We start from the raw sequence: 243,793 nt of genomic DNA, 5'->3' as shown, positions 1-243,793 counted from the left end.
ATCAAACAACTGGATTTGAAATAAAACTCACATCTGCACGTCTATGTAAGCCTTGGTTTGCATGCTCTTAAATTAGGAGGGAATAAAGATAGTATAATTTGACTGGGTTTTATATTGAACACATCTCTTTCTAGAATTCAAAGATGTATCCTGATTCACTGCTAATCATTTACCAAGCTCTTCAAATACATTAAAGCACTAAAGAAATTTTGATTATTTCACAGAGCTGTGGCATTAGCCAAAAAAGCAATATGGCTAGACTGGAAATGCACTTGGTGGGGGATGCTAAATGGGAGATGCAGGAAAATAAGCAGCTGTATTGCTGCCCTTTAGGCTCATGGGAAAGACATCCATGGGTGCCAACCCTGCATTACTGTGTGAGTAGCCAGTACATAAGGGACACAGTAACATAGATGACACACAGCATGATCCAGTTTATCCTCGTGATGAGCGGCTTGCAGTTACCTGTCACGTGGAGGATGACACTGGAAGAGAGAATGCCGCTAGGGTTTTGGGCCCGCGCCACATAGAGGCCTGCATCTGCCTCGCATGCCTTCGGAATGAAGACCAAGTGTCTTGTCTCCTTGTGTAAAACCTGCAAATGCCCATCTGCAGACAGTTTCTGGCCCTTCTTGTACCTGAAGCAGAGAGTCAATTTTTAAAGTCAGGATCATGGTTTATTCACATCATTTCCAAGTTCTAATAAACACTACCATTGGGCCCATTGCTACTGCAATATTTTCTAGCATTAGCAGGAACTCTGCAGCAACCACAAACCCAGTGGAGCTGTTTATCTTTCAAGCAGTGGTTGGCAGCTGGTGGCCAAGGAAGTATTTGATGGACTCAGATTGTGTTTTTTAAACACTGAATTTTTTGACATTTAATTAGAACACTGCATATGAAAATTCAGATATCCAACTCCTCTTTACAAAACCAGGCCATCTGGTCACACTGGGCCACCATTTTCTCCTGGCAACAATTACCCCAAGAGGGATATGGCACCTTCTATTTGACCTGTGTCCTTCTTTCAGCTGCTATGAAACAGCAGCTTGTGACTTCTTAGAGTCTACTGAAGCAAGACTCTTTCTTCCCCATCAAACTCGTCCTGCAAGATCCCTGGAGAATACCAATATGCCACTTTAGAAGAAGGTACAGATATAGCACTTGCTAGCAAGATGAGCTCATGTAATTTTTGTGAATTAATTTCATTAGAAGAAAATGATTTCTAATTAAAAAGGACATTCATGCAATTGGATTGTTACTGTTAATGACACATTTCTAAAAGTTTCTTATGAATATGAGCACTTAGCTGCAGCATTATATAAAGCAAATAATTTGTTTATTTTGCACACTCTAGATTCTTGCTTATTTATTTCTCCCCATGTTGTTCCATCCAACTAGTGGTGACAAACCTGAATCACTTTCTATTCCCAGTGCCTGAGTGATGATTTTGCATTTTTCTGAGTGTCCTAAGACTGATTCCCTGACAGCTTGCCAGTTGTTAACTGAGAAAAATTGTTGTAAATTCAAGGGCAAGATATTTTTTTCACAATATCACAGTAGTTCTTCAACAATAAATGCTAACCAAGCCATCTTTTGTGTGGACAAAAACAAGAAACACTTCAGACAACATTTTTTTTTTTTGAGTGAAACTAATATTTAATAATGAATTAAATAATGATATTAAATAATGAATTTACTGATATTAAATTCATAAATATGAAATTTCTGATCTGTAAAAAACATGCGATTATAAAGACAACAAAATAAGACAAAAAGCATAAATGGCTACACTGTAATCCAAGTGCAATTTCATTTAATAATCTGAGAGACCAACATTTTTTCATAAATTATTTAGCTAACTGATCCACACTTCAAGTACCATCAATGGGCAAACACAGTAATTGAAACGGTTATTGTCTACTGAACATTATGATAAACAAATGCTATTTTACTTAGTTTATAAGTATAAACTTGTGCTCATGTTTTAGTAACTTTGTCCTCAAAGAAATATATTTAAGGTTGAAAAGTTTCTAAATGTTGAAAAGTTCTAAATGTTTAAAAGTAACCCACATGTTAAGGAAGTTAGAACTGCTTTTATAACAACAATGATTTAAAACCTGTATTCTGTGTTGTACTTTTATTAAAATAAATAGGCTAAAAATAATGATGTCTCTAGAGTAAAACCACATTGTTCACAGCTCAGTCATTATGCCACCTTTCAAAAAGGGGCTTATTGCCTATCATAGAAGCAACTATGAAGGGAATATTTTTATTCCATCTTCAACACTGAAGAAATTTATAAAAAGAAATCTTAGTGAAATAAATGATGTTAGAAAAGTAGCATGTGTGACTCTTGCGAGAGGGAAAAGATGAAGCAGGTAAATGACAGAAAAGGGAAATACCCAAAAGCTTTTTTTTTCACCGAATGCAGGTTATTAAACCAAGAAAATTTCATGCTTGTGTAGAAATAAACAGTAGGAAAGAAGTTCAAGCCCAATCTTTAGAAATGTGGAATGTCAAACCGATACCAAAAAATGGCGCAACTAAGTTGCAGTGCTTTTGGACTTGGTTAAACTACTATTTTATATGGTTATTTTTTAGGGGTGTTAGCCATGTGGCTACTAAAATGAGAGTTGGGGGTTGGATGTGAGATTGAAACATGCACAGCTGCAGTGATGTAGAACATTAACCAGCTTCGCCTAGGCTTTAAAGTTAGTGCACACAGAATGATTTGCTGAGAGAAGAGATTCAGTTCGTTTCTGTTTATGGCTTGTCATTATAGGCTACCCACCATGTCAGTGTAGGCTCTGGAAATCCTGTTACTTCAACTTCCAAAGTCACTGGAGAACCTTCCATGACAGTTACGTTAGACAGGAGCCTGGAGAAATTAGGGCCCTGGCCAGCTAGGCTGACCATGCTGGTCTTAGCTGCTGTACTTATCATCTCTTCTCGGGGAACCATTTGCCTCTGACAGGCCTGGCTGGGCCCTGGGTGAAACCCGAGGCCCGAGAATGCATCCTGGGAAGCATGCAGCCTATTTCGGGTTTTAGTGACGTTATTATCAGCATGCATTTTCTCTGGTGTTTCTAGCAAATGCCCCTGAACCTGAGGGTGCTGTTGCGAAGCTCTGTCATGCACTTCACTGCACATGCTCTCTGGAAGTTGAGCACTGATTTTGTGGAAGGCAGTACTCTTTTCCAGAAATCCTTGGGATGTTAATGGGGGCTCAGGTTGGACCTGAGGGGAAGGCTTCTCAAAATGACTTGAAAACGTTTCTCTCTTATTGCAAGCATCAGCAAAAGCAGCAGGTGGAGGAAAGCCAGATTCCGGGGCCTCTCCTGGACCGCTGGCCCCCATCTGCATCTGGTGGCTGCTTAGGTGATGGCGGGGGAACGGGCTGACACGCGCCTCCAGCTCCATGTCAGACGGAGTGAGGAGAGAATCAGGGCTTCCTGGGACTGGAGGCAGGGAGATGTCGTCGGGTGAAACACACTCATATTCTTCTCCTGAAAGCACGTCCACAGGCAGAAGCAGGCCTTGGGCACTCTCTTTGCTGGGGACCAGCTGCTTCATGCCCTGTGGAAGCTGACCCTTTCGTGCTCCATTGACGGCCAAGGTGGCTGCTGGCTGGGCCTGCTCCTTCAAAATGGAAAAGCCAAAGTTTCAAGTTAATGTTGACAAAGCCATCTTGAGAAACAACTTGAGAAGACCTGCAATGAGTGACAGCTGGGGGCCCTGGCCCCAGCCGCACAGAACCTGAAACCATTTGTCCACTGAACCTGAGTGTAAACGGTCCCATGACTAAGGAATGGGTAAACTGACCTGCAGCCACTAAGTGAGAGGTGACAGGTCTTGCGAAATAGAGGAGAGAAAGCCCTGGTTCTCATCTCTCATGATGGGGTGGGACTGGATCCATGTTTCTCAAATCATGGTCTAAGGAGTGTTCTCCCACTAGCAAATTCTGCTTTGGTTTACTTATCTGTCTGCACGTCTTAGAACGTGGTTCCTAAACATCAGAGGCTTCTTTTTAGGTGATCCTCACATCCTTCAAGAATAACTCTGCCTTTTTCTCAGAAAAGCCACTCATTTTTTAAAAAATTATAAAAAAAAACTATTTAAAAAAATTAATATTTACCATTTTAACCATTTTTAAGTGTACAGTTCAGTGGCATTAGGGACATTCATGTCATGCAAACATCTCCATTATCCATCTCCAGAAACTTTTCCTCTTTACAAATTGAAATTCTGTACCAATAAAACACTAACCTCCCATTCTTCCCTTCTCAGCCCCTTCTATTTCCTGTCTCTATGAATTTGACAACTGTAGATAACTCATATAGACAAAGCCATTTTTTAATGACTGGTTTATTTTCTAAAAGACCCTTAGTTTTATTCTTACAATGAAAAATATCTACTGAGCACCTATTATATTCTGGCTTCTGTACTAGACATGGGAGAGATAAATGGTGAGTAAAACTAGGTAGAATCCTTCCCTCTTGGAGATGCCAGCCTAGTGGGGAAGTAGATACTAAGGGAACAATCACACATTGCGGCCTTTTGCTGGAGAACGCACCAAGACACAGTGGAGGGACGCTTGCCCCTTGTCTTTCTGCCCCATGTGGAACATAGGCCATGCTAGCAGACTGAGAAAGCAGTGATCCATTTCAGTTACTCTATTCTAGGATTTCTCTCCACTTATCCATGTCCATCTCTGGTTTGATGAGAGGTTCAAATATCCTTTCTGGCATGGACTCAAAAGAATATTGAAGCTGAAAGAGATCTAATCTATCCCAACCTGCTTGTTCTATATCCACTTCTTTCTTTGCCTTTCCACAGCATTTGGGGTGCATTTTCACTTAATTTAACAGTTACTGGGTTTTGTCCTGTTATTACCACTTGCACACGACAAAGCTGTGTTTTGTTCTGAGTTTGAGTTCTTCATTTTAGCCCATAGTTCTACTCCTGACATATACAAGTGAGTTTTGAGAAATAAATGTTTTCAGGTTGAAGATTAAAAGCAAAACAATGTGCCTTCTACTATTCTACAGATATGACTTATCTTCAGAGAAAGCATAAACCCAGTTAAGAAAAAGTGGTTTCCTTCAGCCATTTAGTAGAAATTTAAATCCTGAGTCTAAAGCCAGAAGCTCTGAAAAGCTTTTCTCTTAAAAAAAAAATTACTAGTGGGATAAAATATTTGTAAACAATATGACAAACCAAATCTCATACAACTAAGCAACAAATAAAATATGGGCAAAGGATAAATAGAGATTTCTCCAAAGAAGACATACAGATGGCCAACAGGCACAGGAAAAGATGTTCAACATCGCTAATTATTAGAGAAATGCAAATGAAAACTACAAAGAGTTATCACCTTCCACTAGTCAGAATGGCCACTGTTAAGAAATCTATAAAAATAAATGCTGGAGAGGATGTGGAGAAAAGGGAGTTCTCCTACACTGTTGGTGGGAATGTAAGGTGGTGCAGCTACTGTGGGAAACGGGATGGAGGTACCTCAGGAAACTAAAGATAGAATTACCATATCATTCAGCAATCCCATTCCTCGGCATATATTCAGACAAAACTCTAATTTAAAAAGGTGCACACACTCCTATGTACACAGCAGCACTAGTCACAATAGCAAAGACATGGAAATAGCAAAGAGCTGGAAACAACCTAAGTGTCCATCAACAGAGGAGTGGATAAAGATGTGGTACATACGTACACAACAGAAGAGTAATCAGCTATTAAAAAAGAGAGAGAGAGTGAAATAATGCCATCCGAAACAACGCGGATGGACCTAGAAACTTTGCCATACTAAGTGAAATAAATCAGAAACAGAAAGACAAATACCATGCAGTATCACTTGTATGTGGAATCTAAAATATGGCACAAATGAAACAGAAAGAGACTCACAGACATAGAGAACAGACTTGTGGTTTCCACGGCAGGGGGAAGTTAGGGGAGAGATGGACTGGGAGGGGGTTTATCAGATGTAAGCTATTACAGAGAACCAATAAACGGTAAGGTACTGCTGTATATGGGAAACGATATTCTCTGTCCTACGATAAACCATAATGGAAGTGATACATGTATATATATGTATAACTGAATCACTTGGTTGTGCAGCAGAAATTAACACAGCATTGTAAATCAACTCTGCTTCAATTAAAAAGTTACTAAATAAACACATATTTCATAGGGAGTGTCCCTCCTCCTTTTGGTTTTCCCACCACAGCTTTGCTCTTTCTTTCCACCTCTTCCTGAAAGTGGAGTGCTTATTTTCCTTTTCACAGTGACTTTGATCCAAAAATAGTCTAAGAATCTCCTGTATGCCATTCTGAGAGCCCCTGTTTGAATATTTTTTCCTGAAACAGAGCTTTCCTGGAAAAGAATTTGATACTTGATTCGTGTTAAGAATAACTTCATGGGATAGCAAGCACATTTGTTAATCTGAGGGTCATGCAGAGGGCGGGCAACTTCTCACTGACTTCTTTTGGGCAGCCTATGCAACAGGCTGAGGAGAAAAATTTGGGTAAAACTCCAGGCTAATCCCCCTACTCCATACTCCCCCTAGGAAGGAACTGACTTATGCAGCTGTGGGTTTGGAAGAAGAGACTAGGCATGGTCAGCTCTGTCTCTCTGAGGCTCTCTCTTTTGGATCTGCCTTCCACCAAGTAGGTGCATCCACATTAGTTCTAAGGTTTGAAAACCTCTGCATGGGAAGCCTGTGTTCTTCAGCTGTGCACCCAAGTGACTGGGAAGCCAAGTCTGTCCCATCACAGATGAAATTTTGGGAAACCCACTAGGAACGTCCCACCCATGACTTCCAATCCACCTTAACTGATTACTAATTCCTGACTCAAGTGTCTCACTTTCAGACGGTGATAGACTCAAGAAGGGAATCCAAGGAGATATATATATATATATACTCCCTATAATTCCTGAAGTAGAAAAATACTTTCCATTAAAAATAACAATACCATTTCTACTGACAATAAGAGAGAGTTCTCTCAAATCTTTTTCCAGAACCATTTCAAATAATTAATGTTAGCCTCCAAATATGCTTATTTCTGGGACTTACTTCCTTTCCAGGTAGAAAGTAATGGGTGGAATCATCATTTCTTTGATCTATATGCTATGTTTTTATGAAAGGGACTTTACTAGTTCTTCTTTTGTTTTTATGAGAATCATGCAGGACTATTGATTTGCAATTTTGATTCTCAAAATTCTCCAAGCTAGGCTTCAACATTATGTGAACTGAAAACGTCATGTTCAAGCTGGATTTAGAAAAATCAGAGAAACCAGAGATCAAATTTCCAGCATCTACTGGATCATAGAAAATGCAAGAGAATTCCAGAAAAAAATCTACTTCTGCTTCATTGACTACATGAAAGCTTTTGACTGTGTAGATCACAACAAACTGTGGAAAATTCTGAAAGAGATGGGGATACCAGACTATCTTACTTGCCTTCTGAAAAACCTGCATGCAGGTCAAGAAGCAACAGTTAGAACTGGACATGGAAGAACAGACCGGTTCCAAACTGGGAAAGGAGTATGTCAAGGCTGTATATTGTCACACTGCTTATTTCACTTATATACAGAGTGCATCATGCGAAATGCCAGTATGGATGAATCACAAGCTGAGATCAAGACTGCAGGGAGAAATGTCAGTAACCTCAGATATGCAGATGATACCACCCTTATGGCAGAAGAGGAACTAAAGAGCCTCTTGATGAAAGTGAAAGAGGAGAGTGAAAAACCTGGCTTAAAACTCAACATTCAAAAAACTAAGATCATGGCATTTGGTCACATCACTTCATGACAAATAGATGGGGAAACAATGGAAACAGTGAGAGACTATTTTCTTGGACTCCAAAATCACTGCCAATGGTGACTGCAGCCATGAAATTAAAAGATGCTTGCTCCTTGGGAGAAAAGCTGTGATAAGCCTAGACAGCGTATTAAGAAGCAGAGACATTATTTTGCCAATGATGGTCTGCAGAGTCAAAACTAAGGTTTTTCCAGTGGTATGTATGGATGTGGGAGTTGGACCATAAAGATGGTTGAATGCCAAAGAATTGATGCTTTTGAACTGTGGTGTTGGAGAAGACTTCTTGAGAGTTCCTTGGACTGCAAGGAGATCAAACCAGTCAATTCTAAAAGAAAACAATCCTGAATATTCATTGGAAGGACTAATGCTGAAGCTTAAGCTCCAATACTTTGGCCACCTGATGCAAAGAATTAATTCACTGGAAAAGACCCTGATATTGGGAAAGATTGAAGGCAGGAGGAGGAGACCACAGAGGATGAGATGGTTGGATGGAATCACTGACCCAACGGACGTGAGTTTGAGCAACCTCCGGCAGTTGGTGATCGATAGAGAAGCCTGGTATGCTGCAGTCCATGGGGTTATGAAGAGTCGGACATGACTGAGTGACTAAACTGAACTGAACTATTGATAAAAGTGTTGAACACTGCAGAGTTTAGTACAAAGCTAGTTGTCTCCCCAGGGCAAGGCAAACTGTCTTCCAGGTTGATACTGATGAAATACTTAACACTCTTGGACACAACTATAACCTTACTGAATGCCCGTCCAGTTCACATTTCTCCACTTAAGAGAGTTATTGTGAATGTGCTAATTAAATGACTTCCTGAAATCACAATAAATTTTGTCTATGGCACAAACCTAGAATTTTCTATTAAATAATCATCTCAGAAAGCAAAATACGGTGAGTTTAACACAAATTTTTCTGCATAAATCATGTTAGCTTTTGGCACTTCTGTCTTTATTTTCAAATGGAAACAAGCTTTCAGTTTTAAAGTCATTATGCAATTTTATAAAAATCCATTTTAGAACTCAATGAGCTATTTTTCCTGGGTCTACTAGTTTTCCTTTATAAAAATGGTTTTCAAACATTCACAGATACCAGCTATTTTTAACATTTATCCACCATAAAGCCATGTTTTGCCATTAGTAGAAAAGAAAAGTGAAAGTGTAGTCACTCAGTCATGTCCAACTCTTCGAAATCCCATGGCTCCTAGCCCACCAGGCTTCTCCACTCGTGGGATTCTCCAGGCAAGAATACTGGAGTGCGTTGCCATTCCCTTTTCCAGGGGATCTTCCCAACCCAGGGATCGAACCCGAGTTTCTGGCATTGTGGGCAAATTCTTTACTACCTAAGCCATTAGGGATCCACTGCCATTAGTAGAAAGAGGTAGATAAATCCATGTATCTCAGCACAGACAGGATATATTTGCATTAATCTGATGAGCTCTGGCAAAGTGGCTGAGAAACTCTGATTTACTGCATCAAAACACAGCTCATTCTCAATTTTGTCTTTGTTGATTCCATTTTTCCTTATCTTCTACATATATGAATGATTGTGATCTTGTCTTTAAGTTCTCTAATTTTCTCTCTATACTCTTCCCCTCAAAGATCTCACCACACTTTCATATTTAATGAGCAATTAACTTTTTTGTGTGTGTGTGCCCAAATGGTCTTTTTATTTTTTTATCTATAGCCTCCTATATTATCTCTGTCAGGATTTCTGAACTTTCATTTTCACTGATAGACATTATCACTTGACTTTATAATCACTACCATGTGGCAACCCACTCCAGTACTCTTGCCTGGAAAATCCCAAGGATGGAGGAGCCTGGTAGGCTACAGTCCATGGGGTCCCAAAGAGTTGGACACGACTGAGCAACTTCACTTCACTTCATCATGTAGGCAAACAAAATGAGCATCTTGGAAGAGAGAAAATAGGGATATACTATATCCGTTGAACTACATGTATAGCACCAATTGTCCAAGTCCGTAGAGTGGGGAGCCATCCAGGAGGGAAATTTAAGTGATCACCACAAGACTTTATCTTCTAAAATATCTCCACAAATAGATAATCTTCTCTTGGGACAAATCGGATTTAAGGAAGGTAAGTGGGAAGTGGATAAAGAAAGATATTGAACACTGGGCTTGGGCTATGAAAGGTATTTCTGGGAAAGGCCTTTGGAAGGGGATTTGGGCAGTCAGGGGGTAACTTGGTACCTTTGAGAATTTGGGGAGGACAAGTAAGAGAGAACAGAAAGGTGGTGAAGAACACTTTTGCCCTTTCCATTTTTTTTGCCAAAGCAAATGCCTCAAGAACATCTTACTCCTCCAACCAGGTGATCAGGATTAGTGGATGAAGGCCCAGGGGCTGTCCTCGCTCACTTTGATAAAAGCACTCCCCTGAATTTTGTGCTACGAAAGTACTTCCATGCTACTCCTTTTTTAATCATCGTGTAACAGATGAATGGCAAGCGGGAAAAATTTGGCATGGAAATCTACAGCATCATTACATAATAACATTATATTTGTATGCAGCAGTTTCTTAGAACTCCCTTTTGGTCTTGTGGAAAAAGTTACATGGCTGAAATTCAGGAGAACTGGGCTGCCAGCCAGCCCAGTTCTGACACTACTTTCTGTGATTTCTGGAGGGCAAAATATTTCATCTCTTTTGGCCTCAGTTTCCTCAACTGCAAAATGAGATTTGATCAGATAATTGTTAAATTCCTTCTAGTACTAGAATTCTGTAACCGTAAATGCAAGTCTTGGATAGCTCTGTGATTTTAGGCAAGGCTATTCTACTCTGTGCCTCTGCCTAACCTTAGGGGTTTTCAGATATTCCTGTGGATTTAGCTTCAGTGCTCACCTTAGGGAATAAAACACCACCACTGATCTGTTAGCAGTACAGTGGGCACTGCATTTACTGAATGACCCAATTTCACCAGCTGCATTTTTGTAGTCAGAAAGATGAGAAGCGCTTTACTATCTCCAGGAAAAAAAAATCTTGTGATGAATACATTCTTGTAATAGTTTGGTGGAATTGTTCTTTCTGACTCAAATAATGTTTTGGAGAAAAATAACATTGTGTAAGGGTATTAGAATTGAATGCAGTGACTTCCAGATAAGTTTTTTATTTGGTGCTTCTGGTTATCTTCCCACATGGCATTTTAGGAACTCATTACATTGGACTTATAATGCAAATGATACAGACAATAACAGGGTAAATATGATTGAACTGTTTAACAGAGAAAATAAACTGCCACCCTTTCACTTTGCCAGTTGTGCCAGAATGCATATGTAAAATGAGGTCAATGAGAGATCTTGACAGTTGTAATCATGGATTTTCACTTTTATCCTAAATAGCTGATGATCTATCATGTCTTTTAATTTATATTAAAATAAAAGTGATTTCTCAATGAAAATAAATCTCAGTGAAAATAAAAGGAATCTGTTCCTTTGATTTTTTTTCCAAGAAAAGCAAGAAAAGGCATTTTTACCAAGTATAAATGAGTGTGTTTCAGTAGTAACAGCTTTTGTTTCTAATTTTAGCAGATATATGTTGTTGACAATGTAAATCTAAAAAAAAAAATCATATGATGTTGAATTTAGTATCTCTTGCAACTTAGTTAAGAAAATGTGATGCGTCTAATGTTATTCTTTATTATTTCGACTAGTTGGTCTCAATCAAAGTTGATTTTGCTCCCTCAGGGACTTTGGTAATTTCTATAGACAATTTTTGGTTGTCACAAATGGTTGGAGAGTGAGTACTGCTGGCATCTAGTCCACAGAGGCCGGGGATGCTCTTAAACACCCTACAATGCACCCAGACAGCTTCCATAACAAAGAATTCTTAGGGTCAAAATGTCAATCGTACTGAGGTTGAGAAAACCTGATTTAGACAATCAGAGTAACCAAAGATCATCTGATACAAAACTGAAGTCCAGCTAAGGTTTGGCAGCTGTCCTTTGCCTCAGAGAGGAGTCAGGGTTTAAATGCTACAAGGCCATCCCGCCAAAAAAAAGTCAGTTTACTTAATATGGTACTTGCTGCCTGGTGGTTGTATAATTGCATGAGACCTTGACATAGATTTAACCTGCATAAAAGGGCCTATAAGGAAGTTCTAAATACCATATTTAGTTTAAGAAAAGATGTCTTTCTCCATGAGATGACGGCAATAAGTAGGGAGATTTTTTAAACTCTCGTGCCGCAAAAGGTATATTTTATTTTATTTGGGAGCAGTTGAGAATAATGTTGACTCTTCTGTCCCTTCAGTTCCTTGGGAAAGAGACAAACACTGGGAAAAAACTTGGCAATGCATAAAATCAAGAGCTAATTATAGTCCGGGAGCTATGAATAGATAGTGAACAACTTATACTGAAATTCCATAATGATGCAATTTAAATAATGCTTTTGAAATGTATTTGCATTTTGTGAGCATTTGCAGTTTTTGCTACATGCTTAATTTATATGCATTGCATAGACTTTAAAATAATTTAACATTTCTATAAATACTTTAGTGTTTATCTTTCAGTTGCATTCTATGTTTTAGTACATATTCCTAGAAATATCATGTTAGAAGTAGATTCTATGGGAATGAGATACAATCTAATTTCATGTATTAAGGTTTTCCAATGGGTAGTGTAAAACAACAGAATCATAGCTTGGTGGTATGATAAAGAGGGAGAAGTAAAATTTGAAGTTGGGATTGAAAGGTCAACAAGAAAGGCAGTTAAAGATGGGAGAAACAAAAGTTTGGGCAATAGTGTGGTGTTTGACTACTGTCCCAATGCCACTGTGAAATGCTATGGTTCCAGTATTCAGTGGGAGAGACTGTGAGGTAAAAGCACAGGTGAGAGAAGAAAGACTAAGTAATGAGTAGAAAAGAAGGGAAAAGGACATTCACTTGCATCCACACTGGACGTTTCAGAGAGATAATAAGGCTTCAATTCATTTTTTGTTCAATGCACAATGATGCTAAACGAAAGAAGTGAAAGTAACTAATATCTGAGGATACATGGATTTCTTTACCTTATTGTGTTCATCATTGAATATAGTCTGCTCATTTCTCGCTGGTTCTTTTAGTAGGTCAATGCAGTCATCATGGAAGTCTTCCAAATTCAGATTCAACTTTAAAACATCTCCCTGCTGTACAAAGTGAAGATTAGTGAGAGTCTGGGCCAGTAAAGTTGGCAGTCTTTCAGCAAATGTGTCCCACAAGAGGCTAGCATACGCCCATGAAGTGATTTATACAGTTATTTCAAGGTTTCATTCCCCTTTCTACCTCCTCTGTTGATAAAAGTTCACTGCCAATCAAAACTGGTTGTTCAAAGGTCCAGTAGGAAGAAGGTTCTTGTTATAATAGGGGAATACCAGATACCTTACCTGCCTCCTGAGAAAGCTGTATGCAGGTCAAGAAGCAACAGTTAGAATTGGACATGGAACAACAGACTGGTTCCAAATAGGAAAAGGAGTACGTCAAGGCTGTATATTGTCACCCTGTTTATTTAACTTATATGCAGAGTACATCATGAGAAACACTGGGCTAGAAGAAGCACAAGCTGGAATCAAGATGGCCAGGAGAAATATCAACAACCTCAGATATGCAGATGATACCACTCTAATGGCAGAAAGTGAAGAGAAACTAAAGAGCCTCTTGATGAAAGTGAAAGGGGAGAATGAAAAACCTGGCTTAAAACTCAACATTCAGAAAACTAAGATCATGGCATCCTGTCCCATCACTTCATGGCAAACAGATGGGGAACCAATGGAAACAGTGACAGACATTATTTTCTTGGACTCCAGAATCACTGTGGACAATGAGTGCAGCCATGAAATTAAAAGACACTTGCTCCTTGGAAGAAAAGCTATGACCAACCTAGACAGTGTATTAAAAAGCAGAGACATCATTTTGCCAACAAAGGTCCATTTAGTCAAAGCTATGATTTTTCCAGTAGTCATGTATGGATGTGAGAGTTGGACTATAAAGAAGGCTGAGCACCAAAAAATTGATGGTTTTGAACTGTGGTGCTGGAGAAGACTCCAGAGAGTCCCTTGAACTTCAAGATCAAACTACTAAATCTTTAAAAGAAATCAATCCTGAATATTCATTGGAAGGACTGATGCTGAAGCTGAAGCACCAATACTTTGGCCACCTGATGTGAAGAGCCAATTCACTGGAAAAGATCCTGATTCTGGGAGAGATTGAGGGCAAGATGAGAAGCAGGTGGCAGAGAATGAAATGGTTGGGTGGCATCACTGACTCAATGGACATGAGTTTGAGCAAACTCCAGGAGATAGTGAAGGACAGGGAATCCTGGTGTGCTGTAGTTAACAGTGTTAAAAAGAGAGGGATGTGACTTAGCTACTGAACAAAAATATGGCAACAGAAGATATTCTATACTACCTGGAACATGGGCATTAGGCCTTAAAGAAACAGGCATACTTCTCAAAGTGTACATGTTACATCAACTCAAAGGATTTGGGCAGACATTTACTGGGGAGATTCAGCTCTTACTTCTAACTCTAAAACTTACACTGGTTTATGTTATTTGATAAATTACTCTGCTTTGGTATATACTCTATACCTAATTCCAAAGTGGGATGCAAATTAGTACAACCACTATGGAGAACAGTATGGAGGGTTCTTAAAAAACTAAAAATAGAAATATCAATTGATCCAGCAATCCCACTCCTGGGCACATAACCAAAGAAAACCATAATTCAAAAAGATACATGCACTCCAACATTCATTACAGAACTATTTACAATAGCCAAGACAAGGAAGCAACCTAAATGACCCCTGACAAATGAATGAATAAATAAGACGTGGTACATATATGCAGTGGAACGTTAGCCACAAAAAGAATGAAATCATGCCATTTGCAGCAACATGGATGGACCTACAGATTATCATAGTAAGTGAAGTAAACCAGACAGAGAAAGACAAATATCATATGATATCATTTATATGTGGAATATGAAAAAAATTATATAAATGAACTTATTTACAAAACAGAAAGAGGTTTACAAACATGCAAAGCAAACTTATGGTTAATTACTATACATAAAATCAATAAGTAACACAGACCTGTTATATGGCACAGGGAACTATACTCAATAGTTTGTACCAACCTATAAGGAAAAAGAATCTCAAAAGGAATACATATGTGTGTGTGTGTATATATCTGAATCACTGTGCCACCTGAAAATAACATGATATTGTAAAACAACTGTACTTTAACAAAAAATACAATAAAGTGACAGTTGTGGAAGGAATACTAGATTTTGAATTATAACTAAAGTCCTACTCCAGAGCCACCACTACTGAGTGTGAGTCCTCAAATAAAGCATTGTTACCCTCTCTGATTTTTTAAACAAAGAAAACAACATCTACCTTATTACCATCATAAGGTTATTTGGAAAACACTGAGGTAATATTTATGAAAATCCTCTGTAAATATCAAAATTCTACACAAAGAGAAAGGAGTTTTATCACTATTTTAACCTTGACAGGGATTTCCAGGCCTGCTTTTTTCATGAACTCCTGCAAAAGAGAGCCATAGAGTCAACCTATGTCCGATGCAGGATACAGCATGCCTAGGGCTGGTGCATGGGGATGACCCAGAGAGATGTTATGGGGAGGGAGGTGGGAGGGGGTTACAAGTTTGGGAACGCATGTACACCCGTGGTGGATTCATGTCAATGTATGGCAAAACCAACACAGTATTGTAAAGTAAAATAAAGTAAAAATAAAAATAAAAAAAAAAAAACTCAGACATTTCTGTTCTCATAGAAACATCTGTAAAGTGTTAGCATCCTTTGGCAGGATTTTCTTCAAGCTGTAACTCCTAAGGGCAATGCTGATGCCTGTTTCTCTTGCCATAGAGGCCCTTCCTCATTTCTATATCCACCCAAATCAAACTTTTCTGAGCTACTGAATGACTTTTTTCTTTTTCTGCACCAATCCTTTGGGTGTTTACTATAAATGGAAAACCTGTTTTAGGACAAGCATATTGTTAAATGTTGTGTGGGATGCTGAACTGAACGGGGTTCCCTCATCATAATCTAGGAGAGTGGCTGGATGAGCATGGTAGATCTACGTGATGATTACGGTAGGAAGGGGCACTGGTGCTACAGCAGATCAGAGAGGGAGTGACGCAGCTAAGGGAGGACTTGTGCAGGAGGTGACGTTTGGGTTTGGCCTTGAGAGAACAATATAGATAAGAGAGATGGAAGGTCATGTACGTGAAGTCCAGTGCTCCGCCTTTATGCGTAGAAGATACATTCCAAGACCCACAGCGGATGCCTGAAACTGCAGAAAATACTACGTATATGTTACTACATTTTTTTTCCAGTACATATATATCCATGATAGAGTTTAATTTATAAATTAGGTAGCTGCTGTTGCTAAGTCACTTCAGTCGTGTCCGACTCTGTGCGACCCCATAGACGGCAGCCCACCAGGCTCCTCCATCCCTGGGATTCTCCAGACAAGAACACTGGAGTGAGGTGCCATTGCCTTCTCTGAAATTAGGTAGGGTAAGTGATTAATAACAGTGATCATAAAACATAACAAGCATAGCAATATATTGTAATAAAAGTTATGTGAATATGGCCTCTCGTAATTTAAAACATCAAAAATATTTACTTTTAGAGTTTTTCATTTAATATTTTCTGATTGAGGTTGACTTCAGGTACCCCAAACTGAGGAAAGCAAAACTGTGGATATGAGGGACAACTGTAAAATTTAGAAGCAGACCTGGGAGTGTGGGGTAGGAGACCACTGAGGTAGGAACCAATAATGCCTGGAGAAGCACAATGGTTTGGAAAGACAATCAGTTCCAGAACACTGGAAAACCTTCAGTCTGAACTTCATTTGGTAAGCAAAGAAGAGTTTGTAGGGAGGTGTTTTGAATTAAAAAATGGAACTAGCAGTATCATCTAGCAGGAGTCAATAAGTAGGGGGCTCCTGACTAGCAAAAGATAATCCAGTGGAAGGTTGGGAATGAGAAAGAGAGGGTACAACTCTGACTCCAGGGGTTGTGGGAGGAAGGGGGACAGTGGAAGGAGGCTGAGAGTGGAAACAGCTTTCAGGAAGAATAGCATGAAGTTGAAAAGCTGGAAAGGGGTATCTCTTTAAGAGAGCATATGTTTTAAGTGGAGCTCACTTGGAGATGTACAACGTAAAGAGAAAGATGCTATAGACGGCAGCAAAGAGTGAAAAAGAGCAATGATTTTTGGGGCTGTGTTTCAAAAGTCAGAAGAGATACATCCTCACGGGTTGGGATAAAGGTGAGGAGGAAATGAAAAATTTTGAAGATAGTATAAAATGTAAGGTGCATTCATACATTACTGGTGGCATTATAATTGCAAAACATTTATGGAAAGCAAAGAATTTTTGTGTAATAATAATACAATAATAAAAAAGAAAGAAAAAAGTTTCATATACAAAGATGTTCACTATAGTGTTATTTAAAATGGTAAAAATGGAAAAATCTAGATTCTCAACCAAAGAAAAAAACAACAATTTGATTGGATGCCCACTGAATTAAAAGCTTAGCAAACTATTTTGAACAGAATGTTACTCAAATCTCTGACATGGCAATTCATACAGAAAAAATACTTGCTGAAAATAAATATAATTCTGCTCCAAACTGCAAGAGCACCATTATGTCTCCATACCAACAGAAATCCCACCAATAATCATAGGTGTCTTCACATTCAGTACTCAGAGCTACCCTGTGATTAGCTTCCTCTATTTCCTGCATTTTACGGATCAGGAAACAGAGACTCAGGGTCATTAAGAAATATACCCTTAATAGATTAAATCCCCATTCACAAATACAATAATTTGGAGAGCTGATATTCCTAGGTGGCTGTGTTTTACCCTAGAGTCTGTGCTCTTAATTACCTTACCACTGTTTCAATCCTAAATAACTGGTTCTTTCAGTCAGTTATGAAAAGAGCACTATGAAATCAGCTTGGAAATGACAAAGAAAAAAAAATACATATGTGTGTATACATACATCATGTATATACATACATTTCTGTATTTTAGCTGGATTTTACCTAGACAAATCATAAACATATTTCCTATTTTTACCATCAACTTTATTATTCCATGAAAGATGCTAATGGTTAGTTTAATTTTTCCATGAAGCTAAATGTTCAATGACTATAATACCTGAAGATTAGTTTTATTTTTCTCTGGGGCCACAATTTGGAAGAGAATAAAATAACTTATGTTCATTCTTTATGAGTGAAAACATAAGGATACTGACTAAGCAACTTAACAACAATATAGACTTTGATTTTAATGGAACACATTTATCCAGTAGGATATGATCCATGAAAATGTAAATGAGACACCTTAATTGTGCTTAACTCTCATTCTCAGCAATATTTTTGTCCACAGTGATGGGAAAGAAACAGAATTAACTATTAAAAACGACCAAGTAATTATGTTAGAAAGCTGTGAAACAATGTGCACATTATGTCCCTTGAGAATTTGCGTTAGAACGTCTTTGCACCAGAAGACACTCAATCCACACATTTTAATTTATATCTTTTAAACATACATATTCTGGTAAGAAGAAATTACCTTCAGCTTTTCTTCAAGCTCTGTGAGAGAGCTACATAATTCAGTGACAGATTCAAGAACTTCTTTGTGTTTGGCCACTATTTTCTCAGCATATTTCTGCCCTTCTTCAAAACCTGGGGAAAAGAAGGGTTAAAACCATTTTTAAAGGTCAAATCCTTAGCAGAAAAAAAATCCCAGGCTAAATCCCATAAATTAATCCCATTAATTTATCCCAGTGTCTGACACTGGGCCTATAGATAGTAAGCACTTACTTAATACTTGTTGAATAGACAAAAGCATCATTGGAAAAACCAAGTATTCTAGAAAAATGGTTACATTTGCTGTACCACGTCCCTCTTATGTAACCTAAATAGTGTTGCTATATTAATATTCATAAAGCTCCACTCTAACCTCTTTTCTCCTTTTCAAAACATTCATCTGTTCTTCACTACCTGGAAAGTACACAGTCAAGGCCCTCTGTGATATAGTTTCGACCCGCCTCTCTCAAAAATATATCTTCCTAATTCCTTCACATACTTAATATCTGACCAAACTGAAATAAAAACTTTTCTCTCAAACTCCCCACAACCACTGACTATTCTTTCCTGTATGGGGAAAGAATACCCATACCCCTGTCTCTGTTGGGATAAATCCTACTCACTCTTCAAGGTCTACCTCCAATGTCAAGATCTTTGTGGAAATATTCTTCATCTTTCCCAACTGGATTTTCCTCTCCCTACTGGAGTAATAATACAAATATCTATTGTGTAGTGAGTGCATCTTATTTGCCTGTGGCTAGGCACTTTATATGCATTAGCTAACAAAATCTTCTCCTAGAAGGTTCTACTGCATTGTCCAAATGAAGAATCCCAGGCTCAAAAGAGCCTCTTCAGGTAACCCAGACAATAATTGAAAGAGCAGAGATTTAATTGGACTACTGGACTCCACAGCTCAGACTAAAATGGTATTATACATTGTTATAGACTGAATTGCGTCTCACCTAAAATTCATATATTAAAAACTCAACCTCCAGTATCTCAGAATGTAACATTATTTGGAGATGAGGTCTTTAAAGGTAGATAAAGTTAAAAAGAGGCCATGAGGGTGGGGTGCCAATTCATTATGACTGGTGTCCTTAAGAGAAGATCAGAGAACCTGGGGTGCTTGTGCACAGAGGGATGCCTACGTGAAGAGGGAGCAAGAAAAGAGAAGCCTTGGTAAAAACCAACTCATTGAGCCCCTTGATCTTAGACTTCCAGCCTCTAGAACTTGGAAGAAATTAATTTTTGTGATTTAAGCTACCCAGTATATGATATTTTGTTATGGCAGTTCTAGCAAACACACATTTTAGACCTTTCTCACTGCATTTACCATATTGTGACTTCTAGGCACAGACTGTGGATTTCTGAATGATGAAAATGGGTGTATAGGTCTTTATATCAATCACAGCTCCATAATATCACCTAATGGCAGAAAGTGAAGAGGAACTAAAGAACCTCTTGATAAAGGTGAAAGAGGAGAGTGAAAAAGCTGCCTTAAAACTCGACATTCAAAAAACTAAGATCATGGCATCCAGTCCCATCACTTTATGGTAAATTGATGGGGAAAAATGGAAACAGTGGCAAACTTCATTTTCTTGGGCTCCAAAATCACTGCAGACAGTGACTGCAGCCTTGAAATTAAAAGACATTTGCTCCTTGGAAGAAAAGCTGTGACAAACCTAGACAGCATATCAAAAAGCAGAGACATCACTTTGCTGACAAGGTCTGTATAGTGAAAGCTATGGTTTTTTCAGTGGTCATGTACAGATGTGAGAGCTGGACCATAAAGAAGGCTGAGCATCAAAGAATTGAAGCTTTTGAACTGTGGTGCTGGAGAAGATTCTTGAGTGTCCATTTGTACAGAAAGGAGATAAAATCAGTCAATCCTAAAGGAAATCAACCCTGAATATTCATTGGAAGGACTGTTGCTGAAGCTGAAGCTCCAATACTTTGGCCACCTGATGTGAAGAACTAACTCACTGGAAAAGACCCTGAATGAGGGCAGGAGGAGAAGTGGATGACAGAGGATGAGATGGTTGGATGGCATCACTGACTCAATAGACATGAGTTTGAGGAAACTCCAGGAGATAGTGAACAAAAGGGAAGCTTGGTGTGCTGCAGTCCACAGGGTCGCAAAGAGTCAGACATGGCTTGGTGACAGAACAAAGTACGTAATAGGTACTGAAAAAATTTTTTGAGATAAATTTATTTGTATTAAAATTCTAGGTTCAATAATGATGCAAGATGCTATACTATTCCTTAAGTATCTTACCTGATGCAAATTCTAAAAAATGCATAGCTTCCAAACGGAACAGATGAAAACTCATGCTGTTCATTTATTCATTCAGTGATCATTTAGTCATCAAATAATTGTTAAGCACTTAGTATGTACCATGAAGCAGTGAATTAACAGGCAAAATCCCTTTTCTCAAGGAACTTATACTTCAGTAAGGAGAGCCAGGTGACCACATATAACCATACAATATGTCAGTTGGTGATAAGGCCAAGCATACACACAAGGCAGAAAATGGGATTTTGCAAGACAGGAGGATAATCGAAACTTTTATGGGATCTTTGTGCTGAACTTCAATAGGCACTTAAACCTAGTGATAAAATATATTTCTCTTACCCTCAAGGAGCTTATGCTCAGTTGAGAAGACAGACAAATGAAAAGGTAATTATGCTACAGTGTAAAAAAATATAATACCTGAAGAAAACATAAACCACTTCACGGGAATGGAGTGGCTCCAAAATTTTTTAGTACACTTATACAGTAGGAATGAAACATAACGTTAGTTTTCTTTAAGTTTTCAATTCATATTTTATTATTTCTATGTATTTACCATTTCCTTTGGAAAATTATTACCAATTCATTCTCATTTAATTTAGTATTAGCTAATGCAATAGATGCTGTTCTAGAAAATTTTTATGGCTATCCATGGAGAGTGAGTGCTTCATGTAACAAGACAGACTATCCACCAGGCAGCAGCTGTGGGCAGCCACATGAAGCACTGTTGCTCCATCTTTGGGGGCTATGTTTGCTCTGCCACTAGGAATTACTCATGTTAATTACCTTGTAGTTAACAGTGTCAAGGAATTCATGAAATTATTCTTCTTGCACCCTCAAGGACTGTCACCCTCAAATGAGCATTTTAAATGGGGGCCCTCTTCACATGGAAAGGCTTGTCAGACCAACAGTCATGGAGAAGAGGAAAGCACAATCCGTGAGATGATGATTTGAATTCTCCCATTTATTCCACAGGGCTTCCCAGGTGGCTCAGTGGTAAAGAATCTGCCTACAATGCAGGAGACACCAGAGATATGGGTTTGATCCCTGCATCGGGAAGATCCCCTGGAGGAGGTAATGGCAACCCACTCCAGTATTTTTGCCTGGAGAATCCCATGGGCAGAGGAGCCTGGTTGGCTACAGTTCATAGGGTTGCAAAGAGTCAGACATGACTTAGCACACAAGCATTATTTATTCCACAAATGAGAGGAAGACAAGGGAAGACCCTCCAGCCCTTTCTTACATCCACAAACCTTAATCCTCATAGAAACATGAGGGCTGTAGACCTTAGTCTTAGCTTTCTCCCTACTTCAAGGACTATGGGAGTTGTGTATAGTTTTGAGGACTCACTCTAATCGAAATTAGATTTCATTTTTGTCTACATAAGCTGAGTACTATTCTGGTTTTAATGGGGGAGAAAGGGAAGAGAGAAGGAAGGCCTACAAATGGTCATCAAAAGTCCACATGCTTTCATCTCCTGCAGCCAGGAGTTCCTTCCTCTATTCCCTATACATTCACTTTTGTTCTTATCTCGAACCTTTTCCCAGAATAGGCTGCCGTAGTGAGGACCCTGAGGGCTTGCCATGCTCTGCTGTCTGCTAGGTTCACTAGAAATTTGTCCAGTGGTGAATCAATGGGTATCTTAAAAGAGACTTCACCGTATAAGCGCTGAGCGAGGTCACTGATCTCCTGAATCCTTTCTTCTTGCTGAGGCACTGAGGGTGTGATAAACTTTTTGAATTGCTGGTGGAGGATCTCCACTGCTTCCTTGGTCTTGCACTCTGTGGAATACTTTCCAACTCTTACAACTGTGGCGCTTGCATCTTCATACCAAAAGTGACACTAAATGAAAATGGGAGAAAGCACAGATTAAAGAGACACCATCCTCCCAAATCTCTTCATTTTGCCCACTGAAGTAATTAATGTGAACTCTTTTTAAGTCCTAAGAAATGAAACATCACAGCATAATCATATACTTTTGCAGTTGGAAATTAGAGTCAGATAAGAAAGTATGGAAATCAATTTGATTTGTCTGCTTTCTTAGATTTGTCTGAAATATAATTCCTAAGAGAAAAGTGTCAGACTTATAAGAACTTACATTCTAAAAAAAAGCATATGGCACTAAAAAGAATCCAAATATCAGCTAAAGGTAAGAAAAAGCTCAAACACAGAAAATCCAGCCTATTTAATTGAAATCATTAACAATATATGGATAAAGTATTGCCCAAATCACACTCCAACAAATAAATTCTTTTAGGAATAAGATTTAGTCTGTAGATGGAGGAAATATCATTTGAAGAATAGCATTTGACCTTTTCTTGATAGAAAATAGTCATATTTTCAAAGCAGAGGGGAGAATTGAGACAGTTTCTCACTAAAAATAAATAACTGTGATGAAAGAAATGTGTCTGACCAAGGCCAGAAGCACTTATGCTGAGTGAGAAATAGAAACACATGACTCTGTTAGGAGTTGGCTTTAAATAAGTGCCATAGAAGTACAGCAAACCTATACATCAGATATGGAAGAATGATCATTCCAATCCTCCTAATGTGGTGTTAAATCTAAAAGCTCTATTGCATTAGTGGGAAAGAGAGATGTTTTGTAACTCAGAATTATGGTCTACAAAAAATGCTCAAGATCTTCAAGTGTAGAGTTTCTTCACTATGAAGTGTGCAAATAATGACTTTAACTTGCCAATTGCATATAATTTATGTATACTTTGCCATTTATCCTCTTGATAAAAATGAAATAATACCAATAAGAATTTTTATACCTGAAAAATCCAATCAGCAATTTTCTTCCTAAACATTCTCAAATTCTGTGAAATAAGTCATTATTGATTTTTAGCAGATACTCAACAGTGAATATAATTAGCTCCATGATGATTAAACACCTTGAGTTGACGAGGTTTTGGAGAAATGAGAATTTCTCGTATGTTGCTGGTAAGAAGAGTTAAATTAGTAAAATCTTTCCAAAGAGCAACTGGACAATACAATCAAAACCGTGTAACATGATCCCTTTGGTACAGCAATTCTGCATTAGGAAATTATCCTAAGGATATAATCATGAAAAGCAGCAAGATGCACAAATTTAATGACAGTAATAGCTAATGCAGCGTTGTTCTAAGCAACAGAGAAATTTAAAAAATAATTACAATACAGATAACATGACAACAAGAAGAGAATACCTCTTCTATCAACTCCTGGAGATGCTCGGTCAGGTCCAAATTCTTCCTGTAATCTGTTACAACTTTGTCAAATTCATCTACATGCTTCTGCAAATCCCTCATGGCTTCCAAAAGGATATTCATGTTATTATTTGGATAATTTAAGAAAGAAGTTTTATTCTCAACTTTTTCCATTTTCCTTTTCAAAACCTGGGCAAAAAAAATTTTTTAATGACAGCCAGTTTTTATTTACTCAGCTAGTTAATAATTAAATACTGAGGAAAAAACTTTGAAAATTTTTTATAGCATCCTTCATTTAATATGTTAAAATTATAATTATTAAAACACATTTTGGAAAGAATAGGTTTCCTTTCAGATAGTTTATTGATTCAGCATTCAGCAAATATAGAGAAAATTTACTCTACACCAGGATCTATTCCATAGTTTGAGAATGCTGATTGTTTAAAAAAGACAAAGACCATAAAATCAAATATTTTATTGTACTCAGCTCACTGTCTCCTGAGAAAGCAATCAAATTAGCCAGCATAAGCAATGATCAGGAAAGGTATTAGGGCCTGCAGGAACAGTGGAAGAAGCTCCTGATATAGGTGGGAGCAAGGAAAGAAAAAGGGATGTATAGGAGGTGTGTGTGTGTGTATTTGTGTGTGTGTAGCAGGGAGAATGGGAGCAATAAGGCTGGATAGGTTTGGCAGAGATCATTCTAGAGCTGCTTCAAGAGATAAATCAATAAATTATGTATTTTACTTGAAGCACCCAATTGTTAGAAAAACTAAAAACTATCTTTTCAGTTCTAATGGTATAAAAAAAGCCTAAGGGTTAGGCATTTAGAATTGAAATGCAAAATAATTTTGCAATAATTGTAGCATACACAGACACACACATATACAAGTATCTTCTCATTACCTGTAGTTTTTCAGCATATATATCCACTTGTTGAATTTGATATTTGAGAGCTTTTAGATTTCGAGCTTTTTCATTTTTCTTAGTGTAATTAAACTTCAAATTGTTGAATTTCTTTTTTATTTCCTTGAATGATTCTTTGAGCTACAGTTCAATAAAAAGAAACCGGTGATTTCCTTAAAATGAGAACATTGATATTCATTTGCAATAAATCAAGATATCTGTACTTCAAAATCTTCATAACCTTTGAAATGTATTCAAAGTGATTTTAAATAGAAAGCAAGTCTGCTAAGTGAATATATAATGTGAATTTAAACATATTCCCCAAGTATGCTGCTGCTGCTGCTAAGTTGCTTCAGTCATGTCTGACTCTGTGCGACCCCAGAGACGGCAGCCCACCAGGCTCTGCCGTCCCTGGGATTCTCCAGGCAAGAACACTGGAGTGGGTTGCCATTTCCTTCTCCAATGCATGAAAGTGAAAGTGAAAGTGAAGTTGCTCAGTCGTATCCGACCCTCAGCGACCCCATGGACCACAGCTCCTCCGTCCATAGGATTTTCCAGGCAAGAGTACTGGAGTGGGTGCCATTGCCTTCTCTGTTCCCCAAGTATAGGTAATTATAAATTGTTCTTAGTATTTTTTGATTTGTAATTTATAATTAGGATTACAGTTATACAACATTCTTTGGCCTTCAAACAAGAATGATGTTAATATGTGATAGATTTTTAACAACTCTAATTTTATTTGTATTTATCTGACATTATTTTACAACTCATTCTAGTCTCTCTGTGCTAATATTTGTCTCAGATCCTTCCATATTCCAGTGCTCTTACAGTTATCATGAATAAACTTATTAAGTCTCCCAGGAGGTGTTCATGTTGCAGATGTCAATGGTGTGTTAACATTTAGCCCAGCGAGGACATTAATGAGGTAGAAGAGGGGACCCAGTATGAGAGTCAGTAGGAAAAGGGCTGTATTTGTTCAAATCCAATTAAAAATCATTTTTCACGGACAGTTTCCAGAAGAGATTTACTTCTTAGAAATAAATCATTAACTTCAGAGAGCCTTCATAAATGGAATGTAAAGTGACAGTTGTTGCCCATGGTGGCGATGCTAACTTGTGCATGAACAGAGTGCGTGGCCATACACTGAAAACAGGGCATAGATGATGACTTTCTCAAAAACAAACAGTTCAGCTCTATCAGTGAAGCAAAATTCTAAGCAGTCTAGTTCAATTAACCACACTGCTTTCTGTGCCCTTCTGCAGATTCAAGAAGGATAAACACATTGACAGGAAACTCACTCTATAATGTCAGCAAAGAGGAGTACAGAGAAAATATAAAGCATCTCAGATTATATGGGAGCACTGAACAGCCAAGAATGAACAATGTCATGGTTGATAAATTTGAGCTATGACAAGAAGTCAGGAAACCATTAAACTTCTTTTCAATGACAGCAAGTAAATTATTTGGGAGGGAATAACAGTTGTGCACTTGCTGGATTTTAGGTTTAAAATGCAGAAAAACTATCTGCCCGGAGAAAACACTCATCTTTTCAATTCTTATTTCAAATTCTGCATATTATAAAGACAAAACCTTGATATTTAACACTTTCTGAAAACTGCTGCTGCTGCTAAGTCGCTTCAGTCGTGTCCGACTCTGTGCGACCCCATAGTCAGCAGCCCACCAGGCTCCTCTGTCCATGGGATTTTCCAGGCAAGAGTACTAGGGTGGGTTGCCATTGCCTTTTCCACTTTCTGAAAAGAACAATCGATAAAGCCCTAACTGCATACATGGAAATTATTATATTGATTCAGTTTTTGCATTTGCTCTACCTACACTTCATCAGTGTTGTTTATATGATAAATAAAAGTATTGAGCATTAGCTTTAAATTACAAGCACAGAGACCACATAAAATATTCCAATGGATAAATCAATAATATTATTAAGGAGTGGAAAGAATTATAACTTCAAAACTTGAAAATTATTCCTCCATTAGAACTCAGAAAAAATATTTAAAAGATAATATTTTTACTGATATGTTTTAGCTGATATGTTTACAAAATAAACAATTCATATTTAAATTTTTTGACAGTGGATGTATTAAAATGTGTGTGTTTGACATTAGTGGGAAACCACAAATGAGGACAATTTTATGAGGTTAAGATATGAAGACATAGTAGTACAACAATGTGAATGCCCTAAAATCACTTATGAATGAATGAATGAATGAAGTCGCTCAGTCGTGTCCAACTCTTTGCGACCCCGTGGACTGTAGCCTATCAGGCTCCTCTGTCCATGGGATTTTCCAGGCAATAGTACTGGAGTGGATTGCCATTTCCTTCTACAGCAGATCACTTATATGTACTCCTAAAAGGGTTAAGATGGTAAACTTTATGTTATGTGTCATTCACTACAGTTAAAAACACAATTTTTATTTTAAATAACAATAAATAAAGTAAAATAAAAAGAAAGGAAAAATATGTACAGTCACTAACATGTATCCATTGGAAAACAAAATTTTATATTCTTTTTTTCCCGATGACTGTACCATAACATATATTATAAACTTCAGTCTGGACAAAGGAAGAGGGACTCTGTTATCAACCTGATAACCACTGAGTTATGCCCACTTGTTTAAATGGGAAAAAAATCAACATCTATTTGAAAACTATGTGATAAATGAAGAAAGGCTGGGCCTTAACCTTTTAATTCTAAGTGATGACATTTAAAGTTTACCTTGGATTAAGACATTTGTGGCTGATAAATGATAAGTGTAATTTTATTTCTGTTTGCCTCAGAATGTATGTACTTTCACTGAAGATGACTTACAAGGCCAAAGAATGTTCATGGTGCTATGGGTATGTGAAACAGGATCAGTTTCTTTCTGACTTATGATCTCCTTTGACAAACTTGCTGGCACTTCTCTCTTTTGGTCCCACTGGAAATCCACTTAAATCCTGCACCTTTCCCAGCTCAAATTCAGGACTATTGCAGATACAAGTTGAAGGCAGCAAGCATGAATTACCTTCAGCAACCAGATTTTCAGAAAAAATCTAGCCATGTCTAATTTTCTTACCTGCGCATTCTAATATGAAAACTTAACTTCCCATCCAATATCCATATAACTTGTTTATATGTATTAAAAAAAAAAAAACAGTGCCATGGTTGCTCGGCTATGGTATCATTGTTCATGCATATAGCTGTTTTAAACTTTATTAGGTGATCAGCAAGGGGAATGGTGGAGATGGCCAAGACAACTGCTCAACCAGAGCACAGAAAGAAGGAAAACCACCCAAACCTTGGCAAGGATAAGTTTACCCTATTCAAAATCTTTAAATGTTTTTATAATTTGTATTGATAAAAATTTCTGAAAGTCTTAAGAAAATCAGGAGAAAGATACTTTTGCAAATGCACAGTGTGATTTTCCTATCTTTCCACTTGTTCAGCTCCTCCATAGTTGCTGTGGAATATAGCTGTAATTAGAAAAAAAATCATTGAGACTTAAAACTGCAGTTCTTTTGAAACTAACATAATGAGCATCTTCACCAAATTTCCCAGGGAGCAGTAAACTTCTCTCAGGGTTAGACATAAATAAAACTTCTTAGGGAAGAAGCAAAGGGGAACAAAATGGGTAACAAAGAGGCTGGCTTGCTATTTTAGTCTTGACGAAGCTGGCTGAGGCAACTTTGGCACAAGGATGCATTATTTGTGAGACTGTTGTTGGCAAGGCCAATTTACATGTGTGACATGGGACATTTTAAAACTAAGACAATGTCTTTAAAATAAAAGGCTTTCATTAGAACTATGGCACATGATTGGCCAGAAGCAAAAATACAAAACAAGTAGTCCATTTCTCTTAATGTCCATTTCATGAGCTTTATTTTTTGCCCACCATTTTGCCTACTCCAGAAAAAGAAAAAAAAAAGGTTTTCTGATGCTCATTCTCAGTAACAGAAAGAAGGCTATAATGTTATAACACCCCAGGGATGCTTCATTTGAAATGAAGTGGCCCCAAACTCCTAATTTAACCTGAGTGACTTGCTACAATTATTAATGGTAACTTTAGCTTTAGTTCTGGAGAGACTTCAGGACCAGACTTTCTTGGCCTCCTCCTGTTCAGCAACCACATGACTGTCTTCCTGCGCTTATGACCAGTCTTATAGAAGCAGAAAGTGGGGCAGCTTGGAAAGAGAAAACAATTGCTTCATTTTAAATTGCAGGTGGCAGCATATCTCAGTAATAGCTATTCATCCACTCTGCAAGTTTTGTGTGTTCACAATATATTTACATTTTATTTTCTGAACACGATAACCATGATTTGAAAAGTTCAGCTTTTTATCTTCTATGGTAAGAAGAGTAATTTTGCAGCTGTTAAACACCAAACTCCAACAGATTTTAACCCAATGGAATGGACATTTCAAAACAAATTATAGTCTTTTCTATCCTCTTATAAATACTAACTAAATGGACTCACACTGGGGCCTAGTGATGAGCAGTTGTGATTGTGAAGGCCCTTGGGCTTTAAGTTGCCCTAAACTATTAGTTTCCTAAGGACTGTTGTGTTCTATGGCTTGGCAGACAGTAGTCACATAGTAATATTAGTTGAATGATGATAATTTAGCTTTTCCTTATAATGATGAATTAAGATCATCAAACTGAAAAATAGTAATTAACTGCACTATTCCATAGTGCTGCCTCATCTATGCCCTCTTTTTCTGTTTCCTTTCCTGCCAGTTGGTGGCTGTCCATAGTCATTTGTCAAAAGCAAAAACCATACAATGTCAGAGGGTTTCCCTGGTGGCTCAGTGGTAATAAGAACCCGCCTGCCAATGGAGGAGATGTGGGTTTGATCCCTGGCTCAGGAAGATCGCCTGAAGAAGGAAAGAGCACCCCACTCTAGTATTCTTGCCTGGGAAATCCCATGGACAGAGAACGCTGGTGGGCTACAGACCATAGGGACACACAGAGTCCGACATGACTTAGCAACTAAACAACAACAATGCAAGGAAAGGAGAACACCAAGGCTGTGTATTGTCACCATGCTTATTTAACTTATATGCAGAGTTCGGTTCAATTCAGTTCAGTCGCTCAGTCGTGTCCGACTCTGCGACCCCATGAACCACAATATGCCAGGCCTCCCTGTCCATCACCAACTCCCAGAGTTTACCCACACTCACGTCCATTGAGTTGGTGATGCCATCTAACCATCTCATCCTCTGTCGTTCCCTTATACTCCTGCCTTCAATCTTTCCCAACATCAGGGTTTTTCCAAATGAGTCGGCTCTTCGCATCAGGTGGCCAAAATATTGGAGTTTCAGGTTCAACATCAGTCCTTCCAATGAACAACCAGGACTGAGTTCCTTTAGGATGGACTGGTACATCTCATGATGTACTCTGCATATAAGTTAAATAAGCAGGGTGACAATATACAGCCCTGACATACTCCTTTTCCTATTTGGAACCAGTCTGTTGTTCCATGTTCAGTTCTAACTGTTGCTTCCTGACCTGCATACATACAGGTTTCTCAAAAGGCAGGTCAGGCAGGTCAGATGTATGCAGAGTATATCACGAGAAATGCTGGGCTGGATGAAGCACAAGCTGGAATCAAGATTGCTGGGAGAAATATCAATAACCTCAGATATGCAGATGATACCACCCTTATGGCAGAAAGCAAAGAAGAACTAAAGAGCCTCTTGATGAAAGTGAAAGAGGAGAGTGAAAAAGTTGGCATAAAGCTCAACATTCAGAAAACTAAGATCTTGGCATCTGGTCCCATCACTTCATGGCAAATAGATGGGAAACAGTGTCAGACTTTATTTTTCTGGGCTCCAAAATCATGGCAGATGGTGATTTCAGCCATGAAATTAAAAGACACTTACTCCTTGGCAGGAAAGTTATGACCAACCTAGACAGCATATTAAAAAGCAGAGACATTACTTTGCCAACAAAGGTCGATCTAGTCAAGGTTATGGTTTGACCAGTAGTCATGTATGGATATGAGAGCTGGACTATAAAGAAAGCTGAGCACCAGGGAATTGATGCTTTTGAACTGTGGTGTTGGAGAAGACTCTTGAGAGTCCTTTGGATTGCAAGGAGACCCAACAAGTCCATCTTAAAGAAGATCAGTCCTGAATATTCATTGGAAGGACTGATGTTGAAGCTGAAACTCCAGTACTTTGGCCACCTGATGCGAAGAGCTGACTCATTTGAAAAGACCCTGATGCTGGGAAAGATTGAAGGGGGGAGGAGAAGGGGACGACAGAGGATGAGATGGTTGGATGGCATCACTGACTCAGTAGACATGAGTTTGGGTGAACTCTGTGAGTTGGTGATGGACAGGGAGGCCTGGCATGCTGCAGTCCATGGAGTAGCAAAGAGTCAGACACAACTGAGCGACTGAACTGAACTGAGTGTTATTCATTGTGTATGTATCTATGGCAGCAGCATTCCTGTATTCTAACTTATTGCTGCTAATGTGCCTTATCTCCTTGGAACTAAATGACAGAAGAATAAAAGAATCTGTGTTACTGGAACAGGAAACTATGACATATGGAATACATACAAACATACATACATATATATTAATATATATGTGTGTGTATATATATATATATTCCATTTCTTTCCTGATGGGTAAGATGTTGGTTCAGTGTAAAAACTTCAGGCTGAAGTAACATAATTATATGAAAACTTCTGTTTGCAAAATTTACTTTGAGAAAATGAATACCAACCCAATTCTGTCATTACTCTTCTTCTCTGCAGGGTAATTGTTTGTGACCCATAATGAGATTCCAGTGACAAATTTCCATTAACATAATGTAAATGTAAAGGAAATTTTTTGGTCAGGTTGCAAGAAGAAAACATGCTTAATATTAAGTTATTAAATTTCTAGAGAAGTGTAAAGAATAAGGAACTGATGATGTTCTGTCATGTAATAAGGCAAAGAACATCTATAATGCTTTGTGTATTAACAACTTATTTATACTGCCAGGCAAGAAAATGTATAGTGAGATTTAACATTCATGCATACCAATATATCTTTGTGTGAAATGAGTGGAAAAAACCTCCACAAAATCTGGCAGTATGAAGGTTGTGTTTTTTAGTAGACAGTTCAAAGTCAGTGAACCTTCAAGAAGCACTTTAAATGCATTGGAAGCAAAATACTGAGTTTCAAAATTAACTCAAAAAATCAAATGCTTGGCCTACTTCTCTGATGGGGTACCTGACTATATTTTTTATGTAAAAAAAATTATTGTAATATATTGATTTATGGTAAATCATTTGCCTGTGGTGCAGGAGACCTGGGTTTGATCCCTGGGTTGGGAAGGTCCCCTGGAGAAGGAAATGGCAACCCACTCCAGTACTCTTACCTGGAAAATTCCATGGACTGTGGAGCCTGGTAGGCTACAGTCCATGGGGTTGCAAAGAGTCAGACACAACTGAGCGACTTCATTTTCACCTTCACTTTTCACTAAATAATATTACTACTAATAATGAAAAATTTTAAGTATCAAATATTATTACAGCTCAGAGTTTGGTTCTGACATTCACAATACAAACTAAGCCACACATATCCTTATTTTGCTAATTAATATCTCCAATAGGCACAACAAAATCCAGGTTATGCAGTCTTTGTGGTGCTGCAAAGACTATAAAGTGCCTCATTTCAGCAGCTGAGGAAGGTTTCTTCCTACAGGTGACTAATGAAGAAGTGGTCAACCACAGAGTCTTCAAAAAATAAGAAATTCTGTACCATCTGAAAGCAGTTCTTGTGGGTGTCTTTATTTTTCAAAGCACTCTTTAAGATTAAAGGGAAACAGATGAATTCTTAGAAAAGTATATCCTTCCAAAACTGAACCAGGAAGAAATAGAAAATCTTAACAGACCAATCACAAGCATGGAAATAGAAGCTGCAATCAAAAATCTTCCAACAAACAAAAGCCCAGGACCAGATGTCTTCACAGGTGAACTCTACCAAAAATTTAGAGAAGAGTCAACACCTATCCTACTCAAACTCTCCCAGAAAATTGCAGAGGAAGGTAAATTCCCAAAATCATTCTATGAGGCCACTATCACCCCAATACCAAAACCAAACAAGGAATTCACACAAAAAAGAAAACTACAGGCCAATATCACTGATGAACATAGATACAAAAATCCTCAACAAAATTCTAGCAAACAGAATCCAATAACATATAAAAATGATCATATATCATGACCAAGTGGACTTTATCCCAGGAATGCAAGGATTCTTCAATATTCACAAATCAATCTAGGGGATACACCATGTTAACAAACTGAAAGATAAAAACTACATGATTACCTCCATAGATGCAGGCCTTTGAAAAATTCAACACCCATTTATAATGAAAACTCTCCAGAAAGCAGGCATAGAAGGAATATACCTCAACATAATAAAAGCCATATATGATAAACTCACAGCAAACACTATCCTCAAGTGTAAAAAATTGAGAGCATTTCCCCTAAAGTCAGGAACAAGACAAGGGTGCCCACTGTCACCATTACTATTCAACATAGTTTTGGAAGTGTTAGCCACAGCAATCAGAGAAGAAAAAGAAATAAAAGGAATCTGGATTGGAAAAGAAGAAGTAAAACTCTCACTGTTTGCTGATGACATGATCCTCTACATAGAAAACCCTAAAGACACCAGAAAACTACTAGAGCTAATCAGTGAATATAGTAAAGTTGCAGGATCTAAAATTAATACACAGAAATCCCTTGTATCCCTATATACTAACAATGAGAAAACAAAAAGAGAAATTAAGGAAACAATCCCATTCATCATTGCATTGCAATGAAAAGAATAAAATACTTAGGAATAAAATTTTACCTAAAGAAACAAAAGACCTATACATAGAAAATGATAAAACACTGATGAAAGAAATCAATGATGACACAAATAGATGGAGAAATATACCATGTTCATGGGTTGGAAGAATTAATATAGTGAAAATGAATATACTGCCCAAAGCAATCCATAGATTCAATGCAATCCCTATCAAGCTACCATTGATATTTTTCACAGAACTAGGAAAAATAACTTCACAATTTGTATGGAAACACAAAGAAACCTTGAATAGCCAAAGCAATCTTGAGAAAGAAGAATGGAACTGGAGGAATCAATCTGCCTGACTTCAGACTATAGTACAAAGCTACAGTCATCAAGGCAGTATGGCACTGGCACAAGACAGAAATATAGATCAAGAGAACAAAATAGAAAGCCCAGAGATAAATCCATGCACCTATGGACACCTTATCTTTGACAAAGGAGACAAAAATACACAATGGAGAAAAGACAATCTCTTTAACAAGTGGTGCTGGGAAAATTGGTCAACCACCTGTACAAGAATGAAACTAGAACACTTTCTAACACCATACACAAAACTAAACTCAAAATGTATTAAAGATCTAAATTTAATACCAGACACAATTAAACTCCTAGAGGAAAACAGTCAGAACACTCTCTGACATAAATCACAGCAAGACCCTCTATGACCCAGCTCCCAGAGTAAGTGAAAATAAAAGCAAAAATAAATGGGACCTAATTAAACTTAAAAGCTTTTGCACAGTGAAGGAAACTAAAAGCAAGGTGAAAAGACAGACTTCAGAATGGGAGAAAATAATATCAAATGAAGCAATTGACAAATAATTAATCTTAAAAATATACAAGCAGCTCATGCAGCTCAATACCAGAAAAATAAATGACCCAATCAAAAAAAAAAAAAAAAAAAGGCCAAAGAACTAATTTCTCCAAAAAACACATACAGATGGCTAATAAATCACATGAAAAGATGATCAACATCACTCATTATCAGAGAAGTCGAGTTGCTCAGTCGTGTCTGACTCTTTGCTACCCAATGGACTGTAGCTTACAAGGCTCCTCTGTCCATGGAATTTTCCAGGCAAGAGTACTGGAGTGGGTTGCGATTTCATCCTCCAGGAGATCTTCCCCACCCAGGGATTGAACCCAGGTCTCCTGCATTGCAGGCAGACACTTTACCATTTGAGCCACCAGGGAAGAGATAATGCAAATCAAAACCAAAATGAGGTACCATCTCAGACCAGTCTACACACAATAAATGCTGGAGAGGGTGTGGAGAAAAGGGAACCCTCTGACACTGTTGGTGAAAGTGAAGTCGCTCAGTCGTATCTGGCTGTTTGCAACCCGTGGACTGTAGCCCACCAAGCCTTTCCATCCATGGGATTCTCTAGGCAAGAATACTAGAGTGGGTTGCCATTTCCTTCACCAGTTGGTAGGAATGCAAACTAGTACAGCCACTACGGAGATTTCTTTAAAAACTGGAAATAGAACTGCCATATGACCCAACAATCCCACTGCTGGGCATATGCACAAAGGAAACCAGAATTGAAAAAGACACGTGTACCCCAGTGTTAATTGCAGCACTGTTTACAATAGCCAGGACATGGAAGCAACCTAGATGTCCATTGACAGAAGAACGGATAAAAAAGTTGTGGTACATATACACAATGGAATATTACTCAGCTATTAAAAAGAATGCATTTGAGTCAGTTCTAATGAGGTAGATGAAACTGGAGCCTATTATACAGAGTGAAGTAAGCCAGAAAGAAAAACACCAATACAGTATGCTGCTTCTGCTGCTGCTAAGTCGCTTCAGTTGTGTCCAATTCTGTGCGACCTCATAGATGGCAGCCCACCAGGCTCCCCCGTTCCTGGGATTCTCTAGGCAAGAACACTGGAGTGGGTTGCCATTTCCTTCTCCAATGCATGAAAGTGAAAAGGGAAAGTGAAGCTGCTCAGTCATGTCTGACTCTTTGCGACCCCATGGACTGCAGCCTACCAGGCTCCTCTGTCCATGGGGTTTTCCAGGCAAGAGTACTGGAGTGGGTTGCCATTACCTTCTCCTCAATATAGTATATTAACGCATATATATGAAATCTAGAAAGATGGTAATGATGACCCTATATACAAGACAGCAAAAGAGACACAGATATAAAGAACAGACTTTTGGACTCTGTGGGAGAAGGAGAGGGTGGGATGATGTGACAGAATAGCACTGAAACATGTATATCACCATCTGTGAATAGATGGCCAGTCTAAGTTCGAGGCATGAAACAGGGCACTCAAAGCTGGTGCACTGGGACAACTCAGAGGGATGGGATGGGGAGGGAGGGGGGAGTGGTGTTCGGAACTGGGGGAACACATGTACACCCGTGGCTGATTCATGTCAATGTCTGGCAAAATCCACCACAATATTGTAAAGTAATGGCCTCTAATTAAAATAAACAAATTAATCAATAAGAAATAATCATAGAGGTTGGGCTAAAGTATTCTCATCTCAAAGTTGTATCTGACTTATAACAAATTTTTATATAAATATTTCAACATATTAATATTTCCTGAATAAGAACCTACAGTATAGCACTGGGAACTTTCCTTAACACTCTTTAATGACCTATAGTGGAACATAATCTAAAAAAAGAGTGGATATATGTATATGTATAACTGATTCAGTTAGTACAGCAGAAACTAACACAACATTGTAAATCAACTATACTTCAATAAAAATTAATTTTGGATGCCATCACTGACTCGATGCACATGAGTCTGGGTGAACTCTGGGAGTTGGTGATGGACAGGGAGGCCTGGCGTGCTGCAGTTCATGGGGTTGCAAAGGGTTGGACACGACTGAGTGACTGAACTGAAACGGAAATGATCTCTGATAAAATAAAAACTTCATTTAGTACAGTTTCATAAAATAATTATAAATTGAATATTGTTTGCAAAGAAATAACATCAAATCAGCCAGAGAGATAAATACATCATGTTTTGAATTAGGTTTTGTGAGTAGACAGATTAAAATTCTATTTTAAATATAAAGTTTGTTAAAATAAATGCTTTTGTACTCAATAGAGAAAAAAAGAAAAGAAAGGAAAGAGGCCAAAACTTTTTAAGATCCTTTAAATATGAAACTGTAACTAGTATCAAGCATGAGTTGGATGTGAAGTAGAAGCAAATGAGAAGAATCACTCTGTTAATATTTAAGAACATGTTGTAGGGATATCTGATTCCTAAATCAAACCCACACATATCTGGTTTCTCGTTCTTGTTCTGGTACAGACAATCCCAGGCGTCCCTGCTATGACTGGAAGGGCCATCTGTCTTCCCAGCCCGCTGGCTTCCAGCACAGGGTCATGACGAGGCAGCCTGTAAACAGAACCACTATGGGAAGGGCCTGAACCACTGTGGGGAGACCCAGGTCCACAAAGGCCACGGTGCTTCAGGAAGAGGGATGCTGAGCTGCAGGCAGCCAGGAATAACCTTTAGCTTGCTCTCTTCTGCTTTCAATAAAATAGGGCTGAACATCACAGTAGAGACAGATTTTCAGCAAGAAAAGTTTACAATTTTTTTTTTTTTTTAAGGAAGAGGAGGAAGATGTAAGCGAATAAAGAAAACAATTTCAGGAAAAGGTAGTAAAAAAAATATTTCCATGACTACTAATCTAAATTTTGCAGCCTTGGGGAGAATCAATGTTGTTTTTCTTAACAAGATCTGGCTGAAGTGTTGCTAACTGCAGGACATGACCTGGAAGAGGCCATTCTACACAGAGGACAGGGTACACCAGGTGTTTAACTCTGAGTGAATAAAGTCTCTGGCCCACAGTGGCTCCTGGAACACATACCGGGAGCAGAAACTCCACAGTCTTGTGGCACATTGCTCTGCTGAAAATCTGGGGATGCTAGTTTCCCTCCTGCTGAATGGGATCCAAGCGCCCCCTCCTGCTCTCTCCCCCTCTTTCTTTCCTTCCAGTCCTGCTCCTTTCTTGCACTTGCCTTTGGCCAAAAAGGGCTTGATGACCACCCAGGTTTACTCATACTTCAGTCTATGCTCTGATGTTGATAACAGTTGATACTCACTGGGCTGAAATTGTGTAACTGGGGCATAAGCAGAACAATCGAGAAGTTTTACTACTTCTTTCCCCCTCCACTCACTTTCCTCATGGGCTTGAGATTAGTGGACTTAATGTCTTGCTTTCAAAAGAGATAAGTCTAGAATTATGGTACCTTCTGTCCTGTTGTCAGTTCCAGTAAGGAACCAGGGCCCATGCTATCCTTTATTTTTCTCCTAAAACAAGTACACCTTTGCATGGAAAGTTTCACTAGGGGAGGGTGGCGCTGTAGTTCAGTGTGTGTCTTAGGGAGGGAGGTGGGTAGAGTTGAGAGAGAGGCAGTGGAATTAAGGAGATGTATGAGAAGACTCTGATGCTGGGAGGGACTGGGGGCAGGAGGAGAAGGGGACGACAGAGGATGAGATGGCTGGATGGCATCACCGACTCGATGGACGTGAGTCTGAGTGAACTCTGGGAGATGGGGATGGACAGGGAGGCCTGGCGTGCTGCGATTCATGGGGCCGCAAAGAGTTGGACACGACTGAGTGACTGAACTGGGCTGAACTGAACTGATGGAGAGAGGAACATGGAAACTTATAACACCATATGTAAAACAGATAGCCGATGGGAATTTGCTGTATGACTCAGGGAACTTAAACAAGGGCTTTGTGACAATCTAGAAAGGTGGGATGGGAGGGAGGTTCAGGAGGGAGGGGACACGGGTGTACCTATGGCTCAATCTTGTTGATGTATGACAGAAAACCACAAAATTCTGTAAAACAAATATCCTTCAGTTAAAAAAATAAAGTGGCAAACAATAAAAAACAATAAAAAATGAAGATACCTCTCACCCGTTATTTCTTTTTCTCTAGGAGTTGCTTTGCCAGAGAAGCCACATGGTTTTGAGTAAATATGAAACCAGCCATTTGACTTTAGTGATAATACTTTGTAACCTCTGAGACAACAAGCTTGCTCCCCTGACCCTTCATCATGAGTCAGTGTAACTTAAATAGCCTCTCAGCAGGGTGGAGCTGGCTGCACCAGGAAGGTGTCACCCTTCTGCCCTGATGAGCTATATCCACTTAAGCAAAACTACTGCTATAAGGGTTTGGGGTGGGTGCGGAGGAGCAAGCAAAGAACCGTAATACTACATTCCAGGTTCTATACACTGACAACATACTGACGTCAATAGTTTTGGGAGTTTAAAGTGTACTCTATACTCAACCTTGCTGAGCCCTGAGGCCACTGTTTGGTAGATTAAAAGGTCAAGGGTAAAAAGAAAGTCTCCTGATTTACTGTGTGTGTGTGTGTGTGCATATGTGTGTGTGTGTGTGTGTGTGTGTGTGTGTGTGTGTGTGTCTGCTTCTGTGTGTGTGTTCCCACCTCGCCTATCTCATCCCTTGTAATGCAGAACTCCAGGCTGCGGGTCAGGGCCCGCTCATGGTCCTCGGTCTGGGCACGCCAGGTCAGACAGTCCCCTTCAAGCATGTCCAGCTGTTCCTGCAGATTCTTTGCAGAAACGTTAGAGCAGTTCTGAAAATGAAAGAGAAGTGAAAGTGATGAAGGGAATGGGCAAAATGGCAATGAGAGCAATACGCTATTTACCTGCATTGTGAAACTCATAAATGACAATAAAGAAAATAAGCTACTGATTTATTTTACCTTAAATTTCTTTGATGTCAGAAGGAAGCCAGACACCAGCATCCAATGTTGTGAAAGACAAACTTAGATTTTTAGTCTCAAAACTTCAGTATTCAAGAGTTGCTCATCATACCCAGTGCCTCAGAGACACCATTCAATGTAAGGTATAATTTTTACTTCAAAAGGCATAAAATATGCATTAGAAACATTTGGCTTCTACACTGTAATTTTCTTGTCAACTTGAGGTTAGCCTCAGGTTCATTATGCAAGCGCTCCCATCTCTACTCAGCGCAGGGGGCTCCCGAAGCCAAAGCCAGATGTGAATTTGAGAACAATTTATACTATTTGTGCAAAGTGAGATGTCTTCCTTGCTCTTTTCTTTTAAAAATAAATATACTAATGACACAAAACGCTTTAAAAGAACGTTCCTTCTTGGGAAAAATCGAGTCTATTAACAGTGACAGAAATTTTGTATTTCTTTCAGATTAAAAAACGTACTTTAGATTTACTGCACTCCATATAGTTTGGGAGATCAAACCAGTCCATCCTAAAGAAAGTCAACTCTGACTATTCATTGGAAGGACTGATGCTGAAGCTGAAGCCCCAGTACTCTGGCCACCTCATGTGAAGAGTCGACTCATTGGAAAAACCCTGATTCTGGGAAAGACTGAAGGCAGGAGAAGGGGATGACAGAGGACAAGATGACTGGATGGCATCACCGAATCAATGCTCATGAGTTTGAGCAAAGTCCAGGAGATAGTGAAGGACAGGGAAGCCTAGAGTGTTGTAGTCCATGAGGTCACAAAGAATCGGACACGAATGAGCGACCGAACAACAACCACAACGTAGTTTCGTAGATATCTTAAGTGAACTTTGAAATAAAATTAGCCATTATGATTTTTATTGTTATACATATTGGATAGTATTAACGTAGTCTTTTCTTCCCTCAAATCCTCAAATTAAGAATTTGAAGAAGGAGTTTTTGTTTCACTTTTATATCAGAACCCAATGTGTTATTTAGGAAAATTTAATCTGGAATTATTCCCATCTCTTTTAAGCTCCTTTGGTAAGGTCAGTCCAGTGGAGAAAGCAGATCCAATGACTGATGCCCAGAGGCCTGGGTGGAGCCAAGGTGCCTGGGCTCCTCTCCTCTGGGCTTTTGTAGATAAAGTAACTTTTCTGGGATCAGACTCTTCATCTGAAGATGAGGATCCTGGGTCTGACTGTCTCAAGGCTACGTTTCAGATCTGACATGCGAAAGCAGCATTGTCCAACAAAAATACAACATGAGCCACATGAATAATTTTAAATTTTCCAGCAGTCATATTAAAAAGAAACTGGTGAAGTTAATTTTTACAATATAGCTTGTTTAACCAAATATAAAAAACACTAATAAGGTTTTCTTTGTCTTATTAAGTCTTTGAAATCAAGTGTATATCTCAAACTTAGACTAAATTTCAATTATTGTTAAATTTGTATCTTAAAAACTTGCTCTGTAGTTAAAGCTCATAGACTTTAGTAGATTCACATACCAAGTCACTCCAAATATACTTAAAAGGTTTACAATTTTGGGTATCAATTTAAAATAAATAAAATTAAAAGTTTAGTTCCTCTTTATCTCAAATGTGAAAAACCAACTGCCATTATAGATAGCAATTCTATAACTTTTAAAGTAGCATGAGAATAGATGTATTAAACTTTTAAAATGAGATTTTTTTTTCCCTTAAAAAAATTTTTAGACATGGTAGAAACTTACCACAAATAAGTATCCCAATGGCTTAATGTAGTTTTTAATTGAATGTATACCAGGCAGTCTGCCTGGTTTCTTTCATATTACAGCCCAACTCCCAGCCATATTAGGTAAAAATGACAGTGTGTAAGTTGCTTACAGGCTGCTGCACTGATGAGATGACATCCACCCCCAAGGAGAGGGCCAGTTTATGGAGATGGCCTACGTGCACCTGCTTTGCCCGAGAGCGTCTGAGGAGGACCTGGGCATTGCGAGCATCATTCATTTCCTTTGCCTGTTCTGGAAACTCCAGTTCTCTTGACTTGAAGAGTCTTCCCAGCTGGAATTTAGGCCATTAACAATTAACCTGGGTTTCACATTTTTATGAAAACAGTTTTTTTTTAAATAGAGGTATAGTTAGTTGATGTATGATATTATGTAAATGACAGTTGTATGATACAGTGATTCACAATTTTTAAAGGTTATACTCCATTTATAGTTATTATAAAATATTGGCTACATTCCCTAAATTGTACAATATATCCTTGTAGCTTATTTTATACCTAAATGTTTGTACCTCTTAATACCCTAGCTCTGTACTGCCCCTCCGCACCTCCCTCTCCCCACTGGTAACCACTGATTCTCTATATACTTGAGGCTGCTTCTTTTTTGTTATATTCACTATTTTATTGTACATTTTAGATTCCACATGTGATATCATAAGTATCTTTGTCTTTCTCAAAGATAGATTTTTAAAAACTGCTTATTTCCTATAACATATTTAACTAGCTAGTCCACTGCTGACAAGCCCATCTAAAATTAATATTACAGACAAATAAATGTTATAATGATGCAAGTCAATAGAGTAAAATTAAGGGACTAACATTGTCAGGTCTATTAAAGAAGAAAACACTGTTTGTTCATAGCCTAAAACTTTAGCAAGATGTAGGCCTGTGATTTGACTAGATTCAGAGGCTATTTTCAAGGCTTTTCAATACATCTCTATTTTCTGTTGTGTGTATGTGCTCAGTGGTATTTTCTGTTAAGAGAGGCCAATATCTATGAAGTTCTACTGACACTTCAATTATAAAATTTTTTTTCTTCCCTTTAGTTGCTTATACCCTACCTTTTTTTGCTTACATACACCCCAAGTTACTTTTACCCTAACTTTTGTTAGGGGAACAAAAGTAATTAAGAATCAATATATTAAAAAAGACAGATATGTGAAATAAACAGTGAGAGTTCGAGGAATTTAGAAGAGAAGAGAAATCACTCCGGGGAGGTAGGGTTGTTAGATGGAGGGACAAGTTTTAAGTGGTATAGAGGAGAGAGAAGGACCTGACAGGTAAAGGCAGCTCAAGAGTCAGGGCTTGGAATAAGGAATGTGGGTGCCATCTTTGAGGGACCAAGGAAAGCTCTGTTTGGCTGGTAGATTGGGGAGGATGGGGCTCAGTGCAAGCAAAGTCTGGAGCCAGATTGCAGAAAGCTTCTAGTATCAGAAAAAGCAACCTGGCCTTTATTTATTACATAATCATTTATTTTTAATTTCATAGTTTAAAACTGAGAGTCTTCCAGACATCCATGGTAAGTCTTACCTCTTCTCTGACTTGGTGGAACTGGATAATCTTATATAGGATGTCCTCGTAATCTCGGATTCTCTGTTTCAGGTTTTGATGGAAGTGAATAAGGTCCTTCAGCTGTTGAGACTTTTCTTTCACAGGTGCTCCTTTGCCATTTAACTCTTCTGACTCTTTTATAATATACTGAACCTCATCATTCAGTTGCTGAAGAGTTGAAAGCAATAAAATGAGCTTCTAGAGAGCTTTTTACTTTACAACTGACATATGAAGATCGCAATAACAAATCAGTCTCTTACTTGTTAACAAATACTTATTGTGAAGCTCAGCCCTATCCCTGCAAATCCAGGCATTGTGTGTGATGCTAGGGATACATTATTCCATCCTAATCTCAGATATATTTTTTAAAATTTAAATTAACATTACATTAAAAATTTTTTTAAAAATACACAAAAAAATCTGTTTCAAAGTTAGAGGGCAAAATGGAAAGTCATATATTTTTATGACATAGCATAGAGTCATCTGCTGCTGCTGCTGCTAAGTCGCTTCAGTCGTGTCCGACTCTGAGCGACCCATAGATGGCAGCCCACTAGGCTTCTCTGTCCCTGGGATTCTCCAGGCAAGAATACTGGAGTGGGCTGCCATTTCCTTCTCCAATGCATGAAAGTGAAAATTAAAAGTGAAGTCGCTCAGTCGTGCCTGACTCTTAGCGATCACATGGACTGCAGCCTACCAGGCTCCTCCGTCCATGGGATTTCCAGGCAAGAGTACTGGAGTGGGGTGCCATTGCCTTCTCCAGAGTCATCTAGTCATCTGCTAAGCAAATATATTCTAGATACTCTATAAGGCCATGACCATCTGTGATATTTAATAAAACTAGAATCAGGTGGTATGATAAGAACACCACAAGAAGACAAGTATAAAAGTACATTGGGTGAATTATCTGTCCTTTGGGATAAAAGAATGATCAGAATGAACCACCAGCTGAGCACCACAGTAGCTATGCTGCTTTAAAAGCAGTCATTCCCCCCCTCAAAAAAAAAGGCAGTCATCCCAGAATCCACAAATAGCCACCACTTGTAGGGAGGGACAAACCACCTTCTTTCTACCCAGCGCTGCTCAGATAGCCCTTATAGGAATCTAGATCCCGGTGGACAGTTCAAAGAGGAAGCCACGATAATTTCAGACGAGATTGGGCATGTTCAGGGTGGTATGGCCATTAACTATGATTTCAGGGTTGGATTTTATATCAAGGATAAAAGTAATGGAAATGATTTAAGCTAAGGAGACAATTTGCAGAAGAGCGGCCTGGTAAGGGTATTCAAGTTGAAATCAAGTGCATGGGTATCAAATATATACACATCACGGTGACAGAGCTAAAGAATCTTGATAACAGTTCCTGATTTAGAGGAATTTATACACACACACACACTTGCTTATGTGCAGGGGCGTGTGCACACATGAAATGCAGATACATATGACACAGACTATAACAGAAACAGATAGGCTAGTAGAATTTTCTAGGAGTTTGGAGGAAAGAGCTCACTGTGGGCTACAACGGTATGTGTGTGTGTGTGTGTGTTGGGGGGGTGGTTATGTAGTACATCACTTTTGTCTTGTGTGTGTGCGCACACGTGTGTGCATGTACATAGTCGACTCCTTGTGACCCCATGGACTGTAGTCGGCCAGGGTCCTCTGTCCATGGAATTTTCCAGGAAAGAATACTGGAGTGGGTTGTCATTTCCTACTCCCAGGGATCTTCCCAACCCAGGGATCAAACCCACGTCTCCTGCATCTCCTGAACTGGCAAGGGATTCTTTACCACTGTGCCACCCAAGAAGCCCCCAGCTTTGTCTTAAAGGAACATAAATTAGGCATTCCCTAAAGGAATCTTCAAACTTCCAGTCCTGGGATTCTTTACATCCAACACTTGCAAAATAGTGACAAACAGAAACACAGGTATCAACTTTGCAGCAAAGAACAGAACCCAGATAGGAGGATGAAATGACTGGCAAACTTTTCCAGCAATTGTGTCAGGCTCAGGAGTGGCAGGAAGCGGGGGTTAAGGAGTGCAGAAGCTATCAGGGCCTGGGAATATGACTCATGGTTTTTTCTCTCACACCCTGAGGGCTCTCAGAGGGAGAATGGGAGAGCACAACAAAATTCTTGGGATGGTGGCAGAAGGCTGGGGTGCCAGTGGGTGGGGACAATGACATCACAGGGATAATTTCAGTGACAGAGGACAGCAGAACCTCTGTGTCAAAGAGGGTCTAGCCTTGTCTTGAGATCTCTGAATCAAAAACATATCTATACCTTTTAGGAAAAAATTAGAAGAAATATATGATAAATATATTAATAAGGAAATAATTTAAATTAAAATAATCTAAGGTAAGAATATGTTAAAGACCTTTTGTAGCCCGAATGTTTGCATATCATCAAATATAGCACATTGCATTTAAAAAGGAAGAAAAATGTGTCTGACACATGGACTTTTAGAAAAGCAACTCTTTTGTTTTTGAAAAAATTGTAATTCATCAGACGGTTAACATTAATTAGGTGAGCTTCAACTGAACAGCTTTTCATTCTTTTTCATTCACCCAAGGTCATCAGTTTGCTTCTTCACCTGGAACTGAGGCTTCATTTCATTCCATTTTTTCCGTAGACCTAAAATGGTCTGGAGACTCCCTCCAAGGTCAAGTGCAGACACAGGCATAAGTGCTTCCTGAAGAAGTTTTAAGTTGTGTGTGGTCTGAAATAGACATTAGATAGTTATGCATATGTTTTCTTTGTTACCACCAGCAAATACATCATAATCATTCCAGTGATGACATGGTGTGTCATCAAATTTTGCAACTGCCATGAAAACACTCACTACCTAGAGTGAGCTTCTGGTTCTAAACCACCAATGAATAAAAGCACAAGCCCTCTTTTCACTGTGGTAAATATGCATAACAAAAAACCTACCATTTTAACCAATTTAAATGTGCAGATTAGTGGCGTTAGTGCACTTTGGTGTGCAATCATTACCACCATCCATCATCAGAACTTTTTCAGCTTCCCAAACAGAAACTCTGTCCCAGACAAACACCAACCTCCATTTCCCCCTTCCCTCAGCCTCTGATAACCTCTATTCTGCCTTCTGTCTCCCTGAATTTGACCACTCGAGGTATCTCACAAAAGTGGAATCCCAATATTTATCCTTTTGTGTTTGGCTGATCTCACTTACATTTCCAAGGTTCCTCCATGTTACAGCATGTGTCAGAATGTCCTTTCTTTTTAAATCTCAATAAAACCCACTGCATGTTCCCTCACCTTTCTAAGCTGCTCTTTGAATGCTGCCCACTGCTGTTTCACGGGCTTGCTTGCAGCAGCTTTAAGTTGCCAGGCTGTCCGAAGGCGGCTGAGTTCTTCCCTTTCCACCTTCTGGCTTTCCATAGTGTTCTCCATGATGTGTACTTCATTTTTCACATTTAATATTTCATTTTCTTTTGCCTGTGGAATTAATAACCTGTGTAATGGCTTTTTGTTTCCAAGAAATACAATATGATTTTGCATACAACTCTTTTAAGAGGCAAACGCTTCATCACAGCCAAAGCAGAACACAGTCCTGCCATCAAGAAAAGTCTGAAATGTGGTGTCCCAAGGACAAAAGAACAAAAAAACACCAGGATGGTCTTGGAATGCAGGAACAGAAAAAAACAGACCCTATTGTCCTTCCCTCCCCCACGTTATAACTATTAAAGGATCTCAGGTCCTCCTGAGCAGTATAACCTGCCTCCCCTCCTACGGGAAGAAGGTGTTTGCCTTACTCTTCCCTCCACCAATGTATGTGCCTCGTCCAATCAGCAAATGACCTGTAAGACCCCTATTGCGCTCCTTGAACTCTGAGTATAAAAATGGACTAAAGGACCCGTGTTCAATGTCGGTTCTCCCTTGAGCAGGCCTGCTGGTCTGACAGTGTTTCCCACTCTAATAAACTTTATTTTCCTCTCTTTCTGCCTTATGTCTGGAAATTCTTTTCCAACCTGTGCATGGACCACGACATGAAAGGTCTGTGCACAGGCTGGGCTCTCGGAGCCCATAATATATGCCTGGACATGAGCTTGCTAGTTGTTCACAACTCCACTGGCATTTCAGTCCCCTCCTCTAAGATTTGTTTATTTCCTGGGGTTTAAAGGATGACTGAATGAGCACAGGGATACAGAAATTTTGAAGCTGAGATTATTTTAATGAATACAGTTTGAAGTGGATTCCACCTTTTAACACACATTAGACTATGTCAGTATCTCAGTGTTAGGGGCCCTGAGGGGGCAAATTGTTCCAGGTTTTTCTTTTTGTACTATCCCACTGTATACACTACAATTATTTTAAGTTTTCCTTGTGAGTTACTCCCTTTTATGAGATCTGAAATGTGCATCTATATACAGTTGTTCCTTGGTATTCATGCGGGCAGGACGGGAGGAGGGTACTGGTTCCAGGACTTGCCCTAGACATCAAAACCAGTGGATGCTTAAGTCCCATGATTGGCTTTCCATACCTGCAGGTTTCAACCAGCCCTGGATAGTGTTCTTTGTTGATCCAAAGTTGGTTGAATCCAGGAATGTGGAAGCCCTAGATATGGAGGGCCAACTATCTCTACATTCGTATCTCTATACCCTGGTGGCCCAGCAGTAAAGAATCTGCCTGCAGTGCAGGCGATGCAGGAGACACAGTTCAATCCCTGGGTCAGGAAGATTCCCCTGGAGGAGGAAATGGCAACTCACCCAGTACTCTTGTGGGGAAAATCTCATGGACAGAGGAGTCTTGTGGGCTACAGGCCATGGGGTCGCAGAGAGTCAGACACGACTGAGCACACACACACCCTGTATACCAGAAGCACAGTATCTAAATTCCAAGACTTCTCTTCCCAACTTTCATATATTCTGGCTATCTAATTTGAAATCCTTTAAACAATGGTTTTAAATAATGGGAATTCAATTAGAGAGAAAAGTATAAGGAGTAAAACCCAGGAGTAAAACCCAGGAGTAAGGAGTAAGTATAAGGAGTAAGACCCAGGAGTAAAACCATGTACTTTTTTAATGTCCAAACATCAAAAAAGGCAGAAAAATTTTTGTTTAGCAAAACAAAAATCTGCTTTATGGCCAGCTCTTCTCAGGAAATCCTTGAATTTCTAGGGAGCAACTGTACATGAATTTCTATAATGGCAATGACAGCTGGGTATCTAAAAGTCAAAAGACTTTTTAGATTATAGTTAGAAGATAGTGTCATGAATCTGTAACAGGACATTTTAAATAATAGGTAGGCCATCTTATTTTTAAATTATTTTAAATGGCATTAATATTGCATAATCATATTAATGTAGACATTATAAAGTATCATTTAATTGCAAAAAAAGCCTGCAGGTGCTATATGTGATTTCTCCAATGAATTTGGGAATCTAATAATAAAATGGTGTATTCTATAACTGTGATGTACAAGACACATATTATGAAAGATATTAGCCACAGAAATACCTAAAGTAAATCATATTTTTATCTATGCTATAAATAAAGATAGGGTATCTTTAACATATTATTAAGAAACTATTAATAAAAATGTTACATATTACACGATCTAATGGAAAATTGGAATGTGTAGCATGTCAATGACAACTATAATCTGAAGAGTGTATGCTCTGAATGAGGCCCAGAAAAGAGAGTGCTATGGTAGGATTTGTTGATGCCTAGCTACCAGGATTCAAGAAAAGTGCTTATGCATTTGGCAGATGTAAGTACTGTGGCCACTCAGAAAGATTAAATGCTTTGCCTGAGGTCTGGTTAGTAAACACTAACTACTCAATCCATAGACTTCTGTATAAGGTCACTGACAAATCTGGCATCATGTGGTCTAAATAGGGCACTAGATATCCCATTCTCCATGTAGATTCACACACAATGAACGGTCTTCTGACATCTTGCTTTTCAGATATCTTGATAACTGCTAGGCAGTACTCCAGGTAGCATTCTTTAGTTACCACTATACACTAGTAAATTGGCACTTTCATCAAGATGTCTACCAGATTTCTACCCTAAATTAGTTTTCCTCATTGTGATGATATTTAGATGAATTTGAAAAAATGTTTTCATTTCAAGCTTGAAAAATCTGAGCATGGCAACAATCAAGAGTAGAGCACTCAGCAGAAAATGCCAGCTGGCCTTCTTCCTTCCTAACCACCAAACTGGTTACCACATTTCAGCACTAATGTTTGTTTAAAAGCCTAATGTCCAAAAGATATGAAGAGAATAAAAATTGTGTTATACTTGCTTTACCAACAATTGTCTATCTCAGAATGTCACTGAACTAATAAAATTAAGAATTATGTAGACCATAATTCTTATCAGTAAGGGAAAATTTATCATATGATAGTGGTAAGGACCTTGAGTTAAAGTGACCACGTTTATAATGTCAAGATAAAAGGCCACCAAGTTATGTAGTAAAATGAACACTATTTCTGAAAACTCTAAATGGACCTTTGAATATCAGAGAACCTAAGTTTAGACACAGATATAAAATAAAATTTTTAATGGATTCCTGCTACAGATCTTAAATGAAAATCTGGCCATATGATCTTAAACATTTTAAATAAGGAATAAAGGACTTTGTTTCTGAGTAGGATGGAGTAGCCAGGGGCAGAGCAGTGCTTCTGCCTAGAACAAACAGAAAAGCTGGAATAAGTGCAGAAGGCATCTATTTAAAGTCCAAAAGAACTAAAGAGGCCAAGACTCCAGGGAAGGACGAATCTGAGAGTGGTGAGCTCACCTGTCACCTCTCTTACTGCAGCCAGGGCCTTTTCCCATTCTGTGCACAGTAAAGCTGATCATGAGGCTTTACTGGGGAACACAGAAACCAACAGAGCTTTTGACAGACACTGGTGGACGTGGGGGGTTCAAGCACACAGCTGATGTTTATCTTAGAACATTGACAAAATACTGGGGCTGAACAGGGCAGGGCAGTAGATTAGAAAACCCAAGTAAATGCCTCTGAAAAGCAGAGTGGAGGTTTTTAGCAGTCCCCCAAGACTCCTCAAGCTAGAGACCTGCCAGGCGGATTCTGTCTGAATGAATGTACCAAGCTCCAGCTTGAAAACAATGAGAGAATAGATGGAGCCTTGACAGAACTATAGTCCAGACTGAACTTCACCAGCTCCTAATTGGCTTAAGTGATCTTCCACCAATACCTACCTAGGGAAAAAACATAACACCATCTGGAATCACAATTTTTTATACATAATGCCCAGCATTCAATAGATATTCACTCATCATCCCAAGACAGGATGACACAACTAGAAACCAAGAGAAAAAGTAGATGATAGAAACAATTCCAGATCCAGATGTTAGTGACAAACACTTTAAAATATCCATAATTAATATGGTCATGAAAGCATAGGAAAGATGGAGAAAGAGAGGATACAAAAGAGATTTTTGCTGGCAATATAATGTAGTAAAAAAAGAACTAACTAGAAATTCCAGAACTGAAAAATATAATTTCTCAAAAGGAAGATAGTATGAAAAAGGCTAGACCAAGAAAAGTGCAGTTTGCAAATATGTAAATTCCTTTTTAAGTGCAAATTAGAGAAGTACACAGTGAAGACATACACATAACAATATACTGAAAAAAGTAAAAATCTTAAAGATGGATATAGATAGATAATATATGTTCTAAATGTTCCAAGTAAAAAATAACATTTTTATAGTAAAGCACAAATATAAGAACGTAGGTAAAATACTCAACAGGTCTTCACTGATGCTTAAGGATAGTGTTAGATGAATTAGAATTATTTACTGCATATTTTGTTTCTACATAGGTTTAAGAAGAATGGTCTTTAAACAACAAAGTTTGAAATAACTAAGATAAAGAAGAAATTCTAGCTCAAAGTAGATGAGAATAGTTAGAGACTGTTTCAAATGAATTTGGGCTCCAGATTGAGATTCACCTCATGTCAGAGTTCTGAGAAAACTGCAGATGTCAGCAATCTTTGCAAATCTACAGAAAATGGGAGAAGGGCCAGAAAATTAGAGAAAGAAAAATGCCCTGATTATCAGATGGGGGAACGGCTGGACTATGTGATTTACTGATCAATAAGCTTTATACTGAAAACCAGGGCAACAAAATTATCACTGATCAAGCAGATTGTGAGCACTTCGGAAAGAACCCTTAGATCACCAGGAGTCAACCTAGTTTTTGCCAAATTATTTTACACAATTGATAGGATACTGGGTAGATAGACCTTCCTTTTAGCAGCATCTTTCAACAGAGACTTGAGAAAAAGATTGTGAAATGCTGGTTAAAATAAACTACTACTGGGAGTGTCAATGATTGTTTTAAATGCTGGTTTATCAACTGATTGCTTAATGGATTGGAGTATCAACCTGCCCCTCAGACACTTTTATTAAAGATCTAATTGCCGCCGTGGGAGGCTTACTTATTAATATATGAAATTAAACCCAGGATAGATGGCTAATGTAGTAGACAGCAGGCTCAAAATTAGTTTAACAAGATGTAATCATGAGTTAAAACTAACAAAGTGATATAAAGTAGGAATAATATAAAAGCTCACATTTGTATGTAATAGATAAGTAGGCGACAAGGATATAAAATGGGACAGACCCATCTTGGCAGAAGTTGCAGTAAAAAATGTGATGCAATTACAGTTTTCTTTCATCACAAGCTGAACATGAACCAATAAAGTAAAATTATTGCTAAAAGCACTAGTATAATCTTAGTTCTCATTGGTAAAGAATGATGTCCACTTTGTGTTGAAGCGGTACTTTACTTTTTGTTTACATTTTATGAATGGTTTTGACAAGTCATGGACAATTCTGGGAGGGAGGATTAGGATGAAGAAAAAAATAAAACTACCTCTTAAATAATAGAAAGGATTTATATCTAGTTAGCTGGAGAAGACTCAAATTAGACTTTGCAATGGTTTTCCAGGTTTGAAAATTTTTTGAGTGTAAGAGGGATGAAATATGAATACATTTTTCTTCTCTATGGATCTATAGAGGGTTAGAATCAGATATGAAGAGAGATTCAACTTATTATTAAAAAAAAGAAACAAACCTTTCTAGAAGCTGGCATTTTCTAATATAAAACAAACAGTTTTAATAGGAAGATACTTGAGGTATTGAAGGAGAGGTGGATTAAGCATCTTTTAAGAATAAGAGTTCTGTAGTGAATGGGCCTGAAGTTGATGTAAGTATTCTAGCATTATTCTAGCATACTTTACAAATCTAACTTAACAACTAAAATTAGGGTACATTTCTAAGTACAATGGGGCTTCACTATGAAAGTCTGATATTATAAGATATTCTTCAAAATGAAGATTCATCCTAGATGTTATCTTCAGCCTCTGGAAATCTTATAAGAATCTTGTTGCATGCTCTCAACATACCTCAGAACTTTGGGATGAACCTCTGAGGACTCTGTGTGATAATAACAATGTTGCATTCAGATTATTGTCATTCTCTCTTCTTAACAGATACAATAGCCTTCACATGATAAACTCACAAGGGGTCTAGGACCAAAGAAGCACAGAAATGCTGGGCTTCAGGACTATTCACAGTGAATGAAGCTAGAAAGAACTTCCTAAACCAGCCTGGCTGAATGAAAGTTGAAATTTTGAATTTATGATCTTGACTTTGACAAGTAATCCGTGAAGAAGGTGTGACTCATTTAATGTTGTTCTTACCATATTTATTAAATTAAGGAACTCGAGCCCAAGGTCATGCGTTAAAAAACTCCTCTTTAAAAATAGCTGCCACTGTTTCTCCACTGAGTCAGACCAATGCTTGGCTTCAGCACCGCCCTCCTCCTTTCGTAGGATATCAGTTTGGTAAAACTCCTTTAGGCCCTGACATTGCTTCTCTACCTGGAAAAAAGAGAGAGAATATAAATGAAAGTTAAGAACACTTCAAAACATTTTTAAAGGGAAAAATACTAGATTCCAGTAAAAGCCTATATAAAAATTTACTTGGAACCTACATTTCAGAATTCTTTAAATAATTATTAAGTACTGTCAACTTACTGAAAAGACACAAATCTATGTAGGTTGTTGACAGACCAGACTGACTACCACTGGATAGTAAATTGAGCTGACAAGCTTATTATCCAGAAGACCTAGTTACTGTAGCCAAAACCATATTTATCTACTGTACACGTGTATGCTTTGCAACTGGGGACAATTTATGTCAAAGACCAATGTGGTTTCATTTTAGAGCTGTGTTTTATAATTCAGAAGAAATATAAACATATAAAATCAAGGATTACAAATCAAAAGGGAATGTAAATCAGTGAAACAATTATTCATAATCAGTAAATCATGACTTGCTTCTCCTCAGTGATAAGCCAGAACAAAAGAGTACTAATAATTATGAATTTTCTGTACATGTATTAATATTAAACTGCCTCCATGAGAAAATGTTATTGAGGTTACTTCACCTCCCTAAAATTATATTTTCTCATTGGCTAACCAATGTAAGCAGTACTAGATTATTTTAAATCAGTCTCTTGGGACAGAGTTTATATAAAATCAAATGTGCCTGTAGAACTATAGATTAACACAAAACTGGCTATTATAGAAGTAGTAGAAAAATTTTGAAACAATTTTTTAAGCATTTTGAATAATACTTAATAGCCAATGGGCTTCCCTGGTGGCTCAGGTGGTAAAGAATCTGCCTGCAATGCAGGACACCTGGGTTTGATCCCTGGGTTGCGAAGATCTCCTGGATAAGGGAATAGCTACTGATTCCAGTATGTTGGCCTGGAGAATTCTATGGACAGAGGAGCCTGGTGGGCTACAGTCAATGGGATTGCAAAGAGTCTGACATGACTGAGCAACTTTCACTTTCTTTCAGTATAACAGCCAATAGGACAAGACTCAAAGAGTTCATAACTACTGAAAGCCATCTAAAGAAGGTACGAAATTTCAGGCAGTGGTTAGTCACTATATTTTAAAGATTTTAACATCGTTCCTAATTTAATGAGTGCTGCAGAGGGCACTCACAGAAGTTCTCTCTTCTTTCCCCATATTCCATTTTTTCATGCCTCTCTTTTACTGATGCTTATTTCCTCAGCCCAGAGTGATCTTTTCTCAGTTTTCAACTCCTACTTATCCTTCATGAGATAGTTAAAATGCTACCTCCTCCAGGGGGTCGCCTAAGATTTCATAGTAAGAACTAAGCATCTATCTCCCTGGGCTTCCAAACATAATTCTGGGAGAAAGAGAACCATAAGCAAATTATTATACCACGAAGACAAGTATGCACACCATGTTCTGGACACGCTGAGGTGGGACCACCAACTCTAAAGAAACTGGAAAGCACAACGGAAGTAACACTTGATCTGTGCCTTTCAGAATTGTCCAGGGTGACAAGGAACAGGAGAAGGGGCTCCAGATGGAAGGAATAATGAGTGTGAAGGTACAAGGGTGAAACACGGGCTGGTTAAGAGCAGGATAAACGATCCTGGTGTGGGTGAAGTCCAGATAGCACACGCTGAGTGTTAAGATGCAAGCATGATCATTGGGTTGGGACAAAGCCAGCCAGCAGGTTTCAGCATATTTGGTACTCTACTCAACATGATGTGATACCTTCTTGTTAGCTTGAAACAACTGACAGCTCTCACAGTGACTCAAAATCAGCATGACAACCATCAGAACTTCAGTGGCATCGTGCGCTACAGGCTGGGGTGCCAATCTGATGGGCTGTCAGTTATGTGAAATTCTCAAAACCTAAACTTTAGGTCATCTTCCTTTCCTAACTGCTCAAAAATAAACCTCCTTGAATGTAAGTAAGCATGATGTCATTACAGGAATTCCCTTGAATATGGACTAGTCTCTTTTTTTTTTAAGTGAATTAATAATCAACTGTAATACATTATCCATTTGAGAGTAAAAGTTATAATTTGCATCACAAATTACATTTGTTATATTGCCTGAATTTTAGGCGGTAACATGATCAGATGTGCTTTAGAATGATCATTTTTTGAAAGGCATGAAGGAGAGAATTACAGAAGGCAGAGAGAACAGGCAGATACAATTTCTTTAACCTCGGCAAGGATGATGAGGACCTGCACTGAGGAGATGATGATGGTACAAAGATGGGAATTCAGAAATCTCTTAGGTTGACTCTAAAGACAGATATGGGATAGCATGGCCTTCAGAATATGGAAAAACAAAAGGGAGGAGACTGGGGATTAAACCTCAGCTCTGATGTTTACTACCTGTCTTGTCTAACTTCCTAGAGCTTCAGTTTCTCTCATTTGTAAAGTGAGGATAATAGTGAATACATATAGGGATATTATAAGGATGAAACAAAATTAGGAATTAAAAGTTCAGGTATTGATACAAAATAAGTGCTCATTAACAGAGGGATTAGAACAGACTTTGAACTCCTACACAGGACTTCTGAAAGATGGTGGGGTCATTAATCCAATGGCAAAATACAGAAGGAAACACGTTTGAAGAAAAGATAAGCAGTTGTGTTTTTGTTGAGTTTTAAGGAGGCTTCAGAATACCAGTAGGTAGTATAATTGGAAGTTGAAAATATTGGCCTGGAGCTCAAAAGAGTTGAGGCTGAAGAACTAATTTTGGGGTACTGATGCATTGAAAACCAAAAATGTGTTGGTTGGAGGTGATTTTTACAGGGAGAGTGTACAGAAAGCACAAAAGAGAGCACAGACAAGAACTCTTTGACCCACCACACTTCCAGAACAGAGAATTGAATCAGGAAAAGGAAGTAACAGATAAAGAAGCAAACAGGATGATTACCCCAGTTCCGTGAAATATCCAAATAAGGCGAATCTACAGGGACAGAAAACAGATTAGTGCTTGCCCGAGGCTGGGGGATTGGCAACCAGGACTGACAAAAAGTATTCATAGGCTCTTTTTGGGGTGGTGGAAACATACCAAACCTGGAGTGCACTGATGTTTGCACAATTTTATAAATAAATACTAAAAATCACTACATCCTACAATAGGCAAATTTTATGGTCTGTAAATTATACCTCATTAAATCTGTTTTTCTTTATAAAGTCAAAAGAGGTCAGTATGAGTAACTGGGTTAAACAAATATGGCAGAGAGATCAAGTGGGATAAAGACTGAAAATACACCATTTCATCTGTCAACTAGCAAGTAATAAGCTTATAAGAGTGTTTTCAATGGAGTGAAGAGCTGGTAAAAGGCAAGACTGAAACAAGGATAAACTCAGTGGCAGTGGGATGAGGACTGGGGAGGATCAACAAGGAGAGGAAATAAACGTCATCTTCCCATCCCACGAGTCCAGATGGGAAAGGAAGGAAACCTACAGAGTGGCAGCCGTAGTGAGGGCAAGACTGCTCGGGAGAACTGTAGGCGAAAGAGAGGGAAGAAACAGAAGAAGCAAAGGTTCAAAACTCAAGAATGGATGCTGAAGCTACGTTCTGAAGGATTCGGGAGCAGACAGGGAGGTACCGAGGGCTGGTTATGGGGGGACACACGCGGAAACCCCACTTTATTGGTGACAGTGCAGGAAGGGAGAATACGTCCGTGGGTTTGGAAGCTGAGAGAAGACAAGGCAATTTGGCTCAATGGACTCATGTGTTTTTTCCGTCACATACAAGCTACGGGTGCAGATTTAGGAATGGAAACTGTGGTAAGAAGCTTGAGAGTCACTACTGAACGGGCAGCAGCTAGAGGGCACATGGTAGCGGGGGAGGGGGTGCTCAGCTGAGGAAAAGACGCTTGAATTTGTAACAGCACCAATCAGCACAATTGTTTGATTTTCCACAGGAGTATCTGGGAGCTTGGAAAGAGAAGCAGAGTAAACAGAGTGTTGGATTGATCTAGAATTGGGAATTGGCAGAGTTCGGGTGGAAGCCAGGGAAGTGAGGGTATGGGGAGTATAATGGAATTGAATAAGCTGGCGAGGAGAGAAGGAAAGCCCATGGGAGGCTGGACAGACTGAAAGCCCTGCCAGGGTGGGGACAGGAGCCTCTGCCAGGTGAGAAAACAGAGTGAAAGCTGGGCAGATGAAAGGACAGGGAGTCCTTCTGTGAAAGTGCTGTCTGTAAAGCTGAGGTTTCAGTCCTAATCACCAGGCCCCTGGTCCCAGAGGCCAGAGTGGCCAGTGGAAGTAAGTGCTGCGCTGGGAACTACGAAGGTACATTTTCCGCAATGAAGACGCAGAGCAAGTACTTCTTTGTACCTTCTCCACCATTTCTGGCTTGGAGAAAATGTTCATCAACAGAACAACCTGTCAGTTGTAGCACTTCTGCCACACCCGAAGAGTTCAAGGCTAAGAAAAATTGAAAAAGAAAAATCCAGGATAAAGAAAGATGTGGAAAAGGAGACAGTGGTTCCCTGAGACTTCCAAGGCCTGGGCACGGCCTTCCTTCAGATGGAGAGAACTCAGACTATTGCAGAACGAGAGTAGATAGCGGCAAAGAGGGCAGACAGGCTCACGGTGGCGCGAGGTGAGGGTGAGTGTGGTGAGGGCACTGGAGGAGAAGGCTACTTGCCTTCGGTGACTTCACCCCTGAGGAGATTTTGCGGAGCTCTACCTGCCACTGAAGCCGCACCCTTCTCCTTGAAAGGAGAGTGCACACAGGTGCCCCCCTGGTGGCTCAGTGGCAAAGAGTCCGCTTGCCAACCAGAAGACGTGGGTTTGACCCCTGGGTCGGGAAGATTCCCCGGAAGAGGAAATGGAAACCCAGTCCAGTATTCTTGCCTGGGAAATCCCATGGACAGAGGAGCCTGGCAGGCTACAGTCCATGGGGCCACAAGGAGTTGGACTCGACTGAGCAACAGAGCATGGGTACACCGGGGCCAGAGTTAAGAGGTGGGACTCCAGCACTTTACTCTTTTTCTGTCTTTTTTTAAAATATAAATTTATTTATTTTAATTGGAGGCTAATTACTTTTCTATTACTGATGTCACCTTCGAGAAGCTGGGACCATCGAGAGACGGAATGCTAGTCCACCAGAGGGAATTTTACAGATTATTTAGTACAAACCAGTCAAAATAATGCTTCCTAAGAAGCTCTCAGAGGAAACTTATTAAGAAGCATTAAACAAGACGGATCTGAGATCAGACTCAACAGACCATAATTTCTAATTCTGTGTACTTAAAATAATTCATACACATTGCTTAGGTATTTTGAAGAGACTGATGACTTACTTTAAAATAGAAAATGACTGATTTTTAAAGAATTTTATTTTATGTTTAGAATATTGTAAATAATGGCAGCCCACAGTAAAAAGTGTTTCAACACAGCCTCTTTGTCGTGTTGCCGAAGACGTCAGCCCATAAGTACTGTACCTCCTCCGATGACTTTAGAAATGCCACATAAGTTTGCAGGACTTGTGACCTGGAGTTGATGCTTTGGCCAAATATGTTTAATTCTTCCCCTAGCCATTTGGCTTTAGAAAAAAGCGATGCCAGTTCATCAAGTTCAAAATCATGTTTCTCTGTCAAGAGTTTTGCAGCTGCTTCTAATTCATGTGATGTCTCCTATGAAAGCCAAGCACAGGGGGTCAGCAGCTGACAGGGGAATCATGAACACTCACATTCCATTACTTTCGGTTCAGCCATCTATTACGATTATTAATTGAACTTGTACCAAAATTCTCCTCAATAAAAAGGCACATATTTCAAAATTCAAGAAAAGGCACCACTAAATGAAAACCATCTCAAATTACTCTTTCAGTCTATTAGCTATACTTTTTATTTAGAACATTCTTTTTTGTGTGTGTAGAGATAGGAGAAAGTTTTAGTAGAAAGGTTTATAAAACAGACGTTTAAAATAATTATACATGATAATTGCTTTATGAAATTTACCAATAGCTCTAGAAAGTACTTAAATTAATTTTATTATATAAGAGATGATAAATTTATAGAAATTGTTTACTCATTTTTTAATTCAAAAACATTCTATATTAATTATTCAGTCTCCTTAAAATCTCCATTTACAAGTTTTTATTTTTTTAATTAATTAATTTATTTTAGTTGGAGGCTAATTACTTTACAATATTGTAGTGGTTTTTGCCATACATTGACATGAATCAGCCATGGGTGTACACATGTTCCCCATCCTGAAACCCCCTCCCACCTCCCTCCCCATCCCATCCCTCTGGGTCATCCCAGTGCACCAGCCCTGAGCACACTGTCTCATGCATCGAACCTGGACTAGCGATCTGTTTCACATATGGTAATATACATGTTTCAGTGCTCTTCTCTCACATCATCCCACCCTCGCCTTCTCCCACAGAGTCCAAGAGTCTGTTCTTTACATCTGTGTCCCTTTTGCTGTCTCACATGCAGGGTCATCATTGCCATGTTTCTAAATTCCATATATATGCATGTAGGGAATACGCTACAGATGAGGTCCGAATAACAAAGAGTCAGTGAATGTGACTTGCCTAGGGTGGCTCTTGCACGTTTTCTCTTGAGTGTAATTTCTGGCACATGGAATTTAACCACTGAGTCGATGGATGGGCAGGCACGCACTACATACATGACTGCCACTGACAGAGCTATGTTGTGAGACCAGGCTAGGGTCCAAGCAAACATGAAAGGCAGAAGCTACACCCTCATCTACAACAAGGAGGGATTGCTCTTGCACTTGTATTTAATACACTTCCCAAATACTCTACTAACCAAAGGTAACTTTCATTTACAAGCGCTGCTTCCACAGAGTACTCTGGGAAAAAGGAAACGGAGGAGTTTCTCCCTGTGAAACGTCCTCCTTTCTCTCAAATTTTTAAAATAAAAAAATGAAATTGACTTCAGGCATGTATTTCATTTTAGATGTTTTAAATAATGAATTTAAAAAGTTTTTTTTTTTTTAAATAATGAATTAAAAACACCCCCTTAAATATTGGTTCATCTGTGAGTTTCAGGCGGGGATGCTATTTGTGAAGGAGACTCTTGGATAACTTAGGGGATTGGGATTGACATATACACTTTTATATACACTACCATATATAAAATAGATAATCAACAAGGACCTACTGTATACACAGGGAATGCTACTCAACATTCTGTAATAATCTATATGAGAAAAGAATCTGAAAAAGACTGTATGTGTATATATATATATATATATATATATATATATACACACACACACACGTATAGCACTTTGCTGTATAGCAAAAACTAACACAAAATTGTAAATCAATAATACCCCAACATTAAATAAACATTAAATTAAAAAAAAAGAAATGATGGAATAGCGAGGCCGTTTTCCTGCAGACATGGGTACTTGTTCCAACTTCCTAACCACCTGGTGGGGCAGGAGGGGACTTTATGCAGGAATATTTGAACCCAAGCACCATGCAAAAGGGGTGAAAGGATGCTAGAGAAAATTTCAGATAGAGGAGGGGGCATCTTTTGTCTCTAAACACTAGGTGTGCAAACACGTTTTTTTTTTTTTTAAACCTCCTGGAATCTACATTAATGCATGTTGCTTTTGGTAATTTTGTTTTGCAACTTACTCTAGCAGAAAATTATAAATAGCCTTAGAGAAGCACTCTCCCTGCCTCCTCTGGAACCCCCAGAAGGAGCTGCTAACATCTCCCAGGCAAGGAAAGAGGGCCAAATGAGTGTCTAATACCAGGCTATAATGCTGAGTTTCTGTGAGCTCAAACACCATAATAAATACACATATAAGTAATTTAGATGCATATACTAGTAGGATTTTTTAAGTCATTATTTCCCATAATACTAATTTAGAATTGCAGCCCTTAAGGGACCTAGGATTAAATTTTATAGCTACTGAAAAGAAATTATATTTACAAAATCATAACTATAATAATAACTCATTTTATTTACCTTAGCTTGTTTATCTAGTTCCAGATATTTACTCAAAATCTTCTCTGATTCAGAAAGGCTGGAACCGACATCCATTGCATTGGAAAGTATTGTGCTGATTTTCTGAATGGACATTTCAACCTTCAGAAATAAAGAATATATTGCAGCCTTAGCAATAAATATTGACATAAATGCATGTATATGTGTAGGAAAGATAGATACTGCTCTCTACTTTCCCATTATACTTTAATATATATCAATTTAATCTAAAAATGGTCTAAAATATTTCAGAATTTTATATTTAATAATGCTGCTCTTCATATGAGGTAGTATTACTGACCCACCAAGAAAGGATAGATGTTTACAGATATTTCTCTTATTAATAGCAATGAGATATCAGCAACAATACACATTCTCTAAAAATTTATTATCTATATTACCTAGAAAGGATAATGCACTTGTCAACACATCAATAGAGATGAACTTTTCTGGTTCATTAAATCACAACCGTGCACTATATGCTGAATGGAGCCCAATTTAGAGCTACATTTTGAAACAGAGGTTCAGCACAAGTATTAGATCACTCTATGGATTATTTTATTTAGGGCTGAGGGACTCTAGGGCAGCACTACTTGCTAATATGTGATAACAAAACACAGGAGCATGCTCAGGAGACTTAATTGATGAAAGTGGATGACTTCAATATACAAGGATAAATGAATATAGTGACCTGTAAAGGGTTCTATTCAATTCAAGCCACTGCCTTGCTCTGACTAGAGGCCATACTTCCCAGAGTCAAATTGGCTCTGACTTCACAGTAGCAAGACAATTAGCAATGGCTGTTTGAGTTTCTACTGTTTTCTCCACCTCCATCGCATTAGCTTGAGTCTCAGGCTCCAGGGAATGCAACACTACAGCTGCCACCATGTTTGTAATCTCCCTGGACCCAAGCGTCAGAACAAGGCTCACATTCCCATCTCTGGATCAATAACAGGCGAGGAGGCAATATAGATAGAGACTTGATTATTTAATGACCTCTCCTGTGAAGTCTATTAATTCCACTTGTGTAAGTCAGACATGTAAGTCCATTGAGGCAAATTAAAAAAAAAAATCATTGAAAATTTGAGACCCAGCCTTTGCAACATGGTTCATTAGCATTAATGTCATTGAGATACTACTAGGTTTTGCTATAATTCCATCCATAGACCAGTAATTTTTGTTTAGTCAAATAGTAGCTGCCTGGTTTCATTCCTTTTTGAAAATAGGAAATAAAATTCTTCAAACCGTTGTATTCACTTTGGAGAAAGAATTTTACATGTCTGGTTTTATTCAGAGTGGCCTTGGTACTTTGCACTGTCTTAGTTCAATAAATTATGATAATGGCAATTTATTCCTGGAACCTGTAAAACTCATGATTTGGTTTTTTTTTTTTTTTTTTTGGTATCAGCCTGCTGGTCTTTTTAAAAATTTTTAAATTTATTTTTCGCTGCACTGGGTCTTCACTGCTCTGCGGGCTTTTCCCTAGTTGCCGTGAGAGGGGGCTGCAGTGTGCAGGCTTCTCATTACAGTGGCTTCTCCGGCTGTGGAGAGGGGCTTTAGGGCACGTGGGCTCAGCAGTTGTGGCTCAATTGTTGCGGTGCACGGGGCTTAGTTTCTCTGCGAAAGGAAGGATCTTCCCAGACCAGGGATTGAACCTGTGTCTCCTCTGTGGGCAGGTGGATTCTTTACCACTGAGCCACCAGGGAAGCATTATCCACTATTCTTCTATCGTATGGTGCCATGTCAATCAAAGCGTGCATATGGGAGCCGTGCACAGAACCATGTACATCAAGCAGAACACAATCCCAATTGTGCACCTGGTTCAGTGAACACAGTTAACACAGTTCTGTGCACAGTGAGAGCTGCCTTTGTGTAAACATCCTCGAGGCTGGGCGGCAGGAAGGATGACGCTTCTAGTTTTGGCAACCTGGGGCAGGGATGGTTGGTGAGTAGCAGCGAATTACAGCTTCATTCTGTTTGAATGTAAAGCCTAACGTGGGATGAAGGGAATCCTGAGATACGCCTGTCCCCACCATATGGGCCCACAAGCCGTCATTGCCATACCATCATCTGTCACCACCAGGTAAGGGGCTGCATCTAAATAGCATTATACCTGAAGGAGGACACACTTTATGAAATTACCTCTCTTAGGTGGCCCTCCACCGAGGCTGTGAATTGCTGTCTCTTAAGAGCAAATTCCCTGTGCGCCGAACACTGTTCAGTCAAATGTTCTACCCGTCTTCTGAGGCAGCCCATAATCTCACGGACACCGGTCAGCCGAGAGCTGAATGGAACAAGCCAGCTGTTAGTTCACTCCACCCTTATAGAGAAGCCCCAGGAACAGGGAACATTGCAAGATGAATCTTCCATAAGTATGACTTGATAAAAGTTATTAAGCTTCAGGCTTCAGGATAATAGAAGTTAAGAAGCTGCAGTCCTGGTACAGCACAGAGCAAAACCAAATGATGTTCTTTTGTTTAAGTCCATCCTGAGGGAAAATATGAGTTATGCGTTTTTGCAACCAGGTCTAATCTTCTTTCCTAAAGATTCACTTTTTAATATTTCTCTAAGATGTTTTGAGAGCCCTATGGCAGAAACCACAGTATGTCTGCCAAGAGTTTTCCTGGGGGTTTATTTGAAAGCTTCATTTATCTAAAGATGGTCTTTGAATAGAAATGTATATCAGCCAACTAACAAAACACTGCCTGATCCAATAGGGTAAAATATTCATGTGATATTAGGTCTTGGTTCTGAATGATTACGAATACTCAAGGCTGCAATCATTAGGTGAAAACCAAACTATCACAAATAATGAGGAATCTGATGTACATGTTCATAAAAAGAAACCAAGCCTCATATTATAATTTTGTACCTGTTAATTATACACAGGTATAATTTTCTCACAAGGGCTGGCCTTGTGAGAAAAAGTGAGATGGCAGTTCACAAAATGAAAACGCCTTTAAAACAGCAAATGAACTTTGAGTTGGACCCACTTTGCTATGGTCTAAAGACACACTAGCACGTTTCCAAACCATTTCCAACACAGGCTTACCAGCAATGCCAGACAGAGGAAGGACAGAGCTGATGCAATGAGCACTTTTACGGTGTTCAGCCTATCACTGAGACAGAGCCTCTCCTAATATGTGAGAAGCTGAAGTCTTTAATTTCCCACCAGTCATTTCCTTCCAATACTCATGAAGATGAGCTGATAACTCTTACATTTAATTACCCAGAGCTTAAAAAGATCTTGGAACAAGATACAGAATTCAGTAGTTTTACCTCAAATAATTAATTTATGGCTTTGTAAAAATGAATTTAATTAGTAATGAAATGAGGGCAGGATCCCAAATGCCTGAGAGGGAAAGAGACTTCACAGGAATGACAATGAGGCTGCCAAAGAGTTGAGGGCTCATCAGGTAGCTTGAGAATCTCGTCGAATGTACACGGGATTCAAGTGTGTCCTGTGGGACCACCAGAGGCCAAGAGAAGCTTGATTTTGGAGAAATCTGATTCCTGACACATAGTGTTTCCAAACATTAAAACTTGTTCCACATTTTAATAACTCAGAGGCGGTAAAGAGTATAATCCAGAAATCAGGAGAGTTTAGGAAAATTCTTCATATCCACGAATTCTATAAAAGTAGTGTATTGGTAATAGCAGTCATATTTTGACTATATTTTAGACTTTGTATGCTAAACAAGTCCTTACAATCCCAGTTGTCCTAAATGTTATAGTTTTCTGTAAAATAGGCAAATTTGGAATGAGAAACGTAGAAAAGGTGAGTAAGTACTGTGGAAAGAAGGTACAGAGAATACAAAAGGTAAAGCTTGTCAAAGGAAATGGGAAAGCATTTTCTAAAAATAATCCATTTATGGTGACAAGGCACCATTTTTAATGTTTTAAGTAATCTCTTCTAATTCTCATAACTACTCTGTAATCTGGCTATAACTGTTATCTCTATTTTGCAGATGAGCCAAGTGAGGTAGAGAAATGCTCAGCAACTTACCCAGGTCACATTTATTAAATGGCAGGGCTGGGAATTGAACCTATTCATCTAATCTGAGTCCACATTCTTTACCACCTCATGGTAATAATTTTTCTGGGTCGCTGACATATGATGGCGGGAAGGGGGCGGGATATTCTTTTAAAATTTCACTTTCCCTTGAACTGACTGTTGATGGAAGCAGGATAAGCCTGGCAGGCATGCTCTTCTGAAATTGGCAGTCTTGGCCAGATAATTCAATGTCTGTTGGTAGTTTGCAAAGTGACCACTAGAGGGGCCTGATATCTTGTTCAGATTCACATCTTGAAGGTCCCTCTGGCACAGAGAATGGAAACAGGAAACAAAAGCCAATCAAGCATTTATTCTGTAAAAATACTGCTTTTTAGCAACTCACAATTTTAATTTAGATGAATCATCACGAGCCAAATAGAATGTCTCTCTCTCTCTGTCTTTGAATGGATCATTCATTTTTATTTTTCAAAGACCTAGGAAATCAGTTTCATTTTGTGGTGATTTATACCTTATCTTGTGTATCTACTGCATTATAAATTAAGGGAAAAGGCAATATTCTTTTCATTCATTTATCCTATGCAACCTTGAATACAAAGCCTTGTTAAGAATTAAATTAATGCATATTTTCAAATTAAATAAAATACACTTTGATCAATATTTAAGGGAAGAGAAGACACAAATTTAAGGAGCAAAAATATATGCACAGATAGTTATTGTATTCAAAATGTCACTAGTAACAGTTTCCAACAGTTTTTAAACCAGGATGACATTGCCCTTTGCCTAGTTATAGAGCTTTTAGGCTATCCGAAAACTGCCCAATTTCTTCTTTGATGGTTTAGGATTCATAGTTAGGTTCACTGATACTTATCTCCTCTGTTTCAAGTCTTACAAGGACAGACTGAATTGCCTGTCCCGTGTGCATACCCTTCTTATTTGTGGTTTAGACCTCTTTTTTAGTATAAGTTCTCAATCATTTTGCTCCCAACAGCCAGCTCCTGTTTTCGTCTATGTCCTTGGCTAGATCATCTCTGTCAGGTGAGAAGGTATTAACCCCTTCCCTCTGAATGGAACCTTTATCTGTCACACTCCTGACCCCAGGTCTGTTTCCTCTCCTTCCTCCTTGATGAAAACCTAATCTGCAGATTATAACCGCCCTATGCCACCATTTTCAGCTGGAAACTTGAAAAATTGATTTTCTTTTGAAGATTCCAGACATTTCTTTTGAACATTTCAAAACATTTTAAAACATGTATAGCCTCCCTATTGCCAATTTCCTCAGAGTCTGAAATGCAGATTGTTTGATCAAAGGAAAAATATGACCTCAAACTCTGCCAGCAATTCTTACATGAACTGAAAGTAAATTAATAGAATTCCATTAGTCACCCAGTATTACTTCACAGTAGTGTTACATAAGCGATGGGGTAAGAACTGTGGACAGACCAAAGAAATTTGGTAGAACCAAGTTCCCTGGGTATTTTGTTTTGACTCAGGACACACTGCTCACGCGCTGCCTGATGGGGTAGGAGAGAAGCGACCAGTGGACCTGCTTTCTAAGCCTAACAATCTGTGGCTCTGTAATTTACAATGGAAATATTGCTTGATCTTCAGGCACTCTATGAATGGATTAAATGGTTCCTGCCTGTAGTATGAACATGGGGTATATTGGATTATTCTTGATATCGATTTTGACTTCTTCAAGCATCACAGAGGCTCAGGAATGATAGACTGTGAAGGCTCTTTAGACATTTGGTAGAAACTTCACCATGGAAGTATTTTCTCCCCTCTTCATTAAGCCAGGAGAGGGGAGGGAAGGGGAAAGAAAAATTATATTTTTCCCTAGAGAGCAGAGACATATTGACTTCGGGCTCAAAAATAAACTGTTATATTTCCTATATGGAAGCAGTTGCCCTACACCTTTGCATTTGTTACAAACTGAGGCTGCAGAAAGGGAGTAAATCCCAGTGCTAATATGTTTTAATAATTCTTTCCCAAGAGCAGCAAGTTGCTTTCAGACCTTTCATAAATTACTACTGGCAGTCCATCTGGATTAGGAGCTGAACCAGATGGTAAGCACTTGACAGCTTACTCTATCTCATCAGAAGGAATCAGCTGATCATATTTTTCTTATTGTCTATGGACAAATTATACTTTGAAAATGGGAAAAAAATTATCTTCCTTATGTTTAGCTTGCTACTTCTCTTGACAGGAACTCTTCATGTTTAACATCTTTATTTTGCAGGAAACAACCACCTCTCTAGTTTTCATCCTTACTTTGAAAAAGTGCCATTCCAACTGAGGAAGTGAAATGCATGTTTTGACAATAATTTTTTTTTCTGATTTATGTTGTATACATTTTGAATCACTGCCTACCACACGGATATCACACCCACACACATCTCATGCACACAAGACAATAAAGAAACATAAGTAGTAAGTGGGGCTGAAGCTACAGGTTTCCTGGGTTCAGATCCATGCAGAGATGCTCACAAATTTCTTTCCTATGAGGACAGAAAAACGAAAGCATGCAACTCCATGAAGGGAAGAAATCAGTAACAGCGATGGGGTTTTCCCTCCTTACAAAAGGAGATTGAAAAACTCTACAGCTAGCTGCTGTAGGAATCAGACACTGCCGGGCAGTCAGGAAGCCCCACTCCTCCCCAACCTGGTTTACTGGCTGCACCTCTGAGAGCCACAGTATCTCCATGTGAGCTTGGGTGACCCTGATCAAACAGCAGAAGATAGCTGCTGGACTGGAGACCCTGTAGGTCCAGGTAGAAGTCACTGCAAAGCTGCTCAGGAGGAAAGAGAAAAGAGCAGAGAACAAAGCAAGGACAACGAAGCTGAACAACAAACACTTTGCATTTAGAGGACAATCTACAATTTCAAAGCACATGAGGAAAATGAATCCCAAGGAAAAACACCCAACAATCAAAAGCTAAATACACTCTGTCTGAAATGAAAATAAGTAGAGCAATCAGATGAGAGATAAAGGAAAAGAGAGATAAAGAAAGATAGAGAGATAGAGGAAAAATCAATACCCATAATAAAGAAACAAAAAACTCTGAAACAAGAACAGTCAGAAATAAAACAAAATTGAATAGAAAAAAGGAGTTAGAAATCCTAAGAGTGAAAATAATACAGTTGTGCAAACAATCAGAAGAATCCACTGTTGAAAACAAAGGGAAAATTAACAAGAGAAAAATGAATCTGATTCGTTTTTGAGGGAATGCAATGAAAGTGATCAAGGAATGAAAAATATGAAAGTTAAGAGACAGACTGAGAGGCTCCAAGATTCTTCTACGGGGAGTTACTGGAAGAAGGAAAAGAGAGAAAAAAGGAAATTATAATTAAAGAGATAATTGTGGAACATTTTCCATAATTGATGACATATATCCTCAGGTAAAAGGGGCACAGTAATAGCTAAACAGACAAATACTCTCATTTGAGATAATTTGGAAGATAGAAACATACATTTTAATGTATTTCCTTCCAAAAAGTTTTTCCCTTTGCAGTCCTTTCCACCCCTCTCCCGCTCCAAAGTTACTACAGTGTGGTTTGGAGCCTACTTTACCCTCTCAACATTATATTGTGAGGATACTCTGTCTTCAAATATTTCTCAAAAACATTCTTTTGATATTGGATTAGAATATTCCACACTATGCTTGCCCTTAAACTATTCAAACATTTCCCTATTTTCTGGACATATGTAGGTGGTTTTCAGGTTTGCACCATTATAAACAGCACCATGATAAGCATTTTATTCATAAATATGTCCACTCCCATCTCTCCCGTGTTCTTTTCTCTCTGAGCCCTCTCGTTGGAGAGAACTCTCCTTCAGTGGTCCAAAGCACAGGTGTCTGCCCCTTCAGTCAGCCTTCCCCTGTAGATGCTGCAGTTCCAAACCTTTCTGCTCTGGGATCATCACTATTTCACATCACAGCATTATCAGTTAATAAATCCATGCTGTAATGAGTGACTCCTAGAAATTTTCTAAGAACCTAATCTAATCAGTCATAGATTTAATGGAAAGGGTAAACTTTTAGTGCCTTCCGTACTAAGAGTTTCAAAATTATAAAAGTCTTAACAACGGTAACAGGTCCAGATTGCAGTTATGACATTTACTCAACCTCTAAAGAGAACAACTTAATATAGATTTGAAAATATTTGGAAAAGTGGCTGAGTTAACACTGTCATAAGAATTCAACTTTGCAATTTCCCAACTTTCAGGATTTGACATTTACCATCTAAATATATCATCAGACTTAAGAAAAAAAAGTTCTTTTAAGTTCTTAAATGCTTAGCAGAATTCCTACAATGTGTGATCTTGGATGACTCTGTGGCACAAAGGGATTCTGGTTTTGTTTCTCTGTTGTTGTTGTTGTTTTTAGTTTGTTGGTGGGTGGGGATTTATTTTTGTGTGTTCTCCACTTAAGATCTTTTACAATATTTTTTCTCTGACATAAGCTTTGCTTTATGCCACATTAGCCCCTTAACATTTCAAATCAAGTCACCTAATAGGTAAATATTGAGATAAGGAACATAAAAGAGGTTTCTTTATGGTTGGCCTTAAGGGCTGACCTCAAGCTGATGTCATGGTCTGGATGAAGAGATGATGCTATCACAAGTCAAAATTAAGGAATGAGTCAGAAGACCACAGAGTGAAAAGTGAAACTATTGGATAAAGCCAACAAATGTAAAGGAATTAAAAAAGCATTGTGTGGTGGATATTGATTCTGTTCATCTTGGTTGGAAGATGCAGCCCCTTAACTCATCTTAGATGATCAAATCCAACAATGGCCCTTTCGAGTCTCATTCCTTCACTTGACCCATCCTGACCACAGGAGCTTGGGACAGTGTCTCTCTTCTCTGAAGAGGTCCCCAAGGCTTCCTCAGGCCTAAGAACACTCCCTTCACGTCTTATTCCCTGACTGGCCATTAATAAGGTTCTGGAGACTCGGGAACAGATTTATGCATCTTTGTGCTTGAAGCCCAGTGCTGGTATGTCATATGAGATGCTTATATACATATGTTCAATAATGTTTTAAATAAACTGAAAGAAAGAAAAACTTCACATGGAAGAGGAGATTTGAGTTGAAACTAGAAAGTAGATGGAGCACATTTTAAATGCACTAGAATTAAAAAAAAAAAAAAAACCAAACCCACCTTCACCAGGCTTGTTGCTAGTGACTGAAGTTGAAAGCGAGGAGACAGCTAACAACCTAACACAGTGGTCAGACCTGCACTCTCTCTACCCTTTCTACTGTGACAGATGGTAGGACAAGTTACATGAACCTCTCTGAGGCAGCTTCCCCACCTGAAAAAACAGGACAATGATAATAGAAGCACCTGTATAATAGGGTGGTTTGAGGATGAAATCTGTTAATGTGGATAAAGCACACACACATTGCCTTTATTGCCAGTGAGCATTTGGGCATAGTCTAACTCCCACTTAACTCTTTGATCTTGTCTTAGGCCTTTTTCCCTAGTCACCCTCTCCTCCAGCAAAACTGTACTTATTTCTGGTATGGTTTTGCTGCTATTTTGCAGGGCCTCTCATCTCCCAGCTATTTGCATGATAGCTCTTTCTCTTCAGGGAATCCTTCCCTGACTACAATGTCTAAGATGGTCCCCTCCCACAGGCACTCTTTATCCCATTCCACTTTTTATTTTTCTCAAAGTACTCATTGCTCTGTAAGAGCATCTCATGTATTGATTGGTCAGTTGACTATTTCTTCCCACCAGAATATAAATAGCATGAAGGCAGGAACTTCATCTACTGGATTGGATACTTGGGAGCATCTGATTTACAAAAGACAATAATATGTGGGCAATGACAAAATGAGTGACTGAATGAACCATGGTCTCTCTAAACTTCATTGTCATTCACATTATCAATCAGGGTAAGCAGTGGCTGTCAACATAAATGAAAATCTTGGAAAGAGGAAAATCCTGACTTATTCCTGTTTTTATTTCTCTGTAAAAAATAAACATATGAAGAATTAACATTAAATAAATAACAATAAATGTTAGAGCAAGAGGGCAATACTGAAGGTTATGCCAAAGTGTTTAGTCAGGATGAGGTTTATAAGTTTCAATTCACCACAACAAAATAGAATGAAAACTGAAACAGTCTTTTATGCAGAAATAGAAATTGAGTCAATTCAGAAGCAAGTTTACATGTAAATCTGAAGTTAATTTTAGCAAACAGGAAAAGCTAAATGAATACTTTATAAGGTAGCCTGGTCTTACTGGGTGCTTCCATGTTTTTGAGGCCTGTATCTTTCTGAATTATAGTTTTATCTGGATATATGCCCAGAAGTAGGATTTCTGGATCATACGGCAACTCGATTTTTAGTTTTCTTACGAAAACTCCACACTGTTTCCATAGTGGCTGTTGGTGGGAAATTACCTTCCCACCATCATTGTAGAATGTTTCCCTTTCCTCCACGCCCTCTCCAGCATTTGTCATTTGTAGACTTTTAAAATGATGGCCACTCAGACTGGTGTGAGGTAGCATCTCACTGTAGGTTTGGTTTGCATTTCTCTAACAATTAGTGATGTTGAGCATCTCTGCATGTGCCTTCTGGCAATCTGTATGTCTTCTTTGCAGAAACATCTCTCTAGATCTTCAGCCCATTTTTTCGATTGCAGTTGGATTTTTTGTTGTTGTTATTGTTGCATTATATGAGCTATCTGTATATTTTGAAAATTAAGCCCTTGGTTGGTCTCATCATTTGCAAGTATTTTCTCCCAGTCCATATTTTCTCTCATGTTTTTGTTTATGTTTTCTTTGTTTTAGAGTTCTGAGCTGAGCGCTCACTGAGAAAAAAATAGGAGGGTCCCAGTTTTTGTCCAGTTATGGAAAACTTCATCCTCATACAGCATTTCTGACCAGCACTTCCAATCACTATAGCTTCCTGTGGCTTAATAAATGCAGAATTCTGCTTGGGAGCAGGGCACCTCTGGACCGTCTTTAAACTCAGTGCTCAGAGATGATGCCAAGTAAGACCTAAGAGGAGGTGAAGAGGCCAGAATCCAGAACTTTCAACCTTTCTGTAAGTCTGGTGTGACCATTATCAGATCCCATCATAGGTAACTTGCATCATAGCTATTAATACATGCAAACGAATGCGCTCAAATGCCTTTTACATTAAAGTGAATTTAGATTGTATGACAGATATCACACCCTGATAAGATAATGAACAATTTAACAATGACTTAGAATTAGCACTTGAATGCACGGAGGAAATAGAAATGCAAGGAAACGTAAATAACCACCATTGATTCTGTGAGGCTGCCCCAGCTTCAAAGGTATTTGATTCCAGGATAGAAAAACAGTGTGGATCTGTTCCTAAAAGATAGCAATTACACAAAAAATGATGACAAAATTCTCAGATTTACTGGGAAGCTTTACCACAGATAAATGTGAACTTCTGAAGTTCTGTTTTCTTAAGTAACAAGAAAAAAAAATAGATCTAAGGGTCTCTGAAATTCTTGAGTGCCCCAGTACTAGATTTTGCCTTTTATTTCCTCAAGAGAAGTGTTTATCTGCCCTATTTCTAATATAACTTTCCCCAGTTAGTGAAAATGAATGATTTGATGCAGTTGACTCCACTGTAGTCATCTGAAACAATCATGTAACTCTTAGTATTTTGCTTTTAAAACTCTTTGTATAGAAGGTAAATAAGTAAATGAACCAGTTGTTTATTGGGTGCTCCCTGTGGACCAAGAGTGGTGCTACTGCATATGATTAAAAAAAAAAACAAAACACCTCTCTATAAAATGGGTGTCTCCATTTTTACTGATGAAGAAACTGAGGGTCATTTAGAGAAGTTAAGAAGTTTAAAAGTCATGGCATTGTTTTGGCTCTCAGAATGCATGAAATAAAACTCCTTTGATACTAAGTTCTAAGCTTCTCATCCATGCCAGTTTTTAAGTGCCTGATAGCAGGAACGTTAGTGTTTTGTGTCCTAGCAGTGTGGCGGGCCGTCAGAAGTCTAGGAAGCCATTGTGATGCTCAGCAACACATACTTTTCTCTGTGGGAATTCATGTTTATTTCCCTTGCCATTATTCTAAGCTACGGTTTCAAGCCAGCCATGGCTGCAACTGGAAATTTCCTTCTTAGGTTCAGCTTCTCTCCCATGGTGATGACCCAGGACATTGAACAGATAAACCATTACATGAGGAAGGGAAGCAAGTCCCAAGTGAAATGCATGGGACTGAGGTGAGTAACTGTGTGGCTCTGGTTTGCAACTGAGATTCTAATGAATTTCAATTCAGCTTCTAATGGATTTCCAGAATGTCCTTTGCCAAGTATGAATTGCTCTTTACCTTCAACTCCTCCTGCAAAATGGAAATAGTATTGATTTGTAAAATTTTGTGAAATTTCAGGGCAACCAACACCTTGTAATTACTATGAAAGTTCATATATCTAGGATGTTGACAGACACTCCACTTCTTATTATTTTTTAATCTAGTTACTTAACTATTAATTCAAGTTTCTTAAAATGGTGGCTAACTATTACTTCTATTAAGATTCAGCCTGCAGTCTGAAGAATAGAAATTTAGATGCCCCTTTGAAAAACTATGTATATATAAATTTAGACTAGAAAGAGCAAAGAAGGCAAAAAGACTGAGACTAGCTAAGTAAATAAAAATAAACATATTGACCATTACAAAATGGATAGCCAAAGAGAATCACTGGAACACTGCGGGTAGAATGTAATACAAAACAGAAGCACTTCTCTATATTTAAGTATAGGAAATAGAGCATCCCTGATTAGAACAAACAGGATCAAGTCTGAAAAAGTAAAAGTGAAGGTCGCTCAGTTGAGTCTGACTCTGTGACCCTGTGGACTATACAGGCCATGGAATTCTCCAGACCAGAATACAGGAGTGAGTAGCCATTCCCCTCTCTAGCAGTAATAAATTGTGACCAGTTTTCCTGTGCCAGGACTTAAGCATCAAAACTGAACACCAAACTTCAGTTTTTGATCAAGGAGCAGTGACCCTCATGCCTTAAGCTAGAAAAATAGACAAAGCATATAAAACAATGGTTCTCAGACACTGAGGGTCAAGTAACCCAGGGCAGTGATCCTTGAGAGAAGGGAAATGAATGGGGTGAGCCTTACATCTGCCTTACCTGCTGCCTGGGAGATAATTTCTAGACCAAACTTTAGGGAAATGGAACCAAACAGAGTCCAAAGGACTTACTGATTTGAGGAGACAGAGATCAGACTTCAGGGAAGCCAAGGCACCTAGAATCTCTGGGACAGCATACCAGTGACAGTCTTCAGACTGTCAGGGAGGGGTCTTTAACTCCCTCCTGAGCCACCCCTACGTGAAAGGAAACTGCCCAAGGCCAGGGAAAGCACCACAAGTAAAGAACAGCCTGAACAGAGAAATATAATCGTCTGCACTCTGAGAACTGCTTGCTAAACTGACATGGGACCATGCCCCAATTATAGCTGGAGACCTCACCACTTGCTCCATCATCACATAACTCAGATCAATGTCCAACAGCTACCTGGAGTTCAGACACAAGTCTAGGCATTCCATAGGATTCCTTCTGTCAGGTCCAAGAAACATGCATTCTGGAAGGCCTTGAGCAGAGGATGGAAAAAGGAGTTCTCATATCCATAGGGACCAGACCTGAGTACCTTTGTGCTCCTGGGGCCAACTGGACACACCACGATACATGGTTTGGAGCCAAAGTAAGGAAACTTAGTAACTACAGCTACTGTTAGTTTTTTTTTTTTTAATCAGGTGAGAAGCATTTATCCTCATAGCCTCAGCTTTTTAGCTCTGGCTGGAAAATCTTGGATTATTTCTGATCTTGGCTTTGCATGGTCCTATAACAACCATCACAAGCCCTGGTTAAATATATCTGTCTGAACTCAGACTGCTGCCGCTGCTAAGTTGATTTAATCGTGTCCGACTCTGTGTGAACCCATAGACGACAGCCCACCAGGCTCCCCCGTCTTCTCTTTCTTTGGCTACGCCATGTGGCATGTGGAACTTCCCTGACCAGGGGTCAGACCCATGCCTCCAGTACAGAGTCTTAATGACTGGACCACCAGGAAAGTCCTCAGAGTATCTTTTGAAAAGAAAATACCCTAAACCCAAACTTACCAAATCAACATGTGTAAATGCATCTAAAATAGAGCAGAATGAGGGTTTAAAACAGAAACAATATAAAATTTTACCACCTTTGGCCTATTTCATTGTTCCTCAAACTGAATGCCCTTGAGTTTCAAGGGGATTGTGGATATGGAAGATAAAAACCATGCTTCTCCCATGTGCACAAATCTTTGTGTCTCTCTATGTCAAAATGTAAGCCCTATCATCATTCTTCCTAGCCAGTATCCATTCCATCATCTGCTCTTTCTGTCAGCTCCCTTTTGTCTTCCAGTCTCTGTCCTTGATCATACATTCTTCCTGCACCCTCTTTCTGTTCTCTAGGTCCTTCTCTCTCCTCATTCCCACCCAACTCTAAGCTCACAATGATACACTCACTGAATGTGCTCATAAAAACAGCCCACTGGTTAAGAGCAAGAGGCCTAGGACGCATTAGACCATTAATTTGGGCCCATGTATTTGGATTCAAATTCTGGCTCTGCCACTAATTAACCAGTTACATGACTGCAAGTTACTTAATCTTTGTGTGTCTCAGTTGCTTGTAAAAGAGAACCTTAATAGTATATTGTACACCTTGTAGAGTTGCTGTGAGGATTAATGAGATAGCGCTTCTAAAGCTGTTGAGATAGTGTTGGGCATGTGGTGGGCTCTCAACTATTTAAAATGTAATTACTATTTGTTATTAATAATGTTATCTTTTAATTAGGGTTTTTCTTGTTGATCCATCAAGGTCAGAAATGAAAGGGAATTCTAGAACTTTACTTTTTCCAGAAAGGGACAGGATAGACTCAAGACTTATGAATTAAAAGCCAGGAAGAAATCCCACGAAGATGCTAGGATGTGAAAAGTGTACAGAAGGAAAGCTCTGTCTCTTCTTTTGTTCCTTTCCTTCCTCCCTCTTCAGAAACTCATAGAAAGGAAGTGTTAGCACCTTCAGGTCCTCAGGTTAGAATATAGCCTCCCTTCTGGAAGAGCAATGCTGTGTTCAGAATTATGGTTGACCAAAATTCAACAGATCCTTCTATGCCATGTTACAACACAGCAGAACATCAGAAGTAAGAAAAATAATCATACAACTTATTATTATTGTTTTTTAAACAGGCTGCAGACACTATAAAAAAGCCTGTTACACTGAGGAAGAAATAGACTTCACTTACCTGCAGGAAGCTAGTTGGCTGATCAAGGCTTGTCCTTTCTGCAAAGCATCAGCTGTGCAGTCTTTAATTTCTCTGTGTAATTCCTCATGCCTCGCCGCCAAGACAGGCAGACTTAAACCCTCTGATTTAAGGAGCTTAAGGTAAGCTTCAACTCTTCCAAGTGCATCAAATGCCTGCCAAAGAAAACATACTTTCATTTTCTGCCTGTCTAGTGTAAAGTCTACATCAGTGTGTACATAAAATACTAGAGATTAAACCAGCCCGCTCAATTTATTGGTTTGATCATAACCAAAAACAACAATCCGAGTCTTAGAAAACAGCATATAGCTTTTAGGCTTCATTTGGGGAAATTGGTCATGGTTTCGTTCAGCAGAGATAAATGTCAACACTGTAAAATTACCAAAATGATTTACATTGAAAATGTAGCTACACAACACAGTTACAACTGTATAAAATTTGGAGAACCAGGTTTAATTTTGCACATTCTGTCCTGAATACAATGAACAAATGAGATTTTTTCAAAATATTATGCAGACTTCATAAGTTGAATATCTCTGTAATATTCTCTTTAAAAATTCCCAATAAATTGCACTTTGGATCTGAAATGCCAGGGGGAAGTATTCAAGAAATTTGGGGGCTTTTGACACTTGCCTTTCCAAGTATAACATTTTCTGCTTACTCTACCCAAGGCATCTGTCTACAGAGATTGAGATTTGGTTCTGAAGCAGTGCAAAGACTAAGACAAGCAAATATTTAGCTTCTGACATGCATAATAGGATTATGAAGGAAAAAAGAAGAACATCACCTTGCAAATCAAGATATTGTTTTGAGAGGGGATTTTTAAATTCTTTTATTTTTTTCCTTTGTTATTATAGCAGATCAGCAACCAAGTATGGGAGATTAAGCTTACAGAGTTAGCACAGAGTGGATGAACACAGAGAGGAATTACGCTTTGGCCATGAAGGCCTAGTTGGCACTGAGAAGGAGGAGTATATGATGTACAAACAGTGAAAGAGGACTATGGCAACATGGGGCAAAAAGGGATCAGAGTGCTGTGGTCTTCACAAGTCTCCATCTGTGAGCTTGGGCCCGGAGGCAAGACATGAGTTGAAGAGCTGGCGAAGAACAAGGGAGCTTATGCACATTGCCCTTTCACTCTGCTGAAAAAAGTCACTTTACAGGCTGCTCCACATCACTTTGAAGAATACTCCTATCCCAGCAAGCTTGACAGGGCCACGGTCAGCAGGGGCCTAGGCTTCCTGTGTTGTTACACCCGAGCCAGAAAGCTCGGCTGGTGGCAACCAGGTGAACAAGGAAGATCCCATGGAGGACTTGCGAGAAATGAGAGCAAAGGTCTCATGAGTCAACTGTCATCGAGACCTGAGCAAGACCCGAGAGGGGAGCAAGGCTGGGTTAACGCTGAGGGAACACATTTGAAGCCAAACATAGAGATTACAACCACAGAGCTGTGTAACAGCACCTAGGCCTCTGCGTCTGGCCACCATCAAAGAGTTTTAAAAACTTGATTGAAGTAGAGTTGATTTACAACTGTATTAATTTCTGATGTACAACAAGATTATTCAGATACACATAAACACACGGTTTATCACAGGATATTGAATATAGTTTCCTGAGATATACAGTAAGGCCTTGTTGTTTAACCATTCTCTATATAATGGTTTGCATCCCAAACTCCCAATCCTTCCCTCCTTCCCCACCATTGTCCCCCCTGACAACCACAAGTCTATTTTCTATGTCTGTGAGTCTGTTTCTGTTTTATAGATATGTTCATTTGTGTCGTAGTTTAGATTCCACATAGAAGTGAAAACAGATGGTATTCATCTAACTTACTTCACTCAGTATGATTATCTCTAGGTTCATCCACATTGTTGTAAATGGCATTATTTCATTCTTTTCATGAACAAGTAGTATTTCATTGTGCGTGTGAGTATATATATATACATATACACATACATATATATACATATACATGGGGCTTCCCAGGTGGCGCTACTGGTAAAGAACTTGCCTGCCAATGCAGGAGGCATAAGAAATGCGGATTTGATTCTTGGGTCAGGAAGATCCCCTGGAGGAGGGCATGGCAACCCACTCTAGTATTCTTGCCTGGAGAATCCTCATGGACAGAGGACCCTGGTGGGCTAGAGTTCATGGGGTCGCAAAGAGTCATATAAGACTGAAGTGACTTGTGTACACACACACATAAATATACAAATATACATATATACATACACACACACACACACACACACACACACACACACACACACACACCCCACATCTTTATCCATTCATCTGTTGATGGATATTTAGATTGTTTCCATGTCTTGGCTATTGAAAATAGTGCTGCTGTGAACATTCGGGTGCATGTATCTCTTTGAATTATAGTTTTGTTTGGATATATGCCCAGGAATGAGATTACTGGATCATATGGCAATTCTATTTTTAGTTTTTTGAGGAACCTCCATACTGTTTTTCATAGTGACTTCCCCTATTTACATTCTCACCAACAGTGTAGGAGGGTTCCCTTCTCCACACCAAAGGGATTGAATTTTAATGGCAGAATTGGAACTGGACAAAATTTGAATTAGCAAATGAAATCTCTCAAATGCTCTCATACAACTTACATGTTGATATTCTTACATGTTTTTCCAGAATAGAATATCAGCACTAGTGGTAAAGAATCTGCCTGCCAAAGCAGAAGACCCAAGAGACACAGGTTTGATCCCTGGTTTGGAAAGGTTCTCTGGAGTAGGAAATGGTAACCCCCTCCAGTATCCTTGCCTGGAAAATTCAGTGGATAGAGGAGCCTGGCGGGTCACAAAGAGGCAGACATGACTGAGCACATGTATACACATTCTGTTTTCTGACCAATGTCTTTCCTCATGTCTTCTGAATTTGCCCTTTGCATTTACTGAGAGTGTATAAAGCAAATTCATTCCTGTTTATTTAGCAGATGATAGGAAGTAATACAAATAATCACTATAGTTTAATGAGAACTATGTATTTCTTCTTTATTTTGTGTTTCACAATTACTTTTCAGTCAGTCAACAAATATTTTTGAATGTCTGCTGAGTTCCAGGCATATTGTTCTTAACAGCCATGTGAGGGAACAAGAGATTTTCCTTCTTAGGTGACAGAGGAAAATGTGTCTCAGAGAAGTTAAATAAATTTCACAAAGTCATACTTGTACCAGGGACAAACTTAGTATTTGTACTCAATCTGTCTGGCCCTGAGGCCTCTGCTCTTAAATCCTGGACTACGGTGCCATGCAGAAAAGGATTTCTATGGTTAGGCATTGAGAGAGGGGCATTTCCAAGAAGACCATTCATCTTGGGTGGAAAAGTAGAATTTAAAAACTTGCTTTTTGCAAATAGTGTCTACTCTTCCTTCTTACAGATGAGAAAAGATACAGAGAAAGATTGAGCAATTTCTCTTATGTTTATAGGACTGTAAAAGAAAGATAGCTTCAGTAAAGAAACTCTGAACCTGAAGAACTCTCCCTTACCTGATTCTTTTTCTTTCCTGCAATCAGCAACAGAGCCAAATGTCTCGAGTTCCTGATGTTAGATTTGAATTGCTCTCTCAATCTTTCCATAACACTGAAACGCCACTACTGTAATAACCACTCTTTCTGGAATTTTGTTTTGTATTTTTAATTTTATTGCATATTTTGAATGAAGTGGATTCTCTTGTTAATCAAGGGTTAGTTTTAAAGTCAGTGCCTAAAGCAAAAATCTGGTGTCGTCAAAATTATCATGAACTCCCTTAAATCATGCTTAAAGTTTAATGTATGCTTGCTTCCCTGGTGGCTCAGATGGTAAAGCATCCACCTGCAATGCAGGAGACCTGGGTTCAACCCCTGGGTTGGGAAGATCCCCTGGAGGAGGGCATGGCAACCCACTCCAGTATTCTTGCCTGGAGAATCCCCATGGATTGAGGAGCCTGGCAGCATACAGTCCATGGGGTCACGAAGAGTTGGACATGACTGAGCGACTAACCACTCGAAGCACACACACTGTAATACATACTTACACTGAGGACTAAGAGCCACTGAGCTAAACTAAAGGATAAATGAGACAGCTATACTTAGCTATGAGGACATTCGCATCATTCTTTAAGATAATTCTCAAGTTCTTACTGAGAATGGGGAAAGGATAGAGACTTCAAAAGTGCTTTTTCTTGCCTACAAGTTGAACTCCATTCTATCTTAAAATTAAGCCATCATAATCTTAACACATACCACATTTGTCATTGTGCTGAGGATTAAAGGAAAATATGAAAGTTAACAAGGGGTTGATGGCGGAAGTGTAGTAAGTACTTGAAAAATATTTGCTGGTTCTTTAAATCTTGACTGATCAGACATATCTTTGAAAAACCACTAAGAAGAGCATCGCCACCTGCTGCCTGTTACTCACCCTGGGTGACTTTTTCTCCACGTGGCCCCACTGAACAGCTGTTACTCTCAGATCCTTGGCCACTGGTCTCATCTTCATGGGAATTAGACTCTGAAGCCACTGGTGCATTAAATGCATGTGTGACATGACTCCACCCCATTCCTAAAGGTTATCATAAAAGGATCATTTCCTAATGGCACAGAAATAAATTGAAAAGCTAAACATTTACTTGAAGGAGGAGGTGGTAGATCAAGGACCAGGATAATTTGTTGTTGTTGTTTAACTTTGAATTAAAATAGCCAGATTTTCTCCCACAGCATTTTCTAAGAAAGATCAACGTGCCAGGAAAGTACTTATGAATTGCTCTGTGTATCACACTTCACAGAACTATAGCAGTAGAAAGGAGGTGAGTGATTTTTTTTCCCTTCATGAGCCCAACAAATATATTGACAAAAACCTCCTATATGCTGTAAGAGAGTTTATTCCTTATCCTTAATCCTAAATTAACCCTAACGGGGATAGTCTTTAAACCCAAATACAGTTAAATTTCTTAATTTTAAGAGAAGTCTTTCAAGATAATATGTCTGTAATTGTCTGCTGCTGCTGCTGCTGCTGCTAAGTCGCTCCAGTCATGTCCGACTCTGTGTGACCCCATAGACAGCAGCCCACCAGGCTCCCCCGTCCCTGGGATTCTCCAGGCAAGAACACTGGAGTGGGTTGCCATTTCCTTCTCCAATGCATGAAAGTGAAAAGGGAAAGTGAAGTCGCTCAGTTGTGCCCGACCCTCAGCAACCCCATGGATGGCAGCCTTCCAGGCTCCTCCATCCATGGGATTTTCCAGGCAAGAGTACTGAAGTGGGGTGCCATTGCCTTCTCTGGTAATTGTCTGAATTATATGCAAAGCTCATTTCTCTTATTCCCATGTAGAAAACGATCTGAGTATCATTGTTCTCACTTAAACTACCCCCAGAATAGAACCGAGTGCTTGTGTATTTACTAGATCTGTAAGGAACCTGATATACTGGATCCAGTCTGGAAAGAATCTCTCCATTGCACACATGGTGCAGAACAGGTTATTTCTGGCAAGAACAGTGTGACCTCCATGTAAATCCCTTTGGAATGAATATTTCACATTTGGTTTTTCTTTCCTTCACATCTCCCTTTTTCTTCAAACCTTTTGTTTGATGGTCAAATAGAAGTTTATGAGTAGGTTAGAATAAACAAGGATATAGGCACAAAGATAACATTTTCTCCCTCTGGGTTCTAGCTCTTTTTGACTATTTTACATGGTACCACTCAGTTCTTAAGAAGACAAGGAGGAGACAAATCATCTCTTTTGGCCCAGGCTTGGGAAAGAGTAAGGAGTTGCTTGGGCTGTGCTCTAAGATGCTAATAAATATCTTTTCTTTTTCCCTTGTTAAGCACAGGATCCGAAGCAGGCTGCACCAAATCAAACAGAGCTGATATCAAGACTTGGCACACTGTAGTCTTTTTAAAATAGCTATGAGATTAATTATGTTGAGCAGGAACCATGAATCATCAGCATAATTCTTATATCATGCTGTTTCACAAAGATGTTTAATACTGTTTACTTCTTGACTAATCTGAAGAGAAAACAACATGAAAACAAACAAAACAAAATGAAGAAACACTTGCAGAACCCTGAACATTTCCTTTCATGAATCCAAAGGCTGGAGAATGAGTTTGGTTAGAACCTATATACAAAATGTAGCTTCTGATCAGAGCACTGATTTCTACCTTATCTGCAGAGATTCAATTTTCCTCTGCATTTAGTTTAAAAAACAAAACAAAACAAAGCTTCAGCATCTTTTCTTAAATATCACCCAAGATAACTTCTGGTGGGTCCCAGTTTGGCAAGCTAATTCCTAATTCAGGCCTTGTGCAAGCTTTCAAATGCCATGGAGGCCAGGGGCAACAAGGTGCGGTAATTGTCAGTTCCCCATATTTGCTGCCTCCTACTGTTGCTCTGGCTTATTCCTTGCTCTTCAAGTTGGTTGCTGCTGGGCGAAGAACTTTATGCATTGACCATTTCTTACTTTTTCTGAAATGAGTCCATCTTAGAGATGTATAAACTAGACTCCAAAGTAGAACATTAGCAAGCTAGTTGATTTATAATTTATGGTTTTCTTTTTATCTAAATTGACCTAAATGGTTTTAGGATGATCTTGAGATTATTAACATTGAATACATCCATTTGTAATGTGCGAAGCACTTATTTTTTCTATTTATTCAACAAATATTTATTGAAATCTATGGAGCATGTACTCTGCTATGAGCTGCAGGTATGAAACTGAACAAAAGCACTTGAGGCCGTGTTAGAGTGGCAAGTGCATATTAAACACACATACAAGGACACATAATGACTAGCACACAGTGAGTGCCTGGCTGCTCTGTGCACTAGTCATGTATTAACTCATCTAGGTAGAGCAAAGACTCTTGTGAGATACATATAATTATTATTTCTGTTTTACAGATTAGAAAGCCAGATGCACAGAGAAGTTAAGTAACTGCCCTAGGTCACAGAGCTGACAAATGTCTGAGACTAGATTCATGCCCAGGCAGCCTGGCTCCAAAATCCATTATATCCTTTTACAAAAGTGTCATCCTAGCAAATGTTTCTAAGTATTCTCTTAATACCCAACAATTTCATTTATTTATTTACACTCCAATTCTCCCCTGCAAATATTCTCTACATTTATCACTGATATTAAAAACTTTCATTACTGAATATTCCCTGAAGTAGATAAGAATTGTTAGACCATTTTAGAAAAGAGTAAACTCAAGTTCAAAATGTAAATTGATTCGTCACATAGTCAATCATTTGTTCACTTATTCAATAAACTGTTTTGTACACTAGGTGGCATACAAAGATGATTAAGACAATCTATCTCTAAGGAGCACGGAGAAATACTATGGGAATAATAAGAAATAAGCAATTAATGCTGCCTGAAGACCTCTCAGAGGAGGTGATAAAGGTGATTGGCAAGTCTTTTTCTACATCACTACCCTCCTTCTCAGATATGACACAGAGACTGAACTCGAAATTTGTGTTCTTGTGTATTAAAGTAATGAAGCTTTTCTCTTTCAGAATGTCCTAATCTCACCTAACTTGGATCAAAATAATCTCTTATGAACAATGTAATATAGTTAGTTCGCCTTGAAGCTCCACATTTTCTAAGATTCTACTGCTTTTAATCATTCAAATAATTATTGAGCATCTACTACCCAGAAGACACTGTTCTAGGTGTCCTGGTGAACACAAAATTGACATGTTTCCTACCCTGAAGGAAGTTTAATTTAGCAAAGGGAAATAAATCTATCCAGAAATATCTGTACCAGGAAGAATATATTTACTGCCAATGGAGGAGATCAACAGTCTAAACTTATGCATACATTCATGTCTTAGAAGTCAGCTGATAGCAGTACTGTTAAAGATATTCATGGATGAATGACAACAAAACTGAATGTCTTGATTATAAGACTATTAAATATAGACTGAGTTGTGGGCTTTCATGAAAAATGTTAAGATGTTAAAGGTGTTCCTTAATTTTGATTAACTTTTCTATTTTAGATAGATATTTAATAATCATATGCTAATTGCTGTTGTTTTTCCGTCATCCAGGGGTGTCCAACTCTTTGTGACCCCGTGGACTGCAGCATGTCAGGCCTCCCTGTCCCTCACGAGGGAGCATAAGATAGAAACTTCATGGCATGCTACTCAAGACCTCTTAATGCTTGCCTCTTTTACTCCTTGCCTCTCATTACTCTCAGCTTATACCCTACACTCTTGGCAAAACAAATTACCTTAGGTTCCCCAAACATGGCACAGTGTTATACTGTGTAGCCTTCCCCAGATCCCTTCATGTCTAGTCTTCCGGTTTAGCTCACTGGTAGCTCCTCTGGAGAAGCCTTGCTTGACGCTTTCCCTGGGTCAGGTTAAGGATCTCCTGTATGTTCCCTATTGCCCTAGGGTTACTTCATCATGGCTTCTCCCACAGCACACAACACTTCCGTTTCCGTCTCTCTCCTCCAAGTGAGGCTGACGGGGTCTTGAAGAAAAGGATTTTACTTCTCACTGCTTTAGCTCAACTATCCATATACTGCATGACCACAGTGGGTTATACAGGGTACACAACATACTGAAGTGGAAGTGAAGTGAAGTCGCTCAGTCGTGTCCGACTCTTTGTGACCCCATGGACTGTAACCTGCCAGGCTCCTCCGTCCACGGGATTTTCCAGGCAAGAATACTGGAGTGGGTTGCCATTTCTAGCTGAATGCAAATGGGGAAGAAGGGAGGGAGTAAAAGGAAGTTGCTTTTCTAAGAGAAATGGAAGTTGTTCTGAAAGTGAGAAATCAGAGGTTGCTAAGAATTATGAAACCGAAAGCAGTTACACTATCCTTGATGTCTAATGACAATTAGCTTAAGTTCTTGAATTCATTTCTATCACTTCAGCAAATTTCTTCTGAATAACATTTTTTGGGTTTTCTACTTGGACACATTTCTTCTTTTAATCTGTACCACGCTGGACCATTTTCATTAATTGTTTCTCACATCTGGCCTAAAACATATCTATTTTGAAAAAGGTAGAAAAGTGTGTATATACATTTTTAAAAATTAACCAAACTCAGTGCTTAATTATTTGGTTTCTGTCTGAAACAATAATGCTCCTATCAGTTCAGTTCAGTTCAGTCGCTCAGTCATGTCCGACTCTTTGCGACCCCATGAATCGCAGCACGCCAGGCCTCCCTGTCCATCACCATCTCCTGGAGTTCACTTAGACTCACATCCATCGAGTCCGTGATGCCATCCAGCCATCTCATCCTCTGTCGTCCCCTTCTCCTCCTGCCCCCAATCCCTCCCAGCATCAGAGTCTTTTCCAATTAGTCAGCTCTTCGCATGAGGTGGCCAAAGTACTGGAGTTTCAGCTTCAGCATCATTCCTTCCAAAGAAATCCCAGGGCTGATCTTCTTCAGAATGGACTGGTTGGATTGCCTTGCAGTCCAAGGGACTCTCAAGAGTCTTCTCCAACACCACAGTTCAAAAGCATCAATGCTGCTATAGGCATTACTTTTTGTATTGCTGTAAATATCTGAAGACAGCAACATCATTCTTTAAAAAAAGATATCAACTTTTCAGCAGTGATGGCAGAAGCAGGAGAAGCTGTGAAAATTACTATATTTCAAAGTGTTTCTAGTGTGTTCCTCCAGTCACCCCAACTTTTGCTTCACCTGTGCCTTTAGGCTGATGACCCAAGAAGCAGACCATGTGGCTTTGGCCTCAGTCTCCCCTGCTTTCTTTTTCCAATGAAATCATATGCTTGGGAATGGAAAGCATAGGAATGAAACTTTGTGACCCATCAGTCATGTTTTACAGATTTAGGGTCAATCATCGTTGTCATATAAATACAGGCTTATATTATTCCACTTTTGAAAATGTATATTTATCTCTTTCTGGTTTAAACCACATTCCCTAACAATGATTAACAGATTTTGAGTGATCAATACACATTAACCACAGCTTCTTTTGTGAACATGCCAGAAATATAATCTGGCATGTTATTTCATGATAGGTAATCATGAAAGATAAAAATTTGAAGAGATCAAGATGAATTATAATAATAAGTGTTATGTTTATATTTCATGCCATGTCCTCATAACTCTTAGCAACATCTGGTAACCAGAGAAACTCTTCTCCAACCAGCTATCATCCAGTGTCAACAATCAACCCATACTTGTATTTGTTGTTGAGTAATTTAGCAAATAGCCTCACCAAATGCAGTAGATAATTCTAAAATGAAAAAGGAGTCCCTCTGGTTCTTGAGTTACATGACTCAGTCTCCATTTGAATCTGGTTATGAAAAACATCAGTAGCACTTGTAAAATTTCAGGATACAAAATTGATACACATAAATCTGTTGCTTTCCTATACCTTAATGATGAACTATCAGAAAGAGAAAGCAAGAAAACAATCCTATTTAAAACTGTAACAAAAAGAATAAAATATAATACTTAGGAATAAACTTAACCAAGGAGGTGAAAGACTATAAAACACAAGACTGAAAACTATAAAAACTGATGAGGGAAACTGGAGATGCTACAAAGAAATGGAAAGATATAATGTCTTCTTAGGTTGGAAGAATTAATATTATTAAAATATCCATATCTACCCAAAGTAATCTACAGATTTAATGCAATCAAAATACTCATGAAATTTTTCATAGAACTAGAACAAATAATCCTAAAATGTATATGAAACCACAAAGACACTGAATTGCCAAAGCAATTTTGAGAAGAAAAAAAAAGAATAAAGCTGGTAATATCATGCTCCCTGACTTTAGACTATATATTACAAAGCTACAGTAATCAAAATAGCATGGTACTAGCACAAAAACAGATAAATAGAACAATGGAAGAGAACAGGGAGCCCAGAAATAAACCCACACACCAAGGTCAACTAATCTACAACAATGGAGATAAGAATATACAGTGGATAAAAGATAGTCTCATCATTAAGCAGTGCTGGGAAAACTAAACAGCTACATGTAAAGGAATGAGATTAGAACATTTCCTCATACCATATACAAAAATAAACCCCAAATGGATTAAAGATGACCTAAATGTATCACCTGAAACTTTAAAATTCCTGGAAGAGAACACAGGCAGAACACTCTTTGACATAAATCATAGCAATACATACATACATACATATATATATATATATATATATTTGGATTGGTCTCTTAAGACAAAGGAAACAAAAGCAAAAATAAATAAATTGGGACCTAATTAAACTTAAAAACTTTTACACATCAAAGGGAGCCATTGACAAAATAAAAAGACAACTTACTGAATGAGAGAAAATATTTAGGAATTATATGATTGATAAGAGGTTAATATATAAAATGTGTAAACAGCTGATATGTCAATATCAAAAACTGAAAATAAATGGGCAAAAGATCTGAATCTACATTTTTTCCCAAAGAAGGCATACAGATGGCCAACAGACACATGAAAGATGCTCAATATCACTAATCATGAGAAATGAAAATCAAAACTAAAATGAGATATCACCTCACACCTGTTAGAATCGCCATCATCAAAAAGGTCACAAATAAGAAATATTGGTGAGGATGTAGAGAAAAGGGAACGCTTGTGCACTGTCAGTGGGAAAGTAAACTGGTGCAACCACTATGAAAAACCGTATGGAGAGTCTTCAGAAAAACTAAAAATAGAACTGCCATCTGATCTAGCAATCCCACTGGGAATACAGTCAGAGAAAATGAAAACATTATTTTGAAAACCCTACGTTCACAGCAGCATTATTTACAATAGCCAAGATATAGAAGCAATCTAAATGTCCATGAACAGCTGAATGAAACAAGATGTCATGTGTAAACATACATATTATATACTCAGTCATAAAAAGAATGAAATTCTGCATTTACATCAATGTGGGTGGCCCCAGAGAGTACTATCCTTAGTAAAATAAGTCAGTGAAAGATAAATACACTGTATTATCACTTATATGTAAAATCTAAAATATTAAGCAAAGGAATGTATACAACAAAACAGAGACACACTCATGGACACAGAGAAAAAGAACCAGTGGTTACCAGTGGAGAGACAGAGGAGGATGGATAGGACAGGATATGAGATTAAGAGATACAAGCTACCGTGTATAAAACGGATAAGCAACAAAGATATATTGTATAGCACAGGGAAATAAAGTCATGTTTTGTAATGATGCAAGTAAAAGAGAAGAGTGAAAAAGTTTGCTTAAAGCTCAACATTCAGAAAACTAAGATCATGGCATCTGGTCCCATCACTTCACGGGAAGTAGATGGGGAAACAGAGGAAACAGTGTCAGACTTTATTTTTTTGGGCCCCAAAATCACTGCAGATGGTGCCTGTAGCCATGAAATTAAAAGACGCTTGCTCCTTGGAAGAAAAGCTATGACCAACCTAGATAGCATATTCAAAAGCAGAGACATTACTTTGACAGCAAAGGTCCGTCTAGTCAAGGCTATGGTTTTTCCAGTGGTCATGTATGGTTGTGAGAGTTGGACTGTAAAGAAAGGTGAGCACCAAAGAATTGATGCCTTTGAACTGTGGTGTTGGAGAAGACTTTTGAGAGTCCCTTGGACTGCAAGGATATCCAACCAGTCCATTGGAGATGGACTAAACAGTCTAAAGGAGATCAGTCCTGGGTGTTCATTGGAAGGACTGATGTTAAAGCTGAAACTCCAGTACTTTGGCCACCTCATGTGAAGAGTTGACTCATTGGAAAAGACTCTGATGCGGGGTTGGGGGCAGGAGGAGATTGGGGGCAGGAGGAGAAGGGGACGACAGAGGATGGGATGGTTGGATGGCATCACCAACTCAATGGACACGAGTTTGAGTAAACTCCGGGAGTTGGTGATGGACAGGGAGGCCTGGCGCGCTGCGATTCATGGGGTCACAAAGAGTCAGACACGACTGAGCGACTGAACTGAACTGAACTGAATCTACAAAAAGATTGAATCACTGTGTTGTATACTTGAAAATAACATAACATTACTATAATAGTGTCTCAGTGGTAGAATCTGCCTGCAAAGCAGGAGATACAGGTTTGATCCCTGGGTTGGGAAGATTCCCTGCAGAAGGGAATGGCAACCTACTCCAGTATTCTTGCCTGGGAAATCCCACGGAGGGAGGAGCCTGATAAGCTACAGTCCATAGATTGGGTTGCAAAAGAGTCGGGCATGACTTGGCAACTAAACAACAAGGATAATTTTTCAAAAAGAGAAAGAAAAGCATCAGTAGCAACACTACTGCTATGGGCCTGTGTGCCAACATTGCCACCTATTGCTCTTTCCAGGCACAAACCATCACACCTCAAACCAAAGACCAGAGACACTCTCTAGGTAAGAAACACTCTGGAGCCTTGGGTACTCACGGACCCCTTACAGGATGAAAAGGAAATCAATGTCGCTCCTGAAGCTACAGAGTAAAGGTAGTGGGGCACTCTTACTAACGTGGACAATTAGGTGGTGATTATACTTAACTGAATTTCACAAATTGGAGTTACGTTGGCTTACAGACTTTTCGCATGCTTTATTCTCTGCTATATTCCCAGCATTGAGAACAGTGCATGGCACACACTCGCAGCTCAATAAATATTTTTTTTTATTTTTTTTAATACTTTTGAAATAAATGAATCCCTAAAGAAAATAAGTAATCATTCTCATAAATTTGCCACACTACCTATTTAGCAACTTCAATTTTAAAAAATTCTGTGACTTTTCTCTAGTAAATAAGAACATCCTTAGATATGGATAGAATTGGTAGAGAAAGGGACAGATAACAAGAGGAGGAAAGAAGAGGAAAAGAGGGGGTTTCCTGATGATTGCAACACAATATACCAGATACACATGATAAAAACCTGGATGAAAAAAGAATAAATATGACATGGAAAACGTACTAAGAATAGTCCATCCTGCAGATGAGATTATGACATTTATTCCTTTTTAACAAAATTCAAAAAAGTTAAAGGTTATTTTAAAAATCATATATTTTGCTTTTTACTGAGCAAAAACACTCAAGCTGTCACATTCACTAATTGATATACTACCTATGGCACTAACATTTTTTCACATTGGTAGTTGACACAGAAGTTAAAGAATATTGGCTTAGCTTTAACAAACTTGGAACAAGAGGTTGCGTGCTAAAAAAATGATTTCACTTATCAAGCATGAAACTGGTTTTCGAGGTAAAGTGAAAAGTGAAAGTGAAAGTTGCTCAGTCCTGTCTGACTCTTTGCAACCCCACGGACTAAACAGTCCATGGAATTCTCCAGGCCAGAATACTAGAGTGGGTAGCTGTTCCTTTCTCCAGGGGATCTTTCCAACCCAGGGATTGAACCCAGGTCTCCCGCATTGCAGCTGGATTCTTTACCAGCTTAGCCACCAGGGAGGCCCAAGTTTCTTCTTCTTTTTTTTCTTAAAGCCCTGATGTCCTGTTTTTTTCACAGTGCCAATATCCAGATTTGCATATGTGGGGCAAATCCCCACTGCTTCTGTCCGTCTTACTGTGGGTCAGGATGCCTGACTCTGGCCCCTCTTTACCTGGGCTATTCTCAGTGTTGGATTTGCAACCTCCAGGGTTGAGGAAATGTCCTCCCCTGAGACAAAGAGCAGGGTTGCTTACTGTTTGCTACAAAACAGCTAGTTCCCCAAGTTTAGGATTCTCCCCTGCAGTGATGCCCTCATTCAGAGGGCCCCATCTGCATTGCCTCCGGAGGAGAAATTGGGATTTGGGGAACTGATGTGACTTCTGACACTCTGGTTACCGCTTTGGCTTTGAGTAGCAAAGTGTTTCAAAACTGATTCAGAAGTCACGAGTCTTCTGTGAGCATCCGTGAACTGTGGCAAGTAAACATGTTAGCTAGAAAGTTGTGTAAAAAGCCTCAGACGCCTCCCGGCTGTTGGCAGCATGGCTTCATTAAGGATGTAGACAACCGCAATCAAAAAACCCCAGCACACTCAGGGCACAATGAAGTGAATTTTCAGAAGGAAAGCTCAATGCTTCAGAGATAAATTGATGATGTAAAATGAAGATATAACTTTAATAGTGAAAACAAAACTTCCAGACTAGAAAAAAATATTTTAAGGGATTTAAAAATTATAATAATGTCTTAAATCCAGTGCTTTATTTTAACCAGGGTTATTTATGAGTGCCATGCCCAAAACATGGTAAAGTAGTAAGAGTTTTATAAAATTTGGAAGCTCTACAATATAAGTCAGAAAGAAAAATACCATTTACGAGTCTCGAGAAGAGTTTCTTTCTTTAATTTAAATGGATTTGCTCACTATATTATTTCATCTTAGAAGCCGGGGCCTAGCACGTGCCTATGTTCAGTGGTGTCTGAATCTTTGTGACCCTATAGCCAGGCTCCTCTGTCCAGGGATTTTCCAAGCAAGAATACTGGAGTGGGTTGCTGTTTCCTATTCCAGGGTATCTTCCCAACCCAGGGATCGAACCCACGTCTCTTTTGCCTCCTGGATTGCCAGGTGGATTATTTATTACTATGCCGCCTGGGAAGCTCATGCATTATTTAACCATTTATTGCTTATTAATAATATGGTAAATAATTCATTTCAAGAATCATGATTTAAACATCCACTTTCTAAATTTTAGGTTCTATTTTTGCTGAGGTAAAAGTTTCCATCATCTTTCAAACTGAATCCTTAGATTTGGAGTTGGAGATTATTTTCCTGATGCTTTGAAAAGGGAGAATGAATTCTACACCTGTCTAAGTACCACTTGGCTATAGAGAATTCTATAGTATGGATAAACTTAGTATGGATAAGTCCCGATTGAACTAATTATAACTTGAATGGTGTGGCATTCAAATCATGAAATGGGATCTAGAAGTCAAGTCTTTGGGGTTAAGAAATATGATTTGTTAGGATTTGACCTGAATTACTGTATAAGCTGGAGAAAGTAACCACTCTATTCTTCAATTATTTAAAAATTACTATTGCAAAAGATAGCATTCCTTCTTATTCAAGATCCAGGAATAAGGTAAGATGAAAAATTTCCCTGTCGAGTTGCCAGATAATGAGAGCAGAGAAAGCAAGGGTAAGAGAGTGAGAATGAGACAGAGAGAAGCTTTACTTTTTGTAGGACTATAAAGTATTGGGCTTGTGCTGAAACTTCGTTTCATTGTAGCCCAATGTTCTATAATTCTTTTCCTTAGAAACAGCATTAATTAACTGGCGGATGACCAACTCATTTTGTAGAATAAGAGTATAATTTGTAGAATAAGAAATTTTAAAATCTCTTATTCAAAAATAGGACTGTTGAAAAGAAGTTAAGCCAGCACTTATCATTTACTTAGCTCAACAGCTCCAGAAAATGTCTGTTTCTTCTCTTAAAGAAATCCAAAGCAACAAATAATTTGACAAATATTTCTTTAACATGTTGTCCCTACCATAATCCTAGCGCCTCTATTTTGGAACTTTACTATGCATGCTTTCCATGTTTCTTATTAGTAAAAAAACTTTAAGTCACAGTTTTCATATCTACCAGGACATAGTATTCAAATTGTTGATGTCATGCCCTTAAATCACAATATATCTAGCTTTTGGGGGTTCCCCATTCATTTCCTGTCATATTGACCAGTTTTAAGAACAACAGTGAAATGTAAGGTATTAATTCCAATAAGGCAATTTAAAGGTGTATGTTCAATTGAGAAAGGCAGACAATTTTTCAAAAAATATTGCCATCCTCAGATACTCAAGTGACAGGAACACATGAACATTACCACTCAGAGCCACCAACTACAATCAATTTTAAAAGACTCAAACAAGAGAAACAGTATTTCCTTCACTCAAAAAGGCCTGGAAAGAATCTAAGACAATATTTTCCTTTGGCTGATTTACAAAGGAACAGAGGATACATTAGGACTTCGGGATTAACATATACACGCTATTATATATAAAACAGATAACCAAGAAGGACCTACTGTAAAGCATAGGTAATTATACTCAGTATTTTTTAATAACCTCTAAGGGAAAAGAATCTGAAAAAAAAAAAAGATATATATGTATATATAACTGAATCACTTTGCCGTACAACTGAAAGTAGTGCAGCGCTGTAAATCAACTATACTCCAATCTAAGACAAACCAAGGCAGGGCAGTCAAGCAGAACTCTATGACTGCATGCCAAAAGCCTGCAATATTTGTGTATCATTATTAATAAATGAAAGAGGATTTTAAAAATGGGAAGACTTTTTTGTTAAAAGTTTCAGGGTTTTATTTTTTTAACCTTGATATATTTTATAATTCCCTTCCTCCAGGAGAAACACTGCCATGTTGGCACACAGGTGTCCACTTCAAACAGACCAATGAAAGCGCGAAGATAAAATTCCCCCTGATCTTTTTAAGTGACTCTTTACATGTCAAAGCACAGAGTCTCTTAGTTTTAGTCACGGAGGGGAATATACTTTCAAAGCTCCTTTTTTGCTGCTGTCAACTATGAAACTCTATGTGGACCCGAGGCTTCTGGGATGTGCGCCAGCCTGCTGACGCAACAGGCCTCATACTGGTTTGCTCTGATGACCTAAAACGACCACTTCACCTCACACTTACCTTGTTTGCGCTGTTAAAAAACTCATTTGCCTTTCTTAACCAGCTTTTCCTTTCCTCCATGAGCTGACCAAACTCCTTTTGAAGCTGATTCAGTTTCTGGTTAGAGAGCTGCAGGTGTTCGCTCTGCACATGCTCCTTGGAGAGGAGAAGCCCCAGCGCCTCGCTCTTCAGTGTCTCAATCACAGCATTCCATTCCTGCAAGAGAGCACTCTTCAGTTGCTTTCACACATAAAATAAACGGCAATCTTGGGTAAGGCCCAGAGGACAGTGGGATGTGTTGAATGTATAAGACACTTGTCGTTATTTTCAGATCCTAAAGCAGTAAATGCTACATTATAGGTTTGAGTGCCATGACATGGTAGGTTAAAAAGAGACACAGAAAAGAAGCTAAAAAAAAAAGAGGGTTGATAGTAGAAAGGGGCAGGTCAACTGAGATGTGTGAGTGATTGAGGGTCTGCTGCTGCTGCTGCTGCTAAGTCGCGTCAGTCGTGTCCGACTCTGCGACCACGTCGATGGCAGCCCACCAGGCTCCCATGTCCCTGGGATTCTCCAGGTAAGAACACTGGAGTGGGTTGCCATTTCCTTTTCCAATGCATGTAAGTGAAAAGTGAAAGTGAAGTCGCTCAGGCATGTCCAACTCTTAGCGACCCCATGGACTGCAGCCTACCAGGCTTCTCCGCTCATGGGATTTTCCAGGCGAGAGTACTGGACTGGGGTGCCATCGCCTTCTCCGTGATGGAGGGTCTAGTTGTGCTGAATTCAGGTCACCTGCCATTTCCTTTAACACTATCTGAAATTATACCCCAAATATGGTCATTTTTTGGTATACCAGCATTTTTCAATCTCTAACTCATTTTTACCTTTTATTCACTTAAGTAGTTTAAGGACCTCTCTCTCCCACAATTCAGTCTCCTTGGCAATGTAGGCAAATATGCACAAGAAAGGAAGGGAAATCTCATAATTTATAGCTATTGTTTGTGCATCTGCCTACACTTAGAACTGAAATCAAGATCGGTTCTTTTCCACAAAGTTAATAGCTGTTATTGTGCAGTACTCTCTCCTTCTCGACCCTGGCTTCACCTCTTAGTGTTTCATGATCAATGATTTATAAACATTTCAAAAAGCGAAAAGAGGCAGTCTTCTACTTTCTACTGCGTGAGGGTGAAAAACACTAAAGCTTAAAACAGTAAACAGAGAAGAAAGAAAATAAAGAGTTGAAGTACACCAAAATATTAACATTCAATCTATTAGAAGGGAAATTCAAATTTCTTGCAAAAGAACTGAAGCCATATCTAGTTTCGTAGAATAATGCTTATCTCCAACAAAGGAGTCTCGTCAGTGAATTTTCTGGTACCATGTCAGCTGAGACTGAGCTGTAAGCATAGGCTGTTTGCTAAGGCATCAAAAATTAGCACTAATTTTATAAACTACAGTCTGACTCTAGCCTGGCTAGCTCCACAGTGCAAAATGTCCTGTTAATAAATTACACTTGTTACATTATATTGTATAAAACATAATTTCAGTGCAATTTACCATTATTATTTTCATTCATTTCACGTGACAGCTAAATACTGTGTACCTGGGACCATGCTCGGAATATAAAGAAAGATTAAAATGTAGTTCTTTCCTTTAACAATACATAAACTGCTGTTTTATGTAATTTTACATATACTTACATTATTAAATATATGCTGGTTCTACAAACACACAAATATACATACACAAAATTGTAGTATTTCAAATCACAGTTGGTAGAAGTTGAAAATGGAAATTGTGCATATTATTTTATGGACTCCATATAACCTTTTCTAATAACAATGCAAGAGAAAAATATTTTGATCAATGGATGCAAGAATAAGTACTGCAAATTAACAGAATGGCAATTTTTTGACTAACAATTATAAGCTATGTTTTGTAATAATAACCCTCACAAACTTAGGTTACATGCTATTATTTTCCTAGTATTTAAACAGACTCAAAGGAGTATGTTATTCAAGGTTATGTATCCAATAAGTGGCAGAACTAGGACTATTCATAGGTCTGCATACAATGCTACATTCCAGGGAATTGAGAGTAAGGAGACTTCAGAATCTCCAAATTTCTCAGTGAGTACAAAATGACTACTCTTAGGCATGAAGATGGGCTACATGAGTTCTCAAAACTCTTCTTCTTTTAAGAGCTATTTGTCCCCACTTAAGGACTGCTAATATGTGCCATGACATTATTTTGTAAAGCACTGTAAATATCCCTACCACTTAAAAACAATTATCTTAACCTTATTGGGAAAAGCAAATATTTCTAAAGCAGTTAGCATGATCTGAACACATAATAGGCACTCACTAAATATTAGTCCCACTTTTCTGTGCATCAACTTTACCATGGTTCATTAATGCCCTAAAATTTTTCATTATTTATGGGAATTCCTGTTTCCTAGTTCCAAAATAACAATAGTAGAGGCTTTCTCCAAATGTTATTGGTCAGTGTTGTGTACTGGTCAATAACATGAGGTAAACAAAATAAAGCAGGTTTCTTTACTGTAACACTTCTTGGTACTTTTACAATGTTAACTTGCATTGCCCATCAACAGGAAATTGGATTAAAGATTTACTGAGCATGGCCCTGCCCATCAGAACAAGACCCAAGTTCCCCCTCAGTCAGTCTCTCCCATCAGGAAGCTTCCATAAGCCTATTTTCCTTCTCCATCAGAGGGCAGCCAGAATGAGAACAACAATCACAGAAAACTAACCAATCTGATCACATGACCACAGCCTTATCTAACTCAATGAAACTATGAGCCATGCCGTGTAGGGCCACCCAAGATGGATGGGCCATGGTGGAGAGTTCTAACAAAACGTGGTCAGCTGGAGGAGGGAATGGCTAACCACTTCAGTAGTCTTGCCTTGAGAACCCCATGAACAATAATGAAGAGGCAAAATGATAGGACACTGAAAGATGAACTCCCCAGGTCAGTAGGTACCCAATATGCTACTGGAGATCAGTGGAGAAATAACTTCAAACAGAAGGTAAAGACAGAGTCAAAGCAAAAACAAAACCCAGTTGTGGATAGGACTGGTGATGGAAGTAAAATCCAATGCTGTAAAGAGCAATATTGCATAGGACCTTGGAATGTTAGGTCCATGAATCAAGGCAAATTGGAAGTGGTCAAAGAGGAGATGGCAAGAGTGAACACTGACATTTTAGGAATCAGCAAACTAAAATGGACTGCAGTGGGTGAATTTAACTCAGATGATCATTATATCTACTACTGTGGGCAAGAGTCCCTTACAAGAAATGGAGTAGTCAGCACAGTCAACAAAAGAGTCTGAAATGCAGCACTTGGATGCAATCTCAAAGACAACAAAATGATCTCTGTTCGTTTCCAAGGCAAACCCTTCACTATCACAATAATCCAAGTCTATGCCCTGACCAGTAATGATGAAGAAGCTGAAGTTGAACGGTTCTATGAAGACCTACAAGACCTTCTAGAACTAACACCCACAAAAGATGTCCTTTTCATTATAGGGGACTGGAATGCAAAGTAGGAATTCAAGAAACACTTGGAGTAACAGGCATTTGGCTTTGGAGTACAGAATGAAGCAGGGCAAAGGCTAATAGAGCTTTGCCAAGAGAACACATGGTCATAGCAAACACCCTCTTCTAGTGACACAAGAAAAGACTCTACACATGGACATCACCAGATGGTCAACACAGAAATCAGATTGATTATATTCTTTGCAGCCAAAGAGGGAGAAGCTCTATACAGTCAGTAAAAACAAGACCGGGAGCTGACTGTGGCTCAGATCATGAATTCCTTATTTTAAATTCAGACTTAAATTGAAGAAAGTAGGGAAAACCACTAGACCATTCAGGTACGACCTAAATAAAATCCCTTACAATTATACAGTAAGGGTTAGTCACTCAGTCTTGCCCAATTCTTTGCGACCCCATGGACTTCAGCCCTCCAGGCTCCTCTGTCCTTGGGATTTTCCAGGCAAGAATGCTGACGTGTGTTGCCATTTCCTTCTCCAGGGGATCTTCCTAACCCAGGGATCAAACCCAGGTCTCCTGCACAGCAGGCAGATTCTTTATCAACTGAACTATAAGGGAAGCGATTATACAGTGGAAGTGACAAGTAGATACAAGGAATTAGATCTGATAGACAGTGCCTGGAGAGCTATGGACAGAGGTTTGTGACATTCTACAGGAGACAGGGATCAAGACCATCCCCAAGAGAAAGAAATGCAAAATAGCAAAATGGTTGTATGAGGAGGCCTTACAAATAGCTGTGAAAAGAAGAGAAGTAAAAAGCAAAGGAGAAAAGGAAAGATATACCCATTTGAATTTAGAGTTTCAAAGAATAGCAAGGAGAGAAAAAAAAAAAAGTCTTCCTCAGTGATCAATGCAAAGAAACAGAGGAAAACAACAGAATGGAAAAGACTAGAGATCTCTTCAAGAAAATTAGGGATACCAAGGGAACATTTCATGTGAAGATTGGCTCAATAAAGGACCAAAATGGTATGGACCTAAAGAAGCAGAAGATAATAAGTGGCAAGAATACACAGAAGAACTATACAAAAAAGATCTTCATGACCCAGATAATCACGATGGTGTGATCACTCACCTAGAGCCAAACATTTTAGAATGTGAAGTCAAGTGGGCCTTAGAAAGCATCACTACAAATAAAGATAGTGGAGGTGATGAAATTCCAGTTTAGCTATTTCAAATCCTAAAAGATGATGCTGTGAAAGTGCTGCACTCAATATGCTAGCAAATTTGGAAAACTCAGCAGTGGCCACAAGACTGGAAAAGGTCAGTTTTCATTCCAATCCCTAAGAAAGGCAAGCCAAAGAATGCTCAAACTACCACACAATTGCACTCATCCCACACACTAGCAAAGTAATGCTCAAAATTCTCCAATCCAGGCTTCAACATGTGAACCATGAACTTCCAGATGTTCAAGCTGGATTTAGAAAAGGCAGAGGAACCAGAGATCAAATTGCCAACATCTGTCAGATTATCAAAAAAGCAAGAGAGTTCCAGAAAAACATCTACTTCTGCTTTATTGAATATGCCAAAGTCTTTGATTGTGTGGATCACAACAAACTATGGAAAATTCTTAGAGATGTGGGATACTAGATGATCTGACCTGCCTCCTGAGAAATCTATATGCAGGTCAGGAAGCAACAGTTAGAACTGGACATGGAACAATAGACTGGCTCCAAATTAGGAAAGAAGTACATCAAGGCTGTATATTGTCACCCTGCTTATGTAACTTATCACTTTTCACTTTCATGCATTGGAGAAGGAAATGGCAGCAGCAGCAGCAGCAGGAGCAGAGTACATCATGAAAAATCCTGGACTGGAAGAAGCATAAGCTGGAGTCAAGATCGCCGGGAGAAATAGCAATAACCTCAGATGACACCACCCTTATGGAAGAAAGTGAAGAAGAACTAAAGAGCCTTTAGATGAAAGTGAAAGAGAAGAGTGTAAAGTTGGCTTAAAATTCAACATTCAGAAAACTAAGATCATGGCATCTGGTTCCATCACTTCATGGCAAATAGATAGGGAAACAATGGAAACAGTGACAGACTTTATTTTTTTGGGCTCCAAAATCACTGCAGATGTTGACTGCGGCTATGAAATTTAAAGATGTTTGCTCCTTAGAAGAAAAGTTATAACTAAATTAGAGAGTATATTAAAAAACAGAGACATTACTTTTCCACAAAGGTCCATCTAGTCAAAGCCATGGTTTTTCCAGTAGTCATGTATGGATGTGAGAGTTGGGCCATAAAGAAAGCTGAGCACTGAAGAATTGATGCTTTTAAACTGTAGTGTTGGAGAAGACTCTTGAGAGTCCCTTGGATGGCAAGGAGAGCCAACTAGTCCATCTTAGAGGAAATCAGTCCTGAATATTCATTGGAAGGACTGATGCTGAAGCTCCAATACTTTGGCCACCTGATGTGAAGAACTGACTCACTGGAAAAGACCCTGATGGATTTTGGGAAGGATTTTGGGTGGGAGAAGAAGGGGATGACAGAGGATGAGATGGTTGGATGGCATCACTGACTCAATGGACACGAGTTTGAGTATGCTCTGGGAGTTGGTGATAGACAGGGTGATGTTGTCGGTGTACTACAATCCATGGGGTTGCAAACACCTGGACATGACTGAGCAATTGAACTGAACTGAACTGAACATGCATTGAAGGTCCTAGAGTAAAATGTGGTGTGAAACACTTTCAGTGGTCAATGCTCCAGTTGGAACCATGTTGAGAAACACTGTAGTTGTGGCTGAAAGCAGATGAACCAGCTTTGGGTTCACTTGCTTTCATAAATCTTTGTTTCCTTTTTTCTTTTTTGTTTTGTCCTAATTCCTCCTGCTACTAAATAATCCCATTTCCTATCTTTGGACCCATTCTTTCATTTTCTGTATGTTAAGATCTATGGGACATTCATCCTCAATGAACTCAAGTAAGAAATTCTTAATATATGAAGACATAATTCTTTCAAAAAATTGTCATTGACCAAAATCTTCTGTTCTCATTAGAGAAGGACCACTTAATGAATATGGAGAAGCTGATGGAGGTGCAGAGAACAAGAGGGAAGGAAAGTGGAGAGGAGGTTAGGATATGGAGAGATAGGTTATATCCATTACATGCTCAGCCTGGGGTTGGTATCTTAACTGTCTGCAAGAGAGTAGGCTTGATTCTTCTTGCTCTATGCTAATACTGTGCTAAATGCTTTACATGCTGTATCTGTGTAATCTCTGCCATACCCCAACAAGGTAGAAACTGTTATTACCACCATTTTACGGATGGAGTTACTGAGGCTCAGAAGGATTAAGAACTTGCCTGAGGTCAACACTAGCAAGTGAAAGAAAGTCGCTCAGTCATGTCTGACTTTTTATGACCCCATGGAGTATATAGTTCTTGGAATTCTCCAGGCCAGAATACTGGAGTGGGTAGGCTTTCCCTTCTCCAGGGGATCTTCCCAACCCAGGAACTGAACCCAGGTCTGCTGCATTGCAGGCGGACTGTTCACCAGCTGAGCCACAAGGGAAGCCCAGTAAACGAAAGAGCCAGGACTTAAACTCAGCTAGCTTGACTCTAGAACCTTCTTTCTCAATCACTATCCAGGCTTCAGCTCTGCAGAGAGGTGACAAACAGTGCTTTTGACACTACAAAAAGATTAAATACATTAATGTAGAATTTCAGAGATGAAACCTCCATAAGGTCTGGATAAGGCCCTGAAACTGATAACAGTCCTTATATGACCCGGGGATCTTCTGATTTGCAATCAGAAGGCTTACTATTTCTAAATAAATAAATATATAACTGAGAATTTACAGTCAAACTCAAGCTATATTTTGCTTAGCAACTGAACCAAAATAATAAAGCTCTTCTCTATGAATAAGAAGAGAAATACCTGTTCTCTAACAGAGTTCATAAATCTGCCTTTGATATAAATTTTGCAAACAACATTAAAGAGAGACTTCTGGAGCAGAGCCAAGTCTTTGCAAACCCACTTTAACTTTGTGCTTCATAATGTGTGTCTCTGACCTTCCAAGGAAACTGTAAAGGACCATTTTGTGCCTTCTATCTTTTCTTATTCTCTGTCCCCAGTCTTCTTAATTACCTTTTCACATGAACTCTATAGCAGTAAATGAAGCCAGGTTCACTCAATATTTCTATTCAATCTTCTCAGAAAATTGGTTCTGTTTTCTTTGGGAAATCTATAGGCAGTTTCTTATGTACTTCCATACCATTCTGATAATGTATTTCCCCAGCCATTTTTCTTATTTTTTTTTTTCAAGACAAAACTTTCCTTAGTCATCTGAATCCATCACACTACTTTAAAACGTAGTTATTCCTGTTTGTTTAGGTTGGAGGAGCCCAGTGGAGAATACTGTTGTCTGTTTTCTCTAAGCCAGTGCTGCCTGCCTGACAAGTGTTAAACTTCTGACTGGGTTTCAGTCACTTTGCAATAAAATATTTCCAGGACTTGTCCCCGCCAGCAGAAAGTCAAAGCCTGCCATTTTCTTGGCTTTTCAGTTTGACAGATGGACGTGCATATCTGTGTGGCACTGTGTGTTCCTGGGTTCAGGGTGTCTCCACAGGTCACTCCATTATTTTCCTTTTTCACTCACAGTAGTAACCCTTTTAAACTGTACCTTTCAGTATTCCATTTGCTGAGGAAATTGAGCTTCTGGATCTCTTGATTGAAAGGGTACTTTTAAGAGGATTAGTGCTGATAGACAAGAAAGCAAAAATGATTTCTTCTCCCCCCCCTCTTTTAACAGTCCCAGGTTAGCTTTTCACATAAAATTATGGATTTGTATAAAAACTATCAAGCCAATTTTAAAAGTAAACTATTAGTCACTCCAATGGAACAGAAATAATATACTCACAATATGTTTAGTAAGCTATTATTCACATGAAAGCTTCCCTGATGAAGTGGATGGGGTGAGTTTAAATGACCCAACACCAAGTGGTAAATTATTTTCATAAATTTGGCTTCAGAATGTAACTTTTGAGTGGGAGAAGAGGGACAAGAAACAACAGGGAGCATATCTGTAAACGACTAAGAAACTATCAGTTGTGGAGACGACTGGGCCACATCACACACGTCTGGCAGAAGCATGTGTCCAGCTCATGCATAGCTCCCGCAGCAGGGCCACCTCGGAGGACATCTCATTAGATACAGCTCATTTCTCATTCAGTCTCTAAGTCTACAGTCCCATTTGGTTCAGCGTCGACTGACATCAAATCACAGAATTTTACATGATTGCATTAACAGATGGTACAAACAAAATAAACCTGGCAATTTTAATCAGAGAATATTTGAAAGCCTGTTTTGAGCAGGAAATTTTTTCAGAAGAAATGTTTATGTTTTTGGAGAGTGGCAGTGAGCCCTTGAAAAGCTGAAAGTCTCTGATCGTGCTGAGCTGGATTGCAAACAGGGTCACAGTTTCTTCTCATTCCCCTTTCCTGGGCATCTGTAGCTGGCCTATTGTATGAGTACCGAGTTCAGTGTCCACAGACCATGTGAACTCTGCCCTCACTGTGGTACATTTCAGCAAAGACACAGACAGATTGCAAACAGGGGAAAGCTGTGATTTTGTGTATCACCTAGAGATAAAAAGAAGTACGGTGTTTCACCTCCCAGCCGTAAGGCAGAAATCATAGCTATTGATTCAAGGAGAGACTGCAGGTAAGAGAGGAGAAATGAAAATACACTTTTTATTCCAAACTTTGTAAGTGGTCTCCAGCAGAGCATTTTGCTTTCCTGAGCCTTACTTCCCTGCTGTGCAAAAACAGCCGCCACCATTTCATACATGTTTGTGCTTCTCTAGTGAATCATCTATAAATTCAATGAATTCAATGGTGAATTGGCTGTGCTTCAAATTCCTGGATTTCAGGTCTTATTAAATGTTGGGTTTTTAGCTTTATTTTCCATAATTACCTTACCAGGATTAGGACTGACAGTCTACAGCAGAAATGGCCGATGTCATCAAAGTCATCTTTGAATAATATTTCCTGCTTTCTTTTTGCTCAGTCCATTCACATATTTCAAAAGATGCAAGGGAAAAACAACAAAACAAAAACACTGCTTGGAAGTTTCTTGTTTCCTTTATTCTGTTCAGTGCTTGGCCACCAAGTGGAGCCTGTGGTTCAGCTACACAGATCAGGGTGCTTGTTGCTGAGACTGAAGCAAAAGGATGTGCGGCAGAATGAATTTTCTTAAATAAAATAAAATCAAAACAAATTACACTCATAAGCAAAATCTTCAAAATAACATTTGGAGCAGAAAGACATTTATTTCTTCTTCCTTGGTTCAACACAGTTTTTAGATAAAAATTTAATTACACGGGAAGTCGGGAAGAAATTGTTCCAAGATTTGTGTTGTCTGAGAATCATTATTTTTTCTTTAGTGTCTTGTCCTTGTTTTTCTTAGAGTTTTGTTCCTCATAATCACATTTTCTTCAAGTTGATTAAGTAAGGAGCAGAGCTAGATTGGGGAGTATTGATATTTCCATTTTTAAAATCAAAATTAATAAAGTCTAGCTGGCCAAATTGTTTTCATCTAACACAATTTGCCTACAATCAGAGTGTGCTACTGGCCGATGAGGTGATCGCAGTTTAAATTAATGTCTTCAAAAGACTTACTTTTTAATTTTCTAGGGAATCTGTTGGAGATATCTTCAGGATCTCAACATACAATTCAACTACGGGGAGAATTATTAGGTTTTGATGTTCGCTTCTTATGAAGATATTCCTCAATCAGATGGATTAAGTTGGGAAGGGGGAATCCATACATTTTACCCACAAGGAACATCACATATAGATTAGAAAGAACAATGGCTCTTAGTTGCTATGAACAAGATCAATATAAGAAAACCAGCTGCATTCCTATACAGCAACAATAGACAATTATCTCTTCTAATAAAGACCCCATTTATAAAAGCAATAAAAATTACAAGGCAGTCATTTGTTCAAATATGTATTTTCAGGCCTATTGTATGCCAAGAAGTCTTCTACATATTTCATCCAGGACAGTGAATTAAGTAGTGGGGTAAGAGGGGGGCTCCAATGTTTGTGACGGTGGCGGTGTAACATGTGTTTTATTTTGTCTATAACCAAACAACTTGATAAATCGTGCCTTTCTAGTTAGTCTGAAGACGATCACACTGTGGAATAAAGTCACAGAGAGCAGGTTAGGGGACTGACAGGTGCTACGAAGAGCGGGAGTTGTGTGCAGTGTTAAATACGGTGGTCAGGGTAGGCCTTTTCCAGTAGTGAGATTGAGCAAAGACAGGCAGGAAGGGAGGGGATGAGCCGGGAGAGTCTCTGGAGAAACAGTTTTCCAGGTGGAGGGCACAGCTGGAGGCTTTCAGGTGTGAGTCTTCCTGCGGGGTTGGAGAAACAGCAAGGAGGCAGGGTGATAGAGCTGAGCACCCCACGGAGAAAGCAGGAGGAGAAGCACGGTGGGTGCTGAGCGGGGGGATCCACAGGCAGGGGCTTGTAAACACTGAAATCTTTTATTCTGAGAAAAGTTGAAGCTGTTGGAGGGCTTGGTGCTCAGGATCTGGTTTAATTAAAAAATGAAATTAAAGCACAGGGCTGTCATTTGAGAATACTTTGTGGGTGGAGGGGTGCAAGGAGGCATGCACAGTGATTCCTGAGGAAGTTACTACAATTAGCCAGGCAAAGATGGAGGTGGGTCATTCCCCAGGACTACAGTGGAGATCATGAGAAATGATAGGCTATTCTAGATCTGCTGGGATGACATGACCCAGGTGATTTCCTGTGAGTGAGAGGAAGAAACAAGACTCTTTTGACCTGAGTGACTGAAAGGACTGAATTGCCCTTAACTGCAATGTACAAAGCTAGACAGCAGACATTTTTGAGTGTGAAGAAGAACAATTCAGTTTGTGAATTTAGACATCTAATCACATATAGATCAGAAAGAACAATTCAGTTTGTGGATTTTTTCCTTGCCTCTCTGGAAAGAATGTGCTTAAGCTCCTGAAGTCAGTACTTACCACTGACCTTTAGACACACATGTACACATGTGCGCATGGATATACACTCACACAAACTCACATTCCATTAGCAAATACTCTCACAGATTTCTCCCGAATATATCCTAAGCCTTTTAGACCAGAACTGTCTATTCAAAAGGAGTATGAAAAAACAGAGATATCAAGTTGCCTATAAGCAAAATAAGATCCCAAACCTAAAAAAAGGAACAAGAAGCTAAATACCCAGAAGCTTCAAATACATTTTTAAATGTGCAGATGTGTGGGTGACATACACAACCAGTGTTTCTTCTTGTTCTCGGAATGCAGAAGCAAAATGAGTGCAAAAATCAGCTACCATAAAGGTTAAGTGATGCCGTACCTCAACCCCAGAAAGCAGAAACGGCACAAAGAACGTGCAAAACCCTTGACGGATACAACCTATTCAGTTTTCAAGAGTACTGCATAGTGACAGATAACAAACAATAGGACTTTTTGCAATCAAACAATGTTCATACCAATTTCCCTTTTACTGTTTCCGTTTACTTTGCAGATAATTCATCCAGGGTGAGAGGTGCCTAACCCTTTCTGGTTATTCCCTAAAAGTCCCCTTGTGAGTTTTTCCTCTAAGTCTTCCTCAGTCTGGGTTCCCAGTTACTTACTGAACGTGGTGGATTAGTCGCTAAGTCGTGTCCAACTCTTGCGACCCCATGGACTGTGGCCCACCAGGCTCCTCTGAGCATGGGATTCTCCAGGCAAGAATACTGGAGTGGATTGCCATTTCCCTCTCCAGAGGAATCCTCCTGACCCAGGAATCGAACCCTGGTCTCCTGCATTACAGGCAGACTCTTCACCAAGTGAGCTATGAGGAAGCCCAAATGTCATGACAGGCACTGAACACATGGACGCGTGAACACATGGGTGAATGAGTGAATGGATTAATGAATGAAAGCAATTTAGTTTTGGAACAAATAGAACTTTCTTTTCCCAGAACCTTGTTTACCCCCCAGAGGTATTGGATGTAAACTGTGAATATTTTATGGAATTATAAACAGGCTCTGAGAAAAACTCAAATCTAAAAGGATTATTTATTTTGTTATTAGACACGTGTTCTCATATTATTCATATAAGAATAAAAAAAAACTTTAAGTCTCTTTATCACTTAGATATGGAGTCTAAAAAATCACACTCATAGAAATAGGGTAGAAAAGTGATCACCAGGGACTGGGGAGGAGGAAATAAGGAGACGATGGTAAGAAAGAACAAACTTCCATCTATAAGATGAATAAGTTCTGAGACTCTAATGTAAAATATGGTGACTACAGTTAACACTGTACTACACAACTGAAAGTTGCTAAGAGTACATTAAACTATATAATTAAAATTTACATACACACAACGATAAATATCTGAGGTGATGGATGTGTTAATTAACTAGATGGGGGAATCCTTTCACAATGTTACGTTCGTATAAGAAATCATTATGATAAACACTGCAAATATTTTACAATTTTGTGTCAGTTATACCTCAATAAAACTGAGTTCCACAGGAACTTCTAAGAAGAAGACTGGAGTTGAAAAAAGGCATAAGAGTTGGAGATCTTTTAAAAGGTCCAGAGATAATTAAGATAAAACCTATATTATCAATGTGGGACTGGATAACTTCATACAAGCAAAATATGAAATACAAAAAGAGCCGAATTTTAAGCATTATATGTAAAGAGAGAGTGGAAGAAGAGATGGCATTGAAAAAGGTTTAGAAGGAGCCCCCAGACAGATGGGAGAACCAGAGAAGGTGGTGTCTCAGGCACCAAGGGCACAGAATGCTTCAAGCCATCTGTTACTTGAGAAAGAACAGCTTTTCCTAATGCATGTAAAGGATTAATGGGTGGGGAGGTCAAGGGAAGCAGAAGATGAAGCAGTTGTATTCATTTTCTGGGGTTCATGTAACAGAGTACAGTTGACCTTTGAGCAGGATGGGTTTGAACTTCAAGGATCTTCTTATATACAGATTTTTTTTTCAGTACACATATTACTATGTTTATGATCTGTGGTTGCTTGACTCTGTGGATGTAGTATCCATGGATATGGAAGGCTGACTGAGAGAATCGGGCATCCATAGATTTTGGTATCTGCAGGGGTATCTTGGAAGAACCAGTCCTCCATGGATACTAAAGGACATGTGTACAAAAAACTCAGTGAATGAACAACAGAAACTTATCCTTTCACAGTTCTGGAGGTTCAGTTCAGTTCAGTTCAGTTGCTCAGTCGTGTCTGACTCTTTGCGACCCCATGAACCGCTGCACGCAAGGCCTCCCTGTCCATCACCAACTCCCAGAGTCCACCCAAACCCATGTCCATTGAGTCAGTGATGCCATGCAGCTATCCCATCTTCTGTCATCTCCTTTTCCTCCTGCTCTCAATCTTTCCCAGCATCAGAGTCTTTTCAAATGAGTCAGCTTGTCGCATCAGGTGGCCAAAGTATTGGAGTTTCAGCTTCAACATCAGTCCTTCCAATGAACACCCAGGACTGATTTCCTTTTGGATGGACTGGTTGGATCTCCTTGCAGTCCAAGGGACTCTCAAGTGTCTTCTCCAATACCACAGTTCAAAAGCATCAATTCTTCGATGCTCAGCTTTCTTTATAGTCCAACTCTCACATCCATACATGACCACTGGAAAAAACATAGCCCTCACCAGACGGACCTTTGTTAGAAGTCTGAAATCAAGGTGTCAACAGTATTGGTTCCTTCTCAGGGCTGTGAGCATATAGTCTGTTTCAGGCATCTCTCTTGGCCATGTAGGTGGCTATCTTCTCCTTTTGTCCTTTCATATCATCTTCTCTCTATGTATGTCTGCCTCTGTGTTCAAATTTCCCCTTTTGATAAATCATATTGAATTAGGGCCCACTCTAATAATCTCATCTTAACCAATTACATAGGCAATAACTCTATTTCCAAATGAAATCACACTCTGAGAGACCAGGGGTTAGGACTTCAATGTGTAAATGTTGGTGGACCTGATGCAACCTATCAGAATAGTCACAAAAAGGTGGAATGGTGTCATAAAGGTTGAGCAGCAATGCTTGTTTTATATTTTGTGAGAGAAGAGAAGGGGTGACTAAATAAGAGGCATTAAGAATAAAGAGATATACAAAATTAAGAGGTGAGAAAGGTGGGGTTAGAAGAATGGATAAAGGCTTAAATTTGGAAAAGAGAGGAATGAGAAATACATTTGGAGAAGAGAAGTGGAACAAGAGACAAAAAGAACAGGGAAGAAAAGAGTCAAGAGGTTTCATTTTGTATGACTAAGTGACTGTGAAGTTAGGTAAAGGCTGGATGAGAATTTTAAGAGACTGAAAGATTCAAACAGGTTGTTATGGGGACAAAGCAGGGAATTAACAGGCAATAAAGTGCTTTCCTGGTGGCTCAGATGGTAAAGAAACTGCCTGCAATGCGGGAGACCTGGGATTGATCCCTGGGTCAGGAAGATCCCCTGGAGAAGGGAATGGCTACCCACTCCAGTATGCTTGCCTGGAAAATTCCATGGACAGAGGAGCCTGGCAGATTACAGTCCAGCAGGTATCAAAGAGTCAAACACGACTGAGTGACTAACTTTCACTTTCCCACTTTCAAAGAAGAGAATTTATAAGGCTGAATGATAATAGATCATTTACTTTTTAAATAGATCTAATCCAGAAAAAGTGTACTAACTTGTTTCATCTTCTTTGAGAAGCAGGAAGATGGGTGATTCTTCTTTGAAAAGAAGAGAAAATGGGTGACTGAATTTACTTACAAATAGCCTTTTTCCATGCTGAATAGTATAGAGAGGGAAGCCAAAAAAAATGGTGAAAGGGAAGCAGAGTAGGATGAGAGCACTTTGCTGCTGCTGCTAAGTCGCTTCAGTTGTGTCCGACTCTGTGCGACCCCATAGACGGCAGCCCACCAGGCTCCCCCATCCCTGGGATTCTCCAGGCAAGAACACTGGAGTGGGTTGCCATTTCCTTCTCCAATGCATGAAAGTGAAAAGTGAAAGTGAAGTCGCTCAGTTGTGTCCGACTCTTAGCGACCCCAGGGACCGCAGTCTACCAGGCTCCTCCATCCATGGGATTATCCAGGCAAGAGTACTGGAGTGGGGTGCCACTGCCTTCTCCGGAGAGCACTTTGGGCAATGCCAAAAAAACAAGTGTGGCCACAGGAGTGGAAAGTTGAAGTGAAAGCCTTTGGAGTAAAAGAATGTCACAGAAATCTAAGGTCACTGAACTGACTGCCACCAAATGGATGCTAAATTAGCACAGAAAGATTATAATGATTTAAGGTGTGACTGTATTAAGACATGCTTCCCTGATAGCTCTAGTAGTAAAGAATCTGCCTGCCAATGCAGGAGACGCAGGTTCAATCCCTGGGTAAGAAGACCCCCTGGAGAAGGAAATGGTAACCCAATCCAGCATTCTTGCCTGGGAAATCCCATGGACAGAGGAGCCAGGTGGGCTTATAGTCCATGTGGTTGCAAAAGAGTCGGACACGACTGAGCAACTAAACAACAGCATATTAAGACATAATAACATGGCTCTTCAGGCATCCACCTCAAATAGACTTAACTTCACTATTATTACCATGATAGTAATATTACCTTGAGTTAGAATAGTAACTTTATGAAGCCATGCTTTATGGAAATTTTTATTTAAGGGCTGACAAAAGACAAGAAGGAGGAGGACAAGGAGAAGAAGGAGAAGAAAAAGAAAAAAAAAGAACATATAGGAAGAATATTTATAAAAGTCATAACCAAAAAAAAAATTTCTAAGCATTTAAACTTAATGAGCTGGTAAAGATTTCATAAGAAGGTGACAGCCGGTAGGTTTCAACCTAGTGATCATAGAGTACAATATTCTTTATTTGCTTTCTTAATTCATCCCCTGAGATGGGCATAAACATTTCTGAGAAACTTTCTCAGTTAAATTTCCCTTGGAAATGAAAGTACACAGTTCACTGAGCTTTAAATTAACCCATAAGTTAAGGAAGGCTCAAGTACAGTTACAAAGGGAAAAATCCCATCATTTTATAGATTTTCCCAATGCTTGCAGGCAAATTCAATACTATTTATACATATTTTGCCTGCTAGTAATTAAATTGTTTCTAATTTATGTTCTGTGAAAAATGACATCTGCTTTTAATTGGGAAGTTCATTAAAAAATCAGACAAGTAAAACAAATTATTCACCAAAATGAAGACAGAGGAATTGAAATGCACTAATGCAGGTGTCTCTACTGTTTGAAGATTCAGTTAATTTCTGCCTTGAGACCTTTCAGATTCAGACTACATTTTATTTTTTAAATTAGATGAAACATTATAAAAGTAACACACTTTTTCATTTTGTAGACTTTCCTTATAATCATCAGAGGTGATGTCAGCTGATTAACTGCAGCAATATATTTTAGGTGGTTATACCATTTCTTTTGCATACCTTCAGTAAAAGAATTTGGGGATGTATTAGAAGTTCAAATAGAAGAATAGTCAGCTTCTTTATTGAGGTTAATAAATACCACAGTGAGAAGAAAACAGCTAACAATGATTGTGAAATACTTTGAAACTATTTGGACAACCTGGGAACTATAAATATATGAACTCTAGATATTTCTACACACTTCCTGAACAACCTAAGAGACCTACAAGTAGCTCCTTTTGTACAAACTAGTTCAGGAAAGTGCTATTTCTGGGGAAAGATTTCCATTTTTAAAAAGGAACAATCAAATTTTAAATACTGCTCTTTTGATCTTCAATTACCTGAGCAATAATTGCCAGCAACAAAAATAAATCAACTTTTAAGCTCAGAAATCATGTCCACACCTAAAGAAACACAAAGATTTATTGAGACTTACATCTTTCTTACAATGTCCCAATATTTCAGCTCCATCACTTAAACTCCCTTTCATTCTACTGCAGTTCTCTCCTTCAACACGTTTGTCACCCAAAGGGTGGTACAGAGATCAATAGCATCAATATTACATTGAAATTTGTTAGAAATGCAGATGCTCAAGTCTCAGCACAGATCTCACAAACGACAATATGCATTTTAACATCCCTGGGTAATTCATGAATATACTTTAGTTTTAGTTTTAGCTCTGGTCTAAAATACAGTGAAAGGAAGTCTTTTTACCATTAGATAGATGGACAAGAGACGAATGATTATGGAAGGGGAAATTATCAGATTATAAGACCTTATATATAGAAAATTTTAAGGGGTTCTAACAAAAACTATTAGAGCTATTAAATTAATTCAGCAGAGTTTCAGGGTACAATATTAACACACAAAATTCACTGTCCCTCTATAGACTATAAATGAATAATATGAAAAGGAAATGAAGAAAAACTTTCATTTACAATAGGATCAAAAAGAATAAAACACTTAATAAATTTAAGGGGATGCAAGATCCATATGGTGAAAATGATTAAAAAAAAAAAAACTACTGAAAAAGTTAAGAAGACCTAAATAAGTGGAAAGGTATCCTGTGGTCATAGATTAGAAAACCTAATGTTGTTAAAAAGACAATACTCTCAAAGTCATCTATAAATTCCTATTAGAATTGCAATGGCCTCTTTATTAAGAATGGCAAAGTAGATTCTAATGTGTAGAACAGCAAGAGACCCCTGAATAACCATAACAATCTTTGAAAAGAACAATGTTAGAGAACTCAGTTTCAAATCTTACTACAAAAACTACGGTAATCAAAACAGTGTGGCATTGGCATAAGGGCAGATATATAGGTCAATGAAATAGAAGTGAGAGTTCAGAAATAAACCTATGCATTTGTGGCCGGTTAGCCTCACCCCACTCCAGTACTCTTGCCTGGAAAATCCCATGGATGGAGGAGCCTGGTAGGCTACAGACCCTGGGGTCGCTAAGAGTCAGGCACGACTGAACGACTTCACTTTCGCTTTTCACTTTCATATATTAGAGAAGGAAATGGCAACCCACTCCAGTATTCTTGCCTGGAGAATCCCAGGGATGGGGGAGCCTGGTAGGCTGCCGTCTATGGGGTCACACAGAGTCAGACACGACTGAAGCGACTTAGCAGCAGCAGTCTCAATAAGGGTGCCAAGACTATTCAATGGGGAAAGAATAGTCTCTTCAACAAATTGTGCTGGAATAATGATATCTGTCTGTAAAGAATGGCCCTTTCTTTACATCATATATATAAATCAGCTCAAAATGGAGCAAAACCTAAATGTAAGTGCTAAAGCCACAAACTTATTAGAAAAAAACACAGGAGTAAATCTTTATGACCTTGGATCTTTCAATAGTTTCATAGCTTTGACATCAAAAGCAAAAGCAAGAAAATTAAAAATAGATAAACTGGACTTTCTCAAAATTAAAAACTTTTGCTCATCAAAGCACACTACAGGTAAAGGGGATGAATAAACATTTTTTCAAAGAAGATATTCAAATGGTCATGAAAAGATCTTCAACATTACGAATATTTGACTATTTGTTGTTTAGTCACTAAGTCATGTCCAACTCTTTTGCAACCCCATGGACTGTAGCCTGCCCAGCTCCTCTGTCCATGGGATTTCCCAGGTAAGAATACTGGAGTCGGTTGCCATTTCCTTCTCCAGGGGATCTTCCCAACCCAGGGATCGAACCCATGTCTCCTGCATTATCAAGCAATTCTTTACCACTGAACCACATATTAGTTATTAGGGAAATACAAATAAAAATACTGCGATTGGATAGGACTTCACATACACACACCAGGATGTCTAGGGAAAACATTTTTTTTAACATAAGAACAAGATCATAAAGTAAGTTTTGGCAAGGATGCGAAGTTAAAACCACTGTACATGTTTTCCCACTGATGGTGGGAACACAAAATGGTGCAGCTGCTACGCAAAATAGTATAGTGATTCCTCAACAAATTAAATGTAGTATATTTATACAGTAGAATATTATTCCATCATAAAAAGTAATAATGTATCAATACAGGCTACAATATGGATGGACCTTGAAAACGTACTAACAAAGAAATCAGACACAAAAGGCTATTAGTATGATTCCAGAATAAGTAAGTCCATGGAAAGTTGATTAATGATCATCAGGGGCAGAGGGAGAGAGGAATAAATTGTTTAATAGCTACGGTGTTCCTTTTTCGGTCCATAGAAATATTCTGTAGCTAGATAATGGGACAGTTACACAACACTGAATTTACGAAATGGCACTAAAGGTAAGATTTTATGTTATATTTATTTTACCATCTTTTTATTTATTCACTTCAGTTCAGTCGCTCAGTCATGTCCGACTCTTTGCGACCCCATGAATTGCAGCACGCCAGGCCTCCCTGTCCATCACCATCTCCCGGAGTTCCCTAGACTCACGTCCATCGAGTCCATGATGCCATCCAGCCATCTCATCCTCGGTCATCCCCTTCTCCTCCTGCCCCCAATCCCTCCCACCATCAGAGTCTTTTCCAATGAGTCAACTCTTCTCATGAGGTGGCCAAAGTAATGGAGTTTCAGCTTCAGCATCATTCCTTCCAAAGAAATCCCAGGGCTGATCTCCTTCAGAATGGACTGGTTGGATCTCCTTGCAGTCCAAGGGACTCTCAAGAGTCTTCTCCAACACCACAGTTCAAAAGCATCAATTCTTCAGCGCTCAGCCTTCTTCACAGTCCAACTCTCACATCCATACATGAACACAGGAAAAACAATAGCCTTGACTAGATGGACCTTAGTCGGCAAAGTAATCTCTCTGCTTTTGAATATGCTATCTAGGTTGGTCATAACTTTTCTTCCAAGGAGTATCTTTTAATTTCATGGCTGCAGTCACCATCTGCAGTGATTCTGGAGCCCCAAAAAATAAAATCTGACACTGTTTCCACTGTTTCCCCATCTATTTCCCATGAAGTGATGGGACCGGATGCCATGATATTCGTTTTCTGAATGTTGAGCTTTAGGCCAATTTTTCACTCTCCTCTTTCACTTTCATCAAGATGCTTTTTAGTTCCTCACTTTCTGCCATAAGGGTGGTGTCATCTGCATATCTGAGGTTATTGATATTTCTCCCGGCAATCTTGACTCCAGCTTGTGTTTCTTCCAGTCCAGCATTTCTCATGATGTACTCTGCATAGAAGTTAAATAAGCAGGGTGACAATATACAGCCTTGACGTACTCCTTTTCCTATTTGGAACCAGTCTGTTCTTCCATGTCCAGTTCTAACTGTTGCTTCCTGACCTGCATACAGATTTCTCAAGAGGCAGGTCAGGTGGTCTGGTATTCCCATCTCTTTCAGAATTTTCCACAGTTTCTTGTGATCCACACAGTCAAAGGCTTTGGCATAGTCAACAAAGCAGAAATAGATGTTCTTCTGGAACTCTCTTGCTTTTTCCATGATACAGCAGATGTTGGCAATTTGATCTCTGGTTCCTCTGCCTTTTCTAAAACCAGCTTGAACGTCAGGAAGTTGATGGTTCACGTATTGCTGAAGCCTGGCTTGGAGAATTTTGAGCATTACTTTACTAGCATATGAGATGAGTACAACTGTGCAGTAGTTTGAGCATTCTTTGGCATTGCCTTTCTTTGGAATTGTAATGAAAACTGACCTTTTCCAGTCCTGTGGCCACTGCTGACTTTTCCAAATTTGCTGGCATATTGAGTGCAGCACTTTCACAGCATCATCTTTCAGGATTTGAAATAGCTCAACTGGAATTCCATCACCTTCTCTAGCTTTGTTCGTAGTGATGCTTTCTAAGGCCCACTTGACTTCACATTCCAAGATGTCTGGCTCTAGATTAGTGATCACATCATCATGACTATCTGGGTCATGAAGATCTTTTCTGTACAGTTCTTGCATGTATTCTTGCCACCTCTTCTTAATATCTTCTGCTTCTGTTAGGTCCATACCATTTCTGTTCTTTATCGAGCCCATCTTTGCATGAAATGTTCCCTTGGTATCTCTAATTTTCTTGAAGAGATCTCTAGTCTTTCCCATTCTGTTGTTTTCCTCTATTTCTTTGCATTGATCGCTGAAGAAGGCTTTATCTCTTCTTGCTATTCTTTGGAACTCACATTTAGATGCCTATATCTTTCCTTTTCTCCTTGGCTTTTCGCCTCTCTTCTCTTCACAGCTATTTGTAAGGCCTCCCCAGACAGCCATTTTGCTTTTTTGCATTTCTTTTCCATGGGGATGGTCTTGATCCCTCTCTCCTGCACAATGTCACAAACCTCCATCCATAGTTCATCAGGCACTCTATCTATCAGATCTAAGCCCTTAAATCTATTTCTCACTTCCACTGTATAATCATAAGGGATTTGATTTAGGTCATACCTGAATGGTCTAGCGGTTTTCCCTACTTTCTTCAATTTAAGTCTGAATTTGATAATACGGAGATCATCATCTCAGCCACAGTCAGCTCCTGGTCTTGTTTTTGTTGACTGTATAGAGCTTCTCCATCTTTGGCTGCATAGAATATAATCAATCTGATTTCGGTGTTGGCCATCTGGTGATGTCCATGTGTAGAGTCGTCTCCTGTGTTTTTGGAAGAGGGTGTTTGCTCTGAGCAATGCATTTTCTTGGCAAAACTCTATTAGTCTTTGCCCTGCTTCATTTCACATTCCAAGGCCAAATTTGCCTGTTATCCCAGGTGTTTCTTGACTTCCTACTTTTGCATTCCAGTCCCCTATAATGAAAAGGACATCTTTTTTGGGTGTTAGTTCTAAAAGGTATTAAGGCTCTATTATATTGTGTTTGTGTGAGGCAGGTCAGGAAGCAACAGTTAGAACTGGACATGGAACAACAGACTGGTTCCAAATAGGAAAAGGAGTATGTCAAGGCTGTATATTGTCACCCCAGTTATTTAACTTATATGCAGAGTACATCATGAGAAACGCTGGACTGGAAGCAGCACAACCTGGAGTCAAGATTGCCGGGAGAAATATCAATAACCTCAGATATGCAGATGACACCACCCTTATGGCAGAAAGTGAAGAGGAACTAAAAAGACTCTTGATGAAAGTGAAAGTGGAGAGTGAAAAAGTTGGCCTAAAGCTCAACATTCGGAAAACAAAGATCATGGCATCCAGTCCCATTACTTCATGGGAAATAGATGGGGAAACAGTGGAAACAGTGTCAGACTTTATTTTTTTGGGCTCCAGAATCACTGCAGATGGTGATTGCAGCCATGAAATTAAAAGACATTTACTCCTTGGAAGAAAAGTTATGACCAACTTAGATAGCATATTCAAAAGCAGAGACATTACTTTGCAAACAAAGGTCCATCCAGCCAAGGCTATGGTTTTTCTAGTGGTCACGTACGATGTGAGAGTTGGACTGTGGAGAAAGCTGAGCGCCGAAGAATTGATGCTTTTGAACTCTGGTGTTGGAGAAGACTCTTGAGAGTCCTTGGACTGCAAGGAGATCCAGCCAGTCCATTCTGAAGGAGATCAGCCCTGGGATTTCTTTGGAAGGAATGATGCTGAAGCTGAAACTCCATTACTTTGGCCACCTCATGTGAAGAGTTGACTCATTGGAAAAGACTTTGATGCTGACAGGTATTGGGGGCAGGAGGAGAAGGGGATGACCGAGGATGAGATGGCTGGATTGCATCACTGACTTAATGGACATGAGTCTGAGTGAACTCCGGGAGCTGGTGATGGACAGGGAGGCCTGGCATGCTGCGATTCATGGGTTTGCAAAGAGTCGGACACGACTGAGAGACGGTACTGAACTGAACTGAACTGAGGCATCATGCTAAGTACTAGTGTATGAGAATACAACTAATACTCAATAATACAACAACTGCATGAATTAGGTACAATTATTACCCTCTTTCACAAAAGGGGGAACTTAAGATTCACATATAGAAGGAATTTGCCCCCGAGTATATCAGAAGTAAGCAGAAATGCTAGGATTTAACTCTAGTCCCTGCAAGTGTATCATTCACTCCAGTGCCATATTTTGAGATATGATGCATTGCTGCCTCAATAATATATGCTGTATCTACACAGTTTAATAATAAGCAATCATTAAGAAGCATACTTGAAATATGCATTTGAATAGAGAGATGCTTATGAGATAATGTTAATTGAAAAAACCACACTGCAAAACAGCAGATACACAATTTTGCATATAGACACACATACAGTGTATACACACACAGATACATATACAAGTTTGGAATACTCAGTTTTTTATATGTCTTATATTGCCTTCTCATTTATATTTACATACACACACATTGAGTGATTTTAATTTTCTCTAGTTTTCAGTTCAGTTCAGTTGCTCAGTTGTGTCCGACTCTTTGTGACCCCATGAACCACAGCACGCCAGCCTCCCTGTCCATCACCAACTCCCGGAGTTTACCCAAACCCATCCATTGAGTCAGTGATGCCATCCAATCATCTCATCCTCTGTTGTCCCCTTCTCCTCCTGCCCTCAATCTTTCCCAGCAGCAGGGTATTTTCCAATGAGTCAGCTCTTCACATCAGGTGGCCAAAGTATTGGAATTTCAGCTTCAACATCAGTCCTTCCAACAAACACTCAGGACTGATCTCCTTTAGGATGGACTGGGTTAGGTATTTCTAATTTTTCCAAAATGAGAGTGTATTATATAGTCAGAAAAATAAAACAGTAAACATATTTTTAAGGAGCCACATTCTTGAGGCAGTTCTATTGATGACAATTATGTATTTAAATTAGTCAAATAAGCTTGCAAGAGACTGTTTTACTTCCTTATCTCATAGTTATAAATATTTTGTAGCTTTAAGCTTGACTTTTTCCTCTGAATAAACTTTCTGTGGGACCTAAGCACTGATATTTTTTTAAAATCTCCAAATAATATTATTTGAAGGAACTTGAGGCCAAGATCACAAATCCAATTTATGAAATCACTCAGCAACAGCTGGAAAATATTTTCAATGACTTGGAAAATCGGATTAGATGATGAATCATGGAAGATTGTTTTAATCTTGAAGTTGAGGAATGTGAATTCTACTATATTAAAACATTGAAGATGATGTTTCTTTATACCATTTTCAGTTTGCTTCCCTTATAAACTTCAAAGATTATTTGGTAATCAAGGATTTTATCAAGAGTATATAGTCACCTATGAAAATTAAGGGTTTCCTGGTGGCTCAGTGGTAAAGAAACTGACTGCCAATGCAGGAGATGCAGGGCATGGGCCAGGAAGATTCTCTGGGGAAGGAAATATCAACCTGCTGCAGTATTCTTGCTAGGATAATCCCACGTACAGAGGAATCTGGTGGGCTACCATCCATGAGGTCACAAACAGACACAACTTAGCAACTGAGTATGCATACATGAAAATTAATGAGAATATGAACATACATGAAATATATGGGAAAATTCTCTAAGTCAGTGTCTCAAACTTGAGACTTTGCATATCTAATGATTTCCAGATGCTGCTGTCTAGTAACCACACCCTAAATAAGGCTTTATGTGGTTTCCTTTAAGCCTTTAAAATAGTCATTCATAACTTCCCTCTCAAAAGATATTATATCCCACCTACAGTTACTCTCATTCAAACTTCAGTTGTTTCCTGAGACATTTTTGCCTTCAGCATGACCTCCTCCCATTCTTATCATTCAGATTGTTTCCAAGGTAATCTAAAATGCAAATTGGTTTAAGCTACTACTCCACTTACATTGTATCTCATTGCTCATCTGGTCTCAAACCCAAATGCCTACAGGCAAAAGGTATATAATGTAAACAACTGAAGCAAAGGCAGGAGAGGAGGCAATGAGGAATGGTGGGGACTAAGGCAAACTGAAACACACATTCCTTTCTAAAGGAAATAGCTATTGCTGTGCTCCAGCCAAAAGTTGCTATGTCTATGTGAAAAGATAAACTTGACATTACCAGGTCTTCTTCCATTTTTTAGAAGGAGCAGGAAATTTGGATTTCATTTTTGATAAAAAACGTCATTATCTTAAGATTGGTAGTGAATTTTTAAAAATCCTGATCCCCCAAACAAACTACATAAAATCTCCAGACATGAGATCCAGATGCCAGTATTTTTTCAAAGCCCTTGTGTAAAGTAATTTTAATGTATACCAACTGCAAAGGGCCTGAACTGAAATAACAGTGGACACTATAAAATTTGGGGGTTTATAATGGCAACCCACTCCAGTACTCTTGCCTGGAAAATCCCATGGATGGAGGAGCCTGGCGGGCTGCAGCCCATGGGGTCACTAAGAGTCGGACACCACTGAGCGACTTCACTTTCACTTTTCACTTTCATGCATTGGAGAAGGAAATGGCAACCCACTCCAGTACTCTTGTCTGGAGAGTCCCAGGGATGGAGGAGCCTGGTGGGCTCCCGTCTATGGGGTCACACAGAATCTGACACGACCGGAACGACTTAGCAGCAGCAGCAGCATGGTGGTATGAAAATGACTTTAAATTGAAGATAGCTAAACACTTAGCAGCCACAGAGAGAAGTATTACCTAAACTTAAGTGAAACCTCCTATACAGCTTCCAATGACCCCTTCCCAGGCAGCTTTCTGATTAAAAGAAGACTGACACTGTGCTCTGGAAGTATGAGTTCAGCTGCCACAAACACTCCCTTGGGATACTCCTAGCCAGGAAGAAGACAGACTGCTCATCTACCATCAAGAAGCCAAGTAAAATCTTCCATAGTCTCCCACTGAAGCCCTAAAAACTTTTCTTTTGAAAAATTAATTTTTGTAAACCTTTACTTTGGGCTATTTCATGAGTTTTCCATTACTGGAACCTCCCATGTACACTATGTGAAAATAAACCTTGTCTTTACCCCTGTTAATCTGTCTATTTTCAGCTAATTTGCAGGGCCCTAAACACTGGACCCAAATTGGAAAAAGTTTCCTCCCAGCAGGGGTAAATGTTGGTTGCTGAAGGCAGTTCTTGGATAAACATTATTTCTGATGTACAGACGAAGTAATGATTATGTCTTTTCAAAGGAGACAATAACGAAGTGTTTCTTAATATATTATTTTAATACCCTCTACAAACAACTCTGAGCTCCAGACTTTGAATTCAAGCCTTGGGGCACCAAACTGATACAGGATAAAATCTAAGCGTATTTAAGGTGCTTAACCAAAGGGTGGTTTATAATCATCCATGCCTGGTATTTCTTAACCTGTTCCATATGTAAAAGGAAAACATTTTTCATGTTTAAAGAAAGTATAATTTAATACTCATAGTTATAATTACTCACAGTTAAAAGTTGTATTAAAAATTTTTGAGTTCATTTCTTTCAGTACAGTATAAATAAAGCTTATTAAAAGATTTGAAAGTTGTCATATTTTGTATTTGAATGCATTCCAGTAAGCAATGAGAGAGGAATTTTGAATGTTTATTTAAAAGGAACATACTGAGTAGACTAAGGAGCAATACAGAGCAACTCACCGCTGTCCGACTTAGCTGTCAGAGCAGAAACACCTGCTTTCCTCCGTGTTACCAGATTATCTATATGTGGTTCATTAATGAATCCGCAGCTTGAGGCCTTATGTCTATGTTAAATCTCCTTTGAAAGAAACTCCCCCTTCTTACCCTTATACCCACACTCAAAAAAAAAAAAAAAAAATCCAAGTGTAATATTCCGCTTGCTGTGTAAGGACATAAAAAATTGGATTCCTTCTCCAAGAATGAGGAATGTCATTGTTAAAAACCACAGATATAAATTATTTGGATGTTTACACCATGGATGGGAAAGGAAACATTTTTGGAGGCATTACTAAAATGGGGGCACCTTCACAAATATTTTTTAATTGAATTATTCATGGCTCCTCCTTACAGATGCAGATGGTGAGGCTGAGAGAGTTCAAGTGTACCCAAGACTGCATAGTGAGTGACAGCAGGAATTCAAACTTGTTTTTTCCTATGTAAATGCAACAGTAATCCAAGTCTATGCCCCAACCGGTAACGCTGAAGAAGCTGCAGTAGAACAGTTCTATGAAAACCTACAAGACCTTTAGAACTAACACCCAAAAAAGATGTCCTTTTCATTATAGGGGACTGGAATGCAAAAGTAGGAAGTCAAGAAACACCTGGGATAACAGGCAAATTTGGCCTTGGAATGTGGAATGAAGCAGGGCAAAAACTAATAGAGTTTTGCCAAGAAAATGCACTGCTCAGAGCAAACACTCTCTTCCAACAACACAGGAGAAGACTCTACACATGGACATCACCAGAAATCAGATTGATTATATTCTATGCAGCCAAAGATGGAGACGCTCTATACAGTCAACAAAAACAAGACCAGGAGCTGACAGTGGCTCAGATCATGAACTCCTTATTACCAAATTGAGACTTAAATTGAAGAAAGTAGGGAAAACCGCTAGACCATTCAGGTATGACTTCAATCAAATCCCTTATGATTATACAGTGGAAGTGAGAAATAGATTTTAGGGACTAGATCTGATAGATAGAGTGCCTGATGAACTATGGAATGAGGTTCATGACATTGTACAGGAGAGAGGGATCAAGACCATCCCTATGGAAAAGAAATGCAAAAAAGCAAAATGGCTGTCTGGGGAGGCCTTACAAATAGCTGTGAAAAGAAGAGAAGCGAAAAATGAAGGAAAAAAGGAAAGATATAGGCAGCTGAATGCAGAGTTCCAAAGAATAGCAAGGAGAGATAAGAAAGCCTTTCTCAGTGATCAGTGGAAAGAAATAGAGGAAAACAACAGAATGGGAAAGACTAGAGATCTCTTCAAGAAAATTAGAGATACCAAGGGAACATTTCATGCAAAGATGGGCTCAATAAAGGACAGAAATGGTATGGACCTAACAGAAGCAGAAGATATTAAGAAGAGGTGGCAAGAATACACAGAAGAACTGTACAAAAAAGATCTTCATAACCTAGATAATCACAATGGTGTGATCACTCATCTAGAGCCAAACATCCTGGAATGTGAAGTCAAGTGGGCCTTAGAAAGCATCACTACAAATAAAGCTAGCGGAGGTGATGGAATTCCAGTTGAGCTATTTCAAATCCTGAAAGATGATGCTGTGAAAGTGCTGCACTCAATATGCCAGCAAATTTGGAAAAGTCAGCAGTGGCCACAGGACTGGAAAAGGTCAGTTTTCATTCCAATCCCAAAGAAAGGCAATGCCAAAGAATGCTCAAACTACCGCACAATTGCACTCATCTTACATGCTAGTAAAGTAATGCTCAAAATTCCCCAACCAGGCTTCAGCAATACGTGAACCGTCAACTTCCTGACATTCAAGCTGGTTTTAGAAAAGGCAGAGGAACCAGAGATCAATTGCCAACATCTGCTGGATCATTGAAAAAGCAAGAGAGTTCCAGAAAAACATCTATTTCTGCTTTATTGACTATGCCAAAGCCTTTGACTGTGTGGATCACATAAACTGTGGAAAATTCTGAAAGAGATGGGAATACCAGACCACCTGACCTGCCTCTTGAGAAATCTGTATGCAGGTCAGGAATCAACAGTTAGAACTGGACATGGAACAACAGACTGGTTCCAAATAGGAAAAGGAGTATGTCAAGGCTGTATATTGTCACCCTGCTTATTTAACCTATATGCAGAGTACATCATGAGAAATGCTGGGCTGGAAGAAGCACAGGCTGGAATCAAGATTGCCGGGAGAAATATCAATAACCTCAGATATGCAGATGACAGCACCCTTATGGCAGAAAGTGAAGAGGAACTAAAAAGCCTCTTGATGAAAGTGAAAGTGGAGAGTGAAAAGTTGGCTGAAAGCTCAACATTCAGAAAACGAAGATCATGGCATCCAGTCCCATCACTTCATGGGAAATAGATGGGGAAACAGTGGAAACAGTGTCAGATTTTATTTTTGGGGGCTCCAAAATCACTGCAGATGGTGATTGCAGCCATGAAATTAAAAGACGCTTACTCCTTGGAAGAAAAGTTATGACCAACCTAAATAGCATATTCAAAAGCAGAGACTTTACTCTGTCGACTAAGGTCCATCTAGTCAAGGCTATTGTTTTTCCTGTGTTCATGTATGGATGTGAGAGTTGGACTGTGAAGAAGGCTGAGTGCCAAAGAATTGATGCTTTTGAACTGTGGTGTTGGAGAAGACTCGAGAGTCCCTTGGACTGCAAGGAGATCCACCAGTCCATTCTGAAGATCAGCCCTGGGATTTCTTTGGAAGGACTGATGCTAAAGCTGAAAACTCCAGTACTTTGGCCACCTCATGTGAAGAGTTGACTCATTGGAAAAGACTCTTTTCCTGGGAGGGATTGGGGGCAGGAGGAGAAGGGGACAACAGAGGATGAGATGGCTGGATGGCATCATGGACTCGATGGACGTGAGTCTGAGTGAACTCCGGGAGTTGGTGATGGACAGGGAGGCCTGGTGTGCTGTGATTCATGGGCTCACAAAGAGTCGGACACGACTGAGCGACTGAACTGAACTGATAGTACTAAAATGTTTATTTTTAGAAAACATGCTAGTATAGGTGGGAAAAGTTAGTAAAGATTACTAAAGGAAATGTTTGACCAGCGTAGGTCTCTCAGTCCTTTCAAAAATCCAAACATTGTACACAGGACTAGCATTATGGCTAAATGACCTGTTCCACACAGCAACATTTATTTATACTGCCCCATGCTTGGTTTAATACTCTGCTGCTGCTGTATTGAAATCTCAGTAACTTTTTGTGAAAAGCTTCCATATTTCCATTTTAAACTGGATCCTACAAGTTATGTAGCTTTCCCCCTGCAAAGGCTGACAAAGCAAAGGTAAAATTTATAGAGAAGAACCTTCCTTGAGGGGTTAGTTCTCAGTGTCAGGGCCACATGGCTTTCTGGAGTAAAATAAGGTAAGATGCCTTAGACAGGAGATATGCTAGGGGACAACTTTCTCAGTGTGATGCTTTCTCTCCCCACCTGCCCGGTCATTGTTTGTCAACGGTCATTTTCAGGAAAGAAAATCAGGGCCCCAACCCAGTACCAACCAGAGGAAATAAACAGGAAAGGACTGGACTCTGACAGGTGGACAGCTAATATATAAAGGATAAGCAACCTGACTCTTTCTTGGTGTGCCCTCTCAACTCTCCATCAAGTAAGCTGGGAAGAATATGGGAAATGGGTCTTTGGAACAAAGCAGGGTTCAGAGTCCAATCAGTGGGAGGTCCTCCTAGGAGTCCCCTCCTTTGTGTATATCTGGAGTAAAGGAGCAAACCAGAAATGGGAGAGCCCTAATACTAACAACAAGCTCTCAGAGGCATCTCCTTGTACCTTGAAGCCAATTCACCCAGAAAAGGACAAGCTGGAGCACTGGCTTTCACACCTCCCATTCTTTACCAAATGAAGCTGCTGATATCCCAAGGGAATATTAACTCATAGGGGAAAATAACACCTGATGCACACACTACACACTGAAATGTCTAAGTATGAGAACCGAGAATTAATGCACTGGACAGACCAAAAATTTAATCTATGAATAAAGCACATGTTAGGATATGAAGAAGGACATTAGATAGATGAAGCATGAAAAAAAATTATGATGCAGAATCAGTGTGAGGGATTGGGCATGAAAAACCTAATAGCTGAAGTGAAGAAGTCAGCAGAAGAGTTGAGCAGCAAGGAGTTCAGTAGAAGAGTCAGTGGACTAGAAGGTCAAGTATTGTAAGGAATAAAGAAATGGAAGGCAACCAACATTATGAAGGGTAGAATTAAGACATCAGTATCTATGTTCCAGGACTTTCCAAAGTTATGCTGCATCTAGAAATTACCATAGTGAAGATCACAAAGAATTATGTAAGTTAGATGCAACCAGTGTTGTGGAAAGAAACACAAGAAATCTATGCCTTAATACAATTCATGCAGATTGAAAACATGTAACTCCGTATATATTTAAAGAATGGGAATATGTCTAAAGACACACACTGTTAGAGTAGATGCCTATGAGAATGGGGATGTGAGCAAGATAAAGATTAAGGGAAAATAATAAAATAAACCAAGAAGCTAACCCTGAGATCTAAGATGAATTAGAGTTTGTGTAACTCTACACTCAGGACCAAACACTTAAAAATAAATACATAAAGATAAGGATGGCTAGGTAGATAAAAGGAGGCTAAGTCACTATTTAAAGTCACTAGCGAATCATAGACAGGCACTAAAAGGATGTTTCTTTCTTCTGGAAAGAGGGTTTAAAAAGCAGACATGAGTCAAACAACCTTTTTAAATACCAGACACTGTCCTAGGTGCTGGGAATACCAAGATGAAGAAGATACTATCTCCACGTTTAAGAAATACTGCCATTTTTCCAGTCCAGTCCATCATTTCAACCATCTCTGAAAAGGTGTTTTTCATGTTACTTTAAATTTAATAAGCATAATGGTTACTGTAATCTAAATCCTGTCTCTTTTATTTTTTAATTTTTTTACATTTACAATGTATTGGTTTTGCCATACATTGACATAAATCCACCACAGGTGTACATGAGTTCCCAACCCTGAACCCCCCTCCCACCACCCTCCCCATATCACTCTCTGGGTCATCCCAGTGCACCAGCCCCAAGCATCCTGTATCCTGTATCAAACCTAGACTAGTGATTTGTTTCTTACATGATAGTATACATGTTTCAATGCCATTCTCCCAAATCATCCCACCCTCTCCCTCTCCCACACAGTCCAAAAGTCTGTTCTTTATATCTGTGTCTCTTTTGCTGTCTCACATACAGGGTTATCATTACCATCTTTCTAAATTCCATATATATGTGTTAGTATACTGTACTGGTGTTTTTCTTTCTGGCTTACTTCACTCTGTATAATCAGCTCCAGTTTCATCTATCTCATTAGAACTGATTCAAATGTATTCTTTTTAATGGCTGAGTAATACTCCATTGTGTATATGTACCACAGCTTTCTTACCCATTCATCTGCTGATGGACATCTAGGTTGCTTCCATGTCTTGGCTATTATAAACAGTGCTGCAATGAACATTGGGGTACATGTGTCTCTTTCAATTCTGGTTTCTTCAGTGTGTATGCCCAATAATGGGATTGCTGGGTCATAAGGCAGTTCTATTTCCAGTTTTTTAAGGAATCTCCATACTGTTCTCCATAGTGTCTGTCCTAGTTTTCATTCCCACCTACAGTGTAAGAGGGTTCCCTTTTCTCCACACCCTTTCCAGCACTTATTGCTTGTAGACTTTTGGATCGCAGCCATTCTGACTGGTGTGAAATGGTACATTGTGGTCTTGATTTGCATTTCTCTGGTAATGAGTGATGTTGAGCATCTTTTCATGTGTTTGTTACCCATCTGTATGTCTTCTTTGGAGAAATGACTATTTAGTTCTTTGGCCCTTTTTTTGAGTGGATCATTTATTTTTCTGGAATTGAGCTGCATAAGTTGCTTGTATATTTTTGAGATTAGTTGTCAGTTGCTTCATTTGCTATTATTTTCTCCCATTCTGAAGGCTGTCTTTTCACCTTGTTTATAGTTTCCTTTGTTGTGCAGAAGCTTTTAATTTTAATTAGGTCCCATTTGTTTATTTTTGCTTTTATTTCCAGTTTTCTGGGAGGTGGATCATAGAGGATCCTGCTGTGATGTATGTCGGAGAGTGTTTTGCCTATGTTCTCCTCTAGGAGTTTTATAGTTTCTGGTCTTACATTTAGATCTTTAATCCATTTTGAGTTTATTTTTGTGTGTGGTGTTAGAAAGTGCTCTAGTTTCATTCTTTTACAAGTGGTTGACCAGTTTTCCCAGCACCACGTGTTAAAGAGATTGTCTTTACTCCATTGTATATTCTTGCCCCCTTTGTCGAAGATAAGGTGTCCATAGGTGCGTGGATTTATCTCTGGGCTTTCTATTTTGTTCCATTGATCTATATTTCTGTCTTTGTGCCAGTACCATACTGTCTTGAGGACTGTGGCTTTGTAGTAGAGCCTGAAGTCAGGCAGGTTGATTCCTCCAGTTCCATTCTTCTTTCTCAAGATTGCTTTGGCTATTCGAGGTTTTTTGAATTTCCATACAAATTGTGAAATTATTTGTTCTAGCTCTGTGAAAAATACCGCTGGAAGCTTGATAGGGATTGCATTGAATCTGTAGATTGCTTTGGGTAGTATACTCATTTTCACTATATTGATTCTTCCAATCCATGAACATGGTATATTTCTCCATCTATTAGTGTCCTCTTTGATTTCTTTCATCAGTGTTTTATAGTTTTCTATATATAGGTCTTTATTTTCTTTAGGTAGATATATTCCCAAGTACTTTATTCTTTTCATTGCAATGGTGAATGGAATTGTTTCCTTAATTTCTTTTTCTACTTTCTCATTATTCATGTATGGGAATGCAAGGGATTTCTGTGTGTTGATTTTATATCCTGCAAGTTTACTATATTCATTGATTAGCTCTAGTAATTTTCTGGTGGAGTCTTTAGGGTTTTCGGAGTTTTAAGGTTATCTAGGACCACCTTCTGTGGCCTCAGAATACTCTTCTATTTTTCATCCAGCGAAGTTTACTTCTCTGTAATGACCATGCCCTGTTAGCATGTCTTCTCTAGGGAATGGCTGTGGGTAAGAATGGCCTCTGAAACAGTTGCCCTGGGTCTATCATTTCTGGACTGAACATTGCCCAGACCTTTAACTCTCATCACAGACAAATTGGTCTATCATTGTTTTCCCTTATTCTACCTTATTTAGGAAGGATCATGCTTGCCTAACCAACCATCATTACTCCATTCATCTGCTCAAATCCCTTCCTCTGAAAGGCCATCCTGGGTCACCCTGGGACAGTGTCACTCCCCCTTCTGCATTTACACTGACGGGGTCTTTTTCAACCCACATGACACAGGGACCTCTGCCGTCTTGAATAACCAGTTATCTTGCCATTGGATTATCTAGTGTCACAAACTGATGACAACTGTCATCAATTTTTATCAAGTTATGTTTGAGCTTTCATCTCTAAATAGATATTCAATATTTGAAAATCTTTAAAGATGCCATTGAGATCAGGGGTTCCAAAGGCCAGCCCATAGTTGAAGGAAGTAATAAAACAGCAATTCCCAGAAAACATTTTTTTTTTTTTTAGCAAATAACTTTATTTGCGAGGATGCTTTAGAAAAAGAGGTTTCTCTGCCTCAGTTTCCAAAACCAATTTGGCCCCAAAACTACTTACTGAGTATATGGAGTAATACTCAGCTTCTGTATGAGATCTATAACTGGCTCCTAAGTGGCTCAGGATCCTGAAAAGGAGTAGTCAACTTGGTTGAAACAAGGAGGAGCTTATATTCTGAAAGTCCATTTGCAGTAGAGTGAAAACAGTGAATACTTTAATCAGTATCAAGATTTAGAGAACTTTGTGTTATTAATATCTTGGGTAGTTGATAGTTGTAGGTACAGCTAAGTCATGAAGCTCTGGAATACAATGGGCCAACCCTACTAGGCAATGGTTGAACATAACGTCAAAGCAATACATTTTTATATGTTTGGGAGGATGGATTTGTAAGGGTGGTGGGAGAGGAAGCAGCAGATTGTGTTTACCTAGAACAGGTTTTTAAAAAAATCAAAATGGAGCACCAGAAACCTTGGAAAATATTTACAGACTCTCACATGTACAAATAAGTCAGTTTCCAAACAGCAAGACTCAATGGCGAGAGGAACCCTGCTAGAGGTTGTTCTGCTTCTCCTGCTCTCAACCGTTGATGGTTCCATTTTACACATCCAAGCACCTCCAAGTGGCTGCCTGACTGGTAGCAATTACTTTTTGCAAAACTAAGAACATGAAACAAGTTAAGGAAAATACAAATGCGAACAGCAAGCAAACTATACAAAAGCAGTTTATACTACTCCACTATATCACCTATAGAAGTGTATTCAAGAGAAGTCCATGCAGTTTTCAGTTATCTTGTTTAATGGGTCTCTTACCTTTGCTTTTATTATCAGTTCCTCATGCTTACGAATAAGCTCCTCGTTGTCTGAAAGAGATGTACCTAGACCCTGTTCCTCTAAATCTCTTATAGTTTTCTGAAACCAACAAGTGACCTAGATAAGAAGCAACAAAGAGAGGTCAAATTTCAGATATTAGAATAAATGAATCAAAATTCTCCATGTTTTTAAAACTTAAACTACTTCAATTTTTTTATGTATAAACTCATGTGTTTCATTAGTATGATCAGGTTTTTTCTTCATTTCAATCTTTTCATTTCATTTTTCTTCATTTCAGTCTCTACATGCTTAAGAGAAAAAACAAATACCCCCAAATTATAAAAACAACATATCATTTCACTGGATCACATAGCATGAAGAAAATAATTCAAATTTAAAATCTCCTAACAAACAAGAACCAAAATAGATCCCACACAGTCTATAAACCATGCATTCTTTTAGAATATAAATCTTTTCTGTATAAGATGATCAATCTGAGTATAGTTACATTGCTATGTGAAGATATTATATACGTTTATAGAATTATATTTCTACTATTAGAAGATAATGTACAAATACTTAGTTTGCTACAACTCCTGAATATCTATATCCAAAAAAACGAATGGAGAAGCTACTAAAGTTCCATAGACCTTATAAATGGCTAAGGACATAACTTACAATCCCTTAGACTTGATTTACAATACGCACCTTACACAGCATTAAAACAACAAATAATAAAAGACATTTTTTTAAGAACGATCATATAAGTTGACATGAGACTGATTAAAAGAAAATTCCCTGATAGCTCAGTTGGTAAAGAATCCACCTGCAATGCAGGAGACCCCAGTTTGAGTCCTGGGTCGGGAAGATCTGCTAGACAAGGGGTAGGCAATATAAACCCGTCCATTCTAAAGGAAATCAGTCCTGAATACTCATTGGAAGGACTGATGCTGAAGCTGAAGCTCCAATACTTTGGCCACTTGATGTGAAGAGCTGATTCATTGTAAAAGACTCTGATGATGGGAAAGACTGAAGGCAAGAGGAGAAGGGGACAACACAGGATGGGATGGTTGGATGGCATCACTGACTCAATAGACATGAGTTTGAGCAAGCTCCGGGAGTTGGTGAAGGACGGGGAAGCTTGGCGTGCTCAGTCGCAAAGAGTTGGACACGACTGAGCAACTGAACTGAACTGAGACCAATAACTTGTGGCCCCCAGATACAGATTCCTTGTCCCAATTAAAGGGGAGTTGGGTTTTTACTCTCAAATCTTATACAGCATAATTCTTATGATCACATTGTCGCTACTGATTCCTAAGAACCCACAATATGCTAGACAATTTGCTAGTTATTTTCTGGGCATCATCTCTTTGTCTCTCAACAACTCTGTAACAAGTATGATACTATATTGACCTTGCTGAGATAAACAGAGGTTAAGCAACTTATCCGGGGCCAATAGTAAATGGCAGAGCTAGGATTTGTCCCCAAACCTATGTTATTCCAAAGTCCATGCTCTTTCCACTGTGCCCTGTTGCTATCCTCAGGTAACAGAAAGTCTTTGGTATCAGGGGAAATTACTTCACATTTGAAAAATGAATCCCAGCAGCCCACTCAAAGTGGTGGGCATTGTCCAGAATATACACTGTGTCCAGCCTAGTTTGTCTTGGCTGCAGCAGCCTCAGGATTTCTCTGTATTTTCATAACATGGAGAAGTGTGGCCAGGGAGAAAGCTAGGTTAGTCCTGAAGTCCTGAAGGGCCACACAATAAACATATAGCAGAGGAGTCCAGTTAGGGATTACATAGGATAATACCCTCCATTACTGTTACAGGGCTGATAACATCACACAGCTAGATCTATACTTGGTATAGGTTTATACCAAGTATATAGATGCTTGGTATAAGTGTTGGCTGTCTATACCAAGACTCAGCATTTTCCAGCATGGAATAAGCAGTCAAGTGGGCAGCAAGAGGGTCTCTCCAGCTTTCTGCCAATTGGAAACCTTTGTTAACTGGCATTTTAGGCTAGTGTCAGTGCAAAGAAAAGACTAATAGTGACCCTGCAGCAGTTTTCATGTGAAGTCTGCCTCATTCTCTTTAGAATATTTGGTACTCTGTGCATAATACGCCCATTAGCCAGTCCCCATATCTAAAGTGCCGTGTTTATGTGTTTATAACTATCTGAAGATGGTTTGTCTTTCTGGCAGCCCAGAAATTAGACCTAAATGATATGTATTACATGCATATTAGAACCCATGGAGGGTATTTTATCAAGAGCTACAAAATTTGTACATTAATTTATTAAATTGCATTAAAAATCTCACAAAAGATGCTATAGGCCTGCATAAAAACAAAAAAGGGATGATTTAAGGGTTTCATCAAAGAAAATGGCTCATGAATATAGCTAACTTTCAGAAATACTTTATTTTATTAAGCGCCAGGAGTGAGCGTCATCTATTTTTATCGAAAGTAGTAGGAACTCAGAAATCTCAAGAATGCTTTAATAGGGGAAGTTAATACAGAATCTGAGTGAAGAAAACATGGGGACAAACAGGTGCTCACTAATCTCTAAAAACAGGTGAGAAGTCTGATCCCTCAGATAATCCTGTTTGATTTTGTGAGTCAAAGATTTGTCATCTAACACATGTCAGTGGTGATGAATGCCAGGAAGGAGTCAGTTATTTTGATTTTTTAAGGTATCTTCTGACATCATCCCCTAGATTTGGCAAATACTATTTTAACCTCCAACGGATATACTCCTTTGGGCATGCCCATACATATTTCCTATAAGAGAACATAGTTCAAGATCTACAGTGGTATTCCATATATCCTGGTCATACACCTGCCTAACAAAGCATACCAAGTCTCTAGAGCTACACATTTTTACTACCTAAATGCACCCTGGGAATAAACTTGAAAACGAAGTGGCATAACACTCAGAAGAAAATGGTTCATCATGGGGGTGTTAAATCTCATCATGAGGCAGTCACACACGTGAGCAGCATCTTAGATCAGATTTACTTTATGGCTGTGAGATGCACACAGAATAGACGGAGTCTGTCTGATGTAAAAGCAAGACACCCTAAACAACCGACAGTATGTCAGCCATAATGTAAGTCAGCCATTGTATTCTGTGTGTAGCTACTGCAGACAGCTGCATAGATACTCTAAAAACATTTTTTATAAGCATTAGATTATATCAGCAGTTATCCCAAAGCCTGAGTGAGAAGGACAATAAATGATGCATCAGGACATTCTTTAGAACATGGTCCCTGCAAAAGGATAAAAAAACATGAGTTAAGATCTGGAAACATGTGTAAAGAAAGAAAGAACAAAAATTCAGAGTGTGCATCGGACATTGGTTCTGGGTGATGATGGACTAAGGGGGAAAATGAGAATATTGTTCCTTTCTCTTCCCGGTTCTTACCTTTTAGATTGATCTAAGTGATGTGTTTGTGGTCATCTCATCTGTCTGACATGAGATTCTAAGTACTCAGTGCTCAGAGGATGTAGAACTAAGGTGGAGAAGGAGTGGGGTAGATTTTTTTGGAGAGGGGAAGTGGGGATTGGAAAGAAACAGGGTGAAGGAAGACAGAGTGAAAAGGAAGGGACATCTACAAAGATGCACGGAAAGAGCAATCAGGGATGTTCAGTAAAAACCAAGGAGTGCCTTGGAAGTTAAATAGAGATACCACGAAAACTCAGTCAAATGGTACAGACCTGCGTTGTCCTAAACAAGTAGCTACTAACCACACATGGCTATTGAGTACTCGGAATGTGACAAACTCAAATTGGCATATGCTCTAAGAAAAAAAATGCACAAATGATTTCATATAGTTAGTATAAAAAATAATGAAAATATATTGTTAAGAATGTTAACATTGATTCAGTGCTGAAATACTATTTTAGATATGTTGGATTAAACAAAATGTGTTCTTGCTTTTCACTTTTTTACATGTGTGTGTGTGTGTGTGTGTGTGCCTGCTCAGTCACTTCAGTTGTGTCCAACTCTTTGTGACCCTATCAACTGTAGCCTGCCAGGCTCCTCTATGCATGGGGTTCTCCAGGCAAGAATACTGGTGCGGGGTGCCATGCCCTCCTCCAGGGGATCTTCCTGGCCCAGGGATGGAACCTATGTCTCCTGCGTCTCCTGCATTGCAGGTGGATGCTTTATCATTGTGCCACCTGAGAAGCCCATGTTTGCGTGACTTTTCACCTTTTTTTCACTTTTCAATGTGGCTCAGAGAATTAAAAAATCACATTTATGGCTTATGTTGTATTTCTTCTTGGATGGTTCTATAATTTAAGGATATTCAGAATATCCTTAATCTGTTAAATGTAGATCTAAGGACTAAGTATTACAGACAACTTAAAATCACAGAATCAAGAGAACAGTGGGATGAGATACTGGTTGGTAAACATGAATGGGTCACTGAGTAGGGCTAAGGCAGTAAAATTAATGACTCTTTTGAAGTTTATTGGCTAAGGAAAGGGGGGCTCAGACAACAGCTTTGAGGAAAGCAGAGGTAACGTAACAGATGGGTTCTTCCCAACTTTTTTTAATTTGATTAGATGAGATGTAAGCATTTCAGTCTGGGGAACTGAAGATGTATTAAGCAGAACTGAGGCAGGAATGTACCAGAAAGAGTGGGGAGTTTGGCAGAGAACACTACTGAACTTATCAGCTTTGGGCAAGGAAAGGCTAGTTTTTGCAATATTGAATAACCCAATCTCACCTTGACCCCTGCTGGGAGATAAGAATGAGGAAAGAGAGTGAACAGGGCCTTCCCAGATCAGAGTCAGGTACTACTCCAGGCAGGTCTCAGATTTTCTCGAGCAATCTTTACACCTCCTACAAAGGAGACAGTTGTTTTTTCAATAGTTATGGAAACTGAGACCCAGTCAGGGTAAGCAATTCATTCAAGGTCACACAGGCAACAAGAGGAGACCCCCACAGGGTGAGGCAGAAAGGCTGTGGTCAGAGTGTTCTTCCCTTCACCACATCTGTCTGGAGAATGGAAGAATTCCAGGGAAGAGGGAATGGTTCTTATTAGGCTATGTTTATGAATGTTCTTAACCAAAATGCAACACTATAGTTACAGAGTTTAATTCTAATACGGAAGTAAGTCCTGTGAATAATCATGGGGCCTCAATGGAAATGCCACATTAGAGAGAACAGACATGTGGGCCAGGCCTGCCAGAAGCACTGCCTCAGAGGAAGAGGCCGATGAGGATAAACTGAGAATTCCAGTTCCCAACAGCATGCTCCAAAGTCAGGACTGAAACGCTGGGAACAAAAGCCATAGAAAAATGCTCTGTCAAGCGCAAACCACTCAGGTGGCAAGAAGGTGACCTTTTGCTACACTCAAAGCTAGGCGTCACATGACCATAAACTTTCCTGGTCTCTTTTTCTGCAACTGGTTCTACAATCCGAAGTCAGACCTTACTTTTTTGATCTTTGTTTAAAACTATGCTGGAGGAGCCAAGCTAGCAATAAGCAATTCAAACATCTTAACAGAAATGCTTAAGGGAAGATGAAAATCTCTCCAAAGCCCTTTCATTTTCTTTTCCATGTGCAGAGCAGTTTTTGTCAAATAACAAGTTACTATTAGAAACAAAAAAACTGATAAAGGAGGGAAAAGCCATCAGTTATGTATCTTCTTCAATTCAAGATGTTCTGATAGTCTTTCAATTATTAAAAAAAAAGGTGGTTTCAATTATAGTTGATGGCCACAGGTGACAGTTCTAATGTCTGGTTTGATTCTGAAGACATGCTAGTATTATAACAACCGTTTTAGCTCCCACAGGTTTTGTTCTTTTCCTTTTTTACAGTAGGGAAACGAGTTGCTATTATTTTGTATTAGGCAATCTCATCAAATGTGCTCTGTATTTAGCTAGGCAGTAACCAGACTTCAAATATCCATTAGCTCCATTAGGAGATAATACATACTAGAAGGGGTGTCCCTTGTGGCTCAAATGGTAAAGAATCCACCTGCAATGCGAGAGACCTGGATTCGATCACTGGGTCAGGAAGATCCCCTGCAAAAGGAAATGGCATGAAATTTTTGTCTTTAATGTTTGTATTTGAGGGCTCAGAAGCAGGGAAAGAATTTCCTGCACAAAATGGCTTGAGATGTATTCTGGGACTGGTCTAATTATTGGCTTGTTATTATTTGGACTTCATCTCAGAGATTCTAGGAGGACAAAGCTCACAATCTTCTTATGTGGAACTTGGAAGCCCTCCATGAATTACTGAAGTCAACTGGAAGGCATTAGTATCTCCTCAACAAATTATCAAATCCCAGTATTCTCTACTGATGGGCAGTAGGAAAGCTAAAATGCATTGTTTGTCTTGAGGCAAAATTTCTGTTACTTCAACAGCTTCAACAGGTAATCTATCTCCCTGTCTGGAACCATAATTTTATGTATTTAATTATTCTGACTTCTGCTAACATATCTGTCTTCTGATTATTTTGACTTACATTAATGTATCATTTCTCTTATCACATCTATATTTCAGAAAAAAATGACATTAAGGACTTCTTCTTTTACCAAGATTGCCCTCAATTCTTGCTTGTGTTTAGGCAGTTTCTTAACTTCCAACTACTTAAACAGTGGAAACTATTTAATCCAACAGATAAAATCAACACAGTGGTAGTTTCTGGACCTAAATTCTATTTCTAGCATTAACTCTGAGCCATTAAGAAGAATCCTACCAGCAGCAGAAGGAAGTCTTTTTTTCAAGAAAGAAAACAGAGACCCAGCCCAGTGTCCGATAATGTGCATCTCTGCCTAAGATATCTAGGGTGTGATTTTCCCAGTACAATTTAGTTTCCACCCTAAATGATCTGGAGCCATTTGCTGTATATGTGCACATGAGAAAGAGAAAGAGAGAGACAGAGAAAGAGAGAGAAGGGAGAAAAACATACAGGTCTACTTGGGAGTGAGACCAAAGTTTGATTTTCATATTATCATCCCAGATCCTAGGTCACGCTCCTGATGGAGTTCACACTGAGGCTCTGACCGAAACACTGGGTTGTCGGGAAAAAATGAGAGTCAGAAACTATCATACAAACAGATAAACAATTATTGTATGTTAAAGTGGGTTTTATCCTTTTAAAGTGTGCCATTTAGTTTGTTTGCTTATGAGTCACCCTATGAAAAGCACTAATATTAACTGGGCTTCTTTGTTCATCTCTGGGAACCATGGAAATGAGGATGGAGGAGACTGAGTTCCACTCCCTGCCCGGTATGGGGCGGCAGTGGTGTTGAGAAAAGGAAAGCCAACAGTTCCCAGCACCAGAGGCAGGGGAAACAAAGAGCTCAGGGTGCTGGAAAGATACAGGCACACAGCTTAAGGAGAGGCCGCTAACCTGGTTGTACAATGGGGAGATGCATGCAAAGGGAGCAATGTGGAGCTTTTTCCAGGTAGCATGCACAGGAAACAGCTATGTCAGCAGTCTGATCACGGATGAGAATGTAATTTAGTCGCAGGGCATGTCACCCAACCCTCTTACCAACCTTAAGTAATGGTGTCTAATTAAAATGCTGTGAAGCCATCAGTCCAACTGAATGGAATATTGAGGAGAAAAACTAAGTTTAATGAAAATGTAATCAATTACAACAGGTATAAATGAGCTAAAGAAATTGTTAAAGGGTGGAGAAAGGGAGAGGAAAATTGATTTTTAGCCTAATTTTACAAAAAAGTTGAGCTTTTGAATAAAATAGTCTGGATACTAAGCCATGAAATGCCATTTATTCCCCCTTCACATAATTTTAGAAAGCTAAGATTATTGAATGATTTAGAAAACTGATATGGGATCTGGCTAATTTGGTGATTATCCAGTAAAGCTCCAGAAAGTAATCTCAAAAGGTGTAGTGATATGGTGAACATATGGACATTTATTGAGCACTGACATATATCAAGCTGTGCTCTAAGAATGTTTACATATATAATCCTGTTTATTTCTATAACAAATTTATAAATAGATATTGTTATTATTCCCAATATAGAAAAGGAACTGAGGCACAGAGTCTGAGTAACTTTCCCAAAGTCATATCATAAGTAAATGTGAAATTTGGGATTGCTATCCACACCATCTGTACCAGAGTCCCTCAGTTACTACATTTGACAGGCAATGTCACTGAAAGTAATGGTGGGAACATGCATTCTAATTAGGAGGGGGTTCTATTGCTTTCAAAATCACATGCTTTTCCTACAAACACTAAGATATTTTGCATAACTTAGAGTGAATTCTAGAAATAGTATATGCGCTAAAAATGAAATTCTGTGATAAATTTTAATCTACAAGTGTTTGGAAAGTCATGGATATCTTTTACTGGACCAAACTATCAGATACCAGTATCCATTAATAAGTTAATTCAACCCTTATTTTGGTCTTATGTCACCCAATGACAAAACGCTATACTCATAGTAGGGGAGTGGATAAATTAGGAGTTCAGGATTAATGTATACACACTGCTGCTGCTGCAAGGACCTACTTGTTTAGCACAGGGGATAAATATCTTTTAACAACCTATAATGGAAAGGCTCCAGTTTCATCCACCTCATTAGAACTGCTTCAAATGTATTCTTTTTAATGGCTGAGTAATACTCCATTGTGTATATGTACCACAGCTTTCTTATCCATTCATCTGCTGATGGACATCTAGGTTGCTTCCATGTCCTGGTTATCATAAACAGTGCTGAGATGAACATTGGGGTACACATGTCTCTTTCAATTCTGGTTTCCTCAGTGTGTATGCTCAGCAGTGGGATTGCTGGGTCATATGGCAGTTCTATTTCCAGTTTTTTAAGGAATCTCCACACTGTTCTCCATAGTGGCTGTACTAGTTTGCATTCCCACCAACAGTGTAAGAGGGTTCCCTTTTCTCCACACCCTCCCCAGCATTTATTGCTTGTAGACTTTTGGGTCGCAGCCATTCTGACTGGTGTGAAATGGGCTTCCCTTTCCATTATATGTACACACACATACACAGACACATATATACATAAAACTGAATCACTTGCTGTACACTTGAAACTAACACAACATTGTAAATTAACTATACTTCAATTTAAAAAATTAAGCTAAATTCAAAGATTTTAAAAAACTTGTTTAGCACAGGGGAACACATTTAATATCTTTTAACAACCTATAATGGACAGTGCTTCCCAGGTGGCACAGTGGTGAAGAATCTGACTGCCAGTGCAGGAGATGCAAGAGATGCAGATTTAATCCCTGGGTTGGGAAGATCCTGTAGAGTAACCCATTAACTGGAAATGGCAACCCATTCCAGTATTCTTGCCTGGAAAATTCCATGGACAGAGAAGCCTGGAGGTCTACAGTCCATGGGGATCACAAAGAGTCTGACACAACTGAATGACTGAGCATACACACATAATGGAAAAGAATTTGAAAAAAGAATGCATATAGATATACACACACATACATAGACACACACACACACACATATATATATATAACTGAATTACTTGCTGTACACTTGAAACTAACACAACATTGTAAATTAATTATACTTCAATTTTAAAAATTAAGCTAAATTCAAAGATTTTTTAAAACCCTCACTGTGTTGTAGCCACTAAGCCAGGCAATTTTTTGTTACTTCATATTAATTTAAGCTGGTCAACCATTCAAGCTCTAAACCCTGGTTAGAAGGTAGTATCATTTAAAGGAGAATATACATGTATGTGCATGTATGTGCACACATCTGTTGGAGAAGGAAATGGCAACCCACTCCAGTGTTCTTGCCTGGAGAATCCTGTGGCTGGAGGAGCCTGGTGGGCTGCCGTCTATGGGGTCACACAGAGTCGGACACGACTGCATCGACTTAGCAGCAGCAGCAGCATACATCTGTGGACACACACACAGGGTTTTACAGTTTCCCAGCAGGTACAAGACTTGTGCCCTGATGCTGTGCTTACACTGTTATTGCAGATATCATTTTAATTGCCTATTGACATAGGATTATGATATACGTGGTACTCAAATTTAAAAAACTTCCAAATATGAATTCTATTACCCACTTTTCTTCCCACAAAGATGGGTATCTTGTAAGCCATATGTGATCTGGGTAGTAAAAAGATTATCTACCTTTATGTCTTATTTAATTCTCCTAGATGTCCTTGATACTGTCTTGTACAAAAAGACCATGAATAACTTCGTTTTAATTTATTTGTTTGTCTCACTTATTCCTGATTGGAGCAATTGAGAAAAATTACATTCATAAATCTTCTTGCCAAGATCATTAATTATGCACGAAGTACTCCAAGCTGCTTCTGATTCTCATTAATGAAGCAGATTATCTGCAAAATAAGATGCTGCTGGAGTTGGGAAAAAAGGTCAGCTACTCATCTTTAAATGTAAAACAAGTGCACATTTGTACATCTGAAAAACGAAAGACAGGACATGCTATGATTATGCTTTTCAGGCTATCACATCCCAATTAAGATAGAAAAGTATGTGGTCTTCATCTGCTTTTTTTCTGAAACTGATGTAAATTTTAAGTTGCCATCATTGTGGTCACCTAATTTCTTTTCCAAAGGAAATTAGCTGAACTATTACAGTTCAAAAGACTTAGGTTATAAGCACTTAGAAACAGGGGAGTATTAAATGCATCTTGTAAATGGCCCTTATGAGAGAAGATGCATTAGATATTCAGACATCCACATTGTTATTCATCAGTAATCTTTGCTCTAATTCTCCATTTAATGTTCCTTCTTCTTAAATGGTTAAAATGATTGACAAAGCTGATATTTTATCAATGCAAGGTTTGACAGCTCCTGTGTTCCCTAAAAAAAAGTACAGAACTGACAAAATTATCTTTACCCTCCAGTGAAGCATGTGTCTCTGTGGTTCCACAGTGTTCCAGGCTTTATGGGGTAGTTCATCCAGGAACATGACAATCACAGAACTCAAATCACTAACAGAGTCACAATCAATTTGGTGTCCCTGCTGCTAATCTTCCTCAGTGTATCTTCAACAAAACTTTACCATAGAACATTCAGGAAAAACTTGAAAACTTAGGTAAGATAATTATGCTTCTATCTACCTGGATTTAAAAATCTTTCCTTGTTCACATAAGTATCAACATAGTAAATCTTACTTATTATTTATAATAGTGAGAAACTGAAGAGACTCTACTTCCACATCAATAAGATATTATTTAAATTGTGCTACATTCAGAGAGTGAAATAGAACATGAAAATTTTCTCTGGTATTTTTGACACAAGACTATGTCTGCTGCTAAGTCACTTCAGTCGTGTCCGACTCTGTGCGACCCCAGAGATGGCAGCCCACCAGGCTCCCCTGTCCCTGGGATTCTCCAGGCAAGAACACTGGAGTGGGTTGTTGCCATTTCCTTCTCCAATGCAAGAAAGTGAAAAGTGAAAGTGAAGTCGCTCAGCCGTGTCTGACTCTTAGTGACCCCATGAACTGAAGCCTACCAGGCTCCTCCATCCATGGGATTTTCTAGGACATGTTTAATTTGAGTATTAGGTAATAAGATAACAAGATAATATGCATAGGTTATTAGTTTTTGTTTGCTTGTTTTGCTATTTCTTTAATTAATGCATGTGTGCCTGTGATATACTCATGCTTGGATAAAAGTCTAAAACACAGCAGAAGTCAAATGCTAATTTGCAATTATTTGTATGGCTGGTAATCTAATCTATAGTTTTAACTAATTAATAGATAAACATTAAATCATAAGCAGAAAAAATACAATTCTATTTTTGTTTAAAATTGCTAATTGAGTTTCCATTAAACAAGTATGGCTAAGATTATAAAAGTGACTTATTTGATCATACCCTGTGAAAGCAAAATAAATAATGAATTTAGCCTTTAATGCAAGACCAATCTTTCTGAGAGCAAAGATGAGTAGGATTGGGGGAGTATGTAATGCATTGGGTCTTCACTGTTCTTTTCAGACATGATGATAAAAAAGGCTAATACTAATATTGCATTTTCCATGTACCAGGTACTGTTCTAAGCACTTGACATAGAATAACTCGTTTGATAATTCTAATAACACTGTGGTGTAAGTACTATTGCCTCACATTTTACAGAAGTTTCATTTTATGGGTTGAGATGAGAAAAGACATTTGATGGGTTTCCCTGATGAGAAAACTCAGGGAGGTTAAATAATTGCACAGGTTCTCAACTGGTAAATGGCAGAGTCAGGATTTGAATACAGTCAATAGGCTCCAATAGTTTGGCCACCTGATGCAAAGAAGTGACTCATTGGAAAAGACTCTGATTCTGGGAAAGATTGAAGGCGGGAGGAGAAGGGGATGACAGAGGATGAGATGGTTGGATGGAATCACCAACTCTATGGGCATGAGTTTGAGTAAGCTCTGGGAGTTGGTGACAGGCAGGGAAGCCTGACATGCTGGAGTCCATGGGGTCACAAAGAGTCGGACATGACTGAGTGACTGAACTGAATTGAACAAGCTGTTCCCAGGATCTGTGATCATAAAAGCACAAAGAAACAACAGTGACCATTATTAAATACTTGAGTTGCTGCTACTGGCATTTGTGAAAGAAAACGTAACATGGGATCTTTTAAGACAAAGATTCTTAAATTTTATATGTAAGGAAAGGATTAATTTATTTATTGATATACTCTAAAAATTTATTTTTTGGTCTCATGATCTTTTTTTTTTCTTTTGGACACACACGCTACATGGGATCTTAGCTCCCTGACCATGGATTAAACCCATAATCCCTGCAGTAGAAGCACAGAGTCTTAACCACTGGACTCCCAGGAAAGTCCCTCATGACCTTTTCATAAAAATCCTTATTGAAATCTAGTTGATTTACAATGTTGTGTAAGTTTCAGATATATAGCAATATATATATATATATATATATATATATATACACACACACACATACACAGACATAATCAGTTATAAATATATATGTATATATATTAGATTTTTTTCCAATACAGGTTATTACAATATAGTGAATATAATTTCTTGTGCTATACAGTAGGTCCTTACTGGTTATCTCTTTTACGTATAGTAGTGTGTATATTTTAATCCCATACCCCTAATTTATCCCTCCCCTTACTCTCCCCTAAGTTTGCTGTCTATAGGTCTATTTATGTTTTGTAGACAGGTTCATTGATAACATTTTTTTTTAGATTCTAAATATAGTGATATCATATGATATTTATCCTTCTCTGTCTGACTTACCTCAGACATGTATAATAATCTTTAGGTCCATCCACGGTGCTGCAAATGGCATCACTTCATTCTTTCTATGGCTGAGCAATATTCTATTTTTTATACATACCATATCTTTATCCATTTATCTGTTGACGGACATTTAGGTTGTTTCCATGTCTTGGCTATTGTAAATAGTGCTGCTATGAACACTATGATCAAAACCATCCCAAAGAAAAAGAACTGCATGAAGGCAAAGTGGTTGTCTGAGGAGGCTTTACACAAAGCTGAGGAAAGAAGAGAAGCAAAAAGCAAGGGAGAAAGTGAAGATATACAAACTGAATGTAGAGTTCCAGAGATTAGCAAGGAGAGATAAAAAGGTGTTCTTAAATAAAGAATGCAAAGAAATAGAGGAAAAAAATAGAATGTGAAACACTAGAGATCTTCAAGAAAATTGGAGAATCAGGGGAACATTTCATGGAAGAATGGGCAGGATAAAGGACAGAAACGGTAAGGATCTGACAGAAGCAGAAGAGATTAAAAAGAGGTGGCAAGAATACACAGAAGAACTACACAAAACAAGGTCTTAATGACCCAGATAGACACGATGGTGTGGTCATCATTCACCTAGAGCCTGACATCCCGGAGTCAGAAGTCAAGTGGGCTTTAGGAAGCATTACTATAAATCAGGCTAGTGGAGATAATGGAATTCCAGCTAAGCTATTTCAAATCCTAAAAGATCATGAATTTAGAGTGCTTCACTCAATAAGTCAGTGAATTTGGAAAATTCAGCAGTGGTCACAGGACTGGAAAAGGTCAATTTTCGTTCCATTCCTAAGAAGGGAAGTGCCAAAGAATGTACAAACTGCCGTACAACTGTGCTCATTTCACATGCTAGTAAGGTTATGCTCAAAATCCTTCAAGTCAGACTTCAGCAGTATGCGAACTGAAACCTTCCAGATGCACCAGTGGGGTTTAGAAAAAGTAGAGGAACCAGAGATCAAACTGCCAACATTCTTTGGATCATAGGAAAAGCAAGCGAATTTCAGAAAAACAGCTACGTCTGTTTCACTGGCTACGCTAAAGCCTTTGACTGTGTGGATCACAACAAACTGTGGAATATTCTTAAAGAGATGGGAATACCAGACCACCTTACCTGTCTCCCGAGAAACCTGTACGCAGGTCAAGAAGCAACAGTTACAACTGAACATGGAACAACAGACTGGTTCAAAATTGGGAAAGGAGTACAAGTCTGTATAATGTCACCCTGCTTAGTTAACTTACACTCAGAGTACATCATGGGAAATGCAGCCAGGATGAATAACCAGTTGGAATCAACATTGCCAGGAGAAATATCAACAACCTCAGATAGGCAGATGAAAGGGATGGGAATACCAGACCACCTGACCTGCCTCTTGAGAAACCTATATGCAGGTCAGGAAGCAACAGTTAGAACAGGACATGGAACAACAGACTGGTTCCAAATAGGAAAAGGAGTACGTCAAGGCTGTATATTGTCACCCTGCTTATTTAACTTCTATGTAGAGTACATCATGAGAAACGCTGGGCTGGAAGAAGCACAAGCTGGAATCAAGGCTGCCAGGAGAAATATCACTAACCTCAGATATGCAGATGACACCACCCTTATGGCAGAAAGTGAAGAGGAACTAAAGAGCCTCTTGATGAAAGTGAAAGAGGAGAGTGAAAAAGTTGGCTGAAAGCTCAACAGTCAGAAAATGAAGATCATGGCATCTGGTCCTACCACTTCATGGGAAATAGATGGGGAAACAGTGGAAACAGTGTCAGACTTTATTTTTGAGGACTCCAAAATCACTGCAGATGGTGATTGCAGCCATGAAATTAAAAGACACTTACTCCTTGGAAGGAAAGTTATGACCAACCTAGACAGCATATTCAAGAGCAGAGACATTACTTTGCCAGCAAAGGTCCATCTAGTCAAGGCTATGGTTTTTCCTGTGGTCATGTATGGATGTGAGAGTTGGACTGTGAAGAAAGATGAGTGCTGAAGAATTGATGCTTTTGAACTGTGGTGTTGGAAAAGACTCTTGAGAATCCCTTGGACTGCAAGGAGATCCAACCAATCCATTCTGAAGGAGATCAGTCCTGGGTGTTCTTTGGAAGGAATGATGCTAAAGCTGAAACTCCAGTACTTTGGCCACCTCATGCGAAGAGTTGACTCATTGGAAAAGACTCTGATGGTGGGAGGGATTGGGGGCAGGAGGAGAAGGGGACGACCGAGGATGAGATGGCTAGATGGCATCACCGACTCAATGGACGTGAGTTTGAGTGAACTCCGGATGGACAGGGAGGCCTGGGGTGCTGTGATTCATGGGGTTGCAAAGAGTCGGACACAACTGAGAGACTGAACTGAATTGAACTGAACTGACCACTCTAATGGCAGAAAGTGAAGAGGACCTAAAGAGCCTCTTGATGAGGTGAAAGAGGAGAGTGAAAAAACTGGCTTAAAATTCTACATGAAAAAAACTAAAATCATAGCATCCAGTCCTATTACTTCATGGCCAATAGATGGGGAAATAGTGGAAGCAATAGCAGATGTTATTTTCTTGGATTCTAAAATCATGGCAAATGATGACTTTAGCCACAAGATTAAAAGATGCTTGTTACTTTGAAGTAAAGCTATGACAAACCTAGACAGTGTATTAAAAAGCAGAGACATCACTTTGCCCACAAAGGTCCATATAGTCAAAGCTATGATTTTTCCTGTAGTCATGTACGGATGTGAGAGTTGGACCATAAAGAAGGATGAGCACTGAAGAATGGATGCCTTCAAATTGTGGTGCTGGAGATTCTTAAGAGTCCCTTGGACATCAAGGAAATCAAACCAGTCAGTTTGAAAGGAAAATCAACCCCAAATATTCATTGGAAGTACTGATGCTGAAGTTGAAGCTCCAATATTTTGGTCACCTGTTGCAAAGAACTGACTCTTTGGGGAAGACCCTGAATGCTGGGAGGGACTGAAGGCAAAAGGAGCAGAGGGCAGCAGAGGATGAGATGGTTGGATAGCTTCAAGGACTCAATAGACCTGAATCGGAGCAAACTCCAGGAGATAGTGAAGGACAGGGAAACCTGGCACGCAGCAGTCCATAGGGTCACAAAGACTTACTGGCAGAACAACAACAACACGAACACTGGGGTGCATGTATCTTTTCAAATCATAGTCTGTTCCAGATACATGCCCAGAAGTGGGATTGCTGGGTCACATGATAACTCTGCTTTTGGTTTTTTAAGGACCCTCCATATTGTTCCCCATGGTGGCTGAACCAATTTACACTCCCACCGGCAGTTAGGAGGGTTCCCTTTTCTCCACATCCTCTCCAGTATTTACCATTTTTAGACTCTTTGGTGACAATCATTGTGACTTGTTTGAGGTGATACCTCACTGTCGTTTTGATCTGCATTTCTCTAATAATTAGCAATGCTGAGCAAGAACCTTTTCATGTGCCTGTTGGCCAGATGTATGTCTTCTTTGGAGAAATATCTAATTAGATCTTCACCCCATTTTCTGATTGGGTTGTTTTCTTGTTTTGTTTTGTTTTGATACTGAGCTGTATGAGTTGTTTGTATATTTTGGAAATAGACCAGTTTTACTTAAAATAAAATTTATCCTTAAGATAATTACTAAATTGATTTTGGTTCTAGACCATTAAGAGTAGAGTCTAAATGAAAGCCTGGTTCTTGTAACCACAATTGTGAATTCTTAAAGCCTTACTATACCTATGGCAGCCTCTAAAAACTAAATAGTTTTAAGAGACTTAGACACATATAACAACAGTAATACTAAACTCAGGGGGATGAATAGGAATGAAAGGAGAAAAAATTCATAAGTTGTAAATATCCAAGAACAGTGATGACAAGAAAACTAATATTTATTAAGCATCTTTTAAAATGGTAGGCATTGTGCTCCATGCTTTACCCATGTTATTGAATTTAATCCTCAGAACAAGTCTGTGAATTGTTATTATTTCCAATTTAAAGATTAGACTTGGTAAAACAACAATGAGATACTGCTATGCTCCTATCAGAGTGGCCAAAGTCTAAGACACTGATAGCATCAAGTGCTGACATGGATGTGGAACAACAGCAACTCTCTGTTGAACGTGGTACAGCCACTTTGGAAGGCAGTTTGGCCATTTCCTATAGACATACTCTTGGCATATATCATCCAGCAATTGTGTTCCTTGGTATTTACCCAAATGAATTAAAAACTCATGTTCATACAAAAACCTGCACATGGAATACTCATTACAGCTTTTTTCATAATGGTCAAAACTTAGAAGCAACCAAGCTGGCCTTCAGTAGGTGACTGACAATGGGATATTATTCAGTGCTAAAAAGAAATGCGTTGTCAAGTCATGAAAAAAATGGATAAATCTTAAATGCATATTAATAAGCAAAAGAAGACAATCTGAAATAGTTACATATTATACAATTTCAGTAATATGACATTCTGGAAAAGGCAAAACTGGAGACAGTAAAAAGATCAGTTTTTGCCAAGGATTAGACACAGTGGAATGAATAGGTGGAGTATAGATGATTCTTTGGGCAGCAGAATATTTTGTGTAATAAATGGTTGATATATGTCATTACATATTTTTCCAAACCCATAGAATGTACTGCACCAAGAGTAAACCCTATTGAAAACTATGGATTTGGGGTGATAATAATGTGTCAGTGTAGGTTCATCAGTTACAACAAATGTACCACTTTGTTGGGGGATGTTGATAGTGGGAGACGCTGTGCATGTGTGGGAACAAAGGATATCATGTACTTTCTGCTCAGTTTTGCTATGAATCTAAAACTTCTCTAATAAATAAATTCTATTTTGAAAAGTATTCCCTCAAAAAGAACACACACTTTCCCCAAAATATGAAGCAATGCAAGTTAGGGAAATCACCAAATCAAAGCCCTTCTGTAATCTCTTACTTTAGTTATTATCAAGACATCTTTCTGCTTTCGGGGTTGGCATGGTATCTAGATTTCCCTTAAGCACATGCTTAGATAGTTCATTTTGAATCTTCATGTGGTTATTTATTTTTTACTGCAGAGGATAAGTGGATGATTACTGTCATAGTCTCAAAGCAGAAAGGCAAAATTACTACCTTAAAAATAAATAAAACATACAGTAGCTGCTTTTTCATTCTTGGGAAACCGTTCTGTGTTTTGAAAGCCTCTTTGCAGATAGAATGTCTCTGGATAAGAGAGGTTGTAGTTTAAAACGGATAAACTACTCTACATGATAAAATTAGAGGAGCTTTTAATGTATTCTTGGAAGTACTAGAGGTAGGGGATAGGTGTTATGAATTCAATAGAAAGAAAATAAGTTTCTTTTTAAGTGAACAGCATCTCTGGGAACATGGTTTCAGGTCAGGATTAGGGGAGAAGGAGAAAGACAAAGAGAAGGAGAGGGGTAGAGTGTCATGGAATAGGGAGGTCAATGAACTCTGGAAATGGCTGTCTGATAAACAACTTTATGTTTTTTCTTGTCCTGAGCATTAATTCTCCTTTGCCGTGCCAGAAAGTGAAAGTGTTAGTTGCTGAGTTGTGCCCAACTCTGTGTGACCCCATGGACGGTAGCCCACCAGGCTTCTCCACCCTTAGGATTTTCCAGGCAAGAATACTGGAGTGGGTTACCATTTCCTTCTCCAGGAGATCTTCCTGACCCAGGGATTGAACCAGGGTCTCCTGCGTTGTGGATAGACCCTTTACTGTCTGAGCCACCAGGAAAGCCCTTGCTGTGCCAGAATTCTCAGGTAAAGACTACTGCCTTAGATCAAAGGATTCCGGGTGTTGCGCACGTAAAGGTGTGGCGGGGGAAGAGCTAAAGTGGGGAAGGGCTGTGGCTTAGCAGGCAAAGCGCAGCAGAAGCAGGACAGCAAATGGTAGTCAAGGCGAAAGGGCTGAAAGTGGAGACGGGCTGAGACATATACAGCGACATAGAGGAGGAGGTGGCAAAATGCAAGACGACTATGTGTCTGGAGGTGTCTGCATTTGGGTGTCTGTCCTATGACACCTCCTCAGAGAGGCCTTCTATGATTCCTTCTCTGATTAAAAGTAGGTCAACCAAAGGTACAATTCACTGCCCTAGTTAATCTTCTTTATAGCACTTGTCATTGTTCATTTGTTTATTATTGTACCCCTGGAAGGGGAAATGGCAACCCACTTCAGTATTCTAGATGGCAAATCACATGGACAGAGATGCCTGGAGGGCTACAGTCACAAAGAGTCAGACGTGACTTCGCAGCTGAACAATAACGACAAAAAGCACTAGAACTGTAGTTCTCATCTGGGGGTGATTTTGCCCCCCAGGGGACATTTAGTAATGTCTGGAGACCTTTTGGGTTGTTACAATTAGAGTATATTCTACTGGCATCTGATAGGTAGAATGTTGCGCAACACACTAGTGTCCAGGACGGCCTCCCAAAGGAATTACTTGGCACCAACTGTCAATAGTGCTGAGGTTATTGACAGCTAAGCATTAGGAAATGGATTAGAAGGAAAATTCCTAAGGAAATGCATTGAAGGAAAATTCCTAGAGGAAAAAGACTTTATCCTGTATGTTGTGTATCCCCAGTACTTACAGTAGGATCTGGTATACAGTAGGTCCACGGGGTCGCAAAGAGTCAGACATGACAGAGCGACTAAGCACAGCAGTACAGCAAACAGTGGGTACTCAATAAGTATTACTTGAAAGGTTAATTGTCATTTTAATCCTCATTTTTCCAGCTTGAAAGAAGAACCAGTTCTCCTGGACTCATATTTATTACCAGCTCTATGTCAATCTCTCCAGTTGAGACCAGAGCAATAATATAAAGTATATGAAGAGACCCCTTTCTTATGCATCTAGACCAGGATACCTCCTTCCACATCATTTCTCCCTAAAAATTCCTTCCACTTAATCTGTATGGGTTAAAGCATGGGACTGGGGCAGTTCTAAACATAGCAATAAATATCCTACCTATTTGAGCTGGGGTTTTGCAAAGAGTTCTATCCACTCTTACTTTCAAGTGATTGGGACACAAGAAACCTACAGCAAGCACAGTGACAAATGACCAGCGCTGGGCCCATAATCTGGGTAATGGGCTCTAACAAGCCTGCAACTCATCACCCTCCCACCCCAAATCCCTCTAACCACTGAGCATAGGCCAAGGTTACATTTCTTCATTGGTATCAGAATATTCCTCTAAGAACAGTATCTCTATTTCAGGCTGATAGACTTTCACTGGCATTAGCAACAATCTAGTACAATTCAGCACCATCACCCATCTCCAACATTCAAGAAATCCACAATGAACATTTCCCAGTTTCAGAAAAGTGTATCTAAAAGTAGTGACCTGGATGGAAGCAAGAGAGAGAATCCAAGAATAAGACCTAGTCATTTTCAAAACTGCTAGTGGATATCCTCCCATTAAAAACAAATGAGGATTATAATGAGAAGAAATAAAATCTTTGTTTTTATATTACGTGCTTGGGAAAACAACATGGTACTTTGGATCAAAGACCAAAGAATTTGACCATGACAACTGAAAAGCTGTCCCAGGACACAGATCATCCACATACCAAGCCAGTTTAGTTAGCCAAGGTCAGGATAACATCAGTGCCCCTTCGGGTTACCTGACTTTCCTGTTGGTCCCACTGACACATCTGCAGAACCCGACTCAGTTCCTGCTGCTGTTGTTTCAGGTACTTGTCTAGTTGCCGCCTCCTGTCTTGGAGAAGTTCAAGAAGACTGTCGATCTTCAGGCAGCTGTTTTGAGCTCCCTGAATCATCTCAGCATTTACATTGGATCCATCACTCTTGATTTTTTCTATGAAGTCAGTGAGTTCTTGACTTTTGTTTAAAAGGGCTAGAGATCGTTCTAAGAGTTCTAGAGAGAAAAACAAACAAAAAACAGTGATATGAGCAAGCTTGTATATAGTAATAGTTGGACTTTTCATATCATTTAAAATATATGTAAACCTCTATTAAAAATGAGGAATTCAAATATGTAAACATAAAATGCCTCTGATTCAACTGGTCAGACAGCTCAGCCTAACAATTGCTATGATGCCAACTGCTAAGTGGTAGGAGGCTGAAGTTTTCAGCATTAGCATAAATCAGTACAGCGAATGGAAAGACTCTGAGATTTGAGCACTGGCTCAGTTCGTTTTTAGTGGTATGATGCTAGTTAAGGCGCCTACTCTCCTTGGCACACTCTACATCCTGAGGTGATTGGACTAAATCTGAGGTTTCAAGGCCAATGCCCGCAGTGACTGAACAAGAGCTCAGTGGATGTGCTGTCCAGGTGCCCAGATGCCAGAGATTATGGCAAAGTGGAAAATACGTGCTTAGACTCACAGGATCAGCTGTCACTAGTGCCAATCAACTGTGGACATCAGAGAATATGGAGTCAGTGTTGATAGGGTTTCCGAATTTTAGAGAGTTATAAACATGGATTTTTATGTAAAAGTTTCTGATTTTTAAATGTTTTGTAATTTGTATTTTTAAATGAAAAATAATTTTAACTGAAGGATAAAACAAAACATGGCTCTCTGGCAAATGGGCCACCACTTGTGCTCTCTGGAGTAAACAGCTTTTTAGGTTTGGGCAACATCTTGTCGAAAGGGAAGCTTAAGCCTGAAAATTAAAGGGCCACCAAGGGAGAGAGTGCAGAAGAGGGAGCTGAGAGTAGCATTGCAAAAGCAGCCTCACTTGGGGATCAACTAGAAGAGCAGCTGGAAAACTATCCCGTCTCCACAGCCAGAAACCCAGCAGACAACCATGACATACCCCTCACCCTAACTTCCTCTCTCTTGAGACCTGTCGATTTCACCTTCTATCTCCTGCATCTGTCTGTTTTTCTCTATCTCCAGTACAGAAAGCATCATCTGTTCCCTGAACTTGTGTGTACATGTCCTCAATAGAGTCTGACTCTTTGTGACCCCATCGACTGAAGCCCGCCAGGCTCCTCTGTCCATGGGATTCTCCAGGCAAGAATACTGGAGTGGGTTGCCATTTCCTCCTCTGGGGGATCTTCCTGACCCAGGGAGGAAGATCCTGTGTCTCCTGCCTTGGCAGCCAGATTCTTTAACACTATGCCACCTGGGAAGCCCATATCCACAACAGAAAGTATCATCTGTTCTGTGAATGTATGTAGTCATCTCTTAATCGCATCTCCTCTCCAATCCATATATTAGCCAGAAAGATTGCTTCTAAACACAGTATGTCTCTCTCTCTCTCACTCACACTCACACACACACACACACACACACACACACACACACACCCTCCCAATGGCTTCCCATTGTCTTTGAATTAAGGAGAAACCCCTTAACATGATTTCAGTTCTAGCACGGTCTGGTCCCTATCTTCCTTTCAGATGGTCTCAATCTCTTTACCTCCATCCATATCTTCTTTACCTCACACACGGTTGACTCCCTGTTGCCCCAGAATTTTCACTACATTCTTGGCCAGGGACACCACTCTCCTCATCCCTTACTTCTCTACGTTTACTCTATGCATACTTCAAGTTTAGTCAATGCTCAATTTCTCAAAGGAGAAATCAGACTGGAAGAAATCTTCCTATTCAGTGTTCCCAAACACAATGTTCCTCTCATTCACAGCTCTTTTCACAGATATAGTTCTATATTTATATGTCAGGTTAGTTGACTAATGTCTGGTTTTGTCACCAGGCTCTAATGCAATGTGAGGGCAGGGATCATGAGTGTATCCTTAGCACTACTGTAGTGATTGGCACAGGGAGATATTCAATAATTTTTTTAGAAAGCCTGCCTGAAAGTAAAGTCATCAGTTGTGTCTGATTCTTTGTGACCCCATGGACTATAGCCTACCAGGCTCCTCTGCCCATGGGATTTTCCAGGCAAGAGTACTGGAGTGGGTTGCCATTTCCTTCTCCAGGAGATGTTCTAACAAAACCTGGTCCACTGGAGAAGGGAATGGAAAACCACTTCAGTATTCTTGCCTTGAGAATTCTGTGAACAGTAATGAAGAGGCAAAAAAAATAGGACATTGAAAGATGAACTCCCCAGGTTGCTAGGTGCCCAATATGCTACTGGAGATCAGTGGAGAAATAACTCCAGAAAGAATGAAGAGATGGAGCCAAAGCAAAAACAAAACCCAGTTGAGGATAGGACCAATGATGGAAGTAAAAAGGATGTTATAAAGAGCAATATTGCATAGGAACCTGGAATGTTAGGTCCATGAATCAAATTGGAGGTGGTCAAACAGGAGATAGCAAGAGTGAACACCGACATTTTAGGAATCAGTGAACTAAAATGGACTGGAATGGGTGAATTTAACTCAGATGACCATTAAATCTACTACTGTGGGCAAGAATCCCTTAGAAGAAATGGAGTAGCCATCATAGTCAACAAGCGTCCGAAATGCAGTACTTGGATGTGATCTCATAAATGACAGAATGACCTCTGCTAGTTTCCAAGGCAAACCACTCAATATCATGGTAATCGAAGTCTAGGCCCTGACCAGTAATGCTGAAGAAGCTGAAGCTGAATGGTCCTATGAAGACCTACAAGACCTTCTAGAATGAACACCCACAAAAGATGTCCTTTTCATTATAGGGGACTGGAATGCAAAAGTTGGAGGTCAAGAAACACCGGGAGTAACAGGCAAACTTGGCCTTGGAGTGCAGAATGAAGCAGGGCAAAGCTAATAGAGTTTTGCCAACAGAATGCACTGGTCATAGCAAACACCCTCTTCCAACAACACAAGAGAAAACTCTACACATGGACATCACCAGATGGTCAACACCGAAATCAGATTGATTATATTCTTTGCAGCCAAAGATGGAGATGCTCTATACAGTCAGCAAAATAAGACCAGGAGCTGACTGTGGCTCAGATCATGAACTCCTTATTGGCAAATTCAGACTTAAATTGAAGAAAGTAGGGAAAACCACTAGGCCATTCAGGTATGACCTAAATCAAATCCCTTACAATTATACAAGTAAGGGTTAGTCACTTTGTCGTGCCCGACTCTTTGCAACACCATGCACTTCAGCCCTCCAGGCTCCTCTGTTCTTGGGATTTTCCAGGCAAGAATGCTGGAGTGGGTTGCCATTTACTTCTCCAGGGTATCTTCCTAACCCAGGGATCAAACCCAGGTCTCCCACATTGTAGGCAGATGCTTTTACCGTCTGAGCCACCAGTCAAGTCACTGAAATCAAACATATTGAAAAGGGGAAAGAATTATGAAAACTAAAGATGCTAGAGATCAGCAGCCCTTCAGAGATATAAGGAAGAAATGTTGGGAAGACTTGGGGTTTTCAGATGGGTACGTAATAGAAACAAAAGCCAAGTTACCAGGTTGAGAAGTGGAAAAGCAATGATGAAGTGAAGTCAATAAGAAAGGACCATCTTTGAAACATTTGTGGCTCAAAGAAAAATAAGGATAAACCATCAGCAGAGTTGAAGATGTGGCCTTTTATGTTCAGACGGGAGAACTGTGAAAAGTACCCAGAGAGTAAGGAACACTATCAGAAAGGGACTGTGCATGCAAACTCACTTCAATAGCGTCGACTCTGTGCAACCCTATGGGCTGTAGCCCGCCAGGCTCCTCTGTCCATGGGATTTTCCAGGCAAGAATACTGGAGTGGGTTGCCATTTCCTACTCCAGGGAATCTTCCTGACCTAGAGATGAAACCTGAGTCTCTTCGTCTGCTGCATTGGCAGGCAAATTGTTTACCCGAGTGTCATTAGGGAAACCCTGAAACGGACTGGCCAGTGCTAAAAGCCACATTCTAGTCAGTAGCTCAGTGTTCTTCTCTCTGCACTATGACTCTCTAATTTAGCATTCTAGCATCTGGCTGTGAACAACGCAGCAACGACTGCGGTAGTTGGGCCAACTGACTCTTCCCTGACACCTTTTTTTGAGAGCTAAAGAGAAACTGACATATTCTGAGATAAAAAGGAAAGGATTTGAAACAGTTTATGCTACATGACCTAGATTTGTCCAATAAAGTATTAGATAATGTTATCTGCTCAGAGCAAGAAAGGAGGGGTTAGGTACACTGGGCACTTTGACTGAGAATTAATAATACAAAGTAACAAACAACAAAAACAACCATATCCTTGAAGCACGACAGGAATAAGATAAATCATGTAGAAGAAGAAAACTCAAGGAGCAGATTAAAATTAAAGTTGATCTCTCACATGGAGAAGTGGAAGAAACATGAAAACATGGGAGAAGCAGGGACAGGAAAAAAAACCGTATTTGTCTAGAAAAAAATACTATGCAGAAGGGAAAGGAAGAACTCGAAAATGAGGTGAAAACAGGTTATAGAAGTCCTTGCCTATCAAACTGGAGAGTTTTGATTTGTAGAGTCTTAATATAATCAATAGCACATCTGATTCTCCATGTATAGGAACACCTATTTGCTTTACATTGAAGAGCATGTTATGATACTGAACAGTTACACACATACGTACACATATACAGGATGTACGGGCAGGTGTGGGGTTTTCACATGTACCATATGCTTTTCTTCCTTTCATTAACCAGCTCTTACACATGGCTGCTGCTGCTGCTGCTAAGTCGCTTCAGTTGTGTCCGACTCTGTGACCCCACAGACGGCAGCCCACCAGGCTCCCCCGTCCCTGGGATTCTCCAGGTAAGAACACTGGAGTGGGGTGCCATTTCCTTCTCCAATGCATGAAAGTGAAAAGTGAAAGGGAAGTGGCTCAGTCATGTCCCACTCTAAGCGACCCCATGGACTGCAGCCCACCAGGCTCCTCCATCCATGGGATTTTCCAGGCAAGAGTACTGAAGTGGGGTATCATTGCCTTCTCCGTCTTAGCCACTAGACTTTTCAAATAAGAGAAGGAAGCAGAGCTTTCCATCTCAGGGTATTGTAGACTGATTAATAGGTCAGGCCAACCTGTTCTAATCACCACAGAGTGGTGTACCCAAAATTTTCATTTGCAATCTTTTTCTGGTTTTCTGATTCAATTTATGCCCAAACAGTATAACCACTGCCATGGTACCAGCAGGCATGGAGGCTTCTGAGCCCAGGTTAACTTGAAAATGCACCTGGACCATAGTCAGTCTGTTACCTTCAACCACGGTGGCCCCTGAAATGGACACATTGTTCTCTAAGTTTTCTCTGTCAGTTCCTTTGGTTCTTCCTCTCTCAGTTTCTTACATCTTAACATTTTTTAAAAGTTTATGTGGAGAGTTCTGACAGAATGTGGTCCACTGGAGAAAGGAATGGCAAACCACTTCAGTATTCTTGCCTTGAGAACCCCATGAACAGTATGAAAAGGCAAAATGATAGGACACCAAAAGAGGAACTCCCCAGGTTGGTAGGCACCCAATATGCTACTGGAGATCAGTGGAGAAATAACTCCAGAAAAAATGAAGAGATGGAGATAAAGCAAAAACAATACCCAGCTGTGGATGTGACTGGTGATGGAAGCAAGGTCGGATGCTGTAAGGAGCAATACTGCATAGGAACCTGGAAAGTTAGGTCCATGAATCAAGGCAAATTGGAAGTGGTCAAACAGGAGGTGGCAAGAGTGGATGTTGAAATTCTAGGAATCAGTGAACTAAAATGGACTGGAATGGGTGAATTTAACTCAGATGACCATTAAATCTACTACTGTGGGCAAGAATCCCTTAGAAGAAATGGAGTAGCCATCTTAGTCAACAAAAGAGTCTGAAATGCAGTACTTGGATGCAATCTCATAAATAACAGAATGACCTCTGCTAGTTTCCAAGGCAAACCATTCAATATCATGGTAATCCAAGTCTATGACCTGACCAGTAACGATGAAGAAGCTGAAGCTGAACAATTCTATGAAGACCTACAAGACCTTCTAGAACTAACACCCACAAAATATGTCCTTTTCATTATAGGGGACTGGAATGCAAAAGTTGGAAGTCAAGAAACACCTGGAGTAACAGGCAAATTTGGCCTTGGAGTACAGAATGAAGCAGGGCAAAGCTAATAGAGTTTTGCCAACAGAACGCACTGGTCATAGCAAACACCCTCTTCCAACAACACAAGAGAAAACTCTACACATGGACATCACCAGATGGCCAACGTTGAAATCAGATTGATTATATTCTTTGCAGCCAAAGATGGAGATGCTCTATACAGTCAGCAAAATAAGACCAGGAGCTGACTGTGGTTCAGATCATGAACTCCTTATTGGCAAATTCAGACTTAAATTGAAGAAAGTAGGGAAAACCACTAGGCCATTCAGGTATGACTTAAATCAAATCCCTTATGATTATACAGTGGAAGTGAGAAATAGATTTAAGGAACTAGATCTGATAGATAGAGTGCCTGATGAACCATGGATGGACATTCATGACATTGTACAGGAGACAGGGATCAAAACCATCCGCATGGAAAAGAAACACAAAAAAGCAAAATGGCTGTCTGGGGAGGCCTTACAAATAGCTGCGAAAAGAAGAGAAGTGAAAAGCAAAGGAGAAAAGGAAAAATATACCCTTTTGAATGCAGAGTTCCAAAGAATAGCACGGAGAAGAAGAAAGCCTTTCTCAGTGATCAGTGGAAAGAAATAGAGGAAAACAACAGAATGGGAAAGACTAGAGATCTCTTCAAGAAAATTAAAGACACCATGGGAACATTTCATGCAAAGATGGGCTCAATAAAGGACAGAAATGGTATGGACCTAACAGAAGCAGAAGATATTAAGAAGAGGTGGCAAGAATACATAGAACTGTATCAAAAAAAGATCTTCATGACCCATGTAATCATGATGCTGTGATCACTCACCTAGAGCCAGACATCCTGGAATGTGAAGTCAAGTGGGCCTTAGAAAGCATCACTATGGCAACCCACTCCAGTACCCTTGCCTGGAAAATCCGATGGATGGAGAAGCCTGGTAGGCTACAGTCCATGGGGTCGCAAAGAGTCAGACACGACTGAGCAACTTCATTTCACTTCAATTCACATGAACAAAGCTAATGGAGGTGATGGAACTCCAGTTGAGCTATTTCAAATCCTAAAAGATGCTGCTGTGAAAGTGCTGCACTCAGTATGCCAGCAAATTTGGAAAACTCAGCAATGGCCACAGGACTGGAAAAGGTCAGTTTTCTTTCCAATCACTAAGAAAGGCAGTGCCAAATAGTGCTCAAACTACCACACAATTGCACTCATTTCACATGCGAGCAAAGTAATGATCAAAATTCTACAAGTCAGGCTTCAACAGTATGAGAACTGTGAACTTTCAGACGTGCAAGCTGGTTTTAGAAAAGGCAGAGGAACCTGAGATCAAATTGCCAACACCCGCTGGATCATGAAAAAAGAAAGAGAGTTCCAGAAAAACATCTATTTCTGCTTTATTGACTGCCAAAGCCATTGACTGTGTGATTCACAATAAAGTGTGGAAAATTCTGAAAGAGATGGGAATACCAGACCACCTGACCTGCCTCTTGAGAAATCTGTATGCAGGTCAGGAAGCAACAGTTAGAACTGGACATGGAACAACTGACTGGTTCCAAATCAGGAAAGGAGTATGTCAAGGCTTCACACTGTAACCCTGCTTGTTTATCTTATATGCAGAGTACATCATGAGAGACGCTGGGCTGGAAGAAGCACAGGGTGGATCAAGATTGCCAGGAGAAATATCAATAACCTCAGATATGCAGATGACACCATCCTTATGGCAGAAAGTGAAGAAGAACTAAAGAGCCTCTTGATGAAAGTGAAAGAGGAGAGTGAAAATGTTGGCTTAAAGCTCAACATTCAGAAAACTAAGATCATGACATCCGTTCTCATCACTTCATGGCAAATAGATGGGGAAGCGGTGGAAACCTGACTGACTTTATTTTGGGGGACTCCAAAATCACTGCAGATGGTGATTGCAGCCAAGAAATTAAAAGATACTTGCTCCTTGGAAGGAAAGTTATGACCAACCTAGATAGCATATTCAAAAGCAGAGAAACTACTTTGCCAACAGAGGTCCATCTAGTCAAGGCTATGTTTTTTCCATTGGTCATGTATGGATGTGAGAGTTGGACCATAAAGAAAGCTGAGCGCCAAAGAATTGATGCTTTTGAACTGTGATGTTGGAGAAGACTCTTGAGAGTCCCTTGGACTGCAAGGAGATCCAACCAGTCGATTCTGAAGGAGATCAGTCCTGGGTGTTCATTGGAAGGACTGATATTGAAGTTGAAACTCCAGTACTTTGGCCACCTGATGTGAAGAGCTGACTCATCTGAAAAGACCCTGATGCTGGGAAAGATTGAGGGCAGGAGGAGAAGGGGACGACAGAGGATGAGATGGTTGGATGGCCTCACTCACTCAATGGACATGAGTTCGGGTAAACTCCAGGAGTTGGTGATGGACAGGGAGGCCTGGTATGCTGCAATCCATGGGGTTGCAAAGATTTGGACATGACTGAGCGCTAAACTGAACTGAACTATGTTTCCTACCTATTTATTCTAACATTTGATCACACAAAGTGATGTATTTTTCAAGGGTAAACTGTCTAGATATATCATGACCTTTGAAAAATAAATCTCTATAGTGCACTCATCTCCCATGCTAGTAAAGTAATGCTCAAAATTCTCCAAGCCAGGCTTCAGCAATACGTGTACCATGAACTCCCTGACGTTCAAGCTGGTTTTAGAAAAGGCAGAGGAACCTGAGATCAAATTGCCAACATCTGCTGGATCATGGAAAAAGCAAGAGAGTTCCAGAAAAATGTCTATTTCTGCTTTATCGACTATGCCAAAGCCTTTGACTGTGTGGATCACAAGAAACTGTGGAAAATTCTGAAAGAGATGGGAATACCAGACCACCTAATCTGCCTCTTGAGAAATCTGTATGCAGGTCAGGAAGCAACAGTTAGAACTGGACATGGAACAACTGACTGGTTCCAAACAGGAAAAGGAGTACGTCAAGGCTGTATATTGTCACCCTGCTTATTTAACTTCTATGCAGAGTACATCATGAGAAATGCTGGACTGGAGGTAAGACAAGCTGGAGTCAAGATTGTCAGGAGAAATATCAATAACCTCAGATATGCAGATGACACCACCCTTATGGCAGAAAGTGAGGAGGAGCTAAAAAGCCTCTTGATGAAAGTGAAAGAGGAGAGCGAAAAAGTTGGCTTAAAGCTCAACATTCAGAAAACTAAGATCATGGCATCTGGTTCCATCACTTCTTGGGAAATAGATGGGGAAACAGTAGAAACAGTGTCAGACTTTATTTGGGGGGCTCCAAAATCACTGCAGATGGTGATTGCAGCCATGAAATTAAAAGACGCTTACTCCTTGGAAGAAAAGTTATGACCAACCTAGATAATATATTCAAAAGCAGAGACATTACTTTACCCACTAAAGTCCGTTTAGTCAAGGCTATGGTTTTTCCTGTGGTCATGTATGGATGTGAGAGTTGGACTGTGAAGAAGGCTGAGCGCCGAAGAATTGATGCTTTTGAACTGTTGTGTTGGAGAAGACTCTTGAGAGTCCCTTGGACTGCGGGGAGATCCAACCAGTCCATTCTGAAGGAGATCAGCCCTGGGATTTCTTTGGAAGGAATGATGCTGAAGCTGAAGCTCCATTACTTTGGCCACCTCATGTAAAGAGTTGACTCACTGGAAAAGACTCCGATGTTGGGAGGGATTGGGGGCAGGAGAAGGGGACGACCAAGGATGAGATGGCTGGATGGCATCACGGACTCAATGGACGTGAATCTGAGTGAACTCTGGGAAATGGTGATGGACAGGGAGGCCTGGCGTGCTGCGATTCATGGGGTTGCAAAGAGTCGGACACGACTGAGCGACTGAACTGAACTGACAGTGCACTTAAAGATTGTATTTTTTTGCATATACAAACCCTACTTACAACACAATACCCTGTTATATGAGGCTTCTAGATATTGAATAAATTTTTGTTTGTTTTGATTAATTGTGACTATATCTAAAAAAGTAATATTAAAGTATATATTATACTAATAATATGTCATTATGAAGTATAAATAACAAAGTCAAGATGGATCCATGAGGGGTATACACCAGTTAAAGTGAATTTATAGCTTGTTAAAATTCAAATGAGTATTTTTTGAAAAGCATCAAGTGTGGGATGCTTTGACATTTTGACATTGAGAACATGGGTGATATTTCTTTCAAATGTTTTTTTAAATATCAGTGTTACTCAATGAGATAGTGTTTCTTAAACTTATTCAATGAGTATTTTTAAATTATACAAATGTAGAGAAAATACTGAATAGTATAATAGACCACAATGTACCTATATCTCAGCTACATTTAAAATATATGTAGAAATTTAAGATAAAGGAAGTTATATGATTGTTCCCGTAAGGACGCTTTTTAAGCATTATGCCCATTATAAAAAGGCCATTGGAAAATTGGAGGGTGTAATTGTGATTCTTCACAGCTTAGAAACAATTTTGTCCTCTTAATGTCCCTGTAGTACTTTATTGCTCATTTTTTAAAAATTGTTTTCTCACTGGAGGATCATTGCTTTACAATATTGTGGTTTCTATCATACACCAACATGAATCAGCCACAGGTATACATATGTCCCCTTCCTCCTGAACCCTTCTTTCACCTCCCACCCCATCCCACCCCTCTAGATTGTCACAGAGCACGGGTTAAGGTCCCTGTGTCACAGAGCAAACTCCCACTTGCTATGTATTTGACGTATGGTAATGTATGTTTCCATGCTACTCTCTCATTTCACCCCCGCTCCTTCCCCCACTGTGTACACAAGTCTGTTCCCTTTGTCTGTGTCTCCATCGCTGCCCTGCAAATGGGTTCATCAACACCATCTTTCTAGATTCCATACATATGCATTAATATTTGTCTTTCTCCTTTTTAAAAAGCATCAAGGTCCCATTTTGACATTTTGTGTCTAAGAGCTGGTTAATGAAAGGAAGAAAAGCATAAGGAATATGTGGAAACCCTGCCACCTGCCCATACTTCCTGTGTATATGTGTGTGTGTAACTGTTTACAGTATCATAGTAAGCTCTTCAATGTAAAGACAATATTTGTCTTTCTCTTTCTGACTTATTTACTCTGTATAATAGGCTCTAGTTTCAAGCAGTTCATTAGGACTGATTCAAGTGTGTCCTTTTTTATAGCTGGGTAATATTCCATTGTATACGCATAGCACAGCTTCTTTATCCATTCATCTGTCAGTGGACATCTAGGTTGCTTCCATGTCCTAGCTATTGTAAAAAGTGATGCCATGAACATGGGTCCGTGCATCTCTTTCAATTATGGTTTTCTCAGGGTATACACCCAGTAGTGGGGTTGTTGGGCCATATGGTAGTTCTATTCCTGGTGTTTTAAGGAATTTCCATACTGTTCTTCATAGTGGCTGTATCAATTTACATTCTTACCAACAGTTATTGCTCACTTTTACATCATGCTGCTGAGTCTTAAATTGGGATTATATACAAATAACACTCAATAAACATACTTTGAGTTGGGTCTTATTCTAAACCCTGGAGATTCTGAAATGTACTAATTCCACTCCTCCAGAATCATATAATCTGGTAATGTAAACAAATAGGGAAATAAATGATTACTACACAATATGCTGGGTGGTAAATCGGAAGAACTCATAGGAAACAAAATTCACCAATAAATGTATGCATCCCCAATTAATCTGTAGGCTCCCTGATGACAAAGGCCAGGTTCTCTTCAATACACATGCCTCTGGGTTTCTCACCTGGCATGGGTTCAGAAAATATTGGCTTAATTATGTGTTGTTGTATTGAGAGAAACCAGGCTGGTAAGCAGTCTGGAAATTATTTGTTGAAAGACTTTAAGTAGGCATGTTTCACCTAAATGAAAGAAGATTACATAGGACATTTAGTCTTCAACTACTTCCAAGACTGTCACATAGTGGAGGGAATGAACTTATTCTGTAACTTTCCAGAGGGTAAAATCTTCCATGCATTCATCCTGGCTCTAATGTCTGAAATGCTACGAAATAAGTCTTCAACATGTAACACAACCTTAGCATTGCTGAAGAAGAAAAAAGTATAGCTTTTGAAGTAAATTTAAATACAGGGAATATTAGAGATAGGTTTGATTATAGTTTTTCCAATCATATTATTAACTATTGTCATCCTAACATTCACATTTTGTGCTACTCACTAATCAACATCTCAGAACCTTATGATAATTCCTAACTATAATTATGTTCTTATTTGGTTGCAAGTCATGTCTGACTATTTTGCCACCCCTTGGACTGTTAGCCCATCAGGCTCCTCTGCCCATGGGACTACCCAGGCAAGAATACTAGAGTGGGTTGCCATTTCCTTCTCCAGGGGATTTTCCCAACCCAGGGATAGAACTTGCACCTCCTGCATTTTCAGGTGGATTCCTTACCACTGAGCTACCAGGGAAGTCCTGTTATAATGTATTATTTATTTATTATATTATATTATAATATTATAATTTATTATAAATTACAGTCTAGCTATAATTTGGAGAAGGTAATGGCAACCCACTCCAGTACTCTTGCCTGGAAAATCCCATGGACGAAGGAGCCTGGTAGGCTGCAGTCCATGGGGTTGCTAAGAGTTGGGCACGACTGAGTGACTTCACTTTCACTTTTCACTTTCATGCTTTGGAGAAGGAAATGGCAACCCGCTCCAGTGTTCTTGCCTGGAGAATCCCAGGGATGGCGGAGCCTGATGGGCTGCCGTCTATGGGGTCGCGCAGAGTCGGACACGACTAAAGCGACTTAGCAGCAGCAGCAGCTATAATTTATTTCCCTAAATTTAAAGATAATAGATATTGATGTGATCTGAATGTGTGTCCTTCCTAAAATTCTTATATTGAAATCCTAATGCTCAATGTGATGATATTAGGAAATGGGAATTTTGGGAGGCAAACAGGTCCCGAGGATGAAGCTCTCATGAATGGGATTAGCATCCTTTGAGATCTCGTGGAGCTTCCCAACCCCTTCCACCATGTGAGGACACAATGAGGAGTCTGTAACCCAGAAGAGGGCCCTCACTCAACCGTACCATCACTCTGATGTCAGACATCCAGCCTCCAGAACTGTGAGGAATAAAATTCTGCTGTTGATAAGCTGCCTAATCCATGGTATTTTGTTATTGCATCCTAAATGAACTAAGAGGATACAACGTCCTTAACTGAAAATGAGAGTTTTGCCCTTGAATATGCATTTCAAATCAGCTAATCTTAATTATATCCCGCTGAATTAGTTGACTATTAAGCTTCACCAACTCCCATGTTATGAAAACAAAGCCCTTAAAGCTACGTTGGGGATATGAAGTGAGAGCCAGATATCCTGATGAGAGCCTCCTGCAATCTTGGTGCTTCAAGTGTTACACAGAGGAACACAAAAAAGTTGTGATAAACATGCCCCCAGAATGGAAGAATATTTTGTCATCACAAAAGTAAACTATGATTCTTGTCTTTGGCTAGCTCTGTTACCCATTTTTCTAGAGTAAGAGGATGTCTGGTGGACTCCCTTGGAAGGCAGGGCATCCATCCCACCATCAGCTGGATACCAGGGCCTTGTAGCCTAAGCCCTCCAAACACAGCAGCTTGTGCCCCATGACAAACGGCTCACTGAGCCACAGATCCTAGTAACTGAAGGAGCCAACACTAACAATGGCATTAGGGCACTCCCTCTTCTGGTTTCTTCCCAAATGTTTTTGGAAAAGTCCCTTACTTCCACCACAACCCCTCGCCCTCCAGTCCCTCTGGAAAGTGCTGTCACATGAGGCCTTAGTACCAAACCTCTTCACCAAAAGCATCCGTCAGTGTCAGGTTTCCAGAGGTACAAATGCTGCTTTATGACCATGTTGGTGGGATAAAGACTAAATTGAGGCCACAGAACCCATCTCAGTGGCCAATATTCGATTCACTTTCCAGACTAACAGTAATTTTGGGTGATCCTGTTTACCCAATTTAGGCTCAGCTAGACTGCTGCTGCTGTATAAAAATGGGTATGCCACTGCTCTAACACTGATACTTTTGATGCTATTTATAACCCCTGATAGTGACAGGTCCTATAGAACCATAACCTGTTACAACATATATATATGTTGTAAATATGTTACAACATACATACATGCATATATGTGGTTGGATCTCAAAAAATTTACACAGGAAAGATTGAGTCCTTTAATCTTTGAGTTTTAGAAAAATAATGATCTATCATCTAGGCTCCTTTGGAGGGTGTTAAAAATACAAAATTTGTTTGTGGTTTTAAAAACACCTTCTGTCACTATCCAGCATGATCAGGTTTATGAAGCTAAAGGGGGAGTTGTTGTTGCTGCTTAGTTTCTAAATTGTGTCTGACTCTTTCGCAGCCCCATGGACTGTAGCCTGCCACCTCTATCCATCGGGTTCAGTTCAGTTCAGTCGCTCAGTCATGTCCAACTCTTTGTGACCCCATGAATCACAGCACGCCAGGCCTCCCTGTCCATCACCAACTCCCGGAGTTCATTCAGACTCACGTCCATCAAGTCAGTGATACCATCCAGCCATCTCATCCTCTGTCGTCCCCTTCTTCTCCTGCCCCCAATCCCTCCCAGCATCAGAGTCTTCTCCAATGAGTCAACTCTTCGCATGAGGTGGCCAAAGTACTGGAGTTTCAGCTTCAGCATCATTCCTTCCAAAGAAATCCCAGGGCTGATCTCCTTCAGAATGGACTGGTTGGATCTCCTTGCAGTCCAAGGGACTCTCAAGAGTCTTCTCCAACACCACAGCTCAAAAGCATCAATTCTTCGGCGCTCAGCCTTCTTCACAGTCCAACTCTCACATCCATACATGACCACAGGAAAAACCATAGCCTTGACTAGAGGACCTTTGTTGGCAAAGTAATGTCCCTGCTTTTCAATATGATATCTAGGTTGGTCATAACTTTCTTTCCAAGGAGTAAGCGTCTTTTAATTTCATGGCTGCAATCACCATCTGCAGTGATTTTGGAGCCCTAAAAAATAAAGTCAGCCACTGTTTCCACTGTTTCCCCATCTATTAGCCATTAAGTGATGGGACCAGATGTCATGATCTTCGTTTTCTGAACGCTGAGCTTTCAGCCAACTTTTTCACTCTCCTCTTTCACTTTCATCAAGAGGCTTTTTAGTTCCTCTTCACTTTCTGCCATAAAGGTGGTGTCATCTGCATATCTGAGATTATTGATATTTCTCCCGGCAATCTTGATTCTAGCTTGTGTTTCTTCCAGTCCAGTGTTTCTCATGATGTACTCTGCATATAAGTTAAATAAGCAGGGTGACAATATACAGCCTTGACGTACTCCTTTTCCTATTTGGAACCAGTCTGTTGTTCCATGTCCAGTTCTAACTGTTGCTTCCTGACTTGCATATAGGTTTCTCAAGAGGCAGGTCAGGTGGTCTGGTATTCCCATCTCTTTCAGAATTTTCCACAGTTTCTTGTGATCCACACAATCAAAGGCTTTGGCATAGTCAATAAAGCAGAAATAGATGTTTTTCTGGAACTCTCTTGCTTTTTCCATGATCCAGCAGATGTTGGCAGTTGATCTCTGGTTCCTCTGCCTTTTCTAAAACCAGCTTGAACATCAGGAAGTTCACAGTTCATGTATTGCTGAAGCCTGGCTTGGAGAATTTTGAGCATTACTTTACTAGCATGTGAGATGAGTGCAATTGTGCGGTAGTTTGAGCATTCTTTGGCATTGCCTTTCTTTGGGATTGGAATGAAAACTGACTTTTTCCAGTCCTGTGGCCACTGGTGAGTTTTCCATATTTGCTGGCATATTGAATGCAGCACTTTCACAGCATCATCTTTCAGGATTTGAAATAGCTCAACTGGAATTTCATCACCTCCACTAGCTTTGTTCGTAGTGATGCTTTCTAAGGCCCACTTGACTTCACATTCCAAAATGTCTGGCTCTAGGTGAGTGATCACACCATTGTGATTTTCTTGGTCGTGAAGATCTTTTTTGTACAGTTCTTCTGTGTATTCTTGCCACCTCTCCTTAATATCTTCTGCTTCTGTTAGGTCCATTCCACTTCTGTTCTTTATCGAGCCCATCTTTGTATGAAATGTTCCCTTGGTACCTCTAATTTTCTTGAAAAGATCTCTAGTCTTTCCTATTCTGTTGTTTTCCTCTATTTATTTGCATTGATTGCTGAGGAAGGCTTTCTTATCTCTTCTTGCTATTCTTTGGAACCCCACATCCAAGGAGGGGTGGCTGTGCGGGGGCAGGAGGGCCGAGAAGAGCTACTCCAAGTTCAAGGTCAGGAGGGGCGGCGGTGAGGAGATACCCCTCGTCCAAGGTAAGGAGCAGCGGTTGCGCTTTGCTGGAGCAGCCGTGAAGAGATACCCCACGTCCAAGGTAAGAGAAACCCAAGTAAGACTACAGGTGTTGAGAGAGGGCATCAGAGGGCACACACACTGAAACCATAATCACAGAAAACTAGTCAGTCTAATCACACAGACCACAGCCTTGTCTAACTCAGTGAAACTAAGCCATGCTGTGAGGGGCCATCCAAGATGGGTGGGTCATGGTGGAGAGGTCTGATAGAATGTGGTCCACTGGAGAAGGGAATGGCAAACTACTTCAGTATTCTTGCCTTGAGAACCCCATGAACAGTATGAAAAGGCAAAATGATAGGATACTGAAAGAGGAACTCCCCAGGTTGGTAGATGCCCAATATGCTACTGGAGATCAGTGGAGAAATAACTCCAGAAAGAATGAAGAGATGGAGCCAAAGCAAAAACAATATCCAGTTGTGGATGTGACTGGTGATGGAAGCAAGGTCCAATGCTGTAAAGAGCAATATTGCATAGGAACCTGGAATGTCAGGTCCATGAATCAAGGCAAATTGGAAGTGGTCAAACAAGAGATGGCAAGAGTGAATGTCGACATTCTAGGAATCAGCGAACTAAAATGGACTGGAATGGGTGAATTTAACTCAGATGACCATTATATCTACTACTGTGGGCAAGAATCCCTTAGAAGAAATGGAGTAGCCATCATGGTCAACAAGAGTCCCAAATGCAGTACTTGGATGCAATCTCAAAAACGACAGAATGATCTCTGTCCATTTGCAAGGCAAACCATTCAATATCACAGTTATCCAAGTCTATGCCCCAACCAGTAACACTGAAGAAGCTGAAGTTGAATGGTTCTATGAAGACCTATTAGACCTTTTAGAACTAACATCCAAAAAAGATGTCCTTTTCATTATAGGGGACTGGAATGCAAAAGTAGGAGGTCAAGAAACACCTGGAGTAACAGGCAAATTTGGCCTTGGAATGCGGAATGAAGCAGGGCAAAGGCTAATAGAGTTTTGCCAAGAGAACACACTGGTCATAGCAAACACTCTCTTCCAACAACACAAGAGAAGACTCTACACATGGACATCACCAGATGGTCAACACCGAAATCACATTGATCATATTCTTTGCAGCCAAAGATGGAGAAACTCTGTACAGCCAGCAAAAACAAGACTGGGAGCTGACTGTGGCTCAGATCATAAATTCCTTATTGGCAAATTTAGACTCAAATTGAAGAAAGTAGGAAAAACCACTAGAACATTCAGGTATGACCTAAATCAAATCCCTCATGATTATACAGTGGAAGTGAGAAATAGATTTAAGGGACTAGATCTGATAGATAGAGTGCCTGATGAAGATTCATAACATTGTACAGGAGACAGGGATCAAGACCATCCCCATGGAAAAGAAATGCAAAAAAGCAAAACATCTGTCTGGGGAGGTCTTCTATGGGGTTAAAATAAGACAAATGAATTCAGGAAGCCATCTACTTGTACTCAGATCTATTAGGCAGTAATAATTAGAAGAATCCATTAGGAAGAAAAGAAGTGATCATTCCTATCTGCTAGCTAATCTGCTTTCACAGAAGATTACAGTAAACAGCTATTCTTCCACAAATTCCTTCCTTACTTCCTGTACTGGCCCAGCCCAAATTCTGGTGGAAAAGGTGTAACACACAAACTGTTGGTTAACAATTAAGCTGTTTTTATAGTTGTTTCAGGGGTAGTTGAAAATAATTTTATATAGTGTTTTATTAGACTTTCATCTGGAAAAAATTCACTATTTCTTTTAACTGCAATAGTGAAAGAAATTTTCCTTATTAAGAGCTGTTATTAAAAAGGTGATCTTCATTTACCGACCCTTAGAAGGAACAGCCACTGAATTCAACCATTTATTTAACCAGGAAATATTTCATGACAGTCCACCCAGGGCCGGCACCTCACTAGATGCTGAGGATACAAAGATGAGCAGGGTGGCATTGGCTCCTCCTCAGGAACTAAGATCCAGCAGACTGAATAACCGAACTTCCCAGAGGCTCATCTTCTACTGTCCCTTAGCATCATTTACAACTAGCTCTTTCTTGTAGAAGGTGACCAGAAATAAAGCTTTCTTTACCCTTACTTGGAACAAGCTGAGGTATTCATAAGCAGATAAATTTAAAATATGCTCTCATGCATGAGCATTCTCATATTCACATTGTGAGAACTTTGAAAAGCTTATGTGAGAGGACTTCCCTGATGGTCCAGTGGCCAAGACTCAGGGCTCCCAACGCAGGGGGCCCAGGTTCCACTCCTGGCAAGGGAACTCTATCCCACATGTCCCAGCCGAGTTCACATGCCACAGCTAAAGATCCTGCATGCTGCAACAAAGATCAAAGATCCCACAGGCCGCAATTCAGACTCGGCGTACCCAAAATAAATGAGTAAATAGTAAGGGAAAAAAAGCTTATGTGAGGAAGACAGGTAGTTCTTGCCTTTGGTATGATGTTCATGAAGTTGAAGGAGTGATTTCAAGGACTCAGCACTCTCAAACTCCTGAGTGTTCTGGAGGAAATCTTCTGCTTGGTCTATTTTAATGGCAAACTACAACAGAAATACAAGGGAAACACATTTGAAAAGACAAAAACCGAAGTCCCACATTTAGTTATGTGCAAATGTTTTCCATGAATTATTGGCCTAGCCGATTGTGTATGTGTTTCTGAGATGATGTGTGTGTTTGTGTGAGCACGTGCTGGCTCACATGTTTGTATGAGGTCTGTGTGCCCATGTAGTCAATTTGCAAAGTGCCAAGATAAGAACTTTCCTTTGTCTGAACTGCATTTCTTTCATACCTGGAAATACATATGTATGCTGAAATAAACCCATTTGGTTACTGTTCTAATGTCTATTGAAATTTTCAGGTAAAATTATTGTGTCCCATGTAACAAATACAGCTGCTGTCAACATTCTAAAGCAGTTTCTCAAAGAACAACCAGAATGTTTGTTAACAAAAACCTACAAAAGTTTGTGTAGCCAGTAACCTACATAGTTATTAGTAAATTTAACTTAAAAATTCACTTAAAGAGGTTGAAATACATAGTTGATTTTTTCCTCAGTAATTAGATGCAGAATTAAAAAATGTAAGTCTCAGAACATAGTTTAATCCCATCTCTACACTTGATTTTAGGGCTGAGAAGTGATGTCTAATCCTATTTCTTATACAAAGCAAAATACATATATTTGTGTTGAAATATATGTGGTCCAAATAGATACATACCAAAAGGTTATATTTATGAAAAGGAATAGGATTAGAGACAGATGAGGAATGGTAATCTATAGATCTATAATTTGTAATTTTGTTTGCATTTTTATCAATGACTTTATGTACTTTTATACAAATAAAAATGAAATTAGATGCAGTAAAAAAGAAAAATGGAAAATGTCTCCTCTACTTCAAGAAAAAAAAAAGGAAATGGCTATTTGACACCCTAAATGGTAAGGAACGTGACCAGCCTCTCTTTTTGTATTTCTCCATAGAGGAAGTATGAAAGGGAGATGCTCAAAGTGATGTCAAGATCCTCAGGGTAATAATCTTAGAAGAAAATTTTAGAAAAGAGCAAAACACTCTCGGTAATGCTAGTACAGTGTATGTGTGTGTTTGTGTGTGTGTGCACGCTCAGTAGCTTTGTCGTGTCTGACTCTTTGGGACCCCACGGACTATAGCCCATGACGTTGCTCTGTCCATGGGATTTCCCAGGCAAGAATACTGGAGTGGATTGCCATTTCCTCCTCCAGGAATCTTCCTGACCCAGGGATGGAACCCACGTCTCTTGTATGTCCTGCATTGGCAGGTGGATTCTTGTACCACCGCATCACCTGGGAAGCCCACAGCATATCCACAGTAGTAGACAAACAACTTTTATCTCAGCATGAAAGTTCACAGGAAACTATTACCATCTATGAGAGCATTCAAATCAACAATTCACCTTTGGATGATGTACAGAATAAACTCATAAAAGAGAAGTATCAGTGAGAAAGACACAAAAGCCTATCACAGTGCCTGTCATCTTTTTCAAGTTTTATCCAAACTCTCGTCTTTGGATTTAGTGATATCTAATATTTTTATGTGACAGTTTAAAGATCTACCGTGTTTGATTATTACAGCAATCTAAAATCCAGATATAAATGGCATGGAAAGATGAGAGAGCAATTGCTAAGCACACCCACTTCTGAAATACAGAGAAGGCTGGCATCATCCTGTTAGAACCAGCAGATAGACATCAGCCAGTGTCAACTGGGGACAGTGTTCCTAAACTGAAGAACAGTGTTTCAGGAGAGAATAACCTATATGATGGTTAAGCTTGTGAGTCTGAAGTCATCTTGTACTAACCATCAACCGTGCAATAACAGGTCATTTTGTATTTCTAAAGAAATTCTGCATGCACAGAGTTCACTAAGAGGATCCTATCTGTACATCATTCACATCTCTAAATCATTCTAACAGTTGATTATAAGGATATTCTTTGAAGAGAAATTTCAAAGGAAAAACAAAACCCTGGGAGGTGATCTGGTTTTCCCTGTAGATCATTACCAGAAATTTTGGAGTCACTGTGTAACTTATATCTATATTTCAACTTGTTGTTTGGCATCTTTTTTAAAGAGACAACCCAATAAACAAACAATGCTTCACTCCGAAAAAGCTTCCCCAATGTTCTAATATTAACCTTTGTCTCAGGGATACTTTCTTTTCCCTACTTTTCTTCTTTTTACAGTCAGTATAGGATGGAAGTGGCAACAGGGGGACACCTTAAAAGACCCTCTTCTTACCTTTGCTTACACAAGGGGCAGGGAAAATCACGTAGGAGTTTTCCACCAGCTAAGTATGAAGTGGTTCACAAAATTGGAAGGAGGATAATATAAGAAACTTCATATTTTCACTAGGAATCAGCGTACTGGGCTGAATTACGGGTTGACTTAGGAAGTATAATTCCTTTTATTTCATGTAATATCTGGAAGTCATTTCTCATCATATAGAAAATCAGCTAGTATTAATGCTCCTACACAGTGAGAAACAAATATTGGACTTCATGTTTGAAAAAAGATAACTTCCTATGCTCAGGCAACCTGAATTTCAAGGGCAGTTAATACTTATACCTCACCTACTAAGACAAAATGAATCAGGTGTATCTATAATTTGACCCTTGTAGGTGTATTTCACCTGGTTTATTTCTTTTCAGGAAAGAAAATTATCTGTGGGACTTTTTCCCAAAATAATCTGTGAGTTGGACTTCATTGTCCAAACTGTGAAAAACAAACCTTGAAAGTTACAATAAGGTTTCTGCTCCTCCTTTTAACTTTTAAACAAGTTCATGAGATTGCCTACCTCAATTTTAGTGTTCTAATACTAATCTCCTTTCTTTCATTATTTTGGATTTAAGTCCTGAATTTTCAGTTTGGAAACATCATATTTTTCAAAGCTAGTGCTTTATCATAATGAAGCAGTGCTCTCACATCAAAATGAATGTACTGCCACTTGACAGAGAAGTTAAAAGGGACATTTCCAATAACTACCTTACACTAAATATAACACCTCCTTTAAACTATTCTTTGAGTCTCACATTTTGAAATTGGGTTCTTCAAAAAAACTGCAGAATTCAAGAAAAATCATGATCTTCTTAGGTCCAGACTTTTTACTTCCATATATATTTTAACAAGCTCAAACTATGGAAATTCAACTACAAGCCTTAGAGAGTACTCTATCATTTGCTATGCTGACAAGTCAAACATTCTATGGACTATTCTGCAGTTGCCTTATCATAAGAAGCAGCAGAAACTGCATCCTCCAACTGTTAGTTAACAAGAACATGTTAGATCAGCATTTTCTAGTAATCCTGTAATCAGAGGTAATTGTTTGATTTAGTAATTGCATTATTATTATTTAAAGAGAGAAATATATCAAAATGGCTTATGGGTAAAAATTCCCATTTTTACTTAATATTTGCCAATTTTAATTAACTGCATTTATTTTTGTTTGAAGGTATACATTCAAAGCATTAAAAATTTTATTTTGACAATCAAAATTTAAATGTATATAACTTGGTTATTCTGCTGTTTAAAAAAAAATCTGATCACAATGTCTATTCAGAAAGAAAGGGTTTTCAGGAGTGTCATCCATTTACTCTGAAGTGGAGAAGGGAAAGTTTTTTTTTAACAAACCTCCAAGGCATTTTCAAAAAATTCAGAGGTCAATCTGAGAAGTTCCCTCCTCCTCTCAAGCATGGATACCAGGGCTGCCCATGCTTCGCCCAGCGTCTCGGCCATGGCATCATAGACCTGACTCTGATCCTTGTTCTCTTCAGCAGTCCTGTCTGCTTCTTGCAGGAGTTCCCATACTCGATCTTCCAAAGCCTAAGTCCAGGAATAAAAAAAAAAAGGCAGGGTGTCACTCCGTGTAAGAACTTGGGATCATATTTTAAACACATAGATTTTTGAAATTATATGTAGTTTAGGAAGGCCTGGAAAATCCCATGGATGGAGGAGACTGGTGGGCTGCAGTCCATGGGGTCACTAAGAGAGGGACACGACTGAGCGACTTCACTTTCACTTTTCACTTTCCTGCATTGGAGAAGGAAATGGCAACCCACTCCAGTGTTCCTGCCTGGAGAATCCCAGGGACGGGGAAGCCTGGTGGGCTGCTGTCTCTGGGGTCATACAGAGGCGGACACGACTGACGCGACTTAGCAGCAGCAGCAGCAGAAGAGTATTTATAAACACAAATCGTTGTGCAGGCAGGTAGTACAGCATACAGGAGAGAGCAGTTGAGACTGCGGTAAACGGGGGAGCATAGCCAGGCTAAAGGCATCCACACTTGAATGTTGTTGAAACACCATCAGTTCAGTTCAGTGATTTATTTAAAAAACTGCATGATTACATACACAGGGGTACAGAATACTATGCCAACTTCACACTTCACAAAAACAGAACTAACTGAAACACTTCTAGAAAGCAGTAATCATGAAAAAATATTGTGACAAATGAACCCAGTAAAACTTTTTATTCTAAATAGTTGTTACGGTTAACAAGCTTGTGAAGCTTAATGTAAATGTTAAGAGTAAGTTCTTGAAAGTGAATAGTCATAATGTAAAAATTAGAATATCTGTAACCAAGACTGCCTATTGCTTGAACAAACTGTGGAAGAGGAAGGGCAACATGTGCTTTCATAATTGTCTCATTTGGGGACAGGAGGAGGATCCCACAGATCCTACTCTGTTCTTGATATTGGCACCAAAATCAAGGCACAATTTTAAAACATAATACATTAACAATAACATGAATAAATTCTAAAATGTCAACAGAAAAGGAAACTAAACATGTGATGATGCAAAATACAACAAAGAAAATGAAGTAAATAACAATACTTTTATTAGGACACACAAACCAAAATGATAGGAATATAATTAAATATCAGTTAACACTCAAAACATGAATGCGTTAATTTTTTCAATTAAAAGGCAAACAGTATCAGATTAAGGGGGAAAAATTCAACTAATTTATATCTGCTGGAGTCATCCCTCAACTAAAAAGATATAAAATCTTAAAATAAAAAGATGAGATATATTAGCAGAGACAAAAATAAAGGAGAATTAGAAGGAAATGGCAACCCACTCTAGAGTTCTTGCCTGGAGAATCCCAGGGACAGGGGAGCCTGGAGGGCTGCTGTCTATGGGGTCACACAGAGTTAGACACAACTGAAGCAACTTAGCAGCAGCAGCAGCAGCAATGTTAATCTCAGACAAATTAGAAATCAAAACAAAAAATCATTGTGATTAAAAAACAGTACTTTATATTGATAAATTACATACTTCACAGGGGAAATAAGGCACTCATGATGTTTATGACATTAAAATATTTAAAGTAGGTATGTGCCTGCATGCTAAGTTGCCTCAGTCATGTCCAACTCTTTGACACCCTATGAACTGTAGCCCGCCAGGCTCCTCTGTCTCTGGGATTCTCCAGGCAAGAATACTAGAGTGGGTGGCCATGCCCTTCTCCAGGGGGTATTCTTGACCCCGGGACTGGATCCACGTCTTTTAACTCTTCTGCACTGGCAGGTGGGTTCTTTACCACTGGCGCCACCTATACCCAGTCAGACCAAAATGCAGTACAAGTAGAAATAAACAACAAAAGACCAGATGATGAAAGAAATCTCTTAGAAATTTTAAGAAAACACTTTAAAGAAAAATTCTTAGATCAAATAAAGAAAAAGCTATAAATACAGGCTATTTAGAAGAAAAAAATTACAATGAGGCTACTATGTTTAAAACTTAAGATACACAGATATTTTATGCTTAGATGAAATTCATAGCATTAGACAACTTTCTTTTTGAAAGAAAGAAAAAATGCATTAAACATTCAAGTCTAAATTATAGAAAAAGACTCCTAAATTAAGACAAAAATTAAAGGGGATTAACTTACTAAATATCAAATCAGAAATTAACAAATGAGAGATACATAGAAGAATCAATTTTTTAAAAGGTTGAGTCACTGAAAATCCAAATGAAATATAAAAACATCTGACAGGTGGGATCAGGATGGCAGAGTGGGAAGATCCTGAGCGCATGTCCTCCCACAGACAAACCAACACTACAATTCCATATAGAACAACTCATTCTGAGAAACATCCGAAGACTAGTATCAACGGCTCCTCCAAAACTAAGGAAAACTTTGAAAACTACATCAAGATGGAGAGAAGCGGCAGAGATGTAATGTAGTCAGTGTACATACCACCAGTGCAGGGATCCGCAAGTGGGAAGGGATATCACAGATTCAAAGGTCCTAAGGAGCAAGGGGTTCAAGCCTCATGTTGGGCACCTCAGCCTTTGGTACAAGCACTGCAGGACATGGCTCCCTTAACTGACTTTGAAAACCAGCAGGGCTTCTGTAGAGCTAGAGCACTATACTAAACTGAGACTCTTAGGAGGCTTGTACACTAACTTACTCACTTGAGTCTCAGTGCAGAGGCAAAAGTTTGAACAGTGCCTGTTGCTCTAGCCAGCCTGCCCAAGTTGCCCAGGACATGCAGTCTATTAACACATAGGAGATGAAGGAAAGTTATGACCAACCGAGACAGTGTATTAAAAAGCAGAGACATTACTTTGCTGACAAAGGTCCATCTATTCAAAGCTATGGTTTTTCCAGTAGTCATGTATGGATGTGAGAGTTGGACCATAAAGAAAGCTGAGTGCCAAAGAATTGATGCTTTTGAACTGTGGTGTTGGAGAAGACTTCTTGAGAGTTCCTTGGACTGCAAAGAGATCAAACCAGTCAATCCTAAAGGAAATCAGTCCTGAATATTCATTGGAAGGACTGATGCTGAAGTTGAAGCTCCAATCCTTTGGCCACCTGATGCGAAGAACTGACTCATTGGAAAAGATCCTGATGTTGGGAAAGATTGAAGGTGGAAGGAGAAGGGGATGACAGAGGAGATGATTGGATGGCATCACTGACTTGATGGGCATGGGTGTGAGCAAGCTCTGGGAGTTGGTGAAGAACACGGAGGCCTGGCATGCTGCAGTGCATGGGGTCACAAAGAGTTGGACATGACTGAACTGAACTGATGCTCCTACTCAAGATCATACCTTCAAGATTGGGAGAAGTAACTACTTTGTCTAACCCATAGAAACAAACACAGAAAACCAAACTAAAATGAGGAATTTGTTCCAAATGAAAGAACAAGATAAAACCCAGGGTTTTATCCTAGTGAAAAAAACCCTAATGAAATGGAGATAAGTATTAGGTTGATACACAAGTAATTGTGGTTTCGGACCATGAATTGTAAATCATTTTAACTAGCCTCAAACACATCTTTACTAATCAGAATAGGAACCATTACAATCCACACATTGTTGCTGATGAGAAATAAATTTGTTTACTCTTGTAGCATAAAAATCCATGCTTCAGGATTCGATGAACTCTTGGAAAGCATTTTCTGTCTCCTGTTGGTTGTGGAAACATTTCCCCTGCAAAAAGTTGTTGAGATGCTTGAAGAAGTGGTAGTTTGTTGACAAGAGGTCAGGTGAATATGGTGGATGAGGCATAACTTTGTAGCCCAATTTGTTCAACTTTTGAAGCGTTGGTTGGGTGATGCGCAGTCAGGTGTTGTGAAGAATTGGGCCCATTCTGTTGACCAACACTAGCTACAGGCATCGCATTTCTCAGTGCATCTCATCAATTTGCTCAGCATATTTCGCAGATGTAACAGGTTTTGCAGGATTCAGAAAGCTGTGAATCAGACTGTCAGCAGACCACCAAACTGAACATCAGATTCTTTTTTTTTTTTGGTGTAAGCTTGGTTTTAGGAAGTGCTTTGGAGCTTCTTCTCAGTCCAATCCGAGCTGGACATCGCAGGTTGTCATATAAAATCCACTTTTCAAGGCACATCACAATCCAATCAAAAAATAGTTCACTGTTGTGTAGAATAAGAAAAGACAACACTTCAAAACAACAATTTTTTTTATTTTCTATCAGCTCATGAGGCAACTACTTACCGAACTTTTTCAACTTTCCAATTTCCTTCAAATGATGAATTAGCACAAAATGGTCAACAGAGTTCTTCAGCAACTTCTCGTGTAGTTGTAAGAGTATCAGCTTCAATGATTGCTCTTAATTCTTCACTGTCACTTTCTGATGGCCAGCCACTGCATTTCTTATCTCAAGGCTATTGTCTCCTTTGCAAAACTTCTTAAATCACCACTGCACTGTGTGTTCATTAGCAGTTCCTGCATCAAATGCGTTATTGATGTTGCACGTTATCTCTGCTGCTTTACAACCCATTTTGTACTTGAATAAAAAAAAAATCACTCAAATTTGTTTTTTGTCTAATATCATTTCTATAGTCTAAAATAAAGTAAACAGGAAGTAAGAAGTCACTAGCAAAAAAAACAAAGTGAGAAATGAGCATTTAAAATGATGTATAACATAACCAGACTTCCCTGGTGGTGCAGACGGTAAAGCGTCGGTCTACAATGCGGGAGACCCAGGTTCGATCCCTGAGTTGGGAAGATCCCCTGGAGAAGGAAATGGCAATCCACTCCAGGACTATTGCCTGGAAAATCCCATGGACAGAGGAGCCTGGTAGGCTACAGTCCACGGGGTCGCAGAGTCAGACACGATTGAGCGACTTCACTATATTCACTATATTACATAACCACACTTAAGAATGTATTCCAGTATGAAAGGGCAAAGTTTAACAATGTAAAACTGCAATTACTTTTGCACCAATCTAATTGCCTGATAAAAAGTACAAACTGAAACTGTTAGTTGCTCAGTCATATCTGACTCCTTGCGATCCCAGGAATTGTAACCTGCCAGACTCCTCAATCCATGGAATTCTCCAGGCAAGAATACTGGAGGGGTTTGCCATTTCCTTCTCCAGGGGATCTTCCCAACTCAGGGATAGAACCCACGTCTCCTGTGTCTCCTGCATTGGCAGGTGGATCCTTTAATGTCTGAGCCACTGGAGAAGCCCAAATAGTCCAAAGCAACAGTCATAAAGTCACATACCAAACTCAGAAGAAGAATGGAGGAACACAATAAGAATTCCAACAGAGGTAAGAAATATAAAAAGAACCAATCAACATAAAACAGATATAAATTGAAATAAAGACACGTGTATTGAAAGAGACACAGAATTGAAAGAGACACATGTACCCCAATGTTCATCGCAGCACTGTTTATAATAGCCAGGACATGGAAGCAACCTAGATGTCCATCAGCAGATGAATGGATAAGAAAGCTGTGGTACATATACACAATGGAGTATTACTCAGCCATTAAAAAGAATACATTTGAATCAGTTGTAATGAGGTGGATGAAACTGGAGCCAATTATACAGAGTGAAGTAAACCAGAAAGAAAAACACCAATACAGTATACTAACACATATATATGGAATTTAGAAAGATGATAATGATAACCCTGTATGCAAGACAGCAAAAGAGACACAGATGTAAAGAACAGACTTTTGGACTCTGTGGGAGAGGGAGAGGGTGGGATGATTTGGGAGAATGGCATTGAAACATGTATACTATCATGTAAGAAATGAATCACTAGTCTAGGTTCGATACAGGATACAGGATGCTTGGGGCTGGTGCACCGGGATGACCCAGAGAGATGATATGGGGAGGGAGGTGGGAGGGGGTTCAGGGTTGGGAACTCATGTACACCTGTGGTGGATTCATGTCAATATATGGCAAAACCAATACAGTATTGTAAAGTAAAAAAATTAAAAAAAATTTTTTAAGGCAAAAAAAAAAAACACCCAGATATAAAAAGAGCTAAAGAATACAATAACTGAAATAATATACTAGACGGAATAAAGTACAGATTAGGTGATGCAAAAGAACACATACCCAATCTGAAAGACAAACTAGTGGAAATCAGAACAATGATAGTTTAAGAAAGCTCTGGGACAAATTGAGAGTATAAACACTTGCATTACAGGCGTCCCAGGACAAAGAGAGAAAGGGGCATGTTGTTGCAAATGGCTACATTTCATTCTCTTTTATGGGTGAGTAATATTCCATTGTAAATATACACCACATCTTCTTTATCCATTCATCTGTTGATGGACACTTAGGCTGATTTCAGTTCTTGACTATTGTAAATAATGCTGCTAATAAACATTGGGGTTGCTTGTTACCCTAGCATAGCCGGGTAGATTCACAAATGTAAAATTATTTGTTATACATTAGACATTCAAGGGTCTCTCATACTTAATAAAGAAAGACAATAAAATTCATAGTGCAACAAAGAGCCAGACAATTTTATACTTAATTCAAAACTTCCCTCAGGTAGAGTGGGTTGAACATGCCAATGAACTAACTCTTCAGAGACATCTATTGAACACTTGCCTGTTCCACCCTCTTTGGTATTTAGGCTAACCACACATATGATTGTCTAAATTGCCAGGACAGTTAGATCAAATGTGTGTACTTTCTTAGTTTCCTCCTTATGTGACAAGGGCTGGCTAATTTTATATTGTCCATGTTTTTTCCATTTTATATATTTTACCATTAAAATGGAATAACTTGGCCTCAATTTTTACTTATGATGGCTCAAGACTTAAATTAGAAGTTTTAAATTCTAAGATACTGCAATCATATGACAAAGGCTGAATCATATGACAAAGAACTGAAAGCAGAAAAACTTGACAGTCTCATGACAGAGATGCAGAAGGGAATAAGAAATAATGAGCAATAAACTCATTCTAGAGCAAAGCAAGTGAACGCTTAGACTTTCAGTGATATTTCTCAGGTTTGACAAGATGGTAGTAAGATGAATCTGAAAGTTGGCTACTTCTCTATCAAATAGGGTTGCCTTTGGAAGTATATTTAGCCTTATCAAATACATTTAGGTTTCTCTTAATACGGTTCTTTTCCTACTGACGTGACACTTTGTAAACAAATAATACAGGAGTTTTGGGGACAGGCAACTTGAAGGACTACAGTTCTGGTTTTCTATATTTCCTTGGGATTTTCCCATGACCTCCAGTATGAACTGTAAAATGTTTGATTCACTGTAATCCCAAGGCTGGAAAATTCTTGCAGAACTTTCTGGGTTTAATTTGGTAAAAATTACACTTGGTATTTTTCCAAGGAAGCCAGTTGACATCTGTCTTGAAGATTTGTAGAAAACTATCTGCTCCAAATGCTCTTGGAATTCAGATCACTCTTGGGGTGCTGGGATCAAGGCCAGGTACAATTAATGTCCCCCTATCAAACACCATCGGAAATAACGGAGGAGACAGGGATTTCAACAGAGTGAACTAGGCAGGATTCATAGAATAGAGACGTTTCTAAACCAATCTAAAATCTAAGATAATAACCAGTTGGGATTTATTTCTGGGATATTCCTGGAACGGAGGCTGATCTGTACACAAGGCAAAATTCCACCATACAGGTGTTTGATGTATAGTACTTGGATCTCTGTGATACTTCTTCCCCAACCTTGGTAAAAAGTGTTAGGAAGTCCACTCATTTCTTACTGTTCTATTTTAATCCTGAGTCCTCAAGAAGACTACCTCTTTCTTCCCTCAAGGAATAGGATCTATCAGTTTGGTAGCCTGAAACACAAAGGCAAATAAAGTTCTACTGGAGAGGGCTAGAGGTCATACTACCCATGTATGTTAATGATGATTTCAGATCTGTGAAACAGACACAAGAGATCTGAGTTCTATCTCGCTCATGTTTACAGCTCCAGTACCAGTCATGTTAAGGCATTTCTAATTGTCATCATGTGTTTGTGTGATTTATGGGGGAGGAGTTCAGTGAAGAACTGTCCTCCCAAATAATAATCTTACTGAAAAACACTGAATGCCTTACACAAATGTTTGTGATAGAATGTATGAGAGGTCTACGAGGTTTCATTTACTTTCTCTTGAAAATCATTTCTTTATTTCACAGGCTGTTAGTTTAGAGGCCACTTATAAAATTTGACATCAGCCTTAGGAAGTGTCTAACAAAACTGAAACACAGACCCATTCTAGACCAACAGGGCTCCTTTAGTTTAGGAGCAAAACCTTCCATAGTTTTTGGAAAAATACTTTTCTTAGATGGTCCCAAATTTTGCCTCTTCATTTCCCAGAGTGCCACAGATCCCAGATTTCCCATAGTTGTCAAGAAAACTCTTGATGACACCCTGCAAGTCTATGTCTCTTATTCCTTATATACACTTGAAGAGTTCTTTTAAAATGTTCATAGGATTAATGTATCATGAAAATTAAAACCAGGTAACCTTGAGGGATATAACTTTGAACACCTGAAGTGAGCCCACCTTCACCCCATCTCTTCAAATGGCCTCTCTCAACTGTGGGAGACACAGGTTCGATCCCTAGGTCGGGAAGATCCCCTGGAGAAGGAAACAGCAATCCACTCCTGTATTCTTGCCTGGGAAATCCCATGGACTGAAGAGTCTGGTGGACTACAGCAAATTGGATAGCAAAGAGTCAGACATGACTGGGTGGTTATGCATGCGGTTGCTGTTGGCTATAGAGGGACTTCTTACCTAATTGAAGGGAAGCTGCTCTTCCAGGTTGAAGACTATCAAAAGCCGTAAGGTCAAAAGATATATTAGTATCGGAAAACATACCTAAAGGGGGAAAATCTCATTTTTGCATGTCTTATTTTTTTAGCACAGTAAAAATACTGCAGTGCAAATAATAAAATTTGTATAGTGTTTTACAGTTTAAATGTTTATATATTATCCCCACAGCACTTAAAATATCCTCAGTCAACAGGAATCTATAGCAAGTTGTTTCACTTGGATAGAAAGGGGCTCTTTATCCTCCATTACAGCTAAAATCAGTCACTTGTTCAAACACAATACAATCATATTTTCAACGACTCCTTGGATTCAGAGCAGATAATACCTAATGGAACCTGATGTTATTCAAGAGCATATTTACTCATCCACTTTCTCAACCATTCATCAAGAATTTTTCAAGCATCTCTTAATCAAATGATACAAACTGTACTAATATATCTGAAAATTGAGGAGAGAAGCATCTAGTTTGGATTGTATTGTTTTCCTTTCTTTGATGCTTCAGCTTTTTCTTAATCCTCATTTACTTCTCAATTCTCTTCTGAATAGCTTCTATTCCCACCATGCCAGTGAAATATTCTTGTATAGATCCACAATGACCTTTCATTTGTCAAGGCTAAATAATCTTCATTTAATCATTTGTTTGTGATTAATACTGCTATGTGCTCCTTAAAATTTTTTTTCTTCCATCAACTACAAGTATACTTTGATTTTCCTTCTGTGCTTTGGCACTCTTTTACAGGTTCACTTTCTCTGCCTAATTTTTAAATGTCTAGGTGTCTGTTGTGCTTCCCTGCTGGCTTAGACAGTAAAGAATCTGCCTACAATGCATGAGACCCAGGTTCGACCCCTGGGTTGGGAAGATCCCCTGGAGAAGAGAATGGCAATCCACTCCAGTATTCTTGCCTTGAGAATTCCATGGATAGAGGAGCCTGGTGGGCTACAGTCCATAGGGTTGCAAAGAGTTGGACACGGCTGAGTGACTAACACTCTAACTTTCACTCTCGGGTGTTTATTAGGGGAGGTCATTGAAAGGACATGACCTGGTGGTTGACCTGTAAGCTGGGTCCAGGCAATTAGAGGCTCCTCACTCCCTGCTCTGTGTTTAGTAGGTTTACATTCCTGGCTTCCAGAAGTTGCCCCCACAGACACAGCTCTGAGACAGTGATGTGGTGTTGAGACTATCTGGATGGAACACATGACGGAACGCAGTAAAAGACTCTATACAAACTTTTAAGATTTGGCAGACAGGGGTGTGGCTGCCCAGGACAAGCCTCCTAAATAAGTTCCCTTGGTTGTTAAACCTACCACCGGCCACCTGGAGCGGTCCATCTCTTTGTTTCTCCCTGCCCTCCACACAGGGGATCAGCTTCCGATTACATCCAGGTAGCTTCCTAGGTTGGGGAGCCACAGTGCTCCGGGAAACCACAGTCTTTGCTCATTTCTTCTCACTCAACAAGTAGGTGTCAGGGGTAGGACGAGGGAGCTTATAATAAAATCACTTGTGTGACTTTTTTCAAACTATATTCAACTTCTTCACAAAATTTTAATGTGGTCTCAAGGGCAAGTGACCCCAAAGTCTGAATGGACTATCACAATGAGCCACTAGTACTGATTAGACTGTGTTTCTACATAATCCATGAGGGAAGGAGGGGAAGAGAAAAAGAAAACTATTATTTAACACTTCTTTCCAAGTGAGTGCCTAAGTTCTTATTACTACAATCACTGTCTATGTAATTTGTTTCTCCTGATTTTTAAACTGTATTGAAAAATTGCACCCAAACACCCAACAGCGCTCTCATATTCAAGACATCTAAAACTGATCATGCCATCTTCTCAACCAAATCTCCCACTCACCTGGCTTTCAGGGGCAGAAACATGGAAGACAACTTTTATTCCTCTCTCCCCCATATCTCCTTCAATTCCAAGATCTAATTAGTCAACATCCTATATTTCATTCAAACTTTCTCCTTCCTCTGTTTCCACTCCCCAGCCCGCCGCCTTACCCTGGTTTAGTCTCTCACTTCTCACATGGATTCCTACAACGGCCTCTCAACTTGTCTTCCTGCCTCCCAGCTCACCCTTACCCAATCCATTCTCTGCCCTGATGCCATGTAGGTCTTTCTAAATCAGAAATACGACCACTTCCTTTAGCAACTTATCAATCTTTCAACGGCTTTCAAATGATTTTAAGATAAAAATGCAAACTGTAAGCACAGCGAGTAAGACCCTCAGTGCCTGATTCTCTTTCTGATCTTCTCTCTGCTCACTCCCTCTCTGCTCACTCTCACTGCTCTCCAGCCTTCTGACAGTCTTGTGGTTCCCTAACTTTCCCACGGCCTAACCTCCCAGTCTCAGCCCAGAACACTTTTCTTTGTTGCCGTCCCCTCTTCTCTCTCTCTCCTGTGACTCACCATACTTGAGAAATTCATCATCCTTCAACACACTGTTTAGTTTTGACTCTTTCAGCAACTCTTTCCTCACCCTCAGCCTCCATGCATCTGAGACATTTACCCCTTTAGAGTGCTTTCCACTATTATAGCAATTATTATAGTGATTTTTTTCTTTACTTTTCTGATTATCAAAAATGTCATTTCATATTAAAAATGAGTAAAAATATTTTTAAAATCATTAAAAAAATAACCTATAATCCCACTACCCAGAGATAACCACCATTAATATTCTTATGGTTTTACCTACATACACACACACATACACACACACTTAAAATCATATAGTATAGATCAGAGATCAGAAAACTATGGCCCACAGTCCAAATCCAGCCTGCCATCTGTTTTCACGTGGTCTGCAAGCTATGAACAGGCTTTATATTTTTTAAATGGTTTAAAATGAAAAATTTTAAACTACTATTGATATTTCCTGACACATCAAAACTATACAAAATTCAAATTTCAATGTCCATAAATAAATTTTTATTGACAAACAACATGCTCAATTGTTTATGCACTGTCTGTGGCTGTTTTCACATTAAAATAGCAGAGTTTTATCAATTTCAACTCTCAAATTCACATGACCCACAAAGTCTAAAATATTAACCAATGTGACCTATTACTGGAAAATGTTTGCTCACCTCTGATATGGAAAGTTATGTGTTGTTTTTCTGCTTAACATTATGAGTTCTTTCAATATTTTCTATATTTATAATGTTTTGTCATTTTTGTTGTTCAGTTGCTCAGTCATGTCCAACTCTGTGACCCCATGGACTGCAGCATGCCAGGCTCCCCTGTCCTTCACCATCTCCTCGAGTTTGCTCAAACTCATGTCCATTGAGCTGGTTTTGCCATCCAACCATATCATCCTCTGTCTTCCCCTTCTCCTCCTGCCTTCAATTTTACCCATCATCAGGGTCTTTTCTAATGAGTTGGCTCTTTCCATCAGGTGGCCAAAGTATTGGAGCAAAGTATTATTATGTTTAGTCGTTGTCTAATAGCATCTGGTCCCATCACTTCATGGGAAATAGATGGGGAAACAGTGGAAACAGTGTCAGACTTTATTTTGGGGGGCTCCAAAAATCACTGCAGATGGTGACTGCAGACATGAAATTGAGAGATGCTTGCTCCTTGGAAGAAAAGTTATGACCAACCTAGACAGCAAATTCAAAAGCAGAGACATTACTTTAGGTCCATCTAGTCAAGGCTATGGTTTTTCTTGTGGTCATGTATGGATGTGAGAGTTGGACTGTGAAGAAGGCTGGGCGCCGAAGAATTGATGCTTTTGAACTGTGGTGTTGGAGAAGACTCTTGAGAATCCCTTGGACTACAAGGAGATCCAACCAGTCTATTCTGCAGGAGATCAGTCCTGGGATTTCTTTGGAAGGAATGATGCTGAAGCTGAAACTCCAGTACTTTGGCCACCTCATGTGAAGAGTTGACTCATTGGAAAAGACTCTGCTGCTGGGAGGGATTGGGGGCAAGAGGAGAAGGGGACGACAGAGAATGAGATGGCTGGATGGCATCACCGACTCAATGGACGTGAGTTTGAGTGAACTCCGGATGGACAGGGAGGCTTGGCGTGTCGCGATTCATGGGGTTGCAAAGAGTCGGACACGACTGAGCGACTGAGCTGAACTGAACTGAATACCCATTAGTAGGGTGCCATAACTTAAGTATCCTCCTATTGTTAAATATTAAACCTTGCCTCCATTTTTAACTATTGTAAAATATATCAGGCTGAGTCAGTTCTAACAATCTTCATTTCATTTGACTTCTTGACCCTTTCATATAAATCTTTGTGGCTCTTCTTTATTCCCCAAAAATAAATTCCTAAGAGTGCAATGATTGGGTTAAAGGTTATCCCACTTTTTCAATGCTCTTGATTCAATTGCTAAAGTTGTTCTCTAAAAAGTTTGTACCTACTGACTAGCACCATTACAATATATAATGACTGTCTTTCTATATATCTGACTTCCCACTAAGCCTTGAGGACAGTGACTTTTTAAACTCTCAGAAGGCAATGGTATCCCACTCCAGCACTCTTGCCTGGAAAATCCCATGGACAGAGGAGCCTGGTGGGCTGCAGTCCATGGGGTTTCTAAGAGTCAGACACGACTGAGCAAGTTCACTTTCACTTTTCACTTTCATGCATTGGAGAAGGAAATGGCAACCCACTCAAGACTGAAGCGACTTAGCAATAGCAGCAGCATACAGCAGAGTACAAGATTCATAGGAAGCACACAGTGGATGTGTGAGGACTGTGTAGCCAGGCCCATTTCCAGTATAGCAGAGCAGTGTTTCTCAATCTTGAGAACTCAGAACTCAAAAAAACAAGTTTGTGCACTCCCAGTTTGAAAAACCACTTAAAAAAAAAAAGTCAAACTACTCCTTCAGAGATACCACATGAAATATACAAGTGTAAGCTCTGAAATTTAGCAACTTAAATATCTTAAGATCATCCCATTAAAAACTTGTAATAACTTAGGTTCACGTGGATCTCTGAGAATGTGTCTCTGAAGTCCTCGGGATCTGAGAAGCATGATTTGAGAAACAATGTGACAGAGGACGTAGGGTGATGAGCGGGGCCTTGGGGGAGGCACCTCGCTGTCAAATGTGTAGCTGCAGCGACACCAAACCGCCCCAGAGATGCTCCCTGCTGACAAGCTGTGTGATCAATACCTTCCAACCAGCAAGAAACCACTTCTGCCCACTCAGTCTTGTGGTGGTACCACTTGGGGAAGGTAAAAAGTGGGAAAAGCTTCAAGTGGGAAAAAACCATAGGATTGAACCAAAAAGATTGGAGGAGTATGTTTAAAAAGGGGAGAGCTGTGCTGGATAACAAAACACCTGGAAATTAGGAAACCTCAAGCATAGAGGCAGATGTGGTAGGGTTAACAGAGTCCAGAGATGAAGTCTTCCCAGAGTTTGATACAGGAAGGTTGAAGGTTAAGGACAGGGTAATGGATGGTGTGAAGCTCCTAGGAAGCATCAACAACACATCAAACTAATATGTTTCACAAACATAAAGAGTACTTGATATTATTCTTGTCGAGTCACAATAGCTATGAAGTATATGCTGCCAGGAAACATAAGTGAAAGTTGAGCAATTACTCCGATAATTTCATTGATGCATTTAGTCAATCTGGAAAATGAAATGAAGATTTTTTTGCTCAGTGCTTGCTTCTGGAATAATTATTTCAACTGTCTTATTTTAACATTTCTTGACGAAATTTAAAAATTTACTTCTCACAGGAGGAAATAAGGTTTGCTCATGAAGAAAATTTTGAGGTACTACCCTGCCTTTCGGAGAAGGCAATGGCACCCCACTCCAGTGCTCTTGCCTGGAAAATCCCATGAATGGAGGAGCCTGGTAGGCTGCAGTCCATGGGGTCACTAAGAGTCTGACACGACTGAGCGACTTCACTTTCACTTTTCACTTTCATGCATTGGAGAAGAAAGTGGCAACCCACTCCAGTGTTCTTGCCTGTTGAATCCCAGAGATGGGGGAGCCCAGTGGGCTGCCGTTTATGGGGTCGCACAGAGTCAGACACGACTGAAGTGACTTAGCAGTAGCAATCCTGCCTTTCAGGATCAAAAACGATGTTTTTCTCATCAACAAAAATTCATAAAATTGAAGTGTTATTACACTGGTGGTGATGTACTGGCCACAGTACACAATAATAATGTTTCCTTTGTGATGCAAGGTATGCAGTATAACATAGTGAATTAAGACACAGAAGCTGCAGTCCACATGTTAGATCCACTTTAGCAGCTCTGAATATTTTATGAGCTAATTTTTCTCATTAAGTCTTGGCCTATTGTAAAATGGGAACAATAATACCACCTACCTTATAAGGTTTTATGAAGATTGACCAAAGTAATCCATGGAAGCTCTTAGTACAGTGCCTGGTATATAGTAAGCATTCAATAAATGTCTGAAATGAGTCTGAAATCCATGTTTAAGAATGGAATGTTGCATTCTGGGATTTGTAGTTTCTGTTAGCTGAAGGCAATATGAATGACTAGAAAGCAAACATTCAATAAATGTGAGCTATTATTTTAGTTACATTACTAGTATAATTTTTGCATACTTATAAAAACATTGGATGGAGAATATATTGAGGTCCCTGCAGGAATAAACAAAATGACTTCAAACCTTTAATAGAAAATCATTTCCAATTAGAAGTGCCTATATGAATGCCAATCACTATAGCCTTCACTAATAATTTCAGAACTAATAGAAGTCCAAAATATATTAATAAGATATTTAAATCTGAGTCCAAATAACAGTGAGCTACTTCCAAAGAACAAGTATGTTAGAAAGAATTGATTTTAGAACATTTTAGAAAGAATTACTCCTCCAGAAAAATTCTCAGTTGATCATTTTGTCCTTAAATTTTACACTAGTTCACTATGGTGAAATGGCTATTTTTTTTTAATGTATGAAAATAATTTTATCACATATACAGATGAGGTGGACAGTACAAATATTTTGCTTCTTAAAATTGAATATAGAAAGGTACTAAACCTGACAAAGGTCTACGTTTAGTAAAGTTCAAGTGAGCATTTTGGACTTCACCAGTTCAGTTCAGTTCAGTCGCTCAGTCGTGTCCGACTCTTTGCGACCCCATGAATCACAGCATGCCAGGCCTCCCTCTCCATCACCATCTCCCGGAGTTCACTCAGACTCACGTCCATTGAGTCAGTGATGCCATCCAGCCACCTGATCCTCGGTTGTCCCCTTCTCCTCCTGTCCCCAATCCCTCCCAGCATCAGAGTCTTTTCCAATCAGTCAACTCTTCACATGAGGTAGCCAAAGTACTGGAGTTTCAGCTTTAACATCATTCCTTCCAAAGAACACCCAGGGCTGATCTCCTTTAGAATGGACTGGTTGGATCTCCTTGCAGTCCAAGGGATTCTCAAGAGTCTTCTCCAACAACATAGTTCAAAAGGATCAATTCTTTGGCACTCAGTTTTCTTCACAGACCAATTCTCACATCTATACATGACCACTGGAGAAACCATAGCCTTGACTAGATGGACCTTTGGTGGCAAAGTAATGTCTCTGCTTTTCAATATGCTATCTAGGTTGGTCATAACTTTCCTTCCAAGGAGTAAGCATAGTAAATCCTATTATCTCATCAAACTGAGTGGGAAATCTATGTTTAAGAATGGAATGTTGCATTCTGGGATTTGCAGTTCCTATTGGCTGAGAGCTATATGAATGACTAGGAAGATATCAACAGATTCCTTTTTATGCCTCACTAAAATGAAGTAAACATATGTGAAAGTAAACATGTTCTGTCATTTTCACAACCACATTTCCAATGCTGATATAAAATGCATTCTAAATCAAAGTTTATAGTGGTCTCCTGCTATTTCTTCTAATGCTAAGAACTGCCCTGACCAATTTGTTTCAAAATGCATCATACAATTCATACTAATGACTAATTTGTTAAGAATTGCCATTTGCTGATGGGTGAATTATGTTGATATATAAATATAAGTCTTTGAATTAATAAATATTATAATTTATTGTCAATCTGATTCTAATTCTACTGCCAAGCATTTTTGTTATTAGATCATATTTCAGAGTCAGGATTAAGATATCACCTGAAATTTGTTGCCTACAAATGAGATCTGAATATCAATTTTCTAATGTTTTCTTGAAAACACACCACATGCTCTCTATCAGGTAATCTAAAATACATCCTAAGTACAGAAGAGCATAAAATCTAGTTTTGAAAGCTGAAGAATTTCTTTTGGCTTCTTGAGAGTGTGAAATTACCAAACATACCAAAATTCAGAGAATATTTTAGGATAATCTATTTAAGTCAAAAATAGAACAAAACAAGTTAACCCCAAAGAGGGATGTATTTAGAGATGGCTTACATATAGGATTTATCTATGGAAAAATATAACAATAAGAAAAAAGTAATATTGCAATGAAGGAGCACAGCACACTGCACTCTATAAAGAGCTTTTGTTACCAGAGATAACAAATAATGACACAAGAGGAATGGGATGTTTGTTTCCCATCCTTAACCTGATTCAATACAGTGTGTATTTCTTAATACAAGATACTTCCCTGGGATACTCTGCACTTTCCTCTCTTCCAGATGAGGCAACACCTCATTTCCCTCCTCTCTGTAACCCCAGAGAAAATACACTTCCACCAGCCACAAGGAAACCCACCAGCTATCAACTACCCAGTATCGCCATTACTGAGCCTCCCTCTTAGGCAGCTCCAAGGCTGCCCTTGAAGGATCTGTGCCTGAAATAAAGCTCTGTGGCCTTCTTCTCTGTCTCCCTTATATCAATTCCTTGGCCAGAATTCTGCCCCAATTTCCCTCAACAAAGTCCAGCTTGTTTATCTGAGTTTCATTTGCAGGTAATATTATTTGAGATATCACTTGATTGTAATTTGTTATTTGCATTTACATGTATGGGATAAAGAGGGAGAGAAAAAAGAAATTAAACAATGTGAATGCACCTTTGTTCAAAGTTATCAGCTTCTAAATCCTTTCTAAGATGTCAGTATATGGCAAAGAAGTCCCCAAGAGGAAATCAGTGGGGGTTTTCATATGAAACTGTCCAAACAGTATTCAACAACCACTCTGTAGGATACTGCAGATGTCCACAGCCATCTAAGGGATTAACTAGATGATGTCTAAGGTCCCATCAAATTCCATGGTTTTGCAATACAGTAATTCATTAATTCACTCAGCATTTATTCAGTACTTACAACTTACAAGGTAAAAGCAGCAGCTGAAATCTAGACACTTTGATTGCGACATGTTTTGCTTTGTTTTCTACCATATTTCAATATTAAAGTTGGTGTTTTAAGAGGCTCATAGTAGTCAAGTCCTTATTGAAATACAAAAATAAAAGCACTGTCTATACTATTGAAGAAATCTATTTTTTTCTCAGTGATAGGACATAATTTGGTTTTGCCATTGAAGACGTCACCTTTTCTTCCTTTTCTAGACACACACACTCAGGAGAAAATGAAGCTGCTATGGCAGGCATGTTGTATTTTTCTTTCCTTTATGCCAAAACAATATCCCTTTTCTTCTCATCCACAGAATCCGTGTTTTATGTGAGAAACCCACAGTACGTGATTTTAGGAAGGGCCAACCTGCTCCCTCCCCCACTGATGAGCAAAGGCACCGACATAGGACTGACCCATCCTAGTCATGAATTGGTTGAACGGCTCAAGGATAAAAGCGTGATTGGCTCAGGGATGAAAGGTGATTCAAGCCTGGAAAAACCTGATTCTTCCAGAGTCCTTCCTGTGGGAGCTATCTGGAAAGACCTTTCACCAGAATTCCTAAGCTTAGGATGTGAGCCTAATGTAGCTGACTGGCCATCCTGCCAGCAATGTGTGAGAATTTGCCCAAGAGACGGAGAGACAAAGCTTTGACAACATCACTGTATTCCTGATCCAGCCATGACTGATCCTCCTATTTACACAAGTGTACACACTGAGATTCAGTTCATATTTTTCATGGGCTTGCCAAACTGAACTTACTTAATGAGTGCATGAAACACGTTAAAATCACCTTCATCTTTGAACTGAGGGTGAGCTAAAGAACTGTATATGATAAACAGCATCATTTAGCCACTTTAAAAACCTTGTTACTATGTGGCATCTAGAAAAACTGTACTAATGAACCTATCTGCAGGGCAAGAATAGAGACACAGACGTCGAGAATGGACTTGTAGACACAGTGGGAAAAGGAGAGGGTGGTACAAATTGAGACAGTAGAATGGAAAACATATACATGACCATATGTAAAACTGCTAGCTAGTGGGGAAGTTGCTGTGCATCACAGGGAGTTAAACTTGGGGCTCTGCGACAGCCTAGAAGGGTGGGATGGAGTGCGGAGGGGGAGGTTCAAGAGGGAGGGGACATATGTATACTTGGGGCTGATTCATGCTGCTGTACGGCAGAAACCAACACAACACTATAAAGCAATTATCCTCCCATTAAAAATGAAATTTAAAACACTAAAATGAGGTACCACCTCACATGGGTCAGAATGGCTGTCATTGAAAAGTCTACAAATAACCAATGCTGGAGAGAGAGTGGAGAAAAAGGAATCCTCCTACACTGTGGGGGGAGGGATATAAATGGTACGACGGCTAAAGAGAGCAGTATGGAGGTTCCTTAAAAAAACTAAAAATAGAGTTATCGTATGACCCAGCAATCCCACTCCTGGGCATTTAACTGGAGAAAACTACAATTTGAAAAGATACAGGTACCCTAATGCTCATTTACAATATTATTTATATTAATAATAGTCAAGACATGGAAATAACCTAGATGGCCATCAACAGATGAATTAATAAAGAACTGTGGTGTATTTATACAGAATAGAATACTACTCAGCCATAAAAAGAATGCAATAATGCCATATGTACCGACATGGGAGAACTTAGTGATTATGATACTAAGTGAAATAAGTCAAATATTATATGATATTACTTATATGTAGAATCTAAAATATGACACAAATGAACTTGCTTACAAAATAGAAACAGACTCACAGACATAGAAAAGAAATTGTGGTTACCAAAGAGAAAGGGAGTAGGGGAGAGATAAATTAGGATTTGGGGATTATCAGATACAAACCATATACACAGAATGGATAAACGGCAAGGTCCCACTGTATAGCATAGGGAACTATATCAAATATCCTGTAATAAACCATAATGTTAAGGAATAAAAAAAACAGTTAAAAAATATATTACTCTGGAACATGGTTTTTGAACAGAGTGAAGTGTCAGTCACTGAAGATCAGTTCTTTTCCCCCAACACCCACTTTCTAACTGCTTCTTCAGTCCCTTCCCACACCCACAATGACTAAATAAAACAGTTTTACTTTAAATCTTTGGAGGTCAGAAATAAGACAAAATTTTTAAAGTCTGACAAGAATCTTGGTTTTGACATCTATAATGGAAATGTTAAGTAACAATTGTGCAGTACTACTGTCTCTATGTACTAAGTAAGATGATAAAATATTTCACATTTCAAAACACTTCTGAAATAAACATCATGGGATCACTGTCAAGACCAGTGTTAAATGATGTCTCCTATCTCTATTATTTAATATATGTCTGGATTAACTATCATTATTACCTCTACCTGTCATCACTTAGCTTATCTGTCACAATCACACCCTAATGATAAGTGACTCGGAAGGAGTCCCAGGGAATACATTTTCTTCATTTAGTCCATGAAGTCTAAGTGTGGCAGTGTTCACAAAGTGAATCCAATAGTGATGTCACCTCCTATTTCTGTTATCTACTTTAGAGCAGATATTTTAACAAAATGGCTGATTCTTGATTAAAAAAAAAATTGGTAGAGTTGTTGAAAAGTCTGAGTAAATATTTGGACTTTAGGTTATCTATGTCATTGATTTTAATAAGTAATTTTAGTGTTTTGGTCAAAGATACATAACATACTGCTAGACATCTCCTTTGCTAACATTAGGGTTCAGCAATTCTCATTCATCAGACATTTGTGGAGTGCCTATTACGAGGCTGACTTTGAGATATTTTCCAAGGTCACAAAGAGACATACGACATGGCATCTTGAACAATGCAGGCTGGTGTGATGGATGTATTCTCATAGCATTTGGTAGAGCTATCCTGGGGACTGACCAGTTCTGATCCCTTTGCAAAGACCTACGCATCGGAATCCTCCCTTGTCCTCCCGCTACTGAGCAATGCCACCAAACCTCGGCCGTGGACTGGCTGCACCAGCGCCACCTGGGGGAGATATGGGAGAATGCAGGTTCCCAGGCCCCACTTCTGACTCAACAGATTTGGAGTGAAAAAACTGGGGAATCTATGTTTCTTTAAAAAAAAAACAACAACTTCCCACTTGAGTATGATATACAACCACGTTTTAGAAGCGTTTTTCTACATATCCATTCTTCTGGGGATGGAAAAGCAGGACAGCTATTCAAAGCTTATCAATTCCCAAAATACTTCTGTTACTAGATTTATCAGGAAGCCTGATAATTTCTCTTTTATAGTATTAATAGTTCTTTTAACTTTAGGCATAGGCTACCCTCTACCTAAAGCATAGCAATGATTAATCATCAACCATAAGATAAAGAGAAACCTCCTCTCTGTGGCATACCTGGTTCGCCATGATCAGACCACTGCCTACCTATCCATTCCTATTTGTCCCAGAACCTATTTCTCAATTCCTTTTTCCCCTGCCTGAAGCCCAGTGATGAAAAATTATTTACTGTTCTGCTAATGCTCCACACTGGCTCAGCTCTGAGCCCTTGGTACTGCTCAGCTGTGTGTACCCATACCTCTTACACCTGGAAAAAAATCTTATAAAGGATGCTTGGATTCCTTCCTATACTCTCCTTTTCCCTTATAACTGTATTTTATACAGATTTCTGCTGAAGCCTCTCTAAACTTACTGGACTTTCTTGTTAAAATGCTCCTCTTCTGAGGTCTGAAACTGAACTTTAAGTAGTTCCCTCCTTCCCTCAAAAAGAAAAAGTGAGCGAGAAGGCAAGGGTGAGAGAGTGGAGGACAGAGGGGGAGAGAGAGACAGCAATGTTAATGGAAGAATCTTAACAATGAGGAAATCTCGATGAAGAATTTCTGTAGGACTGAAGTTTTACAAAAGGAAACGTTAAATGCCTTTAGTGCCCTACCTTTGTGTAAGTTTTGGAATACAGGCACCATCACACTCATCTTTTATTGCCCATATCTAATTTTAATTAGCTACGGAATGAATCAGTGAGTGAGAGGGAAGGGCACACTAATACCTTGATCTCTTCTGATGCATGAGTTGAATTTTGCCTCACAGAAAATAGTTTGAATTCCAGCTGAGGCTGGAGGGTCAGAGAGAGAGGTTGGACTTTCTAAGCTGTCAAGACTCTCTGCTTCCAAAGGGTAGAAGGTGCTAGCAACAGTAAAGTTGGGGTGAACTGTCCCGCAAGCAAACCTCAGTGCAAAATGTGTTCCCTGTGTCAGGATCCATGCTTATAGAATTCTTTTTTTTTTCCCCTAGTAGGGGCTGAGAAAGAGCTGCACACCCAAAAAAATACATCTGTCTATTCATTTAGAATTTCAATTTTTACACAGCAGAAATACTTGAAGGTTACAATGATCAAAATTTTAATTTTATTCAAATACTCTGAATTTAATAATTACTTACAACAAAAATAAGTGCCTGCCAGCAACCTACAAGTTCAACTTTCCCGACATCTTACATTTTTATTTCTATCAAAATAATAATTGACCTTTGCAAAAAAATTAATAATGACACTAGTTCTGTCTTTTGATGGTGTTAGCTGTGCTAGGGAGACACATCATTCCCTGTAAAGTGGAGGGCCCATTCTACAAATGAGCTTCCAGTTCTACTCATGTCTTAATTTGGAAGCAAACTGTTTTATCAGGGTGTTTCTGGGGAGTTAGAAACACAAGGGCCCTCACCTATGAGTCTGCTCCGAATCCTTCTTTACATCCTCATTCCCTGTCACCTGCTTCAGGGCATAACGAAGCCCTCCTTTCTCCCTGTGTCTTCTTTAAATCAGAAGAAAGTGGCATGTGGGTTACACAAAGTATCATAAAGAAATATTAATTAGACACCATCTGAGGTGAAAAAAAATTAAAAACACTTGTTTTACAAAGTCTAAAGAAAAAGATCAATTTCTTGTCTTAACTTTAAAACAAAAACAAAACCATATCTCAGATATTAAAAGTCCATTCTCAGGTTAAAGAAGGCTCAGGGCAGTCACCAAATAAAACGCTTAGTTGACAGTAGCAGTAATAACGTATTTTGGTTTCCTTTAGTCTTTTTTTTTTTTAAGCTAGTTGTTAAACAGAACAAAATGGAATGCCCAGTTTACAGTGTAAGCAGGCTTTGTGTTGACAATGAGATATAGAGCTTCTAAGATGAGCAATCCATGAAAAATAGTTTGCCTCAGGACTCAGTCAAGGCCAGCTTAATTTAAGTTTTCCTCTCCCACTTGGTTAGTCATTAAACTCAGGAAAGTATTTTGGAATTGGATCTGAGAAAAAGATACTCTGGCCAACATCATAAAGCTGGTTATTTAAAGAGATGCTAAAAGGTTCCAAAGGAATAGGAAACCAGGGCTATTCTGTGATACTTGAACAATGCACTCTATCATTTTAAGCGTAGCTCTGAAATCGCTGGTTTGAAGTGGAGCATATTTTATGGACATTATACCACCTCAAGTGCCATGCAGCACACAGAGAGGATTACGGATTTCCTCTTCAGTGGAGCATTAAACGGTCCCCTAAATAGCAATTTCCTAAAAGAGCAAATATATGTGGCGCATCCTGCATATGTTTTCCTGACACTGCAGGGTCTATCCGTAATACAGACTGTATGATACAGGTTACAGTTTCTAGTTCATATGGGGAAAAATCTTAGTTTTACCACTAAAATGAAGGCAGTTAATTGAGGATACTTAAAAGCAAAGAATGAACTTTGTGCAAACTTTCAAGAATAGTAGATTGTTAAGTTTATCACCTTTGTCAGTCTCTTGCTAGTAACATCAAGGATTCGTTCTGTCCTTTGCTGCTCTTTCTAACTAGAATTCTTAACACTTCCATTTCCACTGCCTGTTAGGCTTCACGCCCCAGTTCCAATACTGACCCTTCCATTGAAAGCCTTTTATTTACCCCAGCCAAAAGCAATTGCCCCTTTCCCCAGACTCCTTCGTCACTAGTTTCACTTTTCTAATTTGGATGTTGCATTTCACTCTATAGTACAACTGTGAAAGAGAAAGTTTTAAATTCTATAGATTACAAGCTAGATGAGAGCAAGAACGTTTTATCGATTTTTTGGTAAATTTATTTATTTTAATTGGAGGCTAATTACTTTACAATATTGTAGTGTTTTTTTACCATACATTCACATGAATCAGCCATGGGTGTTCTACAGGAGAGTAAAAATTTTTTTTTTCAACTTTTTCAAGTTGATGCTACCGCAAAAGGTAAATAGCCAAAAAAAAAAAAAAAAAGTAAAATCAGTGCCTTAAATTTCAGATTCTGAAAAAGTTTTGAATATAAAAGCCAACACAATCAGAAGTTTCGTATGCCGTTATAGTGATTCCTGGGTTTCTCATAAAGTAGCCTGTGTGTGTAGAAGAGTAAGATACTCTATAAACAGTCATTAAGGCATTAGTAAAGGATGTTTGCTTACCAATGCTCATGAATTTGCAGTAAAGAAGGGAGGTTAGGTACTTTCCAATGACAACTCAGCTCCACACACTCAGGTACTAGCTAATGATACTGAAAGCCAACTCAAAGAACAAATTCGAACTAGAAAATCTGCTTATTAAAGTGTAATTATTGTGCAGATACTGCTAACAGGGTAAATGTTTTACTACATGTGCAGGGTAAATATTAAGGTGATATGAAGGAAGGACTCTTTTTTTCCTGCTAATTGTTGATAAACACACTGGCTCTGAAATGTAGAAAATGAAATTGGACTGCATTGTCAATAATATATTTTGAAATGCAAGTTTTGGGGAGAAATGTGTTCTGATGGCACAATTGAAATGATAAGAAAGTATCCTGGACTCACAACTAAGGAGTTTTGCTAGAATGGAAATCAACATTATGCTTCTTTCATCAAGAAAACCCTATCATGGAAAAGAAACTACCACTGCACTAAACAGTGTGCTTATTGACACAATGAAGACGGTAGATTTATAAAGGTTAATGCATGACATTTGGTATTCTTTTCTTTATTACATGATCAGATGAAAGCTGGTGATGGCTGACCACAACTGCACACAGAGGTACGACAAAGAGAAATATATAACTACAAAATAAACTTCTAGTGATTCTATAAAGCAAAAATAAATAAAATCCATATCCTGGAAATTAACTTTATTTTCAGATAATAATTCCTTAAAAGCCATTAAAAAAAAAAAGGTCCAGTTTCCAGGGCTTCCCTGCTGGCTTAGTGGTAAAGAATCCACCTGCCAATGCATGAGACATGGGTTCGACACTTGATCTGGGAAGATCCCATATGTTTTGGAACAACTAAGTCCACGCACCACAACTATGGAGCCCCTTCTCTAGAGCCCAGGAGCTGCAACTATGAAGCCCACACATCCTAGAACCTCTGCTCTTCAACAAGAAAACGCACGGCAATGAGAAGCCCATGTAGCGTAACTAGAGTGTAGCTCCTGTTCCCTCAACTAGAGAAAAACCCAAACAGCAACAAAGACCCAGCACAGCTAAAATAAATAAATGAAACTTAATTTTTAAAAAATCTAGTTCCCGTTAGATTATGTTTCCAGAAGCCAGACCATGTCCTATTTCCTTTAGCCTCCCACAGCTCCAAGGTCAGAAACTTGTGCTTTGTCAGTGTTAACAATTATTTGTTCATTCAAAAATATAATTATGTCCACAGGGCCAATGTTACACAGCTTACTGGCTCTATCTACTTGCCATTTTAAGATTAAAGTCTTCTTGGATCCAATTTCTTCATACACATCCAAATACTTAATACATATCCCAAATATTTCTATCATCTGGGTGAGTCTCCCTAGAGACTTTAGGAATTGATAAAACATATTTGTGATCTACACCACTGATGAGTGAGGTATATTTATATTCAGAAAAATAAATGACTCTCATAGCCTTGATTTTAAATATGCAGAACATTAATGGTAAGAGGGAGGTATTTATTATAAAGACCTATCAACACTGAGGCTTCACTCGTGTATACTTACTCAATATCATACTTGTGTCAGAAATTCTAATTTAACTACATAACACTTCTAGTAGTGTTCAGGTAGACAAAGCTACTCACAACTATTACATGTTTTCCTTCTCTATTTTCCTTACTTCATACCTTGCTTTATATCAAAAATAAAGTGATTATTCTACAGTTGCTGCTGCTGCTGCTAAGTCGCTTCAGTCGTGTCCGACTCTGCAACCCCATAGACGGCAGCCCACCAGGCTCTGCTGTCCCTGGGATTCTCCAGGCAAGAACACTGGAGTGGGTTGCCACTTCCTTCTCCAAAGCATGAAGTGGAAAAGTGAAAGTGAAGTCGCTCAGTCGTGTCCGACTCCTAGTGACCCCATGGACTGCACCCCAGCAGGCTCTTCCGTCAATGGAATTTGCCAGGCAAGAGCATTGGAGTGGGTTGCTATTGCCTTCTCCAATAGGAGATTACAATTTAATAACTGCAACACACTCATCAGAAGACCTAAAATAAAAAAATAGTGCAACCCTAAATGCTGGTGAGGATGCAGAGAAATTGAATCTCTCAGCATTGCTGGTGAGAACATAAAATGTTACAGCCACTCTGGAAAACAATCTGGTACTTTCAAATGAAAATAAACATAGAACTACCATAAGACTCAGTACTCATCCTAGTGAACTGAAAACTTATATCCATTAACAAAGACTGTACATGAATATTTATAATAGCTTTATTTGTAATATCCAAAACCTGGACACAACTAATATGTGCCTGAGTGGGTGAATGATTAAACAAACTGGTACATTCATACCATCTAATGCTACCTAGCAATAAAGGATCAGCTATGTTACATACAACAACTTAGATGGATCTTGAGGATTTTAGGAGTGAAAAAGGCCAATTGCAAAAAATCAAAACTGTGTGCTTCCATTTGTACAAATAAAATTCTTGTTTAATGAAATTTATAGTGATGGAAGACAGATCTGTGGTTACCAGGGTTTAGGGGCTGTGCCTGGAAGAAGATACAGCGGAGGGAGATCTCTGTGATAAAGGAAGTCTTTGATTACATAAGTGGTTATACTAAAGCTACACATGGGATAAAATGATATAGTGTCTACTTTGCAAACACAGTGTATCAATATCAAGTTCCTGGTCTTATATTATAATTGAGTATGTTCTAACCATTGGAGGAAACTGGATGAAGGATACGCAGGTCCTTTCGGAACTAACCTTGCAACCTCCTGTGAATCTAAAATTATTTCTAAAACTGGTTAAAATTGACAATACATGAAAATAAAATTTTATAAATATGTAAAATTGTATGGAACTTAATGACAGCAAGCATATACTAGACTCTCCAAGGCATCTGGGTCTATATTGTTGCTCCATATTTGATTTTTAATGTTACTTGTATGTTACCAGTCTTCCTCTGCTGCTGCTGCTAAGTCGCTTCAGTCGTGTCCGACTCTGTGCGACCCCATAGATGGCAGCTCACCAGGCTCCCCCGTCCCTGGGATTCTCCAGGCAAGAACACTGGAGTGGGTTGCCATTTCCTTCTCCAATGCATCAAAGTGAAAAGTGAAAGTGAAGTCGCTCAGTCGTGTCTGACTCTTAGCAACCCCATGGACTGCAGCCCGCCAGGCTCCTCCGTCCATGGGATTTTCCAGGCAAGAGTACTGGAGTGGGGTGTCTTCCTCTACTAGATTATAAATTTCAGAAGGGCAATGACTATCGTTAGCTTTGTCCACTGCTTAATCCCAAGATCAATGCTTGTATACTTGATGTTTTCAGTCAAAATCTGTTGAATGAGACAAGTGAAACAAGATCTATTGCTTTAGCATGTATAGGTCGTAACTTACGGTAACAGATGAAAAGATGCCCAGTCTCAGACCCTGATCGTGAGAATTGCAGTAACCCATATCAAAACATTCTTTTTATCTCCTTAACTGTTCACTTGATCTTGTGTTTCATTTACTCAAGTAAGTACAGGCACACAGTTACTCTAACTGTTGCTTATGTAAGTTCTCAATAAACAAAAAATGCCTTGTTAGCCTTTAACTATATAACTTGAAACTTTAAAGCACAAAACAATATTAAAAATATAAAATTCTATTTTTAAAATAATAATTAATATTAACTTTAAAAAGTTGAAACAACATAGTTCAAATACATCAGTACAGCTCTTAGTCTCTCTCACAGAAGGTTAGATGAGACACGAGAAATAACTTGGTGTTATTTTATTATTATAAGTAACTTTATTATAATATAGTTACAACATTATAGTGAAGTGAAGTGAACTCGCTTAGTCGTGTCCGACTCTTTGTGACCCCATGGACTGTAGCCTATCAGGCTCCTCTGTCCATGGGATTTTCCAGGCAAGAGTGCTGGAGTGGATTGCCATTTCCTTCTCCAGGGGATCTTCCCGACCCAGGAATCGAATCACTTGGAATCCAAAGAACTCCATAGAAAGTATTTGCATGTCTCAATACAAGCTGTATTTTGTTCTCCTACTCTTAACTATATGAGGATCTTTAGAACTAAAATCTAAAAATATAATTTTACCTAATTTTGTCCTTAGCCCTGTATATGTGAGTCATGTGACGTTCCCCACCAGGAGTCCTTTGGCCAATGCACACTGCCTTCACCAGGGGCCTTGAGGATGTGCACACCAGAATCTTCCATGTCGGCACTGGACAAGACTTAGGTCTGTCCTCCCCATCGGGGACCAAGGCATCCTCATTGTTGGCTGTGATGTGACAGCACTTTTTGTGAATTCAAGGGTACACTTCCAGACAGGACAAGGCCTGAGTGCTCAGCTTGTGCCAGGAGATCTCAGGATACAGCACAGTGGATAGATCATGACAAACTGGATTTTAATCAGAGTGGGAGTCCCAGCTCAGCCAGTATCCACCCTGAGCAAGTCATCAAACCTCTCTGAAAACAGACTGGTGGCTGCCAGGGGCAGTGTGCTTTTCTCATAATATTGTCATAAGGATAAAATGAGATGATGCATGGAAAGTGTTTAGCACAGTGCTCGGCCCCTGTTCTTCCATAAAGGTTAGTAACTGTTAGTCATCAGTCATTACTAATGACTGCCAAAATGTAAGATAATGAAAGATCATAAATGATTTGGAAATCACATACTTCTTTTCATGGGTACTTTATTTCTCACTTCACTATCAACATAGGTTATACCCTCCTTTGTAAACCATACTTCTGAAATTTAATTTTTAGTTTACACATACAGTATGGAAACAAAATGGCTTTCTGGCTTAAAATATTTTCTGATGCAAGGAAAAAGCAACACGCCACACCTAATTCCAGCTGTGAAAACCTGACTGCACACGTCTGTTTGATGATGCTACCATCCTGCCCTGTTTGTAAGGGCCGCCCCTCATCCCAGCTGGCACACATAACGGAACTCGATGTCTGGTTGGCCTCCAGTTTGAAACAGAAGCTGCAGCTAATGGATGCTGAAAAGCGTGAGGGCCACAGGTGCTCAGGGTGGAAATAGCCTCGAACTGAAAGCTGACCACGGCCCTTGTTCAGTTAAGAATTCTTCAGGGCAGCTCTTTCAGTGGTTCCTGTGCTAAAACCAAATTAGTAAACCATCAGATGGTTCTGTTGTTGCTAGGAAATGTCAGTAACATAAGCCATGACAGAAAAAGATGAAACTAAGAAAAGTAACTTGGGAAACTCTGGCATTTCATTGAATCAGTCAATTTAGATTCAACAAAATATGCAGGCTCTTTTTTTTTTTTTTTTTTGGTCAAACCAGAGCCATTTACTAAAAGCCCATAAAAGGTCCATTTCAGTATAAAATCTGCTCACAAAGGAAACACCAGAGCAACCTTTCCCTTTCAAAGTTACAACTTAGTTCCTTTATAATTAAGTGTAAATAGAATCAGATATTTTCTTCTCCTCAGTTTACTACAAAGCAATTTTTGTACTAAAAAGATTTTTGTAGAGACCCAATAAAAGATTATATTTTAAATGCACCCAATGGATTTGTTAGGCTCCAGAGAGAAGCCACTCTTCAGGGTGTGAACCATTGCCAAGGGCAAGAGCTGGGGCCACAGAATTAAGCCTGGCCTGGAAAATCCCATGGATGGAGGAGCCTGGTAGGCTGCAGTCCATGGGGTTGCTAAGAGTCAGACATGACTGAGCGACTTCACTTTCACTTTTCACTTCCATGCATTGGAGAAGGAAATGGCAACCCACTCCAGTGTTCTTGCCTGGAGAATCCCAGGGACGGGGGAGCCTGGTGGGCTACCGTCTATGGAGTCGCACAGAGTCGGACACGACTGAAGCGACTTAGCGGCAGCAGTTAGCAAAGAACTCTACAACATAATTTTTCATAAATGCATTTCTTAAATTTTTTCTTCTTGAGTATTTGCATAAAAATGACTTCTATGTCTGCTTTGTGAAATGAAGTAAATAATATAATTAGAAGTAATCTACAGGTGCACGGATTAGATTATTAGTGAGGGCTCCTGTTGTTTGAGGGATGTGTTGATACCCTTGGATTTGTTTAGATTTTACTACCTTCCCCTCAGATCTGTAGCTTTTTATGTGACTGAGAAAAAGAGTCCTGGAGGCTTATCAAGAATGTCATTGTGTGTTTTACTGGAGAATTTGAATTCTACCGTGCTTGAATAAAACACCAAAATAACAACAAAGAGAATGACACATTCCCTAAGGTTTGATGAAAGCTAAAACACTGGGAAGTTTTTGTACCAAACAGAAGGATAAATAAATACAAGTACTAAACTAACATTTGTCCACAGGATGAAGCCAAAGTAGAGGAAAGAGAGAGCTACTTCTGTCCTAAAGAGTTTGCTCTCTGCCCTGCTCCAGAAATGAGACTTCTTACACCTGTTACTCCCACAGCCCTGCATTTCAAGTTTGACCTTAAATTCCACCTTCTCCATAGAACTGCTCCAGCTAAGTCAATTTCTCTTGTCATCTGAAGTTGCCTATACTACTTTTACTATCATCAGTTCTCACCTGGGGATTTAATCATCCAGTGCCTTGATGATGTTATATCACTGTTATTTCATAGCTTCATGGGTCTCCTACAGTTATTTCCCCCTGTGTCATTATACAAGTTTCTAGAGGCCCAGGATGTCTCTTTCATTTCTTTTCTGTCTCCTCACCCTGCAATGCCAAACACAGAGCCAGAAACATAGAAGACAGGGCGTCTAGTCCAGCGGAGCTGAGTCATCCCGATGCTACCACAACTGGACTCCTGAAAATCCTCTGAGACCCATGCCTGTAACATTGGTGAGAAATTAGGCGGTGGTCCTTTTAGGTCAGTGGAGGCATGATATCCTTATAATTCCAGCATACCAATGACAGAGGGCTTCCGAGGTGGCGCAAGTGGTAAGGAACCTGCTTGCCAATGCAGGACACATAAGAGACGTGGGTTTGATCCCTGGGTGGGGAAGATCCCCTGGAGGAGGGCATGGCAACCCGTTCCAGTATTCTTGCCTGGAGAATTCCATGGACAGAGGAGCCTGGTGGACTATGGTCCACAGGGTTGCAAAGAGTCAGACACGACTGAAGTGACCTCACTTACTTGTTCACTCTCACTAACTCACCCACTCACTCTCACTCACTTGCATACACCTTACTAGGTAGGTATTATTATTTACAGGGAAAGAAATGGAGACAGAGAGAGGGCAAGGAACTCTTCCAGAGTCACACACCTATGGAGCAACTCTGGGATTCATGTCTAGGCAGGCAGAGCTTCATGTTCACATGCAAGGTACATTACTGCTCATAAAATTTACTGCACAGAATTGTTTTTAAGGATTAAACAAATTAATATCTTTAAAATATTTAGTAATATACTTGATATGAAATATTAAAATTTTAAAAGTGGTTGACGTGTAGTAAGTACTCTATAAAAACCCACTGTATTATGTTTACATTATATCATAATTTGGCTCCAAAACTCTTACAACTAACTTAGGCAGAAATGATCTAGATGATAACTTAATATATGCTGACACAATCTCTGTCCAGGGGAGGCTTAAAGTCTTAAGAGAAATATATATGTATGTTAAAAAAAACAACTAAGCAAACCAGTTTTAGAAGTGAGGCTAACTGATGTAGAAAAGCCCACTGGAGCTGCAGGTGGCAAGTGTGGATTGCCCTTGCCCTACCCAGCTGTCTTATCACATAGAGCTAACAGGCACCCAAGATGATTCTGGTGTAAATGTTCATAAACAACACTTTAAACACATCTATACAGTCCACACTTGAACGAGTACCATAGTAGAATGTGAGACAATACTTAATAAAGAGGTGATGATTGAGAAGCTCAGTGGAAACCAGCGGAGACAGATGGCCCCAACGTGGAGCTGGAGCCCAGGGAGTGCTTCTCAGAGGATGGTGACTTAGCATTCCAAAATAAAGATACCAGTCATTCACTCGGAAACTCATCCTCCAGCTCATTCCTCAGTTAAAAGAGGAATAATGACATAGAACACAAAAACCAATAGTATGAGTAATTTATAAGTTCCAGCATGTTCTCTCAGAAGCCCAAATGTTCTATACATTAATAACTAAGTCTTAAAAACCCCTAACTGTTGTAAGAGTACAGTATGCAAATAATAAACCATCACTATTTTCTTTACCACGGTCCTTTTTTACATTTTTTTTTCCTACATAGAGATGAATGGTCCCTGAAATTATGTAATGGGTACATGTTTTCATTCATTCACTCATTCATTTATTCATTCACTCTACAAACATTTATTGAATATATAATCTACACACAGTGCTAGGGCTAAGTGGAAACATGTTCACAGTCTAAGGAAGACAAAAATGCAACAGACAGGTTTTCCATGAATTGGATACTATAGTAGAGGTAGGCAGGCGACAAGTTACGGAGGGGCCTCAGAAGAGGATGTGGTCAACAGCATAAAAGGGGAGCATTCCAGACAGGTTTCAGAGAGCAATACTAACTTCCTCACTGTCAAATCTCAAGGCACATTCCTCAGACACTCCGCTGCTTCCAATAGTATCCAATACTGTCTTGAAATTTCCATTTGCCCAAATTTTCGTTATGAGACCCTGATTATTCTGCCCCTAATCTTTCCTGGCTGGCCCTTTTCCTATTCCATTGGATGGCACAAGCCTTTTAATGTGGCTGTTTTATTCTTTCAGTTTGGGCCAGAGCTTCTTATTCCTTCTTGCGTATCAGAATTACTGCAAAATCTTTTAAAAATGTACAGATGTCCCAGCATACCCTAGACTTGGGCTTTGGGGCCTGCATATATAATCCATGTGCTTTTATTTTTTAAGATTCTTATGCCTGTCAGGATGAGAACTACCTACTTAAGCCTGCCTACCTCTAACTGCCCCATGTAGACTGTTCATTTCTGTATCATTCCCTCTCTCTGGCTTTCCTGCCTCAATTTGGGGCCTGGAAATAGTCATCAGACTGAGAACCTTGGAGCGTGAACTACGCATATATAATATACTTGCAAATGAATTAAGCAATACAAAGAATAATTCTTTGTTGATTCAAGTTTTACAAATATGTTAATGAAAAGTATATCCTTTCTCTATATTCATCACTCAAGTAACAAAATACACAGTCTTTGCTGCTGCTGCTGCTGCTAAGTCACCAGTCATGTCCGACTCTATGTGACCCCGTAGATGGCAGCCCACTAGGCTCCCCCGTCCCTGGGATTCTCCAGGAAAGAACACTGGAGTGGGTTGCCATTTCCTTCTCCAATGCATGAGAGTGAAAAGTAAAAGTGAAGTCGCTCAGTCATGTCCGACTCTTCGCGACCCCATGGACTGCAGCCTACCAGGCTCCTCCATCCATGGGATTTTCCAGGCAAGAGTACTGGAGTGGGGTGCCATCACCTTCTCTGATACAGTCTTTAATGATCTGTTAACCAACATTAAGCAAAATTAATCAAGGCATGTTAACAGAAGCCTTTCAGTTATCCTTAGAATCCGCATTGCATTTGGTATCCTATGTTATTAGTACTGCTAAGCAACAAAATATAAGTTCACTGAGCAATATTTGAGCAATGAACATAATTATAAATACATATGAAATTATTAATGAAATATGCAATAACACTTCCAGAACTCACAACCGGACAATTCGCCATTTAATTACTGCCTTCTATCATCAATCTTTCAAAATAGAGTAGTACAAAGTTTTCATTTCATCCTTTCAAAATGCTTATGTAATTTGTTTTAAAGAAATTACTCCTTCAAGTAAAATCAATTCTAATAGCTAAAACACATGTGCAATGTTACCGAATCAAACGTTGGGCCACTGTCCCGTGAGCAATAAAGTCATTCTACTGACACTTGGTTGTGGTGAAGGCAAGTGCGGGGCTCAGCAGAGACCAAGCAGCTAATGCTCAAAACACGGAACTCCTAGATGGGTTTCTGGGAAGAGTGTTTAGAGGCAAAGTGAGGGAGGGGAGCTCATATCATGGTGCTTGTGCACAACACTCTGATCGGTTGATGGTGAGGGTACAGCGGTGCTGCCACAGGTGTTTAACATTCTCAATCTTCCGGCTCCAGGTGGGGGCCATGTGCTCATGAGGCAATTAACTTCTTCCATCTGGTAGGGTTTTAATAGCTGTAAAATTACTCAGGAATGTGAATCAGATTGTTATCTTTGTCCTTCATGGAGGAACTAAAGATTCTGTGACTGCTATATGGATGATTTGCTGTTTAAACTTTTCCTGTTCCCCTGACCCAACTGCTACTTTTTGTCATTACTATATATTGATGTTCTTTCCATCATTAACTCTTGAGCCAGCCTTTTGTGACTCTGGGGAGGCTTGGGAAACTAAAGCTTTTCTACAAACAAGAGGCAAGTGGAGGACATTGTAGAGTCTGTCCTGGGAAAGCCCCATAATGCCTCTTGCTCAGTTACAATACTTGACTGTCCTTTTCTTTTTGGAATAGAACTGCCTGCTGAGAATACTAGCTCTTTCCTGCTCTTCAAAGCTGTCTTTCCTGCCTGATACTGGGTGGGAATCTTGAATAACTCCGAAGTTCATTTAATAGTCCCTACTTTGGCACTCGGTGGCTTCCCAGTTGGTGCAGTGATAAAGAATCTGCCTGCCACTGCAGGAGACACAGAAGACCTGGGTTTCATCCCTGGGTCAGTAAGATCCCCTGGAGTAGGAAATGGCAACCCACTCCAGTCTTCTTGCCTGGAAAATTCCATGGATAGAGGAGCCTGGCAGCCTACAGTCCATGGGTTCACAAAGAGTTGGACACAACTGAGCATCACCACCATCACCCACTTTGGCATTCACACTAATCAATATTCTCTAATTCATGTTTACATTAATAAAAGTAACATTTTTGCCTTCTTAAAAAGTGAAAATAAAAGCACAAGCACAAACACAATTACACACCTACATTTTTGAAAATATTACACTGGGAAAAATATTTCTACTCCTGTGAAACAACACTGCTTCATTAATCACCCTCAAAAATAATTTGCTATTAGAAAATTTTGGTATGTTTTTCTTTCATTTTTGTACCTGAAAGAAATCTCATCTCATAATCATTCTTTCAGACTCTTGCATACATTGGTTTGGTTATAAGCAGACTTTTCCTGAGCTAAAAAATAAAGTATTTTCATTCTCAGAAGATTTAATCTTCTTTAGTCTCTAAATCTTCACTGTCTAATATGATAGCCACTACTCATTTTAAATGTGGCTAGTTCAAACTGTGATGTGTCATAAGTATTATGTAAATTCTGGATTTTAAAGATTTAGTGAAAAAACTTTAAATATCTCATTAATAGTTTTTATGATTATATGTTGAATAATTTAGACATATTAGGATAAATTAGACATATTACTAAATTAACTTCACTTTTAAAAACTTATATTGTTGGATGAGTTTTGGTAATTTATGGCTTTCAAAGAATTGGTTCATTTCATCTAAATTGTTGAACTGATGTGCACAGAGTTGTTCCTAGTATTCCTACATTATATTTTTAATGTTTGTGAGGTTTAGAGTGGTGTCCCCTCTTTCATGCCTAATACTGGTAATTTTTATCTTCTTTCATTTAACCTTTCTCAGTCTGGCTAGAGGTTAATCAATTTTACTAACTTTTTCAAAGAACCATTCATTTCTCTGTTATTTTTCTGTTGTCAATTTCATTATTTCTGCTCTTTATTTTTTGCTTCAGTCTGCTTGCCTCAGTTTTTAATTTGTTTTTATTTTTCCTGTTTAAGGTAAAAACCTAGATTGTTGGTTTGAGACATTTATCATTTTCTAAACTAAGTATTTAATGCTCTAAAATCTATATGAGGCTAATAAGAAATTTAAAATTACATAGTCCAATAAATGGTGTTGGAATAATTGGATATTCATATGTAAAATAATTAAACTGAATCCGTATCCCACACCACTTTAAAAAGTTAACTGAAAAGGGATTAAAGACTTAAATATAAGACTTGATACCATGAAATTCCTAGAAAACATAGGAACAAAGCTCCTTGACATGTGTCTTAGCAATAATTTGTGGGGGTATAACATCTACAGCATAAGCAACAAGATTAAAAATGAACAAGTGGGACTAAATCAAACTAAAAAGCTGCTGCACAACAAAAGAGATCATCAACAATGTGAAAAGATAATCTATAGAATGAAAAAATAATATTTTCAAATCATATATCTGATAAAGGGTTAATAGCCAAAATGAATAAGAGCTCTTATAATTCAATAGCAAAAAAAAAAAAAAAAGAAAGAAATTAAAAAAGGGCAAAGGATCTGAATTGACACTTCTTTTTTTAATTTAATTTATTTTAATTGGAGGCTAATTACAATATTGTAGTGGTTTTTGCCATACATTGACATGAATCAAACATGGATGTACATGTGTTCCCCAGTCTGAAACCCCCTCCCTCCTCCCTCCCCATCCCATCCCTCTGGGTCATCCCAGTGCACCAGCCCTGAGCACCCTGTCTCATGCGTCGAACCTGGACTGGAGATCTGTTTCACATATGATAATATACATGTTTCAATGCTATTCTTTCAGATCATCCCACCCTTGCTTTCTCCCACAGAGTCCAATAGATTGTACTATACATCTGTGTCTCTTTTGCTGTCTCGCATATAGGGTTATTGTTACCATCTTTCTAAATTCCATATATATACATTAGTATACTGTATTGGTGTTGTCCTTTGCCTTACTTCACTCTGTATAATAGGCTCCAGTTTCATCCACCTCATTAGAACTGATTCAAATGTATTCTTTTTAATGGCTGAGTAATACTCCATTGTGTATATGTACGACAGCTTTCTTATCCATTTGTCTGCTGATAGACATCTAGGTTGTTTCCATGTCCTCTATTATAAACAGTGCTGTATGAACACTGGGGTACATGTGTCTCTTTCAATTCTAGTTTCCTTGGTGTGTGTGCCCAGCAGTGGGATTGCTGGGTCATATGGCAGTTCTATTTCCAGTTTTTTAAGGAATCTCCACACTGTTCTCCATAGTGGCTGTACTAGTTTGCATTCCCACCAACAGTATAAAAGGGTTCCCTTTTCTCCACACCCTCTCCAGCATTTATTGTTTGTAGATTTTTAGATAGCAGCCATTCTGACTGGCGTGAGATGGTACCTCATTGTGGTTTTGATTTATATTTCTCTGATAATGAGTGATGTTGAGCATCTTTTCATGTGTTTGTTAGCCATCTGTATGTCTTCTTTGGAGAAATGTCTGTTTAGTTCTTTGGCTCATTTTCTGGTTGGGTCGTTTGTTTTTCTGAAATTGATCTGCAGGAGTTGCTTGTATATTTTTGAGATTAATTCTTTGTCAGTTGCTTCATTTGCTATTATTTTCTCCCATTCTGAAGGCTGTCTTTTCACCTCGCTTATAGTTTCCTTCATTGTGCAAAAGCTTTTAAGTTTAATTAGGTTCCATTTGTTTATTTTTGCTTTTATTTCCATTACTCTGGGTGGTGAGTCATAGAGGATCCTGCTGTGATTTATGTCGAGAGTGTTTTCCTATGTTCTCCTCTAGGAGTTTTATAGTTTCTGGTCTTACAGTTTAGATCTTTAATCCATTTTGAGTTTATTTTTGTGTATGGTGTTAGAAAGTGTTCTAATTTCATTCTTTTACAAGTGGTTGACCAGTTTTCCCAGCACCACTTGTTAAAGAGATTGTCTTTTCTCCATTGTATATTCTTGCCTCTTTTGTCAAAGATAAGGTGTCCATAGATGTGTGGATTTATCTCTGGGCTTTCTATTTTGTTCCACTGATCTATATTTCTGTCTTTGTGTCAGTACCAAACTGTCTTGATGACCTTGGCTTTGTAGTAGAGCCTGAAGTCAGGCAGATTGATTCCTCCAGTTCCATTCTTCTTTCTCAAGATTGCTTTGGCTATTTGAGGTTTTTTGTATTTCGATACAAATTGTGAAATTATTTGTTCTAGTTCTGTGAAAAATACTGTTGGTAGCTTGAAATTGCATTGAATCTATAGATTGCTTTGGGTAGTATTCTCATTTTCACTATATTGATTCTTCCAATCCATGAACATGGTATATTTCTCCATCTATTTGTGTCCTCTTTGATTTCTTTCATCAGTGTTTTATAGTTTTCTATATATAGGTCTTTAGTTTCTTTAGGTAGATTTATCCCTAAGCATTTTATTCTTTTCATTGCAGTGGTGAATGGTATTGTTTCCTTAATTTCTCTTTCTGTTTTCTCATTGTTAGTGTATAGAAATGCAAAGGATTTCTGTGTGTTAATTTTATATCCTGCAACTTTACTATATTCATTGATTAGCTCTAGTAATTTTCTAGTGGAGTCTTTAGGGTTTTCTATGTAGAGGATCGTGTCATCTGCAAACAGTAAGAGTTTTATTTCTTCTTTTCCAATCTGGATTCCTTTTATTTCTTTTTCTGCTCTGATTGCTGTGGTGAAAACTTCCAAAACTATGTTGACTAGTGAGAGTGGGAACCCTTGTCTTGTTCCTGACTTTAGGGGAAATGCTTTCAACTTTTTGCATTTGAGGATAGTGTTTGCTGTGGGTTTATCATATATGGCTTTTATTATGTTGAGTTATGTTCCTTCTATGCCTGCTTTCTGGAGATTTTTCATTATAAATGGGTGTTGAATTTTTCAAAGAGATCATCAACAAAGTGAAAAGACAATCTATGGAATGAGAAAATAATATTTTCAAATCATATATCTGGTAAAAGGTTAATAGCCAAAATGAATAAAAACGCTTATAATTCAATAGCAAAAAAAAAATCTAAAAATGGGCAAAGGATCTGAACTGACATTTCTCAAAAGAAAATATATTGAAAGGTCAATAGGCATATGAAAAGATGCTCAACATCATTGCAGGTCAACAGGTATATGAAAAAATGCTCACTAGTCATTATGGCATCCAGTCCGATCACTTCCTGGCAAACAGATAGGGAAACAGTGGAAAAAGTGTCAGACTTTATTTTTCTGGGCTCCAAAATGACTGCAGATGGTGACTGCAGCCATGAAATTAAAAGACGCTTACTCCTTGGAAGGAAAGGTATGACCAACCTAGATAGCATATTCAAAAGCAGAGACATTACTTTGCCAACAAAAGTCTGTCTAGTCAAGGCTATGATTTTTCCAGTAGTCATGTATGGATGTGAGAGTTGGACTGTGAAGAAAGCTGAGTGCTGAAGAATTGATGCTTTTGAACTGTGGTGTTGGAGAAGACTCTTAAGAGTCCCTTGGACTGCAAGCAGATCCAACCAGTCCATTCTGAAGAAGATCAGCCCTGGGTGTTCTTTGGAAGAACTGATGCTAAAGCTGAAACTCCAGTACTTTGGCCACCTCATGTAAAGAGTTGACTCAATGGAAAAGACTCTGATGCTGGGAGGGATTGGGGGCAGGAGGAAAAGGGGGCGACAGAGGATGAGATGGCTGGATGGCATCACCGACTCAATGGACAAGAGTTTGAGTGAACTCCGGGAGTTGATGATGGACAGGGAGGCCTGGCGTGTTGCAATTCATGGGGTCACAAAGAGTCAGACATGACTGAGCGACTGAACTGAACTGAGTTATTAGAGAAATACAAGTTAAAACCACAATGAGATATCACTTCACACCTGATAGAATGACCCTCATCAAAAAGTCAGGAGATAATAATGCTGGCATGGATGTGAAGATAAGGGAACCTTAGTGCACCGCTGGTAGGATTAAAAGCTGGTACAGCCACTATGGAAAACAAAATGGAAGATCCTCAAAATGTTGAAAATAAAACTACTGAATGATACATTTCTGGAACTATAACCAAAGGAAGTGAAAACAGTAACTCAAAAGATGCAGCCCTCACGTTCACAACAGCATTATTTACAATAGCCAAGACATAGAAGCAACATAAGTGTCCATCGGTGGATGAATGGATAAAGAAATTGTGTAGATTCATACAATGGAATAGTACTCAGTCATAAAAAAACAAATTCTACCATTTGCAACATCTGCAAACCTTGAAGGCATTATGCTAAGTGAAATAAGTCAGACAGAGAAAGACAAATACTATATGATCTCAGTCACATGTGGAATCTAACAACCAAACAAAAACTGAGTTCATGGATACAGAGAACAGATTGATGGTTATCAGAGGCAGAAGGTGTGGAGAAGGGAAACTGGTGGTTCAAAAGTACAAATTAACAGTTGTAAGATGTACAATCCAATGCCTATAGCTAACACTACTGCATAATATAGCAGAAACTTAAAAGAGTCAGTTCTCATCACAATAATTTTTTTTCCCCTTCCCTTTTCTTTCTTTTTTTTTCTTATTGTACCTGTATGAGAAGATAGATGTTAGCTGACCTATGGTAGTGATCATTTTATAATATATGCAAAATTAAACTATCATGCTATAAGGTTTAAATTTATATAGTGATGTATATCAATTAACTTTCAATAAAACTGGAAAAATAAATTACATGAGATTACATTTGTGGTTCATATTATACATTTCTATTTATTGCTACTCTAAGAAGTGTTTTCTGTCTAACACATTAGTAAAAGTTTAATAGCTTATGGGAACACTGAATCAAAAATCTCAGGCTTTCAGAACGCAGTCAGCAACAGCCTTCAGTGGTTTGAGTTCCTCTAGCTCCAATTACATAAATACTTGGGATATATTTTGAGCTGAAACTTAAAGTAAAAAAACATGTCCTGTAAAATTGAATCTGACAGCTCATGATTCTTTAGAGTTCCTTCTCTACTCATAGAGTAATTAGGATTTCTTTAAGAAAATCAGACAGCCATCTATCTAACATGAGATATCAAGCTGAAACATGAGACTACTCTCTCACCTTCTTTGTCTTCCCATTTCACCAGCTTGACACATGCCTGCATTATGTACCACAGATACCCTCTTACTGGTCCTCTAGCCTGAAACCTGGGGCTTTGATTTCCTTCCCACCATTGTATCTGCAGTACCAAGCAGTGGGGAGAAGAGAGAAGAAAAAAGGAATGTGAATTTATGACAAGTTTTGGGACCACAGGACTGGAAAAGGTCAGTTTTCATTCCAATCCCTAAGAAAGGTAACGCCAAAGAATGATCAAAGCGCCATACAATTGCACTCATCTCACACACTAGCAGAGCAATGCTCAAAATTCTCCAAGCTAGGCTCCAACATTACATTAAATGAGAACTACCAGATTTTCCAGCTGGATTTAAAAAAGGCAAAGGAACCAGAGATCAAATTGCCAACATCTGTTGGGTCATACAAAAAGCAAGAGAATTTCAGAAAAACATCTACTTCTGCCTTATTGACTATGCCAAAGCCTTTGACTGTGTGGATCACAACAAACTGGAAAATTCTTAAAGAGATGAGAATAGCAGATCACCTTGCCTGCCTCCTGAGAAACCTGTATGCAGGTCAACAAGCAACAGTTAGAACCAGACATGGAACAATGGACTGGTTCCAAACTGGGAAAGGAGTATGTCAAGGCTGTACACTATCACCTTGCTTTATTTAACTTACATCCAGAGTACATCATGCAAAATGCCAGGCTGGATGAAACACAAGCTGGAATCAAGATTGCTGGGGAAAATATCAACAACCTCAGATATGCAGATGACATCCACCCTAATGGCAGAAAACAAAGAAGAACTAAAGAGCCTCTTGATGAAAGTGAAAGAGAAGATTGAAAAAGCTGGCTTAAAACTCAGCATTCAAAAACTAAGATCATGGCATCTGGTCCCATCACTTCATGGCAAATAGATGGGAAAAAAATGGAAACAGTGAAAGACTATTTTCTTGGGCTCCAAAATTACTGCAGATGGGGACTACAGCCATGAAATTAAAAGATGCCTCCTCCTTGGAAGAAAAGCTATGATCAACCTAGATAGCATATTAAAAAGCAGAGACATTCCTTTGCTGACAAAGGTCCATCTAGTCAAAGCTATGACTTGTCCGGTACTCATGCATGGATATGAGAGTTGGGACTATAAAGAAAGCTGAGCACCAAAGAATTGATGCTTTTGAACTGTGGTGTTGGAAAAGACTCTTTAGGGTCCCTTGGAATTCAAGGAGATCAAACTAGTCAATCCTAAAAGAAATCAATCCTGAATATTCATTGGAAGGACTGATGCTGAAGCTCCAATACTTAGGCTACCTGATGTGAAGAACTGATTCACTGGAAAAGACAGTATTAATGGAAAAGACTGAATGCGGGAGGAGAAGGGGATGACAGAGGATGAGATGGTTGGATGGCATCACCGACTCGATGGACATGAGTTTGAGCAAGCTCTGGGAGTTGGCGATGGACTGGAAAGCCTGGCATGCTGCAGTCCATAGGATCACAAATAGTTGGACACAACTGAGTGACCAGACTGGGGACCACAGTTCTTTGGTCAGAGATAAGATCCCCTCTCTCAGAGGTTTAGACCCTGCCTACTGCCTCCATCTTTACCAGCACTTGGGAATTGCCTGGGTTGGAGCAGAGAATAGGAAAACATGAGGCAAAAAAAAAATCAAGGTATTTCCTCCCTTTCTAATTCACAGAAGTCCTCATTCTAGGTCTCAGATCTGAGAGAGAAGACTTTTCTGAAAATTTTTCTGTCCATATCTGATGCATTCTTCAGGGTGTAAATTTGCTTTTGATCTGAGCTGAGTAATACTGAAGAAAAGGGAAAAAAAGCAACAACACTGTTGGCTTGGTGATCTTTGGAATTCTGGACCCTTTCCCTAATCTACATGGTAGTCCCTCATTTTCAGCATCCTCAGCACACATACATTCTGCCAGGTTTATAGCTGCATTGAATGGAGACAGGGTGGAGGGTATTTACTCCATCTTTCCTGGAAGTAGAATCAGTATCCAATTTTAAGACTTTTTTTTTAAGACAAAAATTCTAATCTCAGTCAAGTCCCCGAACTTCAAATATGTGTTAGGCGGGAGATGGAGGACTCAGATATTAATCATTTGAAGGATAGGTCCAACCACAGAATCAGAAGTTCGCTGCATTCTCCTGAGGAGTAATAGCTAGACTCGTCATGAGAATGACAGAGCCATGTTATCTGAAAACATCTTGAGTTTTACACATTTATACTTAAAGTAAATCTAAGTCTGTTCTTTAGACAAGAGGCATTATGGCTAAGGCTAATCAGGTGGGAGTGTAGAAGACTTAAACAAAACAAAATTCCCTCATTCTTGATTAAGTATGTTTTTTCCGGAGCAGAAGTATCTCTCATCATCTGAATAGAATGCAAAAGGTAAATTGTTATCCTGACATTTAATCTAACTTGGTGTATACTGAAGATTGGGAGTGGGCGTGAGTAGATCCTGTGCTATCATCTAACCTTGGCCACCCCTCACTTGTATATCTTGAACATCAGAATTCTGTCTTTTTAGTCCAAATCTTAGCCCAAAACTCTTTTTTTCATAATAAGCACTATGTGTTCTACTTTCTGTAAAAACTTTTTGTTTGTAGATTTGTATTTTAAAGGAGGACTACTTTCTAAGTAATTAACAGCTTGGAAGCTACAGGTCTATGACCTCAAAAATGCTAGTTATGATCCTGACTTTTGACCCAGTTTTCAAAAAGGAATATGTTGGCGACAATGTAAAGCCCAACCAGCACTGGTTTAAACATTCAAGAGTTTGTCCATGTCACCCCAGTAATATACCTCCTATATTATAGGTATACCTCCTATACCTCCTATATTGAGGGCTCAATTTACTCTCCTATAGTATAAAAGAGACATAAATAATCTTCTTATACTTCATTCCCCCATTGTTGGGCTTTTTTTTTTGTTTCCAGTTAAGTTATTCTATCAAAAACACGTGAAAAGATGCTTAATATCATAACAAAGCAGCTTCATATCTGTATCTTAACTAGTGTTTTCATTTCCAAGGACAGATTCCCAGAGGTGAGGTTGCTGAGTCTCAGGATGTGAGCATTTTACATTTTAATGCTTGCAAGTTTCCAAAATAATTTTGATAATCCAGATTCTCACCAACAGTATAGAATGCCGCTTTCCTCACATTCTTACTGTTACCAGATGTTACCAATATGTTAACTTATAATGGTGGATAGAAGAGAAGGGGGCAGCAGAGGATGAGATGGTTAGATAGCATCACCAACTCAATGGATATGAATTTGCACAAACTCTGGGATATAGTAGAGGATAGAAGAGCCTGGCATGTTACAGTCCATGGGGTCGCAAAGAGTCAGACACGACTTAGCAACTGAACAACAGGAAGTCAGACAATGAATGATTTACGTTTTATCACTATCTAGTTTCATTTCTTAGAGCATTATTGATGTTGAGCATCTTTTTACCTGCTTATTGGCAGTTGGTCTCTCTTCTGTGAATAGTCTAGTATTTATATTTATTTGACTCTCTCATCAATATAAAGGAGTATAATAACCCTTTTGTTGTCATATAAATTGCAAGTATTTTCCCTCTAGTTCATTGTTTGTCCTTTAAATTAGTCAATGATGTCTGGAAAACTCATACTCACCTACAAAACAGCTCATATATCACTTTCTCTGTCATGCTTCCCCTGGTTTTCCTGGAAGAATTAGTCACTCCTTGCACAATATATCCATAATATTTTGCACACATCCCTGTGTGCTGAGTTATAACTAAAGATTTTTCCCTCCTGATCAAGAAAGAATATCAAATTCAAGTCAAAGAGACTAGCGTTATAACAGATATCTTTGAATCTGCTTTCGTTTTTCTAAAAGTAGATCATTCACAAACTTCAAAGTTTTCTTTTTATCTATCATTAGTATTATCATACCATCTTTCATTTTAGAGAATCCTAGCTCTACTTCTCTGGAGAAGGCAATGGCATCCCATTCCGGTACTCTTGCCTGGAAAATCCCATGGACAGAGGAGCCTGGTAGGCTACAGTCCATGAGGTTGCTAAGAGTTGGAAACGACTGAGCGACTTCACCTTCACTTTTCACTTTCATGCATTGGAGAAGGAAATGGCAACCCACTCCAGTGTTCTTGCCTGGAGAATCCCAGGGACAGAGGAGCCTGGTAGGAGGCCGTCTCTGGGGTCGCACAGAGTCAGACACGACTGAAGCGACTTAGCAGCGGCAGCAGCAGCATCAGCAGCTCTACTTCTCAACTGTCTCCCCATGAAAACTCTTCTTTTCTTCTGCTTGTCTGTTTTCATTCATGAGGGTTGCCTTCAAAATCCTGAGAGGATGCCAGCATTGCTGTTGCCTTCTGTTCCAGTTATCTACTGCTGCGTGACAACCGCTGCACATTCTGAAGACCTAAAATGGCAATTATTTACTTTGCTCACAATTAATTCTCAGGCTGGGCTAAGTGGGTAATACTTGTGCCCACTCTGCAGAGGTCAGGTTCTGGAGAATCTCCAGCCAGTTCTGGAGAATCAATTTCCAGATGCCTCACTCACACGACTGGCCAGCCAGAGCTGCTGCTGCGACACTCAGTTCGTCTCCACATGGGCCTCTCTATAATGTTCCTTGACTTACTCAATAGGTTAGGTTCCAGGAGTGACTATTTGGAATTTATTTAGGGAGTAAAAGTAAAAGTCTCTTGAGACTGGACTGGAAACTGGCACTTCATCATCATCATCTATGCTATATTCATTTGCTCAAAGCAGTCAGAGTCTGCCCGGTTTTAAGGGAATGAACCTAGACCCCACTTCTCAATGGGAGGAGTGCCAAAGACATCATGGTCACCTTTAATTTACCATACCTTGCCAAATATTGGGCCCTTCCAGGGTTGTCAAATCAGTATTTGCTATAACCGAGCCCTGCTCTGTTCCCTGCAGAAGTGTGGAAAAACTTCAGTTCCTTCTGACTCTGTGTCACTTGGGGTCCCAGCCACAGAGAAATATGATGAGTGTTTCATATTTCCCATGGACCCTTCAGCTTCTGCCAAGGAGCCCAACCTTGACTGCTAAACCAAGACACGAGTAAGATAGAGGGTATCCTTGCCAAATTTTTTACTCTGAATTCAGTGTCTGTGCTGACAAAAATGTCTCCTTCTAGAACTCCTTCCCCTCTAGTAAACCAACTCGAATCAACACTTCAGTAAGTATGGACATATTCCATAGACAAACTAGTTTGGGCTGCTTAGCCCAAATCTTAATGTGCCTTTACTTCATGTCTGAGAGGCCTATTGGCATGGACTCTCTAGCCTCTTAAGCCAACTTATCTCATAAAAACAATATTTTAAAAGATTGCCTATGGCACTTTCAAAATCTAAAGAATGCTATTTCTATTCTATTCTATTTCTAAAGAAATTCTATTTCACCCCACAGCTCCATACTGTGCACTGGAATTCAATGTCTGGGAAAAGAAATACCCTATAGGAAAGTGCTATGTCAGTCAGGGAGAATCACTAGGAAGTATTGCTGTTTCTTAGTTGTGAGAATAATATTTTTGTTTTTTAAATGGAAAAGCCCTCTATTCTCAAAAGCCTAAAAGAGAAATCATACCTGCACAACAAAGGAAAATATACGCAAGGTGAAAAGACAGCCTTCTGAATGGGAGAAAATAATAGCAAATGAAGCAACTGACAAACAACTAATCTCAAAAATATACAAGCAACTTATGCAGCTCAATTCCAGAAAAATAAACGACCCAATCAAAAAATGGGCCAAAGAACTAAATAGACATTTATCCAAAGAAGACATACGGATGGCTAACAAACACATGAAAAGATGCTCAACATCACTCATTATCAGAGAAATGCAAATCAAAACCACAATGAGGTACCACTTCACACCAGTCAGAATGGCTGCGATCCAAAAATCTGCAAGCAATAAATGCTGGAGAGGGTGTGGAGAAAAGGGAACCCTCCTACACTGTTGGTGGGAATGCAAACTAGTACAGCCACTATGGAGAACAGTGTGGAGATTCCTTAAAAAATTGCAAATAGAACTACCTTATGACCCAGCAATCCCACTGCTGGGTATACACACCGAGGAAACCAGAATTGAAAGAGACACATGTACCCCAATGTTCATCGCAGCACTGTTTATAATAGCCAGGACATGGAAACAACCTAGATGTCCATCAGCAGATGAATGGATAAGAAAGCTTTGGTACATGTACACAATGGAGTATTACTCAGCCATTAGAAAGAATTCATTTGAATCAGTTCTGATGAGATGGATGAAACTGGAGCCGATTATACAGAGTGAAGTAAGCCAGAAAGAAAAACACCAATACAGTATACTAACACATATATATGGAATTTAGAAAGATGGCAATGACGACCCTGTATGCAAGACAGGAAAAAAGACACAGCTGTGTATAACGGACTTTTGGACTCAGAGAGAGAGGGAGAGGGCGGGATGATTTGGGAGAATGGCATTCTATAATGTATACTATCATGTAAGAATTGAATCGCCAGTCTATGTCTGACGCAGGATACAGCATGCTTGGGGCTGGTGCATGGGGATCACCCACAGAGATGTTATGGGGAGGGAGGTGGGAGGGGGTTTCATGTTTGGGAACACATGTAAGAATTAAAGATTTTAAAATTTAATAAAAAAAAAAGGAAAAAAAAATAAAATAAAAAAAAATTGATATAAAATCCCTACTCTAAAAAAAAAAAAAAAAAAAGAGAAATCATACCGCCCACTAGGCTCCCACTCCCCCAAGAACCCTGTACTGGTTCCGTATTGTTTCCCTGACCTTCGTCAAAATGATCAGCAAACTGTGACAGGTAATTTACATGTAGAGAACACTATGACACAGATTCCTTTGAACCACAGATAAGTTAAGTGCTGGAATTTGGAAGCTGACAATTAATTTCACCTCTCTCCCCTCAAGAGCCAGATCAGTTGAGAAACAGACATCTAAATCCATACATATGGATCAAAATATCTGCTGTTTTTACTGGCAAAGCTGGACTGGAGGACGGGTTTGATTTGACTTTCTACTTATTTTTCTTTAAAACCTAGTCCTTGGGACCTGCCTCTGGAGAGAACAGGGTCTGAAGTATAGACATGTATTTGGCTGCTCTGTGTAGGCTTGTTCTGCCATGCAGGGACATCTGGCCAAATCAGCAGAAGCAGAAAGAATAGAGAACCCGCAGCCACAGGCAGTCATGGTCTGCGGAGAGAGCCTTGAGGCTGGCTTCCCCATGCTGGACACTTCCCCTAGTCTCGCCAACTGGTAACACAGTGCCCCTCACTCCTATAGGAAGAGGAGACATGGCCAAAAGCATCCTTTCCAACATTTCTGAGAGAGAAGAATTTCCTAAATTGTGGGTCTTATAGGAAAACAGAAAGGAGAGAAAACAAGTCTCCTATATGAGGTAAACATTTAGGGTAAATCATTGTTATGACACAGATCTTATAAAATATGTTAGTCCTCTTCCAACCCTGTCTGAAAGCATTCTATGACATTCACAACACACATACTATAAATTTTTTTCAACATGTAAATATATTTAATTCAAGTCACACAGTCTTACTTTATTAAAATATATGATTAAAGACCATCATGAGCAAAGTGAAATGATAATCTACAGAATGGGAAAAAATATCTGCAAATCCTATAATGAGGATTTTATAGGAATTTATATCCAGAATATGCAAAGAATTTTTATAACTCAATAACAAAAAACAAATACCCCAATTAAAAAGTGGGCAAAGACATTTCTCCAAAGAAGGTATACAACTGTTCAGTAAGCACATGAAAAGATGTTTAACATCATTAGTCACTGCTGCTGCTAAGTCACTTCAGTTGCGTCCGACTCTGTGCGACCCCATAGACAGCAGCCCACCAGGCTCCCCAAGTTCCTGGGATTCTCCAGGCAAGAACACTGGAGTGGGTTGCCATGTCCTTCTCCAATGCATGAAAGTGAAGAGTGAAAGTGAAGTTGCTCAGTCGTGTCCGACTCTTCACGACCCCATGGACTGCAGCCTACCAGGCTCCTCTACCCATGGGATTTTCCAGGCAAGAGTACTGGAGTAGGTCGCCATTGTCTTCTCAGAAATACAAATCAAAACAACCCTGAGATACTGCTTCATCAAATAGGATGACTATAATTCAGTTCAGTTCAGTTCAGTTCAGTCGCTCAGTCGTGTCCGACTCTTTGCGACCCCATGAATCGCAGCACGCCGGGCCTCCCTGTCCATCACCAACTCCCAGAGTTCACTCAGACTCACGTCCATCGAGTCTGTGATGCCATCCAGCCATCTCATCCTCGGTCGTCCTCTTCTCCTCCTGCCCCCAATCCCTCCCAGAATCAGAGTCTTTTCCAATGAGTCAACTCTTCGCATGAGGTGGCCAAAGTACTGGAGTTTTCAGCTTTAGCATCATTTCTTCCAAAGAAATCTCAGGGCTGATCTCCTTCAGAATGGACTGGTTAGATTTCCTTGCAGTCCAAGGGACTCTCAAGAGTCTTCTCCAACACCACAGTTCAAAAGCATCAATTCTTCAGTGCTCAGCCTTCTTCATAGTCCAACTCTCACATCCATACATGACCACTGGGAAAACCACAGCCTTGACTAGATGGACCTTAGTCAGCAAAGTAACATCTCTGCTTTTGAATATGCTATCTAGGTTGGTCATAACTTTCCTTCCAAGGAGTAAGCGTCTTTTAATTTCATGGCTGCAGTCACCATCTGCAGTGATTTTGGAACTCCCAAAGATAAAGTTTGACACTGTTTCCACTGTTTCCCTATCTATGACCTAAATCAAATCCCTTATGATTATACAGTGGAAGCGAGAAATAGATTTAAGGGCCTAGATCTGATAGACAGAGTGCCTGATGAACTATGGAATGAGGTTCGTGACATTGTACAGGAGACATTGTACAGACCATCCCCATGGAAAAGAAATGCAAAAAAGCAAAATAGCTGTCTGGGGAGGCCTTACAGATAGCTGTGAAAAGAAGAGAAGTGAAAAGCAAAGGAGAAAAGGAAAGATAGAAGCATCTGAATCCAAAGTTCCAAAGAATAGCAAGAAGAGATAAGAAAGCCTTCCTCAATGATCAATGCAAAGAAATAGAGGAAAAGAACAGAATGGGAAAGACTAGAGATCTCTTCAAGAAAATTAGAGATACCAAGGGAACATTTCATGCAAAGATGGGCTCGATAAAGGACAGAAATGGCATGAACGTAACAGAAGCAGAAGATATTAAGAAGAGGTGGCAAGAATACATGGAAGAACTGTACAAAACAGATCTTCATGACCCAGATAACCACGATGGTGTGATCACTCATCTAGAGCCAGACATCCTGGAATGTGAAGTCAAGTGGGCCTTAGAAAGCATCACTACAAGCAAAGCTAGTGGAGGTGATGGAATTCCAGTTGAGCTATTTCAAATCCTGAAAGATGATGCTGTGAAAGTGCTGCACTCAATATGCCAGCAAATTTGGGAAACTCAGCAGTGGCCACAGGACTGGAAAAGGTCAGTTTTCATTCCAATCCCAAAGAAAGGCAATGCCAAAGAATGCTCAAACTACCACACAGTTGCACTCATCTCAAAGTAATGCTCAAAATTCTCCAAGCCAGGCTTCAGCAATATGTGAACCGTGAACTTCCTGACGTTCAAGCTGGTTTTAGAAAAGGCAGAGGAACCAGAGATCAAATTGCCAACATCCGCTGGATCATGGAAAAAGCAAGAGAGTTCCAGAAAAACATCTATTTCTGCTTTATTGACTATGCCAAAGGCTTTGACTGCATGGATCACAAGAAACTGTGGAAAATTCTGTAAGAGATGGGAATACCAGACCACCTGACCTGCCTCTTGAGAAATCTGTATGCAGGTCAGGAAGCAACACTTAGAACTGGACATGGAACAACAGACTGGTTCCAAATAGGAAAAGGAGTACGTCAAGGCTGTATATTGTCACCCTGCTTATTTAACTTCTAAGCAGAGTACGTCATGAGAAACGCTGGACTGGAAGAAACACAAGCTGGAATCAAGATTGCTGGGAGAAATATGAATAACCTCAGATATGCAGATGACACCACCCTTATGGCAGAAAGTGAAGAGGAACTAAAAAGCCTCTTGATGAAAGTGAAAGAGGAGAGTGAAAAAGTTGGCTTAAAGCTCAACATTCAGAAAACAAAGACCATGGCATCCGATCCCATCACTTCATGGGAAATAGATGACTATAATTAAACACACTCAAATAGACACACAGAAAATAACAAGTTTAGCAATGATGTGAAGAAACCGGAACACACTGTACATTGCTGGTGGGAATGTAATATGGTGCAGCCACTGTGAAAAACATTTTGGTGTTTTCTCAAAGAGTTAGCATAGAAAAGCCTGATGACCAAGCAATTCCACTCCAAAAGAATTGAAAGCAGGTATTCAAACAGATACTTGTACACTACTGTTCACTGTAGCATTATTTACAACACCTGAAAAGTGTAAATAACCCAAGTATCCATGGTCAGATGAATGAATAAATAAAATGTGGCATATCCATATATTTAAATATTATTCACTCATAAAAAGGAATGAAATTCTGGTACCTGCTACAACATGAATGAATCTTGAAAACATTATATGGTAAATGAAATAAGCGAGACACAAAGGGATAAACATTATATGGTTCTATTTACATGAAATACCTAAAATAGACAAATTCTTAAGAGCAGAAAGTAGATTAGAGAGATTAACCAGAGAAGGGAATGTGAATCTTTGCTTAATAGGTACAGAGTTTCTGTTTGGGGTGATGATAACTCAGGTAGGAAGTTGATAGCTGTAATGGATGCACAACATTGTGAACACAATTAATGCCACTGAATTGTACATTTAAATATAGTTGACAGATGAATGGATAAAGATGTGGTATATATACCCAGTGAATATTACTTAGCCATTAAAAAGAACAAAATTGGGTCATCTGTGGAGACATGGATGGATATGGATGTCTTACAGAGTGAAGTCAGTCAGAAAGAGAAAAACAAAGAGCATATGTTAATGCATATATGTGGAATCTAGAAAAATGGTCCAGATGAACCTGTTTTCAGGGCAGGAAAAGAGACACAGACATAGGGATCAAATGGGTGGACGTGGTGGGGAGGAAGTGGGAGGCGGGCTGAACTGGGAGATTGGGACTGACCTATACACGGTACCATGTAGTGAAATAGCTAGCTGGTGGGAACCTGTTGCATAGCACAGGGATCTCAGCTCTGCATTTTCTGATGACCTAGACTGGTGGGATGGGGGGTGGGGACAGTGGGAAGGAGGTCCAGAGGGAAGGGATATATATATACTTATAGCGGATTCACTCTGTTGTACGGCAGAAAACAACACAATATTGTAAAGCAACTATACCCCAATAAAAATAAATAAATAAATAAATGCATGTAGTACTTATTAACTATTTCTTCTAATTATAATAGTGTTCTTGTTTTATTTCTTTTACTAAATCTAAGTTTTTTAAATGTCTTTATGTTTGATTTTCTCTTATCATCCATGCTAAATACATCATAGGTCCTTGAAGTGAAGTTGCTCAGTCGTGTCCGACTCTTTGGACCCCGTGGACTGTAGCCCACCAGGCTCCTCTGTCCATGGGATTCTCCAGGCAAGAATACTGGAGTGGGTTGGCATTTCCTTGTCCAGGGGATCTTCCCGACCAGGGATCGAACCCAGCTCTCCTGCATTGCAGGCAGACGCTTTACCCTCTGAGCCACCAGAGAAGCCCAAAAAGGGACTAAATCAGCCTATTCTTCATAAGCAGGGAAGGAACCAAGGTCCTTGATGAGTGATAAATTTTAAAAAATGAAAAAAATGATTGAATTGCAAATTCATATATTTACCACAAAATTTTTTTAATGATTCATTCACACTAAATATGAATTTACATCTTTTATAGCAGTTTACAGGAGAAAAATCACACTATTCTTATTTAAGAAATAAGTTTTAGTAGGACTACTATTACTAATATATTTTCACTATTCATTTTTAACTAAGTAAAGAAAAATAGGACTAAAATACACATTCACTGGGTCAGAGATGAAATTGGAATCAGGAAGTCAACAGATTTATGAGTCAAGTTAGAGGTGAACTTTTTAGTGTGTTACATTGTATAGGGTCACTCTTCACTGAATGCTAATATTATATATTAGAAACAAATACAGGAGCCAGAGTCCAGAGGTTTTCTTGGCTCTTATAGTTGTAGCTGGGCTTTCCTGGTTGCTTAGACGGTAAAGAATCCACTTGCCAATGCAGGAGACATGGGTTCGATCCCTGGTCGGGAAGATGCCCTGGAGAAAGAAATGGCAACCCACTCCAGTATCCTTCCCTGGGAAATCCCACAGACAGAGGAGCCTAGTGGGCTACAGTCCCTGGGGTCATAAAAGAGTTAGACATGACTTAGCGACTCAACAACAACATAGTTGTAATTCCTTTGCACAATAGCAATGCAGTTAGTAGTATGACAGATGATAAGGGGCAGAATGTTTGCAGAAACATTCCTAAGGCATTTCTGACCCTTCTTTCCTCCTTGAGCCACCTGAGGATGTGGTGCTGAGAGGGGCCACAGATATTTGTTACCTGCTTACATTTCGCTCTCTCCTTTCCTGAATTCCTTCTTTCTCATTAAAATAATAATCGAGTGTCGTTTGAGAATCTAGACGCCTTTAGGGAATGAGTATTTTCTCCACATGTTTATGTTTTCCCCCACTGAAAATAGGAAAATATTTCTCTCTGGACACTCCATAGAATTGTTAAGTACTCTGTTGAAAGGAAAATAAGGTCTCTGGGGTATAGACATTACCAACATTAGAAACACTCTAACAAACTCTGTGTCACCAGAATTTTTCCCTTTAGTCTAAATTATTAGGATTTGAGATAATTTTAACAGAAGGCAGAAAATAGCTTCCCTATAAAATTAAATACCCAGATTTCCCTGATATATTAATTATCAACAGAATAATTATACTATTTTTTCTTTTCAAGGCAGCAAGCACTTCTGCAAATCATTGCATATCCCCCCAGATTTCCTTTGTAGATGTTTGAAGGTATCAGTTACTACCATAATTTTTCAAATAAAGAACCTGAGATCAGAAAGGCTAACTACTTTGTCCAAAGCAGAGTGGACTCAGCACAGAACTCCTACACCCTCCCAATACTCCTAATAGTACATTCTTCTTTATAATTAGAACAAATCTCAGGGCCCTGTGCATAGGGAAAACACTGGAGTGAACATTAAATATTAAATATTATTGGCTTATCGAACTGCTAATGTTCCTATCATTCAAAGAGCTCATATTAAAAATAACTTGGTACAACAATTTCCTGCTACAGGTTAAGATTGTACCTACCCTAACAATATAATAACTGGTAAATTAAGTTACTCCAGCCATTTACAATATGGAATTCACATTCCTCTTATTTAAAAAAGTCTTTTGTCAGCAAATATGAAACAGACTTCAGACTCCTTGATTTTTTTCAACCAAGATGATGCTACTACTAAAAATTTCCTGGGGGTAAGTGGCTGGTTTGTTGGGTTAGGAGAGGGTACGGGAAATGGACACTAAGAAAGAGGTCATGGCTAGAGATCTGCAGGAAGTCAAAAGGCCTTTCTACTTAAGACCTCATGTTCTTAGCCCCACAGGCGGAGAGGAAGAATGCTTCCACTATTCCACTGCACATCAAGACAAGATCCACAATAGATACGAACCTTTGATTCATCGTTTCCCAATCATCTTTATAGATAAAAGCCTAAGATCCAGAAGACTGGCATTAAAGGACAAGACTTCACAGCTGAGATTCACAAGCACCTTCTATGCATGAATCCATTAATAGAAAACCCTCTTCCAGCTGTGCTCCTGCATAGATTCAGGCATGCAAATTTGAGCATAGTTGTTAAGGAGAGACAAACTGCTCTGCTTAAGAAAGAATTCTCCCTGGAATTGTAGGTCTGGATAGGAACAGGGCTGGGGGAAAAAAGGTAGCCCGAGAAACCCAGATTGCTGTGAACTTCCCCACTACCCACAGCCCATCAGTGGACCTGAAAGTGCTGGCTGGGCATGGACTGCTAGCAGGGCCTGGGGAAGACATACAGTTTCTGGGTTAACTTCAGAAACAGTTGGCAGGTATGTATGAAGGGGCTGGGGACACAGGAGACCTTGAGAAAGTAAACCTCTATGGATGAACAAGAATTGTAGGGAAGTGTTGAATTTCCACAAGTCATAAAATTGAGCTTTTTCTGTAGCAGCAAAACCTTGAATTGTTAGCCAGACTAAACTAGCTATTGGCATGTGTGTGCGTGCTTAGTCACTCAGTCATGTTCGACTCTGCAACCCCAGGGACTGTAGCCCACCAGGCTCCACTGTCCATGGGATTCTCCAGGCAAGAATACTGGAGTGGATATAGCCATTACCTTCTCCAGGAGATCTTCCCAACCCAAGGATTGAACCAAGGTTTCCTGCATTACAGGCAGATTCTTTACCATCTGAGCCACCAGGGAAGCAAAATTAGCAAAGTTAGTCTTTTGATCCCTGGTTCAAAGACTGCTTACATCAGCATGTGTTTTTTAAGATATACGAAGGACTTCCTGGTCACCAGGGATTTCTACCTTGAAGGACAAGGAGCTACCTACACAGGAGAATAAATTCTGGTCTCTAATACCCTCCTGCTCCAGCACTAATTCTTTCTTTAACTTCTCAGTCTGATTTATCCTTTTACTTTTACTACTGCTGCTGGTGCTTGTCAGAGGCCGATCAGCTCTGCCTCTAAATCTAGAAAGCAAGTGTAAATTCCAGCCTACATGTTCAAAGAAGCAAGTAACATTAAAGTGCTAATGACACAGAGTACCTAGTCATTGTAGACTTCTGAATCCAGCCTCTTTGATTTTAGTAATGACACTCATTTGCCTACGAGGGTTATTACTCACAGGGTTCACTGCTGCACAGGGTTCCATTCTCAGAGGGAGAAACCACTTGGGGTTTAATGTTTTACCTATTACTGTCTTGAAGTTCTTAACAATTTTATCTTTGACTGTGTGTTCTGCAAGTAAAGTTCAATGGCAACAGAGGACGTGCTGAAGGATGGGAGCCTCACTCACCATGTGGTCCATCCCTCCGGGGAGAGAAACTCTTTGTTATCCTGTCTGCTCCCCTGCCCCTGCTCAATGACCTCTGCCCTCTGCCCTGGCAGGTGTCAGGGCACAGCTCAGAAAGGCTGGGGAGGTCCACACCCTGTACACAGAGCTGGGGCTGAGGCCCAGTGTCTGTGAGGCGCTGCACTGACCCCAACATATTCCCCTCCCCGAAGGAGCCTGACATTAAATAGCAGATTTTAAAAACACTGTGACAGGCCAAGAAAAAGCTTCTTCTTGCTTTTCACTTTGTGCTGGACCCCACAAACTATATTCCTGTCTCTGATTAGATATCTTATCTGGCAATCTCAAACCAATACTGTTTTTAGATTCTTAACTTAAATAGTCACAACATATATGCAATAATAACTCTTCATTAAAACAATTCTTTGGTTTCAAGAACTCTTAATAATAAATATAAAATCAGGTCTTTTCAATAGTTCAAGAGGGAAAAACCCTCTATATTATTTTTGCCAGCAGGTATCATGAACAATAGAAGCTTGGATCTGTTGTTGTAGCTTGACAGTACATTGCATGAAATGGAAATGGTGGAATTTTTTTTCATGGAGGCAGCCAGGAAAAAAGAAAGTACTTATTTATCCACAGTGAAAATATTATCACTATATATTGTCTATCACATTAGGGATAGTTTAAAAAAAAAATCTTGTTACTTTCTCCAATGTTGGTGTTTTCTCAACTATAGTGTTTTTCCATTATCTATCTGGCATGAAGTTAAAATAGCCATAGGTCAGTGACATAAGGGAGAATTAAGGGGAAGTGTAAGAAATAGCTTTTAATTTCTTCTTAATTTTGTATCTGCTTCATGTCTTAATATCTTACCTTGAGTTTGGCCAAAAGAAGTTCATGATCGTGAAGAAGTTTTTTGGTTTCATCTTGATTGCTTCCAATTTCTAGAAGATTGGGCTGTGATTCAGCCAACTGAAGTTGTACCCATTTGCCACACTAAAAATAAAAATGAATAAAATGCACTTTTAGTTCCCCTTACTCCTTCCCTTTCACTCTTCTCCTTCTCCTTTTTTTTTTTCAAAGCTTCCAGTTACATTGTGAAGAGTTTAACCTTTCTATAGAGACATGTCCTACTTAAATTAGAACAGAACAGTTCTAACATAAATCCATGCCCTGGCTTTTCTTTTTTTCATTCATAGGATAAATTCTTTTCTCTTAGCATATTAGATTTAAATTTAAAATTCCAAAATGAGGAACATTTACAATAGGTTATGTATTATTGATGGAGAAGGCGATGGCACCCCACTCCAGTACTCTTGCCCGGAAAATCCCATGGATGAAAGAGCCTGGTAGGCTGCAGTCCACGGGGTCGCAAAAAGTCAGACATGACTGAGCAACTTCCCTTTCACTTTTCACTTTCATGCATTGGAGAAGGAAATGGCAACCCACTCCAGGGTTCTTGCCTGGAGAATCCCAGGGACAGGGGAGCCTGGTGGGCTGCAGTTTATGGGGTCGCACAGGGTCGGACACAACTGAAGTGACTTAGCAGCAGTAGCAGCAGCATGTATTATTGAACACTAAGAAATTATAGAATAATTCACACAATTTTATGTTCTCTTGCTCAAAAAAACAAATTCTAGATAAAAATAGTGATTTGAGCAAGTAAAGTGTGAACTTCACCAAAGGGAAAATGTTTCATAAACGTAATTTATGTTGATTAGTGTCTTTAACCTTGCTGAATCAATCAGAAAGAATAAACAGCAGAGGAAGCAAGTAATTCTTAGTTTATTTCAAAGTTAAAACATAATATTTTTCAAATCTTATTGTTGAATAGTCAATAAAGTATGCACAAAAACATCAGTGAAGTTGGATGGGTGACAACTGCCATTTGAATGCAGTCAACTTCTTTTCCACATGAAGGACCCTTTCAGTGTCCTGCCCCAAGATACAATTCATCACTGCATTTCCTAAGGAATTGCTTTTTTAAGAAGCAATATCGATTCAGCAAGAGGAAGCACTAGCAGGCACGTGCACTTGGCTAAATGAGAAAGCTACACGTCTATTCTATATCATTAGTACCCTGAGACTGCTTAGAAACGGGAAGCCCGCATGAATCAGACACAAGCACTTCTATTAAGACGCACTTTCCATTTTGAACAGCTTGGAGTTTATTTCAAATAGCACAGCAGTGAACTTAGGGAGCTGAGGGGGCAGGATGGAGGGAACTTTCTTGAAAGAGTTTTAGTTAAGAGTTTCCAGTCTAATTTTAGAGGGTTTTTTTTTTCTTTTTTCTCTCTGTCAATTTAGCCCTGATTCCTTTATCATTTATTCTATACTCATTCTTCCTCATTCTACTCAAATAAATGTTTCATATTTGAGGGAAAGAAAAGTGAACTAAAAAAACAGTAATTTTTCCTCTTTTTCCCTCACTGCTGATAATTGCAGTTACTCAGAGCATCATAAAATGACATGGCAAGTTATCAATTTTGCTGCTTTTGCTTCTCGCTTTTTTTCCACGTCCACCCATTGCCTCTGAAAAGAATGGAGGTCAAGGGACTCAGCAGAGGCCCTGTTATTGTGAGACCAAGTCTCGAGAGCCCTGGGCAAGCGGCCTTGGTAGGAACACTTTGCATTTCGTGCTTCTAGACTGAATCATTTTGTTCAATGTCGGGCACTGCTTTCCTGTTTTGAGTTTTCACAGTAACATAAAATTTGTGGCAATTAAGTGAAATTAAACAGGCTTTATTGCCCATGCTTCTTACCAAAGGCCAGAAAATTCATTCGGTTAAGTCTGGCGGGGTCTTGAAAGTAACAGGCTGGTGAGCACCGATTCCCTTCATTAAACCCTGAGTTCTTGAGGTGGTGAGTTGTCTAAATCCAAGCAAAAGGCTTCAGGAATTTTCATAGGACGTATTCATAGGGAATAAAATCATGTATACATTCTTCAACCTAAAGATGTGTGCTCATCTTTGCAAATGGGCAAAGTGCTTGACATAAAACATGCAGAATCCCGTAAGTCCCAAGTGGCTTCAACTTCCTGTGGTTAAGGGCAAGTCAGACACATGCCCTTCACATCTGCCCTGGTGGGGTCTTCCTTCTCTCACCAGTGCGACAAGGATTTACTAATGCCTTCACCATGTCAAAACCAGAGCTGCAGAGGGCAAGTGTCACTGTCTCTTGTTAGGAGTTCCCTGCGCTCCGTCATGCTGAAAACAATGCCACCCCTTATCTCTTCCCTCCTTCATCACATCCACTCTCAAAAACCACAGACATTTCACAGGTCCACTGGACTCTTAAGCCTAGCAATCACAAGCCTGTGGTCACAAACGCTTTGTCTTTAAAAACCAAACTGAAAGTATACGGTAGGGTTTGTTATTGCTTTTCTGAAAAATCAAGCTGCTGTATATGTTTTATGGCTAACTGAAAGAGAAACTCTAGCAACTGGCTGAAACTTAGCAGAGGGTCCTCTCAGTTGCCAATTTAAAGAAGCATTAAGATGTACTTGCTGGGTTATTTTCTATATGGTGTGTACTGCTGATTGTGTGGAATGTTTTTTAGGATTATCAGCTCATAGCAAGAAGCCTACAGCCACACAGGAAAAAAAGGAAGTTGTCTGCTTACCTTTATGACAGCTATAACGATTTTGGAGTCCCCAGCCTGCACAGCTACTGAACTGACTGTCGTTGTAGAAAACTCCACAGCAGGACTCTCTCGGCTGGACATGGTATGTTAGAACCAGAGTTTACGCGCTGGACAGCCTGTGTGCAGATGTGTGGCTGCCGCTCATTTCAGAAGGCAACCACTGGGGTTACTTGGATTCATTCAGGGAAAGAGCTCTGCTCGCACTGATTACTCTGCCAAAAGGAAAGAACAGGAGGTTAAAAATAGACAACCTCATTGAGTTTATCATGAGAGAGAGAGAGGAAAGAACGGGAGAGAATCGCCACACCCCTAGTATGGTAATACTGAGCGCCTGTTATTTTGGCCATTATCTTAAATGCAGAGGGCAGCTTCTAGCTCTCTGCCTATCAGCTGATGTTGATAGCAAATGGAAAAAGAATTACATCCTGACAACCCAAGATACTTTAGCCATTGAATCTATACAGTGATGGTGAACTTTGAAACCAGCCAGTCATTAACCTGGGTATCAATCTTTTCAAGATTTTTTTAAGTCTTCTTCATGCAAAGCAAACTCTGAAAGATGTACTTTAAAAAAAAGTTCTGGTATTTATTCTGGGACTAAGCCACAAAATTGTTTGAAATACATTTTTGGATTAATATGCTTTTCTAAAACTGCCTCTTGTCAAATGGAGTTTATGTGAAATGGCCACATTTTTTCTCAGAGCCTCGGATTTCTTAGAGACTTTTAAAAATATCTCAATGAGCATTTATCAACAGATATCCAGCATGTCAGGATTTCTTTGCAACTATCTACTCCACTGAACAGTATTTTCAAGTTCAGATATCATGACTACTAGGAAGTAATACATTTTCCAATTACTTTTAATTGTAGCAGGGGCATGACTTGTATTTTTGATTAAAGGTTAACATTATGTATGTTTTGCTACTTTTCTTTTAAAAAGAATAACATTGTACTTAAGATTTGGTTTTATTTCCAACCCTCCCCCACCCCACGCCAGGGGCAGGAAAATTATAGATGGCTTAAATCAGAGCCTAAGATCGACAGATTAATCCTATTGCTAGAAACTCAGTGTGTGTCACAAGCTGTCTGTGGTATTAAACAGCAGCTGTTGGATTCCCTGTCAAGGAACAGCTGAAAATAACACTGAAGCTTAGGTCAGAGGTCAGATGCAAACACATCAGAGATACTGACTCTGGAGCTGCTGAAGCCATCGGAAATCTTTGGGCCGAAGCCAGAGTGGAGGATATAGCTGGTTAAACCCTTAGCTCAATTTATTTATTTATTTATTTTTTTCCCTGTCAAATTTTCTACTTCATTATTATTTTTTTTTAATTTTTATGTTTACTTTATTTTACTTTACAATACTGTATTGGTTTTGCCATACATTGACATGAATCCACCACAGGTGTACATGCGTTCCCAAACATGAACCCCCCTCCCACCTCCCTCCCCATAACATCTCTCTGGGTCATCACCGTGCACCAGCCCCAAGCATGCTGTATCCTGCGTCGGACATAGACTGGTGATTCGATTCTTACATGATAGTATACATGTTACAATGCCATTCTTCCAAATCATCCCACCCTCTCCCTCTCCCACAGAGTCCAAAAGTCTGCTATACACATCTGTGTCTTTTTTGCTGTCTTGCATACAGGGTCGTCATTGTCATCTTTCTAAATTCCATATATATGTGTTAGTATACTGTATTGGTGTTTTTCTTTCTGGCTTACTTCACTCTGTATAATCGGCTCCAGTTTCATCCATCTCATCAGAACTGATTCAAATGAATTCTTTTTAACAGCTGAGTAATACTCCATTGTGTATATGTACCACTGCTTTCTTATCCATTCATCTGCTGATGAACATCTAGGTTGTTTCCATGTCCTGGCTATTATAAACAGTGCTGCGATGAACATTGGGGTACATGTGACTCTTTCAATTCTGGTTTCCTTGGTGTGTATGCCCAGTAGTGGGATTGCTGGGTCATAAGGTAGTTCTATTTGCAATTTTTTAAGGAATCTCCACACTGTTCTCCAAAGTGGTTGTACTAGTTTGCATTCCCACCAACAGTGTAGGAGGGTTCCCTTTTCTCCACACCCTCTCCAGCATTTATTGCTTGCAGATTTTTGGATCGCAGCCATTCTGACTGGTGTGAAGTGGTACCTCATTGTGGTTTTGATTTGCATTTCTCTGATAATGAGTGATGTTGAGCATCTTTTCATGTGTTTGTTAGCCATCCGTATGTCTTCTTTGGAGAAATGTCTATTTAGTTCTTTGGCCCATTTTTTGATTGGGTCGTTTATTTTTCTGGAATTGAGCTGCATAAGTTGAAAGCATGGTTAGGTTCAGGTTCATTTTTCAGAAGGCTGAGTCAGCACCACGGCTTTGTTCAGGATGACATTCTTGAATCAAAGGGGAAATAGTTTTTACATATATTTTGGGTTTGGCAATTATTTTTGCTTCCCAGAGCATATCCTAGCTGCTCTGCTGTTATGTGGGCATGACCCAGTTGCCTGCTGGTCAGCAAAAGGAAACCACCCGGGCCCCAGTTCCTGGGCTCCAGAACTTCAGCAGAGGCCATAAAAGGTGCATTTGGGGCAAGCTCAGGAGAGCAGATGCCAAGAGACACCGAAGCACTGTAAATGGTTTCATCCTATGGCAGGGATGGAGAGCTTGCAGAGAACGATCCTGACCTCTCTGTAGCGGCTGTATCAGCATTCAAGGCGGGCTCCTTCTGCTTGAGCAAACAGTTGGTCCAAACAAACCAAAACAAATTGAGCGAAACCAGTTTTCAGCTAATTGCCTTCAAGAAAAATCGAGAGTTGACAAGTGTGTCACATAATCTCCACACCCTGAACTAAAATGCCCAAAGGAGCCTTGCTTAAGCCTTTGTGTACACGGCAAACCGGAACAGCAAACAGCGCACCCAAGGTACACAGTGCACCTTGCCCCAGAGCAAATCTACTGTTAGAAACTCAGTGTGTGTCAGCAGTTACATAAAGGCCCTCGGGAAGCAAGGGGAAATAGGTTACGCAGACAATGGTTAGAAGAGTGCTGATGTTCCCAGAGCCCCACTTCAGGTGGATGACTGTATAACGCCTATGGAGGGCAGTGTGGACTGTGCGGAGTCACAGGCCCAAGGCAAGGGAAAGGGAAGAGACAGGTGAGGAGGAGAGAGAACGAGCATGAAAATCTGATTAATTCCAAGGCTTAAGGGCAAAAGGAATCAGAAATATGTAAGACATTGTTAAAAGATTAATCCAGCTATTCAGCAGCAAAGGTGATGGTATCTTTCTTTGTATAGATGATCTTTCTAGGCAGACCCAAAAGTGGTGCGTAGAAAATATTTTCTGCATTGGTGGACATGAACAATAATGCAAACTGCATGCATGAATTTAAGTGGTTTCTAACAAATGTCCTTTAATTCAAATTCTTGGCTTTAACAACTTCCAAAGACTTGAATCACTTTTTTCTCCCCTTCCCTTGCTTTCTATTTCTTTCCTCTTCAACTTCTTAGTCCTTCCTTGGAAGCTCTGTTGTTTAGACCTCTCTGTCTACATCTTGCTCATTTAGAAACTTGGTCTAGGTCTCTTCATCTAGCATAATATTTAATTATAAGCTGCATTTTTAACCCTGGGAAATAGTTTGGAAAATACTAAGTATAAAATATACTGTACTAAAGAAATTGCTACCCTATAATTAGATGGGCTTTTTTTGAAAGCTTTTGAGCTACAGTTTGTTTATACTCTGCCTCCCCTATCATCACCAAAAAGGCAGGATAAAACAAAACAAAACAAAAAACCTTACAGGCATTCTTATATTCTTTGAAGTTTATAGAGGATCTTGCTGAGGTTATTATGCCTTCTCTGTTTATCCCTCTGGGAAATGCCTGTTTTTTTTTTTTTGTTTTTTGTTTTCATACCAGCTGAGTTTTAGTGAAAAATCCTCCATGGGGAATCAAAAAGCTATAACTGAATTCTGTAGAGCTGCAAATATTACATTCTCCCCGCCAAATTTTTCTTTTATTGTAGTAAAATACACATGACAAAATTTACCATCTTAACTATTTTTAAGTGTACAGTTCAGCGATATTAAACACATCCATAGTGTTATTCGACCTTCACCAACATCTATCTCCATAATTCTTTAATCTTATAAAAAATGAAACTCTATACGCATTAGACAATAATTCCATCCCCTACCCCACCCCAAAACCTCTGGCAACCACCATTCTACTTTCTTTCTCTATGATTTTGACTACGCCAAGTATCTCATAGCAGCTGTTTTTTGTGATTGATAAATTTTACTTGGAGAAGGAAATGGCAACCCACTCCAGTATTCTTGCCTGAAAAAGCCCATAGACAGAAGAGCTTGGCTGACTACTATAGTCCACGGGGTCACAAGCGTCAGACACGACTGAGCGACGAAACCTCCGCCAATTTTACTGAGCGACGAAACCTCCGCCAGTTTCACTTAGCATAATGTTCTCAAGGTTCGTCCATGCTGTGGTGGTGGCGGTGTGGTTTAGTCGCTCAGTCGTGTGCAACTCTTGAGACCTCGTGGACTGTAGCCCGCCAGGCTCCTCTGTCCATGGGATTCTCCAGGCAAGGATACTGGAGTGGGTTGCCATTTCCTCCTCCAATGCAGGAAAGTGAAAAGTGAAAGTGAAGTCGCTCAGTCGTGTCCGACTCTTCGTGACCCCGTGGACTATAGCCCGCCAGGCTCCTCTGTCCATGGGATTCTCCAGGCAAGGATACTGGAGTGGGTTGCCATTTCCTCCTCCAGGGCATCCATGCTGTGGCATAGGTCATATTTTCTCTTAAGGGCTAAATCATATTCTTTTGAATACATATTCCATGTTTTGCTCATGCATTCAGCCACTTGAGTGGCTTCTACATTTCAGCTCTTGTGAATAATGCTACTATGAACATGAGTGTACAAATTATTGCTTTGAGACCCTGCTTTCTAATTATCTGGAGTATATACCCAAAAGTAAAATTGCTAGATCATATGGCAATTCTTTGTTTAATTTTTTGAAGAAATACCACACTATTTTCCACAATGACCACATTTTAATGAAATATAGGTAACTGATGATAGTATAAAAAATTTGTCATATGATTATTTTTTAGCTCTATGAGGATGTCATTCAAACGACACATTTTCTTTGCTGGAGTATATGTGGAGTCTGCTCATTCTTAGCATTTGTCTTAATGCTATTATTGATTAAACTGTATTTAAGTTTATAAAGACAAATTAGACTTAATACAAATAACACAGAATAAGTCTATTTATCCAGATTAAAAATGTAAGGCACAAGTTTCTCTATTATTATTATTATCAGTAAATAATGTTACTGTTTAATTATAGCTAGTTATGTGCCAGGAATGGGATGAGTACTTTGCATTTAATCCACATAATTTAATGGCTGCAAAGACATTTTTATGAGTTTATGAATTTTTTTTTAATTTTTATTTTTACTTTATTTTACTTTACAATACTGTATTGGTTTTGCCATGAATCCACCACGGGTGTACATGCGTTCCCAAACTTGAACCCCCCTCCCACCTCCCTCCCCATAACTTCTCTCTGGATCATCCCCGTGTACCAGCCCCAAGCATGCTGTATCCTGCATCGGACATAGACTGGCGATTCAATTCTTACATGATAGTATACATGTTTCAATGCCATTCTCCTAAATCATCCCACCCTCTCCCTCTCCCTCTGAGTCCAAAAGTCCGCTATACACATCTGTGTCTTTTTTGCTGTCTTGCATACAGGGTCATCATTGTCATCTTTCTAAATTCCATATATATGTGTTAGTATACTGTATTGGTGTTTTTCTTTCTGGCTTACTTCACTCTGTATAATCGGCTCCAGTTTCATCCATCTCATCAGAACTGATTCAAATGAATTCTTTTTAACGGCTGAGTAATACTCCATTGTGTATATGTACCACCGCTCTCTTAAAGCCACACACTTACACGCACACATGCACATATCCACACACAGTGATTCGCTGATTCTAGCCACCTCAGGTCTAACTTTTTCTCCCTGGGTTTGAAGGTTGTCTATGATCTTGTCCTCCTACCTACCTAATAACGTACACCATTATTCCCAAGCCTCAAAGATCATCTTTGTTCTCCACGTTAATTCAGTTGTTCTACCCAGAAATATCTGCTTCTCCCCTTCATCTATATGAATTCCTCCCATCTCTTAAGACCAAGATAAACTATCAGTTCCTTTTAAAAGTTGAAATGCCTGCATATATTCCCCTTCCCTCAAATGCAATTGTAATTAAAATTTAATAATGTTATGCTTATATTATAAACTTGAATTGTTTTGTAATTATTTCACTCCACTGGTATTATTTCTTAACTAGATTTAAGGCTCTTTACATAAAGGAATTATGTCAACTTTTTTTTTTTCAAAATCTTTGCAGACTACTTCAGAGAGTATTGTAGAGATTAAAAAGAGTTGCTTTACACAAAGCACTTAGAAGAGAACTTGATATTTAGCAAATACTATATATGTGTGTGTGTTGTATATAATATGCACACACACACATATAACTATATATATGAAGGAGAGTACTAGGCACAGAGGGGCTTACCTGGTGGCTCAAATAGTAAAGAGTTTCTGCCTGCAATGTGGGTGACCAGGGTTTGATCCCTAGGTTGGGAAGATCCCCTGGAGGAGGGTACAGCAACCCACTCCAGTATTCTTCCCTGAAGAATCCCCATGGGCAGAGGGGCCTGGCAGGCTACAGTCTGCTGCTGCTGCTGCTGCTGTCACTTCAGTCATGTCTGACTCTGTGCGACCCCATAGACGGCAGCCCACCAGGCTCCCCCATCCCTGGGATTCTCCAGGCAAGAACACTGGAGTGGGTTGCCATGTCCTTCTCCAATGCAGGAAAGTGAAAAGTGAAAGTGAAGTCACTCAGTCGTGTCCGACTCTTCGTGACCCCATTCACTGCATCTTACCAACCTCCTCTATCCATGAATTTTCCAGGCAAGAGTACTGGAGTGGGGTGCCATTGCTGTCTATGGGGTCGCAAAGAGTCAGACCCAATGGAGCAAGTAAGAATGCAGTGCGCTCATGCACACACAAACACACACGCACACACACACAGAGCACAGATTTGGTGCTTATGATATTGGCTGACTGATCGAATCATGTTTTGAAACAATTCATTCACTCAGTACTTACTTATTCAACCAACAGTTTATGAACATTTGCTACATACCAGGCACTAACATATTAGGAATATAGCAGCGAGTGAAACAGAGTGAAACAGAGTTCTCTGTTCTCAAAATAGTAACATTACAGTGAAAAAAGACCATAAACAATGAAAAACATAGCCAAGACAGAAATCTACCGTGATAAAAATTAAGGGAAAACAACTGGTAGTGGTTAATCAGACTGAATCACAAAAGGCTTCATTTAGAACTTGCCAGAGAAATCAGGGGATACTTTCAGGGTATTTCTATTGGGGTACAAAAATTAACAGGAAGAATAAACTGATAGTAATTCCAAAACAACAAGAAGTAAACCATTCAAAATGGCAAAGGCAATGGGTTAGGGGCTCTGAAGCCAGGCTGCCTTTACCCCTCTGTGCCTTAGCTTCCTCACTGCATATTCAGTTCAGTTGCTCAGTCTTGTTCGACTCTTTGCGACCCCATGAATCGCAGCAAGCCAGGCCTCCCTGTCCACCACCATCTCCCAGAGTTCACTCAGACTCAACGTTCATCGAGTCTGTGATGCCATCCAGCCATCTCATCCTCTGTCGTCCCCTTCTCCTCCTGCCCCCAATCCTTCCCAGCATCAGAGTCTTTTCCAATGAGTCAACTCTTGGCATGAAGTGGCCAAAGCATTGGAGTTTCAGCCTCAGCATCATTCCTTCCAAAGAAATCCCAGGGCTGATCTTCTTCAGAATGGACTGGTTGGATCTCCTTGCAGTCCAAGGGACTCTCAAGAGTCTTCTCCAACACCACAGTTCAAAAGCATCAATTCTTTGGCACTCAGCTTTCTTCACAGTCCAACTCTCACATCCATACATGACCACAGGAAAAACCATAGCCTTGACTAGATGGACATTTGTTGGCAAAGTAATGTCTCTGCTTCTGAATATATTATCTAGGTTGGTCATAACTTTTCTTCCAAGGAGTAAGAGTCTTTTAATTTCATGGCTGCAGTCACCATCTGCAGTGATTTTGGAGCCCTAAAAAATAAAGTCTGACACTTTTTCCACTGTTTCCCCATCTATTTGCCATGAAGTGATGGGACCAGATAACATGATCTTAGTTTTCTGAATGCTGAGCTTTAAGCCAACTTTTTCACTCTCCACTTTCACTTTCATCAAGAGGCTTTTTAGTTCCTCTTCACTTTCTGCCATAAACGTGGCGTCATCTGCATATCTGAGGTTATTGATATTTCTCCTGGCAATCTTGATTCCAGCTTGTGTTTCTTCCAGTCCAGCATTTCTCATGATGTACTCTGCATAGAAGTTAAATAAGCAGGGTGACAATATACAGCCTTGATGTACTCCTTTTCCTATTTGGAACCAGTCTGTTGTTCCACGTCCAGTTCTAACTGTTGCTTCCTGATGTGCATATAGATTTCTCAAGAGGCAGGTCAGGTGGTCTGCTATTCTCATCTCTCTCAGAATTTTCCACAGTTTATTGTGATCCACACAGTCAAAGGCTTTGGCATAGTCAATAGCAGAAATAGATGTTTTTCTGGAACTCTCTTGCTTTTTCCATGATCCAGTGGATGTTGGCAATTTGATCTCAGGTTCCTCTGGCTTTTCTAAAACCAGCTTGAACGTCAGGGAGTTCACGGTTCACGTATTGCTGAAGCCTGGCTTGGAGAATTTTGAGCATTACTTTACTAGCATGTGAGATGACTGCAGTTGTGCGGTAGTTTGAGCATTCTTTGGCATTGTCCCTTGGTCAAATAGGCCTGTTGGGAGCGTTTAATAACATTTGAAAAACACTTTATGCCTGGCACATCAGTGGTGTTCTGATAGTCATGCATTACCATTTCTAAGACAATGTCTGTTAAGGGATTTCTTAAATCTAGTAACTGCCACAAAATTTGAAATGTTTTAAAATTAAGTTGAATTATAACATGGTAGGCAACTCAGATGGATTAAATACCTTAGAAAGACATAAAATGTGCATTACCAGGGAGGAAATATGTCAGTATAATCAAATGGTAAAAAAAAATTCAGTGACTCAGCATTTCTAGACTACCATCTTTAATCATTCACTCTCAACAAAATCTTCCCTAACTCATTATTTGTATTATGTAATATTCTCCCTGGCAGCACTCATTTATTTCTTAGATTATAAGTACTGTCATTTAATTAATATCCATAAGTAAATTAAAGCATGCTCTTAAAAAATCTTCCATCCTAGGTGTCAACTTATTCTTCTATGTAGATATTCATTTGTTGATTCAGTGAGTATGATTAAATAACTAGTAGGTATCAGGCACTGTTCCAGATGCCAGGCGCACTGCAATAGGTGAAACAAAGTTCATCCACTGATACAGCTTACCTTCTGGTGGGGGAGACAGAACCAGTTAGAACACAAGCAAAAATACTTACACAATTATGTTAGGATGTAATAAGGGTTATGAAGAAAAATAAGGCAGTAAGAAGGTGAGCGTGAACAGGGGGAGAGGGATACTAAATACTTTAGGAAGGAGTCAGAAAACTTCTGAAGACATGAGATGTGAGTAGAGGCAAGAATTAAGCCTAAAAGAGCATGGCATGAAGACATCTCAGCAAAGAACATTCCAGGTAGCTGGCCACGCTTGTTATAGCTGAAAACCTCTCAGTAGGTCAATGTGGCTGGAGCTGAGAAGTGAGGGAAGAGGACACTGATAGAACGTGAGATCTGCCAAGTAAGGTCTGGTTTGCTTGGGATAATCATGTTTATGCCTGCTTCCCTGGAATAATTACTCTTTGGCCCCTTCCATTCTCTGAAGAGTTCTGTCTGGATTATAAACTATGTGGTAACCCTGCTCTTACACCCAGGTAAGGACTTTGGGTTTCAGTCTGAGATGGGGCATTATTGCAAGGTTTTCATCTAAAGAATGGCATCGTTTGACTTAACACTTCTTTAATGTCGTTAAAAACTCTTCATGGAGAGTGTAGGAGTCAAGAGTGAAAGCAGAGGTAGGATGAATTCCATAGCACCCCAAACACAAATGCCAATACAATGCCCCTTTGGGATGTTTCTTTATAGACACTTACGATTTACTTAAGAAACATCATGACTCTTTTTAACAGTTTTACACTCTGTTGTACATTGATTGCCATAGATTTCCTTATAATTAACATGTTTAATGACATAATGCTTAGCCTCTCCATATGACCTGGAAGAATAATTATAAACAAGCAACTTTAATATCCAGTAAAATTTCCTTCTATAAACACTAAGAAAGACAAAGCAAAACAAAACTTGCGAAAGTTTGAAAACTTGAACTTGATCAAAGATCAAAGATGGCTGTATTTACTATAATTTTAAGGCATGGTTTACCAAAATAGTGTGTGAAATGATAGCAATATCTGTTCAATTATCATGTATACATTTTCCTAAAATTCTCTATCTAGAACAATGTATTGGGGAAGGAAATGGCAACCCACTCCAATATTCTTGTGGGGAGAACCCCATGGATAGTGGAGCCTAGTTGGCTACAGTCCATGGGGTCGCAGAGAGTCAGATATGACTTAGCGACTGAAGCGCAACAGAACAATGTTTGATCTGCAAAGCTGTCAAATATTTGTATAGACTGCAGTTAAAATAATCAGCAAATATGTGGCTATTACTGATCTGGCAAAACTTTCTTTCTCAATGGGAGACACTATAATATTTCAAGCCAGAAAAGTTTTATTTAATCAGTGAAAAGCTTTTATGTACAAAGTTTATTTTAAAAATTTAAACTAATAAGGCTTTCTACCTACATTGAGCTGTGCACCCAGGCTTCAACATAGCAGAGTTTCTCTAATTCTTGTTAACATAATGAAGAGTCCAGAGAGTTACCCTTCAGAAGGGAGGGTGAGTAAATGAGAAGACAGCAGTCTTAGTCAACTTGATTTTGGAAAATTACACTTCTCTTGT

At 39.3% G+C, this 243,793-nt stretch overlaps 1 protein-coding gene across 1 annotated transcript; it reads right to left on the bottom strand.

Moving 5' to 3' along the window:
* Positions 1 to 370: 370 nt before the first annotated feature.
* On the bottom strand, positions 371 to 232,744 carry CCDC141 (coiled-coil domain containing 141). Its single transcript, XM_068969187.1, has 24 exons — positions 232,643 to 232,744; positions 229,895 to 230,017; positions 172,465 to 172,656; positions 168,744 to 168,852; positions 149,620 to 149,873; positions 128,777 to 128,893; positions 93,407 to 93,601; positions 75,839 to 76,011; positions 62,671 to 62,812; positions 60,511 to 60,630; positions 57,997 to 58,188; positions 52,392 to 52,571; positions 45,977 to 46,156; positions 45,288 to 45,413; positions 42,683 to 42,871; positions 41,248 to 41,427; positions 39,101 to 39,250; positions 24,830 to 24,970; positions 23,927 to 24,115; positions 22,397 to 22,580; positions 18,432 to 18,544; positions 12,860 to 12,976; positions 2,795 to 3,642; positions 371 to 638 (listed from the first exon to the last, which is right to left on the bottom strand). The coding sequence occupies exons 1-24, from the start codon at positions 232,742 to 232,744 to the stop codon at positions 371 to 373; spliced, it is 4,584 nt and encodes a 1,527-aa protein (XP_068825288.1).
* Between the last annotated feature and the right edge of the window lie 11,049 nt (positions 232,745 to 243,793).

This window comes from Capricornis sumatraensis, chromosome 3 (assembly GCF_032405125.1).
Source record: "Capricornis sumatraensis isolate serow.1 chromosome 3, serow.2, whole genome shotgun sequence".
Lineage (NCBI taxonomy): Eukaryota > Metazoa > Chordata > Mammalia > Artiodactyla > Bovidae > Capricornis > Capricornis sumatraensis.
This window is presented reverse-complemented; position numbering and strand designations above follow the sequence as displayed.

What these genes read in the sequence shown, in the direction of transcription:
- CCDC141 (XM_068969187.1), bottom strand. Translation starts at nt 232,744, where the DNA reads ATGTCCAGCCGAGAGAGTCCTGCTGTGGAGTTTTCTACAACGACAGTC. An exon ending in TCGTTATAGCTGTCATAAAG is followed by an intron (nt 230,018 to 232,642) that starts GTAAGCAGACAA and finishes TTTTATTTTTAG; the next exon opens with TGTGGCAAATGGGTACAACT. An exon ending in CCTCGCTCAGCGCTTATACG is followed by an intron (nt 18,545 to 22,396) that starts GTGAAGTCTCTT and finishes TCTTTTCCCCAG; the next exon opens with GTTTTGAAGAAGGGCAGAAA.